Here is a 288,358-nt window from a genome sequence, read left to right as displayed (position 1 = left end):
AAACTAGGATTTTTTACAACTGATGTAATGTATTTTATAGATAAAACTACATGAAGAACATGGTATTGTATTAAATAGTTTTTTTTAAACTTTCATCTAACCCAGATGCCTCAACGGACATTTATTACACTCAGTTATTACTCAAAATCTAGGAAACAAGACTTAAAGTTAGACCAAATCACTACTCAAGGCCATGGAGGCCCACATGCTAAAACTGAGCCTCCTGAACTATAAAGCAGCAGAGCTGGGGCCCCTTGTGAGGTCTCACTTACAGCACAATGATTGAAGGGGGTGACTGTTATGTAACTACGAGGTGTCGTGTGATGCTGGGTGAATATGGAACCTTGTCCCCGCGAGGAGAACGTACATGGGGCACGTCTGACAGGTCGGTGCTCTGTCACAGCGTGTCAATACGCAGCCTGTCTCAGGGGCCCATTTCAGACTCTTTCTGGTCCCAACACATTTTTTCTTTTTCCCTTTAAATACTCACTTTGCTTGATTATCCCTGAAGTTTCCAAATTGTTTTTCTCACCCAACCTGATTTCAGTTTTACCTTTTTTTTCTTTTCTTTGTCTCCTTCACGTGCCTGGTTTTTCTTTTTCACTCCCTGTGTCTGACAGCCAAAGATCATTTACTGGCTCTTTGTTTTATGTCACACTTACATAGTGTTCAGTATTTTGTTATCAGGTATGTTTTGTCTTTACTCTGACTTTAACTAGGTATGCATACACCGATGATTGCACCTTTCTTACCCTGCAACCTTTTGTGGTTAACTGTATTCTACTTTACCTTTGCTTCTCACAGTAACTGTTCCCAGGTATGTTATTCTCCTGCCTTTTGGACATTTGGTTTAGTGTGCCTGGCAGGGCGGCAGTCAGCTCTCCTGACTCGGTGTGTTTATGCAGGTGCAGGACATTCAGGACACACCGCCCTGCAGAGTAGTTTGGAGGGGCTTTTCGGAGCAGCCTACCCTGCAGTATTAGAAGGGGCCACCTATATGTGGCATTTAGTGGGACAGCCCAGAAAAGGCATTTCCTCAGGTTACTGGAAATGTAGCAGTGAAGGGTTTGAAACAAAGTCAAACACATCAGAGTGAGAAATGCTTTAGTGACAGGTGAAAAATGGAGGCTCAGAAATACATTGTAAGATAACAAATGATGCTATTTCACAACAACAAAGCTGCTCAATAGCCTACGCATCAGATCATCCACCACATTTTCCTAACTTTTATAATGTTTATTTTTGCTGAGATGCATTTTTCAAAAATGTACGTCTGAAAATTGTTTCTTGAACATACTCTGGACTGGACATCCAAAGACAGTGCTTCTCATCTTCCTTTTACTCATTTGTAGGATAACATTGCCATGCTCCCTGAATTATTTGAATAGAGGAGAAAGACAACAACCTCAGCAACTGGTTGCTTCTTTAAAGGAACTAAAGGATGAGAAAAAATCTATACTTCTGCATGGGGAGACGGTTAGCTTAGCTTAGCACAAAGACTGTTAACTGGGGGAAACAGTTTGAATGGCCCTGACTTCTGGCGATAGCTTCATATTTAGCTCTCCAATAAGAGAATGGCATTTATCTTCTCTCAAAAAGAAAGTGAATGAATATGTTTTCCAAAACTATTCAAAAAATGTCATAGTTGTTCAAATACCTCAGAGTGGTAATAACTAAATTCCCAGAGATACAAAATGCAGAAATGTACAATCAAAGAGGGGTACACCAGGACCAATCGATGTATAATCCTATCAAGTTTATGTGCTGTAATGTGCATTTGTCACATGGAAACCTTTTCCATGCGTCTCTTGTCAACCAGCCTACACTTTGGGTTTTTATTTGTGGAGTTCTCCCTAGGTCTGTACAAGTTTCCTCCACAGTCATGGAGGTGAGGAAAATTTTCACCTCTAAATTGCCTGTAGGTGTCAATGTGGGAGTGAATGGCTGTCTGTGACAGACTTGTGACCTGTCCAGGTTGTAATCCACCTCTTGCCCAGTGTGAGCAGGGAAAGCCTCTAACTGAGGGGAGAGCGGGGGCCATATATGACAATGGATGAATGCATGTAAAAACTATCTGGGTTCTTATTCACATCATTCAGTCCCTTTGACATACCAATATTAGTATTAGAAAGCTGTCTTTCCAACATAAATTAAATACATAAGAAATATCCTTGTTTATACTGATATATGCAAAGATGTTTTAAGTTCTCTCAACTTTTGAAAAGATGCCTGGTCAAAGTTCAGACAGCGTTTTCAACCAAAGTTGTGATGTGCCTGACAGTTTTCTTGCAGAAAGAATCATATCCAGGTAGCCTCTTTACCAAAGGAACTGGGATATTGGGCTTCCCGAAGGCCAGGGTTATAGCTCATGTGGCAAGAGAACAGTGGTCATCAGTAGCAGGAATAAAAGGCCGATTGTGTGCCATGGTTTCAATGTCACGAAGGACAGGAAAGAAGAATTGTATTGTCCTGTTTGGCTCGGACTATTCTGTAAAAAGTTTCTGGGATAATGAATTCCTCTGGTTTGGTCAGCCAACAGTAGAATTGAGCAGAAAGGGGAGGAGGACTAAAAGTATGAGAAGGGAAGCCTGAGGTGTTTGTCCGTTCAGCACTGAGGGCGTTAACAAGCCTGATGTATTATGGATAATTGCAGATTATTGGTTAGATAAGTGGATTTACTAGAAATTAATGTGGGGGAGTTCAAAAATGTAAAACAACAAATTCAAGTTCAAGATTTTGTCTTATCCCTGAATGTAGGGGAAATTCACCATGTACAAGTCTTCAGGAATCCTGGTATTTCAATCAGACATATTCATTAAAATACCAGAGTGAGCTCTGTTAAAGAAAAGCCTGCAGTGACTGAATTGAATGTGAATTAAAAACCAGGCCTGTTGGCAACAGAAAGCAGAGTTTGGTCCAATAGGCACCTATCTGTTACTCCTCACATTAACGACCTACTCTGCGGCTGGCTGGATTTACAAAGTTTGTGATATGCTCAAAGTTAATCATATTTTTACTCCACTGTATGTTCCACTTTAAAGCATGTGAACTTTGGCACCGGCTTAAAATGAGCACATGCTCAATGAGCCATACTGTTGCTGCATTGGTACGAACACAGATGCACACTTAGCACACACCTTAAAATTCAGTAAGCGCACACACACACACACACACACACACACACACACACACACACACACACAGTACACTGCACTTCTACATTGGAGTGAACTAGGTTGAGAAATTTAAAAGAAAACAAACAGGATTCCAGAGCGGTGCGGTGTGGCGTGAGGCTGCTGGACTGAAGCACAAAGAGAGGCCTGTTCACAGTGTACAGGAGCATTCCAGCTAACAGAACAGGCTCTGGGACACTGTTGACCTAAGCTACTTTAGAATGTTTGTGCAATAGCTTTTGACCACTTGATTAAAAATATCGTTTGATGCTGGAGCGGCTGTGTCCTAGCGAGGGGCAGTTCAGACTGGTCTGAGCGGAGCAACATGTTGCCGCATGAAGGGAGGGCTCTTATGAAGAGGTGAGCACTGAGCCGTTTGCCCGGAACAGTGAGCCACAGTCGAACCATTGAGGATGACCATCCATGCTGTCTGGCACTTGATTCTGTAATTATATAATGTCAGGTCTGCTGAAAAATGTGTCATTTAAGACGATGTGCCAACTTTTTTAGTGTAATGGATCAAAATCTTAGACAGTAGATGAGCTGCTCCATGGTTCATCTGTATTTTAGCCATGCTACTGATGCTAGCCGCGTAGCTCCAAGGATGGCAACGTCCATCAGTTTGTCGGTCAATCCACTATCTTGGTCCAGACAAAATTATCTCAACAATTATAAGATTGATTGCAATTAAATTTTGTACAGGCATTCATGCTTCCCAAACAATAGCAACATGTTGTGCATGAAGTCACTTGTACATGCCCATATTTTGGTGAGTGGGGAACTGAACATATATGTTTGCAACTCATGAACGTCAACATGAGTGTTGCTAACCCTTGCGCACCAACAAGCTGTTTGCCAACCCCCAAAAAACATCAGATGAAGAAGAATTGTGTTTTATGGCAGCACCCATAGACTTGCAGCATGGCTAGTGCTGGCAATTCAAACACGTTATGAGATACACATTTGTAGGTTTGAGTGAAAAATCTCTACAATAGTTTGTCATAAAATCTGGTACAGACATTCAGGACCTCACAGATTGTATCAATGACTTTGGTGATCTCTAACTTTTGATCTAGTGCCATCATAAGGCCAAAACCCTAAATTTATCCAGTGCTTTGGTTTATGACCAAATCCATGCAAAACTCATAATATTCCCATCAGCCTCACCTAATGCTTATTAGTACATGTTAGCATCCTAACACACTAAACTGTGAGCATGTCGGCATGCTGACTTCAGCCTCTAGCCAACTGCTGTATCTAGGAACCTAGCATGGGTGTAGTGTATAGTTACTGTACAGAATCCAGTTAAAGGGAAAATACTGGAACAGAATACAACAGCACCAAAATGCATGCACACATTCATTATAAGTAAACTGATAATTTTATAATGAATGTCACTTTATGTTCTAAATCAGCTGCTTTGAAAAACTGGATAGAAACATGGACCTCAGAATAAATAAAATGAGAGACTGATATCTAAAAGTTTTTGTTGATTTCCTGCCAAAGATTTCCAAAATCCTTTCACAGAATGCTGGCTTGTTTCTTTTTAATGTCTTTCATTACACAAAGGGTCTAGTTCCAATATGTGAACGCCTGAAGTTCAGACAAGTTTAGGCTGATGAGAAGAATTGAGACTTATGATCCCTGATTTGCCAAGAAAAATGTAGATCATGGAGGTGAATGTGACCTACTCTTCTCTCCTTCAGCTAATACCATAGAAATGCCCTTGAACAAATTTCTTTAACGTCCAAATTGCTCTGGTGGAGCTGCCCGCTGGCCCAATAGTAGAAGACTGTGGTTGCAATGGGCAGCAGCCAGGTATGAATGTGTGTAACTTTGTACTTGTGAAGTAGGGTGTTGATGAAAGAGAGCATGTGTGCTTGGCAAATATTCCCAGGATAAATTAAGTCAAAAAGCAAAAGTCTATACTGAGATCTAAAAAGAAAACATTTGATGTGGTGGCAGATTTGTGACTTTGAGGGTCGGACTGAACCGGTCACAGAACAGCAACATGGGGATGGATTTAGCTGAAGTCTTACTTGAATCGGTTTAGCTTGTTGTCTATCTTTGGTTGAGCAGATGCTGCCTGAACCCTCAGAGAAGAATCCAAAGAAAAAGAATCAAAGTTTCATAAAACTAAAGCAATTAAAGCGTGCCAAAGCACTTATAAAGGCAATGATCTCATGTAATGGTTTATTGTATCATCATGTATCATTTTGTTTAGTGTCTTTTTCATCTAATTAATAAGTTCTTATCTAACCTTACTTCTTCTCATCTTGCCCTCTCAATACAAACTTCTTCTTATTCTTCTTTTACCTCATGTCATCTTATATCATCTCACATCCTCAACTAAGGTCATACTATATATTTTTTTATCTCATTAGTCAGCATATTTTTTCTCTCATTTCATGTCAGTTCATGTAATCACTAAAGCTAATTTAATTTAATCTCCACTAATGTAACCCCAACTTTTTTCATTTTGTTCAAGCTCATATCATATAATATATTCTTGCCTCCTTAGTAAAGATTAAAATCATCTTTCATTATCTCATCAGTGAAGGTTGCGTTGTCTCATTTCATCTCTTTCATGTCATCTAATGTAATCTAATTTCATTTTGTCTTGTGTTATCTCTGCCTCATCTTAATTGTCTTATTTCATCTCATCAGTAAAGTTAATTTCATTTAAATTTATCTTGTCTTTGTCATCTTGTCTTGACAAATATATAATCTCATTTTGCCATATAAATTCATATTATCTCCATTTTCATCTCATCTATGAACGTCATTTTATCTCATTTTATCTCATTCCAATTTCTTATCTCTAGACTTTAGTTGCATCTCGTCTCAGTTGCTTGGTCTCATAAACAAGATGTACTAAACATCTGGGCAGTCGAACATAAATGCCAGACAGTGAAATGGAAACAAGCAGTCTGAGAATCCCCCCAGTGTGAAAACATGACGAACATATCACACCACTGTGAGTAAACCGAGGGCCTCCCTCCTTCACTCTTTTCCTCTCGTGAGCTGTCTGTCTACCTCTCTGCCTTCCTCCCGCTCTCTCACACACTTATCCTTCCTCTGTCTGTCTCACAGGCTTGTGCTTATTCATATATCTGATGTGATTGTGACAGCAAGCTGTGTTTGCTGAGCAGCTTTCCCCCCCGACCACCGCTGTTGCCCCACCTATCAACCCCTCTTAACCTTTTGACCTCAACAGCCCCACCTGCCAACTCAAACAACGCTCACGTACACAATCTTCACACCTCTTGTTCTGTTAGCTTTGTCTGCTGCTGACGTCAAATGCCTTTCACTGCAGCTGATTAACAGGTATAGTTCACTTCAGGCTCAGGGCCAGGATCTGTAAATAATGTGTGTGCAATCCTGCTTGTCTGGTGTTGTCCAGAAAGTCCACCACATAATTGAAATAATATCAATTAATTGAAAAATTATCTGAGCAAATATTTGAATCTCAACCTCAAATCTTACTTTGTCCAAAGAAAAGAAACATATCTATAAAATCTATCAACAAGTTTAATTTTAAAGGAAATAATCATTTAGCACAGTTTGTGATTCTAACACTGTTAACAGTCTTTATTATATCATTGTCATCAGAGTGATACTTGAATTGATATTATTCACAGAACAAATCAAAAAGTACTCCTTCATGTTTTGTTAATGTTAGGGGACATCCAATTATGATAAAGCTGAAACTCCAACTACAATTACTGTTTGTACAGAAAAAATAGAAAAATACATCAACACAATATTCTCTGCCAGAGTTTGAACAGTTTTGCTTATTTCACATGAGAGATTTTTATGTTTGTGTCTTTGTCTTTGCTTTTCTTACTGCTTTGAAGTGGGCCCTACTCAATTGATAAAAAGTTGATATCATGAATTTCTGTGCACCAATCAGGATGGAACATTTAAATCAAAATGTATTGACAGCTGAGGCATTGTCTTCTCATTGCCACCACTGTCAATCTGTCACTTTTTGAGTGTTGAAGTATTTATAAATGATAAATAAGGATGTTTCCCCAGGTTTAACTTTGATTGTTGCTTATTTAGTCACAAATGTTATGGAAAAATACTTTTTGGAACCAAAATCAAAGCTTTGCAATGATGTTCCAGCCATGTATCTGTGCATCATACATAACCACTCTAAAGATAATGTTTATGCTTCACATTGACTATCATGGTATGTCTAGAGCACAGCAAGTTGCTTTATTCTCTGCCTTTTATATTTTAAGGCTCGCTCCCAAAATAGTCAAATAATTTTCGACTGCACGTAGCATCACCATGGAAGGAAAACAAACACAGAAAATGATGTAGATTTGGTTCCATAATTGCCCCAAAATTATGCATTTTGGATGGAACATCATCTAGCTAACTCTGCTGGCATGTTTTTCCTTTTTCATCCAAATGTTCCCAGTGTAACTACAGTTCAACAGGAACTTTTAACCCAGAGCCAAATTCCTCCAGCCTCACCATGACAAGCACCCACAATTTATTACCCACCATTATAGAAAGAAAGAATCAAATACCTACCACTGTACTAACCCCAGACTCTAATTCCTATGGTCCTATCATGGTGAAGCCCCAGAGTTAAATCCTTACCACTGCATAACAATAACAAGAGCAGAAGCTTGGCTAGGCCTCGCTACCAGTGTGCACGCAGTGTGTGTGTCTGTTTGTGTGTATGTGTGTGTGTGGTCTGACCAGTGCCCACATCCTTCCAGAGTAACAACATGGCCACCTAGGAGACACACATCCATTCCTCAATTACCTCCCTGCCTTACTCCATCCCTTCTTCCATTCCTCATTCCCACCAACGGCGAGGCGGTCGAAGGTTATGACGTCTGTTGCGTTACACAAGGTCACAGTAGTTTGTCTTCCTGCATTTTTTCTCTTGGTTACATTCCTCTATACAAACAGTCTCCTACATATATAGGCAATGATTTGAGGTGAGCAAACCAGGATGCTATTTAACTTGGTCACACAGGATGTAAAGAAAAAGATGAACATGGAGGTTGAAGAAAGCCTCCTTTACGTTCTCTTTGTTACAAATGAGTAAATCAACGCACTGTCCAGTTGAGCTGTAAATTCACTAAATCAGAGAAGTCTGCAGCTGTGGGGTTGAGGATGACCACCCTCCAAAGTCAACTCATACAGTTAAGATACAATGCTTTAAGCTTAGCATTTAAACCACAAGGCTAAACAGTAAGAAACAAATGGGAACAAGTTCATGTAGGAGACTGTAAACAGAGGATAGGACTTTTTTTTTTTTTTAAACTGCAAACATGGAAAGTGTTTCACTCTGGAACCTACCAAAACTAATGAAAATAGACAGTATATTGGTATCCCTGTGAGGTTTGGCTTCAACTTTGGTATCAACATTTTTTGTTGCACAACAAATATGCATAGATTAGTTCTTTCATATGCACACAAGCATGCACACACATGCACACACAAAGAGTGACTGCCAAAAATGGATTTTATTCAGTATGTATTTGTGACTACAACATGACTAAAGGAGGACGTGATTAAAAAATGCATACAACACAGACCTGTGAGCCATTTAGTAGCTTAAGAAATTGCAGGCTAGAGAACATTAGGGCTGTATTGAATGTCAACTGAGTTAGTCTAAACCTGGCACACTAACTAGTGTGTCAAAGGCAAGAGGACTGTCTGTGCAGTGACAACAGCTGCCTGCTGTGACTGGAATTGTGGTTGATGAGAGTGGTGTGACTGAAACTGAAACAGTGAAGGAGCAGGATGTAAAACCAAAACAATGACCAGAAGGAAGATAGAAAAAAAAAAAGGTCAGTACAGCTGAGGGGAACTGAAGTCAGATGATAATTCTCTGCAGGCTCATCACTATGAGAAACCCCTATCAGATCACACACAGTTATTTGATCCATTGTTAAAATAAAAATATTGATTAGAGCAGCTTTAAATATACTTTCAGATTCATTCATTCATAGTGACTCACTACTAGACATGTGAGCCTAATATGTGCTGTGTACTGACATCATACGGTTTCTGGTTATAAAAGTTTTTCAGTCATTTGCCATTAGCTCCCACCAGCAGTCTCCACCATATTAAGTTACCAAAAACACACTGTCTTAGTTAATGCTACTTATGCATTTGTTTTTCAGCACATGGGGAGTAAACAGTTCTGTACAGGTGTACTCAGGGTTTCTTCAGTGTTGGAATTTTAACTTTGAAACGGCAGGTGAGTGCAGCGGTTTCCTCTCAGCGTGGAACATCCTGTCACATACCTGAGAGCTACTTCCTCTTCAGAAAAACATCAATATTTACCAGAATACACAGAACCCTCTAAATCTAAAAACCCCCTCACCCGCTAGCATGTTTTTCTGTTCTGGTGCCAGTTGTCATCCCACCAGTGCCAGCTGTACCTCATCTTTATTTATGACTTTTTTTTTTTTTTTTCTTTTTTTTTTAAATATTTCTTTTCAGAGAGAGTACACCACAGAGAAGACCTTTTAACAGTAAGCACGCTGCATTCCTCCTGCTGGTCCACAGCTGGACTCCAAAGTAAAGTTTACATTCCTGGGCTGCTGGGAGGAATGCTGCCCTCTGGGGCTCTGGATCAGGCTTGAGGATTACAAGTCAAGGACCATGGATGGAGACTGGGATGCCCAGTTACAACACAGTTTATTTACCCACACTTTAATGATATAACTTTTAACCATGTGTACATTGATCAGATCTGCAGACTTGATGAGAACACATAAACAGCTATTTATATATATATATATATATATATATATATATATATATTTTGATGCTTTGGTGATAATTTTGAGTTGCTAATTAGGGGAACTATGGTTCTGAAGTGAGTATTAAACAACATTCTCCACAACATTCTGGCAGCACAGAGAAGCAGCTACAGCTGCAGTAAACGTCTCATCTCACTGCACTGCAGAACAGAGAGGTTCAGAAGATCCTTTGTTCCCACTGCCATCAGGCTATACAACAACTCAGCCAAAGGAAGTGAACTAATTTAATTATTATTGTTTATTTATTATTAACTGGTATTATAATTATCAACAATGAGCTAATGGACTAATGGCTAAAGTATCTATCTATCTATCTATCTATCTATCTATCTATCTATCTATCTATCTATCTATCTATCTATCTATCTATCTATCTATCTATCTATCTATCTATCTATCTATCTATCTATCTATCTATCTATCTATCTATCTATCTATCTATCTATCTATCTATCTATCTATCTATCTACCTATCTATCTATCTATCTATCTATCTATCTATTTATCTATCTATCTATCTATCTATCTATACTCTGAAATGCTAAATCAACACTGGCATAAAGTCTGATTCTTAGAGTTGATGCTTTACTGTTATATATGAAGTCAGATTATATTTTGATGCAGGTGTGATACTTAGTGATGAAAAGGCGTATTCAATATTCAACAAGCTGACAAATGAAGCTGAATTGAACAGACACAACCAGAATTTTTACTGCTTAATTATGACTTAACAATATTCATACAGGTATTACTCACAGCCATGACAAATCAGTGCCAATAATGCATTCTACAGCATTGAAATATGTCTTTCTTTAGGTTTAATTAACCCTTCAAAATACAGGTGGAATCAACATCACTCCAAGGTAAATACAATTTCTATTAACAAGATTGTCCAGAATCATCCCGTGGGCTTTAGTTAGCCTTTAAAATAGTGAGGATCGTTAAAAAAAAAATAAGGGTTCACTTATGATGAGGACAAGGCTACTGCTAACACAATTTCAGCTGAAAAAATAATGTAGACTTTGGAGCTATTTCCGCTCCATCTGATGAGAATCATTATTCGCTGATCTGCACTCCAGAGCAGACAAGGATTCATTGTCTCACTCAAGGACACTTCTGCAGAATGTACTGCTGAGGGGCTTGAAACTGAGCAGCAGCCACTTTGAAGAACAGTCTGGACTTTGATCTAATCTAACTAACATGGATGGGACCTGACAAAAAAAATTCTCAGATCATAGTCAGTCAGATCTTCCTGACTGGCTGTGATAAAGGTCTGTTGCAGTTTAGAAGAGCCTACTTTTATTCCATAATACTGTATAAGGTGTAGGGCTATTTTCTTAAACAACTTAACCCTCTGCATATGTGCACTACTGTAAATAGTGGGCAATGAAGATATGCTAAATGACTGTATCTCCTAAAAACTGTGTTGTATGCAAATTGACAGTCATGGGGAATGGCAGTCAAACAGAAAAAAAATGCACAGTAAAAGCATTACATAGTGGTATATTATGGATTTGATGGATATGGTAAGTAATCCTGCACTGCCCCCTGTTGGCAGAAATAATTATTTTCCTTGATCAGCTTTTTAGTTTTTTAACAAATTTACACATGATCATTATGGAGGCAAACATTTCAGGAGGTTTAAGTAGAGAAAAGGAGTACAAACTTGGGGCTTGGAGTTTGAAAGACATGAGTATTTACCCAGCAGGAAAGTTTTAACAAAAGACGCTATGAAGTTGAATTATGGGAAGTGTAGGATCCAGTGTTTTTGAAGCTTTAAGGAACTCAAAGTTAGGATATCTTGGCTTCTGCAGCTTCAATTTTATCTTTAATCTGCCTCCCACAGGTCCCCCAGCTTAATTTGTGTCTGATAGTAAATTGCTGCAGTGTCCCTTTAAGATTTGGATGTTATCTTATTCAACTGTCTGCATATAAAGCATTATTATTCAGCTCTGTGAAATACTGTTACTAGGCCATATTTAATCCTCCTTCAACAGCCAGTACTTGAGTTTCTTTTATGAAATGATGTGTCTCCTCCACTCTCTCGGGGAAAAGAAGCAAACATGAAAAGTGTCACCTTCACTGTTAGAATTACATGGTGTATTTAGAAGAGCTACTTTCAGCTTATTAATGGAGAGGAATTCTAACGGCAACTTGTTATTTCCCCCAATCCACCTTCTCATGACGCACCTAAGAGACCTGACTTCAGTGAGCTCAGTATTTGCCTGGATATTTCTCCAATTTATTTGGATCATAGCAAAGTGAAATGTCCATGTTCAGTCTCTCCTGTGAGTCTAACTTCTGTCATTATTTGTGATTTTCCACACAAGCAGGCAAAAGGAGCCTCTGTACCCCAGACAAATTACACTTTTATAAAGAAGACTTGTCAACAGGTTACCTCCATCTGCCAAGTTCAGCCTTGATTCTTGTCTGCTAGAGTCACATGCGGACCTGTGTTCAGCATTCTTCTTAAATAAGGCAGTAAAATAAATGTCAAGGAAAATTCGATCAAATGAAAAACCACCAAATAATTAGTTATGTGTCTGTCCACTTCAAACCAAACACTGCCCACTTCCCCTGCAGTAACTTTGCACTTGGTCAAACTTTCCTCAGCGTCCTTTGCTGTGATATTTCTGTTTCTGAAGGAAAATCCTGCTCAGCTCTTTGCAGCAACCTGCCACTTTCTGTGTGTGTAACCAGCCCAAAATATTCCCTGGCCTACTGACGCCCAGTTCAACCCGTTCTCTGCCTGAGTGATGTATTTACAACACTGTGTCCAAATCCTTCTCGTCTCTCACTCTGCCAAGGAAACCTTTGCCTTCTGCGTCACAGAAGTCTGTTACTTCCACATCCCGTTCCAACTCCAATACTGTCTGTTCTGACATATACAAGCTAACTCCCAATCTGCCCCCTGATCTCATCCTCTCATGGCTGCCTGAAATTTACTTCCTTCAGGCTAAGGGGTAAACAAGGAGAATGACATGTGATGTGGTTTTTAACTATTTTCAGACCAGGTTTGATGTTTTTAAAACAAAAGGTCTCCTGAGGTGTGCCACAGGGATCTATTGTTGGTCCTCTTCTATTTGTTTTTTTCTGTATATTTCTGCTATAAATGTTGTCACGTTAAATGCAGATTTTCAATTTTATGTAGACGACATTGCTGTGTTTGGCTTAGCTCCAACAATTAATGATGCATTGATTCAACCGCAGTTTTGCTTTTGATAAGGTCTGGTCTTTGCCATGAGAAGATAGACTGTCCTTATATGCAGAAAATTGTGAGTTAATGCTCTTCTCAAAAACAGGAACAGGTCCTTGCATTACAAACAGACCTTGTTTTAAAAGTAACCCTATTGAGCTGAAACTCTGGGTAAACACATTTTCAGTCACATATGTCTAAATAATTAATAACCAAATGATATGTAAAGCAACATGCCTACTGAGTGTCACCCAGCAACCTGTCATTTATTTATTTAACTCTGAATGGAAAACTATTGCAGAAACAGTCTGTTTTCGCAGTAACAATTACGCTAGTACCAGAAGAACAATGTAAAATAGCCTAAACTCAAAGAGGCAGCAATGTCAAATGGCAGTCAAATTATTAAAATAAATATGAATCAACTATTGGATTTTTTTTTTTTTATTGAAGAATAATGTAATCATGTAAAAAATCATATAATTTTACATCAGGATCTGTACATTCAGGTAATTTATTCAGCACATAGGCAGCTAAATCTCAATAATGAAAGCATACATGTGATCATAATTTTACATCTAGGTCAAACAGTTGCAGCAGTTGTAGTTTTTGCTTTTACTTCCTCTACTTTGTATTTACCTTTATGTAATTTGTACCAGTTTTGGTTTCTTCATACATGTGATAAGCAATTTGTCAGTCACAGAAAAAAATGACTGTCAATACTTTGAGCAAGGTAAAAGTCATGAACACAAATGATCAACCCACAGAGGTGTTTCCACGTACTGCGGCTGACTAAACTTCTCAAGACTACGACTGGTTGCCATAGCTATGGCCACCTAGGGACACATGTGTGGTGTGCAGGGGTTTTAAATAAAGAAAATCTAAGTAAGTTAAAACGAACTATAAACCACAACCAAAGTTATTACTCAATCCTTGCCAGAACTGGCTGCTGTACATTCTTTGTGTCTAATCACCTGTGGTTTGACAATGGTAATGTAATTTGATTTATTAAAAAGGATTATCCTTGATGTAAAAGCAATCACTCTGAGATATGTAGTTAAAAACAATTTCTCTAGACAAAGAAAACACACCACCTACTTTAAGGAACAACTCTTCCCCTTATTATTTGGGGACTGGCTGATGATTGGCCGATAGTGGAGTGTATTTTAAAGTCCTAACCACAAGTTTTAGCATGAGTATGTACAGTACTTCCTCATTTAGCATTAGCAATATAACATGAATTTGAACAGAAATTAACTATTAATTTTAATTAATGATAACTTAAAATACAGGAGATGATAGATTAAAAAAGGCTTGCGCACCACATTAGAATAAACTGAATGCAAATTGGCAACATTTTACCATGGCTACAAGGGTGGCTTTTGTTTATTCACAATCAATTAATATAGGGCACTTCATAGTTTAACTGTGGGGAAACTTTTAGCACGTGGTCTTTTCATATGTAACCAGACAAGAGGAAAGCAGCTGCAGAAATATTAAGAAACAGATCTGAAGGTTAATCTCTTCCTACAGACACCTGCCTCTTCATTGCCTTTATTGTATATTATCTAACATTGAACTCAATGGAGATTCTCTCAACAATGTCAGGGCAATAGGGACAGTTACTCAGCAACAATGACTGCCACTGAACACAGAAATACTTTGCCTGTGTATGCTCCTTCAACTGACAAGCAGGTGTGGATGAAAATCATGGCTAAATCAGACACAAATAATTATTTGTGTTACAATTACAAATTACATTTAAAGCTGATTATAACAATGAAACTACCAGCACTAGCTTTGTTTCACCATGAAGGAGCAGTGGGCATTCCTGTCAACGAGGACTAAAAAAAACGTATATAATCAAACCAAAGAAGGATAGACAGTCTCAATGACTCCCCTCATGACGCAGGGTGTGGGGGGGCAAGGAAAGGAGCAGGCAGAGGAGAGGAAGGACAGTACTTCATCCTTTGTCCAGGCTGATGAGTGAAGAGGAGAGGAAAACGCCCTCATTTGCTGACAGCTCCCCAGATGATAAGTCCTATTATAACAGCAGCTACAGCCAACACTATCATCAGGATGCATATCTTCTTCCGGGAGCTCCTCTGGGGGAAGAAAAGCACAACTTTTTCTTTTATTTTCAACCTTATGCCTGTGAAAGTGAATAATAACTTGGTTACACAAGGGTGTCCACGTGCAGGTGGTGGAGAATCACATATGCTCACATGCTGTAACCTCAGAGATCCCTCGAGGAACCAGTCTTGCTCAGACCTCTTCCTTGAGCTACCAGTTACAAACTAACTTCTCTAACATTGACACATTTAAATGCCTCTCCACTCCTCTTCTCCTTATCCATTTTCCTTCAATGCCTTCTTTTTGTATCTGTCTTTATGTCTTTACTCTATTCTGTTAATTATCTTCTCTGTCCTCTATGTTTTACCTGGTAGTCTGCAGCACGGGCGAGCTGCTGGGTGGCGTTCTGGACATTCACGTCTGCAGTCTCCACATTGGCTTCTATACTGTCTGCAGAGCACACAGGAAACGCACATAGTTTTACATGCAGCAGGTGGGCAAAACAGGGGAGCACCTGTTTTTCAAAATTTTCAGAGCCTTGAAATAATAAACCTCCTTTTGAAAAAATCATTTTCTTCATTATATACACATTTATGCAGAACTGTGCTACATGTACAATGGAATCACATCATAAACCCAGTAGATGCAAACACACAGTCCAACATGTAATGCTAATTTTGTTTTGGTTTTTTTGAGATATTGTGTCCAGGGTGGGACATGAAAACATACATTTACAAACAAACACCAGAAATATATTTTTCAGATTCCATAAATGAACTATTTAAAATCAGCCCAGTAGATATTAGTAGGAATATTTCTCATTGCAAATAGTTAGATAAAAGGAAGAACAGACAGGTAATGTATAAACTGTGTAAATGACAGATGCTCACCTATCATGTCTCCCTGCTCATGCACCATCATCCCCAGATCCTTGAAGATGTCATTGATATCTGTGATGTCAGACTAAATCAGAGAGACGTATAGAGAGATGGTTCATGTGAGGGGGGCACTTTGAGGTGTCACTCATGTCTGTGACTCGGAGCTGTGCAGTAGTGCTATTGTAGGCATTTGATTCTTATTTGTACCTCCAGCTGCCTGATGGCCGACTCTCTCTCCTGAATCAGCCTCAGGTCATCTTCAGTGATGGCCTCGGCCTGGGCCTGCACCTGGGAGTCACTGCAGGAACAAATGTCGATGCAGTAAGAATAATTAAAATAATAATTACTGGAATAATTGTAACAGAAAGGATGAAAATAATCAGACACAGTAGACTGACCCTGGGAATGGAGGCACATTTCCAAAGCTGTCTTCAGGCTGGCCTCCCTGTTCAAGGAAATTCAGAGGATTGATAAACATACTTGTATTTAATATTGAAAATATCCAGCAGAAGACATTATTTACTATGATTATTGGTACAGCAATGATTTAGAAGGGACAGACTGTTATAGGGATGTTATAATGCCCATGACCATAATGCTTCATTAAATATAATTTGATTCAGTGTCTGCAGAACAGTTTGTTGTCAAAAATGTATGCATGGTGACATAGAGCAGCATGTTCCTCATCAGCCATTTATACCAGGAAGGAACTGTTTGTGCTTATCAGTGTGAACACAGCACATACAAATGCTTTTCTGTGCACTTAGGTAATTGGTGAGGGAAAAGAGTTGCCAAACAAGCATTCTCCCCCAAGGGAATAGGCGTCTAAAACAGTCACCATTAAAAGGCACAGTCATATGAGAGCTTCTGGTGAACCTTCACTTCAGTTCAAATAAATATGAATAAGCAACTTAAATTAATCCAGACTACTGGCATCTGTTTTGGCGGAGATTTACTGTAATTGAGGACATTATGAGAAACTAATATCAAGCTCAAAAGCCTCTTCTATAAAGTATGTCATACTGTTCTGATTTATTTCTACATCAAAAACAAACGGTAGATATTGTGTGAAAATTACAAGCAAATTTCTGAATAGATGACACTAATATGTATTCACTGTGTGTGACTGTACTAATTCTACAACAAAATCCAAAGAATTGTATGTTCAGTATAATTTAGAGACATGTGGAGGCAGACATGCGGTAGTTCCAGAGAGCACAACAAGCCATCATTAGGAAACAACACAAATGGGGAAACACATAATAAATGTCACTAATGACAATTACAATACATATAAGAGCAGAGAGAGCAGGACATTCTGATCAGCGCACTCCTCTAGAAAATAACAGTCAGAAATCTCTCATGTAATGCAGTTTCTTTTTTCTTATCTGCTGGCATATATTCAGACACTGATATGTAGTGCTGTGCAGTGTGCACAAGAACTGTGACACTGGTCACAAGAGCAAGCTCAAAGTTCACTTCACACTCTGAGCTGCTCTTTCTCAGCATCCCCTGCTCCCAATTACTGCCACTAAATGAATGGCTGTATACTACTACTATACTGCTATGGAGTGACAGACAGAGATTACTTTTAAAAGCCAAGGAAAACCAGTGTGAGTATATGTTTCATCACTTGAACAATGTGTCATAAAGCAGGACACTTCAGAACAGACCAGTTTACAAATGTAATTCAGATCTACATACATTTATTATTAGACAGACAGTGGAAAAAAAAATTTAGCCAGCATGAACTAGGCTATATGAATTTCCATTGCATCTACAGTACATCTTTATAACACTTCTTTGCTAAGGTCTTACATTCCAACTAATACTGTGCATAAACCTTTATTTTGTAATGTTTGTATTATCTGACAAAAGACACTAAAGGCTCTGGCACCCTTATTATTTTTCAATGCAATTTTGTGGACATCAGTTTTAACCAGTTTTAGTGGGATGTCCTGCATGCTCTGCTTGACTGAACGTTTGCTAATTCCCTAAATCTGCTTCATCATGTAAAGCCACAGTGTCTTAATTGGGCTATGTCGTAGAGTGGCCAGAAAAAAAAATCCACTTTTGACAAACAAAGCATAAATCGAAATTTAAAAAAAAAAAAAAAAAGGGGGTTGATGATTACTCACTGGTATATAGATTATTGGTCACTCACTAACCACTGTCTATCTCACTGGTCTTTGTGACCTTGCAGGCTCAGCAGATAACTCACCGACACCCTGGAGCTGGCTCTGACTCTGGCCACAAACTCTCTCTCTTTGTCGGCTGCCTGCCGCTGGGTCTTTTGGAAGCTGTTTAGGGCGGCAGAGAAGTCATTCAACAGTCGATCTTTCTGTATCTTTCTCTGCCGCTAAGAGAAAGAGAAGCCAGAGTTACAAAAGTTCATGTTCCACTAGGAACAAGCAGCGAAATGATGACTTCAAACAGCAGTTAAAGAAGAAGTCATTATAGAGTTCAGTACCTGATCAGGGCCAACAGGAAGTGCACTGAATGCCTTGATCAGCCGGTCAGTCTCCTTGGCTAGCTGGTTGCCTTGCTGCTGTTTCTGTTGCCTGGTGACCAAAGAAAAATGATGTCAGGCATAATCTTTTCATTCTGTTTAAACACAGGCAGTCTGGTCAGGCTTTACTGTAAGACAGAGGGTTTTTGGAGAGGGGTGGGGTAGGGTGGGGGGTGCGGGGTAGAGCACAGTCAAGTATCATGGGACTCTTCTTACAATGGAATGTTAAGCAGCATTAAATCAGGCTGCATCCGCCTCAGGAATATTATTATTTTTAACGATTAATCACATGAATGCTATGAGGCAGACATGGTTGAAAAATCTCCTTTATTTGTACTATTTATCAGAATACCAAAACCCAGCCTGTGTTACTCACAGCGTCTGTCGTAGCTGGCTGGTGTCCTGCTCTGTTCCCAGCAGATACACTGCCCTCTGCAGCTCAGAGACTGGTGAGGAAGAGAGAGTGCAGACATTTGTTTATCTGTAGGCCTACTGAAGTATCGCCACGTGTCTACCATCATTCACATACTGGAGTCAGTTAAGTGGGTGCAATTTCAATGTTGCAGCTGAAAATTATGACATCTTCTCTATGTGTGTGTGTGTAGAGTATTACTCAGCAGTGTGAGCTTCTGGATGTTGGTGCTGATGTTGTGAACTAAAGCACTGGGCTCCTCTTGAGTCCCAGCCTGGTAGGCCATGATGAAGAGCTGTGAGGACACAAAACAGCACAGTCTGTCATTTCATTTATTCATGGGTCACACTGGGATGTTGTTACCATAGTTACTGCAGTTATTTCAGTGAGCTGATGATTCACTTGTGAAAACACCTTAGGGCAGTTAGGATAAATCTATTTAGCGAGTTAATTTGAATAGTTTCTTTCTGGTGCATTACTTATATATAGACAATTTGCATAAAACAGTGATTCCATGAGCATTTTAGCAGCTATGCTAAAAAAAATAAACAGAGGCAATAAAGCAGCTACACATTAAAATATCACCTGCTGATCCAGTTATGTAGTGTGTAACACTCACAACCACTCATCTGCGGCTCAGATTTTAATCCCAGGACTGACATGTCTGCAATCTACATTTCATTCTCAAAACCAGGGCCATTAATATGCTGCTGTAAGAGCCTCGACTCTCCCGGCAAGGCTTTCCACAGAGTTTGGAACCTGGATGGATTTTCTGCCAGGTCTATCAGTAAGGTCCAAGACAACTTTGGGTGACAAGGAAATTCATTTGAAATAACAGAAACAGCCCCATGTTGACCTAAAGCAGTGGTTCTCAAAGTGGGGGCAAGGGTGCTTGAGGGGGCTTTTGGGGGTCCACGGCAAAAAGGGGAATCATTTATTTTCTCTATAATTGCAGTAGAAACGGCCCCATGTTGACAAAAAGTAACACAATGACAAAATGACTATTTTGGTCATGTGTTTCAAACACTTTCTGTAATAAAACGAAAGACGAAAGATCCTATCCGATGGGGGTCCATGGTCTAATTTGTGTCAGTTTAGGGGTCCTTTATGTGAAAAAGCTTAAGAGCTACTGACTGAAAGTACCCGATGGTGTCCACATACTTTTGTCCATATAGTGCAGCACTGTTGCCCTTGCAGTGAGAGGTAAACCATGAAATGTCAACCAGAAGCCAGGTGACAGCAGCCTCTACAACAGGGATCATTTATAACAGATGGTGGAACAGGCTGAACATGAAGTTTCCAAATTTTAATTACAATTTGTGACTTTCATTTTCTAATGGTTCATTTGCTGTCATTTATTATTATATAAAGCATAAGGTGCAACAGGGTTGGGTCAGTGTTTACCATGAGTCACTCATGCAGACTTCCTGTGCTGTTGATTCAAGACACAGGTTTGAAACCATGGCCAGTATGCAAAGAACCATCTGCTCCCAAGAGACTCTCAGTCTGCGGCTAACCAGTCCTGTCAGTACTACAGGAGCGTTGAATTTTTAACATTTTACTTAAACAAAATTCTACATTTATTCACGCTTTCTGCTTTATTTAGACTTGTTGCACCTCCCTGTCTGCCTGCGGGTGTTTGTCCGTTTACTACAGCAGCCGAACTGGCAGTGAGGAGGAAAAAAAATGCGGAAATCATAGGAGTTTAAATGAGAAGAGGAGGACTGCAGAAATGACCATTCATGTCTATGAGCCACAGCTGTTCACCGGGGTTAAAGCTACTTTATCTGAACTTTACACCACCGCTGACTCAAAAGCACAACAGTCATCAAGTAACAATCATAAAGTCGCAGCATAATTTGAAGGTTTTTCTCTCTAGTTTTACGGAGAAAAAAAACACTTTCTTCGTTCCTACACATGAAACATCACAGCACAAGCTCGGGTTTAACACGCTAACGTGTCCACACTGTTAGTCCTTCCTAAATGTTCAGCTTAGTGTAAAAGTTTTGTGTTTTACCTCTTTTCTCGTGACTCGCAGCGGCGGTTCGTTTCCTGATTTTCTGCCACTCCCCCGTCACATGATGAGCGGAGCAGTAAAGGCGAAGTCATTGGAAGAAATTTTATGTCATGGGAAGAATCACATGAAGCACCAAAAGTCAAAACTTAAAACAAACATTATAATAAGACAACTAATCATGTATATTCCTACAGGTTTGAACACTGATAGAAATAAAAATGAATCTAACTCTTTATGCAGTTGATATTTTGTATCATTATGGTCAATACTACTACTACTACAAATAACATTAATAATATAAGAGACAGGGCTAATTTCGTGTTCTTTCGAAATGGTCTTGTTGTATATTCATATGTTTATTCATTATTATTAAATATAAATACAAAGGTTTAATTTAGATAATTTTATGTCCAAATAGCAGCTAAATCCTTCACATAGTTAAAAAATACCTCTTTACCTCTTACTTAATCCCAGTGGCCTGATGCTGGTCCATGAGCATCCTCCAGTGCCCTGCTGTTAATGCCCTGTTGTAAATCTAATGTTAGTAATCCACGCCTGAGGGAAGTGCATCAGGCTTTCTCACAATACCATGACCAGTGACAGATATGTCTAAAAAGCAGAAGAAACTATGAAGAAAATGGGTTACAATAAGAGCTTTAGTATTTAATGTTACAATACTGTTTGCACTCCTTCAATGTGGAAAGGCCACTGAGGGAAAAACGATGGAATCAAGACATATAACATGTTTTAAATAATCTATGTGTTAAACAGACAGTACTCTTGCACTCTTAAGTAGTTCTGATGAACTTGTACTGTAATTTAGTATATCTATTATACAAGGTATAGCTACCTATAATATGTAATTTTACTGCAGTAAAATGTCTAAAAATGACTAGACCCATATATTTTGTTGAGTTGTGGATTTACATTAAGCCAAATGTTGCCAGCTGTTTTCACAAGAAATCCATTATTGTAAACGAATTAATGGCCCATTTTATTCAGTTGCCTGTCAACAGCATTATGTTCCCTTTGAGCTTGTGTCAGCATTGTGGTTGTGTTCAAAATTGACTTTTTTATTCAGTTTTAAGCCACACTTTTATGATACTCTTTTTAGATGTTGTTTGTTTTTAGTTATATATTTTAATCAGATGAAGGATTTTAGTCATCGGACATCTTGGTCTTAATTTATCAGAGAGTAGTAAACGTCATTTCATCATTAATAAAAACCCAATAATACAATGTAGGCTATAGTTGATCATTTACCACCATAAAAGGCTGTCATTCTTTTCTTTTAATAATTTAATATTTTTCAATTACCATGTTGCTACTTTTACTTAAGTAAAGGATCTACAGTAGCAGCAATGTATACAGTCTCAAACCCACACAACTATATAGTGTACTTTATTGGAGGTGTGGTCATGTGTAGGACATAGTGTTTGCACATCAAGTTCAGACTGGTTAACCACACAGAACACAGTTCTTGGAACTCCAATCCCATCTCCTTCTAGTCAGTGTTAGTTTACAGACCAAAACTGATGAAATAAGATATGCTGTATGTCAAGCATCATGCAGAAACAACACCAGCCAGCCCACAAGGGCACTGCAGCATATCAGCTTACATGTCTCAAATCAGTTGACCTTTTGCTTTGTAACCTCAGCATGTGATAAGTCAGATGGAACATTTGTTAGTTGTACTCACCCTCTCCTGGGTTTTTAGGTCCAAAATTAGGTTCAGGACCTGTGTTATCTGTTGAACTCTTGGGGCCTAAAACTCTGAGTAGACAAACACCACATGGTGATTTCTTAACAGCCTGATGTTTTGAGATTTAGCTTGACCTCTGTTCAGGATGGATAGTAGCTCTTATTCTGTTATCAGTCTGCAGAAAAGTTTATGAAGAGTGTGTGCTCTGTGGTCTATAGGTTCAAATGACCTAATCGGTTCAAAAGAATATAATGTACACTATACAGAGAGGGATGAGGAATTAAAGGAAAAACCTGAATAAGTGAGTGGAGAAAGATAACAAATGCAGATGCTTGGTGCACTGCAGGTACAGTTAAGCAGTTAACATCCAGTCATGCTCTGTGGCATGTATAAAAATGCTGATCAGGCCCAGTGGATTCTGATTTTGTCTCAAATAGCAAGAGGAAAAGATCTAAGTGACTTTGAAAGAGGTTCATTGTTGGGCAATAGCTTGTCATAAGACTGCTGAACTGGCTCATGTTTAAACAGGAACAGTGACCAAAGTGACATATGCATTTAGATCTATGGGAAAAACCATGATGCTCGTGCATTAGTGCAAAATGTAAAGGAAAACAGAGGAGCAACTCTTCATCAGGAGACTGCGAATGTCAATGCAGGACATGATCAGACTGCCATGATATTAGAGTAGGGGTGCAGGGCATTGACCCCCCAATACGAAAGATCAATATACATTTGAGATTTCAGTAGTACCAGATGCAAAAACCAAAAGTGATATGGTCAGATTGAGAACAATGTTCTCAACACACGGGTGAGTGCATGTGAGGTGTACACCAAGAGAACGGTACAGGCCTCAATGCTTGACCCTTACAGTGAGGGGATCTGTTGGCTCTGTCATGCTGTGAGAGGCAGTTTGCTGCCATGGTTTGGGTCCACGTGTCCCGTTAGAGGGAGGAGTCACTGCAAATCAATACAAAGTTGTTCTGAGTCATCATCTTTATCCTATGATGAAACATTTCTGTTCTGATGTGGTCTCTTCCAGGATAACAATGCCTCGATCCATAATGCACGAGGGGTCACTGAATAGTTTGATGAGGATGGAAATGATGTGAATCATATACTATGGCCTTCACAGTCTCCAAATCTCAACCCAGCTGAACAACCATGGGAGATTTTAGACAGGATGTTAGACAGCACTCTCCACCACCATCATCAAAACACAAAATGAATGAACATCTTTTGGAAGAATGGTGTTCATTTCCCCAGTAGAGTTCAGAGACTAGAATTGATGTCAATGAGCATTGAAGCTATTCTGGCGGCACTGCATTAAATCTTACAGGCCTTGAAACGCACAGGCGGCTCCTCCAGATGCAGCTGTGGTTTGCTGCTGATACTGCTGGTGCCAGGGCTGATAACAGCAGACCTTAGATGGTCAGTAACAAGTGTCTGGGTGTTCTAAGAATAAGCATTTGGGCGTATATAGTCATGTTTACTTGTTTATGGTTAATGAACCAATAGTGTATTCACACATCCCTCTTTTCCTCTTATTTTAGCATTGACCAATTATAGGTTGTAAGCTATCTATAGTAATCTCTCTAAATGTATAAAGACGATCATCAGGGGTTCCTGGTCCAGATTTCAGGTGACATCATGCACAGGAGACTGTATTGATGATTCCTCTTTTCTCCTTGATAATGCATCAATAAACATCCTCACCCTAAGACATCCTGGACTCCAGCGCTCTTTCTTCACCACAGATGATAAGAAATTTCCCTAACAATTGTGAATAGAATTAGAGCCTGGTTCTCAGGCATTAGAAAGTTTAACATCTTCTGTCACTTCTATGCTAATGATTCACAGCTGTACCTCTCACCAAAATCTAGGGATTCCCTTCAACCTCTGATCGACTGTTTCAATGACATTAAGGGCTGGATTTCAAACATTTTCCTTCAGTTAAACAGCAACAAAACTGAAGTGCTTATATTTGATCCATCTGAGTTGAGAAGTTTTCTCACAAGTAAGCTAAACCACCTCAACCCATATGTGAAGTCACACACAAAAAGACACATTTTTATTCAGTGGCCTTTTTTTCTCACTAACCTTTTTATCTGTCATGTTCATAATTCTGTATTTACTCCTTGTTGCTTCTATTTTTTTTAGTACATTTATTATATTTCTATATGTAGTATATTCAGTATGTTTTCCTTGTGTTTTTACTTTTTTTATACAATTGTATTACTTACTTTTATTTATCTTAATTTCCTTTATACAGCACTTGGTCAGCTTGAGTTGTGTTTAAATATGCTTTAGAAACCAACTTCACTTGAGTTGACTCATACCTTTCCTCCAATAACTCAAATTTTAAACCAAAGTGTGGTATTGATAGACAGTTGAATTAACTTGTTTGTTGATGGTGTTGAATTTGACAAATCTCCATTAAAAATAAGTCCACTTCTTGAGTAAAAAGTGAAGTTATCTTCATTCAGCTTCACTGTGTTGAGTTCTCATTGATTCTTCTTGCATGCTTGTGTGGATATGACCGTTTTCAAATATTTGCATGGCATTGCGCTCTATGCACGCAAATTTTCTTATCTGTCTGTTGGTGAGGGTCCACTGAACGACATGCCACATGGAGTCATGGGAGTTTGTGTGTTTGTTTTGCTTGTGTGGCTCAGAACATCTGAGGATACATAAGCTGTGTCTCTTTGTGACAACTCTCAGTCCAGAGTGTATGCTCTTGATTCCATCCCTCTCTGCAGTCCCAGCTCCTCAGTCATGCTGCGTCCGACGGTCCTCGGCCTCCTCCTCGCATGTGCTGTGTCACTCAGCAGCTCTGCTGTAATCCTGGAAAATGGCATACCTATCCTGTGGGCACAAACAGCCGGCCAAGTGACAGACCTGCCCTTCCAGAATGGCATTCTGACTCCTGATCCCTGGCACTTCCTTAACCGTATGAGTCTTTACCGGCTGATGATAGCTGCTACAGACCCATTCATGGGATCCATGGGGACAGGCGCTTCAGAGAGTCCTCTATGGGGACTGCCACTGCAGCTTGGATGGATGTTTACCTCAGGTGAGATGGAAATTATTTTCTTTCTTTTTAAAAAAAACAAACTATATTTCCCAACAAAAAGCTAAGAAAGAAAAAAGACTTCATAGTTCTTCTACTTTTCCAAAGTTATAGTTGTAGATTTAAAACCGTCACTCCCAGCCCCTGTCTATTCATTGTAGCCCCCAAAATGAATGAACATAACATCATAACACCAGCTACCATAGAATCTAGACACAAATTGATGGCACAATGTAAATTGTTTCTGCAGGCCGTCTGGCTGACCCAACCGGTACTACAACCTGCGGCCATCAAACAGGAGATACTACATGTATTTCTACTCAGAGTTGGTGGGGATGTAAGTATGACCAACACATATACACACATAAGCACACAAATACACAAAAAGAAAGAGAGAAAACGCAAAATACTTCTTTATGTCTGTCCAGGTGTGAACTATTTTGCCTCTGCAATTCCCTTCCTGTCTGCTGCACAGCAAGGCTTCATGGGACCAGAAGTTCAGGTACTTGTGCCACTGGACATCATAAAAGCGGTCCACATGGAGTAGTTTTGGCTGCTCATTTTTTATGTTCTCATGCAAATATGAATAGTTATGGTTTTAATTATGCTGAGGATGATTATAACAATAATTGTTATATTATTAGGTCCAGATGCAAGTGCCTGCAGGTGTAGAGGACTATTGCACCACCTATGCTGACTGTGCAACTCGCTACCCTGATGTTATGTCTAAGTGGGATGCCTTTTTCCAGGTATATGAAATACACACATACACAGACATTACTATAGCAGTGTCCACTAGTGTGACACTCTTTCATGCATTTATCTTTTTGAATACACACACATCATGAAAATAAAATACCACAGTTTTTAAAGAGGCCCTGATTTAACACATCATAATCAGTCTAATCATGGAGAGCTCCTGCACCTGTCAAACAGCTGTATATTTGTTGTCTTTTAACAGAAAATCTATTCTGCCCTACAAAGCCAAATGTAGTGACTAAATTTTTTTGTCAAACTCTAGTTACGACCAGAATATGACTATTTTGCCACATTATTTTTTTATGCCATAGAAATATAGAATTCCCAAGAAAACAACATGTAATATGTGCATTCAAAACAAAACACTGCTTAAAAGAAACCACATAGTCAACTACAGTGCTAAAGTACGGGAGCAGAATTCAGCCCCAGCTAGCCGACAGCTAGCCTTGACTGAAGCTAATTTACTTACTTTTCCCACGGAGCTGATGTCTGTAAAGGAAATATATCAGTTTTGGTGATTGAGTTTATTGATACACATTCATAAGACAGCAGCTAAATTCAGTCAAAAGAAATTGCTTGCCTAGCTAGGTAGAGTAGCATGGTAAATAGCTTAGCTGAGTAGCAGTAACTACCATCTCTGCTTTTGACTGTAATGGAAATCAGGACTTGTGTGTTCTTAATACATCCATGCTTTAAACCCTGTTTTCTCAACTTTGGATTTAAAAGAAAATGTTAGCATCTAATAGGCAGGGAGGGAATAAAAGTAAGGATATCTCAGTTTATGCTGCTTCTATTTTAATCTATTTCCTTAATCTTCTGTGTGTGTTTAAAGGGTCTCAAGGCTTCAACTGACTCTCCTCTGCCTGACAATGAGAAGAAAGACTCTCTCCTTGGTCTCTACTGGGCGGCCCAAATGGCTTCAAGTCAAGCATCTGCAGCATGCAACACCAGGTAACCTGTGACCAGGTCTTTCTGTCATATTCTTCCAGCCTCTCTCCTTTTATTCTGTCTCTATACATTTATAAAGCAGACAAACACTATATTAATAAAGCCCCCAAAAAGACGTTTATTTTGTCAAGTCAAGGGGTCTTCAATTCACACCACCCTGGGGATCTTCGTGTTCTGTTTGAACACAATCTTGCAACCAGCAGCCAGTTAACATAGCTTAGCATAAAGGCCAGAAACATGGTGCACACTGGTGTCATCTAAAGGTAGCAAAACCTGTATCCAAGAACCTCTAAAGCTCATGAATTAACACATTATATCCCGTAAATTTAATCTGTACAAAAACAAAAACAAGAGGTTGTGTTTTTACAGGGGGGTTGTGTGCTGAACTATTTCTTGGCTGTTTCACTCACCACAGTCTCTGTTGGTTGCTTGGCAACCTCACAGTGAGAACAACAACAGAGCCAGGCTAGCTATTCCCCTGCCACCAGTGTGAGCTAAGCTAACTGTCTCCTGGCTGTAGCTTCTTATTTAACATACAGATATGAAAATGTTATGAAACCTCTCATCTAGCTCTCAGCAAAAAGTCAGTAAGCACATTTTCCAAAATGTTAAACTGCTTCTTCATCCTCTCTCATCTTGGTCTCCTTCTTGTCCTCTCCTGTCCCTCAGGCAGAGCCACTACTCCTCTTCAGAGGTGTCATTTGCTAACAGCTGGCTGAACTCAGCGGAGTATGTATCAGCGGCACACTTCCAGTCCAGTTTGGAAAAATCTGTGATGTTCCTCACCCCACTGCCAGGTCGAATTTTACAGGTGCGTTCTTACAACTTAATCCATCCATTCATTTCTAAATCTTTTACAAACTCTATATGCATCTAATTTTTGTCCTTCCTGTTCTATTTGTATGTGTAGGAGGGCGACAGTGCACCTAACATAGCTGATCTGAGTCAGGAGGAGAACCACACACTGTATATCTTCACCTGGATGAAAAACATCAATAGCCTGCTTGGTAGGACGAGCACACACACATACACAAATATCATAACTTAGTGTTTTTTATTGAATTAGTGAGCTTTTAAGAATGATCATGATCATTTCATCTACCAGGGGGCTCGCTGGTGCGCCTGTGGAAAAGTGCCATGTGCTCAGTGACCACAAGAGAGAAAGGCAGAGAGATGTTGGAGCAGCTCCTACTGAATCCCAGCTTCGCCACAAACTCTTTCCTGTCCATTGTCACTGGAATGACTACCAGCTGCTGAGTCAGACACCCAAATACACAACAACTCCAATTATATAATAGTTTTCATGTTTTCATCTGACGGTTAAAGATATTAAATAAAATTAATCTGGCTTTCTTTTATAGTAAATAATGCAGGTTTACTATTGTAAAACTCTGAGACAAGACACTGTTAATACAAAGACATAAACCTCTGTATGTATTGCATGTTCTTGTTATGCTCTTGTGAATATGCTTCCCAGTAAACGGTCAACAGTCCATTACTTTTACTGTCATTATTAAACTCTTTCTTGTTACTGCACTTTAATCAGTAATATACTGTATATTACAGCAAGATGGCAAAGACAAGGAAAGTTCACATTCAGGGTTTAAATCTTACAACCTTAATAGAGTAGGGTCTTTCTATTTATCTTAGGACAACTACAGTACATCACAATGTGTGGGCAGTGAAGGAGTGTTATTAAGTACACCTATTCAAGTACTGTAAATTTTAGGTATTTATGCTTTACTTGAGTATTTACATTCTCTGCTCCTATATTTTTATTCAACTACATTTCAAAGACAACTATTGTTCTTTTTAAACCACTATATTTCTGAAAGGTATAATTATAGTTACCTTGCTAATTCACAAATACATAGACAAATCGATAGACAATATGAGTGATTTATTATTAAAATATAATCTATTGTTATACATTAAACTACTTAACAGTATTGGTCCACCTCAACAAACTACTAGATTGAAATTATTACACATGCATGCTTCACTAAAAATAACCTTTTGCAGATACTACTTATGTACTTTTTTTCAAGTAAGATTTTAAATGCAGGAATTTCACTTGTGAAGGAGTATTTTACACTTTAGTATGCTGGATTTTACTTTAGTAAACGATCTGAACACCTCTCCCATCACTGGCAGATGGAAGGTTAGATTGCTGCTGTCAAGTCCAGCTGAGACATGCTGTCGCTACAGCTCTCTGTTTTAAAATTTGACAAAGGCCATAATGTGTGAAATTTGTGTTTCATGGCTGTAAAGATGACCAGTCTATAAACTGCACAGTAAAATGTATCGATTCACATGAAAACATGCAGTATGTGATCTGGAGCTGGCCAGTCCAGTATTGCTCCCTAGTGGTGATATGATGTAAATACTAACCTAACTTGTATTTTTTCCAAGAATGGTAGGTAGTGTTTTATATTTGAAATAATACTCACAATAAACATTTTTTGTCATAAGGTTTGTATCCGCTGCCTTAGCTAAACAGTGCTACATACATTAATAATGGAAAAGACAGTCACATGCTTGTGACAAGTTTATTCTGTGTCCCTGTTGTAGATACTAGAGTGAGCATCCATTCACAAAGCTCTTACCAGCCGGAGAGAATATGGGGAAATGATGGCTAATCCACCCATTCAGTTACAACTGATTCATATCAAACACAGCCATCTTGGCCAGAGCCATACAGACTCTCAATGTGTTTTCTAACTTTGTATACATAACCTCAGGGTTTCCTGTTGATGGATTATTGAAAATGAATAGATGCATAGAGTATCTAGGGAAACGAGTTATCTGAAGATAACTGGGAAAAACCTCTAGTTCATGGTTGGTGCGTGAGGAAACAAATTATGGAAAAGTCTTTATTTCAACACAAAACATAACATTTACTTTAACAAAATACAACACACAATTTGAATCACTGTAAGTGATAGCATCAAATGAGAATGACATCCAAGATATTTTCAAAAGGAAGACACAAAAGGGTCATTATACCCACCAATGGAAATGCACAATTAAAAAAACCCTCTGTATGTTATAAACATCATATATCTACGCTAGCTCATGATTGTCGGTGGAAAAGCAAAATCAAGTACAAATTCACAATAACAAAACACAAATGCAGAACGTGATATCCTGTCAAGGCTTGCACACTGTGTATTTTAAGGACATTTTTCTTTTTTTTTCTTTTTAGAGCTTATTCCTATTCATGATCAACCATGTTTTAGAGAGCATTAAATTAGTGCTGCCAGATTTTGCTTAGAAACATATATCGCATTGATGGGATTTGAAGATTTTAGTGCTCAATTTTACATGACACCAATTAAACATATCGCTCACACGGTGAAACAAATACAGAATATCCAGAATTAATCTGTTTATAACTGCTTTAAAAAACTGCAAATATTCTTACATAAGCTGTGCCAACTTCCAGACAGGACACACCAGTAAATACTGGACATGGATAGCTTGTTCAAACAAGTGATGAATGGAGATATGATAATACCCATGTTGCACTGGTTAATTTACAGCAGTGGTTCCCAAACTCGGTGTTGGGGTCCTCTGGAGGGGTGTGGAGGTATTGCAGGGGTGAACATTGCCCAGGGGTAAACTGTAGAGTGCAACCATAAAAGCTGAAAAGATTTTTTTCACAGCAGATAATTTGACCTGCCCAACACAGGTGTAACTAATGACAACATTAATTAGACATTGGTTAAACCCCCTCCCTGAGCAAAGCTGTCAAACCTTGTATTTCTCCACATGCTGAAGCAGTGTGCATGGTAGGCTACACTAGCAGTACTCAGTTTATAAAGAATCTGGAGTACTGTCTTTTTTAAACCTCCGTAAAAGCTAAAACACGTCAGATTGTAAGAAATTGATTAAATAGTATGTCCTCCAGCTCTACTGTAAACTGCAAATGTTAGCATTCACGGCTACCTAGCAGTTGTAGTCTGGAGTTACTTTCTACCTTCCAAGCCACATTGTTATGTGGGGTTACAAAAATCCCAGTTTACGACTGGAACATCCACTCAGAGGTAGCAAAGATCAGAGTCTGGAATAACATTAACATCTGTGCAATGGTACCATGGCTAACTCTACCTTGCAAAACAACAATGTTGCTCCTCATTTCCATTGTCTGTCAATGGGTGAGAATTCTGACTCTTTGCCTGTAACTTATAGTTTTAGCTTCAGTTTTAGCCTTAGCTGTATTGCGTACACAGCCACCGCACTTTTTAAAGGATTGTTGTTTAAATTAGTCTGGTGGAAACATTAGAAGATAAGCTGGAGATGGGGACTTTTTTCACACGACTCATGGAATCAAGGTTAATTAGCTAGCTAGCTAGCTACAGCTTATAAAATCTGCTAGCTAGAGTTGTTGTTTCAGCTGACAATAATGAGATGCTTGTTTGTGTTGACTTCTGTGTGAAGGGCATTTTATTCAAAAATGACCCTCTGCCATTGTTATTGTAAACTGTGTATGTGCAGTGTGAGAAAGAAAAGCTGACAAGTTCAGCAACAGTAATTAAGGAGGGGCAGGGCTTAGCAAAGGGTAAATAAATAAACTGCTTTGCAGTAATTGCTTGAATTGAGCCATTGTTAATGTTATAAGTTCCACCTGTGCTTTTCTGACAAGTCAAACTATCTTCATTTGAATACCAGAAACTAATGAGAAAATGCAAGAAAATGTAGTTCATTTTCACATCTGATGTTATTTCAATATATTTCAGATTGGCTTTTTGTTGTTGCCCCAGTATTGATACCAGATGATAAAAATGCTACTAAGAAACTAAGCTTTTTGGCTTCCCTAAGGGTGCAAGACAGTAAAAGTCTGGGAACCACTGATTTACAGTAACAATTATCTCCATGACAGTAACACTGGATCATTATCAACAATGCATAAATAAATGTTTAATTCTATGTAAAGACATGTTAAATAATTGTGTTAAGTGTCACACTGAGCACCATGTTATCCTAGTAACTGCAAGGATACAGAAAACAGACGTGGATTAAAAATGTCAACACGCTCCAAAAGGAATGATAGTCAAGGCTATTTTATTGCCCCATTTCCTCTTAGCATTGGATATAAATTTCACCAAGCTTGACAAATACTGTGAAAAATGACATAATTAACACTGAGTCTGTCCAGATATAAAATAGGAATGTCACTGTAAAGTTTAAACACAAGACAGGAGTAGAGCTGGAAGGAGAAATTTAAACAAACATCAGTCAAACCCACTCAGGTTCCCCCGCTGTAGAGCAAGGGAAGCAACGAAACTCTGGGAGAAACCTCTTCAAAATCATACTCAAATTTAAATCAGGGGGAAAACACCCAGAGATTTCAGATGTTTGGTTTAAAATGAACATGTACTTTACATACACGTACTACACAGTATTGGCCTTTTTCATTTTTGCTTTGGATTTTTGCCGTCTGCTGAGTGGTGAGGTAGAGAAGTGACTGAATGGCAGACTTGCTGTTCACTGACCTATGGTTGAGATTGCATGTTGATGGCATTTGCAGCTGGAGTGTTGCTTGGCTATATGAGAGGTAGAGTATCTCTGCGCCTCACACAGGAAACTGCCCTGAGCCTGCTAATGCACTGGAGTGTGTGTGTATGAGAGAGAGAGAGAGAGAGAGAGAGAGAGAGAGAGAGGGAGAGAGAGAGAGAGAGAGAGAGAGAGAGAGTGTGTTTGAATCTGTGTGTGTTTGATTCTATATGAGATAAAGCTTTTGCTAATGTGTGGACATGTCAAACAGTTATATGCGTATCTACAAATATATATATTGTGTGTATTTGAGAGGAATGTCCAGGACATTATTAAGTTTCTCCATAGGCTGAGGCCTTGTCCTTTAACAGGTCCAGACACAAGTGACAGCTCCAGCTCCCTGTGAAGAGAAGAGAGACAGAGAGAGGCTGAAATCTTTGTCCTGCTTGCTCTTTTCCATATATAGTCTTTGCTTGTATCCTCTCCAGTCTATAGCTCACGACATATATAGTACTAGCCCACTGATGTAAAACCTGTGAGAGTGGCTCTCAGTGTTGTACCTTCCGGAGGCTGGGTCATTGCAGGCTTCAGGCAGTACATGTGGTATCCTCTGTCACAGTCATCACAGAACAGCAGCTGGTCCTACACGGGCAGCACACAATCAACATCTTAAATATTGTATGAAATGTCTACTGGGGGAACATAAATAGATATAAACCCCACCATGAATTTTTAAAAAACCACAAGACAGCTAACAGAGCCGCAAAGAGGCCAAATTCAATGTCAAGAAATGTAGAAACTATCCTGCAGACACACACTATGTCAGACATGAACAACAAAAGCATTTTTTATGTATTTATTAGCATGCAACCTAATATTATCCAACCATGTGTTATTTCTCTGTAAATCAATCTGGTCTTTATTGGTAAAAAATGGAGCTATACAAACTTTAATACATGTGGCTGCCTTCTGGAGTTATGATAATAAATGATAATACAGCTTTTATTAATATATAATTGTGTCAGTCACTGAGTTACGATTTTTTTTAAACCATTGAATGAAAGAGAAAACCTTTTTGCATCATGGATAATTCATCAAGTATATAGAGTACATATCTGCCTGGCATAACTTCAATGTAATTTATTGCCTATGAAAGGCTGAACACCAGCTGTGGAAAGGTCCTGGCATTGAAAGAAAAACATGTCAACTTTAATGCAGTTCAAAGCAAACTCAAAAGGAAATCTAGTAATAACATTTGAGCAAGGACATTTCATACAAGCTTTCCCTCTTCCACAGTATTCAGTATACATACATCGTTCTCTGAGGTTCCACAGAGACTGCAAGACTTGCACTCGATGCACTGCCACTGGTACGTCCTCACCGCCTGCATCATGTTCTCAGTGAACTGCAGGCATGTGGGGTGACCTGTGAAGGAACGGAGAGGAGACACGAGAGAAGTGAAGAGGGAAGGGAGTGAGGAAAGAGTGGATAGCCAGAAGTGTTTACAAAGCAAAGTCAGTAGTGTTTTCTTATGTAATAGTTTACTCGTGGCAGGAGCTTTGAGTTGACTAACAAATCGAAACATATTTACATCAAAAATAAAAAGCTGATTTACATCATCTGCAGCTGTATCCGTTTGTCCCAGTACTGCCTTCAGGCTTTCTGATACACTGATGATGCATTTTCTATATTTATGAAAAAATGAATGAAGACTATCGCCACTATCCACCAAGAGTTTGTAATTTGTTTTGTTTTAATTTAAAGTCTGTATTGGTCTTCTTAATATTCTTCTAAGGAAAATCCTTTTTGCTTAGGTTGTTGGATACAGTGTTTTTCCCTGGTTGTCAAGTGTAGAAAACAATATTTCTCCCTTCATTCAGAAAATACCCTAAGATTATCTTTACAAGAGCCAGCAGTTAGTGTTAACTGTGTCTGTGATCCAGACAAGTGTAATTGCACAGTGTTGACAGCCCATACCACTGGATGAAATTTAGTATCAAAGCAAATCAAGCCACAAAAGACTGATTATACAGTTTGTCTGGGAAAACAAAGCACAAGCAGTGATGTGTGTGCAGGAAAACACTGCCAAGTATTTTATCATCTTCCCTTGAATCTACAGCTGTGACAACATATAAAGAACAATATTTGGTATATGCTAAATTATCTTCTTGTCCCTTGTCTTAAGAACAAACATTTTATAGCTACTGCCATTGCCTTTTATAGCCTCCGTACAGCCTAACAGTGCTGTCAACATCTTTTTAGCACGGTTATCTACATCACCCTGGTGTCAATGGGGTATCAATGAGCCATGAATGAGCCATAAACAAGGATGAATTGATTTATAGCTAGACAGGGAAAGCAGCCAGAAACATTGAACACATTCCCTATCGGCCTCTGATGGGTGAGTAAAGACAAACGTGACCTGAGCAGAATTTAAAGCAGGATAGGTTTAAGCTGCTGCCTGCCTCCCAAATGAAACGGAGGAATTACAGTTGGGAAGAAATAGATTAACAGATTAATAGATGGCAGCCTGTCAGCTTAAAATGATAGCACTTAGCAGCAGGCATTAGAAAAAGCGTTTCTACTCAGCATCTATTGTCAAAAGAAAGAATCTAGTCCTTAAAGACAGAGAGGAGCAATGGAGTGCCAATTGGCTCTTACCTCTCGACTACCTGTCCTCTTTAGCCAATGGAGTGACTCAAAAGTCCACGTTCATCCCTCCCCCTGCCACAATTTACTCCATTTTCTCTGGTCCACCATGTCTGCTATTAATCTTTTCAGTCCAAAATTAATTAGGATGTAGCCATGAAGTTTAGCCTATGATCTTGATTATCTGATGCAAGCAAAGTCGAGTGTAAGGAGTTTGCTTTTGTTTTATGAAAATTGGAAAATGTCTTAACAGCAAAATCCATATAAGCAAAAAAAAAAAAAAGAAGAAAAAAAGCCATTGTATCCATCATTTTCAAGAAGAAGCTGGCTTCATGTGTAAATAAAAGAGTTCAGAATATTCCAGTGACTTTTCAGGTAGAGGCATCTTCAAGGTGAGCCACTGTAGTCCAGTCTGTGCCTTCAGCCTTCAGATTTTTATTGCCACACGGTCCAACTAGTCAAGCCATCGTGTTATCAGCTGTCAGCCACAGCATCATCATCGTCTGACAACAAAATGTCTTCCAGCTCTGCTTCTTCAAAGCCTTGAAACGTGGAGGCCTCGCTGTCTGACGTGTTGCTGAACAATTCTTCGAGAGCACTCATCTTCCTCCCATCCTTCTTCACTCCTCCTCTTCCAGCTACCATGGAAACATCAGCATCAGAGCAACACAGACAAGGCCACACACTCTGCCAGCTGTTCTAACAAACTCTACCGTAGCAAGAAAACATCTCACTTGCTGAAATGAATACCATACTCTCGGTTGAGCTGATTCGACAAATGTTTTGCTGAGATATCCAGCAGATGCGGCTTTGGCTAGTGTGGGGGAAAAAAAAGGGGGAAAGAAACAAAAAATGCAGCCAAATGTGCCATAAGATAATGCATGAAAACTGAGCAACAAAAGAGTGAAGGCATGTCGTCAAAAGGCAGAAGACCTGATGGACGAGGCTGACATGGAGAAGCATGCAGGATGGAAGCAAGCAGCCGAGCCTATGAATCAATATTATTCTAAATGGAAAATGAAAGTTTCAGGAGTTGGCTCTCAATTATCATCGTCTACAAGGCTCATTGATAACCCATTGAAAAGACACTGTAGCAACATGAAAGCTCAATGCACTGCACAACATAAATGTCTAATGAATTCTACATCATCAACTGAAAACACAAGCTGGTCTGACCATATGATTTGAAACGACTATATAAGACTGTATTTTAGTGAACTAGAATAAACTGTATGAACATTAATGTAAATGCTAAAGGCCCAGCTAGACTTTGTAATAACTGTATATTCCAAAATATATTACCCAGAGATATTAAGTAATTATTAATCCACATCTATATTTGATGCAGAGTCTTAAACTGCATCAGATAGGCACCATTTTAGTCCATGTAGCAAAGATAAACATCGCAAGGAAGCGAGGAATACACATGAACAAGATTGTGGATAAAAAGGAAGTACAGGGAAACAAAAATGAGATGTGCAGTAAACACAAATTAAAGCATGAGTCTAGCAGGCAGCTAACTTCTGAAAATCTTTTTTATTTTGTAGAGAAGTAATGTGACATTTTGGTAAATATGGTTACTTCCTTTCCTGACATGAAATGAAAAGACTGATGTCACTTTAATGTTGGTATGCTAAATATGAAGCTAAAGCCAGGTGAGAGTTAGCTTAGCTTATCTTAGCCTGACTTAAATACTGGGAACAAGGAAAAACAGCCAGCGTAGCTCTGTTCGTAGGTAATAAAATCTGCCTACCAGCACCGCTGAAGCTCACTAATTAACTAATTAATTTTTATCTCTTTTTTATAATTAAGGCAAAACTTATCATAAAATCAAAAGATATAATTAGTGAGCTTTGGAGATGCTGCTGGGCAGATTTTGTTACCTTGAGATGAAGCCATGCTAACTGTTTCCTCAAACTAGCTAAGATACACTTCGCTAACCTGCCACACACAGCCATGAGGGTGGAATCAGCCTTTTCATCTAACAAGAAAGCAAATAAGAGTATAGATCAATATGTTTAACTACTACTTTAATAAGAGTAGTCCTCTCTAAAGTCACTCACATGAGATTCTTTTAAATCCACTAATTTGACTGGCAGGAAAACAAAACTATTAATACAGGTTTAAATGCTGACGTCAACAAAGAACCAGCAGTTTTAATGGAAAAAGTTGTGGAGGTTGTGGACTCACCAGAGCGTCCACAGTCAGAGCAGGACACCAGCTCCTCGGCCTGGCCTGTCTTCCTGTTGGAGTCCTGGTCTCCCAGGCAGAAGTCACAGTAGTCGTTGGGGATAACGGCGCCATCAGGGCCCTTCTGAGCTGTTGGCAGGAACAAACACAAGACAGTATACATGAGCTGCCATTTGTTTTCTGACAGCACTGTGTTGCTGTCAGGGAAGTATTAGGGCATTTAATTTAGCATTAACAGAGAATGTCTTACGTCTATGTAGCATCTTACGTTTGTGGTTGTCCGAGCTCTGTGGAGGAGATGGAGCCATCTCTGGTTCTTTCTCCTCCTCACCCTCCTCCTCTGCCAGGTGAGTGTGGGTGTAGTGGTAGCTTAGGCCAGGCCGGTTCTTGTAGCGCTTTCCACATACTAGAGATAAAACATCATCATACATCGATTAGAAACTTGTAAAACTTTGTGCAAATAGTGGACTAAAGAGTCTGCTCAAAACTGTCTCAACTGAACTCAACTGTCATTCCTGCCTAAAGAAAAAGTAACAGATTTTATGCAAGATGTCAAAGAAAATTTGCAGATGCTTCAACTCGCTGTCAATATTCATGTTTGAGGGTCTGACCTATACAAAACACACATATACAGTAGAAAGACAGTTTCACTTGACTGTCCCAATGCATCTACCCCAAGCTGCTACATACCCTATTCAGCTATAGTGACAAGACAGGGTTACTTTTTCCCCAGCTGTAAACATGTGACATGGCGTGGGGGGAAAAGTAAAGTGCATCACTAACTAATGTCACCAATGCAGACAAACATGGAAACAGAAAATGTTAGCAATATAGCTTAACTACGACACGGGTAGGACAGACATGAAAGAAAAACTAAAGACCACTGGGAGCAGGGAACAGATGATACCTATGGCACAACAAAATTTGAAAAGTCTGATAACTTTAGAGAAGCTATTCAGTAACAAGACACAGTAAAATGTACTAGAAGTATCAGCCTACAACTCTGGTAGCCAACAGGGACTCTTTTGGGAGGGTTTAGCTTAAATCTACCCTTTTGTTACTGTGCTGTGACACCATCACTTAACATGTAAGTATCATTTATATAAAAAGAAAGCAAACACGTAAAGCTACACTGCACAGACATATATCTAGTCTAACGTTGTACTATTTTGGAATAATTGAGGACTTTTCACAGATAGAGCTGTAGCCATCATAGAAGTTTCTGATTATCTATCTAGTGCATTATAGTAGTGCTACAGTTTTGCTACCTCTGTTGGTGTGACCAAATAACACAATGTTGGAAAGCTACTCATTCCTTTATAAATGAACTTTTGTAGCCCCTGCCACCCCATGTTTAAAAACTATTGACGATTTTCCTCACAGTGTAAACACTTCTACAATGGCTACATCTATGAATCACATCACAGCTATAGAGTGACCTAAGAAACATGCGTCCCTCATTGCGGCATTAGCTGAGCTGCTGCTAAAGCATCATTTGGCACATGCCAATTAGCAAGCATTAAGGCACATTGAGTAGCGTTAGTGTCATGCAATGCTTGCACTGCAGGTAGGGATGCCTGTACTAGCATAAAGCATTTAAAAGCAGTAGATATCTCCAAAGGATTAGCATTCAATCAGCCATTCCAACACCAGATGCCCATGAGCAAAAAGGCCAATCATAAAGACAGTTCATTGAGCCCCTAGGAAGACAAGATGGCGACAGGTTCAGATACCTTCTTCAGCCTTTTTTGAGTTATGCTTTTGTTTGTATCTATCTGGAAGACACAAAAGCAAACAATAAAAGAAAGACAGAACAAGACACAAAATGAGGATGAGATTCATCAGTTTGAAGCCCAGTCAGTGTGGCTATCTCTGTCCACATCCACATGGCAATCCATTCCTGGGGGGGGGGGGGGGGGGGGGGGGGGGGGGGGGGGGGGGGGGGGTTGTCCAAGTATGTAAGTGGCATGCTAGTCAGGTCTGGATTAACAGCAAACTCTTTCTTCATGCTGCAGTGGACTGCTCTTAGAAACAGAAGAGGAGAGGGCTACCATTGGAAGATGAGAGAAAATGACTTGTCTGATAGATTTATCTCTGCTTTCTAAACAATTTAAAGCAGGCATGTAGAGAAAGGATTCCTGACATAAATACATCATGAAGAAATTAACTTACAGTAAGTCAAAGAAAAGACTTTTGTAATAGCCACATCTAAGGAGAAGAGAGTTCCTCGACTGCCTTGAGCTTTGAGCAACACTGTGATTCCCGAATTTTGAATAACATGTAAAGAACAAACTAATGACCTGATCACAAAAATGGCACATGAGGTACAAAGAATCAAGCTTTCTCTTCTCTTACTGTCACAGACGTAAGGTTTGTCCTGGTCATCGATGTTAACAGGTTCTGTCCTCCTGCGACTTCCTCTGTTCTGAAAGGAAACACAACACACATCTGATGTTTAATCCTCCAATACATAAATATACCAACACAATTTCAGAATATATAAAAACACTCACTTTGAGCATGTTAGAATGCCGACGTTATCTGGCTAAAAGAACTGCTATTGTGGCTGTTAACTCTTGCTATAAAAGGGGTTTTGTTAACACAAAACCCCCTGAAACTGCGTCAGTTATTATTCTCTTTTTACACCACACTCATTTAAAATCTCAGTTTTTGTCTCTGACACTCACTTTGCCTCTGTTTCTGTTCTTTCTCTTTGGAGTATCCAGTTCAAAGTCTTCATCATCATGGAAACCGTCCCCATTTTCTTCCGCCTCCAGTACTCTCTGCAGTATGAGCACACACACACACACACACACACACACACACACACACACACACACACACACACACACACACACACACACACACACACACACACACACACACACACACTTGTTGACTTCATTTCTAACTGAACAGGGATATTAGCTTTGCATCTACTAAAAACAGGACACTGAGCATAATATCATGATGTCTGATGCACAACAAACACATAACAAAATACCTGTATTTCCAGCAACGTCTCCTCTTCCTTATTGAAGCTGTTTTTTTTCTCCAGCAGGCTGTCCCCCCTCAGGAGGGCCTCCAAGGCTGTAGCCTCCCCTGGGGGCACCTCACGCTTGGGGGCCAGCTCGGCTTCTAAGGAGGACGTGGCAGAGGAGAATAAGTAAAGTGTACTTGAGATGGCACCGCGTGTATGTGCGTGTCTCAGGCAGTAAAAATGTGCATGTGCATTCAAATTTACCATTAACATTTACTGATATTTACTTTCTAATAACACAAAACCTTTATATCACTTCCTCTACTGGCCACTTCTGCAGGCCACTTAAGTAACCACCTTTATGTCAAATCACATGATCAAAATTTTAAAGAAAGCACTTTCAAAAAGCTCAGTTTTGGGTCACCAGCATGCGTAGATGGAAAGGCAAAGCAGAGAAAATGTATCAGCGTCAGTGTGGACACGGTGTAGGTGTAATAAAGGACGTTTTAGAAACAGTGGTCAGGGCAGACTGCCAGATTCACCATCTATATAAATAAAACTAAGGTGCACCAGGTGCACGGTAAGAACAGAAATAATGAACCACAAATAAAAATAAAAAAAACCACTGCTTTTAAGCCTAAATTATATCTGACTCTGCCTTTTTCCCTCTTCCAAACTGCTTTATCTTTCTTCCTCTCCCTCTTTTCATTTCCGTAGAGATGAACTTGCTGCAGCATTGACTCTCTGTCCTCGTCTTTGAAGTATAATACCAGGATAAATACAGAATGAAAGTAGGGATGTGATAAGAGAGGCAGGGAGTGAGCTGGGCTACCGAGGCTATAAGGCACTCTTATTGAATACAGAGCTGCTGTGCCACTTTGTCTCCTCTTCTCCGTCCTCCTCCTCTACAGTATACGCCTCCTCCTTCGACTCTGTTGTCTGCTGACACCCTCCCTTCTTTTATATACTAAATCCCTCTTTCCTTTGCTTTCCTCTCTCCCATTTTTCTTTTTGCCTTCACCCATCCTCTTTCTGTTTTTTAACCCTCTCACCTCTCCTTTGACTCTTTGGGGCAAACAGGGAGAGAATAAGTGAGGCTGAATGTTCTGCTCTGCCAGCAAAAAGCAAAAAAGCATCCTTCACTCTAGCCACACATTAACAACACTCTTACACACACAATTCAATCATATTAATCTTAATTTCCTCTTCAGCTAAATGCCAATAGACTAGCACCATCCTAATGTAACAAAAATGTATATAAACAGCCTCAGTGTCATCCACCCTCATGCATTTGCACATTTTTGAAACTCTCAACAGATTAAACAAGGAGTTTATACTGAGGGAAGCAAAATGGCTGCTGAGGCACAGCCCCTGACTTGAGCTGTCACATGCAAAAGTAAAAGCAGAGGATCCACAAAAACAAGGAATTAAATTCTTGTTTCAAACTCTTTCAAAGTAACCTTGTGACAGAGCCTCTGTGTATCTGCACACACACTGACAAACCTCTGCTCAGGAAGCATTAAATAAACATAAAGCATTTCCAAAAGCCCGGGAGAGGAGCACTCACATTCCTCTGTCGTGTTATGATAGATATCTGGACCAAACTGCAGAATTGGATCTCAGAAAAACAAAACTGTAGACTTCTACTCTTTCACCCTCAGCTACAAAGGCTTTACATCTCTAGCTTTCTCTTTCTTTATGTGCTTTGGTTGATGGTTGGTTGCAGCTCTGGAGAGTTTTTTTTTTTTCCTGCAAATGACTCTGTCCTCTGCTCAAAGCTGAATCATTCTCTATGGAAAGCTCTGGAGTATTATATTGCGTCTGGAAGACAGCGAGGGGGAAACAATGGTGTGGCAAAGCAGAAACAAAGACCTGCCTTTATTTCTCCCCCTTATCAGGTTCCTGGGCCCATTCCTTTGCAAAAATCCCCTATAATATACACACACATGCATGCATGTATGCACGCACGGGCACACACAGACACACACACACACACACACACACACACAAACACACACACAGACACACACACACACTTCCACCTCATAAGACTCACTTACATTCTAATGCCTCATGGACAAATGATTATAGAGGCCCAGTTAGGGTGCTTCTGTGCTGTAACAGAGAGCAAGAGTCATGTGTGGGGGTGTTTGTGTGCTCATGTATGCGTGCGTGTGTGTGTATGTGTGTGTGTGTGTGTGTGTGTGTGTCTACTGCCAGAGAACAGTGAGAGGAGGCATTGATTCAGGGGAGAGAATGAACCTGGAGACCTGGCGAGAGCAACGGGCTAACGAGAGCCAGATGGTCAGATAGTGAGCATTAACGCCACTCTGCTCTGTGCAGCTACACAAGAGCACCAAGGCCACAAACATAACATGATGTAGACGCGCGTGTAAGTGAAGGTAGTTTGAACACAAAAATGAGAGGGTGCATGATGTGTGTGTGTATGTGTGTGTGTGTGTGTGTGTGTGTGTGTGTGTTTGTGCGCGCGCGCGTGTTGTTTGTCTTACCTAGTCGAAGCTCACACAGGCGGAGCTGGGGATCCAGAGGAGGGTGGAGTCGCCTCTTCTTTCTCCAGCAACGAGCAGGGTAGGTATACATCTGTCCTGCGGCCTGGCCTGCACACACACACACACACACACACACACATAGTATATGTACACACAGGCAGACACGCAGGCACACAGGAAGAATTTTAACAACCATTGGAGGGCTTACTATTTTAACACAACCTGCACCAAGACCCTTCCACACACACATTAACACAATCACACACACACACACACACGCACACACACACACACACACACACACACACACACACACACACACACACACACACACACACACACACACACACACACACAATGCAAAAAATTGACTTGTCTTGTTTTCCTGATGTTCAATATGTCCTGATTTCAGTGCTCAACATGATGGTCCACAGAAAATTTGCGTAGTTCATCATACTTAATGTTGATTAAACTTAATGTATAGAATGGTTATATTCAGTTTCACTCCAAACAAGTATTTACATAATATTGCTTTGTCACTTTTTCAGCAAAGCAGGCTTCTTGTACTTTAATTGAATATGTTGATCTCTGCCCTTGTGTTCTAATCGTATCCCTCCATTAGCTCAGCAGACGACAGAAATGGGGGGAGCAAAGGTTTTTTTTTTATGTGTGCGTGTGTAGAGAAAAAAAAATCAAGAGAAAGCAGGGGGGAGGGATAAACCCAGAATAAATGCATATAATGTGAGCTAGGTCTGCCACAAAGTATAGGGTGTGGCCTGAAGGGCTTTGCATACAAGACGGAGAGCAGGCTATTTGTGTCCAGCTCTCGGTGAAGAGCAGATTGTTGCCTCTGGCTGTACAGGCGACCCAGATGTGAAGAATGCATGCTGACTGCGCGTCTCAGGATAAAACAGCAAGTAGCATAAGTAATATAAGCCTAAATAAATATACAAGACAGGTTGATTCGTTTTTTTTTTTATTGATTGATGAGATCTGTAAATCCATCCTTTCAGTCATTAATATTTATACATTTTTTTGTTTATTCACTCTCTTGCTGAGAGATAGATGAGAACATTGATGCCGCTCTCATGTGTGTGCATCCAATCTAAGGTAAGAGCCAGCAGCTAGTTAACTTAGTGTTGGAGGAAAAAAAGGTCCAGGTCCGGGCCAGAGAGTGAGTCTAGATCTCTTCACCAACACTTAACTTTCTACAAAACTGCACTTCTACTGGAGTCAAAAAGATAAAAAAAAAAAGAAGTCACTGGAGATGATCAGAGTCCAACGCAATAGAATTTATTCTTTCACAAGAACAAAAGCGAGATCAGATCCGGATCTCAGCTGAAGACAGAGTGCCTGTACTCAATCATATATAGTTATTTTCCTAGGTGAATTCTCCACCTATTTTCTAAAGTCAACCTATCAACACCTCAGGAACAATGGTGCTCAGCTGCGTGTGGAAACCAAACCAGGCCTGCCAGGGTAGCGTAGCAGGACCAGGTGTCCAGAAGCCTCTCGTCTACCCCAACTAAGGCTCCTGTTCCAGGGCATCGTAGTACAATCAGGCATCCAAAAGCCCCTCGTCTACCCTAAACCTAAGGCCCTCATCTATCCTCACTCTGGGCGTCGCTACAGCTGCTACTCCAACACCATTGCTCCCAGGGCCTTCCGACCATTTTGTTTTTACTTTATTCCCTCCAGGTTCCATTCTATAACAATCTACCTCAGTTGTGAGTATAGCTATTCCATTGGATTATATAAGTTTAGCATTCAGTATATTTATAATGCATAGTATATTTTAGTGAAAAATGACTACAGCATTAGCTTAGCATAAGGAGTGGAAGCAGGGGGCAGCAGCTAGCCTCATTCTGTGTGAAGGTTAAAAACTCTGCCTCTTAAATTCACTAATTCACAAGTTAGATTTTGCAGTGACTTCTTGGACTCTACACTGGTTGCCTGGCAATAAGAGTGACAAAAAGACTCCTGGAATTTACTAGAAATAGTTTGGCACATAACACAAAAGTAGGAGTGGAACCTTTTTTTTTTTTTTTTTCCAGCCCTTGTGGTGTTTCTCACCTGGCTGGCGATGGCGCTTTTCCATCCAGATGTAGCAGTTGTTCTGTGCCACGCCGGTTTGCGAGTCCAGGAAGGGCATGCGCACGCTGCGCTCGGCACAGAGACGGGCATTGTAGCTGCGACAGTGTTCGATGGCCTCCTTGTAGAACTGGTCACCCAGCCTGAACACAGACAGAGAAACAGGTAGACAGAAAGATCACTTGTGATGCATTTAATTCATTTACTTCTACAACAACTGTCCCATTCATTCAACATCTGAAGTAGATTGAAAAAATATTTCTTTGTGGAACACAAGTTACCCGCAACTAACATTATAGTCTTATTTTTGCTGTTAGTCTAAGCTATCTGCAGCATGCTGCTTCGATTTCTGCTTTCTGCTCTCTGAGTCATTCCTGATGTTGAAGTCCTATCGGCTGAATGTTTTTTTGGATAGTTAATGGTAATACCATGTGCTGGGCGGATGATGAGCTGATATGGTCTGCAAATCAAGTATGAGCGGGCCTGTTCAGTCCTGGTTAACTGTAGCTTAATAAACACACCCAGCCTTCTCTCCACAGTTTGACTTAGTGTGTTGTGTAAACTCTGGATTCAGTGCAAACATCAGATGCAGCATGACGACAGCCGAGCTGAAGAGGAACATCTACACAGGTGGGGAACAATAGGGGTGGTGAAGGTGCACACGTACAGAAAAAAAAAACAGATGATGAACCATAAGAGATGAGGAAATGTTTTCATCCTGTCAAACTGATAGATGAGTCAGAGGGCTGGATCGAAGTCCACACAACAGCTGGGCTACACACAGGTGTACACTCACACTCACACTCACACACACACACTCACACACACACACACTATCGACCAACCAGAGGGTATAAATCAGGATGGGAGCCATCAATAACGTACCACAGTCTCAGTCTTAAGGCAAGATTTCTGCAGCTACGATCATTAGAAACAGACAGAATAAACCAAGATTAACTCACTTTCGCCACAGATGAAAAATCCACCTTGAGTAGGTTATTCTTTATTTAATTACAGAGCTGAAATCCAGGGTGGAGGATAGAGGAAAGAAAGGGATCTTTAGGAGCACACATGGCTCAGTTTCTAAAGCAGTGGACTGAAATAGTCATCCATCTTTGAGCACAGTTTACTGTTTAGTTAATATAACATAAAGGAGAATTTGATGTCAGTATCTTGGATCTGACTCTGGGTCTTGCATTTGGATCTCTTGCTCTTGGGGCTATACCCAGGATCTTGTCTGTCTCTCTGTGTATGTGCACACATGTCTATCTGCCTGCCCGTCATCCTGTCTCTCTGACTGTCCAAGCAGACATGGGAGCTCTGTGGATTCTCTACACAGATATGTAAAGAATGCCAAGCTGGACAAAGACCAGCACTCTGGTCACACTGAATCTCACAAAGATGTGCAGTGTTTGGAAGAGGTGGGAGCGGAGGGTGGATGGAGGAGGAAAGGAACCGGAGGGGGTGGAGGGGCGAGAGGGCAGAGCGAGTAGCAACAGTGAGTGAACCAGGTACTGCATGCAAAGAGGGAGAAGGGGGGAGAAAATAACAGATGAGGACACAGGTATGAAAGAGGTGCTCAGTTTGCAAAAGAGAAAACAGAAATATGAATAAAAAGAGGGAAACTTGGACACGTGGTGCACAGATGAAGGTTCCCAACTCACAGCTGCGTTATCGCTTCTTCTTACCGCTTGTAAAATGTGAATTACACTTCAACTTTGGCTACTGCCACATCTGGACAAAGATCAGAGATGAATGGGAGATTTGCTGCTTTTGACATTTGGAGAGTTGATCAGATGTGTTGAGAGGGAATCACATGTGGCTGCGTTTTTTTCTACTGGGTAGAAACCTGATATAATAGGACAGTAAAGCTGCCTTACATGGCATAAACATGATCAACAGCAGAACAAATGTGCATTTAGACTGATGACAGGGAGAGCCAGGCGATCGGTTTCCCCATGTGTCCAGTCTTTATGCTAAGCTAAGCTAAATGTGCCCTGGCTTCAGCTGCATATTTACAGCACAGATATGACAGCGGTATCTATCTTCTCATCTAACTCTTGGCAAAAAGCAAATAAATGTATTTCCCAAAATCTCAAACTGCTGCTTTAAGGTATCTTTGGCTCATTTTAAGTCAGTTTTTCAGAGGATTAGCAATAACAGTGATGTACAGCAGAAGTTGTCAGAATTATTGATACATCTATTCACATAATTTATTACAGTAGTAATAAATTGCAGCTGCAGCACAAAAGTAGAACCTCAAGTGGCTGTGTGTGTACCTTCAGTGTGTACAGTGTATGTCTGAGGTCTGGGCTGAAACACGTGGCGGTTGCTGGCTGTGGTTTTTTTGTCAGATCTACAGAAACGAGGAGTGCAGCTGGTGTTTTTGGTGCTGCACCTTTTTTACAGTACGACTAAAACTGACAGTCACAGTGATGGAGTCAAATCCAGATCTCCAGAAGAGACTCCCTGTCAACTAACTCACATTCCCAGAGGTAAAGCGTTATCTCTGCTGTCACTCTATGTTCCCTGAACTGAAGTAAGTGTGTGTGTGTGTGTGTGTGTGTGTGTGTGTGTGTGTGTGTGGACCTACAGGCTCTTCTCCTTATCTGTCTTTCCCGCTTTCCCTCCCTGTGTCAGCCCATATTGGCTGTATGTTTCTGTCCGATTTCCAACAAACAAAGCGCCTGTATAACGTCCCCGGGCGGCTTCATAAACTCTTACATAAGCGAGTGTTCGTGCCTGCTTGTTTGCCTGCTGTGTTCATGTGTTTGATTAAGTGAAAGTAAAGAGACACCGTGTGTGTGCATATGTGTGTATTTGTATGCCTTCAAGACCATCTGTGTATGGGTTGCGTGTCCCGAGACCCCACCCCACCCCACCCCCCACCCCCCACCCCCCACACACACACACACACCCTCTCTGAACCTGATTCGACCATCTGAGACTGTACTGTGCTCCTGTTTGTACCCATTAGTCCACTGTATGGCTGATCCTAGTGATGGTGCTTATGTAAGTCGAGTTTTGCATGTCAGGGAACACATTCCTCTTGGTAAACAGCTTCCTGGATACTGATGGAATCTGCAGTTGCAACGTGTGTGTGTGTGTGTGTGTGTGCGTGCATATGTGTGTGTGTGTGTGTGTGTGTTTGTATGTGTGAGTTTGTCTGTGTGTGCCACTCTGATTGTCTCAATTGCTCCCATACTAGCACAGAGAGAGGCTTTGTGTGTGATGGTCACTCTTATCACTGCTAAGTACAGAGGCAATGATGGGCCATTTCATCAGCTAATGCTAATCGTTTACAGGTCAATGTTTCCAGGTAAAAGCTCATAGAGAGGAGAGGAGAGGAAACTCTCTGCATTTCAATTCTCTCTTTTGTTCTCTGTTTGGACATCAAGGGCTATCACCCTCACAGGTGCCCATGAATGATTTATCACAGCCAGAGGGAGACATCACTGGACAGCTGAGGTGCCAAGTTCATTTGCACTGAACTTCAGGTGAGCCGATAGGGTCAAACACACTGACTCCCGAAGACCAAGTTGAGCACCAAAGAAGAACTTATGAACGTAAGGACTATTCAAACTCACACTCAAATCCTCCTCAGCCGAGTGGAAGCGGAAGTTCTGTTTATCGGCCTTTTTGTTTGCATGTGTGCTGTCATTCCTCCCCATCAATCTTACTCTCATCTGCCAGAGGTTTCTATCAGTTGTGTATTACTCACAGCATCTCATTCTCCTACTTTCTAAAGAGAATAATTCATCCCTGAAAGAACAATAAATCACTGTCACACTTCTCTCCTTCTTAGTCAATTATTCAATTTGTCAACTGAATTTAAATTATAAGAGGAGGATTTTTTATTAAAGAGGATTATTTTAGTCATTGTTTTATTAACTTCTTAACTGTGAGGATTTGCTTTTCTTTGTCATATATGATGGTCTCACTCTCTCAGTGTGAGCTCTGGGAGGTATAATGGGCATATTTTAGATCATATGATTATTCAGGTAATTGAGAAACCAATCAGCAAACCTGCTCTATTTAGAATTATCATAGGTTAAATAAAAACAGAATAAATCGCCTCGTGGTCGTATGCCTCCACCAAGTTGCAGGAAGTATGGACACAATCTCTCCTTCCTGAGTTACATCATTGAATAATGGCCAGATGTGTTTTTGCAGAACATAATGATGTCACAGTGAAGTTGACATTTGACCGTTTAGATATAAAATGTCATCACGTCATCATTTTATCCTATTAGACATTTTTTAGACATGTTTTGTGAGGTCACAGTGAGCGTGACCTTTGACCAAAATCTAATCAGTTCATCTTTGGGTTCAAGTGAATGTTTGTGCCAAATTTGAAGAAATTCCCTCAAGGCGTTACTAAGATATCGCATTCACGAGAATGGGACAGACTGACAACAGAACACCTCAGGCCCCGACTGTTGCCGGCGCTTAGGCATAAAAAATTACCATTTTGCCCCGAGGCAGGAGGTATTTTGTCAATCTTGTCCTCCTCGCTTCAGTTTACCATAATCACACCTATGTCAATCATTTTAATGAGCTCTCTGCTCTGAAGCAACACCTCAGCTGATGTCGTTTGGAGTTTATAGCATCCATGAGTCCACAACAGGCTTTTCTAGGAGGCTGAAAATCAGTTCAGGAGACGGCAGACTGACACAGAATTATTAACATTAAAAACATTATTTTTAGTTTAAAAAAAACTAACATCAGCCTCTGGTAATGTGCAAAAAGCTTCACTCGAACTGACTGGCTGATGTGTATTATTCCACACAGACATATTTTGTAATAAAACTTGCAAAAGGAAATCTTAAACACAACTAATAGGATCATGGGACTATGGGGGTTTATCACAAAGTGGACACATGACAGTGAGAGGAGATGCAGTTTGGACTAAGAATTAGTATGAGGCACCAAAGGAAGTGCAGTTTAGGGCAACAGCATATGGGCACTGATAGGCGTCTTTGTGGCATTGGTAGGCCAAGCAGCGGGTGAAGCAGAGAGGAGGGAGACATAGAGGAGGAGGAGCCAAGGAGGAAGAAGGGGAGGGAAGCAGTGTCCCGGGGCACACGTGTTCCCTTTCAAACCCTGTCACACTCATTTTCTCTCCAACCCGCGGATGTGTGTACGCACGAGCGCACTCTCTCTCTCTCTCTCACACAGACACACACACACGCGCTTGTCCGTGCACAAACAGACACACAAAGGGAATAAAAGGAAAAGGTGCAGGGTGCAGTCCGAGGGGGGAGAGGGGCGAGCAGCTAAAGAGGAAAGGGTGTTGCAGTGGGGGAAACCCTGATTCAGATGCTGCTGTTGTTTTGCTGTGGAGGTGGGGGGAGGTAGAGACGCTGAAGGCGGGTGAGGTGAAGGAGTGGGAGCTGGAGACGTGGGCTGAACGATAACTCACTTCAACTCAGCATGGGGGTCACTGGAGGAAATATGAGAAAATGTGTCTCCAAAACAGAAGATTGTGAAGAATAACATACAGTCACATCTCACTTCTCACACAGACACAAAAAAAATTTAAAAAAATAAAAAATAAGGAGAGAAACATATGCAGAACAGGGCAGAAAGGATTGATCACTGCATGGAGTGATCTAAAAAAAATGTTCCTGGCCATTTAATTCCCCGTGCCTGGAAACCATTCCCGGACATTCCCATTCCCTCAGATAGACAAAGGCCAGGGTTCGCCCCTGTGCTGAGGGTGTAGTATAAATGTATGCAGTAAATTCAGCCAGACAGACACCCCCCGCCCCCCTTCCCCCCCCTAACCTCCATCACTCACTCATGCTCCCTTTCACGCAAATTGGGGGAGGGGCACATGGCTGCACAACCACCTACGCATGTAACAAACATGCACAATAAAAACACACAATCCCAAACACATTAATGAACCAACCCTCCCCTCCCTTCCCTCTCCCATCTCCTTTACATTTCCCCAAATCACATCCCACCTCCTCTCACTCCTTATGCAAACACAGTCAAACCATTTTCCACCTGGTTCATTATAAGCCTCAAACCTAATGATAAGAGAGAAGGTGAAAGGACACACAATATGCACGTAAACACATCTCTGCACATGAAACACACCGCTCATTTGAATACTTCTCATGTCAGCTCTTCATTATGTCCCATCCCACACGGCCTCACAGGTTTTAATCACAAAGAAGTCTTTGTAAAAATGAGACTTTAAATAAATCAAGTAAATATGCACGATTAAAACATGACTGAATGAGTCTAGAAAGCCAGACATATTTACTGCCAGCTGCTGACGCTCGTAATTCATCTTTCAGAGCTGAGCACTGGCAGGAGAGAAAGGCTAGATCATTACCATGTCCTTATTGAATGCATATGATTTACCGGGCCACATCCTGAGGACAGATGACAAGTACGCCCCATTGTTTCAAACAGACAGTGGACTCACACAACTGCTCTGCCTGGAAAGTAGACCACAACATTATTTCCCATGATAGTAACTCATATGTTACTTGATATTAGCTCTTACACTCCTACATGATCATTTCACATACAGTTCCGGACAGTTTGCTCACGATTATGGCATGGGCGTATGTCTGTTTTGGTAGGTGGACTCACACATACACACATTGTTTTCCCTTTTTGCAGATATTGAATGGGGTGGGGGAAAGTCGTGGCCTATATGAAGGGCAGATGGGGCTCCCTCCCTCCATCTCTCCCTCTGCCCCAGCATCAGACTGTCTGTCTTTACATCTAACTCTCTCTCTCTCTCAACAGATGGACCCAGGAGAATACTGGGACGCTCCTAATCTGATGCTCTACGTGCAGAACTACGGACAAACAAAAACAAACACATATATCTACAGTCTCTACAGCCTAATCTGTTTTGGTAGAATACAGCAGCTTAAAAGATTTTTTTGTGCATGTGTGTGTGGCAAAGTCAGATATATTTTGGCTGTCAACAATTAGCTCTACAACATTTAATTACACATAATTACACAACTGCCTTGAGTGAAAGCAGATATGTGACTCACTCATCCACACCCCTCAAATATTGTAAAAATTTAAAAAAATAAAAAATAAGGAGAGAAACATATGCAGAACAGGGCAGAAAGGATTGATCACTGCATGGAGTGATCTAAAAAAAATGTTCCTGGCCATTTAATTCCCCGTGCCTGGAAACCATTCCCGGACATTCCCATTCCCTCAGATAGACAAAGGCCAGGGTTCGCCCCTGTGCTGAGGGTGTAGTATAAATGTATGCAGTAAATTCAGCCAGACAGACACCCCCCGCCCCCCTTCCCCCCCCTAACCTCCATCACTCACTCATGCTCCCTTTCACGCAAATTGGGGGAGGGGCACATGGCTGCACAACCACCTACGCATGTAACAAACATGCACAATAAAAACACACAATCCCAAACACATTAATGAACCAACCCTCCCCTCCCTTCCCTCTCCCATCTCCTTTACATTTCCCCAAATCACATCCCACCTCCTCTCACTCCTTATGCAAACACAGTCAAACCATTTTCCACCTGGTTCATTATAAGCCTCAAACCTAATGATAAGAGAGAAGGTGAAAGGACACACAATATGCACGTAAACACATCTCTGCACATGAAACACACCGCTCATTTGAATACTTCTCATGTCAGCTCTTCATTATGTCCCATCCCACACGGCCTCACAGGTTTTAATCACAAAGAAGTCTTTGTAAAAATGAGACTTTAAATAAATCAAGTAAATATGCACGATTAAAACATGACTGAATGAGTCTAGAAAGCCAGACATATTTACTGCCAGCTGCTGACGCTCGTAATTCATCTTTCAGAGCTGAGCACTGGCAGGAGAGAAAGGCTAGATCATTACCATGTCCTTATTGAATGCATATGATTTACCGGGCCACATCCTGAGGACAGATGACAAGTACGCCCCATTGTTTCAAACAGACAGTGGACTCACACAACTGCTCTGCCTGGAAAGTAGACCACAACATTATTTCCCATGATAGTAACTCATATGTTACTTGATATTAGCTCTTACACTCCTACATGATCATTTCACATACAGTTCCGGACAGTTTGCTCACGATTATGGCATGGGCGTATGTCTGTTTTGGTAGGTGGACTCACACATACACACATTGTTTTCCCTTTTTGCAGATATTGAATGGGGTGGGGGAAAGTCGTGGCCTATATGAAGGGCAGATGGGGCTCCCTCCCTCCATCTCTCCCTCTGCCCCAGCATCAGACTGTCTGTCTTTACATCTAACTCTCTCTCTCTCTCAACAGATGGACCCAGGAGAATACTGGGACGCTCCTAATCTGATGCTCTACGTGCAGAACTACGGACAAACAAAAACAAACACATATATCTACAGTCTCTACAGCCTAATCTGTTTTGGTAGAATACAGCAGCTTAAAAGATTTTTTTGTGCATGTGTGTGTGGCAAAGTCAGATATATTTTGGCTGTCAACAATTAGCTCTACAACATTTAATTACACATAATTACACAACTGCCTTGAGTGAAAGCAGATATGTGACTCACTCATCCACACCCCTCAAATATTGTAAAAATTTAAAAAAAAAAAATTAATTTGCCAAACCATATTCCTGTCAAATCATGCTTTGTTTAAAACACTCATATGGCCTCTTGCACAACACATTTCGTGAAACTAACTCTGCACATTCCGCATGATCAGTGTAAACATCTGCTGTCAGTGAGCAGAAAGACAGACATACAATATAAACTGAGCTGAGAGTTACAAACAAGTCTTAGTCCGTTCATATTTCGCAATTTTTGCATATTAAAGATGAAACAACGTTTGCAGCTGTATGGTAGATGTTTTTACAAATCAGAGAATGTTCATGCCCAGATCATCAGGATCAACACCGTTAAAAGTCATCAGTTTTTAACAACTTCACAAACACTGCCCTTCCCTTAAATCGGTATAATATTGCAGGTTTCCCATACATCCATGAAAGGAGGAGGTCAGCAATGTATAATTACATATAATAATCTGCTGTGCTTTGTGTGGGCTACATCTACTTGACAGCACGAGCCGCGCAGTGAGCGAGAGTCGCCCTCTCAATGTGCGCCTTGTGACATTAGTTGCATGAAATTATCTATGCAAATTCACCCGTCCAGCGCTGACAAAGAGCCCTGCTTGCAAACTTTCTGTCAGCCGTGTTTATAAAGCAGAATGTGGACGATGGCAACTTTCTGTCCAAGTGAAACCAAGTCCGCGAGAGACATTTACGCGCGGCTTGGAGACGCTTTCTCTGCAAGATTGTGAATGAGGGCATGCTTTTATATCAGTATTACACAACACAGCAAACAGGCAACGATACCTGCAAAGAACACACACACACACACACACACACACACACACACACACACACACACACACACACGGAGACTGTACATGGCAAGAGTGTTAATTTTGTGATTCTAATTTAAACGCGCGTTAAACCTATATAATTACCATGCTCACTACACAACATGCAAACAACCTATGCAATAATTCAATGAAATATTAAAAATTTACTCACGATTTTAGAGGATTATGAATGACAGTCGCCATTTTCCTGCAGGACTGTAACGTAATATTCCAAATCTCGGTATAGTTTGGGACCCTTATGAAAAAACACACAACAGCCAATGCGGTCCTGGGCACTGTGCTCCCTACCAATACAACACCAGCATCAAGACATTAGGCGTGGCTTCAGGGAGGTATGTCAAAATCAATGTCCCGGTCCTTAGATTCTAGTAATCTCATAAACTTGATTTAGGTTTAGTCCATTTGAAATTAGATGAATATCATAAACTATGAGTTTTGATTGGGTTAAGGGGTTTTGACGTCTGATTAGATAATAATCCACCAGTTTATAATACAGCCATTAATTTTAATTACTCAAAATTATGAATGACTAGAATAAAAATGCACCGACAGACAGCACACATTGTGAGCATGTACATTCATGCATGCATTTGCATTTGAACGTCCTTCAATCCAAAGAAATAAAATAATTTCCATATATTTATCCTGATGCGTGGCTAAAACGATCGCTAAGAAAACAACCAATGAATGCCTTCTACGTCACACACTATTGTTAGCAATAGCCCAATGAATGACATTTGGAGGCGGGACAACATGGAAGGAACTTAATGCTCAGTACTTAGCTCATGAGGTGCTAAAACAACTATGTTTTATCAGTTTAATGATAAAATAGATTGTTTTCCTGTAACGGAAGCCGTATTTATTGACCTATTGAAACCTTTTCAACATTGACTCCTGTTAAATGTTAAGCGTCAGTATTAAAACGTGTCGAGAAGGATGTGTAGCTAACATTAGCTCAAGAGTGCTAATGGCAAGAACTTGCTAACTAGTGCTAACACCTAGACGCGCTACCTCTACCTAGCTTCACTCACTGGCACAAATTTACAGAAGTGAATGAAAGGCAACGTGTTGTTAGGACCTTCACTTTGTGAATTACACAGCAGGAATGAAGAAGTGGACCTGGCGAGAAGGGCAGCGACCGCACAGGCGACAAGGGGGTGGTCACCGCCGCGGCTGGTACAGAGACAACCGGCAAAGATCAGCACAGGACGAACAGTGGTATGATAAATTACATGTTGACACATATTTGAGGTACTTAGTTCAAAGAGCGTGACATGTGTCTTAGTCACAACTGCTCAGTATTGAGAATGCATATAAATGTCAGTAATGAACTATTATCCATAGTTTAGTATTGAGACTTTCTTACTCTCATTTCACAGGTATGGACACGATGCAGGGCCGTCACGTAGAACATCTCAGAGGAGGTATGATAACCAGTCTGCCTCTTCCTCTTCTTCATCGTCTTCCTCATCCTCATCTTCTGCCTCCAAGGCCAGCAGTGCTGCCCCAGGTCAGAACCAGAAACGATCTCCTTAATCACATGAATATGAGACTGTCTCATTTACATTGGTCCAAGGTGTGGTTTGTTTGTGTTTGTTTTGTTTGTAACACAAAAGCTGCTTCATATGGACTCTTGTCATGAACACTGATAACACAACCACACGTGAAAGCACTATTACCAAACACCACAACAGAAAATAAACTTGGTCCAATCTTTATGTTTGAACCTTGAAGTATATAATCAATATTCCTTCTGTAACCTGGATAGTAGGGTGATGTAAATTTAAGATGTGGAGAAAAGATGACCCTTGTTGTTCTGTTTCCAGACCTGCCTGGTTTTTACTTTGACCCAGAGAAAAACCGATACTTTCGTCTGTTGCCGGGACATAACAACTGTAACCCGCTGACCAGAGAGCGGCTGCAGGAGAAAGAAAGGGAGAAACAGAGAAACAAGTTGCTTGCAGAGGATGAAAAACCCAGAAAAGTAAGTCTGCTGTGTTTGTCTCGAAACTCTTACCACGAGTGCTACCTTCAAGAGGAGCAACTTATGTAAAAACTGAAATGCCTATATTGTCATTGTCATCAAAATGACATTTCATATCATATGAGTTGATTTGAAATATGTAGTTTTGTAGACTGAGCTGAAGCATTTTGGCCACAACAAAGAGAAACTGCTGGACTGTAAATTGTGTTGATCACTCTGTCACTGAGAGAACAGTGTGAAAAGCAATGCAAAGAAGTTCACTGTTTGTTGATTCTGATTGAAACAAGCAGACGTCCTGTCTTCTGGTTTAGTTACAGAGAAGAAATAAATGTAACAGAGAAATAATGACATCTTTTTTCCACCATTAGCTGGGAATGAGCCATGTTCTAAAACTTGTTGGCCTGGATTGGTTTCATCCCTGTTTAATGATATCCTCTTCTTTGTAGAAAGCACCAAGAGCAGGACTGAACACTTCACTGCTGCTGCAGAAAAGACACCTTGGCTTGTTACCTGAGAGCTCCTATTGCAGGTACTGTATCCCACTGCTTCGTGCACATGCATACAAGGACATAGAGCTGTTCCCCTTGTGGCCCATACATGTTTCAATAGCAACAGCTGTAATATATTACAGAAAACAACCCCAGTCAAACAAAGACTAACTTGAATGTTAATCAGTTCTGTATGTGTAGAATGAGGTTTCTTTGTAGCATGGCCGGCCTCTAACAATGATGCTAACCATTTTTGACATGGGTTTCAAAACAGTCATAAGAAATAAAGAGAGAAACAAAAGCAGGCTAAAACATAGTCAAAATACTGTGCTGTCCGAAAGTATGAATTATATGAATTTATGTCACTTACAGTTGCATCAGCAGCCGAAGTGATTTATATTCAGCCTATCGGCAAACATTTTTGAAATAAAGGGACACATTCACTTTGTCAGATAGCTGAAAGGAAGTGAGTAAATTATTCTTTTTCTGTAGATTGTCTGTGGACAGTGGTAGTCAACGTTACCATGGTTACTGTATGTCTCCAGGTTGGTCCATGAGGTGAAGGTCAGCGGAATGAGACGCCACAAACTAGAGATCCAGAGCACAGACAACAGCAACCCCAACACTGACAACTTCAGACTGATAGTGGTGAGACTACACGCAGACACACAAACAAAACGTCCCAGGGCTGATACATAACTTCATACGTAGACAAACATTTTTCCACACATATATATATATATATATATATATATATATATATATGATTTTTTTTCCCCAAGTATCCTTAACTTGCTTTTGCTTGATCCTCCTTTCTCTTCCTTGTCTTCCTCAGGGGGACTCGGCGTGTGAGCGAGTGTTTACAGTCAACGATGTCTCTCACGGCGGCTGCAAGTACGGCATCATGAATTTCAACAGCAGTAGCCGGGGCTCTCTGTCAGTGGAGATGTGTGATAACCTTTACTTCACCAACCGCAAGGTGGGAGTATTTCACTAGAGCTGAAGTAGTGACTCTAAATATTTAGACATGTCTTGTACTTCACTGTGCCCGTATTTTTCCCTTCATTGGTTCAGGGGAATTTTTATTAGGTGTAGATCAACCCAGTAAATTACCTCAGAGGCTTTGAATCCCCTTTTAAAGGCTTTAAAGTTCAGTATATCTACATGTTGAAAAACTGCAAAACCAGTATTGTCAGTTCCTAAGAAAATTAAATGTTGTAAAAGAGTGTTTTTAATCCAACAGCAGTGAATTTTGACACTTCTGCTCTGGCTAAATGTGTTTCAGGTGAATTCCATCTGCTGGGCCTCAGTCAACTATCCAGACTCCCATGTGCTGTATCCTTCTTCAGTTTAATGGAGCTCTTAGTCAGTCCACATGTCTCAACACTCAGTTGCTGCTTTGGATTCAAAAGAGAGGATCTGTATGTATGCTTTCATTAGAATGGAAATACAATGTCTCATACCTGTCAAACACCCCTCTTGGAATAGATTCCATATCAACACACAGTCCTTTTTAATATTGTAGTACTCTTTATTTTATTTTCGAGTTCCACAAGTGTCTTCTTTTGGTGGACACTGGTTCTGTTTTCTTGACTGAGCTGACCATCAGGCTTTGTCTGGTCGGAGTGGCAGACACCCCTGGCTGCGTCAGTTTACTTCCTGCTTCGCTCTTCAGCAACTCAAACCCAGGTTAGATTAAATAGAATATCCTCAGGTGTATCAATTTATTTTAGACTTTAAACTAGCCTATTACATTTTATTACTGTTAAGGCAGATTGCAGGCACTTTGCAAGATTTTGTCTAGCCAGGATAATTATGGTCCATTTTAGTCAATGACTCCTAAATGGGTTCCCAATCAGCTGCATTAGTAACATACTGATATGCCTGCAGACTGAAGGTGATCAGAAAGGGCATATTTCATGTTGGTATTGTTTGGTTTACTTCACATTAATGTCTCCCCTCTTTAATTCCTCTCTCCTCAGACCAGCCCGGGATGCTGTGCAGCTTTAAGATATCCACAGCCTGGTCTTGTGCTTGGTGTCTCAACCCACAGTTTGACAAGACCTTCAGCACTGGTCCGTTCCATCATCACTGTTCTTTCTACTCATAATCAAATATAATAATTACAATCAGTCACAATCACTGGCATCTTTGGAGTAAGTTGGTTGGTTTGGCTGCGGCTCTCGGCTGTTTAACAGTCTCTTAAATCACACTCACTCAGAAACAAATTCAGCAACACATGTTGGAAACTAATCATAGACTGTATCAGTTGTTCCTCATAGGCCACAGTGCGGTCACAATCACTGCAAGTACACAGAAAAGCAAACTCAAAGCTCAAAAGCCGTCTTGGGGTTACAGGGTCACAGATACTTCTAATATGTTTTCTTGATAGCAATATTCATGTGGAGTACTGAGTAACCTTATCTCTTATAATTGATGTTGATGATTAAAATAAGACAGCTATATAAATTTTCTCCCCACAAAGTTATAAATCTGAAATAATTATGTGTTCTTGCATGTGTTGGCAGGCCTGTCTCGCAGGGTAATTGTGAAAGATGCAGAGACGGGCCGAACACAGACGTACAGCGTAGGCAGCGATGTCTTGGCTCAGCAGTTTGCCCTTAGGGTGAGTCATTTGTTACATGAAAATGATGCATGTTTGAGTACACTGGAAATATGTTTTAGTGTAGATTTCTCTTTGATATGACCCAGAACGACACTGACCAGAAGGAGAATACCATGGGAACAAAAAGACCTCCTTTTTTTCCTCAGGTCCCTGTGCTGTTTAACGGTTGCCGATCGGGGGAGATCTTCAGCATCGACTTGCGGCAGCGCGGGCGCAGGGATCAAAGCTGGAAGGCCAGCCGCTTCCATCAAGAATCAGCCATCACTTCTGTCCGCGTCCTCCAGGATGAGAACTATCTGCTGGCTGCTGACATGCTGGGCCAGGTCAGCTAAAAAGAATATTTCTGAAACACTTGGAATCCTGCTATACACATTTGGTTCTAAATTACTAGTATGTTAATTATGTTTTGGTCCTGAGATGAGGTTAATGACCTAATTCGGAAGATTTGGCACCCTCATGGCCAAGAAGGGTGTTGACAACCTGTAACAACTTAGTGGTTGGAATAATAGACAGAACTGTTTATTGTGTATTTAAACTTATAAATCAAACTGTGAACTTTGGTGACTGACAAAGTGGTAGAGGAATGACAGAAAGGTGTCATTAGGGAAAATTAAGTAAGATTGTAATTGAGCTGTTTCGGCTCTTTACATTGGAGCTAAAGCTGTACTTTACAACCTTTCACACAAGCAAAATCCCGGGACCCTCAAGAATAGAATATAAACATGGTAAAACCACTTCTGTTATTGCTTTAACTTTGTGTGTTTTGTGTGCAGATCAAGCTGTGGGATGTGCGAGTGACAAAACCAGTGCAGGAGTTCAAAGGGCATTATAATGAACATGCCTACCTTCCCATTCATGTCAATGAACCTGAGGGACTTGTGTTGGCAGGTAACATGCTCTATCAGTATATTCATTACTGAGACTGGGCTTGCTTTTCAAAACTCACTGTTTGACTGATGTGTGTCCTCTCCACAGTGGGTCAGGATTGCTACACGAGGTTATGGAGCCTAAAGGACGGCCACCTGCTACGGACCATCCCATCACCCCACCCGGTTGCAAATGACCTGATCCCAAGCGTTGTCTTCTCCTCCAAGTTGGGTGGCTGCAGGGGGCTCCCCGGCCTGCTCATGGCTGTCAAACATGACCTGTATTATTTCCCATACAACACTGACTACCAGGAAGGAGGAGAGCAGATGGCTGGATTTTGTGAAAATGTTTCATCCGACACGTGATTTCTAAAAAAAAAAAAAAAAAAAAGACATCTTTTCTTTCTTTTTTTTCCCGAAATGCACAAATGGTGTTATATTGATATACAAAACCTGTAGGTATTGTATAAGTGAAAGGCTTGCATTGCATTTCCACAAGGTGGAACTGAACTCTTATCTTGGAAGATGACCTCAGAAAAGTTACATTTATGTCTCAGGGGAATGTTATTTTTCACAGACTTGTTTGTGCCAAAAGGAAATAGAAATGCTACACATGGGTGAAGACAATTGCTTGCTGTAACTTTTTCAAATTAAGTGTACTTACTTAAAACATGACTGACTTTAATTGGTAATATAATTTAGGGTGTTTCTGATCTGAATTTTAAATGAATGATACTGTGTTTATACTGTTGATTGACACAACTTTTTTCTAATTGTTTAAAAAAAATCATTAAACACAGTGATCTGTTGAATTATTTTTGTTGTCTAAACGACACACACAAACTCACGTAAGAGGTTTCTGCAGTTTAATACATAGTGTATGAGCATACATGAACATAAAGGTATTGATTTGTTCCATGTGATATCTGTATCTCTCTGAGATGATGAGATGGTTCACTCATTCAGGTCAAAGTCTGTTATTTCAGCATAATCCAACCAACTCTCCTAGTCAGTCTCTGAAAGAAAAATCCTACATTAACTATCAACACAGTCAGACCTCACAATGCCTGGGTGTTCAGTCAAAAGCCTGACTGGATTACATGTTGCATTTATAAGATAATTGTCAGGTACATCGCTCATTAAAAGCTCCTCTCTAACCAGCTACACAGCCTGAGTTGACAGAGTAAAGGATTGTTACTCTTCTAAATATTTCCTGTTTTGAGGGGCCAGCCTCAAAAAGATGGTTTGACTTCTTCTCTGTACCATATTGCTACTGTGAGCCAGCCACTCTATAAAAGCAGTTTCTGTTGCATCTTATCCTGCTGCAGTCAGATTTGTCTTGTTAACAGATAGTAGTTTTGACATTTTAAAAACACAACGAGGCCATTTAGAAATGTCCCTGTTAAAAGTAAACTTTTTTCCCATATATGCATATATTCTATGTAAAACAGTCTATGTGGACAGCATTATTAAGGCTGTTCTATTATCATCTGCCCACTCAGATGCTCAAACACCCACAAAAGGATCAAGGGATTATACAAGTAGTTATTACTGAGTAATTATATAAGCTGGAATGCATGTCGGTGCTACAGTACATCAGTGGCTTCTGATTGTGGTAATACTCCTGAAGCCAAAGAGTGGCAGGAAAGCTAAAGCTAGCGAGGCTGGACCAGAGGGACATTACAGTGGATCCAGTCAAACATGGATCAGAATTCCTTGTGGTGGATCATTTTTCAGGTTTTCCCTCATTTCCTCTCAAGCCAGTTCTGAATGTTAAATCCAGAAACAACCTTAGACTAAAAGTGCTTACCTGGAATCAGTTAGTACTTCTACTATTACACAGTTTACACATGTAGCCCCAGACTACAAAAAGGTGCTAATAGTACTAGTGTGTCACACTGAGAGGGATTGTCAAAGGGGTAAGGGTTTCATGTGCATCAATACAAATTTGAAAAGGGTCTAAAGGGGCACGTGGAAATTTACCTGAACTCAACTGGAAGCAAGCATATACTGTACAATACTCACTTTCATTATCTCTCTGAGTTGTTTCACCTCTCCTGTCTTCTTGATATTGATACAAATCTCACTCTGACTGGTGTTCTTCACAGTGTAAAATATAGGGATATTAAAGTGAGATAGCATCGAGGGACTGAAGTGACGTGAGGACAGCGTTAAAAAACAATAAGTCCAACCTGCCACAGACAGTCAGGTGGCAGCCAAGACAAGCCACTAAAGACAACAAGGATCTGACGTCTTTTAGCGTCTTTGAGTCGAAATGGTGTCAATTCCAGGTTTCGTATAAGTCGGCGTCCTTAAAACGTTACCACTCTGACTCTTATTCCTGGTCCTGCTAGAGCTCCCCGGGTTTCTGGTTGCAACCGTTGCAGACCCTCACAGGATGATCCCAGCCACGCGAGGGCACAGAGCGCCGCTCCTGGGAGCAGTCGTCGCACACGCCCTGGCCACAGGCGCGACAGTGGTGGATGGAGAGACGTGGGGCGAACTCCTTCTGGCACTCGCAGCAGGAGTGGATGTCCTGATCTGGGACCCAGTAGGCCGGGCGAGCTGCGTCCTTCACCAGGCCTGGACGCACAAACAAAAGGGAAAATAGTTGTTAATATAACTAAACAGCCAGGGTGTCTCGTGACAGGGCACTTTGTGATTTATTCAACTGGGAAATCAGCTTCTGGTACTGTGTGAAACCAGAGTTACCCATCTATTACAGCTTTGCATTAGGGCTGAATGATAACGTTTCAGTATCAGTGCTAAAATCTATCCATGTCTAATGGTAACAATGCAAAGGAGGAAATGTGGTAAAGCCATATCATGTTACATTAAAACTCGTGCAGCTTGATTGAAAACACAAACTAAAACTTTTGTTTTTCATGACTAAAAATGATAAATAAGTCACATTTAGAGCTGAAATGTTATTCTGAAATTTTCTGAAGTATAAAAACTTCTACCACATCATCTTCTACCATATTTTACAGTATCAGGAGTTAATAGACTGTTTTGACTGTTGAACAATAGCTGGATAGAGTGATAGTTTTAATTAGAAGTGATCTTTATCTGCATTGCTTTGATAATGCAGACAGATCTGGTGCTCACCCAGAGGTATATCGATAGCACCAACGACAGCTCCTAAAGTGTTCTGAACAGCCTCCCCGACCTTCCTGGCTATCAGAGTGCCTCCTTCCTCCTCCAAGGCAGCGTCCAGCAACTCTACAACAGGAAAACATGCACTCATCAGGTCAGAAACTCTCGTACCGTTAAGAACCACATCCAGAAAACTGATATCCCATCTGCATACCAGTCGGGATTCCCCTGTTGTGGAAACATGCATCGCAGACTCGCACGGGTGCAAGGCCCCAGCCCCTCTCTGGGACCGGTCGCGTTTTGGAGGAGCAGGCGTCACAGAAACCCTCTCCACAGGCACGGCAGTGGTGCTTGGTGTCGTTGGGCTGGAACTCTTCCGCACATTTATGGCATCGCTAAGTCACACACAGTAAGGATAATGTGAGTATATTTTCATACTGCAGCAAGAGTTCTGAAAAGAAGAACATTTTGAAGACATGCTTTCACTTCAGAATATGGATATTGTCATCAAATCCTGTTTGGATAGGAACCACAGGGTGTAACTATTGTGAAACAGTCTGGGTGTCTTTTGTATATGTATTTGGTTCAGGCCTCCATGATCTAAATCTCAACCATCTGTCCTCTTTTCCCACCCTCCATCCACTGCTGCGTCTGAGCGTCCTCACAATCACACCTTTTTTTTAGATGTTGCATCACTGCTATCAGTTATAAATCTGCCACTACACTGTTATAAATGCCAAATAACTCAAGTAGAAAGACTAAATGCAGGTCAACAAGACCCTGAACTGTGTAACGGGTTGAGGTTCATGAAAATCATTGACAACAAAAAGGACCTTATAGGAACGTATTTGATGTCAACCAGTGTTTCGCAAATAACACGCTCAGAGTTTATTTGTTCTAGCTTTAGTCCAATTGTAGTCATGTACCAGGATAAGGGAGTTGGGTTTCCAGTAGGTGGGAGCAATCTGGTCCGTAAGCCAGGAGGTGACTGCTTTAGCAGGCTTGACGCTGAGTTCAGACACTGACTGAGAAATGTATTTCACTCCATCCAGCAACCTCTGAGCAGCATTGTTGTTGTCTTTCAAAAACCCATCAGACTGAAAAGAAGACAAGAAAAGTACAACAGAGTGAAGATACAAAGCCTTACCGGCTGACTTCCTTACTCAGCACTTTTGACTGAGTATGCTGTCGCAAACAAAATTCTGCATTACTTTCCTGGACATCTAAACACAACCAGCTGGCAAAAATTAACAGCAAATGTAGCTCACAGCAGATGTGACAACATTCATTCAACCAAAAACCTTTAACTTCTTGGCTTGAAACCTTGTTTAATTGGTTTAAGCAGAATCTCATTGAAGTTGTTCCACTGTGGCCTTACCCCAGGCCAGATGTGCTGGATTTCTGTTCTGACCACTGTTTCCACTGGGTCCTGGTTTCCATACCAGTACTGCCTGCTTCTGTAGATCACTGCACAGTTGGGGCACTCAATGACATACCTAGACAAAGACAAAAAAAGATCTCAGGTCCAGTATGAAAGGGACAGATTGGTGGTCTTGGCCTTTACTGCAGAGCTGCAATACATTTATTATTCATTCATTGTTATTCATTAGAGTACTTTCTGTTGCTATAGTTGAGCAAAACCAACAGTGAACCACGCTCTGTAATGTTTTCCCATTTTTTAGCATAATGAATGAGCATATATTAAATTATTTGTGCTTGCAAAGAAGCCATTTCCATTCATTTTCCAAGCGGCTCTATGGCAGATGGACTCACCCAGACCAGGCGTAGATGGCCAGGCCAAACCACGGTGAGTCAGAGGAGGCCGTCGTCTTGGGAACCACTATTACCTCCTTCCCTCCCTCATAGCAGGCCTGAGAAGATCAGCACACACACTCAGAACCTCATCATGCAGACTTCCCTCAACACGGGCATGTATGGCGTTGTGGGTTTGAACTTGCCTTGCAGGTGTATATGCGATTGTCATACTGTGCAGAGTAGCGGCAGCGATGTTTGGCTTCATGGTCGAGTCCTTCCTTTAGGTGATTCATGCTTCTCTTACAGCCTGAACTGAAAGTGGGGGCACATCAAAGACATCACACTAGATTTTGCAGGTGTATTATAATCATATCATAATATTATCAATTATATAGTTGAAAAATCACTTAGAAAAGCTACAAGGGTCAGTGTGGAAACCATAGATAAATGAAGATAGCGGCAGTTTTGCGATTATACCTCAGAGGGCAGCTGTCACGTCTGAGAATGTCGACAAATACAAAACCTTTTCTGTCATGTTTGTTTTTCTGTCTCATGAATGATCATTTCTGTCTTTCTGTCACTGAACTACAGGTGCAGAAAATAAGTGAGAGGCACATACCCACAGCTGAGGCAGATGCTAGAGCAGGTGAAGTACTCATCTGGAAAGAAGGAGTTACTGATCATGTGCTCATCTGTAATCTCCCCACTGAAGCGTTCACTCAGGGCCTGAGGGGAGGAGCGAGGAGGAGATGGAAGAGTCAATGATGCTCACTTTGCGCGATTCTGACTATACATTGTTAACTGAATGCCTGAAAGCGCAATATAAACACATTCATACTGAGAATTGTTTCTACACGTCACCTTGGCATATCACCAAATAAGTGGCAATACAATCCACATTTCTTCATACAAGCAAGCATCACTACCTGCAGAGCCTTGTAGATGACACTGGCAGAACGAGGTGAGCGGGTGGTGTTGTTATCCAGCTGTTGCTCCAGGCTGCGCAGCAGACCACTGAAGTCTGTGGGAGGGTTGTAGGTGCGAGTTCCACGGTACTGGATGGAGCTGAAAGCTTCTGGAAACAGACCCAGCTTCCTGAAACGCTCCTGAAGCAGACGCTCAGCTGATTCAGATGGCTTGTCTAGAGATTGAGAGGCAGACAGAGAGTGGAGGAGAAGATAACTTGAGCATCTACAAACAATCTTGCTCATTTCATTCCTAGTGAAGTACAGTCAGTACAGTACAGTCCAAATCATAAATGAGCCTTATTTGACCTGATCCTAGTAGCTTGGTATGGACGGTCTCATGGAAGATGATCACCGCAGGGCCCAGAGTGGACAACGGGACGTCCAGACCACAGCGGCTGGTAGTCGCCTTCAACTCCCTAGTGAAATGTTTCAAGTAGGCATCTGATGCATCACCAAGGAACTTGAAGAGATCGTCATGGAGACGGTCAGCATGTGTTCTGTAGATGACCACATCAGAGATAGCCAGGACCTTGAGGAGCAGCCGGGTTCGTTGACCCTGATTGGCTCCTGGTGATCAGTGCAAACAAGCCTGTTAATTGTGGGAAACAGCCTCCCACTACCCCCTGTTTATTTCATGATATAAAACAAATCAATTGTTTTCCCCATACCAGCCCCAAGTAGTCCCTCTGTATCGATGACTACAACCCAATGCACAGGGTCCATAGCTGCCCAAACACCCACAGTGCAGGACTCCTGGGTGGGTGAGGTCTTGAACACTTCTCTCCCAAGGAAAAATGTATGGTTCAGGGTGTGGGACTTGCCCTCCCCAGTGTTCCCAAAGATAGAGACCACCTTGAGGAGCTCATCTGGTCTGCAGCCTAGTCGTCCAACAAAGTCTTCCTCATCCTTCACCTGACAATCCACACAAGATCAGCCACATTCTCATACCATCTCATCAACAAGTTGTGTACAAAAGATGAATTTTCTCACACACTTACCTGCATCTCCTCCTTTTCGTCCACCAAAAGGAAGCTGCACACCTTCTCTAGCTTGGCCTTTAAGATCTCAATATCTGCCTCCCCAGCAGTCACGCTGTTCTCCTGGAGAGCTTTGGCTGGAGGATAAGATGTCAGAGGGTGCTTCCTCTTGTTGACTCCACTGTGGGTACGTTTCTGGCAGTCTAGACACAGGTTGATCTTACAACCCTGGCAGCGCACCACAGCTCTGAGCCGCCCACCATTGACAGAGCAGCTGCTGTCTCCTTTACAGGAATCACAGAAAGGAACATGTCCTGGTGCAATCCGAACCCGGTCATGATTCCTCATCCGCTCCTGGCGATGGAGCTCCAGTTCACAGCGGGCACACTGCAAGCTGCCACACTCATCACATTCAAACGCAGCCTCATCTGAACCCCCACAGGCGTAGCTCTCCTGACAGACTAGAATTGTGTTCATTCCTTTATCTACAGCTGGACCTTGACTACTCATCTCAAACCTGACAGGTCTGGACACGACCCTTGGTGTTGATAAGAGGGGGAACTGTGCCTTAAAGTATTACTTAAAGTAACTATGATTGCAAAAGCAATGCAGGTGGAAGACACAAGGTTATGGCACAGTTTAATAAATCTCTATGACCAGATGTGATGTAACCTTTTTGTTCAAACTCTCTAAAAAGCCAATTCACTTATGTGCAATACTGTTAAAAAGTACGATGAAATGTTCAGCTGACCTTGTTGCTACTTATTGTCAATGCGGATATTCAGTATGTGGTAATGCGAGTCCAGGTAGCAATCTCAAACACAACTGTGCAGACTAGTAATTACTTTATGTTTTGGCACAACAGTTTGCTAGTTAACATTAACTGCCCTGCATCTCTTGTTATGTATTTTGTAATGTTGCAGCTCAGCTGACGATGGCAAGTTGCTATTTAAAAGCAGCTCAGTTTACTCGTCATAATGCCCAAGAAAATACGCTGTGAAACTCAGCAATAACCAATCACTAGCTAACATTTGCTACACAAAGAGACACACTTCTGAAGAAACAAACAACCTTCATTTCAATCGACTGACCTAGCAGCAGCTACTAGTCCGACGAACGACGACTGACTCGTTAAGTTAAACGCTGCCTCAGCAGAGTCTAAAACTGGACACGTACACTAACACCACACCGCCGACTGCCACATACAGAGAAAGTTAGCTAGCTGAGCTGTTTTGTCTCAGACCTAGTAGATGTTGTTGCTTTTACATCAGCTGATCGGCTTGTTTTTATCCAGAGGTCAAAAGTCATAAGGACACAATGCATTTTGGGTAATGAAGGAGTTATGAGTTCCATAGAAAAGCAATTGATTTTATTCTATTTATATAATACTGTCTTCAGTTTTAATGTACATATACTAACGTAAAATATTCATATAGTTTCTAACGGGACTTTGAAAAAAGGTACTTACATAAAGTGAAAGGCATATAGCAAATCGGATACTAACCGCTGCCCATAATGCTTTGCATCTTCCAGCTGCTGTAGGGTTCACTTTTATTTGTAACCGGTATACACCGTATCTTCACCGGGTGGACGGAGACAGCACTTAGTATTGACACAGTGTTTTAATATCAAGTGCTGCATCATATATGGTTTATAGTTAAGTGGATTCATTATTTGAATTTCTCTGTTCGCTGTGAAGCACGCTCGTCGTCCATATCCCCGGTCACATGCCCTTTATTTTAGCCACTTGAACTATATTCAATCTGAGTACCCCGGTACTAATAACGAGCGCAACTAATATCAGGATTGATTTCTTTTTTGGCTCTAATCCACTTATACTTGTGCTGGGAACACTAGCTTTTTGTCATTTCGTCCTTTCTCATTTTATATTTAACAGCAGCAAACTAGCACATTGGTTATGTACGCATATGTTCCCTGTTACAGTCGCTAAGAAAGCACCGCTTTCTGTCTTCATATGCTGCTGACCTTGTCTGTTTACAGCAGGTAGCTAACGTTAGCTCAGCGCTAACCTAGCCTCACTGTTAGCTAACTGTGTCTGAGAGCTCGCTTAGTGCTCGTGTTTTTTCTTTACTCACCCTGTTTTTGTCGCGTTTATCATGGAAGATGAGGCCTTCACTGACATTAATGGCAAAGCAATATCTCTGGACTGTCAGAGTCACTCCAGCTTTTGCAGAGAGTTCATTGTCAGCTCCTCCAAAGTGTCCATCGGCAAGGTGATGGTGTACACTTGCTCTGTTTGGCTTTTATCATACGCTGTGTTCTTCTTCACTGAGGTAAGACAAGTAACTTTATGGCTGACATTACAACACAGTCCTTCCTACATGACTCACTGTGATAATAAGTAAACCAAAAAAATCACGTCATTGCACTGTAAAATCTTGAAAAGTAAAGTATACAGTTTTGAATTTTGTAAACTTAATTACTGTTCAACCTGCTTTCACTTTATATTATCTCTTCTTGACCATGCTAAACATCCCAGAGTAGAGATTGTATGAGAGCGCCAACAGTCATGTTACTGTATGTATTGTTTATTATGTGTTTGTTGCCAATATTGTTAAGCTCTAATAGGTTTCATAATTGCTATAACTGATTTAGTTAAGCAGATCAAGATACCATGGGTGGACAAAATACTCTTTTTGATCTGTAAATGGTCATACCATCCTTTATCATTTTTGAGCGTGATAGTGGGGATTCATCACATAAACATGTTACACTGAACAGGACCTGCATGTGAATGTCTTTCCCTCTCTTGCAGAACACTGCTGTTCTTTCCAGTGCTATAGTCATCACCCTGGTTGGCATGATGCTGCACATCCACTTTGTGAAGGTGGACCACGAATCCCTGCTTGTCATTGGGTCCTTAGGCATTCAGGTGTCCTCCAACTACGCCTCAGGCCGTGAGACCACCACTTTCATTGAGATGAGCAAGATCAAGGATATTGTCATCAATGAAGCAATTTACATGGTGAATAAGTACATTTCTGTTCTGTGTGAATTTACATGAATAATACCATCATTGTACAGTACTTATTTTACAGTTACAATTATTTCACTTTATACTTTTGTGAAATGAGTGGATTGACGTCTAATGTTTTTTGGTTTTTTTATGTCAGCATCAGATCATTTACTACCTTTGTGTACTGCTCAAGGACCCTTCAGAACCTAATGCAGTGTCAAACGTTGTGCCATTGTTCCAGGTGAGGATGAATGCTCAGTGCACCCACATCTCAGACAGAAACTTGCTTTTGACAAATTACTTTCAGTGTTTTGTTTCTTGCTTACCTCCTGTACAAAGGCTTTTATTACACAGTGCCATTCACAGTAACCTGTTTCTAATGAACATTGTTCTTCATCTTTCAGAGTTCAAAGCCGAGGCTTAACTGCTTGGTGAAGGTTTACAAAAGCTGTCAGGAGATTCTTTCAAAGTGCTGATGACACACATTCATACATGCAGCATACTTTTTATATTTCTTTTTTTCAAGTCATTTTCTTTTCATTGAATGGAAGCAGAAAGCAGGTATGCCTCCCTCCATCCATCCATTAGCTATAATGTTTATCCTTTGAGGGTTGGTTGTGTCATAATGACTCAATGTTGTAGTTTGTTGTGTAGTTACTTGAATAACTTATAGCACTGGTCATAGACTATTGTTTAAACCTAAAGAGCCAAACTTTTTAACTGTCACTGTATGAAAATGAATTAAAAACAGTTTTGCATTGAAACTTGAATTGACTAATTAATCCTAATAATTTTTCTGTATTTTACACTGTATTTTTTGATAAAAATAAATTTGATTAAACAAAATAATTTGTGGTCTGTTTTTGAGTTGTACTTTTTTTCCCCAGTAGGGGGCAGCACCACACTTCCCCAAACTCATAATCTCAAGTAATCGGGCCCAAGAAAACTGAATCAAACTCTTATGTATTTATCAATATTAGATACATATGAGTTGTGTCTATAGCACTTCAGATGTACAGTGAGTTTGTCTCAGTCTTTGTCTGTCCACAATGTTAATTACATAAGCAAACTGCTTCTGAATTGAGCTTGTATACGCAGAAAACTTAGAAAGGACTTCTTGAAGGGGATGTATAAATGTGTAGTGTCAGTCGTGCTGTGTGTAGAGTATATTTTTATAAATAACATCCACACCCTCTTCCTCAAAGATATTTTCACTTCCTCATAACCATACCTTCATCTGGTAGGGAGAGTTGGTCACGTTTACCTCAGCCGGCAGTCACCTCACTTGTGACTGTTGATATTACCACACCTGTTTTCAGAAATGCTACTTGAGGTTAACTCAGACCAAATGACAATGGCAGTGTATGTAGGAGCAGTTTTAGAATAAGTGTTGTTGCAGAGGAATGACCCTTGCACACTTTGCCTTACAGTATTGGCCTTAACTCCTGATAGGAATTTGTAAAGCGTATAAGAATGTAAATTATGTCCTGGCACTACTTTTTGTTAGATTGTAATAGGAATAATTGTTATCTCCTATATAAAGCATGATGCTGCATCTACATTTTTCAGACAAGTAGTCATGTTCAAAGAAGTTTATTTTATTAACTCACCATGTCAAATACTTTGAGATTACATCAAAACAAAGAAGGAAGAGTTTAGCACAGCTGAGTCAGGTACATATTTACACAGGATTTACTGTAAACCACTTTGTACTGCTGTTGAAATAAAGTGCTGTATAAATGTAGTCAAGTAAAAGAATGTAAATAGAGAGGATGTGTTCAGTATTTTCAACCAGGATGAGAAAGGGTTCCTCACAAAAACTACATATGATTGTAACTAATTTATAACAGTGTGATTGAACATATAATGGGTAACCACTGCCAGCAGCTTAAAGTTCAGAGCCCTTGTTTTCACCACCACTCGGTTTGGGTTTCTCGCCAGGCCTTGCTTTTTTCCATCCATTCTAATTCTCGGCAACCATCTGTAGCTCCCAATCAGACCTGTGTGTGAACTCCGTGTTCCACAGGCCAACAAAACAAGCAGAAGGGTGTGATTTTCATGGGGCGAAGCATTACGCTGCTGTGAAGAGTGGCCCTCTGACGGGATAATTGTCCCTCCTGGAGGTGTGAACCGGCCAGGAACCAGGCAGAGGGGAAAACCTGGGAGTGACCAGGAGTGACACCTCCTCAGGGCTTCTGAATAGGCCTCATAAACCAGCAGTATCCCCACTGAGTCTAACTCTTAGGCAGGGTAAAGGTTTGGCAGGGCAGAAACACAGTGAGGCTTTCTTGAGCCAGAGGTGTGGACTGTTAATTACCCTTGTTTACAATAGGGTTGTAATTAGACATTAACTTTTTTGATTTGCCCACAGTATTTCTGTGGATGTTTTTCACTTTCAAATAGTCATTGATAAAGACTGAACTCTGGTTGTCTTTCTTGTAACTGCTGGTTTCCATTAAATTTGTGTTTTTTATGTAATTCATGGTTCATTATCTTAATGGTGACTGTCTAAAACCAGCTTATGGTGTTTAGGGTGTTAGAATCTCGTGGTTTAGCAGGAGGGGAGGGATAGGAGTCCCACTGAGATGGGGAGTTGCCCCTTTACCGCCTGCAGTGCAAAAACACACACACACACACACACAGACATATGCACACATTCAAATTCACACAAACAAATCATAATCATGACACACTCAGACGTTGCTCTTATTCCCTTTCTTGCAGAGAGTTCGATAGCCTACATTACCACTCTTATATTTATCTCTGCAATATGAAGCTACAGCCAGCAGCCAGATAGCTTAGCTTAGCATAAAGACTTGTAACAGGAGGAAACAACTAGACTAAATCCACCTACCAGCACCTTGAAAGCTCACTAATTAACACATTATATTTAGTTTGTTTAATCTGTCCATAAATCTAGGCACAGAAAGACAATTTGCTGTTTCACAGGGGGATATGTGTGGGTCTTCACTGAGACTGCTCCCAGCTAAGAGATAGCACAGCACATAAATGTCTGGAAAATTGTGATTTGTAGTTCTTACATAAATGGTTTAAACGAATGAGGTATAACATGTTAGGTAAAGAACTTAAGAGGTGCTGCGAGGTGGATTTTGCTGCTGTCCCACAAAGTGGGGTTAACTGTTCTCTCCTGGTTCCAGTCTTTATGCTAATCTAAGTTAACATTTTCATATATTTTCCATATGGGTATGAGAGTGGTATCAATCTTCTCATCAAACATCAGAAAGAAAGCGAGTAAGTGTATTTCGCAAAATGTCACACTAAGTCACACATTTACTGTATGTAACCTTTACTTCAGGGTACATTAGAGGCGCACACAATGGATTTAACAGAAAATATGTAAATACATCAATATATTTTACATGTGCAATGACTTGTGATCTGGTGCAACAGAAACTGTTTGCCTACAATGGTATAATTCTGTGTAGTGTTGTGTCTTTGTCTTGTTTTTCCCGGCTGACAGACGCTGAAGGAACAAAGTTGATTGTTTGAAAAGTGTCCGTTTATCTGCTCCACCTACCGGTCCATACAGGCAGGTGTAACCTGATGTCAGTTTGAATTTGAATCTCAAAAAAAATCCCTCCCTGCCTCACTGTTAACGTCAGAGGGAGTTTTACAGGTCACTTCATCCTCTCTCACTGAACGCAAATGAACATGAATACAGTGCTATGGTCTCATATGGAAGTGTATCTTCCTGTAGGACATATATTTGCATATTCCCCGGATAGATTTTCTTCATTGAGGGGTTTACTTCGTGTGTCATGTAAAGTTAACTATTTTTTTTCAAAAGTTAGTTGAGATATTCTTTTTTTTTTAATTATTTTTATTATCATTCTTTGCATTTTGGACATGTAATAATGTGATTTTCCAGTTTACCCTGACTGTTTGTCATTAGAGCTTACCTTGGGGACTTTAACTGCAGAACCTTATTGTTCTTCTCCCTAACGCTCAAGATGTACCTGATCACCTTTCTGTTCAAACCAGTGTGTCCTTTTGTGCATCCAGCATGGACAGGCCAGTGCAGCCTCATCACTGCAAGAAGACTACAGGAAATGTCTAGAATAAGTCATTTCAAGGCAATGAAATACTTAAATAAGAAAAGATTTGGTTATATGTAAAAGATAGTAAAAACAGACTTGTTTATATATTGTCACTAACTGACATTTTACTATGCAATGGTTTGACAGATTTACAGAAAACAAGCGCTATTCAGCAAGTTCAACGGTGCTCAGCCTCCTCCACACTAAACGAGACTGTGGTCACATTAATGACAGCAGAGGCAGAGATAAGACTAAGCTGCAGGTTGAAGTATAAGCCTGGTCTGCTGGGTGGCATTGCAGAACCGGTCTTGACACAAAGGAGTATTTATCAAACTCTGTGGAACCTTTCTGGTAACATGATCCACTGTACATTGTAGCTGCTAAAGATCATTGTGAAAAAAGTCCATGATATAAAACCAAATGTCATTTCAAGTCCTCCTCTAACCCTTCTCTTTAGACTTTGTCTTTCTTAGTGACACTGAGGGTCTTTGAGCTGTGAGAAGTTACGTTGGTTGTAAAATCAACATATGTTCAAAGACTTTGTGTAATCCATCAACCCGTTAACTGCAGGCTGTGACATTATACTGCTTTTAACGTCTGGAACAATCTTGATAAATTGTTTTTTTCTTCAGGGAAAGACTTGCTTTTATTTGCTCAGAAACCAGTTTCCTTCCTGGGGAGGAAAGTCCAATGTTGCCTTCTTTCTGTCCTCTGACAGGAGACAATAATGGACCTCATTGTTGAGGTTTACCCCAGTTTTTATCACCTAATCCAGCTACTCGGCCGCTGCCCGGTGAAACTTTTAGATATTGTTAATATGAGTTGCTCATCCGGTTGAGCCTTTAGCATCCTGTTGAGCCTTTAGCATGATGGCAGCCAAGCTGATTTTTCTAATCCACCAATCAGTTTAAATGTAAATTAGGTTTTTGAAAAGTACAATGATACAAATGAAAAGGATTCTGCTCAGGCCACGCCCTCGCGGCGTCACCTGGTAGATGTGAGGTAAGTGAGACGAACTTCTAGTCGGACCAGCTGGCAGCAGATAAGAGAGCTGAAGCCTGCTCTACAGGTCTGTCAGGGGAGCTGACAGCAGAGAGCTACATGCAAACACACCACCGTTTTCTCTGTTTGTCTCTAAAGAAAAGAGCCAAGCCATTGTCATGAGTCTCTACGGGCATGTGGTTTTGTGTGTGTGTTTATGTGTGTATGAAGGCAGGCCTAAACTGCCATTTTCAAATCCTCTGGCCATATTTGATCGCTACAAGTTTGCTTTTAATGTATTGGAATTATTTGATTTGATTTACCCTCTATATTGTGTGTATCCTCATTACATTGCACTCCCATATCAGTAATAAACTATTGCTGTGTGATGACAGCTGCTCACTCGCTTCACTTCCAGTGGAGCCACAGTATCTGTGACCAGTGATTGAGTCAGAATGAATGTCATTTGCATAAAACTTTAAAGGCAATAAATTTAAAAAGGACGATCAATAAAGAATTTTTTTTTTAATTTAGGCTTTAGAGAGATTCCTCTAATCCATGGAGTGTTTGTTTCGTTTTATTATTTTTATAATAAATCACGAAGAAAAAGCAAACCACAAACAAGATCACCAACTGCTCTGATTTTATTGTTGCCATTTCTTGTTTTGTGTTGATTCTCATCTTTTATTTTGTGTCAGTTCTGATTGTGAATCATCCCAACAACCAAAGCTCCCCTATAGACAGTGACTCATGTCGTGAGAGGCCTGTTTCCTTCATGTCTGATAATAGATAGGCATGTGCAGATATGTTTGTCAAGGATAAGTGTGCCTGCTCTGTAATCTGCTATTGCAGAGATGTGAATTTTGAAGATGGTATGTCATTTGTTCAGAAATACCCTCATGGTTGTCACATACCAATGCCATGCGCACTACTCACTAAATGACATCACATTTAACAATAGACAGGATGAGAGAGAGAGAGAGGATTAGAAAACAACCACAATGAAGATGAAGGACAGGAACACTGTACTGTCACCTGTGTTCTTGGAATATGAATTTCTCAGTCACATCTCCATTATTAAAGTTACACTGTGAATGACACACCAACAGTAAAACAACTCTGCTTCCTTTTACTGTTAATTTAAAGGAAATATTCCTCTAAATAAACACATAAGCTGCGATACTTCTCTTTCTTACAGTTCATGAAAAAAAAAAAATCTGGGAGATGGTTTAACATTAAAGTGACTTAACATCACATGATTAAACCTGTAATCTTGGGTTTACTCAGAGCAACAACAGCGAAAGCCAAATTCTACAGAGGTTCATGCAGCAGGATGAGACTGTGTCATGATCCTGATTCTTGAGAGGCCCCACAGCAAGTTTCTGTCACGTCATGAGTACATGACACACCAGTGGTGGAAAGTTGTGTCCTTCAGTTTCCAGTCTTTATGCTAAGCTAAGATAGCTCTCTCCTGGCTGTATAGCTTAATATTTACCAAAGACACACAGGAGTGGTATTAATCTTCTCATCTTCCTCTTGCTAAGAAAGCTGATAGATGTATTCAAGTCAATTCAATAAACTTTATCTAAAGGGCACATATAGCAGACATTAAATATTTCCCAAAATATCACATTATTCCTGCCAGTGAAGTAGAAGTAAGGAATACTTCTTCCACCCCATAGCCAACTCTAATGATTATAAAAATTAATTTTCAGTGGACTGATTATATCTCATTATGTTCTATATTAGTCTGACTTTCTAATGGTATTGGATCATTCTGTTTTAATACTGAGGCGTCTAGTGATGCTAAAAAAAAATACTGATTCATAGGAAAGTGAATTTTTTCTTTTTCTCTTCTCAGTAAATGTGCCTCAACCACACACACAGACACACTCCTTTGATGGTGGTGACACAAACTGGAGTAATCCGATTTACTGTGACTAACCGGACAACAACCAGCCGCTCTCTGCTGAACATGTCCTGACAAAACTTATCGCTCTCGCAGAAAGCCGAGCGAAACACACAATATCTATTGTCATTAACCCATTAGACTACATCATGTGTTGGCAAACAGTCATCACTGTCTGCCCGTCTGAGTTTTGGGGAACCTGTGTTTACATGTTACCTGCATACACTCATACTGTGTACCTGCTCTAATATATCTACTAATATAATTGGTGTTTGTATGTGTGTGAGTACATGTGTGCTTATCCACACGTGTGTAGCAGAGGTTTTGTGGGACAACAAGAGCTGTACTGACTTGCACCGTGCCCTCGCTTGCTTCACCGCCACCATGTGTGATAAATGTCACAACATCCCCCACTGCCTCCCTCCCCTCCTCATCCCCCAACGCCGCTGTGAGAACACCTCACCCCCTTGATTCCCAGACATGGACACACCCAATGTACAGACTCACCTCCAATCAAATCCAACACTTCCCATATGCAAAGAGGGCTCAGTATTCCCTCCTAAACATGGTTAATTTTCACTTCTGAAAACTATAACACACGTAATCATATTTAAACTCTAAACTGTGCATCTCGCCCTCGCTTCTCCAGCTTAGTGTCAGATTAAGATGCCGCTTGATAAACAGCATGAAACCAAACTAAATCTTACTGCTGTGGCACAATATTGAATCGTTATTCACTGTAGCTTTGATATTAATATTCACCTGTTTGGCACAATAGGAAAGCAAAATCTTGAATAATATAATATTGTATCTTTCTTTTTATCTTACTCCATCAAAGTAATTGTGCAAATATATTTTTTATTTCATTTTTATACCTTATTTTTTGGTAGAAATCGCCGATTGTGCTCTGGCTAGCTAGGTCATTATACAAGCAATCTGAATCAGCCAAAATCATTCTTCAACCATGGACTGCAAATTCATTCTGTCCAGGAAGTTACAGTCACAAAGAAGTTGATCTGGAAAAGAAACTCATTTCAAAAAAAGAACAAAAGCAGAGTCTCTTTTGGGCTGTTTTAATCCACAACCAATGTGTATCTCACACTTGCTAATGATGACTAGTCGTGTCACTCCCGAAAAAACCCCAGCCAAGCCTTTCAGGACAGATTGTCGTTGACTCTTTTAATTCATATCAGAAGAAAGGTGTTAAGATCTGACGTAGCTCACTCCTACTCTCTATTCTGGTCAGATAATAATACAGTTGTTTACTGGTAATCTTCAGGACAATATGTAGGCAGATGTGTCCTGTAGAGAGGACAGTGTGTTGATAACAATGATAAGATTGTGACACCTTTAGTGAGTAAACCATCACTCAAACTTTAGTCAGATTGCGCCTGTTTTTCTTCAACTTAAGGAGGTGAAGAGGGCTGAACATGATGGTTTCACAATAAACACTGTCTTGATGTATTATTTAAATACAAGTACTACTGTGTAATATTAGAATTTAAGAGGACTTTTTAATGTTAATTCATCCAACTGGTAGCTGTTACAATGACTCTCAACATACTGTATTTGATTATTTGTCACTTTGTATCACACATACATGACTTGCAGCACTGGTGCCGACACACATACAGTATATCTAGTTTATCTAGAATTTCTAGTATTGTGTGCTGCTTATTGCTGCATTGATTCTCCTACACCTCTGCAGGATATCACATTATAGCATGTACTTGTATAAGCATTGCAGGTTGGTGCTGTATAGTACTGAAGCTGTATTGGGTGTTTCATTGTCTATGTTTTTTGTGCTTACACTGCAAAGCAAGACAACAAATAAGTGTCACAGTATGATTGTGAATTCAGGGAAAGCAAATAAAGAGTCACAACTGTTGATTGCACTACTTTCTCGCAGCTTTAGCATCCTTTGTGTCCTGAGCTGTGGAGAGCTAAATAATGTCCAGCATGTCTATAGGTCGTCAGTAACATAATGAGACCTGAGGTGAGGCCTGATTGAAGTGCTAATGTCCTAATCATTGGCTGAGTGCTGAATGCACTCTTCAGCTGTCTCATCTCAGAAGCTGCATGTGCTTCAGTTCTGCACTGCTTTGATCATGTGTGGTCACTGATGTTCACTATAAAGTCATTATATCCCTTGATGATTGAAGATTAAGGATACAACTGACAACATACAGTATAATAGAAAGACCTCTATCTGATAATTCTATGAATGGCTCAGGTGTATTTCACGCCCTTGGATATGACATTACAGAGTCTTACAATGCAAAATGAGGAAAGGGTTGTAATTATCCACGTCTGTCAACTGTGTTTGCGAGTGTTTTGCATATCAGCCTCTTCATGTATTACTCAACTGCATGAATGACGAACTTAGCAGATTCATGAAAGCAAACTAAAGCTGTTAACTGTGGGACAGAAGTAATAGTTGTTGCCTCCAGGCACAGTCACACTCAGGAACTAGGACGATTCTCATTGGGGTTGCTCGACACCGAAACTGACAGTTTATGTTTTGAAAAACACAATGGAAAGGTTTTTAATAAACAGACTTGCACCCTTAATGTGAGTGACAGGCTGGATTTCTTTATGCAAATTAACTGTAGAAGTGAATTACATGGGAAATTGGGAAACAGTATGCAGTATGCAAAAATACACTTTATAAGAATAGTGTGTTGTTTAAAATGTTAATTTGCTCATCTTTAAATGGCAAAATGAACGTAATTTTTTAGGGTTATGTTGGGTTGGTGATTTCTTCAAGATCGCCAAACACCTTCAACGATAATCTTATAATTGCCACCCAGTAATAATGTCACACCTGTCACATATTCTCAGAAACACACGGTCAGCCAGTAAGGGAAATACAACAATAACAACAAGAAAAATCACAACAGAGAGTTTTTTTTTTCTCTGTGTGAAAGAGACACTGTGAGCCATGCCAAGTCCTCCCGAAAGCATAACTGTTCAAACTGCCAATTTAGCTGACCGAGAAGCAGCAGCAGTGAGCCAATCGGCTTTGTCCTCATCCAGGCAGACCTGTCGGTGCACCTGCTGATTCCCAGGCCTCCTTGCCAATCTTCGACTACAGTGAAACCCAGCAAGAGTGAAACTGGCCCAGAGCCAGAGGAAGAGCTGGTTGACTACTCCTGACACAATCACTAAAAAGCAGGGGATCCTGGGAGGAGGACCAGCCCTGAGTGTGGATGTGAGAAACATAGATGACTAACCATGAGAAGAGAAAGAGAGGAGGAGGAGGAGAAACAGTTCACTGAACTCCTGGGAACCTAAAACCTGTCCGACGTAGTCTTCACGATTGCTCAATGAGTATACTATGACTGCACAACGTGAGTGAGCGTCTGTGTTTGCATCATGGATGCATATATAACCACATTAATTCAGCACCGTTGAATAATATTTTTCATATTTGATATTTTTTGTGTTAAAGTAGATGACTTTACTAAAACATCTACGTTTTTCCTTTCAATGAGGGAACGGAAAATTTTCAAAGTGGAAAAGAGTCATAAATAAGACATGACATTCAAGTGTGTTTATCAAAGGAGTCCCACGACCTGTCTTAACCCTGGGCTTCAACCTTTCAAGATGTTAACCATAACCGTAGTGCTCCCGGCTTTCATCTGCCCTCAAAACACAGGGGATGCCAACGTGATAAACCCTTTTGTCTATCAGCATTTAGATGCTATTTCCAAAACTTTGCTCTTCTGTACATGATTTTGTTTTCTATCAATCAGGACATCAGTGCATTCAATACATTAATTGCTGAAATATGGGAACGCAGTGACAACAACACAGTCTGTCAGGGGAAAGAAACACAAGCAGTCAGACAATCAGAGAGGTTGTAAACAAGCCAACAGTATAGATGAGCTAGACCTCTTTATTTGGAGATTAAATGAAATGTGATCACCCCAGAAATAGTCACATAAATTCAGCTAACCTGGCGTTACTTTGAAACTTGATCATCTACCGGGCTGATCAAGTATTAACCTGGCAGAGACAGTGTTGTTACTATTGATATAAATAAAAGCCAAAAGTACAAAAATGGCATGACTTGATTTTTTGGACTGCAACAAGCTGTAAACACAACAGTGATTCTCGCCATTACCTCATAAAGTTTCCATGGCTAACATGTTAGCCAACAGTGGCTGCAAATCCAGAAGTCATGGGGCAACATTAGCATTCATTTGGGGTAATTCTTGTCTCCACTGGATGCATATAAGCATTCATTCTCCTTTTGGCTCAGTTTTGGTTTCCACCAACTGCTGAGGAAAATATCTGATTCTTTAGCCGCTACCTGCTTTGCTATGTTCTCAAGATAGCCACTAACTTTGTCTGCTATTTGGTACAGAGCAGGTAGAAACTTTTAGCTGAAAACAGGCAGCTCTCATCTGTGTCTGGAAATTATGCTTGAGCTCAGAGAGTGAAACAAAACAGTCAGGCCTTGAAACCAAAACAAGCTTAAAGATGCTAAAACACTCAATGGAACTGAGGGCAATTGCGGAGTCGGTGTGATAATTCTCTGTGTGTTCATCATTACAAATGGCCCCTTTCACATTACACATAGTCTTTTGATCCACCGTTAATATATTAATATAGATTATAGCAGCTTTACATCCTTTTCATGATCCTCTCAGCGTGTCAGTGCATCAAGCTGTCCAACCGGCCATGACTGATACCGACTGCTCCCTGAGAGTCAAATGAAAGGTCATGAGTCAACTTGTGTCAGCGGTGTCAGATGACAAAACAGCAGCTCCTTCTTGTGACCTCTCCGTATGAGGTTATTAGGCCGAGAAGTATGATGTCCTGCTTTAACCCATTGATAACAGCCGTTCAAACAGAACCCTGACACATGACTGTGTGACGGACAGCACGCTGACTAATGGCAAACAGATTGCTGATGTATTGGGGTGAGTGCGTGTTTTTAATCCTCATGCTCATCTGTGACTCATTCACCCCGCTCAGAACAAATGCACCGAAGAGCTGTTAGGTCTTCAAGTGTTCTATCACCCCTCAATGCTCCATCTTCACGTGTCTCCCTGTCACGTTCACCCCAGATTGTTTACGAAGAATACTGTGTCCCACTTCATTTTCCTCCGACCCAGTCTAAAAACAAGCATATGCCTTTTGATTCAGTTTTCAAAGGTCATTGATGTTGTTAAAATTCATAAACAATGTGCCAACTCCATTGTTGTAGTAAAACAACCCACTGCCGCTGTTTATTGTCAACCAATGAGTCTGACTCAATCGGTCTCCTCTGAATGTCACTCTCCCATGTCTCTAGCCCTTTCGAAAAAGGAACAACCACACAAAGCAATCAGTCACAGCATGGCACTGCCAGACTCCATCAGCACTCATGTGGATTGCATTAGAATTGGTTGCCCCACAGCACAGCTGGAGGCCAGAGGTTACTTATCATATCCTTGGACCGGGAGACGGTTCAGGAAAGGTACCTGGTGTGGTGATGAGGATTATTCAGACTCCCTGTAGAGAACAGTGCTTGCTGCTTTTCAATGCACTTCTTTTTGAAAACTCTTCCCTGAATGTAAAGTAGCTGCTACTATCAGATGTAACTGCAAACATTGCTGTTCTAAAAATACACATAACACAGGAGCTATAATTTGCACTTCATTTATTTGCATCACATGACTGCGACATGTAAAAAAAGACACACAGGTTAGAGAGGGAGATGGACAGTGATACAAAATTAAACACGATTTTATGGAGTACATAAATGCATTTAAAATCCATGTCTTATCTGATATTTCATAAACATAAAAATGACAAATGAACTGTTTTAACAAACAGAATATAATAAACATTAAACTGACTTCCACAAGAAGCATAGTAAAGCCTTGCTCTGGTTCTGGTCAAATATATAAGCTTGTATATCCACCAGATATCATCACACTGCATTTCAAAATATGATTTTCTTCTGTACAAATGTCACAGACACAAAAGCTTTTTCTTTAAAAAAAAAAAAAGCGTATTACCTACACTTCCATTCACACAGAGGGCTGTTTAGCATCCTATTCAGGAGATAAGGATTGTATTGAGCACATAAACAAAGAGGGGAGTATAAAAAAAGCCAGGCTGACGGTGGAGGTGGTGGGAAGATCTGCAGGGTGGAAGTCAAGACTCCTGCGGTGCTTGCTTTTACAGATGCAGATTGATGAGAGACCAGAACAAAAAGCCAAAGGTTAGAGTTCCCGCGCAACCTTTCACATTTCACAAGAGGATTTTCAAAAAAGTTCCTGTGCCAATCTGAACATTCAAACAAAGGAAATACATTTGTTTCTGATTTGTTGCAAACAAATCCTCCTGCTGTGCTTCTTTTTCATAAGTGTTAAAAGACCTGATAAAATTCTAATCAAAATGAATGTAAGGTGTGATAGGTTTGTTAATTGATTAACTTGAGGGTCAGTAACCACCCAAACCAGCCAGGGGAGCTTTCACACACAGGTAAGAATGTGGCACTTCGCACTGCAACCTGAACTTGCAGCTGCTGCATATAAATAAGCTGGTGCAGCCAGACTGCAAGAATACAACAAAAAAGTGGCTAACACCCATCTGCTCAAATAAAGCCCTGATACTTTCCGTTTCTCTCTCGCGGACGTTAAAAGGCTGCAGTTGGAAGCAAAGCTCACCATGCAAATTCATATAATTTACATGATGCCCTGTTTTTTTTTTTTTCCTCTCTCTCTCTGTGGCTGCATGTTCAGCAAGTTAACTTACGTTCACCTCCTTTAAAGTCAATTCACTGCCCTTTTCTCATAAGTGGCTCACCAGTGATGCATCCACATGAACACAATATTCATGCTTCTTTTTTTTCATATGTTCTTCTGTTGCTCTGGAACAATGATTCATTTAAATAAAATGTAAACAACACTGCTGTCCTGGGGTCTATCTGATGGAGCTTGTGACCAGACCCTGGTTGAGAATGACCCAGAATCCTCTCTGCTGTCTCCAGTGATGTTCGTTTCCAGTGCTCACTGTGCCAATGTTGTTTCTCTTGCACCATTGGGCATCCCAGAGTGATATAAGCCAAACACTTAACAGGGAAAGATGCTAAACTACCACTGATGGGACCTGTGACATTAAGTGAAAGTATTTCAAATAAATTAAAAAAAAGTTTTGTTCACAACCCACAGGGTTAACAGTCTGAGTTCAGATGAAGCAGAAGAACTTCTTCCAGCTGCACCTGGAGAAAGCTTTGGTGCGCCTGTCAGAAAACCTCCTCTTCTTGGTCTTGCGAGCTTTGTTCTTAATGGCGGCAAAGATGGCCGCATCAAATGCCTCCTTCAAGTTCTTTTGTGTGAGTGATGAACACTCAATGTAGTCTGATGCCCTGATCTTGTCCGCCATGCTCCGGGCCCGGGAGCTCAGAACTGGCTTAACATTAGATCTGTCCAGGTTGATGAGGACGTTCACGTCCAGTAAGAGGTCAGACTGGGTCCCAACAAGGATGATGGGCGAGGACGGGTTATAAGCCCGGATCTCTGGAACCCACTTCTTGGTGATGTTGTGAAATGAGGTGGGGTTAACCATGCTGAAGCACAGGAGGAAGACGTCCGTGTGGGCATAGGATAGAGCCCTAAACTCGTCAAACTCCTCCTAAATGGAACATGACGACAGAAAGTACAAGTTAGTCAATCAAACTATGAAGACGCATGAGTGAAAGGGACTGACTCACTTAAGTGTCAGGAAGAGATGGTCCATTAAAATGTATGGTGAAACCTTGTTACTGAGTCACACATTGGATTAATGTGACACAGTTTCATCTGTCATTGTAAAAGAGTCTGTATATTGTATTAACAATAGGGATTTGATGCAATATATTGTGTGTAATAGACAAATTATCACTTGTTACAATGACCTCAACATCAGAAAGCAGCAGAATTTGGGACTTCGAATTGAATACTATAAACAGCCAGTAGAAATAGCATGACAGTATTTGTCTACATAACAATTTGCTGTTGAAAAACATACAAACAATCTAATGGTCTTACCTGTCCAGCAGTGTCCAGAAGCTGAACTTTAACTGGAGATCCCTCTACTTGGACATGACCTGTTGGAAACCAGAGCGATGAATCAGTCAGTTTCAATTCAGTTCACTTTATTTCAGACATATTTCAAAGACAGAAAACATCAAAATCAAACACATAAAGCAAATTTAACATTGGACAAAAACACTTATGTTTATGTTTAAAGTTTAAAAGCCCTGTTTTCAAATTAAAGTCTTGTATTAGTAACCAGTAAGTACACATAAGACAAAACACATGTTTTCAGAATATATTCAGGCTTGTTTAATTGTAAAACACACAATATTAACTTGTATTGCCTTTAGGTATAATACATACTATAGGCTATAACCTCCACTCTGAACAAACACATCACATCAGCACACATGCTACCACTCTATTTTAAACATAGCATGCACTCAGTAGCATACGGTCAGGAAAATGACCTTGGAAAATGTGTTAATGGAAAAATATGGGTTCAGATCACTCACCGGAGAAGACATCAAAGCCTGTTTGCTTGTACTCTGTCGGGTAACCATTGGTGGTGTAGCTGACAATCATGCTGGTCTTCCCGACGGCTCCGTCTCCGATCAGCATACAGCTGATGACACCGGGCTCCAGCTCATCCTCCCGGGTCAGCCCGCAAGCGGAAGGGACTCGGGACTCGTGGTAAAAGTAATCCATCTGAGGTGGCATGTCGAGCCGCGCATGAAACTTCTGATTGCAGATTCGCCTCCTGTCTGAGCTCTGTGAGACTAGATACTGAGAGTCAGCTGAGTGGTCTGTGTCTCACATACTTCCAGGCAGCCTGCCCAGCTCTGACTGACGGGCGACATGTGGGGGGTGGGACGGTTCTAGGGCAAGTTTGTGCTCAGACAGGTTGTGATTTGCATAGACACTCCCACCGAGTAAAAAAAGCGATAGATAGATAGATAGATAGATAGATAGATAGATAGATAGATAGATAGATAGATAGATAGATAGATAGATAGATAGATAGATAGATAGATACTATATTACTTAAATTACTATTACATACTTAAATTTAATTCAAACTTACATTTAAACATTTCATTATATATATATAATGTCTTGTTTCTATTATTGTTCTGCAATGCCATTGTCACACTCCCTTGTTATTTATAAAATTATATAATAAAGGATAAAAAAAATTATCCATTAATAAATAAAAAGATAGGATGACTAACGTATACAATAATATAAAATGACTGTGCGTTTTGTCACAAGTCATGAAGCACATGAGTTTATTTGTTACATAAACTTCAGTTCTACATAAAACAAACATCTCAACAACAAAACCAGTTGGTTTCCAGTGTGCTCTTTGCTTTGGATAAACTGCGCCCCCTAGTGTCAAACAGAGACACTGCACTAAATGTGAATCACATGATTCGTGTGTCACCTGATTATCCGAGTACACCCTGTGTTGTGCAGTCGGAAGCTAAGCTAGCTGTTATGATATGAATGGGAAGGTAGGAATGCTTGAATTGTAATATATTCATGTGTTAATGCTGTAGCGTGATATAAATTGTACACTTTACTTCTCAGTTTAGACGTTTGCGCAGAGAGGAAATGCGCTTCTGAGCTCTGAACAGGAGGAACTGTGATAGCTAGCTAGCCCTTTAGCCATGTCGTCTTAGAATTGACTGTACGCCTTCAGCCTTTTTAACTGGAGAGAATTTATTTGCAGGCATTGAAGTAAGGAGAAATAAGGTACGTTCAACTATGGCTTCAATTCTTGACGAGTACGAGGACTCGCAAAACACGAGGCAAAGCTCGCAGCAGCACAGCCGCTTGTCAAGCACCAACATCGGGTTAGCACATTCAGGTAGGTCCCCCTCCTCACAGGAGATGCTCCCTCTGATCACATACATGCAAGATACGCTTTGGGGTCATACATGTGTAATAAACGTTAATGATCAGACAGATCGGTCTTCTTATAGAAGTACTATATTGATACAAATGTGTTTCCTCACGGTAGGCTTTGTGAATGTGCGACTTGAGGAAGAGAAGCCGATATTCAACAAGCAAAGGATCGATTTTACTCCGCCGGAGAAGATAAACCATCTTGCAGTCTGCAACAATCAGCTCTGCATGAGTCTGGGAAAGGACACCCTGCTGAGGCAAATAACACATCATAAGCACTGCATTAATGCTCACTAGTGTTTGTATTATTTTGATTGGATTAGTTGGTTAGTTAATGTCTGCTCTTCACTGTGATTGCTACTCATCTGTTGTTAATGTTGTTTATTGAAGTCTCTAAAAGAGTTATTGCTGCTTATACTAATGTTTTCATGTCCTTATCTATACAGGATTGACTTGGCCAAGCCAGATCAGCCTAACCAAATTGAATTAGGAAGAAAAGATGACAGTAAAGTGCACAGACTGTTCCTGGACCCCACAGGTGAGAAAAGCCACAATTCAGAGTATTCAGATTTTCTTCTACCAACCCCCATAGGCCATCAATAGATGACTAAATTACCATATTGGTCATTGTTGGGTATTCTCTTGTAAAATATATGGGAATGTTAGCAGCCATGTTACGTGTGCCTTTTATGGCTTAGCTTGGATAAATGCAAAATTATTCTTTATTTTACTTTTATTTTAATTTTCAAGTGAATAAATAATAAGTAAAATGTCTCAGAAACTCCAGCAACACCAGTGACCTGAGGTTGATGCTACTGCATTATTTATTACATTACTCTAGCAGTGTCATGGTTATGACTTCTTAACAACATCAGCCGTATCCTCCTCCATATTTTCCCACTGCAGGCTCCCATGTGCTGATCAGCCTGAGCACCAGTGAGTGTCTGTACCTCAACAGGAACACCCAGAAGGTACGCAGTCTGTCCCGCTGGAGAGGCCACCTCATTGAGAGCGTGGGCTGGAACAAGCTGCTGGGCAACGAGACCAGCACAGGACCCATCCTGGTTGGCACCAGTCAAGGCATCATCTTTGAGGCTGAGATCTCTGCAAATGAGGGCAGCTTGTTCAACACCAATCCAGACCAATACTTCAGGCAGGTCAGAGAATGTCTGAGAGTGCATTATTTTTGCCATAAGAATGCACATTTTTTGTATACATACTATGTTTGGTGGTACTATTTGGTTTGTCCATATTACTGTAATCAACACAGCAGAAAATACTGACCTACATATTTATTTCTTCCTAAACAATACCATGTTCTTATCCTGAGGCAGGTCCACTCCCTGGAGGAGGATGGGAGGCCAGTACCGGTCTGCTGCATGGAGGTGGAGCGTGGCCTGGAGAACAAGTATTTTATCATCACCACCACGCGTAAACGCCTGTTCCAGTTTGTGGGTAAAGTGGCCGAGGGGTCAGAGCAGCAAGGCTTCAGCTCCATCTTCAACCAGAACCAGGACCTGCTGCCCAGTTTCCAGGAGTTCCCAGCTAACATGGGCTACAGCGAGATCACCTTCTACACCTCAAAGCTGCGGACCTCCCCTAAGGCATTTGCCTGGATGATGGGTAATGGAGTTCTTTATGGTCAGCTGGACTATGTCAGGCCTGATTCTCTGCTGAGTGATGTGCAGGTAAGTGTCTGTGTAGGACAATGTTCAGATATCTCAATAATGTTTAGTTCTCCCCTTTACTAATTTCACATCTCCATATTTCCTCCCTCACAATTAAACAGGTATGGGAGTACACCCCGGACATCGACCTCAATCTCAATAAGCCCATCTCCATTGTGCTGACACAGTTCCACTTCCTTTTGTTGCTCCATGACAGAGTGAAGGCCATCTGCACTCTGAATGGACAGGTGGTATTTGAGGATGTGTTCCCTGATAAATTCGGCCCTCTCAAGAAGATGATCAAGGACCCAGTTGGTGGTTTGGTGTGGATCTACACCGAGCGGGCAGTGTTCCGGTATCACATCCAGCGTGAGGCCAGGGACGTCTGGCAGATGTACATGAGTATGAATAAATTTGATCTGGCTAAGGAGTATTGCCGTGACCGGCCTGAGTGCATGGACATGGTGCTGGCCAAGGAGGCTGAACACTGCTTCCAGAATAAGCGATACCTGGAGAGTGCCAAGTGCTATGCGCTGACACAGAACTACTTTGAAGAGATAGCACTCAAGTTCATCGAAGCCAAACAAGAGGAAGCCCTGAAGGAGTTCTTACTGAAGAAACTAAATAATTTGAAACAGAGTGAGAGAACGCAGATCACCTTGCTGGTCACATGGCTAGCAGAGCTCTACCTGAACAGCCTTGGCCAGCTGGAGAGTGATGGTAACAGCATCATCTTCCAGGAGACCCGTAATGAGTTCCGCCACTTCCTCAGCAGCCCTAAACACAAGGAGTGCCTGTTCAACAACCGCAGCACTATCTACGACCTGCTGGCCAGCCACGGAAATGTGGACGACATGGTTTACTTCTCAGTTGTCATGCAGGACTATGAGAGAGTGATATCCCACTACTGCCAACATGATAACTACTGCGATGCTCTGGAGGTGCTCTCCAAGCACTGTGATGAAAAGCTTTTTTACAAGTTCTCCCCCGTCCTCATGCAGCATATTCCCAGAAAAGTGGTAGATGCGTGGATTCAGATGGGCAAGAAGCTGGACCCAAAGAAGCTCATCCCAGCTCTGATGAACTACAGCCAGATGGGCAGTACTCAGCAGATCAGTGAAACCATCCGCTACATGGAGTTCTGTGTGTACGAGCTCAATGTGACAGAGGAGGCAATCCATAACTACCTGCTGTCACTCTATGCTAAGTATAAGCCGGACTCTCTGCTGTTGTATCTGGAGCAGGCAGGTACACACGCCTCAGAGATACACTATGACTTGAAGTATGCTCTCAGGTTGTGTGCTGAACATGGCTACCTCCGGGCCTGTGTCCTGGTTTATAGGATCATGGAACTTTATGAGGAGGCAGTGGATCTTGCATTACAAGTAAGTGATGTATGTTTTTGGGTGACTATTGCATGTAAATAAATAATCACAAAACATTATGTACAGATTATCATCCACATTATTGTAAAATTATAAATTGTTATCTTGCTATCTTTCACAAAATTTGACAATGCCATTAACTTATTGTGTATTTATTACTTATAGGTAGATGTAGACTTGGCTAAGTCATGCGCTGACCTACCAGAGGATGATGAGGAACTGAGGAAAAAACTTTGGTTGAAGATCGCCCGGCATGTGGTTCAAGAGGAGAAAGATGTGAAGAAAGCCATGAACTGTCTGTCCAGCTGCAACCTGCTTAAGATTGAAGACATCCTGCCCTTCTTCCCGGACTTCGTCACCATTGACCACTTCAAGGTTTGTAACAGTATTTCCTTGCATGTCTTTTGAAGAAAGTAGTCACTGTATATCATCATCTATTCACCATGGTTCCTCAGGAGGCCATCTGCAGCTCCCTGGAGGAGTACAACCAGCACATTGAGGAGCTGAAGCAGGAAATGGAGGAGGCTACAGAAAGCGCTAAACGCATCAGAGAAGACATTCAAGAAATGAGGAACAAATATGGTGTAGTGGATTCCCAAGAAAAGTGTGCTGCTTGTGACTTTCCATTGCTCAACAGGCCCTTCTACCTATTCCTGTGTGGGCACATGTTCCACTATGACTGCCTGTTCCAGGTAACCATTTTATAGAAAATCAGTCAACTCAGTTCAAAAATTTCGTAAAAACTTCAGTATAAAAATATTTCTGATATGTTCTTTTTTCCCATTTCCTTCTAGGAAGTGACCCCTCACCTGTCAGCCTACAAGCAGAGTCGCCTGGAGGAGCTGCAGAAAAAGCTGGCTGCAACCACGCAATCCTCCAAGTCACGCCACCGCCCAGTGCCCAAGGATGATGGAGATTCTTCCAGCCTGGGAAAGGGCAATGCAGGCACAAGCCGGGAGCAGATGAAATCAGACATTGATGACATCATTGCATCTGAGTGCGTGTACTGCGGCGAACTGATGATCAAATCCATCGACAAGCCTTTCATTGATCCACTGAAATTTGAGGAGGAGAAATCCAGCTGGCTATGAACGAAGCCTCCTCTTCTCCCAGTGTGAAAAAGAGACATATGACAGCCCACTATCTGTATGTTAGTGAAACTATATCATCCACAGGACAGTCAGTCAGCGATACTGATTTCCTGTTGGGAGTGCCTACTGTTGAAAACTGTGTCAGCTTCAGTTGCTCTCTACAGAATACACTTCTTTTGTAGGCAGTATTTGAAGCTGATGTAAAGACCTTTGCACTTTGTATGGGAGCATTTTGTGAAAGGTGGACATTAAATGACATGTAAAATAACGCCAGGGCTGTACAGTACATACATGTGCCTGAACCTCTGATTACAATGGTAGAAAGGGATTCAGATATAACTGCACTATATATCTGTTAACTGCATTAGCTTATGCACTTGTTTGGGCCAATAAACATAACATGCACTTAGACAATAATATAAATGTCTCTTAAGCTGATTTCAGCCACGCCAATCTACAGCCCTGTGTTACTGTGAGACAGATTAACAAACTATTGTTTCATATGTTTGCTGTTTTGCAGTTAAGTTGTGGCACATTAAAGCTTGTCAGTACTGATGGACTGGTTATTCTGGTTGTTTTAAGTGTAATAAATACTTAAGAAATTATTTCAACTATCAGCTGTACTGAGAAAAATCCATACCCCTCATCAGAGTTCTTCAGAAGACCATCAATAGCTTGCTGGAAAAGGAGCCGAAGCAGGATATGGATCATATTGACATAAGCATATAGCATAAGATAAAATAAGGTAATTGATGGTTTGTGATCAAGCTGTGATTTCACAGAAAGACTTGTGGTTGGGCCTCAGTGACAGCATCCTTATTTGTATCCCTACCAGCGTCATGAGTTCTCTGATGAAAATGTGGTCTATATCACATCATTACCGGTATAAATTACTATAAGTGTTGTAAAATGTATACATAGAAATAAGTTTGTAATTTCTAAACAATTCTGGACTTAATTGTCAACACATGGAGTCAGAGAATAACTTTATAAATGTCAATTTTTTGTTAGGATCAAACTGCCTCACTTTACCTAAAACGGAGTTTCCTTCTGATGACGTAAGACGTAGCTCGGTAATCTTCGCAGTGGGCAGACCCTATTAATCAACATCGGAAATTCGTCGATACGTTTGTATTAGTTGCGCCTATATGACCCAAAACGGTTTATATGGTAGATGTGTACCTCACTCTATTGCCTAGAGATAACGTTGTGATTTCTTGCCACAGTCGCGTCCTGGGAGAGATCGCCGAGCGAACGTCCCTCTATCTGTGATTGATTAAAAGACCTGCTCCTTGCTGTACCCTCGCCATGGCGTCGTGTCTCTGCTCTCTCAGTAACAGAAAGTGGCCGCCTCTCTGCTGTTGCTGCCGACTCAAAGCTCACAGACTCGCTCGGCGCCTCAAACCGCCATTTTGGAGTCAGAGAACCGAGAGTCGGCAGCAGCGACGAGAGAGACGAAAAGGGGGACACGGGGCCAAGGTGAGATACTCCGTGGTAGTTGTTATGGCGAAGGAGCAATGGGGGAAGATGGCCGGGAGGGAGAAAGAATTAAAACATGGGGATCATTCGTTCACCAGGCAACCAAGTCCCCGCTCGTCTCCGCAACAAGGGTACGAGAGGCGCGGGCGGAGGGCCTGGCTGTGGCAACAAACCAGCTAAAGAATCGCCATTAAACCAATATCATATCTTAATACATTGTTTAGGAAGGGAGGTGGTGGCCTTAAAGAGACAGAGTCGATTTGAATACTTCATATTAATGGTGTGAGAGGACGTCTGAGTCAAAACGCCTTAGAATGTCATAAGCTATCGTTAATGGTGAAAAGCTACATTAGACAAGAGGTAGCAGGGGGGCAGTCGTCTTGTATGCAAGGCTGGGTGTTAGGCAAAACAACCACCAACGCTAACTGATACATTTATAGTGTTTTACTTAAACCAGTAAGCTGTCTGCATGTGCATACCAGCACCTTGACCCTTTACTATCATTGATCAGAGGCAATGCTGCTTGTGCTTATATAGCGAGGCAGCTAACGGTCGTTAGCTTGCAAGCTACAAACCAGTGCACCATCCAAGGTTAGCTAGCAAAGCCTAGCGAATGCTAACGTGGATTTGCTAGGTAGCTAATGATAACATAACGACACGATAGCAAAGGGAGATAAATATTATTTACGATAACACAACTCTTAGGTTTTCTTCATTTTAAAAATAAGACCAAACTCTTGCTTGTGCTTAGTTCTTGTCATCTTCCTACATGCGGGGCAATGAACTTGTCTCAGAAAGTCTGAGTGGTAATTACAAAGGACAAGTTGTATAACTTAACCATACCAATGTCACGGTCGAAACAGTTTCCTATCCACTTACAAATAAAATAATAACTTGGACATTATATTAATTGGTGATTTAAAACTATTTACACATACATTCCTCCAGTCTGATCTGAAACTGAATTAAAATAATGTGCCGTGTAATGGCCTAACATATCTTTATTGTATGAGATATAAGAATGGGGAATAAGGAAAAACAAATATTCCTAAAAAGTAAATATGAACCAGCTAGTAAACTTTCCTCAGTATAGTAAACAAATTATACATATGGAAGTGATCATTTAGTATTGATACATAGTAATAGAGAAGTAAGCTGTTTTTTCGTTAACACATTTTTTTGGAAACTAACTTATTTGAAAGTCATGAACACTCACATTGTCTGTATCGCATAATAGAAAACACCCTATAAGGAAAAAGCTTAACACGTGAAAGTGTGCCAGTTCCCTATGAAAAGAAATTTCACTCTTGTCATTTCAACATCAGTGTGTGATTGTGTATTTTTGTGTTTTGTAGGGTTTTTTCACCTTTGTCTGATCATTAATCTTGGAATGAGAACAATGACATCCTTTACTGAAAAGGTAGGTCCACTGTATGTACTGTATTTTGAACAACAAATCATAAGCTGGTGTCAGTCTTCATTCCAGCCATTGGATGAGGAGTAAATGGCTTATTCTTTACTTGGACAACATCTGAGATATGGGTGGTGATTGGATAGGGAAAATGAAGGCAAACTCAGCAACTGCTTCTGAACTTCACATGAGCACTTACAAATCCTTTTATGCGTTAGGAACCTTCATGCCTAGAGTTAGTTAAATTACCACAAAATAGGAAAGCCTTATTCAACGTAAAGGTAGCAGTGTCATGTGCTGTTCACTCTGACTTTGAGCCATTTGCCTATCCCTTTCTTTCTATCTCCTCAGTAAAAATTCCTGCCCTGCTGGGGCAGTGGTGTCTGTGCTGCATGGCATCAGGGCAGGGTGGCCGGCTGGAGGTTGGGGCATCAGGGAGCTCTGGCCTGGCCAAACCTCTCTACCTGCAACGCTTAGAAAGATCCCTGAGGTTGGACAGTTTCCTGCGCCAGACCGCCACCATCTTCAACAGAGACATAACCAGGTACAGGCAGAAGGGGAGTTGGGGGTGGGCAGACAGATGTAGCTCTCTGACTCAGCTACTGGTTTGTTCCAGGGCTCATTCTAGGATCGGTTTCAGTGGGTGTTGCAGTTTAAAGTCAGCTCCTGCTTGGATGTAGGGATTAATGCTGTAAATGCAATTTTGTTGTCACTGGGTTGTAAGCTGAACCAATTGCAGCTAAATGGATCAAAAGTGCATTTTAGTGATCTTCCATCCTATTTGTAGACCAACTGTACTGTTAAATTAAGCAAAATTTCAGCATGACTTGCACTCTTATCTGTCTTACATTATATCCAGTTGATCAAGGCAGTAGTACCTAATGTTCTGCCCCCCTGTCATGGATACAGTGTTTGTACAACCAGATACACGTCCAAAGAATAAATGTTAGATACAGGATGCAAATGGTAGGCTTATAGCTACATATTTCTTATGTTGTAGTGATGACAGTGATGACAGCGATGGTGCATTGGGGACGGGACTATCCCTGGACCACTCCACTCAACATACAACTTTGACAGTGAAGAGTGAGTCATGTGAGCAGGCGGATGGGTTGGCAGAGGGAAAGCCTCTCAACGGAGTTCTGCTGCAAGGTAAAGGTAAGATACATACAGAAAGACTTTTATTAATGTTCATATATAACTACATATTAATGTCCTCACTGCTGTTATTTACGTTGTCATGGTAGATATAGTTAATGCATATTCATTCACTCTATCAGATCATATGTGTGATGTCTTTCTTTTCTTTTAAACCCCACAGACCAAAAGGCAGATAAAACAAGTCTCTACAATTTCTCCAAACTGAAGAAAAATAGGAAATGGCTCAAGGTATTTCATTAACATATTCCACATCACACTGCAGAGTTAAGTATTCAGTTTGTTTGATAAATTAAATAAATAACCAATAAATTAGCAGATAAAGATCATTAGTTGCAACCCAATCCTAATGTTTTCCACTGCTGTACAACAACATTTACTGCCACGTTCACACCCTTTCTTACTTACTACCCTCAGCTTCCTTTAACCACATTCCTCCTCTGTCTCCTGCAGAGCATCCTGTTGAGTGATGACACCACAGACTCGGACACAGACTCCGATGACTCTGATTTCAGTATATCTCGGGAGGAGCTGCATGACATGCTGAGGCTACATCGCTACACCCGGCAGCATCAGAGCAAGTTCCACTCCGACCGGGAGGTACACATGCTTAGACATGCATAGATACAGTGCATACAAATATTTACAGTACATCAAACATACGTTTTTGAAATGTGATCATTGTATTTTTTTCTGTCTGTGTATATCTGTCTTACAGCTTCACCAGTATCAGTACTACAGCACCGGACTCCTCTCCACTCATGACCCCTTCTATGAGCAACAGCGCCACCTACTGGGCCCAAAGAAGAAGAAGATCAAAGATGAGAAGAAATTCAAGGGTAAAGACAAAAAAGAAATCTCTGGAATCTCCTGGAGTCATTATCATATCATCACAGCAGAGGAAAAAGAACAGGATACTTTCAATTTTTACATTACTGTGGGGTTTTTTTTTTCAGCGAAGTTGAAAAAGGTGAAGAAGAAGAAGAAACGTGGAGAAGGAGAGTTTCTAGAAGAGGGGCGTCCTTATGTGACCAAGATCTTTGCCAAGTTTTCCCATGATGCTCCGCTTCCCATGGTGAAGAAGAAACACCTGACCATTGAGCAGCTGAACGCACGGCGACGTAAGGTCTGGCTCACCATTGCCAAAAAGGAGATCCCCAAGGTTAGTATACATGACTTTAAAAAAAAAATGGTCAAAAATGAATGCTCATGAATCTTCAAAAGTTTTGGTGAAAAGTTCAGTGCCATTTTCTGAGGTTCATTAGTCGTAATCATCCCATTCTACCCATTTTGCAGACTTTCAAGCAGAAGACTTCTGCTAAGAACCTAGTGTTGACCAATGCTAAAAAGGTAAGTCAGGTGTACACGCCAATATGTGTTAATAATAACTTTTAAAGATTTTATTCAGAAAAATAATCACATTTTTCTGCTGATAGTTGACATAAGTTGACACTAAGTCTCACTTCTTGATTGTGAAAGAGTAAATTGTGGCTTCCTCTGTTCTGTTTGTAACAGCTGGCTCATCAGTGCATGCGAGAAGTGCGGCGTGCAGCTATCCAGGCTCAGAAGAACTGTAAGGAGACGTTACCCCGGGCTCGACGCCTCACCAAGGAGATGATGCTTTACTGGAAGAAATATGAGAAAGTGGAGAAGGAGCACAGGAAGAGGGCAGAGAAGGAAGCCCTGGAGCAACGTAAACTGGACGAGGAAATGAGAGAGGTAGGTGGAGTGGAAGTTGTTAATTTGGCTTTTGCTTTCTACAGCGTTTTTTTTTTTTTTTTTTGCAACATTTGCATATTTGTAAGCTTTCAAATGTGAAACAAATTCCTTAGGTGAAATTTTAATATACTACCTTTGAAAATCCTGATGGTAATAAGTGCTTTTCTCTGTCTCTCGCAGGCCAAGCGTCAGCAGCGCAAACTAAATTTCCTCATCACCCAGACAGAGCTTTATGCCCACTTTATGAGCGGTAAAGCCAGCGTGGGGGGTCCAGGGGGAGATACAGCTCAGGAGGAAATTCTCAGAAAACTTGAAGACACCGCGGCTCAGAGACAGATAGACATTGGAGGAGGCGTAATGGTCAACATGGGACAGGAGGACTATGGTATGAACATCTCAGTCAAGTTTGTCGTGTTGGTTGAGCAGAATCACTTAGTAACTGAAACTCAATATTGATTGCTGACATTTATATATCCTGAGTCCGTTTGTGGAAATTTTGACCAAGTTCCCCTGAACTTCATCAAGTATTAAATTAAATGTGAGCGGGCCAAGTTATCATTGTATTTATTGCCTCTGTAGCCATTTTCCTATCTGTAGATTATATTTCATGATGTTTCCTCCCTGTAGTCTGAGCCATGAGCTGCTGAAAATATGAAGAAGGTCATTCAGGGGACAGTGTTTGTCAACCAACAAATTGCTTATCACTACTAATTACAATCTATTGTTTACTAATAATGATGTTCTATAATTAATTCTCTGATGAATTCATGGTGATACCCTCTTCTGGAATTCCAGTGTTTTTGACATTGCTGTGTTTTTGGCAGGATGCTCTTTTGTGTGTGAAAGAAATATCTGATTGAATTGGATTCTATGGTTTTATGCACAAGTTGATGGTATTCGATTTCAGATAGTGAATACTACAAGTCTCAGGCCCTGAGGAATGCCAAAGAAGCCTACCAGATCCATCAAGAGAGAGTAAGTTGATACATGCACTCCCTCAGGGAGCGCTCATCCCACACATACACACACACACACGCACACACTAACACTGTGCTAATCTCCGAATGTCTCCCCTGTAGACGCGAATGTTTGACGAGGAGGCAAAAGACAGTCGCAGCGCTTCTCTGCATGTGGCTGGTGGCTCGTCCTCAGGTGCCGGCTCTGGGTTTGGTGAGAGCTACAGCTTGTCCAACCCGTCCATCCACGCCGGTGAAGAAATTCCTCAGCCCACCATCTTCAACGGCAAACTCAAGGGATACCAACTCAAAGGCATGAACTGGCTGGCAAACCTCTATGAACAGGTAACCGTGTTTGTCTCTCACCTGTATGTATTTGTGGCTGTGATTTATGGGAATATTTTCTGTAACGCTTTAATGATTTTTTTTTTTTTCAATTGTCTCCGTTTACTTTACGTTTGAAAATATAAATTTGTATTTGCTTACTTTGTGCCTAGAGGTATGAATTGCTATAATAACATTAGAATAACCTGGAGTTGTTTGAATTATCTTCACTCACATGAAGCGAAACCACAAACATAACACATTAGTTCCAGTGTCCTTTTTGGCCAGCAGATGTTGCATGGATGCTTGGTTCAGGATTTCTGAATCAATTAAGTCACGGTTTTAGGGTTTTTTTGATGATGAAATGATTTGAGACTGTGCTTATTTTAACACATTGAAGGATTTATTTTCTCCTTTTCTTTTCTTATCTCTCTGCAGGGAATCAATGGAATCCTGGCAGATGAGATGGGACTGGGGAAGACAGTGCAGAGTATTGCCCTTTTGGCACACCTAGCAGAGGTGAGAGAGAGCACCGGGCCAAAGGGCTTCATTTGCCACACACTTATGAAAACTGTTTGGAATATTCAGTTGTCTCTGCTGTTAATACTTCGTTGTGCCTCTGCATCCTTTAAAGAGTCCTGAGTTTCTGGCTGAGCTTTTTGCTTTTGGAATATTTCGTTGAATGAAACATGAATTATTTCATTGTTGTGAGAAGCTGATTCGCCAGCTCTTTAGATTTTTTTGGTCCCCAAGCTCCAAAGGGAGGAAAAGTGGAATTCATGGGAAATGTGAGCTTTTCAGCATTGAATTATCGCTGACAGGAAGATACATGAATGTGTTCCTCCAGGGTTTCCTGTTATTGGGTGCTGCTCACACATGCACACACAAAGACCACCTGTTGCGGCGGCTGAGGGTGTATTCTCTTTTTCTGTTCCTGCACAGAGAGACAACATCTGGGGTCCATTCCTGATCATCTCCCCCGCGTCCACGCTCAACAACTGGCACCAGGAGTTCACCCGCTTTGTGCCCAAATTCAAGGTGAGAATCTGAAGCGCTGCTCAGACATCACGCAAACAGAAACACCTGCAAACACTTGTCCGAAGGAATCCTGGCGTCCTCATTTCTGCCACTCTTTCGCACTCCTCTAATGAACCCAGTGATGTTTTGTTGTAGTGAGAAATGCTGTCAAACATTTGAGATGCAAACTTATCTAGAACTATCCATTAGGGGGCAGTATCGTAGCATTGCTTATGTTAACACACATTTAAAAGCTGTTAGTAGTTCGATTGTTGGGTGGCTGTTCTTAACAAAATCTTTTTGCATGCTTTAACCAGCCTTTGACAGGCTGTGTGCATTCTTTTAGACTAAAGACCATTTTTCAAACACATCAATATGTCAGCTGTGCTTGAGCGCACACACACACGCACACACAAACACACACATTAATAACTCCTTGTTATGTTCAGCACTCAACTATGCCCATTTTCTTTGCTAGTTTGGAAATAAATCAATTCCTGTCTGTTTTGCTAATGAGGTGTGAAAAGACCCTATTACACAATTTGAAGATAAGCTTCCTGAAAACTCAAAGCAAGACTGACTAAAAACAATGGAATGCCAGCTCGTGTTGAGCGATGTAATGATGTGTAAATCTTTTCACATCACATTCTACATCAACAACTGAAGCGGTGATTCATACGTGATGCTATGCCTAAATGTTTCCTCTGGGTACATCAGCGGAGCTCTGTTTTCATTACATTGCTCAGTCTAACTTAATGTGTTGTGGAAGACCTTAGTTTGAATATAGATTTGCAAAGATTCACACAAGTGACCGGTGCGTCTGAATTTATCGACATGGCTGACATTTTTCCCCTTGTTACCGATATGTCCACCAGGTGTTGCCGTACTGGGGAAACCCTCACGATCGTAAGGTGATTCGGAAATTCTGGAGCCAGGTGAGGATGAAATGATGTTGACTAAGAACACAGAGTCTCTGAAGATAAATCATATTTTGTATTGTTTGGTCAGTAAAGGCTGTACTCCCTCATTTTCTTCATCTTTTAGCCTGTAACTCTCTTCCTCCGTTTGTGTATGTTTGCACAGAAAACCCTTTACACACAAAATGCACCATTCCACGTGGTTATCACGAGCTACCAGCTGGTGGTCCAGGACGTCAAATACTTCCAGAGGGTCAAGTGGCAGTACATGGTTCTGGATGAGGCCCAGGCCCTGAAAAGCAGCACCAGGTAATAGCATAAACATAACAAATAATAGTTATAAAGATGAGTTTCAAATCTGTACGCTGCTAACATGAACAGAGGCAAGTAGTTGCTGGAAGAGTGGAAAAACACATTCCTCTGAGTTCTTATGCTACAGTATGCTTTGGGAATTGCTGTCAGTAATGTAAAGGAACACACTTTGTAATAAATTGGCCAGAGGATGTGGGACACCTTTTTTTTATTTATTTATTTTTTTTTTTTGAGCAAGTCAACTAAAAAGTCTGACAGACTGTGGAATGTACTTGTTCATGTGTTCTGTCTGTTTTCAGTGTTCGGTGGAAAATCCTCCTGCAGTTCCAGTGTCGAAACAGACTGCTGCTCACAGGGACGCCCATCCAGAACACGATGGCTGAGGTGAGCTGTGTGTGTGTGTGTGAGAGCGTGTATGTTTACACATGTGAGTTGGTATGTGCAAGACACAACTGTTGACAAGTGTATGTTATTACCGTCTCTCAGCTGTGGGCCCTGCTGCACTTCATCATGCCTACGCTGTTTGATTCCCATGAAGAGTTTAATGAGTGGTTCTCCAAGGACATCGAGAGCCACGCTGAAAACAAGTCGGCCATTGATGAGAGTGAGTGCAACTCTTAACTGTGAGAAGAAAACGCTCCTCTCGGCTGCGTGTTGAAGTTCTCTCCCACTTCTCCAGCTGACAACATATAATGCTTTTCATCTTATTTGTATGGAAATTCTATCATTTGAGTGCAAGCACTGATTTTTTTGATCCCTGCTTACTGTTGCATGTAAGGAGTTTTTAAGCTAAACACAGTTGTTTGGTGTTTGTATTTCAGACCAACTTTCCAGACTGCACATGATCCTGAAGCCTTTCATGCTGCGCAGGATCAAGAAGGATGTGGAGAATGAGCTCTCAGACAAGGTAGAGGAGCAAACCATCTTCTCTCTATTTGCTGAATCAAGCCTCTGGTCCAGAACAACTTAGTTGGAACAAAATTTGAAACTAATTCTCAATTTTAAAATGCAATTTTCCAAAAGACAGAAACTACTTTTGTTTAAATAATTTGAGGGACAAAACTGTAAAAAAAAAAATGCAGCATGCTAGAAGTTGACTGCTGAAAATAATAGCTTCTTTAGTTTGAGTAACAATATTTAATTTCAAAAAATGCAGTATTATGTTTTGTCATTACCAAAAGTAGCCTCACTTGTCTCCTGCACCCGTCATCCATCTGTCTCCCTGGACAACAATTTGACACAGAAAGTGTTGTAATACGCTCGTGAGTGATGCTGGTGCTGGCAGATCCTCTTGACAGATGTTGGGCTCGGGGTCTCTTTCTGTCACAAACGGCACACACATACTCACTCATACGCTGTGGGAGTCTCGATACACAGAGTCAGAGGGATGGCAGAGTTCACCACACCCCCACATCTGTCTTTTTCACTTCCCCTCGCGCCCACACACAATCCTGCCAGCCCACTTAGTTTTCTTCTCCCCTGTTGTTGGTTTCTCTTGTTTGGTCAGCCTCATGAAGCCAATAGTAACTGTTGAAGTTTACTCATGGTTCATAACTGGATTTTTATTTTTATGGTATGTTGTTGCTCTGTTTCACTGCTTTCAGAAAAGCACGACGCTTGATAAAACCAGAGATTTTGATGTGTGTTTAAAGAATGTGGGTCGAGCTGGGCATGAAGTCCGCAGCCATAAATTCATTTTTGTTTGAGCCCATGTCAAAACACTACATGTTTTAAAGAAGGCGCAACATGATGGTAATACTGAATCAAACACTGAATAATTTGCTCTTGCTGTAGGCTTATTTTGTACTTTTATTTTATGCATCAGCCTTTTCCCTAACCAGGACCAAGTGAGAATATTTTGATTGACTGTTTTCATATTACAGATTCTTTCTTTTTGGCAATTTCAATAATTTACTCTCCACTCTTTAAGCCCTAACTTCTCCTAACAAATTCATGAATACCATAGAGACAATTTACTGACTCATTGGTCCATTGAAAAACACTTTTACATCCTAACCATTCAATTTTGAAGAGGTGAAAATGTAAAACTAGTGGAGATGTAATCTCCAACCATACATACATTATTACTTCAGTATAAGTCTGTGTTCTACTCAGTTATTACGGTTGCCTTAGTAGCACAGTTTGCTCATTCTTTGGTCTCTGCTTACACAGATTGAGATCCTGACCTATTGCCAGCTGACGTCCCGGCAGAGGCTGCTCTACCAGGCTCTGAGGAACAAGATCTCTATCGAGGACCTGCTGCAGTCCTCCATGGGCACGGCCCAGCAGTCTCACAGCACCACCTCCTCCCTCATGAACCTGGTCATGCAGTTCAGGAAGGTACAGATTCTCACCTATTAGCCTGTCCCTTCGGTTACCAGTCCAAAAACAGTATAGACTGAATGATCACAGCTATAAAGGGTTTTGATTATTTTGTCAGATGCAGCAGTCATGATGATTGATCACAGTTATTATTATAATGATTTAACAACCATTTTCAGTATCATGTTATCAATGTTCTGATCATTTATAGGCTGTGGTGGATTTTTAGAAGTTATAAAAAGAATTTTAATGTTCCAATAGTAATAAAGGCGCTACATTTTATTGGTGGGAACAAAGCTTGTCTCTCGAACAATGAATTGTCAGTCCTAGAATAAACATGAGCGTGAGTAATGCTTGTTCCTTTGCACATTACTAACTTCGCTGTCTGCTGTGTGGTTCTGTGTAGGTGTGTAATCACCCCGACTTGTTTGAGCGCCAAGAGACACGCTCTCCTTTCCACATGTCCATCAAGCCCTACATCATGTCTAAGTTCCTCTACCGTTATGGCCTCATCCACGCATACAACCAGGCCAAGAACAAGTAAGTTGTAGCACACAGATCTCTACCAACGCGCACACTCGAAAAGACACTGTGGGTCTTGACAAATAAGATCAATCCAATGTAAACAAGTAAAGCAAAATTTCCTCTTGTGTTGTTTTTAAATTAGTGTAAATTTGCTGTCAACTATATTTGTTTTCTCAGTAAATCTTTATATTTTTGAATTTCTGCTGATCTGGGACTCTCAAAGGGCTATTATCCCAGTTAGAGCTTTCACACAGAAATTTTGTGGGTTGGACTGGGATCAGTTTGTCATCCCACATTGAGTCGCTTGCTTTTTCTCACATTCAGTGGTGTAACCCTGTCTTTCTCTCTACATCCTCCTCAGATTACTTCAACTGCTGTTGTCTCCCTTCTCTCCAAATCACATCCAGCAGTCTCTCTTTCACAGAAAAGGTGAGCGCAGATCACGCTTTGATCCCAGACTTTATAGGACTCTTGATAGAACCGAGAGTGTGCTTTCATTTGACATTCAAACCTCGGTCTCACCCCAGTTTCCCTCTTCCTCCTTTAATGTTTTTGTCATTCCTTCCTCCACCAAGTTGTGTCCATCTTTTGTCTTTTTTTCTGTCGCTGCTCATTTTCATATTCTTCATTCTGTATCTTGTTTTTACTCTCCCAGGTGATGACAAAGGAAGTTGTTTCTCCTTCCTGCGCTTCATCGATGTGTCACCAGCTGAGATGTCCAACCTCATGCTGCAAGGCTCCTTAGTGAGGTGGGCTTCAAGTTTCCATGTTAAAATGTTTTTCTCTCTGTCTTTGTTTGGGAGAAGTAAAATAAGGTGGGATAGTGAGGAAAGAAAGAGTGAAGTGCAGCCAATGTCTCTTAGCAAGACACTAAACTCAGAGGTGCTGTTGACTGTAGTTGACTGTGCTCTGTCCTCACTGTATAGAACAGTGGTCACTAGTGGGCGGATGTATAACCTTTTAAAGGATTGAGAATTATTCAGTTTTGACAGTGAGTTTCTATTTTAACCTCTAGCCTTTAAGACACTGGTCATGTGACACTGCGACTTGAGTCAGTCGTCGAGATACACACACACACACACACACAGTGAGAGGCGACGTCAGAGAAATAAGTGTAGAAAGTGGGAGAGAAGAAGGAGAAGAGGATGTGTTAAAGTTGTGTTGAGATTGTTTATTATAAAAATGGTGAGGTGGAGAATGTTGGAGTTAATCGTGAAGAGGAAAAATGGAAAGTCAAGCTACACTTTTTATTTCATTTAGTAAAATTAAGCACTTAATTATAATTTTTCCAAAGCCATTTGTCATGTAGTTGTTACTTATTTCAGCCGTTATTGTCCTAGAAATTCTAAAAGAACATAAAGTTATTATTATATTATTATATAGAGAAAGTATTATTATCCTTGTATCATATTACATTATAACTAATGACGACCAACTTTACTCAGGACCTTTTAAACTAATCTCTTTGAAAGTTTTCTTAATAATTGTATTTTTCCTCTCCTGCCTCCTGCTATTCCCTTTCACAGATGGTTAGCCCTTTTTCTGTCCCTGAAAGCTGCGTACCGGCTCCACCACCAACGCCTGTTTGGCCTTGAAGAAGAGAGGCAAGAGGAAGCCAGAGACAGGGAGGGGGCCAGTGGGAGGTTAGAGCCCAGGATTAAGTGTCTGTCTCGCAAGGACCTGATTCTGTGGTTGAACAGACCCACCGCTTTCCCCAGCACGCACAACAGCCCTGTCCTCCAGGTAAGAAACACATAAGACACACTAACACTGCAATTTATGTACAAGAGACGCTTGAGTAGCCGTCTGTGGTACACACATCTGTGTGTGACAGATAGGTGAAACTCCAGTAGGGATGCGTGTGTCGCTGACGATGCTGAAATTTCCCCTAGAGCATCAGTCCGTGTTTGGCCACACAGCATGCCCTCTGCCCCAGGCTTTCTCTCCCTCCTCAGGGATCCAGTGTGGAACCTAATCCCTGTGTAGCCCTGTGACCCAGTAACACTGTCCTCCTCCTCTCTATATGTCTCCGGGGTCTGTGCACACCAGAGTCTGTCTGTACTTCTACTGTCAGACATGTAGGGGGAAAGCTCCAGGAATCATGAAACACATTTCAAGATTAAAAATAAGGATTTAAAGGACACTAAATGCCATGTCTACACTGACAGCATTTTCTGAAACGCTTTTAATTAGTCTTCCAGAAAAGATGCACTCCTATTTCTGCAAATGTGTCAAGTCACAGTAACTCTGGCACATCAACATTGAACCCCTATTTTAATATATTTAAATCACACTAATCTCCTGTGTTATGGCGTGATATGAAAACAGTTTGGCTTACAGCTCTTCCCTCAGTACCTCAGAGGCTGTAAGTCAGTGGGGATAAGGTAAATGTTAGCTTGTATACAGCATCATTGTTTTGGGAGACACTAAAAACCTGCAAAAGCGTTTTTGTAGCTTCTTGTAGCAGTCTTCGATGTCTGTCCATTTTCATGTCTCACAGGAGAAATGTAACACACCATCGTTCTTTTCAACTGCACTCAAATGCTTTCATATGTGTTGGATTCTGCAGCTGAGAACCACAGGGTTACGATGAGACAGCAGAGATTTCCTGCATTTTTTGTGTTATTTGGCAAATTGGTAATCTAATTGTTAGTGGGAAAGAGACGCTACGTAGCAGAGGTGCCAGTTCAAATATACACACAACCTCAAAAAAATGTGAACAGCTGCAGCTTGCAGATACTCTAGGTCCCTGCTCTAAGACTGTTTTAGTCACTCAGCTTAGCGAAAAAATCATTGAAAATACATCTCATCATAGTGTTCATCCAGCAAACAGCTTCCCATTTCCAGATATGTATCACATTACCATCCTCCACTAATTCTAACTTAACTTGCTGGGTGGAAAATACTGAAAATGCTGTCTGGGTAATTCCATCCCACTGTTCCTCTCTGGCCTCATCACAGGCAGCTGCCTCGCATCTTAGGTTCACCCCCCCGGAGCGGTTTAGGGAACGAAAGAGGAGAAAAATATAAGAATCAAGTTCAAATATGAAAGAGAAACGGAGAAACTTACAGACACCAACAGCTCTTTTGTGTACTGTATGACCATGCTGACCCTGGATTCACTCTTGAGCTTTTAGAAATTATTCATTCCCACTGTTTCCACTAACTTCTTTCAACTCCTCATTCTTCTTTTGAAGCTGCATGTAGCTGGCACACAGTGTCTCTCCTCTCGGCTTGGCTCATCTCTCTCTGGCTGGGTACTTGACAGTGTGGTCAGTACTGCCTTCAGCTTTCCTGCTGCTCCTGTAGAGGAACTGAGAGAACCAGGCAACTTGGAAAGCTCCTCAATGTGCCCTGAGTTTTACTCTTCTATCTGTGGGGCGCTGCTTCAAATGGCCTCTCTGTCTCTCTGTATCGAGTCTCTCCCTCAGTCCAATCCCAACATGAGACACGTCCATCAGTTTCATTATATTTGTAATATATACTTATTATAAATGACAATTTGAGATTTGTTATTCAGTATGTTTTTACCTTTTGTTTTTTACCTTTGTGTTTCTCGATCTTCTTTTCCTTCTCTTGCCATCCATCCATCCTGCATCTCAAAACTGCACACTCCACACTCTTACTGCCTCTTTAGCTCCCTCACAGCTGACAACTCAAACATTAAGCTGCATTCATCCCACTGTTTGCACAGTCAGCATAGTTTATAAATTTGATGTCTCGTCTGATACAGAATAACAATCAGATCAGACGCCATTCATAAACAATTTACTTCCTGTTTTTCCATAGAGGTTGAAACTTTCATGGCTCCATTTTGTAAGATCACATTTTTCCAGTGATATGCCAGTAGTGCTGGGCAGGCATTGGCTTCAGAAACAGCTATTTTTAATGTTGTTGCTTGTTTCGTTTGTTTTTTTTGGTCCATCAAATTCAGTTAAGTAGAGAAATGAATACCTGCTGACCAGCGATGGAGGTGAGAGAGAGGATGTTGATTTTTTTCTTTTTTTTTTTTTTTAATCTCTACCATTAGGTGGCACTGTGTTTCCATCACTGTCGTCATATCACACACAGCACACAGTAACATACACATAACGGTTAAATTGTCTTTTTGCACCTACCACTGTATAATACTTTACTTATTTATCATTATCAATTCAGCATCAACCTTTGCTCTAAATGTATGTCTTTTGAGTCACACCATGTCTTGCACAAATGTAAGATTACATGATGAGGCATCCAGTTTATCCTGTGACATATGCAACTAAAATCATATAAGCTGCATAATCGTACATTTTATGTAACATTTTAAGCATGTAGCTGAAATTTTACATAATATTTCAGGCATATCGCCAGTGAAACTTAAATAAACTGTCAGTGATGAATCCAGCAGTGATGCCCTCAGTAACCTCTGTGTGCTGCCTCTGTTTTGCAGCACTGTTTTTCACTTTTGCTGTTTATTTGTGTTACCTTTCCTATAATTTGAGGATAATATTTTCTTTTATCTTCACACACGAATCAAAGCAGGAGTCAGCTCAGCAGGAGGTGTCATTTTTTCTGAAATCACTGTCATTTGAAAACATTTCCACAGTCTGATATAATCACTGTGTTGGGCAGTTTTGGCATGAATGAATTGGAATTTTGAAACAGGATGGTAATATTCATTTATTTATTTATTTATTTTGTGTGTGTGTGTGTGTTTCAGGATCTGGTGTTCACAGCATTCAGGCCTGGCATAGTGGGGCACACAGACGTGAAAATCCACAGCAGAAATTCTGCCACTTCCATGCTGCGGCCCTGCCAGCCCACACTGCCACCAAAGTTCCTGCTCGCTGCCACGCCTAGGGTATGTATGTGTGTGTGTGTGTATGTGTGTGTATGTGTGTGAGTGGCAAGCAGCTTGAGAAAGGCACTCTTGCAAGTCCTCTCAATGTTTTTCTGCACAGTGTATGTGTGTGATGGCCTGTGTAAGATGGACGAGCATTTGGGTGGTCGTGGAAAGGGAAGAGGGAAGCACTGTGCACATTGCCTTTGTAGACTTTCAACAATGAGCAGCCCTTATCTGTGAAGTGTGTGTGTGCGTGTGTGTGTGTGTGTGTGTGTGTGTGTGTGTGTGTGTGTGTGTGTGTGTGTGTGTGTGTAACTGTGTGTGGTTGGGGTGTGAGGCTGACCACAGTGACTTCCAGCTGCATTTAAAACAAACAGAGCCTCCAGAAAAGGGCTTCTTGCTCAGGTAGTTCACCAGTTGTTAAAGCTTCCTCTTGCCCTCCTGCTTTACACACACAAACACACTCACTTATACACAGAACCCGCTGATTCAGTGAAACCAGTCTTCGTGCAGGGGTTTTCCCCTCTGTCTACAATATAGATCACAATGTGGGAAAGTTGTAAGTTTCTGTGGGTTTTTTTCGTTTTTTTTGCATTAATAATATCACTTGCGAAATCAAAGGAAAGATTTCCAATGACATGTAATGTGCCATAATGTTTTTATTGAAAAAACCTTCACATAAAAGCCTTCCCATGTCAACATATTTATCACGTTATTTTAAAATTCCCCTTCCATCTCCTGTTCACAATACTATCTTTTGTTTCAAACGTATCCTTTTTTTTTGGTTTCCTAGGTGACAGCAGTTCCCATGGAGCGTTATTGTGCCGACCGCGGTGCTGAGTACGAGTGGTGGGTGACTCGCAGTGGAGGGGGCACAATCTTCAAACAGTGTTTCCTCTACGGCTCCCCTGAACTTGCATCAGACTGGCGTGTGAGGGCCAATGCCTTTCACCCACAATGCCCTGGGGGTGTGATGGCCCTCTACCCTCGCCATGGATGGTCCTTCATTCAGATACCTGGTAAGAGGTGTGTGTGTGTGTGTGTGTGTGTGTGTGTGTGTGTGTGTGTGTGTGTGTGTGTGTGTGTGTGTGTGTGTGTGTGTGTGTGTGTGTGTGTGTGTGTGTGTGTGTGTGTGTAAACTGACTTCCTGCTGTAGCTTCCACAGCGGTCAGTCGGTCTGTAGCTCACAGTTTCTAACCTGATGCTACGTAGCTTAAGTGTAATAAATGAGCATCCACTAGTGAATGACTATCAGGACAGCCAATAAATTACTAGGTCCATTAGTGAATACCACAGTTTGTGAATCCGCAGCAACAGTCTGTGTTGCCGTGGGAAAAGATAGTGATGCTCACTAAAACCTCATATTTCGAAAATACAGATGATGCTGTCAACGAGTTTGGTCTAAATTCATTTATTATAGTATCATTTTTATCAAAGGATGGATAGCCAGTTTTGGGGTAAAGGGAGATGTTAAGGGCCCGTGGGAGAGTCCACAGAGGTTGGCCCAGGGTCAGCGGGGCAGAGCCGGCCACATCACCCTCCTCTGTCTCTGTCTGTCTGTCTGCCAAGCAGCCAAACCTCTTACAGTCAGCTGGAACTGCTGAGATAACGAGCTTCTACTGAAGTTCACTCACGTAAACACATACCGGTGATTTCCATCAAGGTGTGAATATATTATTGTATTTGTGTGTGCCTGTACGTGGGTGTACGTGTGTGCCTTGAAGCACTTTATCAGAAGAGCTTGGCTTGTTGAGTTAAGGGTCAGCTGGAGCAGAGTGGGAGCTGATTCACTGCCAGGATTCAAATGACTGATGGATGTCCAGGGTGAGAGAGGCCATTACAGTTTTACAGACAACACTTCCCTTCTCACTGACCCGCTCAGCCTTCCTACCTCTGATAAACTGTCTCTGTCATAGATTATGATGACGGCTCCCTTTTTTGTTTTGTGCGGTAACAGAGGTTCCCAGCACAGAAAATGGACATGCGTGTCCTTTTATACGTGTTCGATGAACTTGCGATATACACATTTTGTGGATCGTAGTATTTTAAGACACACTGTTGCTTATGTTATGCCTTTTCTTATCACCTCTTTTACCCCTAAATATGATATAAAATCCTTTAAATCCTTTAGACACACGCTCACAGATTTGCAGTATTGTAATACTTGATTTTTTCCCCCCTCCCTATCTGTGTGTACTTGTGCTTGTGAGAGTGTTTGTGTGTAAAGTGAGAAACAAAACAAGTATTTGTGTGTCTGTGTGAGAACGGTCTGAGAGCTCTTGTGAAGTTATACGGAGGCAGACAAAGCGAGGAAGTTTAGCTACTGGTCATTGTTCAAGTGCTTAGTTAGGTAACACTAATAGATGGTCCGTCTGTGTGTGTGTGTGTGTGTGTGTATGTGAGAGTGTGTACATGTGTGTGTCTGTGTACCATCGAGTCCATTCAGGGAACTGTGCAGTGCTCACACGGGGCCTGAGGTGTCTCTCGCCTCTCCCCTCACACACTCTCCCACGCTCGGCAACGCTGCCTCCCCTCGCACACAGACCGAGGACAAGCTTCACCTCCATCTCTGCCGCTAACAGACAGGGCTGCGCACTGATCCTAAATCAGTATCTGGCTTCAGCCTCTTACTCCGTCTGGTCTCCCACTTCTTTCTCAGCCTCAGTAGGAAGGAAGTGACCCAACACTCCGGCACCCGTCCTCCGCTGAACACATTGTTGCCACATCAAGGCCCAGATATGTACAGTAGCCCAGCTGAAGTTTCCCACCCTCCCTCTCCTCCGCACTCCCAGCCCCACACCTTTAGAACAAATGGCAGAGCTGAATAACTGTTTGTTTTGAGCGCCATGGCGTGAGTACGGCTGCCCACTGATATCGATGGAGGAATCTAATCAGAGGACTTATTAGGAATCAGGCCACAGAGGAGGAAAAAACAATTGAGGGAGCAACGTCTTGGGCCTCAGATTTTTTTTTAATTTTTGATGTTATTGTGATGGTAGAATTTCACTGAAGCAAAGCCATTGTTCATTCAAAGAGAGTTAAATTATCTTAATAATATTAATATTGATGTTGTGATACTCCCACATTTTTTTCACGACCCCATCAGAGAAAGCAAGGTGAGAGCAGGGTACTATCAGCCAGGTCAAGTAAAGTCAGTTTATGTAGCACATTTCATATGGCAGGCGTAAGCTCAATGTGCTGAAAGAGCGGTACCCGTGCAGTTACCCAGTCTGAGCCACCAGGACACGACAGGAGAAAAAGCTTTTTGACTGTAATAACAGAAACGTTTCTGTCTTGTTTTTTTTTGCTAAATTGTAGCAGTTCTGTGGTCACCTCTCTTTCATTCTCCACAAACTCCACATAAAGCTACAGTTAGGTCTCTTTATAGTCAAACAGGGAATGCTTTCACACGCAGAGATGTTGTGTCAGGTTAAAAATCAGTTTGAAAGGAAATAGTTTTGAACTTGCATGCTGTAGGATTATTTGCAGAACATTCCAGTGTCACAGACATAACCCTCCTCGCTGTCTGTGTGGCCCCTGTGTCGTTTACAATAATTAGAAGGAACCGTCCCACAAAATGACGGCCTTCTCACTATAGCGCCGATTCTTGCCTCTTTTTCTAGCTTCATTGTGAGCTGGGAATTGACTGTCAGCGCTGCGGAGAGTGTGAAGGAAATGGTAAAGAACTTGCTATTTATGCGAGTCTTGTGCAACTCATTTGATTGCGTGTCAGTGTTTGTGTGTTTGTGTATCAATCTGACTCTGAGAGAGGGAGAGAGAAGCCGGTCAGGTCTGGCTCAACAGCCCACATCAGGCTGTGGGAAATACAGTCCCCTTTTCCTGTCCCTTCAAAGAAACTCTGCTCTCCAGCAAAATGGCAGGAAGCTTCCCCGGCCCTCTGATAGACAGGCACAAAACAACACAGACAGCCAGCCTCACCACATCACCGTCTGACTCTGCCCTTCTCTATCTGCATTAAACTGGCACCGGTAACTGTCTGCGGAATGCAGCCTTTTTTTTTTTTTCTTTTGCCAGCAAAGAAAAAACATAACAAAACATTCAGCCAAGTGTGTAAAGGGACACAGATGTTTTGATTTCCTATCCCAATTTATGGCTTCGAGTGTGTCCACAAGAAGGAAAAATAGTGTTCAGTGATATCTAAGAAACTCAAGTCTTAAAGTAGACTGAAGGGGGAGACATTAGCCACATTATAGCCCTATGCTCTTTGAACATGGAAGCCAAGTAATATCCAACTCACTGTATCTCTTAGCCAGCTAGCTTTCATCTGTGGTGTGTATTGAGTCAGTGCTGGCCGAGGGTAACTAGCTGTAATCTATCTTAATGACAGAGTTCACAGTGGGTCGCTGTGGTGTGGTGAGGTTCCCCCACGAAACTCAGAGTGCGCATCAGACTGTCTGTCTCTTCCCCTGCTTAACGACTCCTCGGGAACCGGGAGAAGTGCTGCTGTTGCATGTTTGAGGGGAGACAGTGATGTACGTGCAAAAACATGTTCCATATATACATACATAAACGCGGCCCATCATTCACTTCCAGTCGCACGCAGTCACGCAGACACATTTTTGAGGCTCTCTGGAATGTATGTTAGTAATTTGGCTCCCCTCCAGAACACCGCAGTGGAGAGACTGCGTCCTAGATGCAGACAGATTTGGGTGTAGCATCTGTAAGACTTCACCAAGCCCTAACAAGAAGCTAAAATCCACTTCTCTCGCAGCTCCCAAAACCTCCCGCTGGCATCTGGCTCTTAGCTATCCTGATGCTGTCGCTGCGAGAAAATTAAGTTTAAGTCTGATCTTTGTCAATACGTGCAGAAGCAGCAAAGTAGTGTCAGGCTAATATTTCCATCATCAGCAGTGCTGAACAAGTGTTGCCCATTGACTTATTGATTGCACAGTGTAATGTATCATTATACAGTGAGGGGCCGATGCTCGGTTCGATTGTTGAGTCGACCTGTTCTCTGGCCCCCCATCTGTCTCTCTTTCTCACATAACCATCCATCCATCTTCTTTCATCAGCTCTTGATGTTTTTTTGTTTTTTTTCCACTCTGCAATCTTGCTGCTGTATATCTCATCTTTTTCAATTGCATCTGGCCCACTACCCTCCCTGTTGATGGCGGCTCAGCACTTTGGCTTTGGCAGCAGTAGAGGGGAAGGGGACAGGACAGGACAGGACAGAAGATTGTAGTGGCGTATTAATGAAATTAGCGCCATAGTTGGTTTGGGAGTATCAGGCGCCAGGCAGCAGGGCTGGGCCAGGGTTAATTAGCTGGCAGCAGGCCTCTAATTGGGTCAGGACCGTGTCAGGCCCCTGGCTCTGGCCCTACAGGGATTGGATTACACTGTCGGGGGACAGACAGTAGGGGGAGGGAGGGAGGGGTGTGTATGGGGAAGTGAGGGGGGCGAGGTTGTAGTAGTAGAGGAGAGAAGAGAAGGACAGAGAGGGAGCTGGAGGGTGCAGTGGATGTGGTAGAAAGGGTTAGAGAGGAGGGACAGGGGAGTGTGGTCTAATCTGCCAGCAGGAGGTGAGGATAGGAGGAGACGGGGAGGGCTCGCTGGGTGAATACCGCTGTTAGACTGGATTGGATTGAAGCGTTGGGGGGGGGGGGGAGACTGTGAAAGGGGGGCAGGGCAGGTGGTGAAGCTTGATATGTGTATCCATAGCAACGACAGAGTGGTGTGACACCACATGGGATTTGCTTGTGTTTTTGGGGTGTGGTCTTAATGCAATCCTTGTCAGTCCATGATTATAAAGTTGTTTTGTGTCCATTTGAGTGCATTTCAGTCCAGATTCTTATTTTGCTGCTCATGTATTCAGAAGGAAATCTGTCATCCAAAAATGTCCTGCTGTTTGGTTTTTGTCTGAGATGATTTGAGGCTCCTTTTGTTTTCCCCTCCGCTACATAATAATGCTGTTACGATGCGAACAAATTTCAACTGAATCTCAACTGAACAAATCTCCATGGCTGATTCATTTAAAACAACACAAGAGTTAGATGTATAGACATATCCATTAGAATCCATCTAAACCCTCCATAATGTATGCTACATGTATAGTTACTACATCCAGTTACTCACATTTAAGACCAATGGTCCTGTGTTTTGCTGCTGCCACATGAAGCTTATAATGTAAGCCATAAGTGTTATGTTGGAATGAGACAGACCACCAAAGCCCTCCCAAATCACTATTATTCATTCTCCTGGCTTCACTTTATAGGGTAGGCAGCAATATTTAGAAATAGGGATTTTCTGTATGCAGCAATAAATGTTTTGAACTCGGCCACCTCTCTCTGTCAGCCACATCGCTGGGCTTCAGGGAGTGAGGGTAGTTACAGGGGTGGGATTCTTTTTTTTTTTTTTTTCAAACAATATCGCTGTTTCTGTTGGACATCTGTTTCCCTGCCTTCCTTTGATTATTTAGCATATTTTTTTACACTGATAATTTCCCTGTAGGTTGAATGCCACTGAGATTCAAATAGGTTAGTGATCAGATGCCCTCAGCTAGTACACAAAGATCAAAACATACTAAATGTCATCAGGAGAGTGGCTTTGTTAAGGAGAGGAACAGCTCCCCTTCATAATCTGACATAAACAAAGTGATTACCCTGACTGACACGTCTCCTCATACAAAATAATAGTATCCAACTGCTTAATATGGGATTTTCAGATTTACAGTTTATGCCCTTCAAGAATTATTTAAATACATACAGTATTTAGTCCTGTTAGGCCACAGAAATCCTCAGATAGGAGCCTTAACCCATCTTCAAACAGGACATTGGAGTCTATAGGCTTAAATATAATCTGCTAAACAGAAACAGATTGGTGGCAGGGGTTGAGCATTATTGCCTTATATGAGCATTTGCATTTTTGCCAAGTGGTGGTTTGCATCTGGGTGGTTGTCAGTGCGGCCCACAGCACTGGTTGGTGCCCTTGACTGAGCAGCGGCCCTGGTTAGACTGGCACCTGCGGTGAGGAGGCCCCGTCTGATCAAAACCACAACATCACCGCCGCCGCCACCATGCTAATACTGCCTCAGTGTAGCCGGAGCCACCACAGACCCCCTTCACTCTCCGTCTGTCCCTCTCTGTCTGGACCTTTTTCTCTCGTGCACACGTCTAATCCTCTGCGTGTATCGCTCTTTTCCTCCTTTTACTTTTCAATCCATCCGCTTCTTGACGCCAAGGGCAATTATAGGCCTTTGATGGTGGGACACAGTTTTTCTATCTCGGGGCTTTCTGGTCTTGTGGTGCACACCCAACTGAGCCACAGCAATGTTTAACAACTTTGTACCTCCCAATAAATCTGAAGTCATATCTTTAGTTTATTGTCTCTTGCTATTATTCTATTATGACTATCTTTTATTATCCTCCTTTCTCGGCCTTTTACCGCCATTCTTCGTACTTCTGCCTTTTTCTCCATCTCTTTTCCTTCATTTGGAGAACGTAACAAGGAAGCTGAACAGTCATGAAAAGCATATATACTTTGCCCGCAACACACCAGCTGTCTAGTGGAAAACCAAACAAGTGAAATCAAAGACGTATAAATATAACTCTGATTCAAAACTTATCATGTCAACACTTTCTCATGAGCTCAAGGTCTGTGTATTCGACAGGCTGACACCACTTCACAGTGACCTGAAGGTGAGGTTTCCAATATCTCCCCAGAGTGTTTCCCTTGTTCATCTGTTCTATTAGTTCCTCTTTAACACCTCTACAGGGCCTGACCTTTTTCGGGGGGCTATACTAAAGGGTCACGGGTCAGGGTTCAGCCCAAGTACTCATTAGCATAGAATGCTACTGGTTGAAAGTCAAGTGAGATCCAACTGGTTTTGCTGCGTCATGGAGCAGCATCTTTGATTGTCTTTAAGAAGAAGTTTTATACTGGTGTTTGACAGATGTTGGCACATGTGTATTGTTACAGCTTCAGTTTAAATGATGTGACCTCATGTTTTGGATTAAAGGAATGGGATTTTAACATCGTTGGTTACATTACATTGACCAAACAAGGAAAAAAGACTTAAATATTTATAAGCCCAGGTTTTCACTATACAAAAGAGGCATGGGAACAAGTGTCCAACTCAAGCGCAAGGCGGCCGAGCCTGACTCTCCCATAGGGACTCTCTTGTAACCCTGGCCCGACCCTGTCATCCGACCCTGGACCTGGCCTTAGGTTCTCCCCACTCAGGGTCACGACCCCTTGGTCAAACACCATAGTGTGCCTGTCACTGGGTCGATGGCAGCCCCGGCCCTTTCCTCATTGTGCCATTGTGCCAGATGACGTTAATTCCTCATCAGCTGGACACGGATGGAACCACTTCAACAGCAGACCCAGGGTCAGATTGCTCCCCATTTGCCCTCCGTGGTCAATCATTTGAAGGCCGCAGAACACCTGACGTGGTGTTAGAAGTTACGTGACCAAGACCAACTGCCAGGCCTATTTGTTCATCTTTTGTGCCATTGTGTGAAATGGAGTGTAAATCACTTTTTCTCACAGTTTCTCTCTCTCTCTTGTTCTCTCTCTATCTCTCTCATTCATTCTCTCTCAGCAGTCCAGTCAATAAGGGCACATGCTCTATTTAGATTTAGAAGGATTAATCCCCAGGCTGAATACAGAGTCTAATTGAAGACTTGTATTGATTAGGAAAGTAGTTAATAACCTTTGAATTGAATGGGCTGCTTTTCTGTTTTTACCTTGTGAGCTTGTGTTTGTGTGTTTGTTTGTGTGTGTGTGTGTGCAGGAACCACCAGAGAGGGGGTGTGGCTGGTGTGAGCCCATGGCTAGATGATCTAGTTAAATTGTGTGCTGGACATTCTGACTGTGTAAAATGAGTGTTCAGTTGAAGCACCAGTCTCTCACTATCCAGGATGTTCTGAGCTTTCACTTCTTTGTCTCTCTCTCTCTTTCAGATAAGGAAAGTCTGATCACAGAGAGTGGCAAGCTCCACACCTTGGATATCCTGTTGAGTCGGCTAAAGGCACAGGAGCACAGAGTCCTCATCTACTCCCAAATGACGCGCATGATAGACCTACTGGAGGTATAAACACGTGTGCACACACACACACACACACACACTGCACAGTTTAACGTTGTAAGGTTTTTTTTTTGTTTTGTTTTTTTTTACCATTAACCCTTCAGTCACTTAATTTTGTTTTAATTTTACCATAAGGTACAATGAAGTCACATGTGGTGCACACATATGAACTCATGCATTTACCAACCACCAAGAAATATTATAAAAATGCCCAAGCTGCTTCTCAGAAAACACACCTCTAATGTGTCATCTGCATATATCCGTGTTGTTCCAAGCAAGTTGTTTAACTGGTTCACTTCCACTGGCGAAGTATTGAGCTCCTCTAATCAGCCTGCCTGTCCCTCGTTAGTGCACTCATTAGACGGCTAATTAACAGGTCAGGGCTAATTAGCGGGGTCTCATCTGCAGGGGAGGCAGCCAGATGGGAGGGATGGCTGGAAGGAGTGAGGAGAGGGGAAAGGTGGAGGGAAGAGGGGGGAGATAGGAGTGGCAAGGGCCTTGGGGTTAGAGGAGAAACAAATAAAACAGGAAGACAAAGGTAGATGAGGGGATGAAAGATGGAACCAAATGAAGAAAGATCAACAAAAAAATTATTATTTTTTTTTCTATATTTAACTCAATGCCAGAAATGAATTCCCAGTAAAATGCGTGGATGGGCACAGAGTCAGAAGACCTCTACACCACACTTTCTCTGTGTTTACACTTCTTGGTTAGCTCTAATCTGATTTGAAGTCAGCAGCCACCAGGGCTGAAGTTTAAATAAGGTCCAAGGTGTAAACTTTGCATCACTGCTCTCTCCATTGGAAAATAATAGTGCAAAGCAATTCTGCAGGTGATCATGTGTCTACAGCCTCAGTGCAGCACTCTATTGTTGCTTCCATATTTGTTGCAAACATCACTATGGAGCCAAAAGCCTCTGGCATGAAGTCATTGGGAATTCCTTCCCCATTCACACAGCACAGTGCTGTGTTTCCACAGCCAAATCTTTTGATGGCAGATGGACCCAACCCAGGTGGTTAAGGACTGTCTTCCTGTGTGTCTGGAACACAGCGGGAATGCCTTGTGTTTTAAGGCCAAAGGAAAACAGCAATGGTGAGAATGCTCGAGATGGTGCAGATAAAGCAGGCTAGCCTTTCTGTGTTTATGTTCTTCTTACTGGCTGTTCCACCTTTAGTCGTCCCTCAAAGCTATGATTTCCTGTTCTAATGGGGTGATATTACAGTTCCTTGTTTGTAAGTGACCTCATACAGTAAATGGGGGCTGTGACAGCATCTCCTCTACTAATGGGTTAAAGACACCCACAAATGAAATCATGTACTGTATTCGCCCAATCTGGCTTCAGTTTTCCTCGACTGTATTATCTCGCTCATTGGTCGGGGGATAAAAATTCTGCAGATGGAGTTGATTTCCTGAACATGAGACTGTGACTAAGAGAAAGAGCAAAGCAGAGGCTGATGCTAATCTCTGTCATTAGAGTCATTGTTTTCGTCGCCGGTCGGCTGCCGGTTCTTTCGGTGACATCACATCATTGGGGTGATGGATCGTCGAGATCCGGGTGGCCCGAAGAAAAAAAACATTGCTGGCTTTCTCCAGTAGCAGCCGATTGTAGAGCAGGACCATCAAGTCATTGCCGTGCTGCTTAAGTTTTGTGTCTGTGGCTGCTTAGACGGCACTTTACTGTACTGCAAGTCTGTGGCTTAGATTACATCTCTGATTAAATTTATCCATCACTTCCTATTTTCATTATTAACCAACATAAAGTGGGATACAGTGACCCATTAAGCGATACAAAGCATGGATTTAATTTAGATTATTGTATGATACATTCTAACTATTTCATTATATACTTCTGCTCTGCTGTGATTGTAAATACAATAGAAAAGGGATCGTGAGTCATTGAGTTTTATTTATTGCAGGTGTCAATTGTGAGGCTCTGATGGACGGATAGTAATGCAGCTTTTTCCAAGCTTCTATCATGGCTGACGTTCATACAATTATCTGAACTGTGCCTTATAAAGCATTCAGTTCATAAAAAAGACCTTAGAAAGCATGAGAGAGTCTAAGATTTAATTCACAAAACTCACATGTATTTTCTCCTGCATGTAGTTTTTTTTCTTTTTCTTTTTTTTTTCTTGTTTTGTCCATCTATCAAAAAAAGCTGCAAATATCAACATTTAGTTTTGCTTGAGAATGGCTGACTAATCAATTAATTAACTAATTGTGGGAGCTCTCAAAAGAAATCATTATTTTTAATTAGTTCATCCATCCATCCATTGTGCTGCTTATCCAGGTCCTCTTCAAATTGATTAATTAAATATCTCGTTAGGAATTATTGTTAGGCTGTATACTGCTGGGAAACACAAAACGTGATTATAATAATAAATAATACTAGGCTGTATTATCTTGCTGGTTTTCCTTCATACTTTTCATACTCTGATGAGTATTAGGGTGAAACAGGTGGTCTTTAAAAGTCTTAAATTTAACAGAATCTCTGTAGATGTCATTAGCAGCAGAAATACAGGTATCACCTTTAGTATTCCACACATTCTTCGTCTATGTTACCCACAATGCAACCTCACTGCTGACAGTTCATTCTGAAATTTGGCTGGAAGAATACATTTTTACTGTATGTATTAATGACATACGGGTGTGAATTCCAATTCTACTTTAACAAAGACTTCTGTTACAGTGTTGGCAATCCACGCTGTTCACCAGCTGTAAATGTATTTATAGTGTCGGTACTTCATGTTCTTTTCTTTGCTTTTGTCGGGATGAGAACAGACTGTGACCACACACACTGTGTTAACAACCCAAGAACTACACACTGACCACGCACTTCTTAGATTTTTTTCCTTCGCTTTGGGGACTTTTTAGTGTTTGAGAAGTTGAGAGCAACCTGGCTGTCCCCTTTTTGTTTGTTCTGAGAGATTGTTGTCAGGCACATCCAAGTGCCAACTCCAAAAACTTAAAGCAAAAATGCAATTTGAGCAGAGACAGAAATATTACACAGGAAACGGGACATTTCATCATGCTTTTAAACAAATCCCTGCTCTCCTATATATTTCTCCTCCCATACATCACTTCGGCTGGCTTGTCAGATACCACACCCATAGAGATTTGATTTTACTAAATGTGATCTATAATAGGCTGTTGACAGTTATTTAAACAAGATTAACATTTTGGCCAGTTAAAGGTTGACGTGAGCTACACCTTGATGTAAAACATTTGCAATGGAACACATTACAAATTCAGTGACAAACTGCAGAAGTATAGCAGTGTCACTTATGATTAACTCTAACTCCAGCAAAATATAGAAAAAATAGCCAGCTGTTGAGGTATAGATTTCAGCATGTAAAGTCCATCGCACACAACACTGGTGCAAGCTATACCAAGCTTTAAAACGTCACAGTGAGAGGTCTTGTGATCTCTTTCTAAAACTTTGATTCTGATGACTTAGATGTACATTAAGAAAGCTGAGTAGGGCTTTTTTGTAAGAGCAAGAGTATCTGCAACATCCTGCTGGCAAGATATCAAAACCCATTTCAACAATGTTAGCAGCATCTTGGTGAACACTGGGGATAATGTTCCTTAATGTAGTGTTCACTCTGAGCAGATGGAGCTGCTGGGAGCAGAGCCAGACACACGCACGGAGGAGGGCAGGCCCTGTCGGGACTGAGGCCCTGGGTGTCATGGCAGGGGCTTGGGGAGGTCACTGAAAACATAGTGTCAAATCATTGATATCATTGGTAATGATTGTGTGAGGTGCGATGTGATGTGTACCAGTAATTGTGACTGCTTCATCGGTTGAGAGTCACTGACATGTTTCAGGCAGGAGGTCGGAGGTTCAGGGCAGAGCTTAAAGAGAGATCAACATGTCACCTCATCAACTGCTGTTGCTCTGCCCCCCTTGCACTGAAGAACCCCTCCCATTAGACCTAACCCACACACACACACACAAACACACACACACACACACACAGAAAATCTTAGCAGACTTTGGGGGGATAGAATAACAATTTCTGCATTTCTCAATGTCTCTCTGGGCTGGGATTAAGGTTTCAACTCCAGCAAATTCGCATAAAAAATGTGGGATTTTCACATTTTGGAGGCAAAGCTGCTGTCGGACAGAAATTCTTACATTAAAGATTCATATTTTTTGACCCTTGGAATTTCATAAGTACACCTGCAGGGTTTATCTGCTCCTCAGAGAAAGACTTAAACAGAATTACATACTTGAGAACTTATTAAATTGACTGTATACTTTCTGGTGCTTATTCCCCGAACAGAGGTTGAAAAACAGTTTCAGATTCTTATTTCCTCAGGTTTGGATGAAAAGTCTGTTGGTTTGTTGGTTTCAAAATCAGTGATAGAGGTGATCTAGGAAGGTTCAGTAGTGCAACTTCATGTATTCAAAAACTTTATTCATGAATTCTGTGTAGGACTAGATCCACATTTTTTACAGTTTGAAAAGTAACAACTGCAATTCCTTTGATAATCAGCAAATAAAGACACTGATTGTATTTGGCTGTTGTTGGAAACCTTTTTAGATATTTGAATTTTTGGAGAAAATCCACTGAACTTTGACTGTACTAAGTCTAAGTCTAGTTCTGACAAACACCAGAGAAGAGAGCTGAGTACAACACCACATAACTGTCATGACATTGGTTTCTCTAATTATTCTCGTCCTTTCTTTCCAGGAGTACATGGTTTATCGTAAGCACACCTACATGCGCCTTGATGGGTCCTCCAAGATTTCTGAACGCAGAGACATGGTGGCTGACTTCCAGAGTCGGTGAGTAAAGATAGATACAATCTGCAGTGTGTGTGTGTGTGTCTGTGTGTCTGTGTGCGTGCGTGCCTGCGTGTGTGTGTACATGTGTGTGCTTTAGATTCAGTCCACATGCTCTGTTTTACATTAGTGTGCAGCTCTGAGGTGCTGCTGTTGCTCTGACTCTTGTTGTTGGGGGTGTGGGTGAGTGAGTTTGTGGTTTATTGAAACAGCTTTATCGTGCGGGGCTCTACAGTTGGCAACAAGTGCATGTTTGAACAGGCCGTCATGCCAGGTTTTGCTGCCAGTTTTAAGGTTGCGTTGACATTTCTGAGAATGGTTCTTACCTTACATTGTAACTTAAATTTGTGGCATGATATATGGATATTTGCATCGTGGCTGCAGTTATAAATCTTTCCATTTTGTGTGTTTCTCCCGTTCCCTCCCTCTTTGTTTCCCTCTTCCACCCCTCCCCCCACCACCCCCTATAGAACGGATATCTTTGTGTTTCTGCTGAGTACGAGGGCCGGAGGGCTCGGCATCAACCTGACTGCTGCTGACACTGTGAGTCACACTGAAGGCGAAACACTTCACTGATGTAAAACCAAAGTTTAAGATCTAATTTTTAAATATATAAATAGCCAAAAAGCCAAAGCACTGCGCATTCTCCACCATGTGTTTTTCTTTAACTAACAGAGCCAGAAAGGAGGACTCTGGCATGATCAGTATTAATAACATGTTGACTTAATTATGATAAAGTACGGATGTGTGTATACTGGGGGGGGGGGTGATCTATGTGCTTCTCAACATCTCTCAGCATAATCTTCTATTGTGTCCTATATAGCCCTGTTCAAGTGGGATTAGCTTTCTGACAATGAGTTTGAAGTGATTGTTAACAGAGGACATCTGCCATGTTAAAGGGCAGTTCACATGGGATAACACATCACTGTAATTAGTCTGAGAAAGTACAGAGAAGGGAGTGTCTACTTCACATCTTAACAGTAATCAAATTGTACCACATGGTAAACAACAACAGGATTGGAAAAGAGACTTTTGAAACTGCACCAAATTTGACTTCGATGTCTTTGGCTGCACTTGTGGTATTTTCCTCCAGGTTATCTTCTACGACAGTGACTGGAACCCCACAGTGGACCAACAGGCCATGGACAGGGCTCACAGGCTGGGTCAGACCAAGCAGGTCACTGTCTATCGCCTCATCTGCCAGGGCACCATCGAGGAGAGGATCCTGCAGCGGGCCAAGGAGAAGAGCGAGGTCTGAAACACTAGACCACACAAAATATGACAAAGGGCTGAGGGTTTTAAAAAGCCTCTGTTCCAGACAATCAATCAATAAACAACACAAGTAATAGAGTGACAGTATCTCAACAGTGAACATCATGATGTAAATATGAATTACAGAGTTGATGAATTCTGTGTTCTTGTGTGATAAGATCCAAAGGGTGGTGATCTCTGGAGGCAACTTCAAACCAGACACGCTCAAACCCAAAGAAGTGGTCAGCCTGTTACTGGACGATGACGAGCTGGAAAAGAAATGTGAGTGTTTGCAGCATGCACGCACACAACTTTATCGTTGTCTTGATTCAATGTTTTTTCTTTTTCTTTTTTGGACAAAAGCTAACCCTCACCAAGGAAGCAAGATAATTTAAAAGAATACATTGTGTCCTTTCCTATAGTGCGGCAGAGACAGGACGAGAAAAGGCAACAGGAGGAGAGCAGCAAGGTGAAGGAGCGCAAGAGGAAGAGGGAGAAATACGCTGAGAAGGTAATGTGCAACTTGAAACCTCTGCAGTCAGCTCCGTTTGCAGTTGTTTCTTGTGAAATAGAATAATGTAGAATAGTAGAATAAAAAAAATAAAAGAAGAAACACATTTGGGATGGAAGGCAAGAAGTAACGAGGTGAGAAGGGAAGGAATGATGTAATGACTTAATTGCATTCTGAATCATTTTTCATTTTGATTTTAATATTTCTCATGTTAAAGTGTTGGGGTGTCGCCCAAAACGTTAAGATTTATTCACTGGGGACCACACTTAGATATCATTTGAAATATAAGGATTCATTTGAGATACCTTGTCATGGGCCAAAGTAGTGCTAGATGTGAGGTCAGGGGGGGACAGCGAAATCATTAGAAATCCTCCTCTGGGGACCATATTCATACCAGATTACATGACAATCTGGCACATAGTCATTGAGTTTCTTGCTCTGGACTCAAGTGTTGGACAGAAGGACGGGCCAAGCAACTGAACACTCGATATAGCCAGTCTTAGGCCTCAAGGAGGAGACTAAAAGGTTTTAGATTTAGCTACAATAAGGAAATGGAATGAGTGTAAGAAGTATTGAACGTAACCTATCCCCTCACTTTCCCCTGCTCCTGTTCTCTGGGTCGAACCTGCAGAAGAAAAACGAGGAGTCCGAGACCAAGAGGAAAAAGGAGGTGAACCTGGTCATCTCCCATGCACCCTCAGCCGACAACTCCAACCTCTCTGCAGACGGAGATGACTCCTTCATCAGCGTCGAGATGGACTCAGCCATGCCCAGTCCCTTCAGTGAGGTGAGGGAATCTAATGGAAAAAGCAAAAGGGACTGAGGCTGTATGTCCTTCAAGTGCTGTTATCAAAGTGAAGGAAGTGGAGGAGGAGGGAAATACTATATATGACTGTGATTTATGTGACAGGCGATTGTTAGTGGCTGCTTTGGCATTTATCCACAAACTCACTCTCCTCTTCTGCATCTTGTGCTTTTAAATTCTCCGACCCATCTTCCTCTTCTCTGTCTCCTCTTATCTATTATTGACTCCTCTCCTTCCACATGTCGATTCTTTCTTTCATTTTACACTTCTATCACTCTTGCTTTCCCTCTTTCTTCCTTCTCTCCCATCATTTTTTACTTTCTTTATCCTGTGTATTCCATCTTTTCCTTCTCTCCTTACCTTCCATCCACTCTTTGTTCCTTGAACCGCTCCTCTACTCTTTCCCTTTACTGTACCGGCCCAATTTCCCCTGCTCCCTGTGGTGCTGACCCCCAGCCTATGTGTATGTCTGTGTGTACTCCTGTGCATGGCCAGATCTCCCTGAGCAGTGAGCTCCAGCCCGGCTCGTTGCCGCCGGACGCCGATGCGGACGAGAGCAGCAGCGACATGCTGGTCATCGTGGATGATCCAGTGTCTTCTGCGCCGCAGTCTCGTGCCACTAACTCCCCCGCCTCTGTGTCTGGATCAGTCTCTGACAACATGAATGGTGAGAGAACAAATTAGTCTAGCTGACCTTTGACCTTTGTGTTTAAATATAGAGAGTGGACCAGTATACTGTGTATCTGCAACAAGGAATGTAATTATGTACAATTTTGAGTAACTTCTTCTTGAGTATTTATTTTTATAATTTTATGCAACTTAATACTTCTACTCCACCACATTTCAGAGGGAAATATTGCATTTTTTACTCCACTACATGACAACTACATTATCATATTTTTTATACAAAATATACATGTATGATCAGCCTTTAAAATATGATGACTTATTATAGACTACAGTGCACAACAGTTATAAAATAGTTCAAATTAACTTCACCATGGCCAAATACACCAATTAATGCCACCAACAACCAATTTTGTAATGTATAATAGTATAAAGAGTACTTTTATTTTGATACTCTTAAGTACATTTTGCTGATCATACTCGTACACTGCAAAATTTTGCCAGGTTATTACTTATAAGTGAGTAAATATCATATGTGGTATTGACACTTTTACTTAAGTAAAGGATCTGAGTTCCTTCTCCACCATTGAATTTAAATATGTTGGTCGACACAAACACCATATTTAGTAGCTAAAATCCAAAGGACCCAGATCTGTATTCAAAAACATTAGTTCAACCCCAAAGTGAAGGATATTGAAGATAAAATTGGTATAAACAACTGTTTCTTTTTATATTCCATCACAAGTAGTATGACTCCCACTGTCAAAATGTTCATGTTTAATAGCTTCCTAAATAAAGATAATCTTGGTGCATGTAACCTCTTCAGATGCCCTTCAGTCCAAAAGCTCCAGACTTGCCAAATGAAACACAACCTGTGTGTTATCGGTGAGATAGTATTATCGTGTTAGAACGACGCTGGAAAAGCAGAGTGGTTTGACTTACATGAAGGTCGTTACTCCGCACAGAAGTCTGTATGTTCTCTCCACTATCATGACTTGTGTTTTAATAGGCTCATGTCCACTGAGACAAATAGTCTGTTACCTCACATGTATTATGAAGCTGATTTATCAGGGTGTTATTTAGCCCTGGCTGCAATGTTTCAGTGTGTTCTGTACTACAGGATCCAGATAGATAATGAATGTTTTGGGTTTTTTTGCCTCTATATCTGAACTTTGGATGCGTTGCAATACGGTAATCCCTCTTAAACACATGCTGCCTTATTGAAACCCATTTGTGATTTTTGCTGCCATACTAAGAGGCTCCTGCCAGTAAGATTATTGATGGCTCCTGCTAACCAGGCCCAGCGAGGGAGGGATGCGGATGACGTTATAATAAAAGGTTTGGAAGACAGCAGGAAGGTTAGGATGAGGGAGCAGTTGGTGAACTTGGACACATAAGTGAAATGGGAGGAAGGGTGAGATTAAGGGCTCTGAAGGGAGGGTAAGAGCGAGGGATTTGTGAAGGGTTGTTAGATCTGTGCCTGCGTGTTAGTGATAGGATAGGCTCATCTCCCCCCGTAGAGGGGTTTTATACCACATCGTTTGGAGGGAAACATGCAAAGAAAATGCAGACCAGTGGAGAGACATGAGGAGTCAGGGAGAGGGGAGAGGGTACTGGAGGATTAGGCACGTAACCAGTGAGGCCGACACTGGCTCTAATTCTGCAAACAGTATGGAAAATGAGAGCATGATTCTTATTTTTGCTTGAGCCTGTACTTGTGGTGATGATGACTAATGATTAATGTGAAATAATTTGTCTGTATTACAGTAAAATTACCTCCAGTATTTTTGAAAGACTGGGCTACAGCAAAGCCAGACAGAACATGTCTCTTGTAGTTGGGTATTCCTGCCTCAGTTGATTTCTGTCTGGTATGACTGTAAATTGTTTAAGGCAAAATGTATTCAAAGAATTAACAAGACGTGTGTCCATCATTACACCAAGGGGGTCGTTTAAAAAGACAATGCAAGTAAAATAAGGGAGTTGCATTTTTCCTTTCATGTGTTTGCTTCTGTCCTCAGGTGTTTCGGCTTCAGACACCATCAGTCCTGGCAGAGGCAGGTCCGGGCGGAGTCGGGGGCGGCCTAAAGGATCAGGAGGCGGGGCCAAGTCAGGAGGAAAAGGACGTGGCCGCAAGTCAACAGCGGGCAGTGCGGCAGCTATGGCAGGAGCGATGGCTGGTGCGGCAGCTGCATCAGCTGCAGCTTATGCTGCTTATGGCTACAGTGTTTCTAAAGGTTGGTGGATGTTGTATCTGCTCTCAGGAAAATACTATATACATGTACATGGGCAGTCCAAATCTTTTTGTGCAAAAAAAAAAAAAAAAAAGAATGTTGTTGTACATGTCCTTTATTTACATGTCACATTTCTTGATCAAACATTTCCGAAGGAAGGACTGGTCGCAAGCTTCACTGTCCATAGTTTGGCATTTTGAGGAAAACTTTGTTTTCAGAGAAACATTCTTTGTCTGTAACTGTAATCGAAGGCAGGCGAAACTAACCTTGTTTCACTTAAAACAAGTAACAACAGAAAGGAAAGGGCTTTGTTAACTGACAAGTGGGAACAATGTTTCTGTCAAGTACATAGCACTGTGTGTGTTTGTGTGTTTTTGTGTTTGTGTGGTGTTTTTCTGCTGACCTAGCCTAAAACCATTCTCAAAACTTGTTGTTGAGTGATTTTGTTGTTCTGGATAAGGTCTGCATTGAGATATTTTACTACTCAAAATTTGATTGAAATTATGAAACCGGCAAGACTGTTAATGTGGAAATTCTGAGCTGTTGAGTTTCTTCAATGAGAGTAACCATGTCCATGTCATTCCCTCCTTCCAGCAGGCCTCTCTGCATCCAGTCCCCTGCAGCCTTCCCTGGGCCGGTCTGGTACCAGCCCAGCCTTCAACCCCAACAGAAGCTCGTCCCCCCAGGCCAAAGGAGGCAACTCCACCCCGAGTCCCCATAAACAGCTTGCCCACAGCCACCACCACAGCAGCCATGGTGCAGTCAGGAAGGGCAAGGGCCCTGGTGGTCCTGGGGCTCGATGATGCATTCATACGCACTGTACACGCATTATTGTGCACGCACGCACACACACACACACACACACACACACAGATCACACAGATAACTGACCTTCTCTCACTGTGATTCCCACAGACACCCTACGCTTAAACTAATAAATAGGGAGTGCAGTATTTATAGTAACTGAGGCTCACTACCTGGAGGACCATGCTATGTGTGCAGCAACTGAAAGGACCCTCTTCACACACACACACACACACACACACACACACACACACACACACACACACACACACACACACACACACACACATAGAGTCATTTGAAGATACACTTCCTACCAGCCTCCACATGTCTTGTGTCAGTTTTATTTTCATGTGTCCAGGTCAGTGGACAAAATCTGCCTTGAGTATTTTTGTTTGCATTGTGACAAGAGCATTTCCAAGTTCCTTTTTGAGAAGACAAACTGTACTTTTCTACTCTTGACAGGAAGCTCTTTTGATTTGCTACCAAGCGGTGATGCTCCGACAAAGACGTGAACAAACATGTGTAGCTTAAAGGGCTTTGAAATCCTTGTGTTTGCCGGCATAGTGAGACAAAGGAGTTTCTGTCAAATGCACTGAGCCACGTCTTCCGTTTTTGTGGTGTTATTGATTCTCATACATGCACACTAGGTTATTTAATTGTTCTGTAGATATGCTCAATGCAAACTGGTGGATGATTCTGCATTTTACTGAGCTTAATGTGAACCCACACTTTACCAAACTATGTCTACAGCTTTTCTACTAAAGCTCTTATTTTTGTAATAAAAGATGCAAGTACCCAAACCAACATGGCAGGTCTTAACATTTTCAAAAAAAAAATTGTCCATAAAAAATGTATTGCAGTACAGATGAAAATGAAAATCGATTATATATTTTTTGCCCAATGGGAAAATGAATGAATGGATGATGTAGAAATGATATTCCAAAATGAGGGGTACTGGTTGATACGGCAATGCTGCTAACAATAAATTTATGAATTCACTTTGATTATTTGGTTGTCTAATATTTAAGTTATTTGAGTTACGTTAGAAATGGACGATTCATGATTATTGCAAATGGGATATTCACCTGTAAAACAGTGTAAAATGTACTGAAGCCATTTTCTATTTTTCAGAAATAGTTTTTTGTGATGAGGAGTCTGTGGTTCGCTTTGATGTCATTGCTGTTTTAGGAAAAAAAAAGATTTGCATCAGTGTCCTACGTTGAGCACTACATCTGTTCTAGGTTTGTTTGTTTTTGTGTTAATAGTGTGATTAAAATATGATGTTCTATATTGATGTACATAATGATGAGAGTGGCTTTTCCTCTGTCTTTTCCCTCATTTGCCTGTCTATTTTTATAGGTCGTGTACATATGAAGAAATGCATCTGCCATTTTACTAACAGGTGAAGCCAACTGAAAATAAAAAGAGTGCTAAATCAATATTTCTGCTTATTTTTTCATGATTTTGTTGTATTTGTTGTGTTCATTATACTTGCATTGTTCGCTCAAAGACAAAAGAACAGCAGTGGGTAAGGACACTAATCTCCACTGACGACAAGATAATGGGAACATGAACAAGACTGGAATTTAAAGTTCTTCTCAAAACATGTTTTAAACGATGCAAAAAATACTCTCCTATGATTAATATTTTGTGTAACATGGTTTTCCAACATAAAAAGTGAAAAAAAAAAAAACAATGGAAAACTGGGGCTGGAACTTTAACCATATCTGCTCTTATTTCCTCATTGAGAAATTCTAGATCAGGCCTTGTGCCCTGCCCACCACCACTGCTTGCATTGGGGTAATGGGTGAAAGAGGAGAGCATATCAAGATGGCTACAGGAGGATACATCAGCTATCTCTTCTGTCAAGGTTTCAGGTTTATTTTGCTCACCCCCTGTCCCTGCAAGTTGACAGGATTGGTTCCTTAGGTATGTGACGTATGAAACCCTGGCTGTATGAATCCATTTTTTATGAGACTGTCATTGGTTCAAGGCATTCCCGAACAGGTTGAAGGTGTTCTGAAACCCTTTATGTGTAGAGTAGATAAAAACTATTTCTAAAAATGGTTTGATGGAGTTTGAGTGAGGCCATATTAAAAGTTTATTTTGTTCCTGATATATTAAAGCTGCTGAGACAGTCATGGAGTTAGTCATGGAAATAAACCCTCCTGCATGCAGCATAAGGGTGAGAAACAGTTCGGCAGACCATATACCAGACCATCCTTTCTTCTGTTTCTCCTGGGTCAGTTGGTGCTATAGACATGAGCTCTATCAACCTCAAAATAGTCCTTGTTGAGACTATCACAGAGGTATTGAATCAACTGCGGCTTTTTGAAACCATACTTTTGTAGTTTTTGGCAAATCCCATTTTCACTGCACACTACAACATACAGAAATAAAATCCCATTTGTAAAACCAATCTACGTACCCAGGGGTCACATCCAGTCATAATTCATTTGTGGTGCTCTCAATATTTAAAAAAAAACATTTGAACATTTCAACAGTTTAATCCTTTTCCAGAGAAAATGCCCCTGTTCCTCTGAATACTGTACAGACTTTGCTGTGGACAATTTTCATTGGAACGACTTTCTATTGAGGAAATAATCCCTGTGAAAGCTGAAAGAACAGTGGGTGAGACCTCAGTAACTGGGGTGTTGTTTTTGGAGAGACGCACAGATGTTGAGTTTTCTAAATGAAGACATCAAGTGCTTTGAGCAGCAAAAACCAAATTCCATTTATCTCACTTGTGCTGGGAGGGAATCAGAAACTGAAGCTATCTCAATGACTAAAGGGGTAAGTGAGGTTTTTTTGTGTATGTGTCATAAGGGTAAAGTGACCCTTTAACAGATACACCGTAGGTTTGGGAATTCAATATTCTGAAGTGCACCTGGATTCCTGGCGGAATATTTTCACATCTGGATGAGTGCCGCAGCAGCATGTTCTTCCTGGTGCACTCTAACATGACCGCAGAGCAGACTGTAAACACAGGACTTCCAGGTCTGGACTCGTTCCCAGCCCGCGGTTATATAAGCTTGTGCATCTAGATAGACTCTTTTGACTTGAATCACATCCAAGGTACAAGCTGCTCCGGCCAATGCTTGGGACTGTCCAATGTATGTTTATATATGTGTCTATGCCAGGGCAGGGGATATGCTCCAAAAAACAGGTTTACTGAGTTATCTGGATAATGCTGAGTGACATCCTGTGTAGAAATGTCTTGGCTGGTGGTTCCCAACCTTTCATTGCCGTTAACAAAAAAAAAAATCAAATCGCCATCAATTTCAACAGAAAGTGATTTATCCTTTAAGATTGTTTAATTTGTAGATTAGGATAATTATGAGGATTTAAAGGCCTGAAGAGGTGGAAGTATTCAGCATTCCTTATATAAAAAGAAAAACAAATTGTGTTTTTTGTTTTTAAATCATTTTGTGCCTCTGATTCATTATTGGACCCTTAACTGGTTCCTTCACCATGTGCTTTCTAGATGACTTTGCAACACGAGCCATCTGCCAGCGTTTTCCTCACCGCGATAACAAAAAAGAGGCAATATAAATGAAGTTTTACTTGGAAATGATCCAAGGCTATGAACCACATGCCATATAGGATTTTCTGTGCAAGTCAGAAAAAGCTGGCACTAAGTTTATTAGCTCATGTTCCCACCAGCGTTAATGTTAGGCTCAAAACAACAAAGGCAAAAGACTTCCTTTAACTTTTTTAATTGGCATTTGCATTTACACTGCACGGAAAAGTTGCCACAAGCACCTTTTGAAAAACACGTCTACACCTTAAATATACATCACAGCAGCCATATGGTGAGTATCACAAACAGGTTTAACTACCACAATGAAATCGCTGTACTGTCTGAAAGCACTGGACGGAGTCTGAACTGTGCAAATTAAAAACCGTTGATGTGCCTTTTAAAACAGATGTTTACAGTCAACAATTCAGCGATGGTACTTTTTTTTGTGAATGTAGAAACATGTGCCATTGCGATGTGAACATGAGGTCATGCTTAAACAAAAACAACACACTTAATATCATGCTTTCCGTCTTTATAACACTTCAGTAGCATTCAATTGCCTCTAGTGCACTGGATTGTAGAGTGAAGCTAGATTCCACAACATAAAACATAGGTTGACTGGTGTGACAGATGAAAAGCCTCAGTGTTTTAGTGTTTTAGTGTGTGTGTGTGTATATTCATCCTATACACCCTTGTGTGACAAAGGGTACAAGGTACTGGTTGCTAACAGATAGTACACCATGGTCAGTGCTGCTTGCTCGATGGAGTACAGGTGATGGTCTTCCACATGTGGGCAGCTGCTCCTCATGAACTGGGCCAGGCGGAGCAGGTACTCCAGGTTGTGGCCCGTCTTCCCACTGGACACAGCGATCTGGGCGCCGATCGCCGCTGGGCTGGCCCTCCCCAGGTACAGGGGGTTGTCAGAAGTGGCAATGTACACCAGTGCCTGAACTGGTGACTGGTTCTCCCCCTGGGGGAAGAACTCCACCATTTTGGTGATGTAGCCACCGCAGACTGTCTCGCGCACGTCGAGGTACTTCAGGGACTCCTCAACTTGAGTGCCTGTCACCTCGAATGCCACACCCCAAGTGCTCGCCTGTGAGAAGAAGAAGAAAACATGATCAGTCAAATCATCCAGAAGGGGGTTTACACAGAGGTTTCTTCAGCCTGGAAACACCCCCGCAGATTCTACAGCATCACCAGTAAACCAATAGGAAATAGAAATTTCCACTTACGTCATCATCTTCAATCAGCGTCACCACTCTTCCGGGCTGCAGGAGAGAGGAAGAGAAATGGGTCACGTCATTGGCAACGCCTGATCAGCAGTCTGAGCCAAGCAATTCACAATAAGCAGCAAAGCAAACCGACATGTCAAAGTAAGTTCAAAAACACATTAAGCATCTCACCAACTCGTCGTTCCCGCGATGGAAGTTGTCTCCGTGCCAGAAACGTCTCTTGTAGCCTTGAATGTAACCGACCTGGCTCCTCTTGTACCTAAAGTCAGGCTTCCACACCAGTGACCCGTACCCGAAGATCCACAGGCTGGTCTTCCCGGCGGTGATGTCTTGAGGCTTCATTTCGATCGGTAGTTTTGATGACGTTCAGATGAATCGATGGCTCACTCTTTCACTTGATGTTACTAGCTAAGATGACTAGCTTGCTAGCGTTAGCTTCCTCCGGTCCAGGAGCAGAGGCACCGGCTGGCTCGCAGGTATACCGCGAACGGTATTTGAGCCCAACTGCTTGGCAGTTGCGAAGATGGAATTACGCAGTTGATTTTGTCTTGCACGATGCATTGCCGTTGCATTAGAGGTGCCGCATTATGCCTTAAAAATCCATGGCAGCCGCTTCGGCCTTCAGATCAGTGGACGAAAAAAAAAAATCATAAACCGCCCCGGCCAGCTTTTTCGCCGGTCGGTGACAGCGTGGATTTAAAGCGAATAAAAAAAGTCGAGGTTTGATTTGATGATGTAGTGTTTCTCACGCCTAGTAGGTGATCTTGTCCCTGCCAAAGGGCACCGATGATCTGAAGCGTTTCCTCAATAATAAACCGAAGCGGCGCTCATGTATTTATACATTGCAGGGTAGGTGGGCGAGTATGTTCCATCTTTTCGGCCAATAATATTTGAGGAAGACATGTCCTCGATCCCATTTTCTCCAATCAGATTTCGGTGCGCCGAATAAGGCGGGACGTTCACTCAAACTCGTTACACTATTGGCCCAAATGACATTTGAGATGCACACCCATCTTTCAACGGGATTGGCCCATAAACTGTCACTCCAACTGATTCAATTTATGATTGGCCGCCTGCGTTGTCATTCTCTAAATAAATTTCCATATGGTTCAGACTTGATGTGGCTGATGCAACTTCCCACAGCATTTCAGGGCCATGGCAGAAACCTAGCAACATACCAAGACATTGCATCAGATCTTTTGTAGGACGAAAGTCCTAAATAGGAGTGGTGCTTTCTATCTCTCCATGTAAGACATGTCACTAAGAAAATAAATAAACTGTATATTAATTTGTGTTGAAATTAAATATAATAAAAATAAGTATTTCTGTCTGATAGGGTGATGTGACCTGACACAGGACTGATGGAAGTCACTCTTGACATGCGAGGGAGTTAATCAGCACTACATGGATGTTTCCATGAGCCAGAGCATGAGATGATTGTAATCTAGTCCCACAGCTCAAAGATCCAGGGCAAGACAAAGGTCTCTCATCTCACTTCCAGCCCTCTGCAACATGGAAAAAACTTGTTAAAGAAGGGTAAGATGGTATTTTGTCTGCAAATGCACTCTACATAGGAACTTAGTATAATAGTACAATTTGGGTGTTTGTTAACAGTTTAATCCAGCAAGGCAAACGCATACCCCTTTTAATAGACTTTACTCAACAAGCATCCAGGAGTTAAGCAACAGGATAAAAGTAAAAGCAAAAGCAAAAAACAAAAACTAAATGTAAAAACGGTAGGTAAAAGCAACAGCAATAATGTAAAAGCAAAAGCAATACGATAAAAGCAAAAGTAATACTGTAAAAGCAAAAGCATAACAGCTTATATAATAGATAAAAGATTTTTTGAATTTTTTTATTTATAATTCTTTATATTTCCTCAGTTTTTTAATTTCCTTATTAATTCTTTTCTTTATTCCTTTTTATATTTCCACATTTATTTTCTTATTCTTTGGCAGATTTATTATTTTTTAAGGCACTCCTATGACTCCATACTTTGGTAGCCAAATGCAGGGCCATAGAAGGATTTCCATAGAAGGAAGTGATTTCTGAGTTCATCCTAGGTTTAGACTCTGTGTGGACAACCCATGTACACTAATTAACTAGTAAACCAAATACTAAAAAAATAGAAATGGCAAAAAAAAAAGGAAAAATACAATGATGAATCAAAACTGGCAAAACACTGACCACAGCGGAGACACGACGATACAGAAACATAATCGGTACGATGTCAGACCTGATCAAATGTACAGATATGCCCACCACTCCTGGTGGATCTGATATAATAGTAGAGGCTTATCTGTTCTCATTAAATAGATTATCTATAAATAGCTGGCATTACCTGCCTTGATAAGAGGCCAGACAATAAAGCACCACACAATCCAGGCCTTTGAGCGACCCTGTGTCATGCACAAGTGTCCATCCAATTATGCCATGGCCTTTCATGTCCATCTTCTCCTCAAGCCTGCTGCTACAGTACTTCAGAGCTGCTCTCCAGCCACTACTGCCTGTTATCTAATCTAGTGCTCTGCTCCGATGTTTTGACTAGTGGACTTATCAAATACTCACTTGTCTATTTGTCTTTGCTGTCAAACTAATATACTTAAGTTTAAGCCCCAAACTGAAATATTAATCTGAGTTGGTAATGTTTGTGGAGTTTTTTGACTCAAGTTCCCTGTTTGTTAAGGCTCTTTTTTTTCAGCTCACAAGATATGACGTATTTCTAGACAAACAAGATTTTTAAATCTGGTTATGGGTGTGGGAAGTACAACATACGAATCACTTCTGCAACACTGAATATGGTGGTTGTTTTTCGAGTACGATGTGAACATTCCTTTATAAGTCAGGAGTTTGTGGCCAGGTTTACTGGGGCAGGTCAGTAGCATCTAAAACGTTCCAAATTCCTACAGTGGGTTAGTCTGAATAACTAAACGCACCATGTATTTTTGATTTATGGTTGAATTCATCATTATATGCAAATCAAAATAAGGCTTTTCATGCTCTGATGTGTTTAGGTTAGGTGTTGCTGTTTCATTATGTTGCTTTAGATTTGAACTTGAGTGTGCCTGGGGTTTTATTTTGGCATGTACTGACCACTTATTTCCTGTGTGAGGGTTTCTTACTGACACCTAGTGTTAATTAATGAGACAACTACAAGGGCAGGACAGGGCAAGGTTACCAAGCACTGGATAACACCATCATATACCGTATCAGCATGATTTGCATACAAATGCATATTCAAAAGCAGCCATGGTCAAAATGAGCCAAATCAGCCTCTAATTAAAGCAATCAGATGTTGCAGCTATGAAAGGAAGACAGGATTACAGCTATGGTGCAGTACTGCACTCTTGATTGTAATTGAGCAACACAATCTTTTGAAAGAGAAAAAGAAAGTGTTTTGTGGAAGGACTTTCACATTCCTCATGAAGAGATAGGAAGATGAATGGAATTTCAAATCTGCTTCCCGGTTCTCCGCTTATGACATCAATTTGTGTATTTTCCCTGTTTCCTCTTTCAGAGTAAATAGTGCTGATTAGTTTGTGTGTCTGTGCTCTCACTTGTTTTGAGGTTATTTCCTGAAAACCCAGAGTCATCTGTGCGAAAGAGTGCCAACTGAAGAAAGCAATGCGTGAGAAAAACAGTTGGCCTGTGCCGGCATGTTCGGCATTTTTTAATCACGGAGGAAACAGGAACTGATGTCACTGGGTCACAAACAGGATGCTGTGATTATAACACAATGAAAATTCTATGGAGACCGAGAGGCCAAAGAGCAGAGCCCTAGCATGTGTTTGCCACTGCGATCAAGTGTGAATGAGGGTGTGTGGCTGCTTTAGGTGCGAGTATGATGATGGTGGGGAAAAAACTCCTAAGTACTATCAGGCTGGGTCAGGTAACGGATGATTAATCATTGTGAGAACATGTATGTTTTTCTTGAGCCGGGCTGCAAGCTCCCTTTTCCAAACTTTTTTATTTTATTTTTTTTTACACTCACACTCACACATAAGCCTTTAGATGAGGATGCATAGGTCAACAGGCTAACAGGATGTGTGTGAGGGAAAAGCCATCCAGATTCTCTGCCGAGTGTTGATTGCTCCTGATTAGGGGGTGTTGACTGTTGCAAGATTTCTGTTAATTGGAGGCAGGAGAGGTTTTTTTATGATGCGGATGACATGTTGCCTTGACACAAAAGTGGACATATTGGAACTCATTTTAAGACTAGTCCGTCATCGGGTGATCTCTCCTCTAAATTGCAGAATGGTGGTCTATCAGGGGCAAGCTGTATGGAACAGCAGTATTTTCCCAATGGACAAGAAGGGCAAAGGGTAGTAAGATTGACCAGATTGCTCCGACAAGTCAACTTTTCTTAAAAAGATCTTTTTATTTATGTGAATTCGTAGCGGATCCACTGGCTCCCATCTGGTTTCCCCTCCCCTCTGCCGACAGACCCAGTGCCAGGTCTTCTCCCCAGCTTTGTTTGCAGGAGTGGGTGGTACAGAACCGGGCATTGAAATATTGCTCCTAACCCTGAAGGGGAGGCAGGCAGTTGGGGAGCCTGTAAGTGCTCGAGTGTGTTTTTTTTGGTAGGAGGTCTGTGCACTCTGTGTGTCATGCACACGGGGCGAGAGGCCTGGCATATGCTGCTGTTTTTATGGCACTACAGATTCACTCCGTGCTCCCCCACGGCATCTGTTTGATTGGTTGTGTGTGTGTGTGTGTGTGTGCAGACGCGTATGCAAGCATTATGAGGGGTGTGGTGGGGGTGGGGTGGTGGTGATGGTGGTGGTTGTGGTGGTGGTGGGGGGGTGGGGCGTTCCCCTTTGCCCTGTGCCTGGCTTTGTTTCACCATTTCCAGCTTGAGGGGGTGGTATCCGTGGAAACGGATTTGAATTTCAAGCCAATTTAGGGCCAGAGAGAGGATGAGGGGTGGGTGAATGGAGTGGGAGCCAAAGGCGTTTCCAGGAATTACTCGAGGTAGTGATGCTGCAGTCAGGGAGCTTTATGTTTCTACATAAAGTCCAACACATCACTTTTGATGTTGTGTGAATGTAGGAAAAGCAGCTGGATTTCATATTCATAAACCTGCTCACAACTGGAGAGGCCTGGCTGTGCAATATGTCGTACAGGATATCATTTTTAAGCTTCAGCACTTCAGCTCCCCTTAAATCAAATCTAGATAAAAGAAATACAAGACACATTTGATCATCATTTGTACTCATTTTCATTATTTAAAAACACCTCAAAAATAATTTCCTTTTCCATTTACTGACATCAAATTAAAAACAGTTTCCAAGGAAGTTTTATTCTTCAGAAGTTTGGTCCTTATAAATATGCATTATATACAAAATAATATTATAAAACATATAAAGAGCAGTGTGTCATATTTAAATTAAACTCTGGAAATAATCATTTAAAAAAATTACATTATTGGTTCTGTATTTCTGAAATTTATTATAGGCAGGCAGTGGCGTGACAGTCTTTTCTCTTTGTTTTCCTCAGTTGGGTTGCATAGAAACATTTTTCTATGCACTTTTCCTTTCTCTTGGATCTTGCTGGCACAGCACTGACTTTTGCACTCCTGTGGTTTTCTCTTCAAATCGCTGTTGATTAAAAAGTATTCCCCCCCAGTTTTTTTTCTTCTTTTTTGTAGTGCAAATGATCCAAGAACAGACAAGGGCACAAATTTAGCATTCAAACCCCCTCTTTTAAGGCTTCTAGTGAATTTGGGCTGCATACAATCTTCACCATTGTGTGGAAAAGTCCAACCAGTCATTTTCACGTGATTGACAGTTGAAGATTAGTTTCAGACATTCAGAACTCTCAGTGTTTGTGAGGTTGGATTGTGACGGTGGGTGAGTTCACTCGTCTCGACCCTGAGTCTTGCATAGCAGGCGAAGCTGGCAGGAGTGAGTGTGGGACAGGGGGGGTGTAGGGATTTGGAGGGGTCACATCTTAGGCACCTTTTTAACTGATTGGTTGGCTGTCAAAGTCATCATGATTATCACACAAGGCCGGGTCAGATACGAGGGGCAATGATCCACCTGCGCCTCCTTTTACTGTCCAGGATGGCTGCAATTTTAAATTAATATTTTACCGATGCTCTGTCAGTCTTCACACCTCGTGTTGTCAGTCTTTTCGCCAGTCCATTTAACCATTGTCACAACTAAGAGAGGTCCTTCACTGTACATGTTTTGCATACAAACACTCGGTCAACATAAAGTTTCTCAGTTCTGTTCTTTTGTTGCAGAGCAGAGGTTTCTTCCCTCTCCAGTTCTCAAGTGTTCCAGAGCAGCAGTGGACATCTAAAACAATCTCCAGTCTCTTCTCAGCATTTGTAAACAATCCAGAATGTTATATTCTGCCTCGATTGTGTCTTCTTCCTCGTCCCCTTTGCTTTCAGACCCCTCACAGTTTATACCTGTGGGAAAAAAAGGGAGGAAAAACTTATGTTAAAATACAAAGTAACACAATGATCCTGCTGCTGAAAACCCATAAGCTTTTTTTACATCGCCTTTTGAACTGTTAGAGCTCACATGCTCCAGTATCACCATTATATTTTGCTTGGAAATAACATCTTAAAAATTCCTCTAATTGCCACAGCAGTAAAACATAGCACCTTGGAGACCAAGTGGAGCCAAACATGTGTGAGGAATCAGTCTAAACTCTAACTGTAGGTCATCACACGGCCAAGATAAAGAACAGCCAGTGTAATTCACAGAAACCAGTAATGCAGTTGATTGGGCTATCCCAAGCTCGGGTCCAAATATCACACCACAGTCTTTCTAGAAATAGCATCATCCCCCGTCATAAATGTTGGTGCACCAGTGAGGGATAGAGCACTTGGGACGAAATGATGCATTTCAAATGGGCGATCTGCGGAAATGCTGATGAAGAAGTGATTGTTTTGGCTTACCTCAGTTGCTATGACGCATTCCCTCCTTTCCTCTGCTATAACAAATACCGACTGGTACATGGAGTCTCTCGAGGAACATATTGTTGATATCCTACACTCTGGCTTTTCACTGCAAACACAAATCACACTTTGTGTTAACTCAAACGAGAAGCACATGGCAGCGCTATGCATTAGACATACACGTATAAAGTGAGGCGGCAGAAAGGACAGGGGCGTTTTGTAGCAGAGCAATTGTCAAATATACGTAAACTCAACATGAATGAAGAACAATGGATGGTTTCCAAGTTTGGAAAACACAACTGGGGCTCATTGTTGAGTTCAAACAACTAAACCGTGGCATTGCGTGAGTGAGAGCTCTCATTAACAGCAGGGCTCCATGTATACACTAGTGTATGAACTTAAGACAGGAGACCTATGGAAATTTCCTAGTACTTAAAACACATTCCTATCTTTGCTATCACAGCCAAGATGAGAGTCTGTTAGTGAAATGGGGGGGGGGGGGAGGGGGGGGGGGGGGTAAATGTAAGGTGATATAATATAAGATCAAATGTAAAAATGGTTCCTCTTACCTGTACATTCTACTCAAGGGCATTTTATCTTCTAAACACTTGTCATAAATAAGACTTTTATCCTCTTGTGATTTTTCATCCTTGAACTCCTTTGATTTAGAGTTGTAAGAGTCCAAGTGATAGTTTTTATGGATAAAGTTCGATTTCTCTGAATCACAGTCCACCTCCAGGCCGATTTTTTTCTGGTTGGTGTTTTTCAGCTGCGACGCTGGGATCAGGTTATCCCGCTGAAAATTCGACAGGTTGTTCATAGTCTCTGTGTCTCCTCTCTCCCTTTGGGCCTGCCTGTGGATGTGCCTCAAAGCCAGGCCCACCATACACAACAGCACAAGCAGTGCCACCAGCCCCACGGCCAGAGAGACCGCCGCCCACTGGAAGCCATCTTGAATCCCTTCATCGGTCACGGGAGAAGTGACGGCGGCGAAGAACTCGCAGCGAAGCCCAGTGAAGCCAGAGGGGCAGATGCAGGTAGCAGGAGGTTTGCCCGGCCCATCGCCCCCAGTGCATATACCCCCGTTGAGGCAAGGGTGAAGGGAACACTCATCCAGGACTCTGTCGCAGTTTCGCCCGCTGTAACCTGAAGGACAGGCGCAGGTGTAGTCGTTGATTCGGTCTCGGCAGGTGCCGCCGTTGAGGCAGGGGTTCCCGGCGCACTCATTGATGTTGATTTCACAACGCTGGCCGGTAAATCCCGCGCGGCAGCTACACGCACGCATGCCACCGTGGATCAGACACAAACCACCTGCAGAAGAAGAGGAGGTGGACAGTTGGTATCAACAAGTACTTTTTCTGTGTGAGGTTGAAAAGCTTTCTAAAAGGCGCAGGCATTGCAACATCAAGGCATTTCAAAATCCGAAAGAACACGATCTCCATAAATCTATCCATGAGGCCCCTTCAGTTCACACATCTCCATCAAATCCAGTGTGACCACAGCACTTTGTATGTGTATTGTGTACTTATACATGTATTGTTCTCCCAACACAGAACAATCCCAGAGCCCTCCATGTTTACAAGAAGACAGAAATCGAGCTACGCTGGAAATTTGTCCCCTTTCATCAACAACCACAGTGAGCTGTGGTGACATTTACAAGCTGCTGCTCTGAGCTGCCGAGTGTTTATATGGAGGACAATAGACACCAAGTTCCCACCAATTCCTGTTGTTCCACACTGCTTCCAGTTGCAGGAATTCGAAGGGGGGAGAAAGAGTGAGGGGAAGTTCAGAAAGGGGGGGCAAAGAGGGGAGGAAGACCGTACCATTAGCACAGGGAAGCGACGTGCACTTGTCCACTCTCTTCTCACAGTTGAGTCCAGTGTAGCCCCGGGGACACTCGCACATGTAGCTGCGGCCATTGTCCTTCTCCCAGCATTTACCACTGTGGAAGCAGGGGGAATCGGCGCAGGTCAGCAGGCTGTGTTCACAGTGGGAGCCCTCGAAACCTTGGGGACATCTGCACATGTAGCCACTTTCCAAATTCTGGGGGGAAACAGAAAGAGAGTCAGACAGTCAAAAATAAAATCTGTGAATATAAAAACATACATATCTTATCAATCTGTTATTTTGTCTCCAACTTACTGTGCATAACCCTCCGTTCCTGCAGGGGTTGCTGTCACACTCCTGCATCTCCAGCTCACACTTGACCCCTGTGAAACCCGGCAGGCATGTACATGTGTAGCTTCCCTGGCCTGTGTTCATACAGGTGGCGCCATTCACGCAAGGATGGTGATGGGTGCAGAAGTTTAAGTCTGGGGGAGAGAAGAGGGTTTGTTTACAGGGAGCCTGCAGGGGGAAAATAAAACTATCTACTCCGGATGTGTATAAAGCTATGAACGGAACACTTCAGAGAAAACCTAATTTACTAATGCTTTCAAGTTAATTCAACTGAAAACAGTGTACAAGTAATATGAGAAGATCTTTTAAAAAGGAACAACAGCAGTGGTCCAAGTCGTCTGGTGTACCTTGGTCACATAATAGGCCTCCCCAGCCTTCCTGACAGTTGCACTGCCATGGCAGCTGGCAGGTGCCGTGCTTACAGGCTGGGTACTTCTTACACTCGTCACAGAATGTGCCTTGCCAGCCATCTCTGCATCTGCAAAATGACAAAATATGATCGTTGATTAATCACTTATTCATGTCATTGGTCTTGTAATAGCATATCTGAATTTGGCACTTAAAACTGGTCAATTTCAATTCTATTAAACATATACTCGGTTAATTTCTTTGAAATGAGAGCAGACAACTATGCCTTGTAGGCCTGTCATGAATTAAGTGGTTATCACATCAAGAAATCGGTAGTTAATCATGTAAAACGACATTAATAGCTTCACCACAGTCGGATACAATCATTAAATTCTCATATAAATCCATCACAGCAATTGAAAAAAATTCAAAGTCTGCTACACATGGGGCTAAAAGTGACATCCTACAGCAGTGGAGCTTTTTTCAGAACGCACACGACAAGTGGAGTGTGAAATGATCCAAAGACACTGGCAACTTTTCCACAACCTTGTTACATCACTAATTACAGACAACATTGTTCTAATGAATAATAATATTGCACTGTCTACATTACAATGTGAATGCAGAAACATCAAAACAAACAGAGGCCAATGTTGAAGGTCAAATGATCAAAGAGGTATGCACAACATAAGGATAAATAATAATATGATAATACAAATGTGAAATATTGCTGCAAAGATTTTTGGCATCAAGCCAACAGTCAACGGTTTTTCCCTTATGTTTCCCATGAATATCCATTTCTCAGCATAGTGTGCAGCAATCTTGTCAAACTGAGAGATTGTGGGACTTAAGATGCACTTTTAAGGTTCCAACTTTTTCTGCTGAGTGAGCAGAGGCATGGGAGCAGCTTTATGGTGTTGGGTATCTGAAAGGTTTAACCTAGATTTGGGTCCGTTTTAGCGGTGGGAACAGTGGATTTGTGTCTAAAAAAGAGGGCAAAATCGGATTCAGGAGGACTTTCTCACAGCGAGTGGGTGAGTGAGTGAGTGAGTGAGTGTGTGTGTGAATTATCTTTGCTGGTGAGTGAGTGAATGAGAAAAGCTAGTGACAAGAAGGGAACATGGGAGACAGATATGTTGGTGAGTGACGCAGGGAGACGAGAGCACGGACTGAGGTTTTGTTGATTTAGTGAATTTCAGCCTCTTTGAGTGAATTATATGGGTGTAAGAATAGCTGATGTGAATCTTCAAATTATGAAATATCCCGCTCTGATTAGTTGTACTTACATGATTTGTATGAGAACTTGAAAATGGAGTTTAGAGAACCACTTCACATGAATATAACTCACACTGTTTCCACACTTATTTCAATACTTCTTAATTCTAAATACTTACACACACTCGCCAGGTCTGGAGCAGTTTCCATTCCTCTCGCTGCAGCCCTCCAGACAGATAGCTAAAGCAGAGAGAAAAACACAAACACACATAAGTCTGCTGCTGTTTTCGCATAAATGTGCTACATACTACTACTACTACTACATATCAAGTACTAAATGGTAAGTAACATTTTCACAACTTAAAAAATGACATCATATTAAAGACTGTAAGTCTATAGCCGCTAAAAGCCTTACAATAACACAGTGGAAGCCCCTCATTACAACAACCAAGGCTACAGAGCCCTCATTCTCTTGAAATAGCAAACCGTGAGCCTGCGTGTTGAAGTACATGAGGCCTCGATCCGTCTCAACTTTCCTCAGAAGCCATTTGATCATTTGATCTAAACCTGTCCGCCACGCCCCCAGCTGCCGCGTGGGGGAAAATCGGTTGAGGGGTTTGTTTGTCCTGTTTTAAAGTGTACCGGTTGCATGACAGTGATTCGCAGGGCAACATATCAGGCGAGTGACGGTAAGCGGCCGGTTTAGTCCAGAACAGATGCTTGCTCTCAATAGCAGACAGCTGTCACTATTGTTGTTTGTGGTCTGCCAGAACCATATTTGCAGCTGCTACTACCGCGCGCCCAACAATGGAAGGGACTAAACATCGGTGGCGCGTGGCGGATAATAATGCCGCGATTAACCTTGGCGCGTGCAGTCGGCCGGGCTCCTCCTATCAGTGCCCGCGCGCCCCCCGCCTGCGGATTATGTTACCGGGCACGCGCGGTACAGTACTTTCAAAAATATGTATGTAAAAAAAAAAAAAAAAAAAAAAAATAGAAAAACAAGTTGTTAGGTCTTAATTGTTTGTGACGCAAAACAAAATGTCAGGTAAAAATGCACACCTGTGTGTCATTTATGCTTTACAGCTGTGCTAATTAGCCATTTGTTTCCAATTTAATTGGCATAATTTTGACTACTGTTAGGCTACTATGTTTATCTAGAATTTAAAATGTGTTTCTGTTGCATTGTGCTTAAGCCCTCCAACATGTATCGCCTACAAGGCCCAAATGACAAGGCTTGTTTAAACTGATGTATGGCAGTGTGAGAGAGACAGGAAATTATAGTGTCTGAAAGATGCCCCATCTATCTTTCTCATGTATATTTTCTGTAGTCACCGACGATTGATGTGTCTGTAATTGCAACACGTGAGCCCATCTGGTTAGAATTTGGCGCCACAATCAAAATAGCACATGCCAATTTCTCTTTCACCACCAAGTGACATGGATGACAGATCCGCTGTCACCCATGTGGTCACATATCCAGCACATGGGAACTATTACTCTCATGGTGCCTCCTTCCAATCTACTCTTTGATTAATTTGTTTTGGTGAAAAGGGCCCTTGGTTGTTGTGGAGCCAAATGGCATCCGGCCTCCTCATAGGCCCATTCAGAGCTGTCCAAAAACATGGGAGGGTTGGTCTATGATTTCGCCAAGTGGGTTTGCACAAGTATAATGTGCCTGTTGTCATGCTAAGCTGTCTGTCCCTCAACCCATATTCAATGAGTGTTCACAAACCCACAAGCAATTACACATCAGAATTATATGAACACTAATTATATGAGGCAAATATCTCTGAAAAATACATTATGCACCAAAATTGCCTGTCACACTTGCCAGATATCATTACATCATGTCTTGTTATACTGTTCAACATCTTGTGGCTTTAATGATGTCGACTTATGTTTTACACAACTTCCATTTTAACTACTGATATGTGTAACTCGTGCATGCTCACAGATCTTTTCTCTTTTTAGGCACAAACTGTGACATTGAAGGTTAAAGGTCACACACCATGGGGACACAGGATCATCAGGACCTTGCATAAGTAACAGCTCTTTTAAGGTAAGGATTGGCCACTAAACCCTACAAGGGGTTCTTGTTGTATCGAGCTCCAAAGCTAGGCCAAAACAGATTCCATTATTTATGACTCATTTGCAAACATCTGCATGCCCCCAACGTGTTAGAGAATACACAGACACGCGCTCAGAGCAACACTGAACTACATTCTGTCAACAGACAGAAACACTAAAAGACATCAAGACCAAACTGCTGATAAACAGCCAGATGTGAATAATAGTAGATATTTTGTTGATATCTTACGTTCTTCACAGTATTTCCCCTTCCATCCAGGCAGACAGGATAACTGTCCATCTCGGGTGCAGGTGTAGTGGCCAAATCGGTCGTCCCTCGGCGTGCATTTTTTGGAACAACTTTCGCCGTAGTAACTTTCGTTGCAGATGAACCGGTACGAATACCTGAGCTCTGTCTGCTTTGCCATCTGCGTATCCTGGGACCAATCAGTCCCTACACCCATTTGTCTTTGGATGGCAAAAAAGCTAATCAAAAGGTCTGGGTTGTTGGTATCTGAAAGAGGAAAAAAAAAACAAGACAAGGAGGGGGAGCCAGAATTAATGTAGGATAACTAAGTTAGGAACCTGTTTATGTCCTGGTATGGTTATGATTTTATGTCAAGAACTGCATCATAAATGGCTGTGGGTTCAAAAGTCATCCACTTTCGCTTTAATAATCTGCCCAGTACCAAGCTGCATCCCTTATCAAATCCCATACAGTTTAGATGAAAGATAAACTCAGGTTGAAATTTCCTCTTTCTTTCCGTCAGCAAAAACATTCCCAGGCCCAGTCCCCTCTTCCAAAGGGCGGAACAGAGTAAGGTGTAAAATACAGGAAGATGTAGTCAGGGGTTTTTGGCAGGCACTGTGTATTCTCACCAAAGCCCACAGCTCTTTCCCACGCCAAAAATAAACCAGAGGAAGTTCAATTGTATTGGGTATAAGAATGAAAAAGGTGTTCTGAAGTTCATAACAAAGGACTGAATAGGCGTGAAAATGTGTGAAATTATGAACAATTAACCAGAGGTGGAGGGGGACATGTTGAATGACTAAGCTGCATTTAATAGCCCAATCTCTGATTTTTTTTTGTGCATGTATTTGAGCAAAAATGGTGAACTAGTTGGAGAGCCTCATGTGTTAAATGTACAGACAGAGCTCCCTCCTGTGGTAAAAAATGTTGCACTTACCTACAGGTAGATTTCCATAAGGTGAATGCCAGGCTTCGATTATTAATGAAAATGACCCCTAAGGAGAAAACACATGTAGATAATTAGTATCCAAATTACTTTCATCATTCAAGACGAGAAGCTTTCATCTTTTCTTTTTGCTTGTATTTGCCTGATTGTTTCAAACAGCCATATCAGTTCCACTAAAGGCTGCATGAAGACATGTGCTACAGTGATCATTGCATGGCCTTCTGGATTTTGAAATGAAAGACGTCGTAGCAGTCCAATCTGTTTGTCCACAGAGTATTACCTAATGATATGGATTAGATGAGCTGACCAATAACCTCTGCGCTCCCAAAATGCATAGCAGCTCCCTGAAAACAACATAATAGCGGTCGCTGGAATAAAATAAACAAAGTGGATGCGCAGCTCCACTGCTCTTACCGGCCATCCAAAGTTGAACGGTATTTGAATCGGTCTAGGTAAAGTGCCACTGTCCTTGGCGCTGAAAGAGTTTGTCCCCAGCACTGGTGTCATTGTACTTCCAAAGATGCAGTCACCTGGCGAGACCACAGCCTGGTAGTTCTTCAAGCAAATTGTAAAATAAGTCCTGCAGTTGGGTTTGCATGCGTTCCCGTTTGCCAGCAAACCTTTGTGATTTTTAAATTCGTGAAGATCAAGCTCAAAAACACCGGATCCAAATACCTAAAAGAGAAGGAAATATCATTTAAGAGAACGTCGGCACGGTTACATTTAGCTTATTTCTTAAAAAACAAAACAAAAAACAAACATCTAAAACATCTGGCTCCCCATCTGTTTTCGCGGAGGTCTCAGGACCACCGGGGAGATGTATTATCCTCCTTCATACCTGTGTTATCAACGTGGTGCTGAATGCGATGGTAAAGGTGAACCAGGCTGCCATCCTTCTCGCTTCTCCAGGGCAGCCGCGTCACCAACCAATAAAGCAGCAAAACCTCCCTATTCCAAAGTATTTACACCGAGGTAAACAAATGTACAAAGAAAATCTCTAAAGCAAATATAAATCCTTATTCACTCCCGGGGAGTTCTCCCGTAGCTCCTTGTTGCTGTGCGTCAAAAGCGTCCAGAGAAAGCGCTTCCAATCTCCAAGTTATCCAAAGGTGAGGGAAGACTAATATCCACAGCCGTGCTTCTGTCTGTCTGTCAGCAGGCGTCCTCTCCTTGCACGCTGTTGTACTCCACAATGGTCACTCCGCTGTGTGTGCGCGGCTCAGAGCTTGTTTTGGTGCTGAACTTGGTGCGTCACTGCGCCACGGATGTTCATCACTCGTCTTAATACTAGTGAATGAACTGTTGTGTGTCTCCTCCCGAATATATAGACTTGCACTGCGCTGCTCATTACATAAACCGTCAGTCACCGCGCTGACACCGCCCACTCAACCCCCTTCCCTTCCAGCCCAACAACAATTATCCAGATTTAATACTCACTGGCACTGTGCTGACTGACCACCATGGTTACTGGGCGATTATTAACAAGCCCCAACATCTGTTGACTTATTTTTAGCGCACAATACGCAGGACACACATTCACACATTATGGACAGTGAGTAAGGACAATGAAGGAGAGCCGAAACTTCGGGAACAGAAAGAAGGAATTTAGTTCAATCACTGTCTTACTCCTTGCACCCGTTTGCCCTTGGTTCCACTCAATTGCTCGCCTAATTAGCTCCCACTGCAGTTTTTGGAGCAGAGCGCACTATTTCCTCTCAGACCGTCCGCTCTCACTGGGGTCATAGGTGTCTCTCCCTCGGGCTGTATCACGAATAGTGAAACTAAAAATGCGATTAAAGGAAACATTTAATTTTATTTTATTCGTTGAAATTAATTTTCGTTAGTTTTCTTTTTTTTTATAAACACATAACATACCAGAGCAAATATCTTAATCGTAGAATATCTTAAATTAACCCACAAAATGTATTTTTATTGTCGAATTCTGCTCAACACCTTTAAAAATACATCACCTCTCGCTTACTTTTACGCACGGATACACTGGTCCATGATTATGTCCTACCATTTTTGCCACTACGATGTTATCACGGGTGGTGTTTCATCTTGTTGGTGGCGTGTGCCCCTTCATGCCCACCCATGCATTTTACGGTTTAGTGGCAGCGTGCGTCCTATTGTTGCGGCGCGTGTCCCTCTCTCGCCCTCATGCGGGTGTAATGTGCGGGAAGGGAGACATAACTATTCAGCTGTATGCAAATTGACTCTCTCTCTCTCTCTCTCTCTCTCTCTCTCTCTCTCTCTCTCTCTCTCACACACACACACACACACACACACACACACACACACACACACACACACACACACAGACGCTCACGCACACCTCACATCTCCTGCATCCGTAAAATTGGTTTATTCTTCCTCGTGGCCTTTAAGAGCTAATAAGAATGACACAGTGCTCGCGCGCCGCGAGGTTCCCCGCACTGAGATGAAAGATTTAATTTGATGGCCTCAAATGGACAGTGGTGATGCGCGGGACTAATAAACTGACAATTTTTCCCTCCCTCCCTCAGTTTGCCACGACAAAAAAAATAACTTTACACACTCCTTAATAATGAAGGGTAATAACGCTGCTAAAGCACATAGCCTATGATTACAAATTAAGCAAATCCCTCTGTATATGCCCTCTCAAATTAATTAATTGTATTTTACTTACAGATTATTATCAGCAGCACAGTCCACAGGGAAGTCCCTAAAGAAATTAAGAGTCAAAGCAATTCCACATAAACAAATTAATACTGATAATCTGTGGTTAGGAGAATGAATTGTTTGGATATTTGGCGAATAAACGCATTTCCTCACCGTTTCTCCCCTTAAACATGGGTTGTTTTTGACAATCTGATTGGTTGTATTTGTTATTCGATCGCCCGTGTCTCTCTCATTTACCATCTGGTGGGAGACTGGCAGCCCGACGCACCGTTTTCTATCGTCTGTTCACGGAGGGGACAAGCCAATTTTCTCCAACCTGTTCATCTAAATTCTGTTTGGCATCAGTTGTGCATTTGTGAAAAAAGGAGCTACAGTAATCCTGTAATAACATTCAGAAGGATGTTTTATTTCCCATATTGCAGACGCTGGAATTATCACAGAACTTAATGCAACGCAGAAACAGAATTATGCCACGTTAAGGATACAGAAGGCTTTCTCTAATATATTTGATAGAAAGGTCATTAATAAGACATGAATTAGTACCTAAGCATCGGATATCACTGTCATTTTTATTAGCGTTAAGCCTATAAACTGTGCAATTGTGCATCTATTTTTAATGTTAATAATATTCCAAAATAGCATACAATGATAGTTCTCCAAGTGGTGACATTAATATCATCAGATTGACAGAATCAACACTAATCTATCCACTCACTTTGCTGTTGTGTCACTGACTAATTTTGAATTTTGATAACTTTGTGAATCTGTTAAAATCAAGTCAGTGCAGGAAGCTAACACAGCTTTCCTCGAAAAAAAACAAACAAACTAGTGCCTCCAACAAAACCTTTTAACAGACAAGCAAACTCTTCATGTTTATTGTATAGAAATCAATGGATGATATTATGCTTAGAAAGTTAATGCACAATTCATTGTTTCTCCAGGGAAAATAATTGCCTTGATTTCTCCTTGAACTCTACATGATCTCCGAATGTTTGCCTTTCATCTGTTGTTTTCGTATGGTGGCTGTCCGCTGCTGAGAGTGAAAATGGAGAGCATCTATATTTATTCAGTGTTTATATGAGGCAGACATAGTGGATTGGTTGAATGCTTGTCATATTGACACACCTGTTGTGTCTCCAATGGGTCCACAGAGACACAATGGCATCGGCTTGGGCGAGCCATGTGTGCCACGCAGCGCTTTTCTGTTTCCATATGCCCTCGACTGCTAATTCTGTTACTTGTTGACATTGCAGTGATTTGATGAAATGATATTTCAGATTTCAGTTTTTGATTCTCCTCCCCATAGATTAATAATGGCAATGCTGAAAACAGGCATCGGGACAGTCTGTCTCTTGATGTGATTGTCCTGGATGGGTGAATTGAGCTGTGATTCCAGGTTTGCCCTCATTATTGCATCGCCTCTCCTGCCAGTAATGGTTTCTAATGGTGAATATGACCCTAGCTTATCTCCTTTTATAGCCATATGTCTCCAGTTCAGCTATCACGAACCTGCCATAAAAAGGGTGGCAATTGCAGTTTATAGTAGGTTTAGCAGGTGAGTGCAGCTGATAACACGAAACTCTCTTCACTGTGAGGATTAGTGAATGACATGTGAGCCGTATGTTCTTTTCCACACAGCTGAAACAAACCGCACACACAATGGCTATACTTTATCATAATGCTGTCAATGTCAGATGGTCTCTGCTTTTATTATAGTGCTTGCACTGGACACACATCTCACATATTGATTTACCTGTAAAGGGCCTGTTCATTCTTACTGAAACACTATGTCAGAAAGAAATATAAAGGGTTTATAGTAAAGGATTGAGAGCCATTTATTAAAATAATAGATTAAAAAAGGCAGAAAAACTGTGAGTAGCGACTTATAGAATTTGAACACATGTTGAACACAAAAGAGGAACTGAGGGAGAGCTGAAGCTGCTGTCAACAAATGCTTTTTATGGTTTTATTTATAACATGCCTCCCTGAAAAAGCTTTGTATTATCATACTCTTATGCAATGCCAGGCCAGTAACTGGAGCCTACAACAAACCAAGTGCTCTTGTGCAGCTCATACCAAGGCTATTTGGACCCATTCACTAAACCACAAGCTGGGACCCAGCATATATTAGGATGCTGCATCAAAGCTCTTTGCTTTCCAGCAACACAGCAGGGTCTGACTGACCAGACTTTAGTTCATGCTCAAGTCTTCGTCCAAAAGCTTTGATGTTTGCATATGTGTGTGTTAGTACAAGCTTGTACGTGGGTGTCATGGAAGACGAAGAAAGCATCTCGTCTCACGTCTCATCTGTTTCCCCCTCGTCTCTCTGCTTCTTCAGAGAGAAAACCCATGGGTTTGCAGGTCCGCTTCAGATTGTTCTGCCGGCTTGACGGATGCCTTTCCAGTTGATTGTGGATCTGAGGGCCGCTGTGGAGAAAGCCACAGTTCCTGTTCTCACCATTCTGGCCCGTTCTCATGAATAAACTGTGATCTTCTGACAAGGAAGTGTAAACAGTTGCGGTTGATTGGTCGGGGAGCGGACACGAGAATATCTATTGTTGTCGAGGGAATGTGAAGAATGCTGCTGTATTAAATATGAAGCAAGAATGCCGCCATGACATCAGCCTCCTGTTTTATCACCTGCTTTTTATGAGTCATCTGAAAATCAAGAGCAAGAGCTACTGTTCACGCAACTTAAAATGAGTAACATAACACATAACATCTAACAGCAAAATATAATGAAAGACCTCATTTCTAAGTATAGAATTTTTTTAAACCACTGTTTCTTCATGCTACTTTGATTTCATTATAGATCTATATAACCAGCTTCTGTAGACATAATAAAACTTTAACATGTTCTGCAGACAGTCAGGAGAAGAAAGGAACAGATCCTATCAGGTAACACATGGATCCATTTAAAGCCTAGACAGTTTTTACATGTCTTAGCTGCAGACATGACTTGGACACATGTTACAGAAAAGTAATAGAAGTGCGTTAGGTGAAACAGATTTAGTCACATTATATGACAACAGACTGAGCTGGTGCTATATACTACATGTCTGTGTGGTCAGTCATATTTATCTGATCCTGTTAAACTGGCTGATGTGCCACCTGTTATATTGATCAGGAGGCCCTATCCATATTTGCTCTCCTCAGTGCAGCTTATGTTTGAAGTCCAGCTGGGCTTCATCGTAAAAGTAATATAAATCTTGATTTAAGTGAAGGGAGGCCAATATGTTGCAGCAGATTGACAGTGACGTCGGCAGTAAGACCAGAGGAGGATTTATGACCTGCTCTTCAGTGGCACAGGGTGCAGGTTCAGTTCTCGGCTGTACGCTGGGTCCCTCAGAGTCACACCTGAGAGAGCTCCCTTAAGGAAGTCACTGGTGACCCACATAAAAGAAAGTCAGATTTGAGTCTCTCTGGAGTTCTCATTTGCTGCAGTTGCGAGTGAAGGAAATGACCCGCAGAGGTCAAGCAGTTAAGTTTTCTTGGTCTCTTTGATGAAAGCCAAATGAATGTGGAAGTCGAACATTGTAAAGCCTCCTACAACCTGAAAGTCTTTATTTTGTATTTGAACATAGAAAAACATGCTTCTAGCTTTCTGTTACAAGAAAGAAGTCTCAAGTTCTTTTTTTCCCCATTGACATTTAGGAGCACAATGCCTCTTAAATCTCATCCCTCTGCCTTGATAATGTTCTCCCCATGTTCTGTTTTGGAACTTTCCTTCCCTTTCTCTGACTTTTTGGTGTTTACTACAAACAACAGTGTACCAGCACTGACCTGGCCTTTTGACAAGTACACTGGCAACATGAACCAACAGGGTTGTTTAGCCGTGCTGTGACACACAGGGAAAGTGTCGTCACCATCGTCATCAAAACTCACCTTTTCTGAGAACATCATGATCTGGAGGCGGTTGAGGTCAACTTTACTGAATTTATATGGGCTGTGGATACATTTTAGAAAGGTTATTTTTTTAGTTTGATAATGCAAATTTGTTAAAGGTTAGCTAAGAATCAAAGCAGTCTTAGTTGAGGCGTAGTTGTGGCTGAAAAGTAAAGCTATACATAATGGAATGAAGTCTAATTGAAGAGTCACTTATAATGAAAATCAAACCAAGCACGCAGCACTTCTCATTGTAGCGAATATTAAATAGACTATCCAGTTTTTAGGAATTCAAATGAAGCTTAATGTTTAATGGAAAAATAGAAACTGTATGGCTTTTATGAAAATGATGGTCAAAGTGGACTGAGAGAGTTTTGGAAAGCCCCTTTAAATTGGCTGCAGTATGTGGGTAAGTTAATGACATTTCGGTGGGTCTGTGTTATGGGACCCAGGTGGAAGTGATCCAAATGTCAGGCACACATGCTGTGATTACTGACATGATGTCAGAGTGTATAGATCGTATGAGTTTGCTGCCTTCGCTACACTTTTACTCTTGTAGCCATGGAAACACGGGCTATATAGGCTAAATATAGTGACAGCAGTTCCTGAAGTTCATAAAAGCATCGAATATCATTCTCCATGAACAGAGAGCCATCATTATGCATTCAGATAAGTGGAAGGACTCATATGGCTCTATAATTATAATATATCATAATTAATGCTGAGAATGAATTCACAAAGCATGTAGTCCAGGATAAAGACCATAGGTTAGTGAGAACAGGTTTAACATGCAGTGAATGGAAAATCCACTGCTTGAGTTGGGTGTTTTAATATAAAAAAGATAATACGGGAGTGATATGATTCATATGTGTGTATTTGTATCCGTCATTTAAAAATCAAATCAAACCACCCATAAGATGAGCAGTGCATGAGAGAACCCACTACCCAAATCCCTCCTCGGGCGTAAACGTCCCAGTGGATTGTTGTCACAAATGCGAGTGTTTGGGAGTGAGAGTGAAGTGGGTGTACACAGTCTCTCCAAAGCCTTAACCACAATGAGATTAGTGTCAGTCGGCAGCATTAATCCCAATAGTCTCCCAGCAGCAGCACCAAGCTGGCCCACCGTTAGCCGAGGAAAACACCGTGGGGAGACTGAAGGGAGTGGGCTGTAGCGACTTAACCAAATAATGGATTAATCAGATACAGCCAGAGGACGACACGTCTCTCTGCTTAATATGTAAAGCAAAAACAAATGCTGGGATGTCAGTGATACAATAGTGTCAGATGGAGCAGGCTGAGTGACATCATGAAAGGAAGTTTGGTAAAATGCGGGTTTATAATTAGGGTCCAGTTTTGAAGGGTGTGGCCCTAAAGTAGACTTAACACATCCCATCGACACAAATACTTCCAACACCCAGAAATGGTGGTTTTGAGATGTGTGTCTTTTCTGTGGGCTGTTCGTTGAGCCACACCATTGATCGGTTTCATCTAGACCTGCAAAAATTTGCTGATTAATCAATTAGTTTACTATTTTCAGAGTTGATTTAGTCATTTTTCAACATTCACTGGTTCCAGCTTCTCACATCTTAGGATTTGCTGCTTCTTTGTCATAACTGACAGTAAACTGAAAATCTTTGGGGTTTGGAGTGTTGGTCGAATAAAACAAGCCATTTGAATATATAACTGGCATTTTTCAGACACAATGATAAATCAGTTGATTGAGAATCAGCAGATTAATCGATAATGAAAATAATCATTACTTGCAGTCCTAGTGCCATATTTAGTGTCTTGATTCTGTTTCTTGCTTTGAATGGCACTGTTCAGTGCTATTAATTTGTCTGCTGAGGAGGACAGTAAGATGTAAGACTTTTGTTTCACATAATGGTCTCAAACAACAAGAATGCACTTCCATGCTTAAATGCATAAATACTGTCTATTATTATTGGATCACTCTAAGATGAAATGCCAATGGAAAGTGTTTTCAGCTTTAGTCCGTGTTGGTGACCAACGTTTTCGTAACACACCTATCACATCTGTTTTTTCAGAGATTAAACCTGCTCTGCTCTTTTGGCAAAGCCATTACTCTTCTGCCTCTCTGTGCTGCAAAAACTCTGTCCTACCCACTGATTCCCCACCAGAGACATCCCCCGGCTCCTGTCCCCTCCCTTCCCCTCCGACGTTGGTACGATCCAAAAGCCCGGCGGTTTGTTTGCTTGGGAAAGGAGAATATCCTCTGAGGTCAAGTCAAACAGGATGTGCTAGAGTGTGGTCCTTCTCTCCTATTGGCTCTTTGTAATAACGCTCTCAGTGGGGCTAACACACACACACACAAACACGTATGACCGTGTGCATGCGTGTATGCACATACACGTCTGAAATGCCATACCTAACAACCACAAACTTAGTTTTGTGAAATGCCTATCTGACAGGCTATCCAGTTGTATTTACCTTAAAAGAGGAGTTTGTGATTAAAGCAGCGTGCTGGGAGCAGGCTTGTTTGAATAAGACGCTGCGTTGGGAAAATGTCAAACACTAACACTAATAAACAGAAACTGCTGCAGATGAAGACACCACTTAGTCAAAGTAAGAGCGGGACAGCGCAATCGGACGAATCGCTGCATCAGCAACTGGTCATGGCGCACTTGAAGTCACAGATTTCTTTTCACTCCTAACCTCAAAACAGAGTTCACCAACAATTCTGGAAATGTTTGTTAAGTCAGTGTATCTAAGCAAACATTAGGTTTTGTTATTTCTCGAAAGAATCTCCCGAAGTATAGATTCCACAAAACCCAGAAAATCTTTCGCCCACTTCAGGCTTTGAGCCAACAGAGCAGGAGCGAGACAGAACAAGCAAATTTAAATAGTTTATTTGCTGTGGTCTACAGTCTTTGTCAAACAAATGCACAACAGATAAGGTTTGCTCATGTAGCTTATTTTCATAGAGGATTATCTGCATCTGTGGACTTTTATTAGTTTGCTATATTATATATAGACATGTTTCAGTCATACTGATCACAGACCTGATAGAGACCATCAAATGTAAAGTTTATACTATTCAGGAATGTAATGATGAAATGAATCACTCATCCGCACTTCAGAATATGATCTGTGTGGTTTGAGTCAAAATGAAACACTTTGCCTTGGGCCATATTAAGCAATCCTCAACTGCAGTGGTGAGACGTATTATCTCCATTAGTTTTGTCAAATTTGATGAGTGTTCGCACAAATAAACAAATGTACTGGCTGTACTGTACTGACAAATAAGTGGCTGAATAAATGAACAGACATCAGAAGAAACAGAAGGAGACCAATCTGGAGTCCTCATAACTAGTTTAATTACCCTGATGTCATATAGTGTTTACATGCACACAGAAACGGGTCTGACTTGGGTTAAGTTGTTTATGGATGTGAACACCCATCTGACACGTTTCCATTGTGTTTCACTCGGTAGATTTTCATCAGACATGACAACCAGTGACAGACAGGGTAATGTGTGAATGTCTTGGTGTGAATAATGAAGATGTGCGTCTTTATCAAGTTTTTCACCATCAAGATGTCAGTGTAAAATGCAGTATTGAACAGTAACCACATATGCATACTACTGAAGCAACAGTTAGTTCTGTTATCTACCCGGTGCCTGTTTTGTGTGACAGTCAGCCTGGAGCCTAACACAGGCAACGCCTGAAGGCAAAATAGTGGTCACATGGTGCCTGCCACTGGCCTGTCTGCAAGTTATGACACAGGGTTTGGTGGGCAAATGATCAAATGCAACTTTTGGACCCCATTGTATTTAGTATGTCCTTTTTTCTATACTATGGCAATAATACTTGATATTAGTTTCCTGCTGATCTCTATACAACTAATATTACAGGCTGTCAATGGTAATAAGTTGTGTACTTAATCTTTTATAAAATTAATTTGCATTTGAGGGAGTTAAGTAGAAAAGACTCAGTGACAGATTTGTAGTTGCAGTACAGTAGAGCAGATGAAATATTTTAATATTAAAGTCCTACATGACCCCTACCACATAGATATGTATGGTGTAAATCCACTGCCATGGATGTGGCTTCATTTGTCTTTTTGTTGTTAATTCCACTACAGAGATGGAGGTTTTCAGCTGTGAACATATATCATATATCATGGATATGAACACTGTATATAACTCTTGGGACAGTTCTAAGAGTTTCTGCGTGTATTTCTCACTTAAGACATTGTTCCTGCATGTTGTCATTTAGCTGGAGGTAAACTAGAGATGACCCAATCACCACATATTCTCTTTTTTTTTTTCCATGTGCAGACCCACATCTCTCGCGTTCTGCTTGAGTTCAGCAGATGACGCCACCATGTCACTGAAAGGTTAAGTCTGTCATTTAAAGGTTATAGTTGCCAGCAAACTCACAGGGAGGAAAATATGCAATTATCTGACATCACCTGTGGATTGGATGACAGAGCTTAGTAACACAAAATCAGTTCTCCCAAGTGGACAGCATGAAAATTTGTCCTTTTTTGGAGACAAAGGAAAGCAATATTGAATGGGATATTGGACCCATGAGGTATGGATCCATTAGAACATCCTAATAGGAGACCAATGACTAGGAAATTGAATCAATTAGGAAGAAGAGGTCAGAGGAAATGACCTCAGGGTCAGTGAACCCTACCCTCAGCCACAGGAAGGACTCTGTCATGGCGCTGTCCACTGGAGCTGACAACCTGTTAAACATCTATCTAATGAAAGGAGCTGACCGTAATGAAAAATTAAAACTTGCATTTATTAGATGTGTAATGGAAGGTCCAGCCTTTCTAATGAAGATTTACACCCCAAGCATCATCTTTTTTTTTCATATGCACATCACTTACATGCTGACACAAGATTGCAGCTCTCAACTGTCTTGACGTCTGCTTCTGATATTATGATGCAATGCAAAACCTAATTGCATCACTCCATATAAAGCTGTTACTGTAAATGAGAATATAAAAAAAAATCAGATAGGAGTCATCCCTTAGCAAAAGGGAGAACCGCTGTCTGGGTGTCTGTCTGGGTGTCTGGTCTGCTAGTGAGGGGCTCGGCCACTCTACTCAGCGCTGATTAGTCCAGGAGCTAATGAGGCCCATAGTTAGACCTTGTGCTTTCCTGACCTGTGTAAGACCAAGAAAGGCTGGGAAGAATGATCTGAGGAGCAATTGCACGAGCAAATATCAAAAAGCCCCGCTTCTTGAGAAAGTTTCCTCGATGCTGAGTAGCCAGCAACCGAGCTGAGGAGCGGAGGATGAGACGAAGGAAGTATGTAAGGAAAACTGTCCTGAGCCGGAGGATGAGAGTAATGATATTTCTGTTTATCTGCGGAGATGGTCCTGCGGTATTTTTGGATGGCCGCTGTTTTTTCCTCCGTAAATTCCAGGTTCCGGCTGTTTTTCCTTCTCCTTGTTCCCAGCCTGTGAATACAGGGCCGCTTCCTCTCCCTCCTTCCTATTCTGAGCCTCTGATTGCATGAAGGTGGGGGTGGTTAACAGGATAGAGTGTATATATATGTGTGTGTGTGTATGTGTGTGTGTTTGTGTGAGCAGGAGGGAGCTGTTCATGTTTTTAATCTGGAGGAAGGAATGTTGCAATATGTATTTTTTCTGTCAGTCGTTTTAAACTAATGAAGGCGTGTGTGTCTGAGTGTCTCGGGTGCTGGGTGTGGAGGATGTAACCATTAAAGAGATCAGCGTGTCAACTGTTCCCCAAGTGGTGCTTTCTCTGATCCAGCTGGCGATGGGAGGTGTGTGTATGTGTGTGTGTGTGTGCACTCTATGCCCTACACGCTCCTCTCAGCACGGAACAGACAGATGGATCTTTGCTTTGGCCAATGTAGTCTGAGTCTGGCTTCTGATCTAACTGTACAGTCGTGCTGCAGGCCAAATTACTCTGCATCTTTCCCGGTAAATTAACCAGCTTTTATCTCACCGTGTGACAAGCTGCAAAACACCCCAAAGAAAAAGAAAAATGCATGTAAATACAAGGTTAGAATCTATTCTGCATTGTTATATATGATCAAAATCTATTTTCTGTAACTGCATTTGAGTATCATGATATTTACTTTGTACCTATTTTCATATGGTTGCGTGTCAAGCAATAAAAACATCTCATAAACAACATGCAGCATTTGTTCTGTTGCCTTTGGTTGCCATGCAATTGCACATGTTGATACAATTAATCTTGGTAAAGCAATTTATTTGACATCTTGGAACTGGGTTATTGGACTGGCGTCTTATCTGCTGATGTCTTAATTTTGTGCTTTTTACTAGTTTACAAACTCCGCTCTCTTGGACGAGTTAGAAAAAAGGAGGGTGAATATTTACGTACATTTCGCTGCAGAGTTAAAGAACAAAGACTCTTGCTGGGTTATTCAAGTGATTTTCTTCCAAATGGAAACATTTACATATTTGAATATGATATTTCACCCAGCCATTGCTGTGCGACCTAGGATCTTGATTGACAAATGTTATTGTAAACACATGAAAAAATCAAATCTTGCACAAAAACACATTTCTAGTCCAAAACTGTGAGCCTGTTGGTGTTCATGAGGCCCCTCAGTATCAGCTCAGCCTCTATATTTCTGTCCTTTGCCCGAATATAAATAAAGAAGGATATATTTCTCCTGTTCCACAGCTCAAACTTAGCAACACATGACTCATATTGTACATAACACAGGACAAAGTACAGTTGAATTAGTATTTGAGTTTCGGGGAAATAAGCCTGAAGTGCAACTGCAAAAAAAGAGAAGTACATAAAAGTATAGTCTCATTCATACCAGTCAGTCCGAAATGTTTTAATCGATGTTTGCTGGTGAAATCTTAGTCATGGTATATAAATGTAATGTAATACCTTATGTTGATATTTTTGGAAGTTAGCTTATCTGCTTTCTTAGTTAGAGTTAGACGAGAACACTGATACACTCACATGTATGAAGTATGAAGCTACTGCTAGCAGGTGGTTAACTTATCTTGGCATAAAGACTGACAGCAGGGAAAACAGATAACCTGGTTCTGTGCAAAGGTAAAAAAACAAAACAAAAAAAACAGCCCATTTAAAGCTCACTAATTAAACCATTGTATCTTGTTTGTTTTATCAGTTGCCTTTGTGCAGACTCCTTCCTTCTCCTTCCCCCTGTTCCCAGCCTCGATGCTAAGCTAAGTTACCCTGCTGCTGGTGGTAGGTGGTAGCTTTACATTTAACAGATTTGTTCCTACTAATGTCAACAACATTTGGAGCAGGTGCTACACGGTAGTAGGTGAAATGTGAAAGACAAAAAGATGTACGTGTGTCCTCTGGTCGTGTGGACGAACAGCTCAGTGTTGACATGAAAACAAAGGCACACTGCAGCCTGTTCCTCTGTTTATTGCACAACAAGCCACCCAAACCACCGCCATATTGGATTTTTCCTCTGTCTGCAGTTTTTAGCTTCATCACCAAGCTATGTTGTTTAATGTAAAGTGTAAACACCCTGAAATGCACTCCAACACACACACACACACACACACACACACACACACACACACACACACACACACACACACACACACACACACACACACACAAGGTGTGTAAAGCACCATGTCAGGCTTGCTGTTTCACTGTGGGGGAGGTCTCCCATTTATCTTCTCGTGTCTCCAGACTGCACTTGAGGCTTTTACACAGCCTGAGTTATCAGATTTATAGTTTGATGAATCTCTCCAGCACTCTCTAAGAAAGATGATGTCCCTTAAGACTAATGAGGTAAACAGCACAGTGGTATTTCCCCAGTTCTGCTTTTACTATCATTTTTGTTTTCATGCTCAGGAAAGTGCATGGTACATTTGTGCAACTATTGTTTGTATCTTTCCCATCAATCTCACACAGTAAATCTTATATTTTGCTCTCTGTCTGCTCTCTCTCAGGGACTTTCAGGGGGATTTCAACCGACAGCCGAAGTGCTTGAACTCTTTTTCATTCTAGTTATATCTAGATGGGAGATAGATGCTGTAGCATTTGCTGGGGATTATGAAAAATGTTGCCTCCCTAGACAGGCAAGAGCTTTCTGCTTCAAACGATATATTCTTATCCTCTTTCCCTATCAGACGGTTGTCTGGAATTTCCAGCTGAAAGTAAAGCCATAGTGGCGGTGCTATCTGTGTTTAGACTGTAAATGTTTATGAGGATAGATTTTGGAGTGTAGCAAAAACCTTTTGTGTGTGAGTTTGTGTGCATGTTTTATTGTATGTAAGCATGCATGAAGGCCAGAGTCACAGGTTAGAAATGGATAAATAGGCAACTCACCACAGCAGAGTTTGTTTTACAGGGATAGAAGGAATTTGTCTTTTCCTGGTCTCATACATCAATATGGCAGATGTTTCCTAAAGGATGGATCATGAGGCCTTTCAAAAGGATTCACAACTACCTTAATTGCTGTTTGTTTTGTCTCCCTTCAAGCCCCCGCCTCCCCCTCCCCATTCTCGGTCTTGCGTCAAACATCTGAGGAGCATTTTGAAGAACAAAAAGGAACTCATATTGCTGCTGTGTGTTTGGCTCTCTGACACACACACACACACACACACACACACACACACACACACACACACACACACACACACACACACACACACACACACACAGGGAACTGGGTATTGTTTCCAAGCTTTTATCCATCCACCATTTGATCTTCGTTCCCATCCACAGTCTGAAATGCGTTCAGCCTATACAAGCTTTCTCATTTTAAGTGAATAGTGAATCCCATTCATGGTGTTTTTCCATGCCTGAGATGGGTATTGGGTGCTGATAGGATATCAAGCACACCTAAGTGCTTCCCTTTCCTCCCTCTCTTTATTTTCTTTCCTTTTCTCATCGGCCTCTGCCTCTCTATCAGGCCCCCCACACATGCTCTGTGTCACGTCCTGTCGCGAACAACAGCCCTACCTTCCCTGGAAGGCTTCCATAGATCAATCCTCTACAAGTGTACTGTGCACTGATGGAAAATTTGGAGAGAGATTTACTGTGGACATTATTTGGGAGACGGCAAGATTAGTCATGTTTTAACCCTCCAACCTTCATGTTTTCTCTCATTCTCCACCCTTTTCCTTCTGATTCAAACGTACAAAGACTCACTTATCGATGCACTTATCTTTTTTTTCTTTCTTGCTTCGACAGTAATCCACACTGAAATGAACGCAAAGATCCTGAGCATTTGAGGCTCACTCTCGTTTCACCCTCTCATTTCCGTGTGTTTATTGACCTGCAGCCGTCTTTCAGCCCCCATCATCAGGTAGGACTGTGTTTGTTGATGTTGTCTTGGTAACAACATGGGTTGCCAAGAGTCGTCCAACCACTGCTGAAAGGGAACAAGACCCTGAAGCTTTTTGTTTTAAAATACCCACAACTGCAAGACAATTTGTTTTATCGTGGGAGCCTCATCTTAAACTCTCATTAATTTAATACATTTGCAAATAATAATAATAATAATAATATCTGTTGAACGCGTCTTGAGGTTGTACAGACAAATCAAGATGAGCAGTGTCATCGCTCAAGCTCAAGTGGCATATTATCCTGAGCTGTCTGTCTTGGAAATCCTGTATGCTGTATTTGCTGTGAGCCACAAGCTTACGTACAGGACAAGCTGTATCCTGACTGGCATCTTGGGTTCACATCCAACAGGGAAAAGGAGGAATGACCTCATGTTCAAGTGACTCAACATTTGTCTTAAGTAGTTCTGTAGGTGCACAGGAAGATCAGTAAATGCAGCACAATAATGAAATAAAGTCTAAACTGGGGCAATGATGCACATGACTGACCGGCATTGCTTTACATGGCATCAAGGGGAAGGAATTAGCTCATTGCACAGTGAAAAGTATACTGAGTAACTGGGCTATACATGAGTTAGGAGTGCAGTTCATAGCTGCTGCCAGCCCCTCGCCCTCTCTGTGGCAGCGGTGATTCATGTGATTGAGAAGAGTGTGGGAGGGGAAGTGGGGTGGAAGGAGAGGAAGAGAGGCAGGAAGTAGGGGGGAAAAGCTGGTCTATCAACGAGGCCTGATAATGGAGACCCACAGGAAACCGCTGAGGAGGATTTTCCACGATGTCGCACAGGAGCCCTGGCACTAGAGCCGACTAACGCACACACACACACACACACACACATATATATGCTTTTTTTTTTTACCCCTTCTGTATCCCCACCCAACATCAAATCCCACACAAACAGGGCCACACACGCCCACATGGGTGTCGTGTAATACAGCAGTGTCCCCTCGGCCAAAAAGCAGCCTTGGATCAACCGTCTCAATCAGTGTTTTAAAGTTGATCGGCAGATCTGTCAGCATGCTCTCGTTATCTCCTATTCTAGCTGCACCTGCTCCATCAGAGCACCGTGCCAGCTCCCATCCCAGGCCCTGTCATTGGTTGGGGGCTCCCTGGACCAAAGCGCATATTGGCCAATAAAGAAGATGAAAATTGAGTGTACACAGAGATAAAGGTGGCCCTCATCTCCCTCCTAATCTGAAACTTAAAGCTTAGGTCGCACGAGCTGAGCCGCACCGCGCCGTGTCTGATCTCACATCAAAACATATTCTTCGAATATGAGACGTAGCCAGCGAAGCACACTAAGAGAAAAGGTGTCCAAAAGGACCCTGGCTCCCCTCCAGAGCAGTCTGAAAGGAGGCATGTGTGTGTGTCAAACATGTTTGTCCCATACTCGGACAGGGAGGGGTCCTTGTTTTCCTTCTGCTCTTCCCTTTGGTTACACTGTTGTTTCCCAGGCCCCCCCCCTGTATACAACACATCCCATTAGGAAGGCTGACACACACACACACACACACACACACACACACACACACACACACACACACACACACACACACACACACACACACAAACCCAGGAGGAAAATCAATGCTGAGAAGACCTTGCTTCTCTTCCTATGGTGCAGTCGTTAGGGAAATGGAGAGGCAGTTCCATCTGCGTAGCCTGCTGCTAACGACATCTTTAGGCTCTCCCTGACGCTGGTTAGCTGCCGCTGCTGTTTTTCCAACCACTGGCCATGGTTAGAGCATCAGCCGTGGTATATATCCCCCTCATTAACATAAACAGCTGCTTTTTGAATATGTGCCAGATGGAGATTTAACTGTTACAATTCCCTCACCGTCAGCTTATTGATATTTAATGTCTGTTTTGATGGATGGGACATTTCTCCGTTCATTTTCTCATCAGCTGTCATGCTGTTAAGTTAGCCTTTAGGGGTTTTGTGATCATTTGTATTGAATGAGAGCTCTGTTAGTGGTGTGTGTGCCTTGACGTGGTGTGTGGCTCGTCCCCAGTTTCAGAAGCTTGCCATTTTCAGGATGTCCTGTAGAGTAACACCCCCCCAAAACACACACACACAAACAGACACAAACAGACACGAACATGCACACGCATACTTCATCCGAGCGAACCCCCCCCCCTTCTCTCTCACAGCTCCAGCTCCTTATCTTCAGCGTCCAGGCAGCTGCGTGTTTGTCTGTGTGTGTGAAAGAAGGGAGACAGAAGAAGCGTGTGTGTGTGTGTGTGTGTGTGTGTGTGTGTGTGTGTGTGCGTGTGTGTGTGTGCATCCATGTGTGTAAGCGTTTTAGTGTCTGAAGGCAGAGAAATAGGTGTGAAGTACAGTCACTGAGGTTGCCTTTCAAGTTCTCCTTCCCCCCGCGACTGTGGTCAGAAGTCAGAGCTGGGAGGGAACAGGATTAACAGCTGCACAGGCTCGGTGAGTCTGTTGGTCACAGATGAGGGAAGGACTATGACTCGCTCCAGACAAACGTCTTCTCCAGTGAGCAGTATCATAACCAGAGTTCATCCTAGGACTTTATCTGCCAGAAGAAGAGTCCAGCATGATGTCATTTTACACACAGGATGAAATACTTGACTATAACCAATCAACATGCGGCTTTATAGACTTGATCATATATAAGAAAAATCGGAGAAAACTCATATTAAGTGCAATTCTTCATTATAGACCTGGCCTACAATTATTTCTCTTTAATGGACATTTTTATTAAATATTTTCTTACCTCCCTAATTGAATGACTAATGTGACTTCCATGATTTCCCATTGGGATTATATTAGGCCTGGGGACTGTTGCAATACTGTTACCTGAGTTTTAGTACCGATACCTGATGATGTTTAGGTGCCTGGGCACAAGCCAAAGTATTGGACAATTAAAAATTTGTCTCGATGATGATGCTAGATTAAAAATTAAGAAATCACCAAAGTAATTCAAATTCATCCTGAGGGAAACACAAATGTTCGTATGAAATTTCATGGCAATCCATCCTTGGTTGTTGAGACCTCTCCTTCAATATACTGTCCATAGAGTGAGTGCTAGAAATGATTATGCTAATTGCATATTGTCGATGTCTGTCTGTCTGCCTTTGAGCTGCACCTCCAGCCTTTTATCCTGTAGCTGGTAGTTATCCAACATACATAACTATTTCATATTTCAGACATTAAAAAAATGGTAAAGAGACAAGTGCTGACAGAAACTGTGTGCAGGTAGTTTATCTCATGTTGCTGTTGTCCAGATGGTTGTCAAGTCAAGGAATCCAATGTTCCTACGTCTGTATGTTTGTAGTGCATTAAAACATTGGCTCCAGCTGTTTACAGGCAGAGTGAGAGGTTCAGACTGGATTTATGTGGCCTTGACACAGACCGGGTGGCTAAAGAGGGACTCATGCTGTTGAAATGAAGCACATATGCTCCAGTGCAATTTGTTGGGTTCTCCAATGAAGATGTATTGTAACATCCCTTTTTAAAGTCCCATGTGTGAAAGACACGATGTTACCAAGTTGGCTCGACTCTGTTTGTCACACTGTCCAGCATTTACGCCTTTGTGTATCCTTCTTTGCACACATCTGTAGTTGTTTCTACGTTTCTGATTCTCTGTTTACTGGATTGTTTGGGTTCACAAGTCTTTGATTTTGTAAATTGGTGCATTTGATGTTCTTTTTTCTTTCCATGCAGCTCTCTTTGTGAGTGTGGGTTGTTTGCATTTCTCTGGCGTGTTGTTTTTGGGGTTGTTGTAAGTTTGTGCAGGGATTCGGGGTCGCTTGTCCGTGTTATCTGTCACTTTGTGTCTTGCTGTGATTTCAGATTGTTTGTCTGTGTTTTTGTCTTGATTATTATGGGATGCAGCTTGCTGCCGAGCCACTTCCTGTTTATTGCCCTCATCCTGGCCCCGGGATCATCACTGACATCACAAGGTTGTTTACGGTGTGGGAACCAAGGTAAGCTATATTTACCAGGAGTGTGAAGCCATCTCTTAACCTCTGACCTTATAAAAGTCAACTGTAGTATTTTTTTATATTAAAGCACGGCTGTGGGAGAGAGGAAACGCATATCTACAGTATGTTTTTACAAGTGCATACCTCAGTGGATCTAAACATTTGTCTCTTTCAGTGTGGATCAGAAAACGCTGACTAAAACAAATCACTCACACCTTACATGAACTCGTAGCCAAGTGACGACATGTCAATCTGTTGAATTTTTTTGGAACATAGTACAATTTATGAGAATGTCCCACAGCATTTTACATGTCTGAATCCTGTTCAGACACTGTCTTTATCAGATGCAACCCTTTCATAAACTTTACTACAGTATGTAAACAATTAGCTTGTCTATTTAATGCACTTTAGAACAGGTTACACATGTTTCACCACATCCTCTTTTCTGGATAACATGATAACTTTATTACACTTTATTTTCTTATATATGTATACATTTAAGTCATAAAGGGGAAGCTAACACTTTGCATGAGACGCCCACTAGCCATTGTAATACAAGGCTCATAAATACTATCTTAATAGGGGTCAGTCACTGCGGAGTTAGGAATGTGTATTTTCCTAAAAGGTGTCAGGATACACACTCATACATGTGTCCGCAGCCCACCATTAAAATATAATTAATCACTTCTGCCTGAAAGGGATTTTTAGTCCAAGTAACCAACCTAAAGGAATAATGTGAAATTTTAGGGAAATGCGCTGAAAGTTAGATGATAAGATCAATGCCACTGTGATGTCCGTATGGTAAATATGAAGCTACTGCCAGCAGCAAGTTAGCTTATCTTAGCACGAAGACTGGAGACAGGGAGCAACAGCCAGCCTGGCCTAACACAACCTATTTCGTAACAATTAAACAAACAAGATGTAGCATGTTAATTAGTTAACTTCAGAGGTGCTGGAGGGGGGATTTGTTGCCTTAGGACAGAGCAGGTCTTTGTGCTAAGCTAGGCTAATAGACTAGCACAGACTTGAGAGTGGTACCAATCTGCTCATCTAGAAAGGTGATATTATTTCTAAAAATGTTGAACTATTCCTTTAAAAAATAAAGCAAAATATGGCATATGAATTGGTGTTTGACCACCATATGAATCAATGCTGAATTAATACATTTCATAGTTCAATGATTTGCTAAAAAGACTATATAGCCTCTATAGTAGCAAAATAAGAAGCAAAGCCATTGATCAGTGCAGTTGTAAAACAGGATGGTCGTGGGTTGCAGGAGAGAAAAGAGAGACAGAGGTAATGAGAGAAAGTTTGGCAGTGCAGCGTCCATTCTCAGTCACAGCTCAGGGTGGAGACCGTTTGTTGCCTCAGTGCCAACCAGGCCGGGCGCTGCGCTGCCAACTTCTGTTAAAACAAAACAGAGGAGTGGGGCGCAGGCGCCCCCCCCGCCTCCCCATTTTCCTCCCCCTCCACCTCCTCTCCCTCCTCACCCATTTCCTCAAGTTCGCAGCCAGCTTCCTCTGTCATCTCTTGCCTCGTCTTGATCTCATGCACCTCTGCTGCTCACCCAGACGTCTGTGTGAAAAATGAATCCTTACTTTTCTGGTTAAGTGATTTTTCTTGTGGTAAAAAGAGAGTTGTCAGTTATTTTTTATGCAGTTCAGGGCTAAATATGTTTAATCACATCAGCAAAATTGCCCTTTCAATATCAGACATCCTTGAATCTAAAGGTTAAATGTTCAACAAATCAAATACCAAGTCACCGTCTCACATTTCTTGACTGTGCCACCCATATTACCCATATTATTGTCTTTATCAGCATGTTTCGTTGTCTGCCTCTGAAGCGAATCTTTCAAATACTACCTGCCAAACTCCAATTTTCACCAAGGAAGTTATATTGCTTTTGATATAGTATACAATAAATTATACTTATTTATGTAACCACAAATAACAGTTTTACTCACCTTATTTCTCGCTTGCTTCCTCTCTCACTCTGTACAGCATTGGATGGAAAACAACACCTGATTCTACATAAGTTACTGCAAATATCTTAAAATCATATTTTTAATATTTGTCTATAATGCATGTTAGGATGCCAAATCCTCCCTGAGAGAGCCATGAACACACAGCGCCACGTTTTCTCTGCGTTCTTTATGATCTTTCTACAACATCAGCACAGATTTTACTGGGGTTTTAGGCAAACACTCCAGGTTCACAAGGGTATATAAAATAGTTATTGTGTGAAGCGAGCAGCATATGCTGCACCAGGGATATAATGTTACTGGCAAGGCTATTAAAGCAGCACAATAGCATAGTTTTGTAGCTGCTGTAAATGAATTATTACCTAGTGCTTTTTACCCTCCTACACAGCAGTGTGACTCCACTTCTATAGTTTTCACCAGATAAAGACTTTATTTTAAATTCAAAATAAAGTAGATGAGGGATCAGTGTATTCAGAAGACAAAGCCCTCAACTACAACAGCTTTGTCTCAGTTTCTGTATAATCATGAAATTCATCGTGACTAAACACAATCTGACCTAAGTGAGACTTGATATACTCGATCATTTTTTTTTTTATCATAGTCTGCAACATATTTTGCGGATATGGCATACATACAGTCCCTGGTGTTCTCTTTAAGGATAATTGTGATTTATTTCAGTTTCCCATATTCATAATTTAGGACAACATTTCTACTGGGAATGATAAAATTACACACCAATTCCACCAATATTGCTGAGATTGCCACAATAACAGGGGTCAGATGATCAGCCAAAAGCCAAAAGTTTAGCCAGGTCATCAAAAAGACTGAGGGTTGGTGGAACTGAAAGTGATCACACCAGGAGGTCTGTTAACTGAAATGGATGTTTACAATGGACAAATTATGTTTTTCATCCAAATAAATTTTAAAGAGAAGACATGAGGGTCCAAACCATTATTTTTTTGCCATTTCCAAAACCTCACTTTATAAATGTTGTATCTAATAGCTTGCAGCTTGTCAGGAGGCCACCCAGGCCCATCCTAGCTGGGGTCTGCTGATCGGGGCCGACCACAACCTCGTTAGCGGCTTCCAGAACCCAACATCCATATCCGTAGAAAGACAGCAAATACTTTGCTTTATTTCAGCTTTACTTCCCTAAAGTGGTCTGAAAGAGCCACATTAGGGAAGTAAAGGTTCGCGTGCCAATTTCACATCGTCTATTACAACAGCTGATTAGTCTGATTAGTTTTTATACAAAGAGCGGGAAGGGGCAACAATGTAATAATGAGCAGGGGATTGAAGTTACTTTACTACAGTTCACTTGGCAGAGTGAGTGCCCTGTCTGCACTCCCAGCTGGATGATGTGACTGGCCGTTTGGACGCGTGATTTAAGGCCACGCCTCCTCTTCCTCCATATAACTAATTAACTTCAGGAGTCGTAGCTGAAGTCGCCATGGCTACAAATGCTCCTGGTAGCAAAGGTTTCCTCTCCCCTCTTACCTTCCTCTTCCCTCTCTCTTTCTCTCTCTCCCTCCATGCTCTCGGCCTTATACCTCCAAGCCTGGGAGCGGAATTCTGGGAACATTTTTCCATGTGAAACAGCGAGGGTCAGTGCAGGGGTGTGACGCCACGGCATTGTTCCCGCTGCGAGGAGAGGAACCGTGCGCCGTGAGGCCAATTCCTGTCCGCTCCAAAAAAACAGCCACTTTCTCACACCGCTTTCCTTCCTCCGCCAGACAGCTCAAAACAATCCCAGAGTGTTTGTGGGTACGAGGTACAGCGGAGCAGGCCAGAGAACAAGCGAACAGTAGGAGCAGGAGAGGGGGATGCAAAAAAAAAAAAATTATTAAAAGAGGAGGAGAGAGAGTTTTTTTTCCTGGTTTACCCAGACTGTTTATGGGCCATTGAAAACAAACAAAGGGGAAAAAAAAATCCCACTGTGCTCAACTGACACTCGCTCAAACAACTGGCAGGCTGACATTATATTACTCTAAGTGGGCCTGAGCAGCCGGCTGTTAGCCCGCCCGGCTGGGTCTCAGCATAATCTGTTTTGTTGTAAAAACAATGAAACATTCTTGTCGTAAAAAATGATTGCTGCTCCCTCAGCCACAAGTTTTTCATTTTTTCCTGTCACCCACATTCTCATAAAAATTCATCTGCGTATATTGAAATGGTTCCTCTGGGCGAACTCTGATTAAATTTAATTTGTATTGGAGCATTGGAGGTTTGTGCATGCATGGGAGTGTGTAAGAGAATATTTAAATGATGCTTTCCAGAGCATCTTCAGCTTTTGTTGTTACCCTCTTTGACTTGTGGCCAAACCCATTTTGTCCCAGTTCACCATAAATAGTCCCTGGAGAGCCAAACTAGTGGCTGTAATCATATCTTACAGACATCACCATAACTCAAAACTAAAAGACTGTGCTCTATTTCTGTCGGCAGCAAGGCTACTATTAAAGTTGTTGTGATGATACTAACAAAAGGATGCGCTTCTGTTATCATATGTAATTAGTTATTTCCTATGCTTTGGTAAATTGCAGCATTGGTTTTTTTCTGGCTTCCACAAAGTTTCTAGTGAAACCAGGAAGTCGTCTAGCCCAGTTTAGGTCAGAATGAGCAGTTGCTCGTCTTTGGTTGCAGCCCTCCTCAGGTCAGGAGTATAATAAGTTCCAAATGTGTGCCTCTGTGCGCATATGTGCGCTGTGTATTTAATAGGGGACGCAGCCTTGCATACGTGCACCTCTCGGCACTGACTCAAAGTATCCCCCCCTCCTCGCTATTCTCATCCCTAACCCCAGCCGTCCCCTCTCACGACCCCCTCGAGGGCCGTGATGGTCCCATTGTTTTAGTCTGCTATGCAATCTGCACGTATGGACACCTCACATTCCTGCCTGCTTTATCATACTTCAGTCATGTTATAGAGCTGATACAGAGCAGCCTGGCTCTTTATTCAATGTATGCTTTCCTGTACACTGCGAGGAGGAAACATGATCGGAAGGATGAGCCTTTCAAATCCCTCTCATACGTAAAACAGGAGACATTCCTATTTTGGTTTCCTTTTAATACTTTCTTCAAGGTTTATTTGATTTTTTCATTGTGCTTTTGTTTACCTTCTGGTGTCTTTTTTTTCTCTCTCATGACTGTGTTTTTTTTCCTACCTGTTTGGCCAGAATGGAAACCGAGAGCATGTAGGAGGAGAGAAAATAGCTGTGGCTGCTCTCTAGAGTTTCCTGCCTGTTGTCAGGCTTGTCTGCGTGCGTGCCCTGTCCTCCGTCCTCCTTGGCCTGCTTGTCCTCTCCACCCCGCCTCTCCTGTCTGAGGATGCATGCATGTGTGTGTGTGTGTGCGTGGGCTGGATGTCTGGGAAAGCCTCTGACACAGCTAAGGGAGGAGATGAGCAACAGGCCTAATATAGTTTGCAAGTGTGTGTGTGTGTATTTGTATATGTGTGTATGTGTGAGTGTGATAAGTATCATTAAGGAAGCACCTGTCCCGTGTGACCGTCAGTTCTGTTGCGTTTATCTGACCCCTCTCACATCAGGTGGCTTCCTGGTTTGCGTCAGATGCTGCTCCCCAAGGCCTGCTGGGATTGGTTGACACAAGCTCCTCCTGTTCCTTTGCTGGTGTTCATTGATCTTTAGAGGGTTGTTACCTCCCTCACACTTCTTCCAAGGCCCCACGCAGATCAGAGGATTATTTTTCATTCATCCTTCACAGTATTGAAACTGCTTGGATTTAATGCATTTTATCATGGTTTTCAAAATAGTCTGAAAACTAAATTCATAATAGAAGGTTGATTTCTTTATTAGAATACTACAATATAAAAGCTCTTATGTCAAAGCTGCAATTGTTAGTGTGTCCGGCTAACAAGCTTACCACCTGGCAAGGCAAAGGAGCACATCATTCACACTAACCTAACAGGTTAGGTATATAAAGGACACATTTCCCTACTGTGTAGAAAAACTGCTCCTGGATGCTATCAGTGCTGAATTTATTGAATTTGGGGAAGTTTATACTTCAGCAATCCCAGATAACATTACCAAAGATAGAGTAATGCTTGCCAAACACACCGGTTAGTCCTCATCCTGAAAGCCGTTTGCTTGTACTGTTAAAACATTATATGTTTTAAAATATGAACTATAGTATTAAAGCTGAGCAACCAACCTGGGGTTATGCTTCAATGAAATTCACTGACAAAGCTAACACTGACTAGCCCAACACTGCTTTACAAGAAATATGCTGCTGTTTATTTACATGACATGGATGACTTTAGTATGACATCATGAATGTAGCCATTAAGTGTATATTTAAGGATATAGAAAGTCCTCATTTCGAAATGAATAAATCGGAAACATTAAAAAAGTTAAACAAAGCTTAAGTTAGCTTAATCAGCTAACTAGCTCATTCAGTCTGTCAGCAGCAGTTGTTGTCTCAGCCAGCAAAATCAATGGTTGCCGGATTGAAACGGGGAACCTGCCTTCATCTACCTGTGTTTGAAACCAAAGACCCATTGTTTTAAAAAGTTTACTAAGAGTTTCCATCAGTAAATCTACAACATTATCACTGTAAACTGCAAATGGGCTGCGTGAGAATGGAAAGCTTGACAGGTGTAGCAAGAAAGAGAGGCAGGACTTAGCAAATGCCTGGTTCATAGTCCCATATTTGTGTATATATATATATTTCTTATTATGATTTTAGGTAAACTAAATGGCTGCATAGAATTACTGCACAAGCCTTTCTCTAACTACAGCCACTTAAAAACCCACTGAGGACACAGCAGAGATTTCCTCAACCCCTGTGATCTCTCAATCTTTACAACCTGCATCAAAGACTGTCTTCACCTGGTAAACAGGACACTCGTCCTATTCTCATCTTTCTGCTGATTACTCTGCCGTCTTCCCCACTGGCTTGTTCCCACATTACCCTTTTTTTTCCTGAGCCTGCTTCCTATAAGGAATATAATGATCTTCAGATCATCATGCAAATATTTGAGGATTTTTATTGTTATTTGAATGTTGCTGTAAATGTGTCTCTGAGAAAGAAAGTGGAAAGCCCAGTGCTATCTCTTCTTCACACTCTTTCTTGTTATTCTATTGTGTTATTCATCATGTGTACTCTTTCTCAGTCGCTTTCCCCTCCTCTTTCTCTCCCTCTCTGTTTGTGTTTCATGGATATATCGGTCGTATACAAAGCCAGCACAGTTCTTTAAATTAGTCCTGCATACAGAAAATCGACCCTGTTTTTTAACCTCCTGCCAGCGAGGTTTTGAACTCTGTTTGTTTATCAGCAGGAGTCTTTTCCTTGATCCGCTCAAAGGCGGCCTACTGTATTCTCTGATCCAAGCCCAGGATGAGACCAGCTGGGTTACTGCACACATCATTTGGGGAATCGAATGATGGTGGGAGAACAGAAACAGCAAACAGACTCTGCAGCACCCACACCCGCCCACCCAATCTCCCCTTCCCTCCTACAACCAGCCAACAGGCACAATCAGGTACTTGTGCGCTGGTGTTTCCTGCAGAAACAGAGTCTGCTTAATAATGTGATACATTATTGATTCTATAATTAAATCTTCTTGCCATTCAGTTGCTCAAGGACACTTAAATGCTGTAGTGCAACCGACTGCTAATTAAATCCGTATCCATGAAGAGCAATCAATTGAGTTATAAAACCTTGTAGGATGCTGTGGAAGTTTCTTACAAATATTAACCTCAGACTCTGTTTTCTGTCTGTTCTGTACAAAGAGGTTCACTGTTTCTGAGCAGGCTCTGTAGCTGTCCTCTTGTTAATGTCAAGGTCAGACTAGGAGAGAGGAGCAGATGTGACGAAGTGGACATAATTCTAAAGTAGACAAAATAATAAATTTGGCTGAAAAAGCTTTTTTCCTTACTGTCCTTGCCTGGACAAGGACAAACCCTCCCCTTCATCTGCTAGCAATGTATAAAAATCCACTGTGACACTGTATTTTGACAATAACGGTACACTGACAACCCCATATTGCTAAATTATACCTACTGTTATTCCTTAAGAGCATCCTGACTGCCGCTCTGACTTGATAAATGGACCCATAGGACAGCTAACCTAAGTGAATTTATGATTGTCAGTAATTGAATATGGCTTAAAGGAAGTGATTCAATTACTTTTGTGTGTGACATGGCGTGCCCTCTCCCTTTTTTCTCTCAGTCTAATGGTATGGTGCCTGTAAAGAATGCAGTCCGAATAGCTCCCTGTCATTGCACTTAAGGAGGGCAGTGGGATCTATATTTGGGAACCACAGAGTGCCTTTCAATATTTTAAAGTGCCCTCAACCTTGTCTCTCCTTTTAAAGAGAGGTAAATGCTAATTTGGTGTGTGTATTGATCATGACATATTGGCACATTCTCTGTGTTTATAATACCCTTCATAACTACTACTCCTTCAGTGAATCAGTCCTAACCTGTGTTACTCATGGCGTTCTCAAGGATATCACGCACTGATACTGCCAACCCACTGGATGATGCAACAGTATATAATGTATTACTTTAAACTTATTTTTAGTGCATTTTAGCCTTTATTTGACAGTGAATAGCAGAGTGGTTACTGGAAATGAGGGGGTGACACAACACACAAAAATTCCTGGCTGGACCTGAACTGGTTTCGGTTATACACTCAGCATCTTAGACTCCCTTGGTCACCAGGGTGCACCATACGTAATATTTCACTATATCTTGAGAAATAATTGCAATATACCTCAAAGTATAGCAATTAATTTTCCTAAATGTCATGTTGTCTAAAAATATGATCAGGTATTAATAAATAAAATAACAGTACAGTGACGTGTGACTGGTGAACAGTCATATATTTTAATATATACTCACTGAGCTATTTATATTTTAAAATAGTTGGTAAAATACTGCAATATATCTTAAATATATTTATATATACTGTATGTAAATATGTTTTTGTTCCATAAGGGGAAATAACATGAAATCTTCAGACTAGTAACTATAGTAACTGGGCTGAAAGCTAACTAAGCTGAAGTAAAATAATATATTACTGTGTCCAGTTTTCACTGTTAAACATAATGAATAGTACTATGTGATTATAAATGACATTGTGCTAGCCATTTTAGAAGTCACATAATTAAAATTGTATACACAGAATGCGTTCAGATTAAAGGAATAGTTCAACTTTTTGGGAAATACGCTTATTTGTCATGTCACAGAGACTTAGATTAGAAGATATGTCAAGGTTACAAACAACTGAATACCAGCACCTCTAACCTCTCACTTATTAACACTTTATACATCATTAGTTTAATCCATACAAAAAACACAGCGCGTGTAAAACTGACAAATTAGGGTTTTACAAGGGGTTATGTGCTGGACAATTTTTTTGGCCAGGAACGGAGCCAAGCTAGCTGTTACCCCCTGCTTCCCACCTTTATCCTAGGCTAAGCTAACTGGCTGCTGGCTGTAGCTTCATATTTAGCGAACACACATGTAAATGGTGTGGATCCTCTGATCTAACTCTTGGCAAGAATTATAAGCTCAAAGAGTTTGTATTTTGCTGCATGCGGTGTGGGACACAGAATACATGCAGTATGTTAATGCTGGCCCCAGACAGCCTGGTGTAGTAGATAACAGACACCAGAATACGACATGTTTGGAGCAGAGCCTGAGCGGAGAGCCTTATCACATCTAGATAGATTCTGATGTTGTCGTTAGTCTGGTTTGTAACAAAGTCTCACAAAATCTCCCTCCACAATCGCAGCATCTCTGAGCTTTGTCACAATGTTGCTTTCTGTTTTTAATCAACAACATTCAATGCACAACAACAAGCAGGTTGCTTCCTTCTTGTAAAGGGCTCTGTTTTCCGGCACTCGCCACAGCATTCAGGGTTGTTGTTCATGTTGTTATCTAGCAGGTGTTTTATCCCCACAACTCCTCCTCTTTTGACCCCTCTGACACACTCACTGAAACAAGTAACTGTTAAAGGTAGCTGCTACCCTTATGGTACACCATCCCCCAACGCTGAAGAAAAAATAATGAGCCTAATTGACTTGGGAGTAATTTTCGAGCAATTTCCTTTTTAATGGGCAACGGTTTGATGCCATTTGTTTGGTAAATGGCATGTGCCCTTAATGGTCTCCCTTTGAATGAGTCCTCCCCCTTTATCTCAAGTCCCAAGTGATCTTCAGATCCTGAGAGGGCTTAAGTAAAAGAAAAAAGTATAGTTTAAAGCTGGGCTGTATATCCAAGTGGGACAACAACAAATGTTACAGCAACTGCTAATTGCGTCCGAGGAGCTGGCTTCGGACGCCGAGTCGGAGGTGGTCACCTCAGCCTCAGATGTTAGTCTTAATTGCAGTTAATCGCCTCTGATCGATCCCCTAGCCGAGTCACAAAGCTGAGATTTCTCCCACTTATGGTTTTTGTGTTTTTTGTTTTGTGTGACATTTGTTACAAGCGTTTGAGGGGTGTGTATACATGTGTGTCATTGGTTATGGAGGTTTTTCTCATCAGGGGTTTGGTTCCCAGGGATATTTACTCCCTGAGGCAGAGGAGTGACATTAGCCAGAGTGTGATTTGGTGGGAGAAACACAGCCCCTACATCATACAGTCGAACACATGGCCTTACACACATACATACATACACACACACACACATACACACACACACACACACACACACACACACACACACACACACACACACACACACACACACACACACACACACACACACACACACACAGCCATCTGGGCAAAGCAAATGTCAATTACATCCAATTCGCCTCATGTCACTCAGGAATTGAATTCATGGTGTAGTATCATTAAAACAATGATGTGTACTGTAATGACAAATGAGCAATACATTTCTTTTCAGCTTACCAGTGGAAGTTGAAAGACATGTCCTCTAACACTTACAGAAAAACATGAAAACGTGATTACGACTGGCCCACTTAGATGAATGGCACGTCAGCCTTCGGCCTTGCCTCTGTACTTCAGTGGAGGAACTTGTATTTCCTGATGTATTGGCTCAATTATCTCAAAAATGATCCAGCTGTGAGAAACAAATATTTCACCATGTTTCATGATGTCGGAATTATGTATGCGGAGGTAAACGTGCGTTTCCGCAACTGTTCTGGGAAATGTACATCTTATGAGTTAAAACTTTTGGAGTTGTTGAGACCTGCAACCCCCCCCCCCCCCCATCCATGGGTAATTTGGTGACGCAATTGTGTGAGTGGAGCTCAAACAAACCCGTAAGCAGTTGGGCCTTGTGTGATGAATGTCACTGAGGCAGTTACCTTATAAATGGCCCGTGCAGTTTTGAACAGGAAAGTGATGTCACCTGGACTCCGCAGACTCAGCTCTGTAATGATGTAGGCCCATTATTAATAAGAATATTAATCATTGAAAAATAATGAAATTCTTGAGTCTTGCTTTAACTTAAGCGTTTACATATTTCTTTTCTCAATAGACTAAAATCAAGATAAAGCTAAACCTTAGGACATGCATTTTAATCATGTACTATTTGGCTTTTATATAGAAAGCATATAACTTTTTTTAAATACAGGAAATGTAGAGATGTTTATAGCTGAGCTATCTGAGCATTGTTGCACTGTGACTTTTTCTAAGGTATTTTTGGGGTATTGTTTTCCTTTAATAGCCAGACAACAGGAAATGAGTGGAAAGAGGGATGGAGAACGTCATGCAGGAAAGGTCCCAGGATGAATACACAAAAAACACAAGGTCCACCTACCGCCAGCTTTTGACTGTATCCCAGACGGGATACAGATCAGGTCAGATACAAATTGTGTTTAGAATATTTACCACATAAATACTGAGGTGCTGTGGTCCCAGTGTCCCAGGGTGGCAGGTATGCAGTTAAGTGATTTTGTCAGTGTCGCCCTCATATTTCATCAAGACGTTTTTTTTTTTTTAAACAATGAAGTGACTCTGACTTATTTTTCCCCAAGAACTGGATCTATCTTTTTTTTTATTGTATAAAACAGCACAAAACAGCTCTTACAGGTACCTATGAATAGTTATATTTTGCCTATTCAGAGAAAACATATTGCTTGTATAAAGGGAAGAAAAACATTGTGGAATATCACAGATTAATGATATATTTGAAAACAGATACATTTGAGTACATTTACTTAAAAAAAACCAACAACAATGTCTATTTGTGACCTCCAACACTGGTTGCATATGTACACCAGTTGTGACCAGGTAAAGACCAGACTTTGTATCGTTTGACCAGGAATGCCTAAAATCATCCAGGAAGTCAAAAGAAAGCAAAGAATGAATAAAAGTCTAAATGTAATTTTGTGTATCAGAAATATGTTTTTGCTGTTTTCCAGTTTTGTTAATAATCTTGTGACCCCTCAGATTTAACAACCTGACCTCCTCTTAGGAACCACTGGCTTAAAAGATAATTACCAAAAAATAAATATCTGTAAAATCCCATTTTTTATTGAAGATTGAGCAATATACTGTGTTACTGTTTGCAATCACTCATAGTATCACATGCACATATCACCCTTACATTTTTGCAAAAGGACACACACAGACACATACAATCTTGATTCCCTCATTTGAAGCACAGATGTAACAAGACCTGCATCCAGTCATTTTTCTTTTTCTCTCCTTTTCAGCAGCAGTTTCAACATCACAGACGCGGTCCTGCACCAACTTGCACCGCGTCTCCTACGAAAAAAACCACGTCAACTTCATTTCTATCTGACTGCTCATAGATCAGAGTCAGGTCACTTTCCTTATCGCCTGCTTTTTTTTTTTTTTTTTTTTTTTACAGTCCTACACATGGAGCGCAGTATGGACACTCCTTATCTCTTGTCCAGCGTGTGCGATCTTGTTTGGGAGCATTCTTATCTGTGCCACACACTGCAGAGATCTGCAATCTGCACACAGCTTGAGGGAATTTGTGGAGTTCAGGGTTTTTTCCCGGAGGAGAAATTCAATTAAGTGCAGGGACAGCACTGTGCAGTCTGACTTTACTGAAGCAACGCATGTCCTCTTAAGAGCTTATACGTGACAGGAAGATTGATGGTTTGTTTATTTCAAGGTTTGCTGCAGTAATACACCTCAGTATCGGCTTCACACAAACAAAATACACAAAACACCTGTATTTGCCCATACATAAAAGCATTTGGAAGATATTCTCTATTGTATTGAGTTTCTGCCCATGGAGACATTCAAACAGAAAGCCTTGGAATTGATGTTGTCCATCATCTTTGCCAGGCATTGATTGGTTATGTGTGTGCACGGTTTTCTTGAATTGTGTGTGGCAGCAGACCCTCATCTGTCGTCCCACAGTGCTGCCTCTGGCCTGAATCAGCTAAAATCAAAGCGATAAGTCCCCTTCCTGTCTCGCAGTGTGTATTTTGCAGCTGTATTTCACACAGCAATGTGGATGACATCGTCTTCTAATCAATCTGAACTACAAACTGGAGTTTGTTTGAGTGCCAAAATGTCAAAAAAAACAAACCATGCCATTTTCTTTTTTACACTCTCCCTCTGTCTTTTTTTTTTTTTTTTTTCTTACATGTGAAATCAGCAGGAGGTTTTCAGACATTCCAGAGGCTGGAAGAATGACAGCTTGCCTGGTGATTGTCGGGATCTGGGTTTTGAGTGGAGGAGAGAGAAAAACACAGCAGGCCAAAGAGCAACAAGGGAGGAACCTTCAAAATGTAGATTTCCCGTTAGATGGAGAGAAAGAGGAAGAAAAAAAAAGCTTGCTGTTTTTGGAAATTCACAGTCACATGCAGTATTAATCATACTCAAGATGCATTTAATATACAGAAAGGTTAAGAGTCGATCCTCTGACATAAAGCAATAAAATGACTTCTTGGAAAAGGTGCAGTTCTGTGTGAGTGCACTTTCCTCTTGCGTGACAATGAGTGGTATAATAAACAACTAATACGCAACGTGTCAGTCGGTGTAGAAGGCGTTGGAACTATGTAACCATGAATTTAAAACACTTTTTCAGCTTCAATCTGCTATCGCTGGCCAAAATATTTCCCATGCTTGGAGAAATATAAAAGGAATTTCCTCATAGGCGAATACAGCTGTCCCGAGCTCTCAAGTGGGGTCGGCTCAATATTCTCATATTAATGTTTTTAGGGGTAACTTTTTTCTTTGACAGAAAATGGAAATATTGAGTTGGTGATCATAGAAGATGGCATTTAACTGGCTCTATCCAGACAACATAACAACACGCTGGATATGATTATGAATCCTGGCAGTATGGTGCCTTGTTCTGGCCACTGAATACTCACTGATTTCCAGTGGCTTATTTAAAAAAAAAAAAGAAAGAAAGAAAAAGAAAATAACTTTGGAACTGTTCATTAAAGATGCAGTTTGCTGCTTTGTGAGCTGAACGCGGCCTCCATCACTTGACGGTGCTGTATGGATGCATGTTTATCAAGAGCAGTCCAAATAGTTTACAGTATCCCTTATCGAAATATCGCATGCACATTTTCGAATACGCTCTCATAAACTGTTCTCTGCCACTTGTGTTCCCTCACACATTGTTGTTCTTATCTTCCTGACACCATGTCCCTGGAACAAACAGACCATGGCACAATGAGAATTTGAAAAAAAAAAAAAAAAGGGAAAAAAAGAGTGGAAACAAATTGTGATCTTTTGCGTGCCCTTGAAAACCATTTGTGTGTGTGTGTGTGTGTATATGCATCAATGGCTTTTCCATGTACAGTACTGCTGTTTTAGAGCATACAGTACATTACAGTGCCTGTGTGTGTCTGCTTGTGTACTGTACACCAGTCTCTCCCGCTGATGACAACATGACAGTTTACTTTTCCATTATTTAATCGTAAATACAGCTTGGGGCTGCGGAGAATGCTCATGCTTAGAAAGTGAAAACACAGGCAGGCACCTGGAAACCAAAAGGGTGAGGAGGGGAGGGGGGTGGGGGGGATTCTGAAGCCTGAAAATGTTCCGCTCCGTCAACCAGCTTCATTCAGCTCCTCAGTTGATTGAGTGTTCAGCGTTGTTGGCAGTCACCAGTCTACAGCAGTGATGATTAGGTTTCATCTTATTGCGCATTCTCAGCAACTCTACGAGGTGGATTAAAATCTTAAACGTATGCACGCATCATTAAAGTTTTCCCTTAAACACCTTTTTATTGCGCTTCCCATCTTCTCACAGGACGGATGAATTCTTGAGCTTATGTACTCTCAGCCTCAAACTCTTTTATTCTGGGACGACAGTATGATAGCAAGACTGAACCACCTTCGTCTCCGCTTCAGGTGGCTCCCCTTCTGTTTAAACCATTAGTCTAGAAATCTGGTAGAGCACAATAAGCGCAGGGGACACAATGGTGCCGCCATATGCAGACAATAATGGAGTGAATTTATATAGCGGTTTCCCAGCCCCTCTAAGCTCTTAACATTGTAAAAGAGGGGGAACTCACACATGGAAAGCTTACCACAGAGCTGTTCAGGTGGCTTAAGGAGCTAGACATGCAGCATTGTTTGATCCTGCAAAGACCAACGCTGACGTCTGGAAATCATAAGCCTTTTAAAGCTGTTTTAATGTTACAGTACAGGTCAATAGTCTCCACTGGAGGAGGCCCCTTCCTTTAAGATCAGTCACTTATTTGGGGGAAAGTAGGAAATTGTAGTTTTGGTAAGTTCACAGGTCATACGGAAAGAGAAGTCTCTTTGTCTCTGTGAAGCTAAAAATGAAAGACACTGAATTGACATTTGTACCCTGCGCTGGAGCGAGAGCTGCAGTTTTTGAGGCGTTACCTGTGCCTGACCTGACTCACCTGCCCAGCTGTAATGTGATGCGCCAGCATGCAGTTCAGCTCTCATCGCTTGTTAAGCAACCTGGCCAGAAAGAAGATGCAACAACTCAGGCATCAAACGCTGTCTTAAATAACAAGCTGAGCAAAGGAGAAAAAAAAAAAAAAGGTTTGCACTCAGAAAGCCCCAAGAGGTCAATCAGTCATAGGAGGAACTGAGGAAAATTTGGCGATGGACCGTGTGTTTATTTTCAGTTGACATGTTTTAAGAAGTCATCTCCAAAATTAAGAAAGAAAACACCTGATGCTTCTTCTGCTGCATCCTCAAGTGGATCCAGCTACTTTTTATTTTCCAGATTTTTAATTTCTATCTCCATGTGTCTCCACTGTTTCAAAACCAAGTATCACACGATGGCATTTTCTGCTATGCTAGCAGCATGGCTCTAGGAAAGGCAGTATCGGTCTGTCTGCCTGTCGGTGGGTCCACAACTTTGATCTAGACTGAAAAACATGATGGATGGTCACAAAACTTTGTACAGACATTCATAGTCCCCAGAGGACGAAGCCTACAGACTTTGGTGATCCTCTGACTTTTCCTCTAGCACCACCACAAGGTTGAGATATGTGGTTTTGAGTGAAATGTCTCAAGAACTGTTGCATGGACTGCCGTGAAATTTGGCCCTGACATTCCTTCATTTCCCCTCAGGATGATTTATAATCACTTTGGTTGATCCTGTGATTTTTCATCTGGTGCTATCATCAGGTCAAAATTTACTTTGGCTTATAACTAGATGTTTTGTGTTTAGTGCTAATCAGCAAATGTTAGCATGTTAATTGACATTAACATTAAGTTCAAAATACCTTACAGAGCTGCTAGCATGGTTGTAGCTGCTCAGTCTGTCATCTGAAAAGTTCAAAACTCATAAAAAATATGCCTCACACAGAGACAGAGAAATATTCTATCAGAGAACCTTAGTTATTTCCTAATAACTGCAATCATACCACTCAATACGTTTTCCCAAAAAGCTACTAAACAGAAGTAAGAGTTGGAATAGAAACTGCTGTTTTGTAGTTTTATGATAGATGCATGGGAAACAGAAAAAAATACACTCTCAAGGGTTTTTTTTCTCCCCCCCTCAGTCATGACCCAGGCAGGCTCGCAATACTAAAAGCAATTTTCCAAAATGAGTGTGATGAGCACACACCCCTGCTCTCTTACAACTGTTCACCCAGTATGATCTTCTTTCTCAGGTACTTTCCTTTCACCATAATCGGCCGTTTTTAGAAGCGGATAAATAGAAAACAGATGCCGGCTCAAACAAAGGAAGCATTTTGAAAATTTACATGTAACTGTTTGTGACACGCTGTGACGATGTGGCGGGCCAGCCCAGGGCAGCTGTGTGCTTTTTTTTTTTCTTCTTTTTTTTTTGGGGGGGGGGGGGTGATAAGAGGCGCAGTCGCTGACATTGAGTACATCTTCACCTGTGTCCAATATAAGGATGAAGTTTTTGATTATAGCATCCTGCTGCAAACAAGCCGTGACCAAACCCAGGCCGCTGGACAAAAGGAGTCAAGCTTAAAATGATTGGTTTTGCTGGAAGCAGGGATTTCTGTGGGTATAGTTAAAGTTATTAAAATTTGCACACAAGGTTTCAAAGTTTATTAAAGTCGCTCCGCGGAGGCTGTTGTTTTTTTTGTTTTTGTTTTTTTTGTTGTTGATAGAGTCATGTCATGTCCTTTTTGGGTGGGATATAATGTGTGTGAATATCTGCGCACTTACAGAGAACACTGTGATGTCTGCGTCTGTGTTATTCTGTTTGTGTATGCAGCACTGTTTGTCACTGCAGCCGTGTCTGTTTTTGAGCTTTTATGTTCTTTTTTTTTTGCGGGGTGAGGAGGTCAGATTACAGTTTGGGTGTTCTTCTCTGGCCACAGAGAGCAGTGCTATCATCAAACAGAGATACACATTGTTCTCATTTAGCTTTGCATGAGAGAGTAGAGGCTTGGCAGAAAGCAGCAGAGGCCCCTTCTGTTGATACAAAAAGGTCATTTAATATAATTTAAGTGATGTTTAACTGGAAACGTTTGACAAAAGACTTATCAGGGGATGTAAGTGATGAGTTGAACAATAAATATGCAGTTTTTTTTTGTTTTGTCAAATTTGCGCACACAGGACGAGTCTGTGTACTAAATAGCGATGTACAGTTTAATGCAATCTGCTTCTAGTCTTGATCTAATCCCACATACAATTACTTTACAATATTTGTTGACCAGTGTTTGACTCAAGCATGTGTCTCCAGTCATTTCATCACATAATCAGTGACAGCTGCCTTTTGTTGATTTTTACCAGATGTAATTCCAATTTTTCTTTTAGAAGATATGTTTAAAGAAAGGCCGCTTTAATGAATTGACAGTTCTCCAAAAATCACAGTAAAACAAGAAGTTGCCTGTGATTTATCTTCCTCTGTAAGCTACATAAGAATTAACCCACTGTCTGAAATGAATATTTATAGCTAATAGTTGGGCACCGTGGTGGCTTGAGGGCTCAGATGTGTATCAGGAATCCAGACAGTGTCTCTTCCCACATTTCCTATCTTACTCTACAAGTTCATACAGAATGCTCCAATAAATACTGACAAAAAAAAAAGACTAATAGCTGAGAGCTAAATATGTTCATGTTGCTTGCATATTGTTTGATTGACAAACATTATTATAGAATTGACACACAACTATTTACTCTTTCATACTGGCTGTATGGTACTACTGTAAGAGGAGCATAGTTACATTTCTGAAAATGTCAATTTCAATGCCAATGTACAGTATATTGCACACACAAAACATTTAAAGGGGCACTCTAGCAATTTAGTATTGCTGTTCTGTGAAGTTGGGGCACTTGCAAATGGCAGATTTTTAAAAAAGATTGTTCAAAAACGGTGCAGCAGAGGCAGAGAAATCTTCAGCTTTAGTATGATACACTTGTATGAGTCAAGTCCCAAAAATGTGGGATCACACAATCTCTATAATCATATCAACTTTACAACCCCCCTGCCAAGTAAATTCCCACGTCTTTAAAACTCACTGACTCTACACAAGAAATAATCTCAATCTAAAATAACCCTGATGACATCATCAAGGTTATTCCCTCTTCATTCCTGTTCTCTATCCGGGAGTTGTTCGCAAGAACATTGAAAACCAAATAGGAAATTTTAAAAACGGCAACTGTACATTTTAAAGGTAGTTTTAGACCTCTAGCCAGCAGAACTATGGAGCAATGCTTTTACAAGTGGAACCACATTTTTGTTTGTATCATGCACATGCTGTTCTGCTAAACAGTTACAGTTGTTAACATGCAAAGAAGAGTTTCAATGCACAAAGGCAGTGAAGAATAAGACTACTTGCAAGTAAACTGGGATGTAGATAATGCATGATTTTGAAATAAAAAATTGGTTTTGAGGAATTAAATGTATTTGATATGTTTGTTAGACTCTCAGTCCATTTTGAAAAGAAACACAAAAAAAATATAACTTTCTTTGTTTGCAAGAAAACTCCACAGTGCACCTTTAACTTTTGCGGTGATTTGGCTTCTTCGTATAATAAATTGCATTATAATCCAAGGCTGTATCCGTGGTGAAACCTCTTGTCCTCATCTCTGTGTAGGGTACATTGAGCAGCCTCTATCTACACTCTGACTTGAGGGTAATCTACTCATTCACATATGCAGACACCCTTGGAGGCTGAGATTACGAACGCGTGAAGTAATCCTCCTGTGATTACAGTTGTGTGGGTGTAAATGTGAGAGAGTGGTTAGAGTCTTAAGTAACAGTGACAGTGGTGGTGTGGTCTGGAGACAGCTGGCACTCAGTCGCTCCTCTGACTCACTGGAAAGGTTGGCGTCTTGGTGATGCGCCAAGCATTTATGACACTACTTTTAAAGGTTTAGTGCACTGAAATGTATTTTTATGATACTATTTTACTACAAACATGATTCTTAACTGGATGGTGTACTGCACTTAACTGGATTGATGGCTGAAAAACCTCTACTACAAAAAGATGAGAGTCTAGTTGAGTGTTTGCCAACATGCAGACTAGTGGTCCATTAAATTGGTTGCTGACAGTGGCAGCCACTACAGGGCCACTGAGTGTAATTGAGTGGAAAAGCTGTTTCATGCCGTAGTGTGTTTGTGGTGTGCTGACAGGTGAGAACAGTAGGGGTTTGGCTCTCACTTGGGGCTTGACTCTCTTAACGGGCTTTAGTGCCCCACTGCTACACCTGCTCCTGCAGTGGAAAACAACTACAAACAAGTGTTTGCAAAATACTGACTCATACATTGGTCTGTTTGTGGTGCAGCTGAACCTTTCGCTGCTGTTAAGGCACAATACATTATAGAAACATCATGACAGACTGAGGGGTCTGTTATTTTTAAAGGAATAGTTCAACATTTTTGGAAATGCTGTATGATTATTCAGCTTCTTGCCTGGAGATTGATACCATTCTCATGTATGTACAATGCAGATGAAACTACAGCCAACAGAGCGTTATCTTATCTTAGCATAGACAAGACAAGAATTTAGCGGAAACAGGGAGCCTCTGTCTGTCCAAAGGTAACAAAATCCACCTAACATCTTTATACTTTTTGTAGAGACTATAAAAACAATATAACATGTTAATTAGTGAACTTTGGAGGTGCTGTTAGTCGGATTTTATTACCTTTGGATAGAGCAAGGCTAGCTGTTTCCCCTCTCTATGCTAAGCTAATTGTCGGCTGTGGCTTATTTTTATAGCAGATAATAGAGTGGTATTGATATCCTCATCTGACCCTTGGTAAGAGAGGAAAGCAGTTCCCGAAATGTCAAACTAGAATTTATCCAAGAGACAATTTGTTCCTCGTTAAAATCACAGCACACTGTAGTAAAATGTATCATTGTACCTGCTGCCCAGAAACAGATCTCTGCCTGTTGAATGCTCCGTCTTCCCCCGAGGGCCCGCTTGTGAGGTGCTGATGGAAGAAGTAGTCTTTACGACGGTGAGCAGATTTTACACACAATGCACAAATAAATCAGCTTTATGGATTCAAACTCAGTGTTTGACCAGCTCCTATAGCTCTGGTGACATATCTTACCTATTATACATGATTATCTAAAACATTCTGAATTAATGGAATATTTCAACATTTTGGGAAATATGCGTATTTGCTTTCTTGCCGAGAGTTAGATGAGAAGATCAACACCACTAAATATAAAGCTACCACCAGGGGACAGTTAGCTTAGCTTAGTACAAAGGCTGGAAACAGGGGGAAACAGCTAGCCTGGCTCAGATTAAACAAACAAGATGTAGCAAAATGTGTCCCACGCGAGCCAAAATCCAAACACATGTAGTGTCGGTTGAATTTGCTGTTACAGGCCAGCGATGCCGTCCAAGAGGAGGAACAGCAGGGAAGGTGGAGTGATGGCAGAGGGGAATTTTGTTGAAAGGATTTGAAAGAGGGGAGAGAAAGATCTTTGGGCTGATGAAACATGGAGGTTACAACCTCCAAACACACAAGCCATGCTGAAACATTCAAAAGTCTTCTCTCATCGAGTCTCTCTGTGCCACAGTAATATAAACATCGCCTTGCCAGTAAATTTCTCTTTGCGTCTCGCTGAACATATTCTAAGGAGTGCCCCAAAATTGTTTAGTATTCTTTGTTGAGCAACAGGCAGACAACATTTGGCACTCCAGACCCACAAAAGCACAATCTGTCCAATCCCAGTAAACCACAGAGAGGTCAGAGTGAGGGCACAGAGGGCCAAAAGACACAGGCTGCTTTCTCACTTATCATCTCTGCAATACACCCACCATTTTCCGTTATGGTGTGATTTAAAGCTATTGTGTGGGAATGAGCTTTTACTAGTTACAATAATGTCATTATATGATTTGCAGCTCCAGAGCTAGTGCGGTGGAGTCGCTAAAGCTCCTGTTCCCGCGATGTGGAACTGTTGTGCTTGGATTCACAGGGGAGCTGTTTACTGTGGCACCACTCATTCTAGCCATTGTTTCTGCGCTCTTAATGACAGACTCAGCCACAATGGAAATCAAAATGGAGACTCTGTGCCAATGTGATATGCATGCAAACTGCAAGTTCATGGGGCCAGAGGTGAGGAATGGGCCTTGATGAGGAATCAAACAAGTAATAAAAGCTGAGTGATTTGGAGTTGAGTAGATTCAGATGGATTTGGTGCTTTATTACATGTTAAAGACTGTATAAATATTAGGGGTGACATTCACCTCCACAGCTTTAAACCATGTTTCATTTATTTATAAAACACAAAATATTTTTCCACTGCTTTATTTCATTAGATGTGTTGTAACAGATGTCTACTTCCTTCCATTGAGTGATGACTATAATTAGCCTGAGCGCTGATGTCTGGATTGTCCGTGTAATCCGCTCTGTTCAGCCTCTGGGATATTTGCACGGCCCTGTAAGTGAATCAGTCGGCACATCTGCAAATTAATGAGGCTGTGTGCAATTTCATGGTTACCTTGCAGATGCAGACAATCTAGAGTAATTTCTAATGGAAATTTGTCATAGCTGATGACTGAGGGGTTTGCCTTACAAGAAACATAACTGACGTATCTTTATATTGCTGCAAAGTGTGAGGCAGGTTGTCAGACATGAAGCATGTGCCTTTGTTTTATTATGTATAACACTTCAGCCGCTGCAGTGCTAATTAATGTTTCACCGCAGTTTACATGCTGTCACTCTGCGGACTGAGTAATAACTACATTTCAATCACAGTCTTATTTGCCTGTCATGCCAAGGCCAACTAAAGCAGTCTGAGGTGTGACATTCTGTGGGGAGTTCCTCTATTTCAAGGCTATGTTAAAAACACTGGTCTGAGTGGCAGGTTTTCCCTGTAGGGCTTGTCAGTTACCCCTCCCAGTCGTGTTCTCCAGCTGCTGATGGAGCGCCAAAGCTTACAGAAAACAAGATTTTGTAAGACAGGTTCCAGTGACCCTCTGTGTTTCCTGGTAAATCAGCATTTGGTTTTCACCCAGCTCTAAGACAAGGCAGAGCAGGGGAGGAGGTGCGACTGCTATCCAGCTAGATAAAGACTTGTGCCAAGGCTTGAACAAATAAACAAGGGGATGATTATTTCAGCACACACGACTCGGCTAATTCAGAGTGAATTAAGAGTGCCCCAGCTCACAGCGCTGATAAGCCAGACCCCCGTCGCTCTCAGCCCTCGCCTCTGTTTTCTTAACTAATGCCCTCCTCACTCCGTCCCTGGGCCTGTTTAATCAGTTTAGGATCTGCGTTGGCTCTCCTAACCATTCACGAATGAAAACGTCAAAGCAAATTATGTGAATGAGCCACTTCACACATCCTATGTGTGTTTTCAGACCAGATTGGAGTGTTGGAGCTCAGTGTATATTTACTGCGTCTTTCTCTGTGCTGGTCTGCTATACTGTTATTCCTAAACCTGCGAGAGAAGCTGAAGACACAGTAACTTAGTTATGCAGGACTTTGGAGTTCCTCTCCTCTTCTTGAACTACAGACAGCATGAGAGATTTTTGTGGATTTACGGGCAATTTCTACACTAGACCTGACATTAAACTTTATACTTACCCCTGGCAAGCAGAATAGGGATTTACTACATGCGATGATACATCACAGCCATGTGTTTGTTGCACAACATAAATAATGATTCATTCAGTGACTACAGCAAACAACTACTCCTTGAAATAATCCAATTAATCCTCCTGTTTTTGGGCAAGCTCCCCTTATTTTAAGACTCATTCCAAGTGGATGGTTTGCAGATGTTTCCTCGACGAGACTCATCAGTGAACTTCACTGTTGTACCAGGGCTTGGATTACACTCTCTTGGTTTTTCTCATGGTGAGATGGAGGTGAAGGTAGATAAAAGAAGGAGTGTTATTGTATGATTAGAGCCAAAGCAGTTCCTTAATGACCCCCCCCCCCCCCCCCCCCCCCCACACACACACACACCTCCCCCCACGCCCCACTCCCTCCTCCTTGCAGATCAGTCATCGGCCGTCTGGTCTCTCTGGCCAGCATCACGTAGACCACAGACCTCTGGTCCCCATTAGTCCCCCCTCCCCTTGTGTTGTATCTCTGAGTCCGATGGTTAAAAGACCCAGGCGAGTTCCGTTCTGCATTAGTTTTGGCCTGGTATCTGGCCTCGGCAGTGTGTTTGTGGCGCTGCCCTGCAGCACTCCATGATGATTGAGTGGCGCTGAGTTTCCCCTCCTTTGATGCCCAAAAACCCCCTGATAAAGAAAGGATAGACTGTAACATTTATTAGCGACTATTTGAGCTGTTGTGTTCAGGTCGTGATAGCAGGAGATGTAAATGCAGGTTGTTGGAGTGGTTAGTGCAACTTTATGGGCTCATGCATTTACAAGAGGGATTTGCGTTTATTCCTATGTGTCCTGCTCTCATGGTCCAAAGGCACTGAGTCAGAGGAAACAGAGCTGGGGGGGAAATGAGTGTGTTAGTCAGGTCCTGTTCCTGTTGTCGATGTTGTCACCATGATCAACAAGAATCAAATAGGAAGACGTGACCTCATCACTACTGCACAGGAGCTACGTTTACACCTTGACAGGATCTGAATCGATATCAAAGCCTGGACAGAGACACCTTGTCCACATCATTTCCACCTGTGACTTGTGAAGGCTGTCTTTTCATTTGTCCAGATGCCATATTTCAGGAGTACAGCTGCACAGCTCAGCATGTAAGACCAAAATTCATTTTTAACAGAGTGGATTTAAACTACCTTCAAAAAACATTATCAGTACTGGAACAATGAAAGTTCAGTGATTATCTGTTATCTACTTTCCATGTGCCAAAACACGATATCTCAGCATAATCAAGGAACGAAATGAAACAAATTAAAAGCAGAACAAAACCAACATTTTTCTAGTTCACTGGAATATTAGGAGTCCAACAATAAAAGTGGACTTGCTCTCAACAACACTGAACTATTCATTATTTTTGGCCGCTGTAGTGAACATATTTCTGTCAAGATATTTGAAATCTAGATTGTAAATAATTAAAAAATACTCTCTGTGCTCTTGATGGCTTTGTTGTGCCTCAGCACTGTGATACACTTGAATGTTTTCTCTGGTTATCCTCCTGGCAGAAGACAAGGTTTGGGCTGAGACAAGTTGGTATCTTATCAGCTCCCTCTGACATAAATGCCTGATTGTTGGGCAAGTGGAAAATCTCAGTGTGTGTGTGGTCACAAGTGCTGGTGATGTTTCTTCTCTCCTCTTCCCTGCCTCTGCATGTCTCTGTTTCCTCTGTGTCTCTACCTTACAGAAACCCACCAGGAGCTGGTGCTAGCATTGAACTTTTCAGAGGAAATGTTATCGATCGACATAATATTCTTTTTGTTTTTAAAACAACACAATAGTACGAAACGCACATCTCAGTCACAAATAAAATCATTTCCTTCAGTGGATCTGTTTTTTCTCTTCTAACATAAAAATTCTCCCTTTTGGTGCATTTACTCATACTTTCACAGATCATATGAGGGAGCACATGGTGTTATATCATGGTTTATCTGATATGCAAATGAGAGAGCGATACTACAAAATTTGCCTCCAAAGACTTTCTCTGACATGTTTCCAATTTAACAAGTAGGACCAGCCAGTGTTCACAAATGTGCATATTCTAATTGTTCAATTGCATAACAACAGTGTCTGTGATTGTTGTGAGCGCTGGCCCTCTCTCTGTTGGTCAAAATAGTACAGCAACCAATCAGGGAGCTCTCTGTATCTCTTTCCATCCTTGGAAATCTGCTGAGTGACAGTGGCCATGGCAACAGCCTGGCTCTGTGCCGCTCCCTTGCACCCCCGCTGTGCAGCGTTTGATGGCAGTTAAATGTGTTGTGGAGTAATTGGGTTGTGGACCGGATGAGATATGTCCCCTAAGGTGTGACAGAATGTGAGAAATGGAGCAGGTGGTGGAAGCCCAGAGGCTCTCCCATACGCATCGCAACATTCAAGCCAATGGTTATTTCCTTACCAGGTGTAAACCACTCCGCTCTGTCATCGTGTCTGTGCGACAGCACGGAGTGTGTACAGGTCTGGAAAATAAAATCAAGTTATACTGTTAGACAGGCATGTAACAGCGTACCATGGTACAAAAAAGAAAATGACATATTGCAATATTAACTAAATATATGACTAAAAAAGTACAAATTTGTTTTTGCAGGCACTAAGAATGCTAGTGGATGTCATTAATATCACAGGCTGCCTCATCTGCTACCTGAAAATACTAACAACCTTATGGAAATGTACAACTCCAAAAATGTAAGTTCTTTTTGTTAGAGATGTTTGAAGAGTCTTTTTCCAGCTAAGTTCAGAAATTTTCATTTCAGTTCCTTCAGTTATTTTTTCATTTCAGATGCTCTCTTATTTGCAGACTGCATTAAAACCAACAAAAGACTGTTTAACTTTGCAGTTCATTCTTGACCTTGGAAACAACAGAGGCAAAACAGTTTCAGCTCAAGGTCCATTTACTTGTTTGTTCTGTGGCCTTTGAGCACAGTCTTCAATAGCGAATGGAGTTTGCTCAGTCTTCATGGAACTGTAGATGTTGAAACCTTATAGTATTCTGAATTGTTTTCCATGTTGAAAATTGAAAAGACAGTGCTTGCACTTTGGAGGAATAAGTAGACTGCAAGTGTCGCCTGTTTAATTGCATTTGTTGTATGAATTAAAGTGATAAAAGAAATCATAAGCTACCGGCAGCATATTCCTACACCAGGCGTAGCAGCCACTGGTGTCCCCAAAACGCACACCTGATCTACCTCAATCGACAGAAGTGATCCGAATGGATCTACATTTCCTGAGTCCTGGCAAGTGACGAGTGCTGTAACTGAGTAGCATAAGCCTATCAGCGTGTGTAGAGACGACATCAGACGGATGCCATGTGAAAGGAACGAGCTGTCACATTACACTTGTACCAACATCCATGAACAGTGGCGAGGCCATGCCAAACAGGATCGGGTGTCACGGTGGCGGCAGAGGCCGGCCATGTGCGTGACATCACCCGGTATCACAGTCCAGAGGGGTGATGCCAGCCGGGCTGCCATGTGGGACAGCGGGAAGCATGCAAGAAGGAGGGCAGGGCTGAGGACGACATCAGTGGGGTTTTTTTCTCTTTTCGGTTTAGGGAAAGATCAAAAATGTCCATTTGACCACTTTTGTCCACTTTTCTTTTATATTTTTCATCAGTACTTAATATTTTAGAGCTTTAGCTGTTCCATTTTTATTCTATTTGGCAGAGAAATACTGCCATTTTTACTTTACTATCTTTATATACAGCTGTTACTGGTTATTTTTTTTAATAGTTTTTCCATATGAAGCATTTAATCAGCTTGTAAAATGATTCAAATTCAAATGCTGTGAACAAGTTAACGTATCAAAAATTACAGTCCAACAATTCAATATATAAGATTATTGGATGCTTAATACTTTAAAGTCAGATTTTATACTTTCTTTTACATAAGTCATGTTTTTTGAATGCAGGACTGGAGGATTGTTATTTTGTGGTATTGCTACTTTTTTCTTGAGTAAAGGATATCAGTACCTCTGATGTGACATACAGGAGAAGATGTGTCAGAGCCGTGGGGACCCTCAAGGAACTCTAGGATAAATTGAAGTGGTTTTCGAGATGACTGATAAGATAGGGGCCTCACAAAATTCTATTTATTTTTTCCAGAACTCTCACAAACCTTGGTGTTTTTTGGGCACTCATGCTTATAACATCTCCTCACGACTCCACAAACTAACAGCGTGAAAGAAGTTAAACTGCTCACAGCTTCTAGAAATATGTGATGAAGGGTCAAGAGTGGTCACTGCGTGGGAGTGTATTAGAGAAGGAAAGAGCGTCTCGCAGTCTGTCCAACAATATCCTAAAGAAAGAAATGTTAATCAGTGGATCACCATGTCACACTTTCCCCATGTATTCACTATACTTAAAACATGTGTAGACACTGGGTAGGCAGGCGTACAAAGGCTTTGCTTAAGCATTTGGAGCCATGAACCCAAACTGATAAACAAAAGACTCCCAGTTCCTGTGCTTGGCACCATAAATCTTGAGTGTCCAGAGCATGAAGGAAGTATGTTTAAATCATCAGTGAAGTGCTGTTGCTCATTCATCGGGAGAAATGCATTTTCATAATACCTTTAAGGATAAACATAACTACCGGAGTGAGCGGGATACAATGGTGTGAAATTGTACCCTGGTGCAGGACATCTAGCCGGCATAGCAACAACACAGCACAGTGTGCCAGTCAGAGGGATTAAGTTGTTTTGAAGCCACAGTTGATTGTAGAGCAGATAGTGAGAAGGAGAGAGGCGGCCCATACAGCCAGATAATGGTGTGAGATAGCCTCCCACAAAGCTGCATAGCCAAGAGCCTGGCTATACTGAGAAGTGTGTTTGTATTTGTGTTTGTGTGTGTGTGTGTGTGTGTGTGTGTGTGTGTGTGTGTGTGTGTATTTCATGTATGCTTACGTACACACTTCCATCTGTTTGTATACACATGGTAATCTGAATCAACCGTGAAACCTGAGCAGGCTCGCCCACCACATGTTTAATTATTCAAGGTGCTTTGGCTGAAAACTCGATCACCTGGAGGATCCGTTCTTACTGCCACAAGCGCCCCTGCTTACTGCTGCTGCTGCTGCTGCCCCGGGCCAGAGGGGAGGGAGGAGGGACAGAAAAGGAGACCACTGGAAAGGAAAGAGGATACCACACTTGCTCTCTGTGGTATGTTCACCTAAACAGGCAGAATGAATTATCCAAACATGGTGTATAATACCTAAGGAGCCGTTTGTAAATCTGCAGAGCTGTCGCTGCCATGTAGAGGAATTATTAGATAGACTGAGAGATTGCCAGGTGATTACATACTGTAACGTCTGCTCCGGAAGGCTCTTAGTTTTCTTTATGTTTTTCAAGCGATTTTCTAAAAATTGGTGTGTCCCTGATGTTTGGAATCAAAACATGTCATCTTCCAGTATCCTCCTAATCCCCCACAGTTCTCCAGCAGCTGCCTCGATTTCATCCAATCTAATTTGCAGAGGAAAGCAAATTGTGGGCATTTGACCATCTGGTCCTATGCCTATTCCCAAAAATAGAGTCTTTTCTTGCCCAGTCAGAGGTCCCAATTTTATTAACAGCATTGGGCAAAAGACACCCGGGAATTACCCTCTTCCTAAGTATACCATGGGGGCAAGAGCCCCAGCTCTGGAGGGGAAGTGGAGCCATGAAAATAGTGATTTGTCAGTGTTGTAGCTGTGAAAGGCATCTTCCCAGGGAGCAGAGTTGCTCTATAAGCCTCCAACTGGCAGGGAATTACTTGGTTCAGTAGAGCAGGGTGCTGAGGCTGTTCAACATCCCTGTGCCATACAGGCCCGCAGGATCATGAGGCCTCATGAGGGCCAAAAAGCCCACAGCTACTTATTCTGGTTCCTGTTAGGCCAGCCAGCTCCCACCATGGTTTTGATGAAATTCTGTGGTGAAGAATTTAGGCTAAGTGTGTGCATTTACTGCACAGTATTATCATAATGTTAGCTACGGCTGGCAATTCATGGTTTTCTTTCTTATTTTCCAATATCCCAGAGGCATGGAGAAAATGTACAGCTATTATGAGCCAATATTCTGCGGTTTGATGTGCTGTTATGTAATGATTTCATTGAAACAATGTGTATCACACAATGATGTAGTGCTCATAAGAGACATATCCTAAAAACATGTTACATTGTTTGCTGGCAATAAAATGAACCTCATGTGTTTGAATGGGCCTCTGAGCCCTCATATAAAACCCTGAGGCAGCAACACAAACATCGGTGAGCCTGTGATTATCTGGCCAGCTTAATTAGTATTCACACTCAGCAGACTGACTGTGAAGCTGAGATAGCAGCTGGGGCCCGGGGCCTGGGGCCCAGACACCCTACAACTGCTCGTTGGAAGGGCCGCTATTCATCTGTATGAGGAGATGGCCTCTAGAGCCAAGCTCCCCAACTGTTGCCAGGACAGGACTGGGCTGGTCATGCCAAAAGGACTGGGAGGACAAAAAAGAAATAGGTTGGACAAAATTGTACTTGGTAGGATGATTCTACTGTGGTTGAGCTGCTGTTTTCCTCTCTCCACTATGATGGCGTTTTATCAGACCGCTGCAGCCAGAGAATGGTTTGATGTTTGCTCAAAATAATGTAATGTTCCCACACAGGTCAGTGAAATAGAAAATCAAACTGTGACATTTGCTTCCACTGAAACAGATTCAGTAGCTGGACGTTACCTTGTTCAGGATCTCTCATTGTGTAGCTTCTGTATTAGGATTACTAATTTTACTGTACAGTACAAATTCGTATTCCACAAAGACGCATCTTAAAAAAAACCCTAACTAAAGGTCATAAATTATATTTTGAATTAATGTTTGTTTTGGGCAAATTCCTACCTGGAATTATTATTATTTACTAAGTTAGTTCAGAATGGGATGAAGCCCAGATGAGCCAATACTAAATTGTCACATGATTAATTAGAAATAATTTCCCACTTTGACTTTAGATATCATTTTCTATTCTTTTCAAAGTTGTGAGTCACATGAATAACTATATTATTAAGATATTGTATGTCTTCTAAGATTAAAAGAGAAGTTTAATAACATCTGAATGTTTCCTGAAACAGAACATTGCAGATGGTTGAAGAGACTTATTGTTTCTCATCTTGATTGATTTATAGTTTGTGACTGTCCCTTAGTCAAATAATGAGCAGTGATGCAGACATAATGAAACACCTGTCATGTCTCTCACAATAATGATGTAAAGTGGCACGACTGAACCAACTGCGGTGATCACGCTGGCTTTAATTGCTACCTGGAAAATGCACAGGTGAACTTTAACTGCCCATTCAGGTCATAAAACAACTGTTTCAGCCGGTCTCTGCTTCTCATAATGGACTATTAGATGTTTTATCAGTGACTTGTTCTGATAGTCTTCCATTAAACTGTTATTGGCCAAATGCTCCTTTTCACATTGCAACAAGCTTTTTTTTTTACTGTACCTTTTCTTGATTCTGTTTTTATAGTAAGTGTTTAGTTGGCCACTGTACAAAAAAATCTATAAAAGTCTTTAAACTCTCCAGGTTTATATAGGCTTATTGGCTTATTGTGGATCTGTGGGATAAGATGGAGGAAAGTTTTGTTTGGGATCAACAGTTCTAAGACCTAGTTTCCCTAAAATGGTAGTGTGGGTACACTTGCTTCAATAGTTAAAATGGTTACTTCACACCATCTGGGTTTTGGGTTTCGTCTGGGAGCTCTGGTCTCCTCTCCCAGTCCAACAACACGCAGGTTTGGTGATTTAGAATCTATAGACGAGTGTGAAAGTCTTTGCCTGTGTTAAGCCTCTCGTAAACTGGTGATTTGTCCAAGCTGGATTCTGCCTCTTGCCCAATGCAATTGAGATGCAGAATAGGATAAATTGATAGATGCTGCTACTGTTGTTTTCACGCACACTTTTGTGTTTATCACTAAGTAAAGTGTCCCTGGTTTCCCCTGCTCATCCAATGATGCAATACTCTGCCCCAGTACCAAACAAAGCAGTAAATATCCCCTCGTTGTTTGAACCCTGAGAAAAGGAAGAGGCTTTGATCACTTTTCCTGGACCTCACAGCATATATAGTTAGACAGGATCACTGTGTTTTTTCCTCACTGACGGAGATTTAGTGGTATAGAGGTAATGAGCATCAACTCAGAAACAACACCCAGTATCTCAGTTATCATGTTTGATACATCAGAAAGAATAGATTGATGGGTGGCAAAATTTACAAGTCAAAACCAAAAGGCAGTATTGATTATTATTATCGCTACCCCCTGAGGTGCGATGGCTTGGTGTTCACTGTTAACACAAGAGAATCTGCATCTACAGAGTCAAAGCCAATCATCCCACGTGTTTTCACTGTGGGAAAATATTTGAGGCCAATCCGAGAAAAGAAAAACATTTTGTCTTTACTTAATATCCCTTTAATCTAAAACCAGTACAATCAATTCATCCACACTCCTCTGTCTGCAAAGGATAATAAAACAAGATTTAGCCAGACTATAAATAAATAAATAACAAGTTTTAAGTTTTAAAAGTATAAATGTCATTAAAAAGCCACATGCCAAATTGGAGTTGACACAGGTTGAAGACTGACAAGCTCCTACTGAAAAAACACAAGGAAAGCTGCAGATATTTTAGTAGTATTTAGTAGTATAGTATAGTATAGTATAGTAGTATGGAATTACTCATAGATTGATGTTTTCCATTAAATCGTAAACGTCTACTTCTGCCTTTAATATAAATATTTGAGCTGAGCTGCAGTCAGCATGAGGGGACTCTCTTGACAGACCACTGCAAAGGGTCAAATATCAGTTGGAGTAACCATGTCACCAGGTCACGCAGTACAACCTGCAATGAACAGCCCTGAGGATGCTTGTGTAAAAGTCTCATCCAATTACAGTGCATACATGCAGTATAGTAATGCCACATACACACTCACATACATACACACATGACAAACAAGGCCTCCTCCCAGAGGAGCAGTAGAGGATCAGAGAGCAGTGACAAGAGGATATCCATTAGGAAGTATCTGTAATTGGGGTTCAGTGGGGGGGCAAAGCGGCTCATGCAGAGCAGCGGCGCAGAAAACAGGTTTTAAAACCTAAATTAGGGCCTGCTGTCTGTACATTTAAGATAGCCCAAGAAAAGCCATCCAATATCTCCTGGCCCAGCTTCTAATGATAATATTAATCTTTCTGAATACCTCCCTCAATACGACCCTTGTAAATCTTTGCGGCCCATCGTGTGGGGTGGACGTTCCACAGATGTTGCCTTTAAATCCCCCCTCACACAACTGGAGCTCATCAGTGATAAAGAGAGATGTGTGAGAGTGACAGCAGTAAACTGGCTCATCTTGAGCTGTCGTGTTATCCAACTCAGCTGTCACCAAAGTCTGCTTTGTACACTTGTTGGACTGCTGCTGCTGTGTTGGTACTTCACACCATGCAGGAGTATTTGGAAAGTAGGGGGTGGGGAGTAGGGGGGTGGTGGTGGGGGGGGGGTGGGGAGTAGGGGGGTGGTGGTGGGGGGGGGGTGGGGTGGGGTTTGGCTGCATTTGTGCTAGAAGACATTGCTTTTTCTTCAATGGACAGTTTGGAGAGCTCTGCAACAGTTGCACAAAGGACTTCTGACTTGTAACTTGTTTATAGCTTTATAGGACTAACACTGATTTTATTTCTGTTCAATTACACCTCTGTCTGGATCAAACGATTATCTGTTAGCTATTAGCAGTCCACTGGGGAGTCCAGCAGGTTCAAGTGTGAGGTATTGTTATGAAGAATTACAGTATCAGAATCTCTGCCATACTCTGCCAAGTCATGACGTTTTATTTCCAGGGGAGCATAGGTTGCACATTCTTCACTTTTTTCTTTTTATTTGTCTTTCTCCATCTCTTCCTATCACTCTTTGTGTTGTTTCCTTTTTTTCTCTCTATCTATTCATCTTTCTCTTTGTGTCTCGTCTTTGTCCATTTAACTCTGGCAGTCATTATTCTCTTTTCCGTCTTTTTTTTTTTTTATCGCTCCCCTGTCCTCTCTCCATCCATCCATCCTCCCTGCTGTTTGACAGGGCGTGTGTGTTGTTTTTATCCGAGTGACATCGGGTCTCTTCCCAGGGCACGTCCCGGGAACAGCGAGTTCAGCCTGATGACTCCCCTGGGTCCTGCCCCTCCATGAGTCTCCATGTTCCCCCTGTAAATTACAACCTGCTCCACACACACACACACACACACACAACACACACACACACACACACACACACACACACACACACAAGCATTCATGGGCATTCATGCACCATCACTCACCAATGTACACACACTCTTACAAACACTCCTAATCATGTAGTGCATACAGTATGCATGCAAGCAGCAGCAGACCCTCTGCATGTATAGATATGCACACACACTCTCACACACTCTTACACACAAATGATAAGAGGACAGAAGCAGGGATGCGCATGAACACGCACACACACATATACACACAGTGCATGTTTATTCAGGTATATCCTCCCTGCCTTTGCCAGTAAACCTGTAACAGTCATGTGAGTATCTATCAACCTTTGTGAGAAAGACAGAAGTAAAGGGAAAATTGAGAAAGAATAGAAGGAAAGAAAGGAAAAGAAAGGTCTCAAACTACACAGGGTAATAGGTTTCTTTATGAATGAATGGTTTTGTATGGCTCTTTAGATAACTGTTATGACTGTCTGAGAGAATGAAAATGAAAGGTACAAAGATTCGGGTCACTGAAATGAAAGAGAAAGAGATTTTCATCGATTCAGATTCGGCGACAGATCGAAAGGGAGAGATTATTTGTCCAAAGAGAAGATTCTACTGTAGAAAGCAGACTAAAGAGACTGGGAGTGTGGGCGACAGACAGATAGAGAGATTGCCATGGGCTCTGTGATAGCAGCACTATAATGAATAGGTTGTAAAAGCAGATGAGCATGGACGATGCAGGATGTCAGCGTCATGTTGCACACATATACACACACACACACACATACACACACACAGACACAAACACACACACGCATGCAATTAGCAAGCCTACCCATTAGAGATAAACACAGCCACTCTTTGGTAAAGGCGGAGTCATCCTTCTCCTTGATTTTATGCAGCACTATCCCACAACAAATTATAACATCTCTCAGGGCTTTAACAAATCAAGAACCAGTGTGAATGTAAATGAAACATCATTGCAGCTCACACTTTTACTGACACTTCTGAGTCAGATCCTGATTGTTACCTAACAGGCATGTTACCTAACCTTTGCATTGGGAAAAACAATCATGATGATGGATTGGCTGTCCACACTGTGTACTCTCCATTAGCCCAGATTCAAATCCTTGCTAATAAACAAACACAACACAAAAACAAGTGGACAGGACAGCGGGCCTGAAGTTTATCTGTGGTTCTGTCAAACTATTTTATGTCTGTACTTTGACCCGTGGCAGATTTACTACTGTTCAGTAAATATTCACAGGTGCTATATTCCCTACACATCACTACTAACATATTTCTACTCCCCCACACTGTTCTTCCCCATAAATGAGCCCTTAAGTGGTCCCTGAGGCCGAGATCACTCGATCTCTCCCTTCAGTGTTCCCTGTTTTATTTCTAAAGCTGAATCTTAATTTATGATTATTCATGTGTGTGCCTGCTGTTTTCCTGCAACATCCTCCTTCACCGTCACACACACTTCCACTCTTTGTCATTTGGAATTACAATAAGAATTTTATTCATTATCACTGTGACAGGAGATGAGAGCAGTACTCATTTCCTGCTGCTGTGACATCTTTTAACTCATTGTCCATCAGAGTGGTTTTCTTCCTACATGAATCATATTGCCAGATCTTTGTTTCCATTGCTGACAAAGTGTCTTGATTGTGCTCGGCTGACCTGTGGAGTTCCCTAGGGGTCAATCCTGGGACCTGTTTTATTCTCCCTTTAAAGGACATTATGTGCTTTGTTTATTATGTTTGCTGTGTTTCTTATTATTGCCATGCAGATGATCTGTGATTGCTGGGAAACTTTGAATTCTGGCTTTTTTACATAATTGTTCTAGTGTCTGGATTGTCTCAGAGATTCCTGCAAGTAAACCACAACAAAACTGGTTCTGGTTCTGAAACAAATTAGACCATTTAAATTTTATAACAGCACTTAGTGTCCCTGGATTCTAACTCAAAGCTGGTTTCGAGAAACTGTTGGACCTTTTAATCTTTTTTTAATTCCCGGTTGAACTTTGAGAAAGTTTCTGTTTGTTCCATTGGACATAATTCTGTCTCAAACGTTGTCCGTCTTTGTTGTGATCGGCCACAATTTACATGTTGAAAAAGTCAGCTGCGAATATTTTCATCAGCCTCGTGCTCCTCCTCCCTTTGGACCATCCCCTTTACACGAGCACACTTGCACACACCTTAATGATGAAACTTGATAGGGACCTGCGTGTCTTGAGTCTTCCAGCCCTTTTTTTCTTCTGCCCCGCCCCCTTATAGATCATAGAGTTGTGTATGATCACCCAGCAGTGTAACACAGAGGCAGCATATAGTTTATTGTGTGTATTTGTGTGTGTGTGTTTATGTGTGTGAGGCGAGGAGAGAGGGGGTTTGAAGGAGTGATGGCAGGGGTCGAAGGAGGAAAATGATACTGCAGTAATCCACCTCTCCTTTCACCTACGTCCTCTATTTTCTATTGACAGCCGCCGCTCTTTTTTTCCCTCCCTCCTTTTATGCATCTCCCGCTCATACCACACATACCGGTGTCCATTTCTTTCCATTGCTTCCTCCTCCTCCTTTCTGACTTTCTGTCTTTCCCTCTTTCTCCTATTTATATTAATCTGTTAAATCTTATAGACCCTTCCTCAGCACCACCTGATATTTTTTTCCTGTTTTAGACGTAGTGAAGATATAATCACATGACAGACATGCACATTGAAACATGGATATGCAACTTCTTTCTTTTTTCCTTTTTCAGCTTCTTTGTGAGCCTTGTGCCATTCTCCTTACCCATAATGCCGATATCAGAACATATTTCTGACATGGTTTCCATAGTAACAGATTGTAGTGCTAGAGGAAAGACAACTTGAAAAATCTTACAGAAGCACATTGGTGCATCCTCTTGCTTTCTTCTATGTCTCTCTGTGGTGTGCTTTCATACCCCTTAATCTATCTATCTATCTATCTATCTGAAGGACATGATCTTTAACCAGTTGCACAACCACAGTGGCCGTCAGGGCATGGACTTTGTGATGGTCATTGACCCCTACTGGTCACCTCCAGAACAGCATCTTACTGTAAATTATACAACGTTAATCACTAATGCCATGACAGAGGGTAACAAACCTGTCATGCTTTAAATCATGCATGTGTGCAAAATGTGTGTTTAGTATAAGACATGTTGAAGGTAACAGTCTCTCTGGCCACAGATGTAAATGCATGGATTTGAGAGTTGTTTTTAAAAGCCAGTGTTGCTTTTAGATTCAGCTTGAAATGAGGAATAAAGGACAGTTTTCTCTCCTAGCTTGTCCTTTGTCCAGATCTGCTTTCAGCTCCATCCATCCCTCCCTCTCTCTCCCTCTCTGCTCGGCCCACTCAAACTCCTACGCACCGCTTATCTACCTCTCACCTTCATCCTCCTCTCTTCTTTTGCCTCTCTTTCTAACTCTCTCCCTTTATCTGTTAACACATATACACTTCTCCAAACCCAACTCATCGGCCAATCATTCACGCTTCTATGCCAACCACTGTCCTGTTATGACTTCATATCTGAAAATGTAAAAAAAAAAAAAGAATATAGAGAAACTGGGTGAATTTTGCTTCTGACCCACATCAATGGGTTTTCAGTGATCTGGCTTGGTTACAGAAATAAAATCCAAACTGCAGGTGACAGTATCAGTTCAGTAGTTTTATTTTCACGGAACAACAAAGAATAAGGAAATGAGAAAAATAAAAAAAGAAATTTCTGCACAATGATACTCTTATTATTAGACTGATAGGTGTTTGCTTGGAGACCTGTGAAAATTGAAGTATGAATTGTATTATTTCTTCTAGATACAATCCACTGCTCACACCACTACAGATGATTGCTGTGTGCATGAATGCCTAGAATTTGCATGCAGGGACACACACACACACACACACACACACACACACACACACACACACACACACACACACACACACACACACACTCTGAGGGCAAAGCAGTGGAGTGGCTCCCATTTACACACGACTGTAAATTACCCAACACTTCTCAATCAATTATTCATAATCCGTAATTAATTATGAAACAATCAGTAATCCAACACCAGCCTACTCTGCTTGTGGTTGCCTAGTAACCATGACCCATATTAAATGCCACCATTGTTGCCCGTAACCAGAGCGCCAATTTTTTTTTTTTTTCTGGGCCTGGGGGGTATTATAGTGGATAGTAAATAATGTGTGTGTATGTGTGTGTGCGTGCACATGCAGAATGAATGCGTGGATGCCCCGGCGTACGCGTGTAGCCATATCATACTGGGTGCTTTGAAGGTTGATCACATAGGGTAAACAAGTGAGGCTGGTTAATAATGCAGTGTTTTGGCTCGTGAGGAGTTGTGGCCTGCTAGAGACCACTAATGGGACACGCCACGGGGAGCACGAGCAAAGAGCACGGCGCTCACAGCCAGACAATGATGCTATAACACGTCTACGGGGACGCATAACCGCACAGCGCACTACTTTGTCGGCACTTGTTCTGGAAGTGCATCAGCAAGTTCCCATATGGCACTCTTGAGGCCTGAATGAATGATTTATAAAAGAGGTTTTGGGGCGTTGAGTGGCCATTTTTAGGAGGAGAGTGTACAGTAGATCACTTTCCCTGCACTTCACCACAACAGCACACTGAAAAATGACAGTCCCTTTCTTTCTCTCTTCTCTCTCCTCCTCTTTTCCCATTATTTCTCTCTCCACTGATGGCTCTTATCCTATCCTATTCCAAGCGCTCCACCGCTGTCTTCTTAAATACAACTTCCACATCCTACTTCCACACCAGGAGATAAACACAGCCTGTAAATATAGAACCAGTGTTTTTTACTCTTCAAACCATGTCAGTGACATGTGAAAATATCCTTCGATCTGGGGAACATCCTGCCTCCAAGTGAGAAAACATAGCATGTTTGTTTGCATGTGTGCGCCTTCTCCTGCAAGAAGTAGAGAGTGTGTGACTGTGTGGGCCTGTGTGGGAGGTAAAAACAGACAAAGGTGAGAGCAGTGAGGAAAAAGTCAATGACAGAGACAGAGAGACAGAACGACTGAAAGAGAGAGAGAGAAGTGTGAAGTATGGAGAGAGGGCGGGTGGGGTGGAGGAAGGGGGGACGCGGTGAGCACCGTGTGACCAGACTGCGGTTCCTTCCTCGCCAGCCTGAGAACCAGGAAGTAGAGCTGCTTGTTCCTGCATTATTGGACTAACAGGAAATGCAGAGGTCTTCAGGAGGGGGTAAAGTGTGTGTGACTGTGTGTGAGTAGACAGTAGCTTGTTTTTGGCAAACACAGTAGTCGTAGTATTTCGAACAGGCCAACGCACCTTATGTAATCATATATAAATATGAATTAAAGCAGATGTAAGCATAATTCTCATATGAACAGTCGTTCAAATGACTGTGTGTGTGTTAAAGGGGTCGTTTGTAGAGCATTATCACCAATTCATCTTTGTGGAACTAGTATGTCAGCTCTTTGTTTTGCTATCACAGCCCACAGCGTTACTGTTTTGATTGGCTCTCACTGGTCTCATCAGTGTCAGATTCACAGCAGGCAGCTGTTATTAGCAAAAAAGGTCTGACAAACACACTGTACATTACTTCCCTGGCACCATACGGGAAAGATAGCAGCAAGCTGGTGAAGATAGCGGAGCATTTTGCGGCTAAAGAGCCAGATATTCCTTTCCTCAGTTGATAGAGAGCAAAACTGTGCTAAAAATGGGCGAAGCCTGGACTTAACATTCATCAGGAGGACACAAGCACGCCTCCAAATGGATCCTACTATTTCAGCTTCTTGCAAACACGTCTATATAGATTAGGACATGATGATTTATCAATGTTTGTGTTTTCAACTTGTTTCTGCTTCCAGCAAGTGGCCAGAAGTTAGTTAGGGTTGGTTAATGGAGATTTACGATGTGGTTTTTGTAGTAGCAAAAATGAAATAAGTTTACACTATTTCATGGGGGAATAACAGATGGGAAATACTTTGTCCGACTCAGCTGTTGCTAATCATCCAAGGAGCTCTTGTCTATTGTTCCTCCTCTAAACCCCAATGCAGCTGACTTCCCCCTCAGTGCCATAGTGTAATTATTATTTATGGACTTTTTAGGTTTTTAAATTGTGCAATTGCCCTCCCAGATCAAGACACATAGAAATACACAATGATTCAGGGACATCTTGTTCAAGAGTTTGATCTGCCCCTGTTTCATACTGTTAGCAAATGTCCATGCCTTCATATGCTCCAACATATCATTGACTCAAATCCGTCCAGCCAGATTCCCACTGAGATTCCCTACTTTGATGAGGATGTCGAAATTAGGCTGTAACACGTCATTGGGGAGCCATCGCTAAAGGCTACGCCAAGCATGTCACAACCGTCAGTCTCTGTAGTGGATTCAGGGTCTGCTCTGATTGTTGTTTTACTCCTGGGCTGGGTCTTTTTTTCGTCTCTGTGTCTCGGTGCACTTTCTCAACACATTTCCAGCTGAATAAATGGATGACATCTAGAGGGAGATGTTAGATCGGTGGATGTGGACTGCGATGTGGGCTTCTAGCAAGCCAGGAGATCATCAAAGTAATCACTGTTGCCTGTGCAAACACTGTGCAGGTGCTCATGCACAACACGAGATGACACAGGGCCCCCCACGCCAGCTCGCGAGGGCCAGGGAGCAGCAGGTTGCCTTGGGAACCCCTCGGCTCCCTCTTTCTTGTCATTACTCCTTTGCACACTCCCCCTTTTTAATCTGCACCATGCTTTCAGTGACAACCCCCATCCCCCTTGATATATACACACAATACATGCATGCACACACTCACATATAAAGAAGCTCTGACACACAAGTAGGCAGGCAGAAACATGGGTTCATGCATGCGCGCACACACACACACATACACACACACACACACACACACACACATAGCATTCATGAACATCAGGCCTACAAAGATAACCATGCTATTATATCCATCACTGAGCCCGTAAACCCTCTATCAATCTGTCTGTGCCTGCTCTCTATTTAGATTTCCGGCAGGATTTAAATAAAGCCATTATAAAAGAGTATTCATCTTACACACTTTATTAATCAGAGCTTGGATCAGCTTCAGAGAAGAAGAATGAATGTTATTCTATAACATGAATTTAAAACGAATGTATTCTCTATCTATTCATGTAATTTCATTTGTCTTAGATTTGTCTTTATTAAGTTGTATCTCTCTGCTGCTTTGTATCCTAAGAGAGCAAACCCATCCTTGTCTTTCTTGCTCTCAACCTTAGCCTTCATGCCAGTATAATCAAAGCCCCCCTGAACAACCCCCAGCCCCTCTGGTCTCAGTAACCGCCCCATCACCACCATCACCACCACCGCCATCCACCACCTTTATCAAGCCACCCATCTACTTATGTATACACAATATATACAACACTTAGATCACACAGATGAAGGTGTGACCTGTGCAAACCTCGCTTTGATTGCCCATTCACGAGTGGAGGGTGAAATGATGCTGGCAACCTCCGGATAATTGCCCTGGCTCATCACCAAGCGAAATGACGGCACTTCTCAAGCTGAAACCGTTCACATAGTAAATCTTCATGAAATAATGAATAGGAACCTGTTATTGTTCCATGGTATGGCTGTAAATCTGGACTAAGTGTGTGTTTTTCTTTTGATAGAAATGTTCATTTCATGTACTGTGAATGTAGGCTTGGGATACTGCGGTGATATATCAGCACTGGTCTGCAGCCTTTGAAAATGAAGTGTTTTATTTAGGTGAATTTGGGGCTTGATTAAATATGGCTTCGCCTGCAGTATATCAAAATATATTGAATGTGTTTATGATATGCTTGGCTCCAGGCAAAGGCAGCACTTAGGACTGTATGGGTGGTGTGCTTCTACTGCCTCTCAGTGGGCAGTGGCTGACTCAGAGCAACATGACTGATCGCACATCTGGAACTGAGGATTAGGAGAAAGTAGAAAAGCAGAATGTTATCAGTTATCATTCTTGCTGGATTAGTCAATTAATCAATTCATCTTGAAGAAAGGAAGAAGAAAGGCTATTGTAATAATCAATTTTCAAGAAAACCCCCCCCCCCAGGAATTCTCTGGTTCCGGCTTCTTGATTGTCTTTGGCTTTTGTGAATGTGAACTGAATATATTTGGGGTTTAGAAAAAAATGATTCATCAAATAAATGAGAAAAATCTTGTTAGATCATTTGTAGCCTCAACTCTTACCCTTCAGTCTCTGCATAACGTAGCCATTTGTTTTTGGAGTGACTACACAGTTCCTCATAGCAAAAATCGAATTACTTTTTAATCTAAATCATAAGTTTAACATCCACGTCTGTTTCTGAAAATGTGTCTGTTTTTGTTTATATTTCAAGGCGTTTTTTCTGTGCCAGCAGAAACCAATGTAGTTGAGCTAAAACTGCCAATAAGTTTCGAAGGTTAATTTCTAAAAATGGGTAACATTTCATAGTGTCCAAGCTGATGTGATTTCCTTCACTTAGTATCATAAAGTCCAAATCTCCTTATTTCTATGGGAGGTACCTACTGTAGTCTAAACTCATGCAGGGAGTTGGCTGGGTCAACACACGACACTCCTGGTTATCTGGCTGACACTGAACACACACCCACACACACACACACACACACACACACACACACACACACACACACACACACACACACACACACACACACACACACACACACACACATACACACACACACACACCCACACTCATACACATCCAGTCATTTTGGGTCATGGGAACGCGACGGTGCGCTCACACTGTGTTTATTCTGTATGGTTTCCTATTTGAATGTGTCCTTCTCACGGGACTGTTAATGGCTTTCCCTTTCCCAGGGCAGGGCAGTGTGATCAGACCTTATCCAGGTCATGCCAGGAGGGCAGGAGGTACCAGGAAGAATGAAGTAAGTCCTGGAACCTCCGTCCTCCTCAAGGACTCCTTCTTCCAAGGTTTATCCAGGAATTGAAAGAGCAGACTTGCCTCAAGAAATATGAACTGTGATTCCTGAGAGCTCGAGCACTTGTTGGAGAGGGTTTTGTAGCTTGTTGTTGTTGGCGTTATTGTATGCACTCATACATTATGTCTGTGTTTTTGCTGAGATAGCTTGGCAGACTACTGAAAATGGAATATCTCATGGTATGCATGGATGTGGGACAACAGTGGATCTACTCTTATTCTGAACTGCTGATGGAAATAAAGAGAAGAACACCGTTATTTGTAGTCAGATCAGATTTGCTTCACTTTAGATCAAGATAAATGCTGAATGATATTATTGTAGAAGTCACTTCATAGCCTACTGATGATTTATTGACTGAGGTTTGATGTGGGGACAGGCCTTATCTCTTCAAATCTCTAGCCTGGAGGTAAAAGGATGTATCTTAGCAGAGGGCTGTGAGGGGATTGGCTCCCCAAAAGAATGCAAATGTGACATTTTTGGGTTGAATAATCTTCAGTGGTCTGGACAAATGTTGACATTTCGTGAAACTGAACCCACTTCAGAGACGGTAAGCTGTGCGAGTGACCTGCTGTAGTTTCAGGTGGAACTTTTAACATAGAAGAAAAAGGTAAAACTCCATCCTGTGGAATACAAATTAGGAGCCATGAAGAATCGTGGTAGAGAAGCTTTTCACCACAAGAGGGAGCTGTTGTTAGATGTTTGCCACTCTGTCAAACAATGTCCTCTGCACAGCATGCAGCATGCGTGGTTTTATAATTATAATGAATCATGCTTGTTAAAGGCAGTAGATAAGAACAGTCTAACTTATAGAGGAGGTCTCTGGCATGTTCATCCTTCATATATACACACACACACACACACACACACAGACATAGCTCAGGGCGCAGGATTGCTTACACACATTCCTACAGGGCCCCAGAGGGAGTTTGGTATTCAGCATTGTTGCATAAAGGATTGATAATGCTGTTAGAAACCACAGACAACAATATCTCACGCCCTCTAGTTGCCAGCAAATGGAGTGAGATATTGACTTCAATATTTGCAGCTGCCCTCGGGGGGTTCAGAGGGGCCTGGGGTTGGAACAGGAATGAAATGGTACATGATAGGAACTTTAAATAGAGAAGTGAGGTGAAAAACTGCCACTGGTATCTCATTAAAAAGCCAATGTTTAGTATGGACTATATTAAGGCTGGTATTGATCTCTACTGAGCTGTGCACCTGGATCAATAAACTGAATGAGGGGCCTGCTGGGTAATATCCCTGCTCTGTAGGTGCTTAGAGTAAAGGTCATACCGCCTGCTGCTTTTCTTCCTCTCCTCCCATCCATCTCTTTTTTCACCCACACCTGTCTCAATCCAAATGTCTTAATTTTGCTCTTACTCAGTTTCCATCTTAATATTCACCGCTGCCTCTCCACAGTAAGAGATCCTGTTGCCGGTCAGAGAAGTGCTGCTATCATTGATTGAACTGGCCAGATAATCTACAGTGTTGTTTGTATTTGGCAATTACAGGTCTTTTCACACTCAGTAAGTTTCAGTTGGAGTGGTAAATGGTGAGTGGTTTGCAAGTTGATGGCTATGTGAACGATCCATAAACTGACAGATCTGTTTATTCTCTTCCCTCCAAAGCTCTTAAATCCATCCCATTTATTTTGTTAAAGCTGCTATAATCAATGTCTTTATAATAACAATGGCTCAAATGAATTTGTGTAATGTGACGGGTAGCTTATAGTAAACCCATAAAGAACTATCACCTGCCACTGCAGTTTTTTAGCATCTTTCAGCTCATTGTTTTGGTTTTATGCATTGCAGCAGCTCTTTTCAATGGAAAGGCGTCTGAGTTATAAATGTGAAATGTATTCACTGTACTGATGGGCACTTGCAAAAACTATAGCTGACAAACACACAGTTTGCCACATTTTTATAGATGCATAAAGTAACAGTTATATGAGACGACACCTGCAGCGATGACATGAAATAATAATGATTTAAAAGCGTCTAAAGTCTTACTTCGCTGATTTCATTGCTAGCTGGTACACTGCAATGCACTGTGGCATTTACCAGCTAAAGTACCTGATACTTCTCTCAGGAATTGATGAGCACACCAGGAGAGTGAATATTGGATATTTGTCAAGCGGACAGAGACACAAATTAAATGAATGCTAATGTTGCTCAACATGTACTCTGCTGTGTAAAAAGGCAACTTCATTGCTAACAAGTTTGCTTTATCAGCTTAAAAGCTAATAATACTTGCATGTCAGTGTTTTAAAGCTTTTTTTTTTTCCTGTTGCCTCCAAGTGAGAAAAAAATGAGCTATTGCAGGTTTAAACAACATGTGTAGAAATACAAAGATGCCTGGCGGGAATGTAACAGGTTTAGCCAACAAGAAGGCAAGCTATTCACTTGAGTGTCAGCGCTCTCTGCATGATAAAATAAGAGGGGGAGGACATCTTCATTAGAGTCCCTGGCCATAGCTCCGAGCTCTGATTGTCAGTTTGTGGTGTGTGACTACAAGACTCCAGCCCAGCCCAGCCAAGCCATTAACATAACTGACATGGTGATACACTGACTCTGCTACTAATGAAATGTCGATACAGACCACCATCTACCCTAATCAAATGTTAATTGAGGAAGCGATGGATTGTGGCTGCAAGGTTTGGTCCCTATATCTCCTCCTTTCCCTGTCTGCTTGTGTCTCTCCCGTCTCTCTCTGAGCTTGTGTGGGAGAATGAAAAACGTGTCGAAGAATAGAGCTATAAAGATGGATATGGAGACTGTGTTGAAGTTTTGATAATTCTTGCAACACTCCCTACAGAACTATGTCAAAGATGTGTTAATCATTCATGACACTTATTCCTTGAAAACCTTTGTTTCAAAAGCCTGTTTAGAAACCTCTGTTAAGACATCACGCCGTCACAGAAAACAGCAGATGTTTTTAAAAGCTCCTTTCTGATTTGCACCTTCCAAACGTAATGCAGAGCACAGACCGATGTGCTTTCACTGTTGTGAGACACTGTTGAAAGATGCGGGGGGTTAGTGCATAGAGGTTGACAACATCTACATAAAATATGAGAGACACAAAAAAAATGATATGACAGGCTGGCAGTAAGTCCTCATGGGTGAGTAGTTCACCTCTAGATATAATCTTCATGAAAGCCCCGGGTAGGTGGCGGTGCCCTTTAAGACAATAAACAGAACCTCAACTATATCCATCTTCCTTCTCATGAGTGCTGCCGCATTAGCTCCGGCTCCAGGCGTAGAAATAAACTCACTTGTGTCTATGGATAGCAAGGATAAAGATAAGTAGCAGAGCACACCGAGGTCATTAGTGGTATGGAGGAAAAATGGAAAGGGTTAGTAATTCTTGCTTGTGTTAATTGGCTATCAGCATTAATGATATGCAGTGGCTGAAGAGAGGGCGAGGGGGGTTTAAGCGCCGGGTGCAAAATGTCACGAGCAAGTTCAGCTCACCTCTGGAATGGAAATGTCGGCTCACTCTTTTGTGCATGTATGAGTAATGGTGTGTCTGAGTGTCTGTGTGTGTATGTGTGTGTGTATGTGTGTGTGTGTGTGTGTGTGTGCATGCAGGCACGTGTGTGTGTTGATTCATATCTTGTGAGAAATTAGATACTCTGTCTTGTTAACATCGACCTTTAGTCTAATTACTATAATTGCCAATTACGACCTCCTTCCCCTCCTCTGTCCCGCACTCAACACACACACAAACACACACAAACACACACACACACACACACACACACGCACACACACACATACAGATACACTTGACACCCTTGCCACAGGGCATAAAGTAATGCATGTCTTATACACTTCCTCAGTTAATGAGGAGCTGTACTTTTAAAAACACTAAAAACACATGAGGAGCTGTACTTTTAAAAACACTACATGTGACCTCACATTTAATAATACTTATCAAATCATAATTCCGCAGTGGTCAAAAAAAAAAAAAAAGGGTATCAGGAACTATCCAAACCGACGTCCCTTCACAACAATGCCAATTTAGCACAGAAAATGAATCTCCAAGAGTGAGTGTGTTCATCTCATCCATTTCTGTTTTTGTCCATGAAATGTTATTTGTGTTCCACTTGGGAAATATTCTAGAGGTATTACAGTTCTGTGTGTTTATCACCATATGTCTTACACATAGAAATTCATAAGCATACGTAAACACAGCAGCTGCTTAGGGTCCTGGAGGGGCCCCTAAACAAGTGAATTATTTATCAATAATCATAGGTTTTCTGTGCTGCTTTTGCATTTGTACTTCAGTTTCCCTGGTTTGTTGTGTTACTTTTCAGTGCACAACATCCCTGATGGCACTATTGTTATTTTTCAGTATGACTTCATTGCAATAATTGACAATTCTTTGTTTTAATCCTCAGGGATCAGACGGTATTTGTGTGTGTGCGTGAGTGCGTGTTTGTGTGTGTGTGTGTGTGTGTACGTGTGTGTGTGTGTGTGTGCAGAGGGGGCTGATTCTGCTTAGGCCCACTGACATTATACACGTACTTTCTTTGTCCGAATGAATCAAGTTGCAGACCTTTTGTCTGCTTGAGCGGGCAGCACAGAATGATGTAGTTCTAGGCAGAGTCAGCGGGGGGCAGTGAATATCAGCATGTTAGTACCACTCTACCGTAACTATGGAACTGTGAGAGCATTAAATGGAAATATAAGAGTGAATGGTGTTTCCTTTCCTCCAGCTCTGGGTTTTGAATGGTGACGGCAGGTCATTTGCAGTAGATTTAAATTTGACGGCCAGTTTGATCGTGACAAGTCCAGTATCCGGGGGCCCTCAGCGTCGCGAAAGGAAAAAAAAAACGGCGTGACAAAATAGCAGAGGAATGAATTGAGAGTCAGGAGACACAATGGGGCAGCTATTGTGGGATGCTGGATAATATGAGTGGATGGAGGAGGCACAGCCTTTATAATCCAGGTGTTTTGAGTGTGACTGTGTGTCCGTGTGTGTGGTTCATGTGTGTTTTGTCCTGTCTGTTTTGATTTGTACAGAACTCTGACCTCCATCAATCACTGTTGAGCCTGCCAGTTTGGGTTGAATGGCCAGAACAGAGCAGTGCTAGACCAGCTGTCTGCTACAGTAGCTGACAAAACACACATAAATACTTGCACATACAGTATATCAACACACACACACATGGCATCAGCGAGACCAACAGCAGACCCATAAATCAGCCCCTTTCACACTCCTGAAGGACAAAGAGGATAGAATAAAACCTTTCTCTCATATTTTTCCCCCACTTGTCACATTCTGTGTTGTGTAAGAAACATAAATTTGTTTACTTGTTCTGGCTGATTTACTGAGGAGCACAACATAACATCACATGAATCATTTTCATCTTTTATTCCCCCCACGGTGGCTGCTGCTGACAGCTCTGTGGGTACATTGTGGGGAGGTGTTAGCCATGCAGGCTTTCTGCTGCCGAGACAGTACTGAAGAAGGATTTATTACAATGTGCGCTATTGTGTGCCGTGACTGGGGAGGAAGATACTGACTCAGTAGGTGGGGGTTTGAATCTAAAGATGGAGGCACTCTAATGGGACTATACTGCTATTTGCAGCGGAAAATGTTTGTCCTTTAAATGTATTGTTAAGATTGGATCATGGTGGATAACAAAGCCTCTTTACTGATATTTTTTTGTACTTTATTTCCAATATCTTTTTGTGCGTCTGAGCTTCTCATTGTCTCTGTGTTGTAGTTCTGTCTCCAGGAATATAATACACTTTCATAACCCCGCTTTGAATTAAATGCATGTGATGAAAAGCAGTATCAGAGCTTTGTCAGCACACTTGATAGGAATAAAAAGGATTTTCTTTCAGTTTCTTTCTGGGTTTTCTGACCAGTTGTTGCTCCTTTTTTATATTCCGAAATGTAAAAACCACTATTTAGCATAATTTGATATTGACTATTTATAATTATCATAAATTAACTGACTGATGTGCATACCATTTGATGTGAAGTTGTTTTGATATTCAGGCAGGATCTGGGTAAATAAAACACCAAGATCAAACTTATATTAACATATCAAATGTTGATTTTATAAACACAAAATAGCAGAGACAGACTTTATAGAAAAAAAAATAGAATTGTGGAAATTTTAATTGGACTTCTTAAAAGGCAGAGGGATGGTTTCATTTCATCGGCCAGGTTGGAGGTTTAAACTTGAGTAAGTTGCACATGAGCATCAGCCAAATACATAAAATGTGATGTAAATGCAATGCACCTTGTTATGTATATGCATGCTCTGGGAAGGTGAAATACTCAAATCGAGATGATTATTCAATAAAACAGCTATGGAGGTGACTGGGGAACAACTGAGGGGACAAAACGGAGGAAAAAATTTAAATGGCTGGAAGAAAAATCGACTCTCTATCTATATCCACCCAAGGCTCTTCAAAAATAGCTGTCTGAGGGGACACTTTATGCACCTAAAAATAGAAAATCATAGAGTCTGCAGCCCCTCCTCTTCCTTCCCCGACCCTCCAGAGACTGTATCTGAGACAGCAATGGTAATTTGCTCTGAGAATTTTTGCACCAGCATTTTAAAATGAATTCTTAATTTGTGTGGCAAACATCTGTGGTGCCCCCGCAGGAATGTGGATCTTTGTGTGGGAACTCTAATGCCTTAACCTCGGGCTCTGTCGGCTTATGCTGCCTTGCTGTCATCCAAGGTGAGATGCCAATTCAGCCATTCAGCCCACAGCACAACAGAAAGATTTCTGTTTGCTGGGTACACATGATGTCGATACCTTCTCCAAATGTTTGTGATTTTCAGGGCTGGACTAGAGAGGGCATGGGTCGAGTTACCGATGAAGTAGAACAATAAACGGGATTTAATGTGAGAACAGCTTCATAAACATTCATCACATGGCCACATCGTAATGTTTAATTCAAACCATAGGCCTAGGCTGAGATATCAATAACCACCATACCGATGCTACACAGCCTGTGAGATCAATATTATGAAATAGATACAATCATATCAGATAGACAGATAGATACTTTATTTATCCCCCTAGGGGAAATTCAAGTGTTCAGCGTGCTACTCTTCACATTCCACTGAAATTTCACAGTTTTAAATTCTGAGTGACAGGCGTTCACCAGCTACACCTGCAAGTAGCCTCGTGTCACCAAGCTTCCAGAAGCACATAGGCAGTTTCTACTTTCTGGTGTGACCCTTGACCCTATATGAGCACAGTCTTTAAGCCTTCAAGAGCGCTCAGGCCTGTACAGCCTGCTGTTCTCATAACGTAACATGAACTGATTCTTCAGCATCGTCAGCATTACAAATCAGCATTACAAATGATCTGGTGGCATTACAATGCGTCATTACCTTACACCTTATTGGAAAATGCAGTTCTATCTCATATGAAGTTGTTTGTAAACCGCAATAGAAAAAAAAACCTTCACAGATGATACGACATCACAGCAGCTTATTGAGATACATTCATTCATCTGTAAATGGACACATATTGTGTATCCTGCTACACAACGGTAGGACATAATTGCTCTTCTCAGCACTGCTTCCTGCCTCCTTCGTGACATCAATTATAAACAGACACAGTTGGTGTAGGGTCTATAGATTACAAACTGCTTCCTTTCTAGCAACTACAATTCACAGCAACACAAAAGCTGTCAGGAGAAGCCAGGTGTCAGAGAAGCTCCCAGCAGGACTGAGCCGCAGAGAGACCGAGGGAATATCTGCGGTGAGGAAATGTAGCCGTTCTCCAGTATTTCTAATAATCAATTTAGCCAAGCATGCTGCGAAGGAAGCAACAGATTAAGGAGAATCAAAGTGCTCCTTAGCCCCTCTGGCAGCTTGTCCGTCTACCAATCTGGATTTGGACTCATTAGTTTGCAACACACTAACACACGTACACATACACAAACACACACACTCATGTTTCTCAATATAGATATCTTGAGAGTCTTTTCTTCCTCACTGTACACAGTGCAGAGCCGTGCATTGTATTATTTCTACAGTATTAATGGAACAACGATACATTTCCCGAATCATCCTTTCTTTTCCCCATAATTGCTGTTGCCTTAGGTAGAGGGGAAAGGTGAGAGAAAGGAGTTGAGAGGCAAAATGAGAGAAGCATCGTCAAATACGTCAACTGCATGCACTGCATATAAAAAATAAACCTTAATTTTTGCCTAGCACCTCCACATGAAAGCATTTTCTGAAAGGATTTTCTTTATAGTGCTCCTGCAGCTCGGAATCCTCAAGTGTAAAGTAAATGAAAATGGGGGGTGGAGGCTGGATTTCATGCTGCCTCATTATACCAGATACAGAGGGCCCTTTGTCAAACAGTGCAAACTTTTCTGTTGATAGATGTTTTTCTGCCAGCTGAAATTTGATTCCGACAAAAGTGTTGCTATTAAAGATTAAAGCCCACTTTTGTGATGTTTTCTTCAACGACGGATGAAAGGGGTTGATGCTCTTATAGGGCAGCATTTTCAGCAGCATGCCATGCTTTCCAAGGAAGATATGAATGGTTAGAATTACAGTTATTTCCCTTTCAGTGGGGTGGTGTTAGAATTGAAGCCATTTACCCGTCTTGTACCACTTTATTTCCGACAGCAGTACTGCCCTTTTAAAACCTGAAGACTTGTAGAGACTCAACATTGGGCGTTCCTGTTTTTTCTAACAACAGAAGTGATTTATTACACACGCACACACACACACACACACACACACACACACACACACACACTAAATACCACTATTGTATACCAGCAGATTAGTACAATACGCTGAATTACACAACACTGTGGACTACTGGGCTGTTTATGTCTTGGGTTTGCAACAATACAATTTACAATGTCACATTTTGGAAATATGACAAAATAAAGATCATTTCCAAGTGAACTGTGCTCTCCAAGCCTCATTAGTCTTTTTGTTTTGACAGTCAACAGTTCACTGGATTTTGAGAGAACACAAGCTTTGACGCGAGTTAGTAATTGTGTTTGTAAACTTTTTGGTTGAACTAGAAATTATTTATGAGGCAATTTATGACATATGGATCTTTTCATTCTAATGGGTGAGTTTATGAACAAAAAAACACAGAACAATTGGAATACATGTTAACAAAGTATTACAGTTCATTATTAGAGAGTGTTTGTTGCGGCAACAAAACGACAGCGTTTGACAACGTCGCAGGAAACAGAAAAATTATTCGTCTTAAACATTAAAGATGTTTCACAGCTCATTAAAACCAGATTAAATCTCAAGTTATGGAGTGAGCAAGAATGCAAATGCTATTTAAAGTCAAGAACAAGAACATTTCACAGTTTCTGTGGTGATGCTCTGCTCTCCCTCGCACAATTATATTTTCTCTTCAAGCGCTTCCTTGGTTTACTGCGAAGACAAACTCTTGGAACAGGATTTTTCTTTTGACTGCTCACTTGTAGGCTCAGCCTCAGAACTGGTGTAATGGTGCTTTTTTTTTTTTTTTTGACACAAACCACATAAACAAAAACTAAGAGAGGACAGTGTTTCCAGTGACAAATCAACAACATATTTAAACAACATGAATATTATAATGTAGAATTGATATTGTCACAGTTTTCACATCCAATTTATGGTGACAGCTTATTAACCAGTGCCTCTTTATTAGGAGCCGTGTATGCATCGTGCAGCTTTGTCTTTTAAAACACACCTTTGCACCAACAAATACTGCACTGTATTCTACACATTACTCATATCCTGATGTTGTATCTCTAGGTTTAAAGTTTAAAGTTTATATCAGAAGAAAAGAACATTATTTATTTTATTCATCTTATATGTATAGATTGTATTTTCACATTTACAGTATATCTAAATGCTGAAAACTCCTCCAACCAAATGATTACTTCCTCACATGTTATTTACCTCCATGATTCTTTGACTATTTTATTACCAGTGGAGAACCCTCAGGGACATCTAGGCCTTCAGAGAAGGCCAAACATATCAGCATTTTATAGGTTACATTACATTACATTTAATCTCTTTAATTTGATAATCATTCTCTCCTAATTCTAACTTTAGCCTCCTTCAAGTTTGCTTCAGGAATGACTGAGGCCTGAAGCCCCCATAGCTGTATGTGCTTGTTTAGAAAGTGGCAGGTGAATTAACCAATCACATTTTGATTTATAGCGGGTGGGGCAAAAAAATCATTGCCGTAAGCCATCTCAAAGGATTGTCTGTGAAGTATTTTCATGGGTTAATTTGTGTCCTAAACGTGAAACCTATGCACTTGTACACCTGTATAGGCAGATAAAAAACCCATTTAGATGGCTAAGAGAAAAACAAACTCCCTCCTTGCTGGTACAGAAACACAGTAAACATATTCAGTTTGCTTCTGGCACAGCTGCGCTGCTGCGCTCTTGTAAAATGGGGTGTGTTATAAGTATAGCATTTTGATTGTAAATCGTCTTTGGGATTTAAGCTGTACAATGTTTATATAGCCTGAAAAACAAGAGCTGTAGTTGATTTTGTTGGTTGCTGACACTGGCTGATGACTGGCACAATCACTTGACTCTCACAAAAGGGTCGCAACCTCCTGAGTCACACACATCACACCACTTCTTACAGTAATCCACTTCCGTCCCAACAAAGGACTAGACCTTAAGGCTGTTGATATATCAGTTGAACAAAAGCTTCATTAAGACAACAATGAGGCTTATGTACAGTGATCTACATTTCACTGATATACCCACTTAATCAAAGAAATGACCACTTATAGCAAACAGTTAAATAGTTAGATTTGATGGAAAAGGCTCTGCTCTTTGAATGAGCTTGCAAAGAATCCAAACAGCAAGAAGGATCAATAGTGAGACATGTAGGGGTAAAATGGTCTCAGTGTACACCTCCATGAATATGATTGGACATGATGAGTTAGCTGGTATTCAAACAGCTGATGAATGAAACAGTGAAGCATGAATGATGCCGCTGATACCAGTCAGTTAAGTGCGGTCTTCATGTTCTGCCTGAGCGAACGCTGTACTCCATCATCACATCACTATCACAGTGTCATGAATATATATGTGTTTTATTTTTACATGTAGAAAACATTTTTACATTGTTTTTCAGTTTTTTGGAGAAGTAGATTTCTGATCCTGAGACACGTAACTGAATGATTTATTGTCAGTTTTAGTCTATGCAGGTTTCATTCAGCAAAATTATAAAGCTAATTTATTTTATGTTTTACTGTATTTACTGTTATTCTTTAGTCAAAAAGAACATTGCATTCTGCATGCAAATATATAGCTGACCTGGTTGTGTCTACTGAAGTCAATTCATGGACTCTATTAGCTGTAGTAAATTTGTTGTTTGAGGACTCACTCAGCAAAAATTCAAACAGAATTTTGAGAAAATAGGCAAAAGAAAATACAAATTAATGAATTATAAATTAACACTTCAATCCACTGCCATTATGTTAGCATTAGGAGTTGTTAAATGTTATGATAAACATGTGGTGCCACTGATTCTCCAGTCAGGTGCCAATAAACCGTTGCAGAGGATGAGGTCACAATAAGATGATGTAATTAAAAGAGAGCCAGTCAAACCTCAAATGGTGAAGAAAAACATAGAAAACATAATAGAAATTTAGCATTTCTGTTTTTTTTTTTTTACGTATTAATTTGAGGAAAGTTACAATCTCCTCGTCACTCCGCACACATCTGTTGTCGTCTGCGGCTATTTTTTGTGTGTTCAGTGTTCACGCTTCCTGTACATGATGATTAATTCGTTAAGTGTGTTCCCCTTGCACTTTTTTTTTTTGGCATTTTACTTTCATTGATACAGCAACTTTAAGCAAGATGTTTTGGGATTTACAATGTTTCCACTCTGTTTTTTAATGCACAAATGGAGAATGCTACATAGTATACAGTATGTCTTAACAGTTCACCACCATCTGTATGAATCTCTCAAATTTGTTTTGTGTAATAAATGTTCTTGCCTCACCCTATAAACCCATACAGTAATCTACAGGACACCTGCAATTCCATGTCTACAGTGCACAGAAAGCAACAGTTTAAGTACTACGCTCCATATGATGGTCGGCAAAGGTTCATGCTACGTAAATAATTGGTTGCTGAACCAAAAAGCAAACAGCAGTGGACGGTTTTTGTCCATTCTGCTCATTAGGAGTACTGACAGAGTCGCAAGAGATGACCCTTGACTGCTTGACTTTAAAGAAGGGACACCAGTCAGAACAAAAACAAGGTTCTCATTACTGACTCTGCTGTTACAAGTTACAACAAATTTTTCTCTCTATGGTTGTCCCTAAAAGCCAGAAAAAGACCAGGAGAGTTTTGATTATCCAGTCAACAGTGAAGAGAGGGAAGCAAAGAAAAAGAACAAAGAATCAACGAAATCTGATTTGAAGGCAAACGGGGCTCAAGATGAGCTGTTTGAGATAAGATCAAGGAGAAGACACTGAGCATAGATGTGTGTTATTTTACACTGAAGGAAAGATATAAAGAGACAGAGAGGGAGCAGATTAAACTAGAAAGAGAGAGAAACTATTGTTGACAAGAGACTGAGATACATACTTTAGGCAAAGAGAGAAATACGACGAAATGAAGTTTGTCGGATGTGTAGCCACTTTTATGTCACCTTTCTTCTGGCAGAATGACCTGTTGCTATGGAAACCACGCAGAAGATATGTGTGAATATAAATAAATTTCACCCTGTGATTACTGTTGAAATCTAAATTGCCATCCTGTTCTTTTATATCCCTTCCAGACCAGAGTGTTCTCATATAAAAGCCCATTTGAAGCCTAATTTAAAGCCTGCAACACAACAAATCTTTGTTCTTTACTTCTTTAAATTTGTATGAGCATATGCACTCTTGAACACACTCAACACACTGACACTCTCTACAGTCTTTTGCTGCCTTTCTACATGCTGAGTTAACCTCATAACAAGCAGAAGCTGTCGAAGGCCAGTCACTAAACTCATGCTGTGTGGCCAGATATTGTTCAAACCCACAAAACTTTACTTTAGATACTATCTGAGATCCCATGGTTTCCAAAGATACAGAATATGAAAGAAGTTTGTGTCTTGTGTTGTCATGACAAAGGACACTGAGTATAAACACTGAGTCTTAGGGTTTAATTTGTGTAGTCCTCACATTGCTTCAATGAAGAGCTGAAACAAGTTAGAATTATGGCCTGACTGAATGTCGTGTCATTTATTCAGGTTTCTTGTTGTGGTTGGGTGGCAGGTTGTCTTTTTATGTTTTGCACTAACCAACCAGTAGCAATTAACATATCCACCCTGCCAACTTAATTTTTGGACACAATGGTGGTGGATGCTGAGGGGAGTTTCCACATTGATCGCAAAATGGAAAATATATCAAGTATAAATAAGGTGACAGTATTTTAGAAACCCCCAAACCAGGACCGTTATGTGAACTGCACATTCATGCACACACACTTATATACATGTTTGCATGCACCATAGGCATTTTCATGCAAACCCACAATCGCACCTTTCAACACCATGGAAGCCACGAACACAGCATTTGCGTTGCCCGGTACCTTGTGAACGATGAATAAACCTCCTGGAGCTCTTTAGCAAAAACTGTCTCCTCGACATGGCAGCTAACTTTTAGCAAACTGACAGTTTCTGTCAGAAAGAGTCGCCAGCGTAATTGCCTACGATGCTTAACTATGACTCGTAGACTAGCAACTGCCTTGACAACGTCACGTAGATTGTTTGACACACATACGCAGCAATCAATGTTGATTTCAATTAAAAATAAAGACTATTTCAGTTAGTTGGTTAGTTTAGTTTACTAAAATAATTATCATTTTGGTTTTGGTGAAAAGTGGGATAATTCAGTGTTTTACAGCCCTGGACAAACCGTCACGTCTGGTCATCGTATATATGAAATATATGCCACTTTAGGACTGTGAGTGGACTTTAAACAACTTGTATAGCCGTGTAACTCTCATCCACACTTGTTGCATTGTAGCTATTTTTCTGTCACTGTATTACATGGCTGTAGCTAACCAGCTAATCCTGCCAACATTGCTCAACTGTTTTTCCAACTGAGTGGAAATAGTTGGGCATAACACCATTGAATTTACTTGATAAATCTGACATGTAGGTGGCATTTCTGAGGTCTTGAGTCAGGTTCGTTGTTGTTGGCTGGCTTCAGTTTGTGTAGGCAGTACTTTGTTTTTTTAACCCAAGTGACATATCAGCCCTGGCCAAGTTACTTTCAGTTGCCATGGAGGGATGGATTGGTTGTTTTCTCAGCAGCTGTCAATGAGCTCAAGACTCATTTGAATTGTAGAAAAAAACCCCAGCAGATGTAGTGAACCGAGCGTGGAGCAAGCCCATGTGGAATATACTTGATTGGACACTGCGACAATGAAAAAAAAAGGAAGAAAACTTGATGATTAAGGGTTAAAGATTAAGTTCATAGCTCAAAAGGAACTGATGCGATGACAATAACATACTGAGTCTCCACACACCAATGTCAATTCTTTATTGTTTGGGGATTTCATGCGGCACCTTTTTTGGTCACAAGTCTCACCCTGAGTCCGAAGTTGCAGCTGCCCCACTTGGCCTTCATTGCATGAATTCTGTTTGATCTCGCTGTGCTCTCCCTCTGAGCTTTACAGTTCAATAATGCCACAAACTCGACTGGGACCTGTAGCTATGTCTCAATACTTATCAACAGTCTTGGTCCATCTGTAGGAAGCTGTACTGCGGAGTCCGCTTTGACCTTTCTAAACCAGTGTGTTAAGGAGGCAGGCAGGGTTGCAGCCAGCACAGTGGGACTCGGAGGAGAAAACAACAACTTGGCATGGAACAGTGTGTAGCCACAGCAGCATATTGAATGTGTCAAGAATGAGCTGACTCCAATGAGTCCTCTGTGTCTCTCTCACTCTTTCCTTTGTTTCCTCAACATACCTCACTGCATAATCCTCTCTGACTCTTTTTTTGCGCTCTGTCTTCCCTAATTTCTCATTTTCTTTCTCTCAAAACCAATATTGCATAGCTTTATTTGGAAGTGAATGTAATAAAGTCTGTGTACAAAGTCTGTGGGAGAGAGTGGGTTACGTAAGCAGGGAGAAGAACTCTTTATCATGCTGATTTCCTGGTGACACTGCAGAAACGCTTTAGGGCCCTCAGGATTCAATTTAGCTTGTGTTTTGGCTGCTTGTATACACTTTGCTGATTTTTTTCTTAGAAATATCAGGAATATATTTAGAACACTTCATTCTCATTATTTTCATGTCTTTCCCACTTTATTAGATGCATTTTGGAATTACGAGGCATTATAGAAAAACAAGGGGAAATTAAATCCATGATGTCAGAACTAATTTATATGCAGTTGTATATTGTTTTTTGATTGTCTCATTAAAATGCTGGGTAAATTTACATTTACATTACATTACATCATATGCATTAGTACATTACATCATATCTGATTTCAACAGAACTTCTGTACACACATTCTGTGCAATTACAGCAGAGTTGCACATTAACACAGTCAGTGTATTAATGAACATACTTGGGGACATTTTTGTTACAGCTTCCATCTTATTTACTACACACAATGTTTGCACTGTGGCAACAATGTGCCACACTGTAAAAGCCTCGTAGATACACTATGTCTGACCAAGGTTGGCAAGATTTGAAAGGTTGTATGAAAGGCTGTAGTGTGTTTATAATAATCAATGAGTTGTCTTTTTTAACTTTTTTCAGCTCCTTTATTTTATTAAGCAATATTTTGGTTTATATGCCTTTACATGATTCGACTCCTTAAGTATAATCATCACATCTAGTTTCATCAAATAGTTCCTAGTTTGTTACGTCCAGACTTTATGCATTGAGGTTAAGTGTATTCATTTTTGTAACTCCTTGGACAATGTAAGTTATAAGCAATCAGTGCTGTAGAATAGACAGTGTACAGTTGTTCCTATTCATAAAGACTCTTGTTTGAGTCACTCAATGCAAACCCACAAACACCAGTAATTGCCATGTACTGTGCTGTGTTGTTCCCATCAGTGTCAGTCTAAAAACAATCCTTGATGAATGCATCAAAGCCAAACAACAGTACAGCAATTTCCTTCGAGATTATAATGTTGTGCAGGGGAACCACAGATTAAGACCAGGGATGTCCATGTTTCCTGAGCATAGTGTGTTAGTACACCATGTATACCATTTCCATATAGATTGCCTGTCCATCATTTCCATTTTGATATTACCGGAGAGGCGGGGCTGATAGAATGGACTGGTAAAAGAGCAGGCAGTGGGGAGATTTAGAGGCAATGATATGTGCCGGTATGTGAGAGGGGAGAAGAAGACAGAAAGAGAGAGAGAGAGAGAGAGAAAGAGAGACAGTGAGCGAGCATAGGCTAGAATATCTACTTAAGAGTACAGGGAGTAGATAGTTGCATATTTTATGCTGCACCTCAGATATTCAGCCTCAATATGAATTCCAAAAGGCTGTGAAAGACGTCTCAATGTGTTCAGGTGCCTTTGATGACCCTGTATATTCCAAAACAGAAAAACCTCAGAAGACAATCATTATAGCTGCTCAGGTGTCACAGAGGTCACCGATTTAATGACTACTGATCTAAACTGCCGGTGAAGGTGGGAATGTATAATATCTGAGTTAGAAAATTGATTTTTAACAGTCGGGAGGAAATTTCAACATTTTTAAAAGCGCACTTTTTTTTTGTAAGTAAATATAAAGTATAATGCGGCTATTGTGCATAATTTTCCCATTTTTCAAAATAACATAAAACCGTTTTAGAACATTTTTGGCAGTTTCCCATGGCAGCTGTTGAATGACTGAGAGTTGGTATTGCTAGAAGCTGCACTGTAGCCCATACCATAATACAAGATGTTTTTCCAGCATTTTAACAAACCCGGTGTTTGTTCAACACATTCTCACTCCCAACTCGTCACCCCATCACCCCATGGCGATGTCATGCCCTGCTCTGAATCCTAATACATTGCGTCACTTTTCAATGCATTGGGTATCCCTTTAGCGTCATTTCTGAATGAAGTGCTACATTTATTAATGGCAGTGGCAGAGTAGCCAGGAGGTGGTTGTGGTGGATGGTGGGCATACAAAATGCTCGACTGTCACCCCAGAGACCGTGATTCACATCCAGAGTCCTGTCTGTGGTTAGGTTTAGGCAACAAAAGTGCTTTGGTTAAGGTTAGGGAAAGATTGTGGTGTGATTTAGTACAGAAAAGGTTCCCTGTGTCCACCATAATGTACGCGATGACTTGGGCCTTGTTATGTTAGAGATTTAAGACATCAGTCCCTTTGCAATGTTGAGCATTTGGAGGACCCATCGTACTTTTACATTTTTTGTTTTGTTTCGTGTTTGTGGATGGAAAATGGAAGCGAGCCAGCTGGGCCCACTAGATTTCACTTGAAAGGTAGAAGCTGGGTAACCTAGCATGCTAATGTTAGCACTGATTTCCAGAAGGAGTAATTTTTCAGATGCAACTTCACAGTGGCTAAGGACATTTTCTAGAATAAAATTTCCTGTACTGATTTCTTAACAAAAAGAATAAAAATAATAATTTGTCCTTGTTTTGTCTCACTAGAATATCAAGCTCTCTCCATTAAGGTGGAATTTATTTACATGATGTTTTTTTCATAGATACTCCCTAAACGCTATTCAGCTTGATAGTGAAGGTAAAACACGTCGGATCATGTGTGTCATTCATGAGAGGGCACCTTGTGCCCAGAACCAAGAGCCTCATTAAGAATCCAGCTCTGACCTTCTATCACCCCAATTATTGCATACATTAATCCCATCACTCTTCCTGCTGAAAACCTAAATGTGCGCACTCACACACACTTACACACACACACACACACACACACACAACACACACACACACACACACACACACACACACACCAAAGCTTCCCTGCATTGATGGCCTGCTGATTGTTTCGTTTGTGCTGAAATCAATGGGAGCATAGGGTTTATTTGCAGCTTCCACCAAATTTGCTCTCAGTGAAAGTAATTGGAGCTTGCTAATGAATGATTCTGTGACTGTCACATGTACCTATAAGTAAATATAAATGGCCATGAATGCAAACAACCTTTTTAATGTATAGTTGAACTCTACTGGATGAAATAACTTAAAACAAAACCTGAGCAGCTGTGTCCTTGGTCTACTTTATTTGTGCTGTACATCTCTTCCTGCTGACTCACACTGCTTTTAAGCTCCATTTCATGCCACTCAAACTGCTCTTGATAGGATAGTTGTGTGCTGCTTCACACCCACTAAAGCAGTGACAAGTGTGAGTGAACATGATGTGCCCAAGGTTAAAAAAGTCATCTAGGCATCTTTTCCCCACACTTTGAGCTCGTAAAAGCCCATCGTTCTCCCCCTCTCTCCTGACAGTCAACAGGAAGACAGATTTTCCATCCAAAAAAATGAGCAGGAGAAAGAATTACTCTTTAGGGGGGTTACAGAGTGCGCAGCGGATGTGCCGGCTGCCAAATACTTAAGAGTAAATGGAACAAATTCTGATCTTGAAGGTTGGATAATTGTTAACACTCCTCCACTCACTCTCTTGGGGTCACTCCTCAGGAAGCCTGTTGGAGATAATTGGTCTTTCTCTGTCTAACGATGAGCCAAACAGAAAGGAGAATGAGGAGCTTCGTATTTGCACAAAAGTAATAAACAATAATTCATCCAGTAGCATTTTTTCAAAGAAAAGAAAAAGAGAAAAAAAAAATTTTAGTCTACCATACCTGGGACCCTGTTTCAATTTGTAAAAACATAATTTGAAAGCATTCTCATTATACTTCTGTATTTTGCTGTGAAATTAGCTTTAATGATGGATTATAAAAGGCTTGCTGCCTTTTGTGTAACACAAACTGTAAATAATGTATTAATGCAATTACTATTCAAAAGCAGATAAAAGAAGCTGCCGAATTTTGTTATAATGGCCACCCTCACACAATGCAGTATAATTTTGCACTACCTATGAGGACATAAATTCTACTTATTATTCCTCCGATGTTCCAGCAAATGGATAAAATAGAATAAAATGGGCAGGTTATGCTTTGGTAGAGAGCTTTACTTTGTCCACGGGGACAGGCAAGACAGTGTGTTGGTTTGCAGATACAAAAGTCAAGTAAAGGTCACCGCTTCACTGCACCTGCTGGAGAGAACACGCTGACGAAATGTTGCTAACAAACTGAAGAGAGATATCAGGCAGTCTTGGGACAAACTGCAGGAAGACCTTGACTAGATGTAGAGAGCTGACTGAACTGTGGACATTATTTTTTATTTTTTGTGTAAGGGAGAAACCTTTGCACCATTGTGCTTTTACTTGCTCTTATGGCTGCTATTACACTGCACACCATTAACGTTAATCACTTAATATGTCTTCTTTCTTGTAGCTGAAAAGGTCACCTGTCGGAGCATGGATAGACAATTTAATTTATGGAAAAGATCTTCCACAGTCAAAAAGTAAATCTGTTCTGTAAGTCTCTTCTTGCAGCAACACCTTTTAGTAAGGTGTCCTTTATAATTAATGTATAAGTTATAGCTTATGATTTGGTCAATAAATAATTTATTAGTATTAGTTTTAGAGATCAGTCAAAAACCATTAGTAAGACCAGCTTTGTGGTTGCCAGGTTGTGAAAAGTCAGTTAAAATATGAATGCTGAAGGGTTCCTTAATATCTACTAAGCCATCAGTCTTCAGTTGAAAGTAAGTCATTGATATAGGATCGTGAGTTTCTCACTTTGTAGTAAGCAATCGGCAAAAGTCAGATGCATTTGTACAAGTGAACACTTTAGTAAGTAAACTGATAACTCCATCAAGTGTTCAGTTGATGTTAATAAGTTTTTAATACATGTATTAGGTCTAGATTCTCTGCAGTCATTTTCCACAAGGTAAAGCTGAGACCAGCCCACACAATATTTTTATCCTTTGAGATGTTTGCTGTGTCATATTAGACCATCACACATTGGAAACTTCTTGCTGTAGCTCGGCGAGGAGACTTGTAAGACCACATGTTGGACCTCGATCAATTAGACCTACCTCTCTGCTCCACCTGACCGCACCAACATCAGTCCTCTTCGCTTCATCATGTTTACAGTAGTGAGCAGAGGAATTCTCTGTGCTGCTTCTGCACTTCACAGAAGTTTTCAAACTAATACAGAGAGGGAATAAAACGGATTAACTGGTGTTTCTGTGAGGCATCCCAGATGTTGAGGTGGTTATCTTCCAGATGTGTGGTGCTATTTGTTTAAGTACTGGAGTGCCCCTATATGATGTGTGAATGTGCATGCGCATGGTGAAGTTATGGCTTGTTTCGAAGGTTAAGTAACCACTGACCCGTGGTCTCATCGTGTTGAGAATATTGCACAGCAGTCAGCTGAACAGCTAGTGTTAAATGTTACTTTGGATGTAGGTTGTAATTAGCGTGGCATTAAGAAATAAAGGCGAACACGAGTCATAGTGTATTTTTTGTGCCGAGCAAATGAAGCCACATTTGAAACCTCCATTGAGGGAAAGTTGCAGTGCAGAAATGATGAATTAAAGAGCTAAAAATACAAAACAAGAGGATAAACACCAACCTGGTGAAAAGTCGCCCCTATTCATGGCTTATTACAGATCTATAAATCACGACTAAATTATTTCTTAATCATTTATAAAGCCATTAGTTACAGCAAGCCATTATAAAGGAACGCCTCATTGGAAAGTGGCACTTATTTTTATTGATATAAAGATGAAATAAAAAAAAAGGCAACATTTGCTGGAACACATTTTCCATCAGAAGTTGATTTCTTGCACAGCTAGTGGAACGGATCAAACGATGGCAGTGTCGGCCTGTTGATCTGTTCACCACTGTAGTCCAAGCCGAAATATCTCAACAACTAATGAAATTTGGTGCATGGTTCTGTTGAGGGTTAAAGTGTCAAATGATCATGACTGTTACGTATGAAACAACAAACACAACCTAAAACTTACGGCTTGAGTGAATTTACTTACCGTGAATGACAACAGCTTTTCAGGTAAGACTCAGTGTGTAAGTATGACACATCCACTCCATTGTCTGCATTTCTGATAAGTGTTGTGCGCCGTAGGTGCTGATGCAATGAGGCATATCAGACTTGTATGGGCTCGGAGAAAATCGATATCTTACTTTCAACCCGGTTACAGTCTACAACTTGTGTTTATAAAATGGGATTCATTGCGTTCTGTCATTGTTAGCAGAAAGTACTGCACATGGAATGGACTCTGCTTTTTTCATTGCATTGTGCGATTTTTAAGGGGCTCTATACAATGGATGAATTTCCACACTCAGAATTTGGATGTTCAGTTATAATGGTGGACAGTAAATGTACTTGTAAATAGAGGGTGATTCTGGATACAGCCTTAGTCTGGTTTAATTGTACCAAATCTCCACAGGAAACATCTGTTGCTGTATTTACTCATTTTTCCTCATGTGATGTTTATTCAGGGCTGAAGAAAAAAATGTGAAAATGTGAGCAGATTTCCATAAACAAGGGCATTAGAAACCATTCCCCTCTGCCACTTTCTCCCTCACTAATTACAAACACAAGTAGCCTAACAGAGACCCCTTGCCAATTTTTTGAGGTCTTGTACACGAGCCCATTGTGTTACCTGTTTTCACCTCGGCACGTTGCACATCCCCTCAAGTGTGAACCCAAATATTCACTCGACTGTAGCGCTAGAAAGCAGGCCTGCTTCTGGCATGTGATAGGCTGTGATGGGAAACACGGAGGTAAAAAAACAAAACATTAAGCATTTGTCTTCCGATCCCAATTTGTCATGGCAAGACGGGGAGCGGGGGAAGAAAGAGAGTGCTGGCAGCAGACTGTAAAGTGAACGGGTGAAAGGGAGTGTGAGGGATCTGGTTGGCTGTGACATGCTGACTAGTTGTGTCAGAAATCGCAGCTGTTGGTCCTAATTACCAAACTGTTACAGCAAAGCAAGCGAGGAACTTTGGGGAGCTGGAGAGTGTGTGTGTGTGTGTGTGTGTGTGGGGGGGGAATACGTCAGAGTATCTAGTGAATAGATGGAGCGTAGAGATCCATTATTCACGTTAAGCTCCTTTCATGAAAACAAGTCTTGAAGAAAAATGCAATTATTCATTCATCGCAGATTAATCCAAAATTTAACAAAGCTGCTGACCCGTGCAGCTCCGCTCTGTTTTTAGAGGCTTCAGTGCATATGAGTGAACATCTCCGTGCCACAAAACACGTCTCTTCCTGTCTGAAAGCAGTGTGCGTCAATTTCATATCAGGGAGTTTACAGGTTGATGATGATATGATTCCACACGTGATTACCTTTGGCCGTTTTGCGAGAGTGCCCAGAAGTGAGAGCGGCCTATCACCGGAGATCAAGAAGAAACAGTGAGGGGTGGTCTTCAGTGAAGCCTGAATGTTGGTGGCTGATAAGGTGACATGTTGTGGTGCCCTCAGGAGCTTCCTCTCTTGCCGCCTTTTTCCCTTATACTCACAAACAGACACACACACACACACACACACGCGCAGCTCACTCAATGTGCTAGCTTATCTCAGAGGAAGGAGAGCCCCCACTCCACCCGCACAATCGTTCTGCCTTTCCCCTTCTCTTTATCTCCTCACAGTCATTTATTTGGGAGATGGAATCAGAGCAGCTCCCACCGTTAACATGCTGTAGCTCTGGAGATGTATAAAAAGAGGCACTGAGAAAAAGAGAGAGCCGAGAGAGGAAGAACAGAGCAGGTGAAAGCCGCCGGGAGCTTGGCGGGGCCAAGAAGGAGGTCAAGGCTAGGGGTGGCTGTGAGCGAGAGGTGAAAGAGTAAAATGAGGGATTGTGGGGACTACAGGGAGAAAGAAGTGGATGAAAGAGGATACAGAGACTTGCCCATTTTTTCTCCCTTCTTCTTCCACCGGTGCTTTTTCCACCATTTAATTTAGTGCTGAGAAGCGGTGAGACAGCATCTGCAGTAAAAAAAAAAAGAAAAGAAAAAGGGGGGGGGGGTTACTCAGGGATGAGGTGAAAGCAGGGAGGCAGAGGGAAGAAGCCGGATAAGAAGAAGAACAGAGCTGTAGGATTAAACTTCAGGAGAGCGGGTTGACACGGTAAAACTAAGGAGAGAAAATGCGGCGTAATAATAGAGTCACGCCAGAGCACTGATGGCACATGGGAGAAGACACCATGCTGAAACTGTCACTGGGTGCACACTAGGGCAAAGAGGTGGAATTGGTTTGAAAAAAATATAATATATTAGAGGCTGAATCTAAGGAGAGTTGGGCTTTCTCCAGGAAATACAACCCAGTCTGATATCAGAGCTGGCTGTCATTTTCTCTCCATATCTGGCCAATAATTTTGGGCAGGCGAACCTCCCTTAGGCAGCCTTGGAGGACAGTTGAAATCTCACACTTCTGCCACTGTTTGATAAAAGGTTACTTTAGAATATGGAGGGGCCTGAAGAAGCTTTGAGATGCGTCCTGCAGCCAAAACGAGCTGCACAGCTGACAAGCATCCACCAGTTTCACTAGTTTTATCTTGCACGTATGATTCACTCGGCTATTCTCTCAGACAATAATTGTAATGTTGCTGCACATGTACAGTATTATAGCTGTATTATTATTATTGTGTTATACTATAGATTTAATTTGACATTATTATGCATGTACTGGATGTGAAAACACCCGGTTGTATACAAGAGTATGTGCAACTGACTTTGACACGTGCTGCAGCAGTTCAATTTTTGGCTGAGGCAATGAAATAAATTTTGTGATCAGGTGTTTTTATGAGCAAAAAGTAAACTTGAAAAATAAGATAATTAATGCAAATCAGTATGCCAGATACAAACTTGCTAACTGTGCTTGGCTTTTATTTATTATTTTCAGCCATAAAACAGGGGGGAAGCTGAAGCCTCTGTTCGCTCAGAGGAGGATTTTATTCAAATGCTAGTCTCTCCAGTGCCCAGAGCATAACTATGACTAAATAACTTGATGGGTTTTCTGAAATTAAAGAAGATCAAATGCACAGTGGGAGGCCCATTAAATCTATGAACCATGGGACTATGTGTCCTTTCACAATTTTTTTCTCTCTCTACCTAATTGAGCTCTTCTTTTCTGTTAATATAGCTTTCAGAGGTGGTTTAATTTGGGCAGATGTCCATTATGTGACTATTTATGCCACATTTAAGGTTTTTCACTTTTTGTAACTTTGTGATGGCAGCAGTGGCTCCGTACGCTGAAAGTGTCAGCGGTTGGTAGTTGAGAAGAAGCAGCTGATAAAGTTGTGTTAGTGTGAAGATGAGGAAGAAATGAGTGGGAAATTATGTTTTTTCATTAAAATATCTTTTGTCTTTGCAAATGACTTTGTGAAATGATGCTCTGTCACCTTCATGCATATTAAACTGTCACTATCTAACATCGCGGTTTACTAACTCAAAAGCATAAATTGCACTTCTTAATGAGGTTCAATATCTTTTTTGGGGAACTTTTTTTCAGCTCCCCTGCTCCCTTTGGTACTTTTCCTTTACACACCATATTGCCTCTGAAGTATCTTTTTGGTGCCATGGTTCCCCGCAGTGAAACACTAGAAAGACTTTCTCGCTCATTCTGCTCAGCCCTTATCAAAAAAGCTGCTCTGAACCTCATTTCAAGGGCACAGACTTTGGGCATTAATTATCTTTGTATATATTTTTTCATGAACAGCCGTGGTGGGATCATAAGTGAGATATAATGTTGTCTGTGGGTGATGATATATAAAAAGCATTGGTACCAATCGTCACTGAGACAGATGTTAAACTACGATTAGTCTATTCGTTTTTTTCATTTTATAATTCCTGAAAGTGGAGATCAGGGAAATAGTAAAGAGACAATAAGAGATAATTACATGCGTGCACACATAAAGCTGTAATAATTATTGTAGTGATATATAGTAGTTACAATAGAGCAACAAGAGCTGCTGTGCTTGGAGCAAAGCAACAAACGACAACAACAGAACATAATGCGTTGAAAATAAAACAAGTGAATATACAGCATCTCTACAGAGCAACACACACATCAGCAAGTTTGCATTTTGCAGATCAGATCTACAGATTTACATTTCCATTGTTCTGTAGAAAAATATGCACAGTGTGCAAATGTGCTATGTGGGCGTCCAACATTATTAGATTTAGAGGGAAAATATGCAAGTTTACATAAACAGCTCTTTATGGTGGCAAGTATCCAAAACAGATAACAGACACGAAAAAGAGAAATGATTTTCTTAAAGGGGAGGTCTTCACAAAACCAATAAATAAAAAGCTACCTGGTGCAACGACACAGTCTCACATGTGTTATCTATTTTTCTGTAACAGCCACATGGGAAATATTTAAACCACTGCTGTAAAATGAAAAGTATAACCTGGTCCACTTGCAACTTCTAAAACACAAGGTTGTGGACTCGAGGCAACTTGTGCAAAGACCAGGAATGTGCTGTATTTTCTGTAATGCATGCATGTGACACTTTGTGTTCCCTGGTTTATTAGTCTTTATGACAGTCTTGCAATAGCTTCATATCAAAGACCGCTTCTGGTCCGCAAAGAAAAAAAGTAGAAATTTCAACCCCTCTTTTATGAATTAAACATCCATTGAGCCGTAACGAGCTGCATATTTTCAGAATGTGCCTACGATGCACAAAGGCCATGTTAAAATGATGTGCATAACGCTTAATGTACACATTATAGTATATGTGAAAGTCTTTAAAAGTCAAACAACCATGTAGAATGGGTAAAGCATTTGCATATTTGTAACTTTATGATTTACTTTTGCAACCTTGAAAGAATTAACAGTTTACTTTTATGGTAATCTCTCCCACTTGCACACGTAGGGGGAAAGTCACACGCACGCACACGAACACACACACACACACACACACACACACACACACACACACACACCAACACACACGCAAACAAACACCCATGCCATAGTTCTGACTGACAGCAGAGAGGTTATGAATCTAGGCACTGAAGGAAGTGTGCCTGTTTTTTACTCCTACAGGGCAGAAAGAGGGAATGATGAAAGGAGAGTAGTGTACCTGTGGGAGGTCAATATCGACACAACCTCAGCTCAGAAAATGACTGGCCTGAGGAACAGAGTAGCTGTTCAGGGAGAAGCCAGATTGAGTACATGGCAGCACTGTAACAGTAATACTGTTCCAAGCCTGAAGGCTCTTGGCCACTACCATCATTCCTTCAAGGATCCCTGCTGAAGGTGCTTTGCTGTTTCACGGGCCAGCTGAAATGTAACTATGAGAGCTGTTTACAGATTTGAGCCGGAGACAGATAGGTACAGAAAAGTTTTTGAGCAAGAAGCTGAAACAAAACAAAAAACGAAACAAATCAAGAAAAAAAAAAAAAAAAAAAACTATTGCATTTTTGTTTTGCGGGTATTGTTCTGTCACCACGCTGCTGGCCAGAAGTGGCATCAATCAGCTGAGCCAGTGAGACCACAGTGCAGGATGGCTCATGTGAAAGTAGCAGGGGGCTCACAAATCTGAACCTGACTGTAACCCATACGACCCCTGGAACATAAGACCGGCCAAAGTGCCTTTAGACAGCGTTCTGAGCAAAAGGTTTGCAAAGATGAAGGTGAGCTAACATTGCTAACATTCTAGCAATGACAAAGCTAACATGCTGATGTTTAGCAGGTATAATACTTAACCGTGTTCATCATCTTACTTTAGTGTGATCATGATATCATGATAATATTTCCTAATCAGCCCTAGTCGTGTAACTAGTAGTCATAAAGAAAAGTATAACATACACATATAAAACAAACTGATAGTTTGACCTGATAATTGTACTAGAAGAAAAATTGGGGGATCATCAAAGTCATCAGGGTACATTGTCTGAAAGCTGTGATGTTTTATTTTGTTAAATGATCAAGTGGAGCAGCTAGGTGAAAAGTCAGGGGATCATCCCAGTCGTTAGGATTCATCCTCTGGGCACAAACCATCTCCAAACCAAATGGCAATCAAACAGCAGCTGAGATATTTCAGGCCTGACCAGTCAAGATTGCATCTTTTTGTTGTTTTTCTTCCTTCACTTTAGAACATGAATAATGGTGCATATACTGTGACAATCTGAACAAGCGAGACTGACATCAACAATTTTTACAAACAATCACACACAATCACACTGTCGTGGTTTTGACATCCCATCTACATTTCTGCCAGTTCTGTGTTTTCATTGTCAAACTCTCATTTCTCTTCAGACCCAGCCACTCCCCTCTGCCCAGTTTCCCTGGTTCCCTGCTGGCCACTCCGCCCCTGTACACATCTGTTCTCATTTACATAATCACCCCCTCTGTATATACACCTCCCTGTTTCCATTCACCAGTTGTCAGATTGTCTTCATGCTCATTGCCAAGCTCTCCAGACCAGTGTTTGCTTATCTGCCTGGTTCTTGTTCCTGACTGTTTGCTTGCTTGCTTGACTACCTGCCACCTCTTTGTACTGACGCCTGTCTGGTTTATTTGCCTTTGTTTGAACATGCCAGTAAAGACTCTTTACCTGCCATCATTGACTCTGTTGTGCGTTTGGGTTCTGAGTCTTTCTCAACACTATTCACAAATTCCACAACACAATACCTCCAGTCACAGAAAGTGTTTGACAGCTGCACATGTGGAGAAAATGTGTAAAGACTGAAGCTTCCAGAAAACATCTGAACACTGATATATGAAGCCAATATCGTGCTTCTTTTTCTTGCAGGAAAAAATCCACATAGACAAATTTAACCAATTCTGTAACACAAAACCTGGGGATCAGACCTCACAGCAATGCAAATATTTATCGTAAGAACAGAAGAGGAATGTATAGGTTACAGTATAAGTTAAGGTATAAGGTATTTTTCGGAGTGACACATACCACAAATCCATTATTGTAACTCATAAACTAAGTGGAGCATAAATCAGTTTTAGCCACTCATCCACCCAGCTCATTTTGAAGCTTTGCTGCCCACAGTCATAATGTTATTTGCAATGATTTGCCAAAGTGAAATGTCACTTTAATCGAGTCTTTCCAGTCGAGAGGAACTTAGTAAAAAGAAAGAAAAAAAAGAAAGAAAAACCTCAGGGCGCCATATTTATTATTTTACCACTGCAGAAAAAAATATGCTGGACACCTCAGTATATTTCAGCTACTCGGCAGGGCGTGTTTTTGGTCTGATCTATCCATTAAAAAGCACTGCATGCTCTCTGCTTCTCTCCACCAGACACACTGCCACACACACTGAGATGATGCAGGAGTAACAGGTCAGCTTTAAAGTGGATACTGCTGGTTTTTCAGTAGTTGTACAACTCTGTCTGAACGTGCATCGTGTTCACAGAGGGAAACCAATCAGCTCGCAGGATGCTGCACCTGCTGCAGCACCAGCCATCAAATAGAGATCTATTCAACACACTAAATTAAAATACAAAGAAATACACATACAGTAGTGTTTTATGAAATATGTCAGAGTGGCAACAAGAGGAGGAGAGATGAAAATATTGGAGAAGGAAGACAGGCATAATGTGGGCCACATAGTGATTAAAATGTCACCCAATATGGGTTGCACTGAGTCTTAGTATTGTCTTTAATGACAATGAAGTGAGGTGTGTCCTGCATACACATATCTCCCTCCACATCTCTAATACTGATTTTTATAGTTCTTACTGTATGTTGACCATTCATGATATCGATCAGGCTGACAGAGGGAGAGAGAGCTACAACCCAGTACGACTCTTAGTATTGATCAGCAACAGCAGCAATGTAAAAAAACATTGCTGTAAATGTCAAAAACCAATCATTCAGGGTCTCTGAAGACTGTATGGGTGAGCCTGTGTGTGTGTGTGTTTGTGTGTGTGTGTGTGTGTGTAGAAGAAGAAGTCCAAACATTACTTTCTCAAAAAACTTTTCTGCTTTCATGTGTGATAAGTGTGTTATTGGATGCTTGGTGTGCACATGTGTATGTTTGCTTCTTCTTCTTTTTTTTCTGTGCGCATATGGTATGTGTGGAATGCAAACATGTTTTTTTAAATGTTTGGCTCTGTGAGTGCATGTGTGTGTGTGTGTGTGTGTGTGTGTGTGTGTTTGTGTGTGTGTGTGTGTGTGTGTGTGTGCGGTCTCCTTGAATTCATGAATTCAGAATGAACGCTGCAGGCCACCCACCAAGTGCCTTAGTGTTAATGTGCAGCTCAACAGCAGAGAATATTTATCCACACAAATACATAGTCTGCATCACTGGAATACTTAATGTGAAATATGAAGTACACTTGAGTTGAGATTAACAAGTTTCCTCCGGCCAAAATTAATTAGCATGAAGAAAAGAAAAACATCTGATAGACAAATACGTAAAAATCCCCATACCAAACAAACAACAGACATCTAAACTGTCACTTGTGTGAAAGTCAAAAAGCAGGACTATTGTTTTTAATAAGATAACACAAAGAAACACACTCACAAACACACAGTTGATGTTGTTGGTAGCAACTTCACATGACCAAAGACATTTAAAATGTTGAATCCCTGTCACATTATCAATGATGTTGTTACTGCAGGGGGCACAGATCACCAATAGACATGCCTATCCATCCAGTGTTTCCATGGCGAAATATTGAGCTTTACGAGGAGCTGTAAAGGGGGCTAATACGGTTGGGGGCAGAAGACAGGGAAACAATGTTTTTCTTAGGAGCCAGTAACGAATAACAGAGTGATGTCATTGTGTCAGAGTGATGTTGTCTAGTCGTGCAAAGCTGCAATGGTACACTATTGACTGTTTCCATACACAATGATGGCTGTATTATGAAGCTTTTTTATGTTAAAATGAATTTATAAATATATGCATAATTTTATTTTTAGCTGTTTACGTAAACAAATGTTTAAATAAAATCTAATCAGTACAGACAGCACAGGGCATTGTTTGATTTTTGTCAAAAAGTGTAACTTTTTATTTACTAGACCATGTGACTCTTTTGTGACCCCCCCCCCCCCCCCCCCCCCCCCCCCCCCCCCCCCCCCAGTGACATGGAGTAGGTCAAGCATGATTTTATCTTTTTTGGACTTGACTACAGCAACTCTTTGTACTCCTTCCCTGCTCAAAAGCAACTTTCACACTTGCAACTCAGAATTCACATGACATGATGGTGCCACTGAAGGGGAGAGGGAGGAGATGTGACTCAGAGCTGCCTTGTGTACTTCTAGACAGGAAGAATAATACCCTGTTTATTATGCTTTCGATGTAGGAAGTGAGTGGTGCAACATTATCCTACAGATTTCATCAAGCAACATGCCATGTAAATGACAACTGTTGGGGCATGAACGAGAACATCTGAGGTAATGGATGGCAGAATTTCAGATGCGCCGCTTCAAGGCAAAATTATTCAATATTTAACATACTGAATGTCGTTGTTGTCATATAGATTATTAATATACTCCATTGTTTTTTAAGTGGGTTCAGTGCTTTACAGAAAGTGTTTCCAAGGTGATCTTGAGATGATTGTACTCTTAGTTGCAGTAATTATGATATCGCTATTATGCAGTTGTGTTGTGTTCTGTTATGTGTGTGTCTCTCTCTCAATTTCACACACACACACACACACACACACACACACACACACACACACACACCCTTGTCTAACTATATTTGTGGGGACCTTCATTAAGAAAATGTATGCTCTAGCTCCTTACCCTAACCTCAACCATCCCAACTGAATGCATGACCCTAACCTAAACCTAATTCTAACCTGAACCCTAAAACTATATCCCTCCAAAAAGTCATTCAAACTTGTGGGGTCCAGAATTTTTGTCCCCTCAAAGTGGTCAGACCGCACAAGTTGGCTCATGGCTTTTGAACCCCACAAATATAGTAAAACCAGAACACACACACACACACACACACACACACACACACACACTGACCAAACCCCAAACATTTCACTTTCATAGCACATTCTTGTTTGAAAGTACGTTCAATAACAGCCTGAGAATAAGCTGTCTCAATTTTCATTCCTCATTATCTATAATTGAAAAACAAATAAAAGTAATATTACTCCTTCATGAACACAAAAATATACATTTTCTGGGTTCAAATTGCCTTGAGATTCAATACATCATGCATCTGTTATAACTGCCTCAATAGTTTGGACACACACAGTGTAAACAGGCAATCACTGGCAGAGTGTTCCCAGGTAATTTGCAGAAGCTGTTTGTCTCGGTGCAAAGGGTACATATAGTTTGGTGTCTGAGTGAGAGGGCAGGGGAATGGCAAGAAGCCAAGAAACGCTGGTTTCCGAGTTAAAGTGGGAGGTTGGATTTACAGAAGGCGGCACTGCAGATACAGAATGTGTTGAAACTGATTCACTTATCACTGGTATGTAAATGCTGCTTATCAGACACTCAAAGTGAGATTTAGCATTTATATGTATCCCAGGGGTGTGGTTAGGCAGCTTACTCAGGTCAGCAAGCTGTCCTGCACTTTTATCCTCCTGTAAATTCTGGGGTTGCTTGTTCGGTGTCTAATGAATCATACTCACTCGAGCCCAGCGCAGCCATCAACCAAACATCTACTAATGCCAGGCAGAATAAAAGGAACTTATCCCTCTGCATGGAAAAAGCTCTGACTATTGGTGATTGAGGGCCAGGCAGAAAAACTGTTTTTGAAGCCTGATATATCAATGATAATTACCAAGCTAATACTTGTGAACTGCTAATAAGTACCTTCTAATTATATGCCTCTCAAGGACTAAAGTATTTACCGATAACTGTAAGTTACTTGAGAACAGACTGTTAGATGTTCATGAACCTTTTTATGGGCTTATTGCCAAGGATCTACAGTAGAATCAAAGGAATGAAACATTGAGCTGAATGTTTAATACAACAATAACTGTATTTAAAGATGGACAATGTGTTTCCACTTCCTCCCAGTGTACCCGCTGTACACACAAGCGCTGCCATCTTGTGCTGGTGACGTCATTTGGAGCCAGAGCCTGTGCAGCAGTAACCAGGGAGTGGTGCTACGGTATCAAGATCCCACTCAGTCCAATGGTGAGTCAGTCTTTGGTCCACAGCCATGCTACCAGCTCTGTATGGCTGTACTTTAGCAAAATGCCAACATCACCATGCTGACATAGTCACAATGAACTGATGCATGTAATGTTTAGCTTACTGTTTATGTTTGCAAAATCAACAAGAAGTCCTAAAAGTGCACAGAAATAATGTTTTCTCAAATTTTTTCTATGGTTGCCTTCTTGATTTGGTGCACTACCATGCTGACATTTGCTATTTTGCACTAACCACAAAGGACAGCTGAAACGGATGGGGATAAGGCAATTTCATATTTAAAACTATAGTGGTAAAAAGTCAGGTGATCACCACAGTCATTTGGTTTCATCCTCTGGGAACCGTGTATGCCTGTACAAGACTTCATGGCAGTCTATCCGATATTTGACTGACTGAGATATCTCAGTCTGGAACAAACTGGGTGGGCCGACCAACTGATCAACTTGACATTGCCCTCCCTAGAGCAACTCTGCTGGCGTAGCTAAAAATCCCAGAAGTGGTTATCTTGGCAGATACTGGTTGCCAACCAACAAGCTACTATCTGCACACCCAAGAATGAATTAGGTCTCTGAATGCATGTCCAAGACAGTACAGAAATTGTTCAGAGATAAAAATCATGTGATCACAGCTACTGTTGCTTGAAAACTGTGGGCTTCCATCCTCCTTCCATGTTGCATTACCTTATAGCTCTTTATTCTGATCAGAGGAGAACAGACTTTTTTGTAAGGCTTGCAGAAGGAATGAAGATTATAAATTGCTTTCTTATATTTCTATATAACCTTGCTTTTTACTTAGACCTTCAACACAGTCTGGGTGAATGCTTTTATAAACAAATCCAGGTATGGGTGGTGTGTAAAGAAAGGTCAGCACCACTGTAGAACTGTCAGCAGCTTAAACCAAAATCTTTATTCTCAGAGCAGGATATAAATCAAAGATATCACTATAGTGTCTCACTACTGATCCATATGTGTATGTATGTCTGTGACTGTGCAAAGTATTTCCCTCTTTTAGTGACTCATTTTGTTTTTCCTGCTCCTTACTTCACAAAGGTAAAGAGTATCTTTAAGAGTATAATTGAGGTATAATCCCAAAAAGTCTCCTTTTGATGCACATGATAACCAGGATGATGATAAAGTGGCATGACATTCACTGCTTGAGTAAAGAGCTGCATCTCAAGTAGCAACAGATTCTGTGTTGTGAATATAATGTGAAATATAAGCTTGTACAATAGTGAGAGAGATAGTGTTGGTAGGAATGATTTTAGCTGTACATAAAAAAACATCAACATCACATCTCTGTCTTTCATAGTGAAATCTAGATGACTGTCAGTTGGCTTTTTTTTTTGTTTTCAAATGTAATCAGAATCTTATGATTGAGGGGGAGCTGTCAAATGCTGAATACTGATTTTTCATTAATACCTGCCACCACCATCTCCGCAGGCTGTGGCAGTCAGTGGGGGAAACGACTAATCTCCAAGACCCACATTTTTATTAATAGGTCTCATTTCATGAAATACTAGAATAAAATGACATGCGTTCACGGCCTATAATCATGGCTTTCCCCAAAGGGTCTGCAGGGGAATTTAAGAATATCACATTTAATGGAAATTGGATTACCTTTTAGCTTTCATGTCCTTTCTATGCATGGTTCATTTCATTTCACTGTCTCTCTGATGAAATGGCTGAGAAAATAGTTTTTCTTTTAGTCCTTACAAAGAACAAAACACATCAAAATTAAAAAGTCAGGAGGAGGGGAAGTCAAAAGTTTATTCTTCTCAACAGATGTCTCAGAGACGCAGTCAAAACACTTGAAATGTGCAAAAATCATTCTGTTTTTGATACAAAAGAACATGCAGAAATTTTATTTGAGAAAATATTATGAGTATGGTATAATGAGATGCTGATAGACAGTAATAAAATGGAAAGCTAATTTAATGAAATTTGCTCAAGGCTACAGCAATCCTAGATTATGAGAGGCAATATTTACACGAAAAAAACATTTCTCCATATTTAAACCATCTGTTTTCTGTTTGTTGTAATTCTGACCTGCTCTGTACTGAGAAACCACACATTGTTGATGGTGTCTTCTCTCTCCAAAGAAAGTTGCTGTTCGTCTCTATTGACTACAGTGGCTAGCATCCCTCCACGCCAATTAAAAGAACACTGTACGTTCATTGCAGTAGATCAGCAGGCAGAGGCTTTGTTGTCTGCTACAGGCAGAATTAAGAGAAAAAGCCTAAAATTAAGTTGGTTTATTATCTAAAACAACGTGCAATCTCGTCTAACCAGATCCCCACCTCCCTGTCCTCTTCTCTGCTTGTTTACTCTGCTCAGCGTTGACTGAGAAACAATTTCCAAATCAATTAACTTTGAGAAACACAATGAGGCCTGAGGTGCTGCTGCACCAGTGGCATTGATGATGAGAGGCGGACAGGCAATTTGCCACTTGTGTGGACTTTAATAGTGCAGTCTAATTTTTATAAGGGGGAAATAAGGCTATCTGGATTCCCTGTTAAACCAGGGAGGAGGGTCAACCTTTAGCAACCGCAGTGACATTCAATAATAGTTTACTGCTTAGTCAATGAAGCTGTTTAGTGCAACTTCACATCCTACTCATAAACATCACTCTATACAAAGGAATAAACAGATCAGAGCTGACCTGGCTTAAAGACCATGACACTCAATAGTAAAACTCAATAGAAAAGAATTCACAGAAATATTCAGTAATATATTATGTGTGTGCAGCCTTGCTTAAAAAGAGGGAAACTGTTTCTGCACATTCTCATGTGATTCACGTTTCACTCATGTTACCACTTTCTGTCATTAATATGACATTCCTCATCTACCTAATTAATACTTTCATACATATCAGCTAATACTTGACATATTCTTGTAAGTTATTGTCTGTTTAGCTCTTTTTATTTAGGATGTCCCTAATATGTTTTGACTGTGTGTAGTTTCATGCAATAACAGTACAGCTATCTTTTCTTTTTAAACAACTGGTTAGAACTAGTTAGATGGTGACTGAGTCAGGAGCCAGCAAGCTAGTTATCCAAAGCAAGATGAATAAATGAATAAATAATTCAGTGTAATCTACATTGTATGTTTTGTATGTTTGTCTTCAATACCATTCCTTGTGCTTGAACACATATATGCTACCATCTGGTTTTATCCTGGCTTTACTATTTTCATCCTCACAGATCAGCACACCTACGTTTCCATATGATGCAAACACCTTCATATTCACTCAAGGTATAATCTGTACACATAAGCAAATGGTTCATAACCATTATCATCACTAATCTATTTTCAAGATGAGGAAAGCATGACTGTGTGTTGTAAAAGGAGTCGATTGTGGTGACTAACCCACAGAGAAACATCACCCTTCAGCTTTACATAGAGCATCAATCAGCTCATTGTTTTGCTTGTCTTTGCAAATTTACAGTTTTGTTTCACTCTAATTGTTTTTACTAAACCTACAGCTCTGGCTCTACAGCTCTAATAAACTCACTGCATGCTAAATGCGTACAAAGTTAGCTGCCAGCTGGTAAACACAGTGGAGCAGCTAAAAAGCCTGCTATTTTTCTCATTAGTAGGTGGAGACCAAAATAAGGCTGAAAGAAGAGTGACTGTGGTCAAATTTACTGGGTGGACGGAAATGCGACTCAATTAAAGCTAATGTTGTTTTATGAGACTGTCTTCCTTCTTCATAGTTACATTTTGTTGTGAGTGGGTGTAGTAAATTATGACAGGAGCAAAGGTGAAAGTGTGGTGACGTAGTATATAGAGCGAAAAAGTCCATGTCGGGAGTAGGTTGGGTTGGATGGATGGGTCAACAAAGTTCAGAAATTTGACACAGGAGAGGGGTGTTTGATTACCATGTGACAGTACCCGTTTATATTGTAACCACGACAACAAAGAGCTTGTAATGTTGAGAAAGTAGGCATACTTATCTGAATCCAAATCTCAATCTTTTCCTAAACCTAAACCTAGTCTTTGTGCCTAACTAACCAAGCCATGACCGTTATTATAGTAACCATGGGGACAATGGTAGGTACCCACTCTTTCAGAAGACAGTCGTATGGGTTGTATCGGAGGCTTGAAAAAAGTGACGTATGGTTGTTGAGGTTGGAGGAGTTGTTGTGTTTTATGCTAATGTTTTGCATGCTATGCTAATAATAATGGGTGTGTAAATTAGCAACTATTTGCAAACATGTTAGCCATATCAACTTTATAGGGTAATGATGTCTCAATATTGTAATAAAACCTTGTTGCACTGCCAAAAAAATCATTTAATCAGATTTATTATATAATTGCCAGCTAACAACCTCTGACAAACATTATGGATCGAGCACATAAACGTTGGAGAAATTGTAAATGAATACTAATGAAACAGGAAACTTATAGACCATGGACCATTTGAGCTCCTGAAGATCAACATTATGAGCACGGTATCTGCTGGATGCAATGAAATCCCACACATTAGTTGTTTAATGAGTTATACAAGCTTATAATATAAATTGTATTTTTGTCAGAAAAGGCAAGTGTGGATCACCACAAACTGTCTGACAGTCACAAAAAGCTTTTATACTGCATGGGTACAGGTTACTTTTATTTTACAGGTATTCAAGTTGTTGCATCCACCCTCTGTATATTCATGCACATACAACACATGGCTACAGATACACACTCACCTTGAAAAGGTAATAAAATTATATAGTAAAAGTGTTAAGGTTAGTATTTAAAAGAGCGATGAACAAAGAGCTGGGTTATACAAAACAGCATTTTCCATGTGGTGACATATGCTATCCATATGCATACACACAGCCCTGTAAACTCAAACCATAAAGCAAAGCACTTTGGGGATACTCTATTTCCTATCATGTCTGAACAGAAAAAAAACCTTGTTTCCCATCCTTCCAGCCACCATCTCTCCACTGTTCTCTCTGTTTTTCCCACTAATTACAGCTACAGGTGAAGTGACCTGTTTAACGATGAAGGCTCTTGTGTTGAGGCAATCTGTACAAATTAATTGACTTGCCTGTTTTTGTCCTGACACCCTCACATCTGTTTTACTGTCTATGTATTTCACGCCAGTGACGCAGATTGATGCATAGACAAACTCTTTCTCACGCGCACACATGAATGTTGAGGTGCTTTGTTGTGAAGTTACACACACACACACACACACACACACACACACACAGCCACACACACGCACACACCCTCAAGAGTGGAGAGGGATATAGGGAGACTGCATCAGGTAGGGTAGAATGGCAGGTCATTAACTGAACCAATGAAACATGCATCCAGGCTCTGTTGCTCTGACCTGCCTTGGCAGACAGCAGTGTTATCACATACTCCATCGCTCAACCTTGCTAAAACCATCTTGGGACTGCATGCATGTGTACGTGATTGTGTGTGTGTATTTGTTTGTGTGCCCTTAGGGTTGGCCTTAAGGCACACCAACACACATACCTACCTTGGTTGGTGACTGTGGAGATGAAAGGGCAGGGCTGGACTGTTGGTTTTCACCTTGGTGTTTCTCAGCTGAGTTTCGTTATGAACAATCATCTGTGTTTATGGCCTTGTGTTTGTGAATGCTGTAGATGAAAATTGTGAAATTTTTGATTATAAGAAATTTCATGTGAGTGATGGGCTGCCATTATCTGTTCTGCAAAAGACAAGGTCAAATTCCACAATCCTCGTTCCATGAAAAAATGCATTCTGAAGTTCAGTTATTGATCAATTTGTAAAAAGAAAATACACAATTTGACCAAGTCAGAGGAACGTAAGAATACATTTTTTTCACAGGATGAGATTTGTTGATTCTTCCCCCAAATGTATCCTTGAATAAAGTGCCATTTTACATCTTCATCAGGCATGAGCTCCGTACTTGATCTATATAGTCACAGATTATACTATGAAAAAAAAACATGAATAAAAGCACCATTTTAGAGACCAGCTGCTGGGTGCCTTTTGACTTTTAGTCAGTAATAGCACTCTGGAATTAGAGCAATTTTAAGCTTTTATAGGCTATGTTAGAACCCAACACAGGTCTTTCTCAGGTAAAAGGTTTGGATAGAAACATCATCGATAAAAGCCTAAAGCAGCTCTGATTCCAGTGTGCAGGTGCTTTTCTACTGCATTCGTGTTCATTTTATATGTTTTTATCAAACACTGACAGCAACTCACTTTTTTTCTCTTGTGGATGTGTGCACATCTTCTGCTGTTGCTGTCCATGGTGCTGAACTAGTATCTTCCAGATTGATGGGGTTTCTCATTGTAGACTCTTGTATATTCTATGCTGACTCAATATGCACATAACTATGTTTAACTTATTTACTTTATAAGCAAGATAGGGCATCAAGTGCTATCATTGAAAAGGACATAGGGTCACTATTTTATGTATGCAAGTCAGAATGTCAGCATTAAACAACATAACCATATTACAGTAGACTGCAATTATTATGTTTAATCAGGTTGTGAACTTCATTAACATCTATTAAAGAATGAATGTATGATTAAAGAAAGTGCAGGTGTAGGGGTGGAGAGTGAGTATGAAGTAAAAAGAAAGAAAGGGTTAAATCGATACCAGATGTGAAACTCTAATTTCTCTCTGCTGTCTATGACTGAGGACAACTTTGAAGATGTTGGTGCTGACCTCCCATTCCGAATAAAATAGTCTCTCTATTGCTTGAAAAGACTTTGAGAAGAATGAGATTTTGGTTATAGTTATAAAAATGGAAAATTGGTATTCTCGAGTTACGAGGAGGGGTGTAAGGCTGCACAGTGAGGGTTCAATTCAGGATAAGTTGTTTTTATAACTATTCTCATCTCACATTTGAAAGAACAGAACATTCAATTCATCAAGCAACAACCTTTTCTAAATACATTCGATGCTAAGTTTTTGCTACCCCTTATCACACTGGAAAATACAACACCAAACAAATTGATGGGATAAAACAGATTGCTTTTTCAGTCACAAAAACTGAAAACAAATCTCAATTTCTGCCACTTAAGTGAAAAAGTAAAACAAGATTAAATATATTATTACTTCTAAGCCTATCTGTTCATATTTGGTAACTTGCCTAAATATATTGTTAGTCACCTGTTGACCATAAATCTGCTAATGTACTGAATAAGACAAATATTCAAGGTAGGCATGCGAAAGGAAAACTCCTGAGTAGATTGTAGTTTTGCACCTGCCTCTGACTGAAAGGAGAGAATGAATTAAAACTCACTCCATCAAATTGTTTCTGATTGGAAAAGCAATCATCAATTACCTCATAATAGCCTTTTCGTGCTGTTCTGATCACAATAGAATAATGTGTACCACTGTGTGCATACATTAAACTAAAATTACCATTAGAGGAGCTCATCACCAGGTAAAGTGTTAATTACAGCAGAATGAAAGAAATGCTCTCAGGGGCTCCTGCTGAACGGAACTTCATGGAGCAAATTAGTGGCTGAGATAGAGGATTCTTTTTCTCTCTCATATACACACACATACATAGAGATACACTAACACACACACACACACACACACGCACAGTCTCTGTCCATCCGTCTGTGTTCACGTGTAACCATGTGTATGTCCTTGCAGTCACAGCTGTCACGACGCTTAGGTTTCACCCCAGTCGACCCTTTGCTTTTGGGCCATTGTGTGCTCCTTTTCAATTTCAGTCCGCCCCGCGGTGGATACAAGCCATTTTGGAAACTGCTGAGTGTATCGAACTTTTCTGCATGGCTACCGAGGAAGAAAAATCAGCTCATCAGAAAAAGCTCTCTGGGGCTTCCAGACAGGCTGAGACAAGGATTGGTCAATTTACACCTCGAGAAGGTGTTTCACACTCGCGTTGGACTTTTGTCTCTGCAGGGTGTCTCTGCAGTGTGAGAGTTTACTGTCGCTTAACTGCTCTATTAGGAACAACATGGAATAGTCATTTCAATTTTACATTAATAATAAGTGGTGTAAAAGAAGGTAATAAATGAGATGACTTATGGTTGATGATATCTTTAGCAATTTTTGATTATTTTTTGCCTTTTTAATAAGTTATAGATTTTTAGCCATGCTAATGGCGTGGCTCTAGGGACGCAATTTGTCAGTTGATCCATCTCTTTGGTCCACATTTAAATATCTCAACAGCTATTGGATTACTACTCTAATGCTACCAGCAGGTTAGCGTTTATAATGACATTCGCATCATCCTTAGCTGTTTAATGCTAATTAGCAAATGTTAGCATGCTAACAAGCAGAATTAAGATGGTGAACATTTTATCTGCTCAGCATCGTCATGTCATTGAGGGCATGACAGTATGCTGGTGCTAGCATTTAACTCAAAATTAGTTTTTGCTTGATGTACCTAATAACCTGCTGACTGAGTGTATATATTTATGTGTATGTATTTAAACATTTATACGTTTCTATCAACCAAATAAAAAGGTTATTTTTCTTTGTTTTTCTGTCACTCAGACACTGTCTGTAATAAAGTTCACTCAGTAGTGTCTGTTTGCAAAGCGAAGACTGGTCTGAATCACTTTTCCATTTTAATCAGTTCAGCCGCTGAAACTATTACCACAGATTTGCTCTTTCATCACTGTTTGCTTTTCTCTCTTCCTCATACCACTATTCCCTGTCTGCTCCTATCTTCCACTGTAGATCACCTATTTCTACCCCCAGCTGCTTCATGATTACATTTTCACTCATAACCCTCCCACATCCCTGCGCCCCAAACACACACACACATCCATCTCCCTTTTCCCATGCCTATCTTAGATTTTGATTTGGGTTTGGCCAGGGCATGTTTGCACTCTTCCTTGTACTCAGCAGCCAATATAAAAAAAAGAACAGCGTGGTTGATTATTGTTTGCGAGATGTGAGTGTAGGAAGAGAGGGTAAAGAAAAAAGAAAGAAGCAGAGGGAGGGATGCGGAAATTGGGAGGATTTATTTTATGGACAGTACCTCCTGGTGGGATGTGTGGTGTTCGGCTTTTCTGTGGCTGCCAGGAGGGTTCATGATCCCACTGTGCCGCTCGAGACTGAATGAGGTGAAACACTCATTCATCCATTCAACAACCTTTCACTTGTTCCCCATCTAGCCAGTACCCCTACTGCAGCATCAGACAGCGTACACACCCTATGATTTTTGCAGGGTTTTAGATATCACTGACAGTGAAAGGTCTCAAGACATGTTTGAGTGACATGAAAAGTCCATTTATGTATGTTGGCTGGGAAAAAGTGCTCAAAGTGTCGGATAAAGCATGTCAAATTTCAGAGAGGGCAAGCAGAAACAGAGAAAGGTTCCAGAGGTTAGAGAGGTCAGCTGAAAATCTAACAATTTAGAAATGCTAGAAAAGTCAAATAAATTGGGAATTGTGTAACAAGCCCTTCACAAACCCCCCCCCCCAAAAAAAGAAACTGGTCTTGTGTCTTTTATTATGTGCACTGATGCAATGTTGTGAAGGATGGGAAGCTAAATAGAACAAAATATTGAGTGGAGACAGTGGTGGTGAGTTTTACTGTTTTGTGCTCATTTGTTTAGAAAAGCAATATCTTCAGCCAAATTGAAATTTGAGTTTTCAGACAACCCCCGCCCCCCCTCCCGTTGCAGCTTGCTGTATTGTTTTTTTTATTATTATTATTTTATATTTCCACAATCATTCCAATTATCTCTTTGAAAAGAGGAACTGTATCAGAACAATGAGCAAAGCCGACCCATTTTCTTCCTCTTTTCTTCCCAAACAATGACCTTTGTGAGGACTCGGCCAACTCCAGAACCGTTCAGGCAAAGAGTGGTCCGGTGGGGCCGCTGTCTGTTTCTGTGTGTCTGCCAGAGTGCTGTTGCCCTTTTCGCCTACAATTGCACTTCCATTTGAAGCAACTGATTGCTGTGGTTGTGCCCAGGGGTCCTGGGGAAGAGACATTCAAAGCCGTGCCCTTCTGCTCATTTTACGGCCCACAGACCATGGCACCATTGGTCGCACACCCGCGCCAACTAGAATTGGACACCGCAGTCGTATGAATCAAACTCTGCCACCTCTTTTGACCAGGTAATGAGAACCAAAGCAGAGCCAGCGTGAGCCCCCAGATTACACAACGGGCATCGCGATTGTTTATCAGGGATGGCAGGAAGAAGCAGGAAGCATCTCAGAATAATACTGTAAATCTGGCTGAACTAAGCTTGTTTAGACAATCACTTTATATAAAGTAACTTCTTTCTCTGTTTTTACTATTTGTCATGGGCTGTATGCTTATCTCACTGAGCTGGTAGAAGAGGGAGAGGAGAGAGATAAAGGTGTAGGGACATCGCTTCAAGCTGTGGAAAACAAAGAGCAAAATCATACTGTGAAAAAAAAAAAAGCATAATTACTGTGACTACTGTGAAAAAAGCATAATTGGTTTCCATCCTTCTGGTTATCTCACATGTAGATGGATGCCAAGATTTACAGGGAGGATAGCCTGCATTTTGCAATTGTAGATGCATAGAACTTAAGAAAAAGTAAAGAAGTAAAGGTTTAACTAGTGTCTGCTCTGTGGGAGCTCTGTGCTAAAATCCTTGTCTTTCTGAAGCTTTGCGTGAGACTCCAAAAGTCTTTGGGACATGCTAGATTTAAATATGATCTGGGATCGCTTGTTACCCCCTTGTGGTAAAGGACGCGATGTCCTGAAGAGAGAGAGAGAGACAGAGACAGAGGAAGATAAAAGGAGGAAGAGCAAATGGAAGATTAGAGTGGCAGAGAGAAAATCTGAGAGTGCTGGAAAAGGGGGGGAAAAAAAGAGTGAAAAAGTTGAAAGAGAAAGATAACGCTGAATAGAATATTCATGAACGTTGCCTCATATTCATTCATGCTCTGCTGCTGGTGATGATGGGACCTTGACACCAGAGCCCCTGCTTTCTGATAAGCATGCGTTCATGTGCTCCCACCCACCCCATAGTTCCCCCATGGCCTCAGCATCCCGGCCACACTGCACCGTGCTAATCCTCAACCTCCGCTTGGATCCCCAGCTATAGGGACCCGAGCCGTCTTCTTCCCCAGAAGCCTCCGAGGCTCCTGAGCCGTAGTACTTATGTGTGTAATATGATCAGGCTGGAGCAGAGCCCTCCACCACTGAGGACAGCTTGCAGTGGAGATAATTTTTGACTGAAGGGAAGTCACATTTCTCACTCTTACATGACCGGCTGGGTGAGGTCGTGCACGCAAAGGGAGGTGGATGAAATGCACATAAACCAGTGAAGACCATGACCAAAGCATGTGCATCATGTAGGAGTACTCACTGCAGGGGCACAGAGTTTTTATTTATTGTGTGAGCATTTGTTTTGTTGTGCTTATCCCGCTTTGGGACCAGGTGTTGAATGGTGGATGTGTTTGCGTGTATCTGTGTGGTTGAGAGGATTCTTCAGGCTAATGCGCCTTGACCTTGACTTTTGACTTTTGACATAGTCGACGTTCCTTAACCTCTTGCTATTCCAAATTCCCACATCAGCATCATGTGAAAATAGAGGCTAGAGTCAATTTTCCAGGAAAATCTCTCCGGCAGGACTCTCTCTCCATGACTCTGTTGTGGGCAAAAGCACCAATATTCCCATATTCAGGATGCAAGACGTTACTTGCTCCCAACAATGAGCCCATCTCTGGAATAGTACTGGAGGCAGAGCTGCTTGTTAATGAAAAACACATAAAAGAAAAAAAAAGACAGAAAACATCAGCGCTGCATGATTTGAAGATACTTCTGTTATGCTGGTGTCACTGGTGTCATTGGTGGAGGTACAGATTGTAATAGAGGTGCTGCAGTATATGCAAGATAAAGTATCACATAAAACAGCATACATGAACATGAGTTCAAGGATATTACACAGCACACAATGAAATTTCCAACACTGGGCTCATTTTACTGTCGGTTACAGTTTTTTTTTGCAAGCAGTAGCACAGAAAACATAGTGACATAAGCAAAGCAACATACTGTAGAATAACCATCTCTAAAATAACCACTGGGCTGTGTAAAATAAGAGAGGCAGCAAAATATCCAAACACTGTATTCTTACTGTTATATTTAATAAATAATGAAAGACTTTTTTTGGGGGTGCTGAGGTGGGAACGTGCCTCCCTCCAGTGCTGCCTATAGAGTGTAATTCAGTCTGTTTCTATGCAGCGAGGTGAGAGTAAAGGTCTGGGTGGGGGCGGTGGGCCGTGTAGCGCATCAGGCAGTAATGCAAAAGACTGACAGACCTGCAATTATTATTTGCCATTTTTATGAACCGCAATCTTTCTCTAACCTTAATGATGTAGTTGCTCAACCCTATGTATTTGGCAGTAGTACAGGTTAGTTTCCCTGTGCATATATTGTGGAAAGCAAGAATTGATTGGCACTGAACAATCCAGGGTTTTGCAAAAAATTTAAATTAAAATAAAAACTAAAATAACCCCACTAAGGATTATAAGTTTATACTTGTGTATTAGTGTTTCTGTTTTTGTTAGATTTTTATTCATTTAGACATCGTCCCCCTACATTATGGAAGCTTTAATTGAGAACAAATGAGGTACTGCATCACTCATGGTCAAATGAATGAATGAATTTAGTCTCATAACGTTAAAGTAAAACTCAGTCAGGTGACTCAGAGTTTTCCTGCAAAACCAGAGTCAATCTCCCTTTAAATCGGTATGCAGCTGTGGCTCACAGAGGTAGCTCACACACACACACACACACACACACACACACACACACACACACACACACACACAAACACACCTACTGTGCGCATTATCTCTTCCACACACAGAGAGACACACACACACCCACAAACAGCTATAGTGCATCTAGTTAGTGCACAATTCAGCAAGCAGAATTACCAAAAAACTGTGTTCTCAATGTTATATCAATAAATAATGAAGGGTGTAACCAGCTTTCCCCAACTGCCGCCTATAGAGCATAATTCAGTCAGTTGGATAACAACCATTCAACTGTAAGACATGTTTTAAAATCCTTTGGTTAGACAGCTTGAGAACTCAGATGCTCTGTGGTGTCCTTAGTATCCCTAGAAACTGTGTGCATATCGGAAACATATAGGATTTACAGTTTGTCAAGTGTCAACATTCAACCATTTTTATGAACCATAATCTTTCCCTAACCTTAACCAAGTGATTTAGTTGTTTAACCCTGCCCATTTCTCATAACTATACAGAGTAAACTTATGTTTCTGTTTTATCAAGCGATACCATTGGATATGGTATACAAGTCTGGTATGGTAACTTGGCAGCACAGTTAAAGTCTGAGCACGTCTCATTCAGACAGCCATGAAGATCGTAGGGAAAAAAGAACATCACTATCTTATATGAGAAATCTGTGCTCAGGGAGGCACAGGTGATTCTGAATGACCCAACACACATCGTGAACCCAGAATTTGAGATGCTGCCCTCAGGCCGATGGTTCAGGGAGCTCCATTGTAGATTGAACAGACAGTACAAAAACTCATTCATTCCATCTTCCATCAAGAATCAAATAATAACAAGTAGGGTTACAATACCAGTTATAGCCTAGTATTATTGAAACCGCTGTGGTTTTTATTCTTATATTTATATCTGGTTTCATTAGAAGAACTACTCTCTTCTATCAGTTTATTATTATACCTGGTTTTCTTATTGTAATCACTGTTTTCATCACCCTGACTCACATTCAAAATGTGATCCTAGTCACATTTTGTAAAGGTTTAGATGTATGATTTATGCACTGCTGCGCATGTTCATTGTGATGTTGTTGTGGTATGAGAAGAAGTGGCTTGGAGCCCATGACAAATTTCCCCTGCAGGACAATAAAGAATACCTTACCTTATAACATACCGCAGTGTCGCTGTGCAGATACAAGAATTGCTCGACACTGAAAACAAAAAGATTGACACTGAACATAGTTCAGGGTTTCGCCAAAAACAACCAATATTCAACCTCTTGTCTGGCAATAGCATCACCCTATTTTCATCACTGTTTTCGACCACTGCTTTCATACCATTTTCATCAAAGATAAGGAAAAAGGTTGTGTGTGTGTTGCTTGCAACTCGCTTGTAGCCACAACCCTGGCCTCATCTTGATTCTCCGCCTGAAATGTTATGATGTCTGGAAAGACTCTGGTAAACAAATTCTTTTTATATGGGAGACTCATGTTTTACCAAAACCCTGCACCCATACCTGTTTATGTGAACCCCATACAGTGTTGCGGGTTCCGAATGTGAAGGGAGCCTAAGTAGACACTGATTCCATGAATGGCATCTGCCTGAAGTTGGGTCCCTTTTTACACACTATCCTATTCAGCATCATTCTCTGTTATTCCCATTTTCTGGGCTGCCTGACTCCTCCATTCACTCTTACCCAGTTCCTTTCTGCTTTCTCTGCTGCCAGCACCATTCATGCTGCTTTATGTACATGTGTAACCATGGTGACTGGCAAATAGAGCTGTAAAGCGTCATTCAACTTTTGTGGTAGTGATGTTATTTGCAAAATGTGCAGGCTCTGAGATGGATGCCATTTACAGTCATATCTGGGAAATAGGAATTGTTACACAGTCATACATTATGCTATCTGCCTGATCTGTCCTACCTGTATACTCTGGTAGATCATTTTGATGTTTGAGGAAAAGTACACACTTCAGATTCCATTGATGTGCCATCTGTTTAACAAATACATGCAGCATATTAAAAAAAAAACACTGTGCTCATTGCTCTTGATCCCCACACCCACACAGCTACCTTCGTTTTGCTGGAATTTGCATATGTCCAAAGGTATGAGAAGCAAATACATTGATCAATTTTGTTTTGATCTGTGAATTTTTATACCCACATGCCCAATACCAGTCCAGTGACTCAAACTGCCTCTCCAGTCCTTACATATGTTTGAATCATACACAGAGGGAATAGTTTATGTTTGTGGGAATGATTAAAGCATGCAGATATTTCATTTAACCGTCTGATGATGAGGTACCTGCAGGATGATGTGTGTTCTTTTATGCATCAGGTCTGCGCAGGCCCAATATATTCCTCCCATTACTGTCTGAGTTTCATCCATAATAGTCACGGCCTGCTCTGAAACATGAGCATATGCATGGTTGGAAAGCTGATGAGCTGAGGTTCAGTGTTTCTCGGAGATTATTACTTTTTAGGCTTGTGGCCTTCATAAAATTACATTGCTGGTGTACAAATGCCATTACTAAAAACAAGACTCTGCAGCCATGCTACATTGGAATGATTGTGTTAATGCTCACATCAGCAAGCTAAAGGGCTTACAGTGACAATGCTAATATGCTAACATTTAGCAGGCATAATGTTAGCATGTTCACCATCTTAGTTTAGTGTGTTAGCATGATAACATTAGCCAATTATCTATGCAGGTATTTGGACAAATGAAAACAACCTGATGCTAGCGATAGACTAAAGGTTACAGGATGACTAAAGTTATGACATTTCAACCTTAAGGGGGCTGTAATTTTCTGAAATGTTATTGCTGTTGAGTTGTTGGGACATTTTAAAAATGTTAACCTCATGGTGGCATTAAAGGAAAAGTCAGAGGGATCATCAAATGTCATGGTAACATAATGATGATTATTAGCTGCTAGCATGGCTAAAAACGGTGCAGATATGTAAAAAAAACAAAAAAACTAAACAAAAACACATTCTTGAGTATGCCTCCTATCAATTATAATTTTGCACTAAAATAACACCACTGAGGTATATAAAGTTTATACATGTGTATTAGTGTTTCTGTTTTTGTTAGATTTTTATGAATTTAGAAATTGGAGATGTAGGAGACATTATTGAAGCTTATATTGAGGTAACAAATGAGGTACTGCATCACTCACAGGCAAATAATTCAGTCTCATAACGTTTCAAAAATTTCAGTAAAACAGATTTCCTGGGAAACAAAAATCAATCTTCAAATTCTGCTGTGGGTCACACAAATGTCACACACACCCATCATGGGCTGTTATCTCTTCCACACAAAAACAAAAGGAAGAGACACATAGCGCAGGGCAGTGCATCTAGTCAGTGCATTGCACAATTTAATCCTCAATTCTAGCTTGCGATATCAATACCAGTCTAAAAAAATAATAATAATTGCAGGCTTTCTGTCCAGTCGACTTATCGCTGATTGCAAAGGGCTCAATTGAGATTACAGCCTGTGGCATAGATGTAATTGATTTGCTGTGCACCTGCGAACAGCATCCACCACCACCAAGTTCAAGCCTGTGGGTCGCTTTATTAATCTATCAAAGTCAGACGTCAGAGCATGCTTCCCAGGCTAAAACCCGCTTGTACTGTGTCACCTTTTACAGTCACCTCATGTGACTCCTCCGCCTTGACGTGCATCTGAGGTGTCAGGGGTTTCATCCTCATTTAAGCTGCATATTTGACAGGAGCCCTGCTTTCACTCATCATCTGTCTCCCTCAATGAAGTTCATGTGATTGCAAGCAAACCGTCCTATTGCCGCTGAGGCTTATTAAAGCGGCATCAAAGTCTCAGCCTTTGGCTTTGAATACTTCACATGTCAGCTTATATGTAAGTTGTATTGAGTAATAACCCGATTTTAAACAGCCCGCCTCAATCTAAGATGGATCCTTACCAACAACATCCTCTTTTGGAAATATAATCTCTAAAGTCCAACCCAATTAAATTCTCCCTTTAAATTTTTTAGAAACTTTCTAGTTAGTTTGTATTCCAAGTCTCTTCATTAGCCAGATCGAGTGGTTTGAAAACAATCTTCTTTTAATTGTCTCTATTTGATTCCTACCAAAGCAGGGCCTGTAATTAAAAGAGAAACAGACAGAGGGGAGATAAATTGAGAGTTAAATGGCCAAAGTGATCCTCAAAGTGTCCAAAAGATATAGAGGAAATAAAGGCTAGGAAGTGACTTCCAGGTCTCTTAGCTCTTAGACAATAATTCTGTTTGTTCAAAGGTACACCGTGACAACTTACATTCCGACATGAAATTTATGCACATAATTCCATATTAATATTTACAGATATATTATAGGGAAAAGTAATTCACCCGGACTGAAAGCTTGTCAACAGGGCAACAAAACAACAACATCAAAAAAGTTCTTTCTCTCGCCTGCAGCACAGAAATAATCCATCATCAAAACTTTTCCACTGGGATAGAGAAGTCTGATGCTGCTGGAGATCATCAAGTGCTGAACACACACTGCAGCTGTATGTGAACTGCCGCAAATGTAAAGCAAAAAATTGAAATCCTCTACAACTGTATTTTAATCTTCTGTTTTCTTAATGTTTTTTCCGCAGTAACTTCATATAATGCAGCATTGAATCTGACATCACTATCATCGGGCAGTGAGTCCCATTGTCTATGTTACGCAGATAACCATGTTCACACAGTGACAATATCCCGTTACATATATTTCTGCTCGCCACCGTCAAAGCAGCATTATCTCTCTGCTGACCCACAGGCTGACCTGCTCTGTTAACGGGTTATGCTGAAAAGTGCTGAGTGGCCGTTTCCCACAAATGGGATTTCCTTATCTCCAGTTTGAGGGTATTCTATCATCAGCAGTAGATGACTCCCTCCGTTTTGCTCTGTAATTAATTCCATCTTCTTTCTCTTTGCTTCACATTCTTCCCTCTCTGATAGGTGAGATAGATAAAACAGCACGAGCCTGTTGTTTGTCAATGGTTGTTGAGGATCTCAACTTTACAAAGATGGGTGATGTAAATTCAACAAGCTTCCGCTGATGTCTTAAAAAGCTACAGAAATGAGGATTAAAGATAAAATCCAAATTTGATTTTATAATTAAAAATTGATATACACATTCAATTATTTAACATGCAAATGAGGGAGATAATTTTTAAATTTGTAAAGAGCCTCTGCAGTGCTATCAGCTCAATTGATTTATGCTCATATGCTAATCTGCTGTGTATATAATCTAACATTTGCACTCTTCAAAAATTACACTTATAAAGTACCACACACACACACACACACACACATTTATTGGCCTCAGTACGGCCACCTGTTGGTGAAGCGTGTGGGCCCTGTGCCAGCGGAGTGCCATCTCATTATCTCCACTTACACAAATGTTGTGGAACTAGTGAGCAATGTCATCGCAACAGCTGTGAGTGACAGGTGAAGTCAGGACATACTGTGCACCAACACCAGCAGCCATCACAGAATGGCAGAATGGATAACCGTGGTAAAAGTCCATTTTTCTCTCTCCCAGAATTCAACGTTTTCTGACAACGTGGACATTTACAATCCATCTGTTCTGGGAAATATCCATCCACCATGAAAAGGAGAAGGCTGCTGATTTGAGATTTCATTTATTTAAAAAACTGATGCAAGAAACCTTGAGAATGAATGAAGTTTTTTTAATACAGTGAACAAAGGATGTGTCTGTGTTTTTAAATGCTAGGCAAACAAGAGAAAAAAAAAAGAAGAAAGAAGTGATCATGGATGAACATAGGGGGCTTTAATAGTCTGGATAATTCTGTTCTTTCTTCTCTCATGTCCTTGGCAGTATTGCAGTTCATCATGTTGACGCTGCTCTTGGTCAGTCAAGGTCATTAGTGAGTCATTGCAACCTACTCCTCGCACATTTTTCAACTCTTTAATGATGCGTGAATACACCTGCCAGCAGACAGAGAGAGAAGAGTGAAAAATCATCCCTCTCTTTTTCTGACCTCCTCCCAAGCTCTCGCTCCTTTAACTCCCCGTCTCCACCCATCCATTAATGCCACCCCTATTCTCCTCTGCTTTGTAATGTTGACTAGGTGCAATATCGTTTCTCTCCTCCTTGACATTGATTCCAGTGATTTAAATCCTCCAACTCATGACACAAATTACCTGTAATTTACAGCCACCCCTCCATTTCACTCATAATATGCTCCAGTGAGAATTCAATGTTCCTTCTGTCTCTTTCTCTTTTTTCCACCTCTCTGTTCCTCCTGCTCTTTGTTCTCCTCACACCCCCTTTTTCTCTCTCTCAGGCTCCTTGCACTTGTACCTTTACTGCATTACGATTTATGGCCCTGGCTCCTCCTTGTATCAAAAAGAAAGCCTATGCAAGCATAGAGTGAACTCTGACAGAGTCTAACATCCTCCTTTTGAATGGGTGCTGGGATGTAAAGCTGAAAATGAAGTGTCAGCCCTGCCACTTAAATAGACAAAGGCTGGATCCATCAATACTCAGCAAAAGATAATGTTGGCATACATCACAAGAAAGGCATATTTTACTGTAATACCCAAGGTATTGGTTCGTCCTCTGGTTTGAAACACTCACTAAATTGATCAGCTTCTCCTCAAAGGTTCTTCAACAGGAGAGAGAATGTTTTAACTCTGCACTTGCTGAGGGAGAAAGGGGTTAAATTCCTTTTTTTCTGTCATTTGCTGAAAAGTTAAAAGCAATTTGCTGGTTGATTCAACATGTGACAGCATAAATCCTGACTATTGTTTCCCCCCGAGGAGGAAATTTAAGAATGCATCAAAAAGCATCACATCAGGGGCATTTTATCTCAAACTTGGGACTCACTCCGAAAAGGAAGACGGGGGTTGGACTGTGTCACGAACCGGTGAGTGGAAAATGTCCTTTGTCACTTTAGTGTCTGCAGGTAGAAGCCTTACAGATGTGGCTCTTCAAGAATTGAGGTTCCAATCACCTCTGAAATGGAATTATGGAGCACTTCACAGCTCAGTGGCATCTGAACGCTCCTAGCAGTATATGCTATGAAGGGGACGAGGCGCAGACAGCTAGAAAATGATACAGAAACAAAGAAACTGAAGCATGCACATTACCTGCTACCTTTCTATCCCTCTCTTCTCTGTTTGCTGTTCTCAGAGCACACACTCTTTTTCTCCTCCTTTTGTCTTTTTCTATTTTTCACTCACCAAATTGCAGTCTCTCCTGCCTGAATTGCGATCGAGACCTTATGGACTTATGGTGTTGACAGAGTGCTGAGGGAGATGAGAGCAGATATCTGAGGAAGGACTGAGGAGAGGAACTTCTGCGATGCAGAGTATAGATTTGTTTGCCTAAGTAAAATACACTTTTCCAGCACCTGAATCTTCAAAATGTCTTCAATTTTTCTTTTGACTGACTGTAAAAATTCTCAAGGCTAAGGCAAAATCTCTGACCTTCAAGTGCTGATTAAAATAATATGTGTCTCTTCAGCGAGTAAAAAATAAAAAATAAAAAATGCGGAGATGGAGACACAGCAAAGATGATGAGATATGACCAAAGACGAGCAGAAGATAAGAGAGACAGCTCAGTTTAAGAAACTATCAACGTTACAGAATGGGTACAATACACTGAATCTAACAGGCCCATTTAAATGATAATGACATTTTGGAAACGAGGTCCAGCTTGGCTCACAAAGTCCACAAAAAACAGTCTGGAGAGAATTTAACACAATCATATTATAGTTGTGTGCAGATGGAGATTTTCCAGTAAACAACAAGCATGACCTTTCTAGTTTCATTTTGTGTTGACCTGCAATTTCCTGCCAAGCAACATAATGAAGAAAAAAGACAAAGGAGACTACATAATGTCTGTGTTCAGTCAATGCAAGACAATTCAGGACAAAAGAGATAACTACAGTAACTGAAACATTTCTCTCATTAAAGTTTCATTTGGATGATAAGCCTCTTTTATTTTTCATGGTTTCTTTCATTATTTCCTCTCAGAAGTTGGTGTGTTTTTTTGACCTATAGGTTTATTAAAGTTGATTTGATGTATAGTTTCTGTGTAGTTAGACACATTAAAGTGATGAAACTTCTCAGGTCAATAGCTGGCAGACTTGCACTTTCATTGCGCTTAAAGTATAGCAGCAATACTACAGATCAGGATTTCACCTTTTACATCTGACAACTCAAATAGCTTTCTGCCTGAATAGTGCTTGATTGAATTCCTGATGTGTTTTGTGTGTGCGCGCGCGCATGTGTGTGTGTGTGTGTGTGTGAGAGAGAGTGTGTGTGGTCTGAGTGAGCGGAGGAATGATAGAGTTGGGGTGTTTATTGTTATTGTGAGACTTGGGTTTCTTCACACACACACACGTTCCCTCACAAACACAACTTTAATCTCCATCGAACATTTTGCCCCTGCCTGATATTGTTATGCTTTACAACCGGCAATCAAGCTCTGTGGAGAGCCAGGGCTGGTTTCTGCACTGAAGGGATTAGACTGACCGTCCAATTTAAGTTTTTAGTATTCTACTGTTGTGGTCAAAGGTAACAGCTCAATGCTCAATGTCAGTGTTATTTGTGTTTCACAATTTCTACTGTATCTGTTTCCAAATGAGCTATTACACCTTTTCCTTAAACCACTGTTGTGCTTTCTTTTTTTCCATCTTCACTTTTGGCTTGCAGCGAAGTGTCCTCTTGAATTCCAGCCTATTTTCTTCAGGTTTTCAGCGGAGGGAAGATGGAGAAGACGGCAAGCCTCCTCAGACTTGACTCATGCGAACCTCGTCCCAACCACCTGCTCCGGTGTGCTCTTCACTTTTCTCCCGACTGACTCCTCAAGGAGATTTTAATTACTCAGTGTCATGGATTCTCTCAGGAAAGGCATGTGGTGACCCATCAGGAGGACATGAGTGAGTGGCGAGAGGGTGAGTGAGGTAAGAGGAAATTGGGGTTATGGGGGTGTCATCCATGCCGATGAGATGAAACTTCACCTTTCCAGCTGCTGTGGATGCAGAGGACTGTGGTGCAGCTCTGTGGAGGTGCACCATGCAGCGGTGAGAGGAGAAGGGGGGATGGGAGTTTTCCAATCTTCTGAATATGATTGGATATGACTAGTCAGCTGGTAGCCGTGCAGCTGGTGGAAAAGCAAAGTGATTGTGAGAAATGAATGAAACAGCTGATGCCAAACAGCTAATCACTGATGTTCTGTGAAAAACATGCATCTCCAAAATATCAGCTTTTCATCAGTGGAGAAACACAGCTCTGATTTTAGCTTTGTCATTATGCCTTTTTCTGATAATCCAATGGGGATGCGAACATCTTATTCAGCATTAGAGGAATTTTCTCTTGTGTTAATTCTTCAGTTTATGGTGTAACATAGACGTATGAATGAAGCTCATTGGTTACAGATATCTGAGCTGACACCCACAACTGATACTTCTTCAGTTGTTCAAGTAGATTCCCCTTTTATCACCTTTTTATGTCGCCTCTACTTTCTGTCCACACACTCTCTCGTTTGGTCCAAGGTCAAAGGTCAAAGGTCTGGTCATAAATCTGGCCTATTGGGTAGAAGCTCAAGCTTATACTCAAGGTGTTCCACTTAGCGCTCCCCCTACAGGTCTGCTCATTTCTCCGAATGGAAATGTTTTGTACCGTTGCAGCGCGATTGTCCTTGCCGGCCACCGTAGTTACATTGTTAGTGAGCGGGATTAAGAATGGAAATGTCATCGTCCTGCAGAGCTATTTTGATAGTCAATGGATTGTTTTAGTAGTTTTTTAAAAGCAAAAACCTAATTATTTATCAAATATCCCCTGGCTTCAGCATCTCACAGAACAGGATTTGATGCCTTTCTTTACGACTGTAAAAACGTTAGGTTTTGTCATGAATGAAGCTATTCAAATAGATTAACTTGTCCTGTGGGAAATTTTAAAAAGCATTTTTCATTACATTCAGACATTTCAATCATTAATTGATTAATCAATAATGAAAATAGTCATTAGTTTGTTTTCTAGTTGCAGCCCTAGGGACAAAGAGGTCGGCGCAGCTGTAGATTTACCAGAATAACAACTCTTAAATCAGGATATTTCCAACGTCAGTTGACTTGCTACTGACTGCAGCACAAAAGCACACAACAAAATAACCACTCCTCCCTGTTAGCAACCCATTACCATGAACACAATGTCAGGCGGAATAAAGCAATTTAATCTTATTACTCTAAATTAGTGCCATATCTTTAGGGTAAAATCTACTGTACAAAAAGCCATTACTTTATCTTCCCTAAAACCACATGTACATAACAAAGACTCATGCATCATTCAGGAAAACTTAATAGTATTTTTATGTGTTGCTTGCCGGAATATTGGATGCTGTTTTTATTTAATATATTAGCAAATGTAATCTTTAGGAATGGATGATGTGTGGTTTGGTTTAACCCATGTAAAGGCAGGAAATGAGGATAAGTAGATGTGATTATACACGTTTTAAAGTGGTCCATTGGACCAGTTAAACGCCCATGCTTTAACTTTATGCAAAGCAGGTATGACATTATATCTATTCTGAGGAAGCACAAAATGTTGAGCCAGGCTTTCACTTGTCAGGATGGTGAATGTGTCTGCCAGACTATAGAATTCAATTATCATTGTAATATCTGTTCATGATGTCAAACCTAGAAAGTTAAGGGGTCCCTGGCATTACCCAAGATGCATCTCACTTCATTTTCTCCTCAGAAACACAGATGGGACATCTCTTCTCCAGAGAAAAAAAAAAAAAAAAGAAAAAAGGAAAAGATATAGCAGAGCACAGTGTGGAGAACATAAAATACCTGAACAGGAGATGGCATTTACTTCAAGACTATGCTGTCAAGACTAGATGTCCAATCCTCCAAATCGTGTCTTCAAAAAATTCCCATTTCAAAATAACTGCTAAAATATTAATAAGTCTGTCAAATTAGCCTTATTTTGGATGTCTGAGCCTAGTATCAGTTTAGCTTCTCTTTATTTTTACACTCTGTAGATGCTCACACGAGCAACAAAACCTAACCTTGCTAAAAGCCTGGTAGGATATTGAACAAGCTCCTTCTCACAAAATTCACAACCTGTGATGTCCAAAAGTTGTGTGAACAATAAACCCCGGAGAAAGGGAAAAGAAAAGTGTTCTCCAATGGCATGAAGACGACAAGAAAGGCTTGGATTGGCAGTTTCTCTGAGTTGCAGCACATTTCAATCTTTGCACTTTTCTGTTCCTCATGCCACTAAGTCCCTTTTTCTTTTTTTCACATGCACATATTTAGCATATCACATGTTCTCACTTTTCTGTAGCCAACTGCCTCTTTCTACTGTTTTCTGAACATATTTAGATATATTTTTGCCTTGCTAATGCCACGGCTCTCAGTTCTCAGTCTGTCAGTTGTTTGATCCACCCCTGGACCAGGCTGAAATATCACAATAACTATTGGATATATGACCGCAACATTTTGTACAGATATTGATGGTCATCAAACGATGTATCCCAATGACTTTGGTGATCCCCTCACTTTCCATTAATGCCACAATGCGGTTTATATTTGTGATTTTAAGTCAAGGATAAGATAGATGCCATGAAATTTAGTGCACACAATCCAACCCTGTCTCCTAGAAATTGATGTGGTTGAGGCAGTGATTTGAATTTCCAGCCACAGTCCATTCTGTTGTTAGGTTTGGGTAACAAAAATACTTTGGGTAAGCCGAGGGAAAGGTTGTGGTTTTGGTTAAATATACAGTAAATAAACAGTGTGTGAGTGTGAAGTCACTGTGAACTTTTTCTGTGTCAAACCAGACCACAAGCTTTTTTCTAACCTCAACCACATGCTGCTGGAGTCTAAACATGACCATACAAAGCTTTAATGATGCTGTAGTCACTACGTTGACACTTTACTAATATGTTCTGTTTATGTACTATGTATGTATATATATATGTGTGTGCATGTGTTAGTGTGTGTGTGTGTATAACTGTAACGTTGATGACCCCCCCTTTACATTTCCTCTAGGTTTTAATTTGTTTTTGTTTTTTATTTTATGACCAAAAACCTGTAAAACTAAATATATTGCTTGATTCTCAGTTGTATTTTGAGTTTAGTGCCAATTAACAAATGTTAGCATGCTAACACGCTAAATTAAGTTGATGAACATGGCAATCATTATACTGTCTGCACATGCTGCCTTCTGAATTAGGTTGTGTGCTTTCATGTTACAGTACGTGTGGTTTCCTCATAACATAAACCAGGAACATACAGCACAAAAAGCACCCGACACATCATGCGTGCCGTTAGCTTCTTTCCTCATTAAACCTCCAAATTCCTGTTTGTAATTCACGGGCTCAGGAAGCTTACACTCTGTTATGTCTAGCTTGTACAACAAGGTATTTCCGCTGTATCAAAAAAAAAGAAAAAAAAAAGAAGCATTTATTTGCTTTTGTAGGAATGCTCTGTACATGATGCAATTATGTATGCATAATTACCTCCTGCAATATGATGGATTTCACAGCTCGCATTTTACAGCGTGTGGGCTAATGCAAATCGACAGGAACAATTCCTCTTCATTAGACCGTTCCAACATTCACAGTGACACAAGGTGCCCGTGTTCACGCAAACAGCACCACTGCCACATGCACTCTTCCCCCGTCTGCCGTCTTCATTAACAACGAGCAAGATATTTCAGTGTAGGAACACTTTCTTCTAACCTGCTGGCAGCATCCCTCCAAAACAGAGGACTACAAGCTTTCATCGTAGGGATAGATGTTGACAAGCGGCTTCTTTAATCCAAACACAGTGAAGCATATTTGCCAAAGTGTTTCATCAGTGTTACATGTTGGCAACTGTGACAATGAACCTTACTGTCATTGCAGATGCATCCGTGAAGCTGCAGCAGTGGAAACACTGCACTCTGAGGATAAGTGATACTCACACAGTCCCTTTATAGAACAGAAACACAGTCTCTTGGATGTGTGCAGTATACAGGGGGGTCCGGAAGTCTTCGAGCACTTTCCCAGTATCCCATAGGTATCCAGGTATCCAAGCAGGAATTCAGTTTAAAAATGCATCTCTTTGTCCACACTGTTCAGGATTTTTCGAGCACCTAAAATGGAGACTTTTGGAAACTTGTTTGAAAACTTTGGGTTTGCATTGTAGTCTGGATGAACAGAAATGGAGACCTACGGGAACGATGATGAAGATGCAGTCGCTCCCTGATTGAATTTTATCAGCCTTGTCTACCAGTGGTGAGAGCCACATGAATAATAAATGACAAGAGTTACCGACCTTGTTATCTTCGCTAGAAGCTGTTGTGCAGTTAAATTCCTTCCATGGTCATGTATGTATGCACTGACAGGTCTGTTAGTCTCGACAGAGATTGTTTTAAAAGTAAGTAGTAGTAGTAGTAGTAGTAGTAGTAGTAGTAGTAGTATAGATGCAGCCTTAGTTCATTAGATTGAAATTCCCCCAAAATGTACATTTGCCCAGATGGGTCAACACAATGCAGAAGCCACAACACAAATGTCATTCCCCTTTTATGTCCCTGCATTTTCTTTCTCTCTACACTGTCCTGTCAAATAAAGGCATAAAATGACAAAATCTCTTATTGTTCCAGGTTGCCGGGGGAATATTGTTGCTTAGATGGATGGAATATATTTGTTTTTTTTGGGGGGGGGGTATTTTATGCTGTGGACTGATGCTCGCTTCCATTGTGGCTTAACTTCTCTTGTGGCTTAATTTACATTCATGTTGTTGCTTTTGCATTTGTGATGTGGCTTTCGTATTTGAGTTATGGCTTTTACAGTCGTGTTCTGCCTTTTGCATTGTGTTGACCCATCTGGGCCACTCTAAAAATTGTCATCAAATTTCATGTATGTTACTGCAATAAGTTAACTTCTAATATGTTTAATATCTTACAAAACAATACACGTTTTCAATAAAGCCCCACCCAGTAATGTCTTGCTGAAGTCACTGCCTTGGAAAGATAGGAGCAGTTCATTTACTTGCAAAAACAGCATTATGTGAATGCTACATTAACTTCAATTAAGAGACATCACGCCATTACACCAACACTACTGGTCTGTGAATTCCTGGTATGATCTTCCAGCTTTGTAGAACAGTAGGTGGGCATGCACGTGCACATACTGTACATGTGCAGGAAGAGTTGAATACCCAGCAAAACCAGTACAGCTACAGTATGCTCCCACAGGACCACTACCAACTGAATCCATGGTGTCTACATGTATGATTGTTTGCATCTGAACAGGTGAGTTTAAGATAACATGATTCGTTTTATTGCAGCTCCACATTACAGATGGTTGAGTGAATGGAATGTGAAATATATATGGATCCTTTTCCTTAGCTCATCCGTGCACTGCAGAGGCCATTTGGGGGCCTGTTGGTGGGTTGGTAATTGAGGATGTGGGGGTTAGAGACAAGTCTCCCTTGGAAATCCCCAGCAGATCGGCCATTATCCCACCCTGAGGATTGGTAGCTGCTCCACTGCTGACATTTCCATTTATATCTGTCACTTTTGGATCCCGAGAAATAGAAACGAGACGGAGAGAGAAAGGAAGGAGGAGACAGCTGTTGTAAGGCTTGTTTATGGCCATAAACAAAACGTGTAAGCATGTGTATGTGCATGTGTATGTGTGTGTGTGTGCATGTGTGTGTGTGTGTGTGTGCTCCAACAATAGACTGGGGTCTTGGTATAAGTGACTGCTGGTGGAGTGAGCTGGGGACTCACAGTCCACTTTTAGACAGACAGACTGGTGAAAGAAATAGGATGAAGCACAGTGGAGTCAGCAGTGAAGAAAAGCCCAGGGAGACCAGGGAAGTGAATTAACAGGAATGGAAGATGCATGTTTTTGTCTTTGTTGAAAGTATTTGGGGGATACGGTAGCTAAAGAGAAACGATCAGACTCTGATGCATTTAAATTAAATTAAACTTTGTGAGTTCAATAAAGAATTCATGTTATGGTGCCTTCATGCTTCATGCTTCCTGACTGCTGCCAAACAACTTCTTATTGTATGGAGTTGTGACAAAGCACTTCAGAACAATTAATATAATAATAATGCTGTCATTACCATCATTATGAAACACCACCCAAAGCTTATGTACAACTTTATAGATAAGTGTTTCATTAAATGCAATCTGAAGCAGGGATGCTCCAACAAGTTGCCAAGGAAGAAAACTGCTTTAGCTGCTAATGGAGTTGCATAATGTTCATTTATGTCTTTGGCTGTTCTGTGCTTACAAATGTATCTCCTGCTGTTTGTTACGTCAATGTGTAATTTTCTTTTTTTTGAATTTACATAAAAGTGCTCCCCCAGAGACTTCCAACAGCACGATTTCTCCAACTTTATGTAAAATCCTTTTCATTTGGAGTGGTAATTGCACACTTCAAGGTGAAAAGCAATCATCAGTATAGAAGAAACAATTAAATGAAGGAAGAGGAGGAGGAGAGGAAGAGAAATCTATGTAGTGACTTTACTGTGGGACTGGTGTACCAATATTTCCTAAGTAAAACGATGCACTTAAGGCGTACCGAAGAGCATGGGTTTATAAAATGTTTTATAAAAAGAAAAAATGTTTTTTACTACAGAAATAAAGGAATAACTCATTTCTATCAAAGAATAATGAAATGCTACATTTCTGTGCTATAAAAAAACATATACAGATGGAGTATTAAATTAAATTTGATTTTATCATGAGTGTAAAATGTTGTAGCCTAACCTTTCTTCTCTCCTCAATAATCTTGGCCAGTCTGAAAGCAAATGACAGAGGGAAGATTGCTCTGCCTCCCCGAGGAGGCAAAGGTACTGAGAGGTCTCACACAGCTAAAAAAAACAAAAAGACACCCAAACCAAAACAGCTGTAATTTATATGTGCCAGACACCCACAGGTCCTGAACGGGAGGATCTATCCACTTGTCTTGGAGTAAAAGGCCCATGGGATCAGCTCAGTGGTTGGATGAATGAGGTGTTGTGCCTGACACCGAGAGATTCAAGTTAATAAATGGTGTGCTTGATCTAGGGCTGGCTGTGCAATTGTATTTAGACAGTGTGATGAATTGGGGACCGGGAGCTGTCTTCACTTTTTTCCTGAACAGAGGTGATAATTCATGCCGGAAGGCTTGGTGTCGTCTTTAAACTGTAGGTCCTTCTGTTGGAACAGTAAGAGAGAGACCTCACACCTCTGACTGGAATACCGATTAGAGTCCAGTTGTTGCTGTGCATTCGTAAAAATTGAGGTGAAAATGATTTATTGAAATTCAGTTTTGCCTCGTTTTTACATGCTGTAGCTTTTCATTAATCTTATTATTTTTTCGTTTCAAAAAGAATTGCCAAAAGTAAATCCTCCTCCATTCAAAATATTTTCCCTTCAGAAGTTCATTTACCGTAGCCATTTGTCTGTGTACTTGACCTGTTCCATTTGAAGTTGTAATGATGTTTTTCACAATAAGCTCGCATCTGATTTTGCAAGGGAAAAAAATAAAAAAATAAAAATAATGGACTCTCTTCATCTACATCTATGGCAACAAAACAGTTCAAACAAACAACAAAAAAAAAGGCAGTAACCACAGGGAACAGCTCTGGTCACAGAACAACATGACAAGAAATTAAAAATGCATGAGAAAAAGAACTGAATAAATCAGACTAAAAACTAACAATAACCACATGACTCAAAGGAGACTAACACCGAAATACATTCTTGTCAAACTACTGAGAGTAACACTAAATCCAATAATTAAAACTAGTACAGAACCATCTCAGGACAAGATGAACTAAAACATGTTGGTATTGTAAACTTTAACTATAAATCAGAAATCAGCACTATCTCTTATTGCATCTAGGTGGTTGCTCAGAAACAATCACAGAAATCCATTCTCCAGATCTCTTCACTCTCTAGTTAGTGGTTAGCAAGGGTGTAAGTTTGGATGCAACAACCCCCCCCCCCCCCCCCCCCCCCCCAAAAGAGAGAGAGATTGACTTTTTAATGTTGTCAACCAAATGGTTTATTAACATATAATATCTGAATTTACATTGAGGAATGCCCATGAAACCTGGTAGAAATTGGAACAATATATTGACATACTGTATATATATATGTCTAACAAATAGAAACATGCATTTTAGTATGTCTGTTTATATTAAAAGCATATGCTACATAAATATGTATCCATCCCAAAGCCTGTCAATATGTGTTCATATGTAAATATAAAAGATGTTTGCTTAAATTTAATAAGAAATTATGGAGAAAGTCATATACTAGCATATTACATTTTATGAAGCCTGTTGTTTTAATAAATTGCATTTTACTATGAGTATGTTACAAACATATATCTTCATATATCCAGAGGATGTACTCTTGATATAGGGACATATATGTCATATACAGTATATGTCATAAGTCATAATATACTAAGGAATAAAAACATCATTGTGTAATAAGGCATAAAAAAACATAGTATAGTAAGACATAAAAAATCATAGTGCAGTAAGGCATAAAAAGTCATAGTAAGTCATTAATAAAGTCATAATATGATAAGTCATAAAAGGTCATTATATAGTAAGGCATAAAAAAAGTCATAGTCTATTAAGGCATTAGAGTCATCAATTAACCTAATGTGCATGTCTTTGGACTGTGGGAAGAAACCGGATTACCTGGAGAGATCCCACGTAGTTACAACAAGAACACGCAAACTCCACACAGAAGGGTCCCATAGAACCCATAACCTTCTCACTACGAGGTGACACATCTAAGCACTGCTCCACCATGCTTCCCCATAAAACCGTCATGGTATAGTAAGGCGTAAAAAACATAAAAACGACATAGCAGTAACATCGCTTGACATTTTTCCAGTGACGTTAGTTACCACTGTGATACCCTCACATGACATGTGCCTTCAGATAGCCTCCGCCCTTTCAGTCAATCAAATGCTACCATGCCTGACTTGGTTGTCTTGGAGACGGCACACTGGAAAGATCCATATGACCTCACTCCAAACATAGTGCGAACGAGTTCACTAAAATATTGGTAGGGACAATTCTGTCCTCCCAAAATATGCATATGCAAATGCAAACCTATGCCCTTGGTGCTTAGTTAGTCTTAGTGAACCATCAGGGTGTGTTCAGAGATGCTTGAACAAGGTGACGACATAAACTCTATGAAACATATGATTCCCATATGAAGCAATACTGTTAGATGCAAAAATCTTTGCAGCTGTAAGAAGACCTGGCAGTGAACTAGGATCATTGACCACTTTTAACTAATGACGGTTGAAATACATGAGAGCAAGAGGCATTTCTTGCACTTAAAAATAAGGAAAGGAGCAAAGTGAGGCTCATATGTAATATTTTATTCAGTCAGTTGGACAGTCAATAAAAATGTTCATATTACTGGATTAATTGAGACTAAAACATAATTGAAAAATATATCTTTGTTCTTGCCACATACCTTCATGTTTTTTCTTTGATGTTGGGGCCTGGTCTGACTGTCATGAAGCTGTTTCCTCAAGCGAATTCTACAGGACTGCAGACTTGTAGTTTACACAAATGACTCAGTCCGCGAGACTGCCCTCTTGCACTTTGCACAGCGGGACACCCCTGAGCTCTCGCAGTTTCTTTATCTGGAACATCTGTGAGTCAGGGAGTACAGGCACTGAGACTGGGTATCGGACTTAGTCTCACTGTGCCCTGTTGCTGAACTATATAGGATGGTTACATATGCATGAACCTGTGTGAGGTTATTGCTTTAAGGCACATGGTAAAAGAGACCAGATTGTCCCCTGTTGCTATATTTCCTGAAACAATCAACCACATATATCCATTTCATTTCTCTCCAGCAGGGACAAGGAGTATGTGAAGGACAAGGTGTGCTGGTCAAGGTATAGTCTCGACAAAGGAAATGTAAAAAATGTATGTGAACATTTGTAGAGTATGTTTCCTCTGTGTGTGGTTGCCAAGGAAGAAAAATGAGAGGCTGGGATATTTCTCAAACTTCTGACCTCTCTCTACTTCTAACATCCGGTCCAAGTGTTCATTCACTCAACAGTCAAGAAAACAAATAGTTTACATATTACAATACCGACTACAAACTGCAGCTAGAGTTTTTAAATGACCTTCAGCGTAGCATAAGAGACACGTCTATAGCCAAACCATCTACGGGCAAAATCACAGCCTCATCTCCGTATTCAGATGAAGCCTCAGTCAGGCTCAGTGCCCAGAATAGCTTGTGAATGGCTGCTAGACAGAGCTCAGTATGACTATGGCCATGCCAAATTACTACCTGCTTACATGGAGACAAAACATGAAACAGTGCTGCTTGATTTGCATGTGTCTCATACTGGCTGCATAATGCATCAAGAGCATGAATAATTTACATAAACAAGTGGAAGGAATCTGTTTGGTGCTCTGCCAACCCTTTCCTCTTCTACTTTTACCTAAAAGGCTGTCTTTTTCTTCTTCCTTTGGAAAAAAAAAACAAAACAAAACAAACCTCCATATTGGAGAGACAGATGGCAGACTGGGTGAAACTGAGTCTCCTATCCAAAATCACACTGTGATGGAAATGGAGGTTGCCATGGAAATCAGGAAGTGGAGCAATTTGTTGGACTCCCATGAGAGGACATGGTGGTCACTTAGCAGACTCACACAAAGTCATTCACATCTGCAAATATTTCTGTACTTTTGTCAACGTTTGAAACGAGAGAGTGGGATTATTTAAATTTGTTGCAAATAGCTGTAACAGTAGCACTTTACATTTCATCTTGGTATTAAGGCAATAATATTTAAACATCAGGATAAATACTGTGGAAATGGTAACAGCAGAGGTAATAACATGGTAATATCTTATTAAAATAATGATAATATCAGGGTTACATTTCTGTAATAGGGTAATATGTGACAAAATCTCAAAATAATAAGAGGGCAGTATCATGGTAATAATGGGGTAATATGTTGGTGGAAAATAGGGGAATCAAGAAGTCTTAATTGGGCAATCTTCTAATAAGTAATAATTATAGTTTAATGTTTTCACATTTACTTGTAGGATAATATCAATGTAGTACCCTCACATTCACAAGCAAATTGTTGTCAAATATATGAATCAACATGCTAATGCTGCTAATGCTATCAACCCATTATTATTGACAAAATATTGCACTACCTGATGGGCCCATTGTTACCCCGTTAATACCGTGTTATTATGTTTTGCTTCAGGTGTTTCTACCCATTATTACCCTATTGTTTTTGTCCAATTGAAATACTATTACAGATATCAAACTCCAGTATTCTAATTGTTTCATTGTTATTGCCAAAGAATTACCAGGATATTACCCTGTTGTTTTCAAGATATTACCCTCAAGAAATCATTTTATATTTTGGGATTTTATACTTGTTTGATGAGATTTGATTAGTTTGATCATATTTGTTTGGTAACTGGGTAGATCCAAGTTAGCTAACCGACTATAAAACGGCACATTTTCATCTTTACGTTTGTTATTCAGTTTGTTTGTTTTTTGAACAGATTAAACCAACTAATGTGTTAATTAGTTGCTGGAGAGTAGATTTTGTCACCTTTGGACAGAGCAGGTTAGCTTTAAACCCCAATTTTCAGCCGTTATGCTAAACTAAGAAAAACTCCAGCTACATATTTACCATAAAGACATCTGAGCAGTGTCATTCTTCTCATCTAACTCGTGGCAAGAAAGTGAATAAGAGTCTTACTATAACTATATTATTATACATTTTTTTACTTTTCCTTTATTGCTACTGCATTTTTATAAAATATAAAAATATCATATGTTTGGTCATACATAGCATTTGATTGAGCAAGATTGAGTTTGAAAGACAAATAATTTTAGACATTTGCACCTTCATTTCAAGCCCATAACTCTCACATGTCCTTGGTTCACCTGGAAATGAAAACATGGATTTGCAAAGACTTAACCCACAGTGGAGGACACTGGGAGCAGCAGGTCAGGCAGTCCTTCATAAGCTCCACTCACAGAGCTGTTTTCTTTCCTGACCTACGTTACTGATCCTCAGTTCTTGCAGTGATGGACTCTCAGGGGAGTGCTGGTGCTGGTGGTGCTGGTGGTGCTGGAGGCATTTTTTACATTGGGGGTGTTTTTAGCCAGGAACACATAACACACATGTTGTTTTCCTTCCTTCGTCTGAAGTGCCATGTAGTGTCTGATTTTAATCACATGCTGCTTTGCTGCTCGGTCCTGCAGTGATCAGCTCCCATTAAGAAAGAAACCAAGACAGAAGAAGAGTGTTGCTAGGAAACTGAAACATCATTATGCGAACACTATATTTCAACATATTCAGTAGCCTATATAGAGTGTGAGGTTTTATGTTGATTCATGTTCATGCCACGCCTGTTCATTTGTTCAACATTTAGCTAAATGAAAATGGTCATTGTGTAATTTCCCCACAAATGGGATACATATTCATTTTGTTTGTTTAATGATTAAATTGATTACTGCAGTGCATCATGGTAATGTCACTCCTAACTGCTTCATAGGTTATTCAAATTAAAAGCAACAAAAACTTAATAAACTTGCATATGTCATCACCCATTAATCACCAACAAATATTTTCTAATCGATGTATTAGCCTCAGTCTGACTCGTTGGCAAAGTTTGAATTTTAATGTTCCAGTCAGCCCACACTTCTCACATCCCACTTCTGTGCTTTAATGTTATAGTCTGTACAGCCTGTGTATACATTTGCACCACATGCAGTCTCTTTATTTAGCAATTATCAACATTACTGTGCATTTTGCCACCCACATCGTCAGGAACCAAAATGTATTTTTCATCTGAAAAGGAGTCAGGGTGAGAGCTTTCCTGGAGCAAATACATTGGCATAGACCTCTTTAAGAGTTTGTCTGTTAGTCTTTGTTATTGTCGGGTATATAAAATATATATATATTTATGCGTCTGTATGTACTTAAACTGACTGTTATCATTGTGTCATTATAAAAGGAAAAGGTAGCTTCCCATGCTTTCAGTGCTCTGGATGCTTTTGTGTCGTGTTCTGTGTTTACTGCTTCTATTCATTTATAATAGCACCCTCGATCCGGTTAATACCGAAGAGAAAAATCTGTCTGGGATTTTATTGTGGCAGTCTTCTGTGCAGGTAATAATGTTTAAGATTAATCACAGTTTATAAACACATAACACATATAAACACATAAACACACAACACGGAAAGGAAGGCACATCAGACTTTATTCTGAAAAGAGGGCGCTGGAACGATTTCCCTTTCATTGTCATGTGAGACATGTCGGCCTCAAAGCCTGCTGCACATTCTTTCATTCTGCTGCAGTCCTTCTCCTCAGACGCTTTGTCGATGTTAAGTATGAGGTTCACCACATCCGTCAGAAAGCGGCATGTTTCGCTGTCTCTCTTAATCATCTTCCTTCAACGATTCAATTCGCTGTGGATTGACAGCGTCCAGACACAGCCGGAATGATGAATGGCCTGCTGTGTTTCCAGTTTACCAGATTACCTCCTTATTTTGTCTGCAGAAACAGATGGTCATAGTCATATGTGGTTCTTATCGCAGCAAGCTTGGAAGCCCGCATGATGGGTCATGTATTTCCTGGACAATCAGCTTCATAAGCCTTGCCTGGAGCTGTGAGCTTCAGAGAGCCTCAGTATCACCACTGGGGATGTTCTAACGTCCTCCTGCTGCTTGGGGATAATGGATTTACTGTACCTTATACATTTATCTGATTAGATATGCAAAGTGTGTAATCATATCGCTACATTTGGCTCCAGCGGGTATCTCAAGGCTCTGCTCTGCTTCTGGACTTGTCAAAGAAAAACCTCTCTCTCAAGTGTTTCACGGATGGTTGGGGCTCCGGGTCATCCATGCACTTTCATTCCTGTTCCTAACGTCCATCTGGTGCCTACTGATGTGAGAGCTGTGGGTGTGGAGGCACTCTGCAGGTGCATGTCTGAGTGCCAGTTTAGACAAATCACAGCAGGTAGCCATTACAGCCACTTGTCTGCTAGTTAGAGGAGGGCATGATGGGACAGCCCACATGTCCAGTTCACTGCTGCTTCCAAATGGCATTTATTCCAGGCTGCCATGTTGGAAGGGATAAAGCAGGTACAAATGGCCCGCTGACACATTGTTGATATGTGGCTTCATGCTCAGCTTATATGGAGACACACACACACAGGCGTGCAGTATCACACACACTCACACCTGCCACTTTACACCTACATACACACTTTTTTGTGTTACTATTCTTTTGTCCACAGCTGAAAGTCCAAGGTAAAGTATGCGGTTTTTCGGCCCAGTATCCCGATTTACATCCATATTGGAATATTATGCACTTCACCGTTTACGTCCAATGCCAACATTCAGTGTCAGTGCAGGAAGCAGTATGTGTTTTATGTATCAAGAGAGAGGTTCAATTCAATTCGATTCAGTTTTATTTGTATAGCACCAAATCATAATATACATTATCTCAAGGCACTTTACAGGGTAAGGTCAAGACCTCACTTTATTATAGAGAGAAAACCAAAGGTTCCCACAAAGAGCAAGCACTTGGCGAGATGGGGGGGAGGAAAAACTCCCTTTTAACAGGAAGAAACCTCCAACAGAACTGGGCTCAGGGTGGGTGGCGGTGGGTCTGCATGTAATGCCATAAAAGGGACACCCGGATTCCTATAGAGCAGCTTGTGCACAAACTGCAGCATGTGAGAAGCACCACAGCTCCACATTAGACAGTGGTGCTGCCCATGAATATCAAGCTGCATTTGTCCTCATAAGAGCACAAAGATATACTGTGATTACGCTTTTGTTTAAAATAAGCAGTGAAAGTGATGTAAATACATTTTAAATCAATCCTACACTGCGCTGAAACTAATTTGCTGTTGCCTAGCAGCATTACAGACTAACTAGTAGGCAGACATGTTGTGATGGCTAAGACAGGTGTTCGGGGCGTTACAGCAGTCAAGGCACACGAGAATCAATCACAGATTCCAGGTGATTAAAGGATAGAAGAGATAAAGGAGCTCTGTTCTTGGAAAGGTACGTAAATCACACCTGCACACCTGTTTGTTGTGATCTAGCAGCAATGGCTCATTTAAAGTTTGTGTGTATGCGTGTATATGTAATAAGACAATAATTGTCTTCTACTTGTTTTTTTTTAAGTCATTTTTGCCTTTATTCAGATAGGGACAGTGAGAGAGTGACAGGAAAGTTGGGGGGAGAGAGAGAATGGGGGGGGGGGGGGGGGGGCATAAAGCAAAGGGCCATGGGTCAGACTCAGACCCATGGCCACTGCGGTAAGGACTGGGCCTAAGTGGTACACGCTACACGCTCTACCAGTTGAGCCACGGGAGCACCCCGTCTTCTTCTGTTTGTTGGCCAAATAAGAGATAATATGATCTATTCCTAAAGATGTGATGGAAAAAAATATTTTTTTTATCCTTAATTCTTCTTGTATGATGCTTTAAAGATTTATAAGTATAATTAGTCCAACAAATAGGATGAAAGAAATACCAAAGAAATAGCAGATCACATTATTTTCATGCAGACAGCAGAGACGACTCCCTGGCGGAGAATAAAATGACATCAGGCCAGAGAGCAGACTCAATGGGAAAATCAGATTCCTATGAATGAGAGATGAGACAGTTGGAATGATTGAAGCAAAAGGCATAAAGAGAAATAAGCAGAGAGGTGGTGAATAGAAAGACTTCATACACACAGAGGAGAGAAACTAAAACAAAAAGTAAGTTCATCAGTTGAGTTTCCTGTGAGACTACTGTTAGTGAGTCATGGGAGGAAGCATCTTGGGGGTTAATTAAAGCCTCTAATCGCATTAAGAGGAAGAGGTTGAGAGGGGGCTGACGGCAGGGGCTGAATCCAACACTTTACACTCATTGGACACGCCAGCGGCTCATTTATGTCCCTCTCGGAGTCGATCAAGCTGTCATTGTTATCTCGATCTCCCTGGATTGCAGTGGCCTGTCACTCCTCACAGCATCAGGTGCTGTGGAGGCTGCAGCCAGTACATCATTGCAAGAATCCTGACTGGATATACTGACTGTAATTGACTATTTGCTAAAACATACTACTATGAGAGTATGGCTGAAGTTAGCAGCTCTGTTCTGGATTTGGGAAATTCATTATCCAAGATAGTGTTATTTTTTTTTTTTTTCTGTTTTCCTGTTCAGGTCATGTGGGTTAACGTCAGTCTTTTAGCGCGATATGATAAATGTAAAAAAAATAAGTGTGAGTCAGTGTTTTCAACCTGCTAAATGTTAGTTTGATTAGCTATCTAGCCATATAGCTGATTAAGCAAACACAGCTTGCTTAGCCGATAAAAGCTGCTAACAAAATCGATGGTCACCAGCTAGATTTGAGAAGTGTAACAACAGTAACTAAAGGGGGTGAAGCATATTGTAGCAAATCCATATTTGACAGGTGTCACCATGTGAAATTGGCAGTGTGTCAACAATTTAGTCCATAAAACATATAATAACTCATGCAAGGACACACATTTATTTGTTGAATTCAATTGTATTCAATGGTATTCAAATTTGCAGTATATAGTGTAGTCACTCGGTCTAAATGACAAAACGTAAGTACACTTAATATAACGGCAATTATCATAAATTCTTTGGACTTTTCATTCATCTGTTGATTGACACTGTTGTCCCACAATGCAAAGCATGACAGAAATAGCTACTCCCAGCTGAGAAAGAAGTGAAAAAAAAGTGTGGGCAGTGGAACGACAGCTCTGGTGACAGTTCAGAAAACACACAAAGACATTTTTGAAAAAAAAACAAACAAACGGCTTTTGAGAGAGTTTTCTGTGAAATTGGCAGTAGTGGTCTTAAGTTTCAGTTTGACTGATGCTTTTCAGTGAATTCCTACTGAATTCTTCTATAATAGTTCTGAAAATAGTGCACTGTCAACATATATTAATAGTATATACTGCAGAAGAGAACTAGATCACATGGCACTTGAGGGAAATTCAGCCCGCTATAGAAGATAGAGAGGGTAGAAAAGAATGACAAATACTGTGAGGGGGTAAATGAGATAAAAGGAAATGATTGCCAGGTTGTCAGGAGAAAATATATTTAAAAAAGTAAGCCATTACAAAATGAATTGGTGGTTGAAAGGAGTGCGGTATGTCACAAAGATAAAATGTGAGAAAAAGGGTTTTCAGGAGGGTGGGCAGGAAGTAAAAAAGCTTCAAAGGAAGAAAGAAAAAAAAAAAACATGTCACTTGTCATATCTTTTCAGGAGAGAGAATCCTGCTCAGAATCATTAAGTCAAAACTGACTGAAAAAAAAACTGAATTCAGTCCAAATGCACCACAATGAACCAGCAATAGAGCTTAACAAAATGTCCACCCAGAGGCTTTCATTTACCTGAATTCAATTCTGGAAATCAGCTTTGTATTTTGAAGCACAGAAGAAAAAAACCCTATGAGGTAGTGCTGCAGGATTAGTCCTTTGAAAGCAGCAGACATTTCTTTTCACGTGTTTCCAAAAAGGTCTAAGCTGTCTGAGGAAGCTCATTGAAATGCTTTATATTCCTGTTGATATAGACCACATATCCACTTCCACAATGGACCTGTGGTGTTTCTCAACTCACACTTTATCACTGACAGACCAGACAGCATATGCTTAATAAAAGCCTCCATGAAAAAAAAAAAAAAAAAACCCTACAAAATGCATTGCAGTTTTGATAATGAAAATTGTTAGTGCAAATAAGAATGCTCCAGAGGTGCTATTTCAATTTCAAATATAATTTCACAAGACAGGACTAAAAGGAATATTAACTCATCATAAAACCAAGACAGACATCCTTCAAACAAATCAATTTCAGGAATACACTAATAGTGATTTTTCATGTTCATTTTCTGTCTCCTTGAACCCTTAAGAGCATTAAAATTAACTGAGAGGAATTCAAAGGGCAAATGTAGAACTTTATCCTGTTACCGTTAGTGTAAGAAAGCAGCTGCCTTAACTTTGTACAATTTCATGAAGTGCATGGTGCTAAAATATCTTTAGCACACTATTTTTTCAAGATACATAGGACTGGTCAACAAATTTAATTATGAAGCATATGTAATAACGTCATGTAATTGATCATAAGTACTATTTATATGCGTGTTCTCAATATGTTTTAGGTCAAATTTATCAGATGTAATGATACTCCAGTGAAAGGGTGTTGCAGTGATTTTCTGCACTTGCATGAAGGAACATGTGAAAAACAGACCACAACATGGAAAATGAAAAAGTTATTATATGCCCTCTGATCAGTGCTATGACTCCAGCACAGAGCTTACAGTGAGTCACAATGAGGAAAGGACGAGACGGGCCTAGCTGGTTAGCTTGCTAACTTCAGTAGAAGAAAACACGTAATAGAGACAGGAGTTTACATTGCTGTTGCTTTCCAGAGCTGGAGACAGCTCTTAGTGAGTGAAGGAATGAAGTTTGATGGTGAACTCGTAATGTTTCTTCTGCAAAGTGACTTTAGTCCACAGTCAAGCTCTGCAAAATTAGATGCTATAAGAGAGAATCTACCCCCTAGCTCATGACCTGTCTGTTATATACCTGTTACAGGCTGAGTAGTAATAGGTGGGGTGGGCCTTTAATATATTCACTCCAATGTTGTGAAATAATGTAAACAATAAATCCTTAGTTAGTAGAAAAAAAGATGGGTCCTTGAGAATATTCATTTAGTCTTTACCGAAAATTTAATGACTACAGTAACTGAAGAACAGTAGTAGACAAACCATGTACTATAGAGAATGAAAAACACTATACAGAATATTCAGCATGAAAAACGAGAAGAGAATAAAACCGCCATTTGACCTCTCCTCTATTATGTGTCTGTCACTGGCTTTTAAATCTGTCCAGAATCCTTGTTGGATGAAAAATGTTGTTAATAAAACTTCTGGTTGCAAGTTCTACTCTTAAAGGATCTCTGCTCATATCCTCGGAGAATTTAAATGTCAGTGGTTTGTGCGAACTCCATTTTCTCCTCTAAAAGGGCTAGTTCACACCTCCAGCCGTTCCCCCAGGCATCACTTTAAATGTGCACAGCGAGACAGGACAGAGGGGAAACGAGTGAGAGGGCTGATGATGCTTCATATAAAGTGAGAGGGAAGACTGGGTAAGATGGGTAAATGAAGAAATACAACAAAATTTCTTTAAGGGTAAACAAAAAAACTATTATCAGTGTTTTGTTTAATCCAAATTTTTAAAGGCAGAATTGATCTATTGTGTTTGACAGTGTATATGATACAGCACGCATGCACACTGAGGCAAATTTGCTTGAAATGTCACATTTCTATGGCTTTTTTTTTTTGCTTGCTCCGGATTATCATTTTGTGCACATTTCCTTTTTTCCCACACATCGTTGGGATCGTTCCTAGAATTTAATAAAAGGTTGTGTAGGTCCGAATGATGACTGGCTGCACAACATGGGTTTGTAAAGATGAAGCCATCTGTGAGTACAATAGAGTTTAATTAATGCTGATTCCTAAAGTATGCTGTACCAGTCAATGATAAAAGAACTGGCCCACAATTTTATTACTAAAACTTTTAACTTTTAATTTAAAATTCAATTCTGGTATATTTCTTAACACTGTGTTTATAATGTTATCGTAAAGTATAATCTCAAGGTTCACAGCACAATACACATCCAAAACACAACTTTATTCAAAATATGTTCAGCTAAATGATTTTTCTTTGACCTTCAGCGAAGCATTTGTGCTGGTGTCTCTCAATGAGCACATTAAAAATGAAGACAAAATCATAAGTAGTACGCGTGCTGTGAATTTGCATTTGGATTGCTGAGGGCAGGGAAATGCTGAGGGGCTATGATCAAAAGCAGAAAATGAGAGCATGTTGTTCCGCACACCTTTTGGTCAACACGCTATAGAGAGGCTTTGAAATACAAACCAGGGTCCGTATCGCTAATGAAGCTCATCGAGCTCACAAACATAAGACAGGCTTTGTGGCAGATGAAAAGACAGAAGACAGTGACAAAGAGAGATCAGGTTTCTTTCTTCTTCTGCCTGGGTTCCACCTCTTCTCCCATGGGAGCAGGAGATTTTGTGGGCAGGCCGGCATCAGGGAGCGTCTCTGGGGTGTGCTCGACTACATGACGTCTTCAAGGAGTGAAAAGTGGCTTTAAAAGATAGGCAGACCACAGTCAGTTCCACCACATCAGTTTGCATTGCACTGCCATCCCTTTAATTGAGACATATTACAGTCACAGTGATCTGTGAAACAGCCACATGGTTGGTGGGGATTATTTAGAAGTCACCTTGAAGTGTGTCAGTACCACAATGCCTCCTGACTCCTCCACTGCCATGTGTGATTTTTTAGCGTGAATTTAAATTGTCTTGTGGCCTGACTTTAGTTTGATATTAGATTGTTTTTTGCTTAGATGTCAGCAGATTTCTAGTTTGTTTCGTGGCCCGATTGCAGCTTGATTTTAAGTTGATTTCAGATTTTTTTGCTTGACTTTTGTTTGATTTCATCATATATATTTTTGTCTCAATTGTGGCTTGTTTGTAACCTTGATTTTAGCTCAATTAAATTATCTATTTTACACATCTTTGACATTATGCACACTTGATTCTACTTCAGCAACTTGTCATGATCATTTTAAAACTTGGCATTTTGTTATTATTTGGTATTCCTGAAAGCTGAATTAAGTCTAATTCATGCATTTCTAATTCATACGTATGAGATAAGTTGAATATTTTGCACATGGTATTCACAGTACAGCAATTTATTCATCCTTTTTTCTATTTGTATTTTTTTTTATCATTTTCATTGTGATCACATTTTCCACTATCCATGAAGTCATACTGTGTAATTGCATTTCTTGCAGAATAATAAGTCATTTCAAAGTTAAACATATTACTAGTTTATATTTAGTGTTTTAATTGTTGACTTATTTGTCACATGAGAAAGTCTTTCATGTGTTTATCTCTGAAGGTCGGTGAAACAAGTTGAAAAGCAAAAACATTTTGCAGCTTGATGCCACTTATAATGTCTGCCAGATAAAAGCAAAAAGCCCCAGTGACTCAATTTTCAGTCGCCTTGAGAAAATGAAAAAATCCAAGTCAAAACTGAGAATTTTCTGATTTGCTGAGTGTTACTGTGTATATCTTGATTCAAAATGTCACACTGCCCCCGGCTGCCAGCATCCCATTTTGTTCTCTGCACTGCATGTGGCAACCAGAGTGGCTTTAGGGACGAACTAAAATAGTGTGAACACTTTTCAGAGTAGTCAAAGAACTCTAAAAATTGTGTTACACACGCATCAGTATTGGTGCTGCTGCTTTTAAGCCCTCTGATAGGATGTTCCAAGGTTACACAGAGTCAGGTAGAAATCCAGCTCTGCTGTATGATAATGGTTTCCTCAAGACCTTTAAATGTGATGGTGGACATTAGAGGGAGATGTTAAGGTAAAAGACCCTGTTAACAAACGCTTACAGGGTCCAGGTCACAGTGATGATCCATCATTACTTTCTATATAGATATGAGATTCATTTTTCTATTCAAGTGATGGCAAAGACCTCACAGACACACACTGAGAAGAGGTGCTAGTTGTTTCCTTGTATTATCGCTGCAAAGGAAGAGATGTTTGCAATTCTGTTTGTTGCTTAGCAGGACATCTGAGGTCAACAGCTTGCAACGGCATTTCTGGGAAGCCTTTAGCGACATTTTCCACCACAGGAACTTTCCCCAGGAACCGGGAACCTTTTGAGGAACTATGTGCATTTCGACTGCAGGAACCAGGGTCTAAATTTCCCTGGTCGTGGAGCTCACCGAGTGAGTTCAACATTTTCCACACTGTGAAACAAGTCCAGGAGAAGGTAAAAAAAAAAAACTGAAACAGGACTACAAAAGAATAAAGGACCACAACAACAGGGGTGGCTATTGTTGCCACCCGTCACGTATAACACGCGATCGTCCTGTATTTGAAAATAAAATGCTGCGTCCTCTATTGAATGAATAGCTTATGGGACGCAATTACGTATCTTTGTTCATGTTATGTCCTCAAAGTGCTGTGAATAATGTAATGTCAAGTTATAATTTTGCATAATCATCCTGGGGAAGTTGTCTGCGTTTCCACCGGAAACGCAGACAACAATGGGCCACAGGAACCTATTAGTTCCTGAGGAAATGTACCTGGAACTTTTTTGTCAAAACGCAGCTTTTGATTCCTTTTAAATGCAAAAATATTTCTTAGGACGGTGAGATCAGTGTTTTCTTTCCGCACCATGCTCCATCAGCTCACTAAGTCAGACATGTGTCTTCTCCTCTTTGTGTTAAAGGAAATGGTATGTTAAGAGAATTCCAGGGGTACGTTTTGCTTACGTGTTGTCATTTCACTTTTTGCTGAGCCCACTTCCTGTCAACCTGACTGTTTCTCCTTTAGAAAGTGACTTCCTACATTTCCCAGAATATTGTTCAGGTGGATGAACCTGTTCTAGTTTGTTTGCAGTGACAGTATTGGAGAAAGAGAAGGAAGAAACTGGACTCAAATTGCATTATGTTTTGCAAGCACATTGCATTATGGTCGATTGAGTCTCTCTCATTAAAACTAGTAATGTTACACCAGGGGCTTATATGGGATTTTTGCGTGACTACTATATGTGACAGGACTGCATGTGCACTCATCAGTTTCAGTTCATACTTGATGCAAACTGCCAAGCCACTTGGTGAGATGCCAAACTCACACTGAGATCAGGACTACTTGTGGTCTGAAATCAGACCTAGAAAAATGCTTTTAGTGGGGAGATGTCATGATAGTGCGAACGACGCAGCAGGTTTCATTACTGAGATCTCACTCAGAATCGGTGATGTCATGAACAACATTAGCTCCTGCAGAACAGACGGGCTACTGCCATTCAGGCTGACTCAAATGTTACTGTTCTTATTTTCATTTTACAGATTTGAGCCCATTTTCACACCTTTTCTCCTTTGCCTCGCTCTGATGGAAACATAATGAAGGCATTATTCCTGTGGAGTGTTGCAGACTCATCTGGACACAAAAAGTCTAGAGTAGATTTACTTTAGGCTACTTTATATTTTTGCTCATCTATGGTGTTTGACAGCTATACTTACTTACTGCAGATGAAGATTTTAAAGACCTATCATGAGCATCAAACACAATGCATCATTATACACTGAATTAAATCACACACCAGTATATAAAATGGGTAACACGAACCTAGTCAACTACAGCATTAAAATGCAATACATGCTTCTGTATCAATATTAACAACCCAATAGTATAATATACAATAATGTGACACTTATGGAGCCCATTACGGAGCCTTAAATTGTGGCTTTTCAAGTAGAACAAGGTGACATGGTGGAGCAGAGGTTAGTACTGCTGCCTCACAGCAAGAAGGTTCTGGGTTTGAACCTGTCTTTCTGTGTGGAGTTTAAATGTTCGCCCCGCACCTCCCCTTCCAAAGACATGCAGGTTAGGTTAATTGGCGATAAGTGGGAAAGCTAATGGATGAATTGATGGTATTTCCAGACCAAGATCTTAATACCTCATTCACAACTGGTGCTCTTCAGTTGTGGCTGAATCTTCACATCTTTAGACCAGCTTTTTTGACCCTCTCTGACAAACCTCAATCAACACAGATGTGATAGAAAATGACAAGTCCAATTTTATCGTCTGTCTCTTCTACAGCCTCCTCCTTCTGTTAAAGTGGCTCTCTGAAGGATTTCAGGCCTGGATGATTTGGTGACATCTGTAGTTACTTGTGGTAACAGCAAATGTGGTTTAATACAACAGGGCGCAGAATTCTGGGGGCAGCAAAACAAAGTCATTTTAATAAAGAAGTTAGTCAATAATTTGCCTATTTCCATCGTTCATTTTACGCTGCACACAGAAACTGATCCACAGTCAGAAAATTACGGAAATTACCATTGTTGTATTTTATAGATGTATTTTTGATGAACAGCTGTGTTCACTGACAAACACATTGCATTTCCATTGACTACATCATTAAAAAAGGTCAACTCATCAGTTGCCAATTAAATGCTTTTAATGTGAAGCTGCAGCAGTACGAAATGTTTGGTTTGCCGGGAATGTCGGCGCCAACACCCAGTTCGTAAACTGGGTGATTGTGACTTAACAGACATTGATTTAAATGAAAATCTTTGCCATTTTAGAGGTTGTTGAATGCTGATGAAAAATCATGAAACTGGACCTTTAAGATTGTCAGATGCCAATAAGATCTCAAAGATGTTTTGAAATGGTGAATATTTTCCTGCTGTCAGTTCTGTTATAGCTGAAACAATGCACCATTGGTTTGTGAAACAATGAAACAACATAATGAACCAAGAAATATAAAGTGCATAACAAATTGCTGTTAGAAAATAATAATAAATGATAATAAATAAATAACTTAAAAAAATAATAAATATGTGAATACGCCAGTTTCTAGTCATTGCCCCGCCTTTGGGAATGCCGCTATAGGAGCACATAAGTTCTGGGTGAATGAATGAGTGACTGAAGAGCCACGAACCTTGGATCCATATAGTGCTTTGCATCTAAAAATCAGTCCTACTTACAGAAGGTAACGCTTTCAGCCCAAGCCTGATATATTTCCCTCTCTAAAACATCACTCTTGAACAAAAATATAGTATAGACCCATGTGGCTGCTGATAATATACTAGTACTTAACAGTTTTATGTCAGAGTGCATGTCTATCCAAACCTATTACTGGTACAGCACACAGAAATGCAGCAAAGAGAGTTCAGATACCTCACCTGGGAAGCTCTAACGACCTTAGAAGTGGATGGCCAGTCTCTCTGCAACTATAAAAAGATTTCAGTGAGGCTACACTTGTTTGGCTGAGATAGTAGCA

General features: G+C 41.0%; 11 protein-coding genes and 2 long non-coding RNA genes across 21 annotated transcripts; 7 read left to right on the top strand and 6 right to left on the bottom strand.

The window, feature by feature from the left end:
* Positions 1 to 13,594: 13,594 nt before the first annotated feature.
* Positions 13,595 to 21,164, bottom strand: stx7l (syntaxin 7-like). The gene is made up of 10 exons (XM_056363519.1): positions 21,056 to 21,164; positions 19,240 to 19,333; positions 19,003 to 19,072; positions 18,588 to 18,678; positions 18,339 to 18,476; positions 16,516 to 16,562; positions 16,325 to 16,415; positions 16,130 to 16,202; positions 15,607 to 15,689; positions 13,595 to 15,271 (listed from the first exon to the last, which is right to left on the bottom strand). The coding sequence occupies exons 2-10, from the start codon at positions 19,322 to 19,324 to the stop codon at positions 15,176 to 15,178; spliced, it is 774 nt and encodes a 257-aa protein (XP_056219494.1). The 5' UTR covers positions 19,325 to 19,333; positions 21,056 to 21,164; the 3' UTR covers positions 13,595 to 15,175.
* A 4,305-nt stretch (positions 21,165 to 25,469) lies between these two features.
* Positions 25,470 to 29,024, top strand: LOC130187840 (protein LEG1 homolog). Its single transcript, XM_056405764.1, has 8 exons — positions 25,470 to 25,827; positions 26,075 to 26,161; positions 26,253 to 26,326; positions 26,469 to 26,573; positions 27,416 to 27,534; positions 28,201 to 28,342; positions 28,442 to 28,538; positions 28,637 to 29,024. The coding sequence occupies exons 1-8, from the start codon at positions 25,530 to 25,532 to the stop codon at positions 28,786 to 28,788; spliced, it is 1,074 nt and encodes a 357-aa protein (XP_056261739.1). The 5' UTR covers positions 25,470 to 25,529; the 3' UTR covers positions 28,789 to 29,024.
* A 4,128-nt stretch (positions 29,025 to 33,152) lies between these two features.
* dpf3 (double PHD fingers 3) lies at positions 33,153 to 55,126 on the bottom strand. Of its 6 annotated transcripts, none has more exons than XM_056363328.1 (12): positions 54,994 to 55,126; positions 45,430 to 45,590; positions 43,357 to 43,464; positions 40,871 to 41,004; positions 40,554 to 40,649; positions 40,222 to 40,291; positions 39,600 to 39,641; positions 38,117 to 38,272; positions 37,867 to 37,995; positions 34,340 to 34,452; positions 33,588 to 33,669; positions 33,153 to 33,427 (listed from the first exon to the last, which is right to left on the bottom strand). In XM_056363328.1, exons 1-12 carry the CDS (start codon positions 55,023 to 55,025, stop codon positions 33,360 to 33,362), a joined length of 1,191 nt encoding a protein of 396 aa, XP_056219303.1. In that variant the 5' UTR covers positions 55,026 to 55,126; the 3' UTR covers positions 33,153 to 33,359. The 6 variants fall into 6 exon arrangements, 4 of the variants coding, with proteins under 4 accessions (XP_056219303.1, XP_056219304.1, XP_056219301.1 ...); XM_056363329.1 differs by having other exon boundaries at positions 38,135 to 38,272; XR_008826045.1 differs by lacking the exon at positions 33,153 to 33,427 and adding an exon at positions 35,689 to 36,314 and having other exon boundaries at positions 33,643 to 33,669; positions 54,994 to 55,100.
* Positions 55,127 to 55,584: 458 nt separating this feature from the next.
* On the top strand, positions 55,585 to 61,618 carry wdr21 (WD repeat domain 21). Of its 3 annotated transcripts, none has more exons than XM_056405307.1 (14): positions 55,585 to 55,632; positions 55,943 to 56,060; positions 56,222 to 56,352; positions 56,669 to 56,826; positions 57,273 to 57,355; positions 57,860 to 57,962; positions 58,150 to 58,293; positions 58,600 to 58,649; positions 58,924 to 59,003; positions 59,297 to 59,389; positions 59,843 to 59,940; positions 60,087 to 60,263; positions 60,714 to 60,828; positions 60,916 to 61,618. In XM_056405307.1, exons 2-14 carry the CDS (start codon positions 55,948 to 55,950, stop codon positions 61,170 to 61,172), a joined length of 1,602 nt encoding a protein of 533 aa, XP_056261282.1. In that variant the 5' UTR covers positions 55,585 to 55,632; positions 55,943 to 55,947; the 3' UTR covers positions 61,173 to 61,618. The 3 variants fall into 3 exon arrangements, with proteins under 3 accessions (XP_056261282.1, XP_056261281.1, XP_056261284.1); XM_056405309.1 differs by having other exon boundaries at positions 55,596 to 55,632; positions 55,946 to 56,060; XM_056405306.1 differs by having other exon boundaries at positions 55,591 to 56,060.
* Positions 61,619 to 61,658: 40 nt separating this feature from the next.
* Positions 61,659 to 69,090, bottom strand: zfyve1 (zinc finger, FYVE domain containing 1). The gene is made up of 12 exons (XM_056405305.1): positions 67,624 to 69,090; positions 67,294 to 67,537; positions 66,932 to 67,192; positions 66,584 to 66,798; positions 66,277 to 66,383; positions 65,861 to 65,969; positions 65,676 to 65,773; positions 65,281 to 65,398; positions 64,829 to 64,999; positions 64,117 to 64,297; positions 63,915 to 64,028; positions 61,659 to 63,389 (listed from the first exon to the last, which is right to left on the bottom strand). Exons 1-12 carry the CDS (start codon positions 68,110 to 68,112, stop codon positions 63,157 to 63,159), a joined length of 2,340 nt encoding a protein of 779 aa, XP_056261280.1. The 5' UTR covers positions 68,113 to 69,090; the 3' UTR covers positions 61,659 to 63,156.
* A 335-nt stretch (positions 69,091 to 69,425) lies between these two features.
* Positions 69,426 to 71,434, top strand: pigh (phosphatidylinositol glycan anchor biosynthesis, class H). Its single transcript, XM_056405310.1, has 4 exons — positions 69,426 to 69,896; positions 70,379 to 70,588; positions 70,737 to 70,820; positions 70,984 to 71,434. Exons 1-4 carry the CDS (start codon positions 69,720 to 69,722, stop codon positions 71,053 to 71,055), a joined length of 543 nt encoding a protein of 180 aa, XP_056261285.1. The 5' UTR covers positions 69,426 to 69,719; the 3' UTR covers positions 71,056 to 71,434.
* Positions 71,435 to 83,160: 11,726 nt separating this feature from the next.
* Positions 83,161 to 86,477, bottom strand: rhov (ras homolog family member V). The gene is made up of 3 exons (XM_056405584.1): positions 86,058 to 86,477; positions 85,555 to 85,613; positions 83,161 to 85,159 (listed from the first exon to the last, which is right to left on the bottom strand). Exons 1-3 carry the CDS (start codon positions 86,260 to 86,262, stop codon positions 84,713 to 84,715), a joined length of 711 nt encoding a protein of 236 aa, XP_056261559.1. The 5' UTR covers positions 86,263 to 86,477; the 3' UTR covers positions 83,161 to 84,712.
* A 458-nt stretch (positions 86,478 to 86,935) lies between these two features.
* Positions 86,936 to 92,148, top strand: vps18 (VPS18 core subunit of CORVET and HOPS complexes). The gene is made up of 10 exons (XM_056405583.1): positions 86,936 to 87,056; positions 87,275 to 87,412; positions 87,566 to 87,707; positions 87,897 to 87,988; positions 88,357 to 88,607; positions 88,785 to 89,138; positions 89,240 to 90,502; positions 90,668 to 90,877; positions 90,958 to 91,194; positions 91,297 to 92,148. Exons 2-10 carry the CDS (start codon positions 87,310 to 87,312, stop codon positions 91,591 to 91,593), a joined length of 2,949 nt encoding a protein of 982 aa, XP_056261558.1. The 5' UTR covers positions 86,936 to 87,056; positions 87,275 to 87,309; the 3' UTR covers positions 91,594 to 92,148.
* Positions 92,149 to 92,924: 776 nt separating this feature from the next.
* ino80 (INO80 complex ATPase subunit) lies at positions 92,925 to 130,064 on the top strand. 2 transcript variants are annotated; one of them, XM_056405676.1, is made up of 37 exons: positions 92,925 to 93,072; positions 94,428 to 94,492; positions 94,835 to 95,027; positions 95,484 to 95,635; positions 95,805 to 95,872; positions 96,095 to 96,241; positions 96,360 to 96,480; positions 96,598 to 96,803; positions 96,938 to 96,991; positions 97,157 to 97,360; positions 97,541 to 97,745; positions 98,268 to 98,335; positions 98,440 to 98,661; positions 99,079 to 99,159; positions 99,583 to 99,678; positions 100,533 to 100,592; positions 100,741 to 100,883; positions 101,186 to 101,270; positions 101,373 to 101,490; positions 101,708 to 101,793; positions 103,059 to 103,226; positions 103,615 to 103,748; positions 104,095 to 104,162; positions 104,389 to 104,482; positions 105,260 to 105,476; positions 108,436 to 108,576; positions 109,352 to 109,577; positions 117,480 to 117,607; positions 122,302 to 122,396; positions 122,864 to 122,936; positions 123,487 to 123,645; positions 123,824 to 123,926; positions 124,067 to 124,155; positions 124,787 to 124,942; positions 125,456 to 125,627; positions 127,606 to 127,821; positions 128,413 to 130,064. In XM_056405676.1, the coding sequence occupies exons 3-37, from the start codon at positions 94,876 to 94,878 to the stop codon at positions 128,619 to 128,621; spliced, it is 4,716 nt and encodes a 1,571-aa protein (XP_056261651.1). In that variant the 5' UTR covers positions 92,925 to 93,072; positions 94,428 to 94,492; positions 94,835 to 94,875; the 3' UTR covers positions 128,622 to 130,064. The 2 variants fall into 2 exon arrangements, with proteins under 2 accessions (XP_056261651.1, XP_056261650.1); XM_056405675.1 differs by having other exon boundaries at positions 95,484 to 95,641.
* Positions 130,065 to 132,325: 2,261 nt separating this feature from the next.
* On the bottom strand, positions 132,326 to 134,203 carry chac1 (ChaC, cation transport regulator homolog 1 (E. coli)). Its single transcript, XM_056405256.1, has 3 exons — positions 133,552 to 134,203; positions 133,381 to 133,416; positions 132,326 to 133,241 (listed from the first exon to the last, which is right to left on the bottom strand). The coding sequence occupies exons 1-3, from the start codon at positions 133,720 to 133,722 to the stop codon at positions 132,828 to 132,830; spliced, it is 621 nt and encodes a 206-aa protein (XP_056261231.1). The 5' UTR covers positions 133,723 to 134,203; the 3' UTR covers positions 132,326 to 132,827.
* Positions 134,204 to 134,456: 253 nt separating this feature from the next.
* On the top strand, positions 134,457 to 142,107 carry LOC130187554 (uncharacterized). Its single transcript, XR_008830472.1, has 3 exons — positions 134,457 to 134,627; positions 134,717 to 134,916; positions 141,844 to 142,107. It is a non-coding gene; the product is annotated as an uncharacterized LOC130187554 (long non-coding RNA).
* On the bottom strand, positions 138,583 to 148,598 carry dll4 (delta-like 4 (Drosophila)). The gene is made up of 11 exons (XM_056405254.1): positions 148,136 to 148,598; positions 147,712 to 147,972; positions 147,289 to 147,346; positions 146,352 to 146,615; positions 144,211 to 144,271; positions 142,816 to 142,946; positions 142,433 to 142,602; positions 142,114 to 142,333; positions 140,860 to 141,601; positions 140,291 to 140,399; positions 138,583 to 139,795 (listed from the first exon to the last, which is right to left on the bottom strand). Exons 1-11 carry the CDS (start codon positions 148,187 to 148,189, stop codon positions 139,790 to 139,792), a joined length of 2,076 nt encoding a protein of 691 aa, XP_056261229.1. The 5' UTR covers positions 148,190 to 148,598; the 3' UTR covers positions 138,583 to 139,789.
* LOC130187555 (uncharacterized) lies at positions 144,279 to 237,249 on the top strand. Its single transcript, XR_008830473.1, has 3 exons — positions 144,279 to 144,720; positions 146,006 to 146,093; positions 236,960 to 237,249. It is a non-coding gene; the product is annotated as an uncharacterized LOC130187555 (long non-coding RNA).
* Positions 237,250 to 288,358: the final 51,109 nt, after the last annotated feature.

The sequence above is a fragment of the Seriola aureovittata genome, chromosome 19, assembly GCF_021018895.1.
Source record: "Seriola aureovittata isolate HTS-2021-v1 ecotype China chromosome 19, ASM2101889v1, whole genome shotgun sequence".
NCBI lineage: Eukaryota > Metazoa > Chordata > Actinopteri > Carangiformes > Carangidae > Seriola > Seriola aureovittata.
Note: the sequence above shows the minus strand (reverse complement) of the source record. Positions and strands in the feature narration are given on the sequence as shown.

Excerpts from the sequence above, each read along its gene's own strand:
- dll4 (XM_056405254.1), bottom strand. The coding sequence starts at position 148,189 with ATGGCAGCCTGGTTCACCTTTACCATCGCATTCAGCACCACGTTGATA. Across the intron at positions 147,973-148,135 it reads GCACCACGTTGATAACACAG|GTATTTGGATCCGGTGTTTT; the intron begins GTATGAAGGAGG and ends CTTCTCTTTTAG. Across the intron at positions 146,616-147,288 it reads TTATGGAAATCTACCTGTAG|ATACCAACAACCCAGACCTT; the intron begins GTAAGTGCAACA and ends TTCCTCTTTCAG.
- ino80 (XM_056405675.1), top strand. The coding sequence starts at position 94,876 with ATGGCATCAGGGCAGGGTGGCCGGCTGGAGGTTGGGGCATCAGGGAGC. Across the intron at positions 101,794-103,058 it reads AGAATGAGCTCTCAGACAAG|ATTGAGATCCTGACCTATTG; the intron begins GTAGAGGAGCAA and ends CTGCTTACACAG. Across the intron at positions 103,227-103,614 it reads TGGTCATGCAGTTCAGGAAG|GTGTGTAATCACCCCGACTT; the intron begins GTACAGATTCTC and ends GGTTCTGTGTAG.
- wdr21 (XM_056405307.1), top strand. The coding sequence starts at position 55,948 with ATGAAGAAGTGGACCTGGCGAGAAGGGCAGCGACCGCACAGGCGACAA. Across the intron at positions 56,061-56,221 it reads TCAGCACAGGACGAACAGTG|GTATGGACACGATGCAGGGC; the intron begins GTATGATAAATT and ends CTCATTTCACAG. Across the intron at positions 58,294-58,599 it reads TTTACTTCACCAACCGCAAG|GTGAATTCCATCTGCTGGGC; the intron begins GTGGGAGTATTT and ends AATGTGTTTCAG.
- stx7l (XM_056363519.1), bottom strand. The coding sequence starts at position 19,324 with ATGGCCTACCAGGCTGGGACTCAAGAGGAGCCCAGTGCTTTAGTTCAC. Across the intron at positions 16,416-16,515 it reads AATGTGCCTCCATTCCCAGG|TGACTCCCAGGTGCAGGCCC; the intron begins GTCAGTCTACTG and ends TTGTTCCTGCAG. Across the intron at positions 16,203-16,324 it reads CGGCCATCAGGCAGCTGGAG|TCTGACATCACAGATATCAA; the intron begins GTACAAATAAGA and ends TCTCTGATTTAG.
- vps18 (XM_056405583.1), top strand. The coding sequence starts at position 87,310 with ATGGCTTCAATTCTTGACGAGTACGAGGACTCGCAAAACACGAGGCAA. Across the intron at positions 87,413-87,565 it reads CATCGGGTTAGCACATTCAG|GCTTTGTGAATGTGCGACTT; the intron begins GTAGGTCCCCCT and ends TCCTCACGGTAG. Across the intron at positions 87,989-88,356 it reads ACTGTTCCTGGACCCCACAG|GCTCCCATGTGCTGATCAGC; the intron begins GTGAGAAAAGCC and ends TTCCCACTGCAG.
- zfyve1 (XM_056405305.1), bottom strand. The coding sequence starts at position 68,112 with ATGAGTAGTCAAGGTCCAGCTGTAGATAAAGGAATGAACACAATTCTA. Across the intron at positions 66,384-66,583 it reads TCATCTACAAGGCTCTGCAG|GCCCTGAGTGAACGCTTCAG; the intron begins GTAGTGATGCTT and ends TCCTCCCCTCAG. Across the intron at positions 65,774-65,860 it reads ATCGCATATACACCTGCAAG|GCCTGCTATGAGGGAGGGAA; the intron begins GCAAGTTCAAAC and ends TGATCTTCTCAG.
- pigh (XM_056405310.1), top strand. The coding sequence starts at position 69,720 with ATGGAAGATGAGGCCTTCACTGACATTAATGGCAAAGCAATATCTCTG. Across the intron at positions 70,589-70,736 it reads TCAATGAAGCAATTTACATG|CATCAGATCATTTACTACCT; the intron begins GTGAATAAGTAC and ends TTTTTATGTCAG. Across the intron at positions 70,821-70,983 it reads ACGTTGTGCCATTGTTCCAG|AGTTCAAAGCCGAGGCTTAA; the intron begins GTGAGGATGAAT and ends TTCATCTTTCAG.
- chac1 (XM_056405256.1), bottom strand. The coding sequence starts at position 133,722 with ATGAAGCCTCAAGACATCACCGCCGGGAAGACCAGCCTGTGGATCTTC. Across the intron at positions 133,417-133,551 it reads ATCGCGGGAACGACGAGTTG|CCCGGAAGAGTGGTGACGCT; the intron begins GTGAGATGCTTA and ends TCTCTCCTGCAG. Across the intron at positions 133,242-133,380 it reads CGCTGATTGAAGATGATGAC|GCGAGCACTTGGGGTGTGGC; the intron begins GTAAGTGGAAAT and ends TTCTTCTCACAG.
- rhov (XM_056405584.1), bottom strand. The coding sequence starts at position 86,262 with ATGCCACCTCAGATGGATTACTTTTACCACGAGTCCCGAGTCCCTTCC. Across the intron at positions 85,614-86,057 it reads AGGCTTTGATGTCTTCTCCG|GTCATGTCCAAGTAGAGGGA; the intron begins GTGAGTGATCTG and ends GGTTTCCAACAG. Across the intron at positions 85,160-85,554 it reads TTCTGGACACTGCTGGACAG|GAGGAGTTTGACGAGTTTAG; the intron begins GTAAGACCATTA and ends TGTTCCATTTAG.
- dpf3 (XM_056363328.1), bottom strand. The coding sequence starts at position 55,025 with ATGGCGACTGTCATTCATAATCCTCTAAAATC. Across the intron at positions 38,273-39,599 it reads CTCAAAAAAGGCTGAAGAAG|TATGTGGAAAGCGCTACAAG; the intron begins GTATCTGAACCT and ends TTTTATCTCTAG. Across the intron at positions 33,428-33,587 it reads AATGACCCAGCCTCCGGAAG|GGAGCTGGAGCTGTCACTTG; the intron begins GTACAACACTGA and ends TTCTCTTCACAG.
- LOC130187840 (XM_056405764.1), top strand. The coding sequence starts at position 25,530 with ATGCTGCGTCCGACGGTCCTCGGCCTCCTCCTCGCATGTGCTGTGTCA. Across the intron at positions 26,327-26,468 it reads TCATGGGACCAGAAGTTCAG|GTCCAGATGCAAGTGCCTGC; the intron begins GTACTTGTGCCA and ends TTATATTATTAG. Across the intron at positions 26,574-27,415 it reads AGTGGGATGCCTTTTTCCAG|GGTCTCAAGGCTTCAACTGA; the intron begins GTATATGAAATA and ends GTGTGTTTAAAG.